Source organism: Polypterus senegalus, chromosome 6 (genome assembly GCF_016835505.1).
Source record: "Polypterus senegalus isolate Bchr_013 chromosome 6, ASM1683550v1, whole genome shotgun sequence".
Lineage (NCBI taxonomy): Eukaryota > Metazoa > Chordata > Cladistia > Polypteriformes > Polypteridae > Polypterus > Polypterus senegalus.
Window position 1 is genome coordinate 129318069 of NC_053159.1, and position 240932 is coordinate 129559000.

At 39.0% G+C, this 240932-nt stretch overlaps 4 protein-coding genes across 7 annotated transcripts; 2 read left to right on the top strand and 2 right to left on the bottom strand.

Moving 5' to 3' along the window:
• Positions 1-17192: 17192 nt before the first annotated feature.
• blmh (bleomycin hydrolase) lies at positions 17193-70370 on the top strand. The gene is made up of 12 exons (XM_039757173.1): positions 17193-17356; positions 22972-23169; positions 25456-25565; positions 52163-52304; positions 53306-53394; positions 61415-61507; positions 63424-63579; positions 63797-63955; positions 67339-67406; positions 67580-67697; positions 68287-68356; positions 69913-70370. The coding sequence occupies exons 1-12, from the start codon at positions 17344-17346 to the stop codon at positions 70059-70061; spliced, it is 1365 nt and encodes a 454-aa protein (XP_039613107.1). The 5' UTR covers positions 17193-17343; the 3' UTR covers positions 70062-70370.
• Positions 70371-89838: 19468 nt separating this feature from the next.
• Positions 89839-146702, top strand: slc6a4a (solute carrier family 6 member 4a). 3 transcript variants are annotated; one of them, XM_039757172.1, is made up of 15 exons: positions 90159-90433; positions 92311-92439; positions 102799-103230; positions 111490-111624; positions 112098-112320; positions 118384-118522; positions 118741-118875; positions 119871-119974; positions 120253-120380; positions 123660-123772; positions 123879-124010; positions 134068-134167; positions 134482-134582; positions 136381-136548; positions 143580-146702. In XM_039757172.1, exons 3-15 carry the CDS (start codon positions 102855-102857, stop codon positions 143655-143657), a joined length of 1932 nt encoding a protein of 643 aa, XP_039613106.1. In that variant the 5' UTR covers positions 90159-90433; positions 92311-92439; positions 102799-102854; the 3' UTR covers positions 143658-146702. The 3 variants fall into 3 exon arrangements, with proteins under 3 accessions (XP_039613104.1, XP_039613106.1, XP_039613105.1); XM_039757170.1 differs by lacking the exons at positions 90159-90433; positions 92311-92439 and adding an exon at positions 89839-89967; XM_039757171.1 differs by lacking the exon at positions 92311-92439 and having other exon boundaries at positions 90160-90433.
• Positions 146703-148527: 1825 nt separating this feature from the next.
• On the bottom strand, positions 148528-180519 carry nsrp1 (nuclear speckle splicing regulatory protein 1). Of its 2 annotated transcripts, XM_039757175.1 has the most exons (8): positions 180372-180519; positions 172415-172502; positions 170820-170862; positions 154346-154402; positions 153726-153854; positions 153269-153476; positions 151203-151305; positions 148528-150338 (listed from the first exon to the last, which is right to left on the bottom strand). In XM_039757175.1, exons 2-8 carry the CDS (start codon positions 172429-172431, stop codon positions 149357-149359), a joined length of 1539 nt encoding a protein of 512 aa, XP_039613109.1. In that variant the 5' UTR covers positions 172432-172502; positions 180372-180519; the 3' UTR covers positions 148528-149356. The 2 variants fall into 2 exon arrangements, with proteins under 2 accessions (XP_039613109.1, XP_039613108.1); XM_039757174.1 differs by lacking the exon at positions 170820-170862.
• Positions 180520-194614: 14095 nt separating this feature from the next.
• On the bottom strand, positions 194615-236529 carry LOC120531607 (EF-hand calcium-binding domain-containing protein 5-like). Its single transcript, XM_039757176.1, has 21 exons — positions 236500-236529; positions 235750-236027; positions 235127-235411; positions 232784-232940; positions 225784-225847; positions 225475-225548; positions 224086-224241; positions 221543-221642; positions 213584-213898; positions 212267-212478; positions 209476-209632; positions 209110-209387; positions 208385-208533; positions 207440-207668; positions 206232-206384; positions 205524-205630; positions 202674-202927; positions 202031-202260; positions 201113-201209; positions 198989-199187; positions 194615-194883 (listed from the first exon to the last, which is right to left on the bottom strand). Exons 1-20 carry the CDS (start codon positions 236500-236502, stop codon positions 199009-199011), a joined length of 3477 nt encoding a protein of 1158 aa, XP_039613110.1. The 5' UTR covers positions 236503-236529; the 3' UTR covers positions 194615-194883; positions 198989-199008.
• Positions 236530-240932: the final 4403 nt, after the last annotated feature.

Genomic DNA, 240932 nt, shown 5'->3' on the forward strand with positions numbered 1-240932 from the left:
TATAAATTAATCTGAAAACTATTGGTTATTTCAGTTAGGTAAACAAGTATAACAAAACCACCTAAACATCCATTGTAATGTTTTCACACATTTTGAATACAAAATACACTGCTAGCATTAACTTGATGTGAGAAAAGGAGAACACACGAGGTGGCACATTGTAGATGGAGCTAACTGCGGATAGTAATGTAAGAAAATGCAATAATAAACAGTGGATTTTCTTTGTGAACATGAAAGGACCAATGCAACATGGTTTTTGGCCATGAATGAGGTGACTTTTAGAAAAAAAATATATGATTTGAGTACAGCTACATAGAAATGCTTGCACGTGTACTGAATCATATACACACACTCCCATGTACTGACTCACACACACGGTTTTATGGCAGATGCTTACAAAAGCAAAGAAAGCCAACTGTTTATTCTTGCATTTGTATATATTGTCAGATATGCTGTTTGTGTGCTTTACAATATTTTCGCACATCTTGGAATACAAAGTAGATAGCCAGCCTCAATTTGATTTGTACTTTACTCCGTAAGCACAGTATGTTTCACCCAAGATATGCCAACTCATGTGTTTTCCTTTCCCCACATCAAACTGGTGTTGGATGAGTATTTGTTTACTCATAGCTTTGCTGCTCTCTTGGCACACTTTGAAGTCGACTGCGTACTTTGTGTTCCAAGTTATGTGAAAACATAACATGCAAGGTGGTACTTTGTGGACTGTTTATTTAACAGCTTTTTGCACTTCAGCCAGACAGGTTTTCATTCTAAAACAGTATTTTCTAAATTTATTTTCTGTTTTGATTTGTTTAATTCCAATTTTCATACCTGTTCAAACATAATAAAAATACATCTTGTTTGATATCGTGTTTAAAAAAAAAAAGACTCCAGCAATCATTTTGATATAATTCATGTCATTTTTGACATTCTTAGATTTTTAGTTCTATACCATGATATATAATGCTACGGTCCAAAATTCTGTAAATATCATGATATACAATTTTGCTTATATTGCCCTCCACTACATGGTGGTATATTATACAGTATAGTGGTCCTACCCTACATCTCCATTACAGTGGTAAGGACTCCATTTCCTAGTATACAGCATGTATTGCCAAGAGAGCATTTGAATCTATAATACACTCACACTTCTCTCAAAATACAATAAGTGAAGTCAAGTCAAGTTGGGGAGAATGCACTGGTACAGTGCGTTGCTGCACCCACTACACAACGAAACAACTCAGGATCCCAGCTGGCAACCCCCAGGCAGACCAGTCCCACCTTCTGGAAATGACTCTCTATCTGCCGCAACCAAGTGTTACGTGAGTGACCTCTTGGCCTGGTCCAGACACTCGGGTCCCCAACATTGAGGATCTTACAAGCCGGATCACACTCGGGGAAACGCACTACACAATACAGGTAATGTGCCTCATTTGGGACTCCATGAGCAGCCGCTCATTCGACACAAAGTCAAACCAACGGTAACCAAGGATTTTCTGGAGAGAAACAGTACCAAAGGAGTCCAGTCTTTGTCTCAGGTCACTGGATAGCGTCCATGTCTCGCAACCATATAGCAAGACAGGAAGCACCAGGACTCTAAAGACTTGGACCTTCCTCCTTTTGCATAGATATCGGGAGTGCCACACACCCCTTTCCAGCAACCTCATGACCCCCCATGCTCTCCCAATCCGACTACTGACGTTCTAGGAAGTGTCAACAGAGACATGAATGTCATTGCCAAGGTAAGTAAACCTCTTGATACGGTTGGCACTCTCTCCGCAAACAGACACACTGCTGATGGCTCTGCCCAACAGGTCATTAAATGCCTGGATCTTGGTTTTTATCCAGGACACTTGCAAGCCCAGACACTCAGACTCCTCACTCAGTCTCTCGAGCACCCTGATCAGAGCCTCCATGGGCTTTGTGAAGATCACAGCATCGTCAGCAAAGTCAAGATCCGTGAATCTTTCTTTACCAACAGATGCCCCACAGCTGCTGGACCCCACGACCTTGAACAGAGTAGGAGCAAGAACACACCCCTGACGAACCCCAGATTCAACTGGGAAAAACACAGAGCTTCTGCTTCCACTCTGCACAGCACTCACAGTACCCGTATACAGGCCGGCCATGATGTCCAGCAACCTCGAGGGGATCCTGCGAACCCTCAGGATGTCCCACAGGGCAGCTCAATCAACTGAGTCGAACTCTTTATGAAAATCGACAAAGGCTGCAAAGAAACTCTGCCAATATTCGCGTTTGCACTCCATGAGAACCCTCAGTGCCAGGATGCGTTTGATGGTAGACTTCTTGGGTGTAAAACCAGACTGTTCTTGTCGCTGGTAAGTAAGCAAGTGATCACGGATCCTATTGAGGATGACCCAAGCAAGGACCTTACTTAGCACCGAGAGCAGCGTTATCCCCCTATGGTTACAATATGGTTATGGTCCCCCTAAAGTTACAAAAGCAGTAGGGGACTGGGCTGTCCAGTGAATGGCACCTGAGCAGGCTATGACAGTGTAACCAAATGTAATAGCATTGAGTTATCAAGATGTCAGCTAACGAAAATACTGTAAGTGTAACAGAGTCTGTTTCAGCCTATGTTTGACTCTGGCATTGCGAGTAAATGAGAAGTATACATAACCTCACGCTATAAGGAGCCACACTGACTTTTGAAGCCTACACTTGTATAAGAGTGGAGTGCTCAACAGCAGCAGACTGCTCACCTTCACTCATAAGATGTCAGGTAGACAGAAGCCCAGCCACACGCATCACTGGTGCATTTTGACAGTCCCAGCATGCCCACAGATGGTCTTTCTGCTTCCCTCATCTAAAACTTCTCAAAACTGTTAATCCACCAAATGCAGAGGCCATCTGGGTAGCTTGATGGCACTGTGGATTTAATAAGGCTCCAGCCTACTACATCAGCAACACAGTGGCAAGGATTCTGTGTTCTAATCTCTCAAAGTGTACACTTCTCACCTTAGCAGCTCCTAAACTGGGAATTTATATAAAAATGCAGTACCCTTTTGGAAGCTATACATTTCTGTCTCTGTCCTGCATTGATGAAATGGTGTACTTGCAGATGCTGGAAGTTCCAAAGAAGTTTCTTTTACCTGTTGCGTGGCCATGGCTTGGACGCGATGCTGCTTCGTAGCCATTTGCAGTGCAGATTAACTTCTAAGCGTATGACCATTACAAAGAATAGAGAACAAATAAGAGACTGGCACTTGCTTCCGGCGCTGCCTGCTGAAACATGCTAAGCAAACAGGCATGAGTTGTCACATGTGCCACACCTTTCTTAGGTTGCTGTGAACTTTAGAAGCAGTCTCTCAGGCAAACGTCAGACCTGTAAACAGTCTCTCCTCTAAATAAAGTTCTAAGCTGGCCGAGGCTGATGTGAATGGGTGGCATCTGAGTGCACTCTGAATTGTGCAGGGGATACGGCACTGTTGATAACAGAGCAAGGTGTTATAATTGTGAAAGGTTTTGTAATAATACATATGACACTAATCTAGTTTTCTAAATGACATAATATGGACATCTTTGGGTTGTTGGAAGAAAAGCAGGGTATCTGAAGGAAAACTTACACAGACACAGGGAACAAAGGCAGCAGTACTAACCATGATAAAACCAGCTACTATAAAACTATACTCTGCCTAATATCAAATTCACATTAAGTCTCTAGATTTTACAAGCATTTAGTATCCTAACTTCACAGGTAGAGTTAAACAGTTCCTCTCCTAACCAAGCTATGCATTGGTGTGACGGAAACTTGATAACATAAGGCAAGGGGTGAGTTACAGACAAAGAAAAGAAAGATGATTGTGACTCTGACCTAGTGTCCTGAGGAAATCCCTTAAAAACCACTAGAAGCAAAAGTCTCAGTATTCAGACGATAAACCAGGAAAACCTGTAACAAATCTAACAATGCTGATTTAATGTAACATGCTTTATTTTGTCCTGTCAGCCTTGCTTTTGTGTTTAGACGTAAGCAGTTATCATATTTCTAATCCTTGTTTATTAGTAAAATCTATTGTTATGTTAGTTAAAAAGAATCTACTTCACAACAGACAAACTCACAATACCTATTGGAAGACCAAAATTAGAAATAAGATAACTGTTATATCTAAACATACAACCTAGACAAAAACACATAATTAACACCAAAACAACTAATGGACATGTTCTGTTTCTCAGGCAGACCTGTATGTTTGTTAGTGTTGGAGATAATGAGTCACTATGTGGAGTACTGAGGAGTGACGGGCATTGTAAGCATGAGTAATTTGTATTTGTGGATGTGATCCTATGTGGAATACCACAGAGCGACTGGCAGTTAGACATCATTTGTATGTAACTGTGCGATTAGGATCTGTGTGTGTGTGTGTGTGTGTGTGTGTGAGCAGACCAGCCTGGTAATAAATGTAGTAAATCTCGCCAATCACTCAATAATACAGTATCCATTTATTTTTTTATTATGTTTTGTTTCATAACAATCTAAATAAAAGAAACAGCCATGTGCAGTAATACTTTTCTTAGTTTTTGACTCTTTACTAACTGGCCAGTATTTTAAGAATTCCAGCATTGACAATGTAATTGCTATAACTCAGGTTTAAGTCAGATCTCACTTGTTTTGTGAACTGAACCCATTGCTTAAGGTGGGCATTCCAGTGAAAGACTTTGCTATATGATGAAATGTGTGTTCTTATTTGAATCTGAACCATTTATTTCCTACTGTATTTAACACAAGTTAGGTCCACTAGGAGGAGCTTCCTCTGCACATACGATAAGCAGTTGTATGTCATTTGGAAAATATCTTTAAATTTTGAACAGATCTGCCAAGGTATATTTTAACAACAAGCAGCAGATTAATATACACTGTTTGTTATGTCACAATATTTTTTATATGATTGACTGCCCCCCAGCATTTTGACTAAACTATCCCTGAATTTACTGGTGTGAGTGTCAGTGGTTCTGCACTGTTTATCAGAAGGGAGGAGTGGAAAGAATGGGATGTGCTGGATGTTATCTGAGACCCTTAACAATCCTGTTTGCCTTTCTAATATTGCCATGTTTGGAGCAGAAGATGGCTTTGTGCCAGTAACATTGTGTGCTGCCTTTACAAAACCTATGCCAAATTGCCATGTATTTCTCTTCTGCTTTAATTCCTGTTTGGTTGGATCAGAACACGTAAAGGAATACAGGACATATTTTACAAATGCAGTGTCCGCAAGGCCTGCAGCATTGTGCAGGACCCACACCCCTCACATGGACTTTTCACACTTCTGCCAGAGAAGGTATTGCAGCATCAAAGCCAAATCTGCCAGGCTGCAGGAGAGTTTTTACCCCCAAGCTGTTAGACTCCTTAACACCAGGCTGCCCTCTGGGACCTTCCACACAGCCTCAACCACCTTTAAAAACAGAACTTTTATACATGAAAACCACTGTCCTGCAAAGATGAGTGTGCATGCAGAAAATAACTAAAAATCTCATACTGACCTTTAAGTATTTTGACACTCTTAATATCCTTCTGCTGTTAAACATTCTGACCTGTTATTGTTTACATACGTCTTAAACAACTATTATCATACACTAATTGCTATATTATCTATATCTATTATTTATTATTTATATTACATATCTTACACATCAATATCACTGCTATTTCTTTGTCCTATCTTTGCACAATGTCTTGTATGTGTTTTAATTAATTTTTAAATTTTAATTCCATTTTTAAATTTATTATTATTTGCACATCATGTTGTTACACTGTGGACCCTGAGCTTCGCAATTTCATCTATCTGTATACTTCTATATGATTGAGATGACAATAAAGTTCACTTTGACTTTGACGAGTTGAGGATTATCATGGTTTTCTAGGGTTTCTACCCCTTACTGTTTTCAGTTTTTTTTTGCCTTGATAAATTATATTCTTATTTTTAATAGTGTACCTGTAATCCTTTTATTTATTACCTTCTTGTATTGCATGATTATGATTTATTAATTATTCTATTTCTTGTTCATCATTTTGTACAATTCTTTTAACTAGTTTTGCTACCCCCTGTACATCAATTTAAGGATCTACAGGCTACCGGCTTCATGCTGGGACACTGAGTTAGTTCTCTTTCTTGTTGGCTCCATTTTTCTTACTTCACTAAAATTAGCATTTGTTTTTTTCCTCATTACAGTATTTTCTATCTTGGCCCTTTTATTTAAACTTAGCCTCTCTCTCCATATTGTATTTTTGGTATTTTGGCTTTTTTACAGTACATCCGAGTCACATGAACAAGGGGAATGACATGCTTCCGGGGGTGAAGAAAAGGACTTTTTTATCTGACCCGGAAGTGATAGGAGATCACATGGACGGGGGATTGGAACACTTCCGGGTCAGGGAATATAAAAGGATTATGGGAGCTCCCAGACGGCGAGCTGAGTTGGGAGGCAGGGTGGCTAAGCGTCTGGGAGATTGGAGGATGTTTATTGGTTTGATTTATATGAGAATTGTGGAGAGGAGCGTGCTTTGTGCACTTTATTATTATAATAAATCTTATTGTTGGACTTTTTATCTGGTGTCTGACGTGGTGTCTGAGGGTTCATGGTTACAAGAAAGCCCTAATCTGTCACAACAAGTATACAGATAGATGAAATTGCAAATCTCAGGGTCCACTGAGTAACAACATGACGTGCAAATAATAACTTAAAAATAGAATTAAAATTTAAATTTAAATACAAACAAGACATAGTGCAAAGACAAGACAAAGAAGTAGCAGCAATATTGACGTGTAGTTAGCAATATGAACATTGATGCAATGTATGGTATTTGCAATCCAGATACATAAATATAGTCAATAGATATGGATATGTAATATAATACATAATAGATATAGATAATACAGAAATTATCAGTGTATGATAATAGTTGTTTAAGACATGTGTAAACAATGAAAGGTCAGAATGTTTCACAGCAGAAGGATATCAAGAGTGTCCAAATACTTAAAGGTCAGTATGAGATTTTTAGTTTGTTTCTACATGCCCACTCGTCTCGGCTACCAACGAGAGGAACGTCTGTACTTCCTCAATAGACCACGAAACAGCCATTTTTGGTTAAAACAAAATGGTGCGTCTGAACCTTCGCTGGCTGTGCTAAAAATCTAGTGGGTCTATTGTGTCTCGTGTCGCAAGTTCAGTGACGCAGTAATGACGATTTTCTCCAGCCAATCAGTGACCAGCAGAGTTTACACGTCACGTTTTTGGTAACGGTTCGGCGCGCTTGGAACCTCGGCTGAGGTGGTACTAAAAAAAGGACCAGGTACTGTTCCCAGTGGAAAACCCCCCAAAAGTGAGCTGAACTGAACCGTGTCGTGCCGTACTATGCAGTGGAAAAGCGCCAAAAGAGTCTGATAGCTTCGGGGTAAAAACTCTCCTGCAGCCTAGCAGATTTGGCTTTGATGCTGCAGTATCTTCTCTTGGATGGCAGAAGTGTGAAAAGTCCATGTGAGGGGTGTAAGGGGTCCTGCACAATGCTTGAGGTCTTGCGGACACTGCATTTGTAAAATATGTCCTGTAGTGAAGGGAGAGGCACCCCAATAATGTTCTCTGCTGTCTTCACTATCCTTTGCAGGCGCTTACGGTCGGATATGTTGCAGTTGCCATACCAGACAGTGATGCAGCTGGTCAGGACACTCTCAATTGTGCCTCTATAGAACATGGCGAGGATGGAAAGGGGAAGACTTGCTCGCTTCAGCTGCCTCAGGAAGTGTAGTCTCTGCTGGGCTTTCTTGATTAGTGATGGGGTGTTATGTGTCCACGTAAGTTCCTCAGTTATGTGCACACCGAGGAACTTGGTACTCCTAACAGTCTCCACATCTAAACCGTTGATGCTGAGTGGAATGTGGGCAGAATGTGATTTTCTGAAGTCCACGATTATCTCTTTTGTCTTGTCAACATTGAGAGATAGATTGTTGTCTTTATACCATGCAGACATCCGCTTTCACTTTGGTTTCCTCTTCATCTTTGAAATGGTACATTTCATTTCAGTGATAAGTTGTTCTCAAATTAATTTTGGATAAATAAGGGAGGACTGGGGATGTGATGTCAGGCTGTGCCAGGTATAGGCTGAAGAAAAAACTTAATTCAGCCCAGAAACTCCACAAATACTGTAACCTGAGGGCTTTTGCTCATTCTAACTAAAAAAAGGAATTACAGGAGAGGTAGGGGTGCCTTCTTTATTCTTTAAGCTTTGCAGTGGCATTGTAAGCTCAGCGGGAAAAAAAAAAAAAAAAAAAGTTTTTATGTAATGTAGTTCCACTCAATTATCATGGCATTGGAGAATGGTGATGTGTTGGCATGTTGATTTGCACATGCAGGTAAGAATTTCGCTGGACTTTAGACATGTGACAATAATTACACTATATAATGCTATAGGATAATAGAGATTTTACAGTATGCTAAATACGACTTGTAATATTTCATTTGTGTATTTTATTTCAATCTATTTTTATTTTGGAAGTATTTAGATAAGGACTCTTAAGTTGTGCGCTCAGAGCTTATATGAGAAATGTTATGTAACTGAAAGAGCCGACAGGTACAAATAATCTCATCACATCATTAATATTCATGAGGTATTTCCCCAAGACTGTCAGAATTTAGAAGTACACAATTCTGGGATGCATGGAAAGCAGACAGAGATAGGAATTCTGGGAAAAAAAGTATAAATGATTAAAGAGTGTCATTGTTTATTAAAACATATATATTTAAGCTTAGGTAAACTGCCGAGTAGGTGTATGCTTGTACGAATATGAAAATGGAGGCTTTGGAGTTTAAGATGAACATTTTTCATGTTTTTTCTAGGGTATTCTGAAGTGTAGCCCTTTCAGGGGAAACAATCTGAAGATGGATTGACATGTAATTGAATGCTGGCAGGGATGTCTTGTGAGTGGATTGGCTTCTAGCCCATGGTAAGGTAGCTAACCTCAGCCAGTGTTGAGATGTTCTTGCTTTGTATTTGAGCTTATCTGTGCTGAGTGAATGTTGAATAGATACATTTTGTAGGAGATTTGTATGAATCAAGGCTTACCGTTTAGGCATTTCCAGTATTAACTTGTCCACCAATATAAAAATAACCTATGAGGTTAAAGTGCCTTTCCTAGACACTTTTACACCACAAAACATCCAATTTAATGCATACTGTTCAATCAACCAATACAGGTTACTACCTATCACCAGGTCTAAATACAACTGAAAAACAAATAGAGAGGAAATATAAAATAATAATTAATAAATCTGTTATTGTGCAGCTTCTGTCTTTGTTCTGTCAGAACCAAAAACATACTTTCCAGAATCCTTACCACCACATGTTTGTTCTGCTTCTAAAAGTGTTTTTATATCTGTGGTTTCCCCAAAAATCTTGTTGATTTGGACAGATGAGAACATGACAATCACACTCGGGTGTGGACCAAAACAACTGGACCAGTACCCTTTGAAAAGGGTGGTCTCGGTGTGGTACCAAGCATACCCTGGAGTAGACCACATTAGGTAGATAGATAGATAGATAGATAGATACTTTATTAATCCCAAGGTATGAATGTGAAACGACACAAGTCTGATCTAATTACATGAAATTCTGAGTGTTATGGGGGAAATTGTGTGTGCTGTGATAGTCAAGCTAAGCATCTACTATCGGACATCATAAGGGAATCTCATTCACAGCATAATGAATTGAGGATCAACATGGAGCATTAAAAACAATAAAAAGGTACAAATAAACCTGCACATAGATACAGCTGTGACACAAAGTGCATAAAATAATAGAATTACCAGGCACTCAGTGCAAGCCTAACACCTGATCAGGTACCCGATACATGCCTCTTACGCACATAAGATCATTCAGGGGTTGAAAAAGAAAAAAAAAAGTGTAAATTCACTGTGTCATTGGATTGATTAAAAAAACATACACAACTGGCAGAACAAACAGTAGTTCCCTGTGAGACCGACAATCAAACCCCCCCCTAATCGTACACCACAAAAATGATGACCATAAGTGGGGCGTCACCTTAATGTAATAACTTTTCGAGCACAATGTGGATATAGAAGCACACTAACTTTATTATAACTATTTTAATTATAAAAAATGCAGCAGTGAACACACACAAATGTTGTCGATCTTGACGATATTTTTTCTCAGGAAGAAAATGTGTCTGCCCAATGTGTCCACGACTTGTTACTACTTCTGTTTTGTCTGAACTTTTGCAGTGTGAAACTCAACCATACTAACTGGAAACTGTAATGAATCATCCTCTTACTCAGAACAAAGAAACAATGAGTGTAAAAATGCCTTAAGATTCAATTTGCTTAATTTTCATAAGGGTCCACCCTGGCTTTTTGGCTCCTTGGGTCTGGTTCAAACAGGCCTTTGGGGATTCCATATATTAGACTGGAACATCTATATAATTTCAATGTCAATTTATTTATATAGCACATTTAAAACAACATAGGAATGCTGTGGTCAAAGTGCTTTACAATAAAAGAAGAAAAAAAACATACAATTAACATCCATCCATCCATTATCCAACCTGCTACATCCTAAACTACAGGGTCATGGGGGTCTGCTGGAGCCAATCTCAGCCAACACAGGGTGCAAGGCAGGAAATAAACCCCAGGCAGGGTGCCAGCCCACCGCAGGGCACGTACACACACACTAGGGACAATTTTAGAATTGCCAGTGCACCTAACCTGCATGTCTTTGGACTGTGGGAGGAAACCGGAGTACCCAGAGGAAACCCACGCAGACACGGGGAGAACATGCAAACTCCACGCAGGGTGGACCCATTAAGCAAACCCGGGTCTCCTAACTGCGAGGCAGCAGCGCTACCCACTGCGCCATCGTGCCATATAATTAACATAAATAGAAATAAAATAGAACATAAATAAAATACTGTAAATAATAAATAGAATTAAGATTACATAATCACAATGAGGAAACCATCCGTATTACTGAAGGTCACGGAAAGCAAGTGAATAGAAATGAGTCTTTAATCTTGTTTTGAACAGTTCAATTGTAGATGACTCCTTTATGTAATTGGGTAAAGAGTTCCACAGGCAACGAGCAGCAGCTGCAAAAGCCCTGTCCTCCATAGTTTTACACTTGGTACGAGGGGCAACAAGAGTCAAATGACCAGAAGATTTAAGCACTCTAGATAGCTGGTGTAAAGCACACAATTCAGATAAATAGACAGGAGCAAGCCCATGTAAAGATTTAAAAACTAGCAATAAGATTTTAAAATCAATTCGTAAACACACAGGCAGCCAAGCAGTTAATATTGGACAAACAGAATCAGACTTTCTTGCCCCAGCCAGAAAGCAAGCGGCAGCATTCTGGACCAACTGTAACCTGCATATCAGGGATTTGCTAATCCCAGAATACAGTGAGTTGCAGTAATCAAGGTAAGAAAAGATACAAGCATGAGTAGCTTTCTCAAGATCCCTAGAAGATAAAAAAGGCTAGATCTTACCTAAAAGACGAAGCTGGATAAAGCAACTCTTAACTACAGAATTAATCTGTTTCTCAAAAGAGAGGTTGCTGTCAAAAATAACACCAAGATTGCGGACTTGAGGTTTGCAAAAGACAGAGAAAGAGCCGAGAAGTCCAAGACCAATTTGGGCTTTAGCTGATGGACCCACTATAAGCGCCTCCGTTTTTTTTTATTCAGATCAAGAAAATTATTAGCCATCCAGGATCTTAGTTCATAAAGACAGTTGTGCAGTTGATGCATTGCAGAGTTGCAGATGGGAATATAAACCTATGTATCATCAGCACAGCAGTGAAAAAAATGTTAAATTTCCTAAAAATAGCTCCAATAGGGTGAAGGTATATAGTGAATAAAATAGGACCCAAAATGGATCCCTGAGGAACACCACATTTAAGAGGAGCAGTACACGAAAAAAAGGAATTTAAAGTCACAGAAAAGTGTCTACCATTTAGATAGGACCTGAACCAGTTAAGAGCAACCCCTTTAAGCCCAACAAGATGTTCAAGCCGCAACAGCAATATCTCATGGTCAATAGTGTCAAAGGCAGCAGACTGGTTAAGGAGGACAAGGACTGCAGCGCCACCTGAGTCTGTAATAATAAAGATGTCACTTTCGGGAGGGCCGTCTCAACACCATGATAACACCTAAAGCCAGATTGGTAGATCTCAAATAAATTATTGGAGTTAAGGTGGTCAACCAATTGATTATAAATAATTTTTTTCTAATATTTTAGCCAGCAATAGCAATTGGGAAGTCGTGCACAAATTGGCTAAAACTCCAGGATCTAATTCTGCTTTTTTTTTTACACACAGCAGCATGTTTAAAAAATGAGGGCACAAAACCCTCACTAATAGAACCACTGATAATGGCTAGTTAAGGTAGACCCAAAACATCAAAGGCTTCCACTAAGAGGCATGGTGGTATAAATACCAACAGGACTGAGAGTAGGTTTAAGGGTGTCAATGGTACTTTTTAACTGAGACAAAATCAAAAGATTCCAAGACAATGCCATAATTAACAGTGGGAAGTTCATAGCCAATGGGCGGCACGGTGGCGCAGTGGTAGCGATGCTGCCTCGAAGTTAGAAGACCTGTGTTCGCTTCCCGTGTCCTCCCTGCGTGGAGTTTGCATGTTCTCTGCGTGTTGTCTGCGTGGGTTTCCTCCGGGCGCTCTGGCTTCCTCCCACAGTCCAAAGACATGCAGGTTAGGTGGACTGGCGATTCTAAATTGGCCCTAGTGTGTGCTTGGTGTGTGGGGTGTGTTTGTGTGTCTCCTGTAGTGGGTTGGCACCCTGCCCAGGATCCAGCAGACCCCACATGACCCTGTGTTCAGATTCAGCGGGTTGGAAAATGGATGGATGGCAGTTCATAGCCAGTTGGAACAGTACCACAGTGGATTGTATCAATTACATATAATATATATATATCTATACTAATAAAAGGCAAAGCCCTCACTCACTCACTCACTCACTCACTGACTCATCACTAATTCTCCAACTTCCCGTGTAGGTAGAAGGCTGAAATTTGGCAGGCTCATTCCTTACACCTTACTTACAAAAGTTGGGCAGGTTTCATTTCGAAATTCTACGCCTAATGGTCATAACTGGAAGGTATTTTTCTCCATTAACTGTAATGGAGTTGAGCTGGAATGACTGGGGGGCGGAGTTTCGTGTGACATCATCACGCCTCCCACGTAATCACGTGAACTGATTGTCAACGCAGTGCGTAGAAAACCAGGAAGACCTCCAAAAAGCGCTTAAGAAAACATGCATTATATAATTGAGAAGGCAGCGAAAAACAATAAGAAGCGAGCGAGTGACATATACTACCATATTCATGACTGCTGCTACCTCGGAAAGAAAGCAAGGTGTAAATCTAAACTTTAAATTAAGTTCATAGACAGGCTACCGCTGGCGTTTCACATGCTCACAGGTAATGCGGGATACAAATTTAATGAGAGGGCGGGATATAAGCGAGAGTTTTGATCACTTTGTAACTAAGTTAAAATTGTAGGTGAAGGGGTGTGCTTATGCAAATTCCGAGAGACTGTGTTTGTGGGGATTGACGGATAAGGCGGGTGGGGGAGTCACGTCATCATATCCCCTCCCATTTACCTCATTTCGCTCTGAGCTGAGCTCCACCGCCGTCTTCCGAAGCAACTTTGTCACACTGCCACCAAATACTCCCAGAAAAATCCACAAGTTAATACACACTGAATCCTCCAGGCACTACTTACAAAAGGTTACATTGACAATCGTGTTACGTTATTTTTAAAATCTTTCCTTTTCTTAGCACAAGCACAGCTGAGAAGCTTCGATGCATGTGCTCCATAACGCGTTAAAAAATAATGCATTTAATCACACTTTGCATTACAAGCAAAGGGAGCTTTTGTCAATGCATGATTTCCTGGTACACGATTACATTGATCAGCGCATCCCGATTCATTTTACCCTCGCACCACCTTAGTTTGAGAAGAAGTATGAAAAATATGAGGTTAACACAGAAAAACAGATCACCAATTCAAGCTTTATGAATAATCGATTCGCCATCAATAATTGTTTTGGTAAAGCCATCCTCCTTCCATTTTATAATTTTTCCGCCATTAGCCATGATTAAATGAACGGTAAATAAAGTAAGAGCAAAGCGAGGGTGACTTATTTAGGCAGGCATATATATGACAGCAACACTCATGACAATGTCAATCATGTTACGTTATTATTAAAATGTTTCCTTTTCTTTTTCATTACTTCTTTAACACACTACTTCTCGCTGCGGGCGGGTATTTTGCTATATATATAATATATGAATGACCTCCAAAGAGCGCTGAGACTTTTGATATCATGAACGTGTCTGCAAAAACTGTAGTCTGCTGCCCTGCAAAAGTCGAGCAGCCAGCGCACGCATAGCTGTGCCGGCCTTTGAGACGCTGACTGCGCTTCTGCCTTAAGTCAAAGTGAGCACTTTTAATTTTTTTCATCCTCCCCCTGCGCTATAGCCCAGACAAGTGCAAACACGGGACCCCTTTTCTACACCGCGGCAAACTAATATTAAGGCGATTCACACTTTCTTTTGCACGTTTACGATTATGAGGTTGTCAGCTCGGATTATGAAGACACGCATACGAGTGGAGGACTGACAGTGCCATCACAGCCGATTAATGGCAGGGACGTCTCACCAGTCTACACAAGACCCACCGCAAGACTGTCCCCAAAAGGCGATCATAACGTCAGCGAACACATCTCTCTATACTATATAAAAGAAAAAGGCAACTTTCCTTTCTTTACACCTTTTTTCCTTTTATCCCAAACCAAAGCCTTTCTCTCTTAACACTGCAGAAGACACAAAACTAATTTTCTTTAAATGCCGGTAAGGCACATTACCAGAGGCACAAATTTGAACGTTCACATAGAAAATGTAATTTCTATACCACAGCCGTCGTGTAGCGCCTTTCAAAAGGGATCTACTACCGAGAGATGATCCATATACATTTTAGCTGCTGTTAGTTACTTACCTGTTGTGTTACACAGTCTTTAAAATGTAGTTTACCCGAAATCACTCCAGTAGTGCTCAATGTACCTGTACTTCTTAAAACGTTAATGTTTTACTGTTTAATAACTTATAGACTATATTTTATTATTTTTCCCTTGCACTCAGTGACCAAAGCTATACACACACATATAGACACATACAAACATACACACAAGTATATGTATGTGTATATATATGTATGTATGTGTATATATATATATATACACATACAAACACATACCCCATCTACATTATATATATATATATATATATATATATATATATATATATATATATATATATATATATATATATATATACACACATACACACACACACACATACATACATACACATATATAATTTGTGTGTGTGTATGTATGTGTGTGTATATATGATGTAGATAGGTATGTATATATATAAGTGTATATGTAGATATGTATATAGATATGAAGATATGTATGTGTATATATATGTATATATATATGTATGTGTGTGTGTGTGTGTGTGTGTGTGTGTGTGTGTGACAGCAGCAATCCAAGCTGTGAGAAAACGGTAAAAAGGAGGCGTGTCAGACGTCGTGGTACATTTTCTGATGCAGCTAGATGAAAAAAACTTTGTGACGCTGCCGCCAAATACACAAAACAATTACTTTGACAATCATGTTACGTTATTTTCAAAATGTTTCCTTTTCTTTCTCTTTCCTTCTTTAACACACTACTTCTCGCTGCCAATATATATTATATATATATATATATATATATATATATATATATATATATATATATATATATATATATATATATATAGATAGATAGATAGATAGATAGATAGATAGATAGATAGATAGATAGATAGATAGATAGATAGATAGATATGAGAACAACACTCATATCAATGACAAAACAATTACATTAACAATCATGTTACGTTATTTTTAAAATTTTTCCTTTTCTTTTTCGTACCTTCTTTAACACACTACTTCTCCGCTGCGAAGCGCGGGTATTCTGCTAGTATATAATAAAACACTAATGTGTGTGTGCAGTCCCTACGAGCAATCTGAATGGTCAGTTTGGTGTTAGTCTGATTTGCAGTGGTTGTTCAGCCAAACACAATCGAGATAGGATGCACAGGGCAAGGGAGGTTGAAACACATGAGGATTCCAAGTAAAGGAAGAGGAGGAGGTTAGGAGCACGCACTGATACAGGAGTAAGAGAAATGTTGAGAGTCACCTTCAAATATGATATTTACAAGAATACAAATGATATTTTCACAGCTGATAATGGATGCCTGGTGGAAGTTAAAAAGAAGAAAGGCACCTTATAATGATGGAGTCCTTGAAGCAGGGACACAATCGAGAGAGAAAGTGCCAGATGATAAAGGTACAGACACATGAGTACACCAAAAAAAGGAGTTGGGGAAATATTGAGAGTCACCTTTAAAAAAAATGGTAATTGTTCTCAAGAAAACAAATGATATTTTCACAGCTGGCAATGGCAGCCTTTCAATTACTGGTGGTGGTCGAAAAGTGGACAGGAGGTGTGCTAGGCACCTTATAAAGTTGTCGTTTTTGAAGCAGGCATTATGGGACATAATCGAGAGAGAAATCGCAGGATAAGACGTTGAGACTCACATATACCAAAGAAAAGGCGTAGGAAAAACGCTGACACTACACATAAGGCAAGAGATACCAATACGTTTAAATATATTCTACTTACCTGTCAGGTAACGGTGGTGGTTAAATATATTTCGAGCTAAGACAATAATTTCTTTTACGTCTTTCTACAAAAAAATTACATATTAGAGGAATAAATTATCATATTGACCCAAACGTTACATAGGCGGCAATTAAACACTAACGCAAAAAACAGTTAAATAAACGAAAAATATGAGAAGTACAGCTTATAATAACTAAGTCATCAAATTTCATAGAGATGCATTGTAAGATCATGTTTAAGATATATGAACAGGTTTGAGCAGTTAAATCGATTTTTCCAGTCGTTCCGTCCAACTTCACACACAGGCAGCTAAAAGTGAAGTAACAGGTGACCTGAAACTAAACTTTTGTCGTTAATCAAAAAAACAACAAGTACCGCCTCCTCTTCTTTTTTTAACTTCCTGTTTCCGGGTGTAAGAACGAACCGGCACAGGTGGGAGGCGCTCCGTTACTCACTCTCGCAGACAAAACCCCGCGGCCGGCACAGCTAAAGAGTTAAGCAGGCTACCGGCAGAGCGACGCATCCTTTAAGCTAGAAGTGGATTTCTTCAAGAAGACGCCTGCGCGAACCATGGCGGACTGTGGTGAGAGCGATGCAGTGGGGCTCCCGAATAAAGCGTCAGGCTGGGGGGAGGGTGTCGTGGCACATTCGCTTGCAGTAGGCAAGGACCACATGACAAAGTGAGCAGATTTAACTGAAAACGACAGCGACAGAAGGCCGTGCACCCGCCGAAAGACAGGCAGTAGATGGCCGTCTTCTCCGGAACGGGTGCCGTGCTTGTCTTATGTATTCTGGACTGCCAGCACACATCCGGGCTTTGGTTTATGCGCACAATTTTGCCATGAAAGGCAGATAGAACGTCTTAAAAGGCATGTATTAATTTGTGCAACTAAACTTAATCAGCGAGTCGAAAAAGAAATAGGCAGCTGCTTTGATTGTAAAGTAGACGACTTTTCTTCGACACAGTGCGTGTGCACCAGTTTCATTTACTGGTACATTCACATCCAGAGCACAGTACGAACCCCGATATTTAACAAACACGCTTAAATGGTAAAATACGTTCAGCCACATCTGTTTCCCCTGTCTGGGACAAAGGCTGTTTTAAATATTTCCAAGTAAGGTTTGAACGGCCAATCGCGAGTACATTCGTCAAGTTCACTAGCAAAATTGGCACACTCCACATGCACAACACGGAATAAATTGCGATATTGGCATTTCATCGGATTAAGACACATTATACGCACATGTTTGGCACACGAGACAGTCCTGTGATTTACCTAATGCGGACACACTTGTTAATTTCGTTGGCAAACCTGCCACCCTCCAGGATGCTGAAGTAAGCTACTTATTTGCGTAGTATAGCGGTAACTATGGGAACGGGTGATGTTTTAGAACGCACACGTTGTTGTTTTGTCATTAAACCGGTTCTGCAAGTTAAAAGGGAGACAGGGAGACCTTCCACAGTTCCAGTGTTTGTACCCTAACCTAATTTACTGCACATCTTTCGACTGACGATTGCTTTATCAAGTCCCTTTGAGTGTCCAGGCTTTCCTGGCTTTCCACTGTATGTAGGGTTTTCTTTTATTTTAGGAGACCCTAATTATGTAGATAAAAACAATAACCTTAGTTTGGCTAAATGCTTGCCTGATTATCAGTATATGAAATGATTGTTTTTTTGTGCAAGAGAAGAAATCAAAGCCACCTGCTTGACACCATGTTGGATGTTTTTGCACTGACTATTTTGACATTAGTATTGTCATTTTTGACAGAGAGATGCTAAACTAATCCTCATTAGTTGAAGGGCAGGAACTATAGATATTAGGACAGACTGCTCAAGAGCTGACATCTCAGTATGTTCCAGTAAACTTTACCTATTCCCCTACTTATATGTGTGCTCTTCAGCCTGTTGTCTCTAAACAGTCGAGTTTCTGTAAATAATTAAATAGAAGAACCCTTTGTGAACATTTAATGTTTAAAATCAATTTAAAAGCATTATGCTTAAGAATATTAATTGTTCAAAACCGTTTTTTAAAAGTCAATAGTGATGTGATTACAGGTTGACATTGAAACAGTAGTTAATTTTCATCCAGTACATTAGCATCCATTTCTACACGTTTTCTCACTGTAATATAGGTCCTCAATAAACAGTCTTTTTAATGAGTTGTGTAAAATGTTCTGTAACCTTAAACCAACACTGCATCTATATTTCTGCTCTTTTATTACTCTGACATTTGTATTCATCAAAGAAGTGCTATTGTGGACTTTGCAGTGTAATATTGCACCTTCCACTGCTGTCCTTGGTTGTAACCACTATATTGTAACATAAACTGTAATTAGCTTTTAGCATTGAAAGCACACTGTTGCTTCCAAGTCAGCAATCACCCAGAATGTTTAAACAATACGGTAAACTTTATGTGAAAATTCTTCCATATCCACTTAGCAAATCTCCCTTTCTTAGAACATGTTCGGACTTTGAAGTAAAGCTATGGGTCATCTTGCAGATAAAGATTAAATAGATAAGCCCACCATACTATTATTTTTTTAATGGCCAATTGTTTATATTAGTTACATGTAATCAGTCACATAAGATCAGAATTAGTTCAGAACAGATACTTATGTTTTACAGCATTTGCCAGGAAAGAACCATTGACAGCTGAAGTAAATTATCAAGCGGTGTAGTAAAGAGTAGTACTGTAGGGATCTTCAAAAAATCAACTTGATGTTTGGTTAGAAAGTCACAATTGTACTAAAGTTGTGTGTTGTGTATGAATTATTGGTGTGCTTGTTGGTCATGTAGCATATCTGGCATCCGTGTGTTAATGTCATGTTCCTAAATAGGGATCCTCCGATAAGGATTTTTAAGGCCGATACCGATAACCAATTTCATGTTACTTGATAATCCGATTCCAATTTTTTTTCCCCTTTTATCCCTGTAAAAAACTTTTTGCACTAAGCCTCTGCATAAACAGATGGCTTATGTCCTATATTAAAGTGTATTTTTATAATTAGACTATTGACCAGGTGTTAACAGTTCATTTTCTATGAACAAAATAGATAGATAGATAGATAGATACTTTATTAATCCCAAGGGGAAATTCACAGTCTGTAGGCTTATTGCTCTGTGACCATAAAAATACTAATAAAGAAAATTTCCTTAAAATGCATAATATGTAAGAAAAAAAAAATAGTTTTCCATAATATGGCATAAAAGAAAATAAAATGTCTCATAATTCAAATCTGTCATTTTTTCTGTAATGTACCTATAAACAAAGCTTATTAAAAAAAGTAGTTTTCTCTAACAACAAAAAGTGTGTGTGTGTGTATAATAAATATATACTGTACAGTGCTATGCAAAAGTTTGGGCACCCTTGTATAAAATGTCTGTTACTGTGAATAGTCAAGTGAGCAGAAGATGAAGTTAAAGATGACACATTTCTTTAATATTTTAAGCAGTGCTTCTCAATTATTTTCTGTCATGCCCCCCCTAGGAAGAAGAAAACATCTCGCGCCCCCTGCACGACTATAAATGGTATCATTTGTCTATAAAATTGTTATAAGTACACCTCTGCATAACACTGTATCCTTATTAACGTATAAGAGAATCAAAAAAGAAAGAAATATGGACCAATTTACAACAAAGAATAGCTTTATTAAATGTAACAGAAAAGATTTAAAGTGCATTCTAAATTCAAAAAATTTAAAAGAAAAATAAAAAAGCATGTTCCCCGAGGTCAAACACGGGGGGCGCGCCCCACTATTTGAGAAGCACTGAATTTAAGCAAGATTACATTTTATTTCTGTCATCCACAGTACAAAATACCTAAAAAAATGTTTGCTGCAGGTCAACTACCACTATACCTCATGTAAAGGAGCCCACATAAATTACCGTAAAGCCCAGAAAAGCAGGGGTTGAAAAGATCGTTTTTTGTGATGGCCAGTTTCACCGATCACCAATACAGTCTTTTAGTGAAAATTGGCCGATTTAGATTATACAATTATTGCTAGAACTACCAGCCAATAGAAGAAAATGTGCCCCAAAATCAGGTCTAAATGGATATGAGTTTTGCCGTGATCATTTCATTTTATTTTGAAAAACTATGGTTAATTGTAACTTACAGGGGAAACTACAGGACGATTTCTTGGTTGTCACTGAATTACATAAATGTACCATTCTGAAACAACTAAATCTTTATTAAATCAGAATAACCTGTTACTCCTCAAACACTTTATCTAAAAGTAAATGAAAGTTGACTGCTGTTTTATGGACTAGCATGTGAGGGGTAATTTTAGAATAATCATGGCTATATCTTATTTTAAGCAGTTTAGCCTGGCTTGAAGCAGAGGTAGATATCAGCCTTGGCCGTATCTCAACAAAAGCATTTACTGTAGGTGCTACAATAAATCCATGGAAAATCCTCAAAAAACTCTTAAGCAGCATACATTATCCATATGATTCAACTCATGAAAGAGTCAGAGAATGTGTCCCTTCTTATGATACAAGAACAACATTCCTAAGGAAATCGTTCACATTTTTGATACAGTTTGGCTTTAAATTCACAACAGATGGTAACCTGAGGCAAAATATTACACCAAGTTGTTTGTTTATATGCTAAAGAGTACAAATGAAATTTTCCTGTGGATCTAAAATGATACACATTTCACAATAGGAGGGAATTAGTCTTGTTTTGATCAGTTCACCTGCCACTTTTATATAAAAAAATAATAATAATAATAATAAATGTTATTGTAATGAGGCTAAAATCTAAATTTTCAGAGTCCAATGATACGCATATTTCAGGCAACCCCCAAACATGATCTGACCATGTCCAGTATGACACCTGTGTATGTTTGGGTGTCTCTCTCATTGCCTTTCATAACTCAAATGGTGTTGTTACAAGAGTCCGTTTTTTGAATTTGCACAAAATTAGTTCCCTGGAACTTCTGATTTACTCAATATGATATTTCTTTTTCACTGGAAGTCACCCTGAAAGCTTCCTTTTACCAGGAAATGTATTACAGAAAATTTCCAGAAAAATGAAATAAAAAAATAAAAATGATTAGAAATTGATCTGGAATCAACTCTGGACCTTCCACCTGCGTACTAGTCAATGAAATAATGAGGGATCAGCTCACACCTGGCTCTGGAACAGCTTGTAAGTCAACTGTCCAAATACGTTTGAGCTCCTGGAAATGGGGGGGCCCATGTATAAAAATGTACATCATTCCTAAATGGCTTATATGATATTTTTGTTAAACCCTTTGAATGAATGTAATTTATTTCTTCATTACATATCAATTGTGGTGCCACACTGAGCCAAAATTATGAAAATCTTATTGTCCAAATACTTATGGACCTAAATGTATAACTAATTACATTATTAGGTAATTTGAATCCATATTATTAATTAATGAAAAAATAAGATTAGAAAAACAGATATCCTGTCAATTAGAATATAAAAAAGAATTAAAAATTCAATAGCAATCTGGGCACTGAGCAAGTTGGATAACCGCACCTTGATGGCTATATTGATATAGGAAAGCCATTTAAAAAGAGATGTTCAAAATTAATCAAACTCAAATTATGCAAAGAATTCAGCAGTACAGTTTATTTGCTTTAGTTGTTTCATTTTGTGTAGCTAGATCATTCAGGGGAACTACAAGAATCCAACCAAGAGGCAACATTGGCTTAACAGAGTGTTTCCCCTCATTGTAAAGTCAGATAAAATATTGCCTTGGTCTTTTGTATTTGTGTGGATACAGACACTTTCATGGCTTCTTTCTTCTATGAGAGCCACATATTGTTGTCTGAACAAAAACTAGCTTGGGACGGTAAAGCCCAACATGATGAAAAGAGCTGTTGATGGTCATGTCAAATGTTTGGGTAATGATGATAAACTGATGATGACTTTATTTATGATAAAGTGGTGGAATTAAGAGGCACTGCCCTTTGTTTTTTAATATAATGAACTACATCTCCTTTCATTTTGATCTTTTATTTTCTGCTTTCATTAATCATCATGTATGATGAAGTATTCCTTCGATTTCAATAATACTGCTTTAAATTTTTGTAGGTTTTATGAAAAACTCTTTCATAAAATTCTTTCAGCTTCTAACATGCAATGTACAGATCACAGAAGTAATGAAGTAAATTTATATATGTTGAAATAAAGAAGTGAGTATTTTGTTTTTCGGTTCTAGGTGTGAGTCTCGAGAAAATCTCCTCTTTCTCCAAGAATCTGAAATCTGAACAAAGCTACATACTGGCACAGAATGTTTCCACATGCAGTGATCCATTGGAAGTTTGTCTGCACAGAAAGACAGTGCAGGACACTAATCATGTTTTTCAGCATGTCATTCCTGCAGAGGGTAAACCTGTGACCAACCAGAAGAATTCAGGTATTGAAACCACCTCACAATGGGGTCAATCTTGTGAACTGAAATGATGCATTATTCATCTTTGTTAAACTAGTTTTCATTTCTTCCAAGGTTCATTTGAATTTTAGGTGCAATTTTTCCCCTTTGCCTATTAAATAAAAAATAGTTTCAGTATAAGATAGTGCCTTAACATCTGATATTTTTGTTTAGATGTTTTTGTTGCGTGTTTTTGAGCCTATTTGGCAATTTCAGTTAAAATTCTAATGCAAATATCTGCCAACATCATACAGTACTGCTTGGGGAGAATAGTGATGATGAATAGTGAATATGAAGGAAATGTCCTTCAGGGAAAAAGACTTAGTAATGGACTAAAACATCATGCAAAATGTGTACACATTCTACATTACCCCTTTAACTTTCTCCTGTAACCCAGCGGTAATGAGCTTTAGTATTTAGTATAACCAGTTAAACCATTATCATCCTTTTACCCTTTTCTTTTGAATGCCAAATGCTAAGACCTTCTGCCTAGCGAGGTCGTCTATTTATTTGAAGAGATGACTTACTAAAGAATGTAGATGCAATACCGGGTAGACTTTTAAAGTGCAATAAAAACTTTTAATGTATTTTTTTAAAATGTACCATATAATTACAGTCAAACCATTAAAATATATTGTGTAAAGTCCCTTTACCTCAGTGTTGTGGGAAGAGTCCACCTTGCCCTGATAAGAGAGACCTATGAAATGTGTTAGGAGTCTGTCATAGTGCAGTCCATGCATAGGAAAGTCTCTTCTCATTGTCTACTTAATTGTACTAGAGAGATGTATGGTAATAACATGTGGTGGTTGTCAGGTGAACTGCAAAGATTGGTTGATTTCTGTTTACAGAAGCCAAATTATACCAGATGAATGTGGTCACTAACCAACGGCAAAGGGTGTGTTTTGAGGTGCACTGTCTGTTGGATAGTCAGTAATTGGAAATACTACTCACTCAATTATTTTTTCATCACTGTGCTTAATAACCTTTAAAGTGTTTTTCCAGTAAATGGAACTGCTCAATATTTATTCCACCATGTGGCAATCTGTTAAACCCCTTTATGTTTAGGTAGTGAGATGAAAGGTAGTACTTTTATGTGGCACCTGATAGTCTAATTTTCTGTTAAATACTATCTTGTGACAGTTGTTTGCAGTAGTGTGTGTGTGTAATATTTGTTTTAGCACATTGTATTTTTTTTTATTAGTTTAAAAAAAAACAGATTGTGTTCAGTTTGAGCTGTCTTTTGAACTTTACCATCAGTAAGAATATTTTTCACTTGCTCTTAATGACTTATTGGTTGCTTTTCCAGATCCTTAGGCACTGTACCAATGGTAGACTGTGTTATTTGAATACTTACATTTACAAAATAAGAATAAATGGCAATAAAAAATAGAGAAATTTCATTTTGGATCAATCTATGAGTAAAAGACAGAGAGAGGTAGACAGCGAGATAGAGAAAACTACTTTAACCTATTAAAATAACATGATTTTGATCGTTTTTATAGTTGACAAAAGTTGTTTGACATATATTTTATATGTGACCAATACCTAACATATTTTAGTATAAAAGCTAAACTTAATTCAAAAATGGATAACAGAAAGAATATTGATAATAAGCGAGGTTGTATTTGTAGGTGATTAGGTTTTTTTTAATTATTTAAAAAACGTCATTACAAAGGGCACTGTTTGGAATCTTTAGTTTAATGCAGCCATTTGTCTCAGTTCAACACTGTACATCTCCATGGAAGAATGCAAACTAATTCATGATCCTGATATTCTTCATAAAAATTGTAGAAAATTAAAAATCAGTGATGGCGCAATCATTTTAAAGTCCACTTCAGCTAAATGTGAATTTCTGCAAGAGGGTTGAATTGGTTCTTCTCCAAAGCTGCATTACTCAGTGAACTCTTGCAAGAAAAGTACAGATTTATTAAATCCTATATACTGGTCTAATAATATCCAAGAGGAAAATCAAATACTCTTTCAACATCACAGAATATAAAGTACACATAGGCAATTTACAGAAGGTAAAACAAAAAGATCCCATTTAAATGAATTAATGGAGAAAACCAGTATATAAAAGCCAAGTACAGTTGTGCTCAACTACAAATATTGGAATCTTTAGCTCAATTAAAATACTAGGCCCTATGCACTATATATTGCATGTTTCTTTTCCTGCCGTGTTGTTTGCCTGGACACTTTAACTCTGCGCTATATACTAATAGTTTATTTCTGTAGGCCTATTACTGTTTAATCCTTTCTTATTGTTTTCAGGAAGGTGCTGGATATTCTCTTGTCTGAACGTGATGCGACTTCCATTTATGAAAAAATTCAATATAGAAGAATTTGAATTCAGCCAGTCCTATCTGTTCTTTTGGGATAAGGTGAGTAAGGCTTAAATGGCACATGCTTCTCAGGCAGCTATGTATATTCATCATTTAATGCTAATTACAGTGTATTGAGCAATACCAATTTGTTTACAAGAAATTGTAAACCATTACTCCCAGTTCAGCTTCTGTAATTGTCATTGGATCTCATCTTTGGAACTGTTAATTTGCTGTAATTTTCTTGCCCAGAAACACAGGTACGTTGCTTGTTCTGACCCATTTACCCAGTTAAGGATCATTGGGAGCTAACTCAGTTCCATTTGGTACAAAGTGAGAGTCAACAGCTTCCCATTAAACCTGATTTATTGTCATTACTACTTGTATATTTGACTGACATTTTTTATCCACAGTGACTTTTGGTGAGGCTACACTAACAAATAACAAATGTTTACAGATACTTCAGTAACTGGAAGATTCAGGAACTGAAACAGCAAACTTTTAGTGTCTAGCATGTCAGCCACTGCACTGTACTCCCTTCCCTTTATACAGAACACCTTCCTGTTTTCGTCATTAATGCATTTATTCCCCATTTTTTTTCTTTTTCCTATGTGTTTCACCATTTAGGTTAAATAGATCTCTCACATATTAATTTAAGTAAAGGCTTGGCTGATTTTATATTATATTAATAATATAGATATATATATATATATATAGATATACAGTAGATTATATAGATAGATAGATAGGGCGGTCCTGATCTAATTATGCAATTTTTATTACGCTATAACTTATTAACTTTATTACATAGAAAAATCATCTGTAAAATCCCGGACCATCGAGAAGTATGCAAACTGATGACATGAAAAATCATCTTCGCGCCAAACTGCAATTGTCCCATGTAAATCAAAGTCATCCAGACAATCTGGATCTGCATAATTATATGTGTGTGTATGTATTGTGATAAGACGCTATATAGCGCCTGACCCGACACAGATTGGACACGGGAGGCACTTGTAAAAGACAAAGAATTTGTCTTCCCCATACTCCCCAGCCACAACACAGTCCCAAACACCAGTACAGCACAAGCACTCTTCTCTTCCCTGGCACCACCACTCCTCCCTTGCAACCTTGTCCTCCTCCACCCAACTCTGGCCGATGAGTGGTGGTTGCTGACTCCCTTTTATAGGTCACCTGGAAGTGCTCCAGGTGTTTGATCACCAAGATCCGGCGGCACTTCCTGGTGTGATGAATCTGTTGCCCACACGGGCTCAGGAGTCCCAAACACAGCATCCCCTGGCGGTATCTGCAGGACCCAACAGGGCTGCCCCCAACTCCAATTCCCAGGGAGCCCTGTGGGAAACCGAGGCACTACACCAGCCCAGGGGGAGGTATTGCACTGTCCAGGGCCGCTCCCCTTGAATACAGTGTGCAGGGGTGTGATGGCAGTCACCTGTCACTATATATATATATATATATATATATATATATATATATATATATATATATATATATATATAACTGCCCAAAAAAATTAAAGGAACACTTTGAAAACACATCAGATCTCAATGGGAAAAAGAAATCCTCCTGGATATCTGATACCTCCTGGATATCTGATATAGACTGGGTAATGTGTTAGGAACGAAAGGATGCCACATCGTTTGATGGAAATGAAAATGATCAACCTACAGAGCCCTGAATTCAAAGACGCCCCAAAAATCAGAGTGAAAAAATGATGTCGCAGGCTAGTCCATTTTGCCAAAATTTAATTGCAGCAACTCAAAATTGTACACAGCACTTTGTATGGCCCCTGTGTTCTTGTATACATGCCTGACAACATCGGTGCATGCTTCTAATGAGATGACAGATGGTGTTGTGGGGGATCTCCTCCCAGATCTGGACCAGGGCATCACTGAGCTCCTGGACAGTCTGAGGTGCAACCTGGTGGCATTGGATGGACCAAAACATAATGTCCCAGAGGTGTTCTATTGGATTTAGGTCAGGAAAGTGTGGTGGCCAGTCAATGGTATCAATTCCTTCATCCTCCAGGAAGTGCCTGCATACTCTCACCACATGAGGCCAGGAATTGTCGTGCACCAGGAGCCACTGTACCAGCATAGGGTCTGACAATGGGTCCAAGGATTTCATCCTGATACCTAATGGCAGCCAAGGTGCCTTTGTCAAGCCTGTATTGGTCTGTGTGACCCTCCATGGATATGCCTCCCCAGACAATCATTAACCCACCACCAAACTGCTCATGCTGAATGATGTTACAGGCAGCATAATGTTCTCCATGACTTCTCCAGACCCTTTCACTTCTGTCACGTTGTGACGATGTGGGTTCTGGCTCCACACTCCCATCTGATTTTTGGAAGCACTTGAACTCAACACCGTCAATAACGTAACCGAGTGAGCTAGTCAGTGAAGGCAATAAACATCTAAGCAAGGGGATGGTTGAAAGTGCAACAGTGCTTTTATTTAAAACTGTCCATCAAAACCTGCTCTCATCTGTAAAAAGCACAGGGCACCAGTGGTGCATCTGACAATTCTGGTATTCTATGGCGAATGCCAATCGAGCTGCATGCTGCTGGGCAGTGAGCTCAGGGCCCATTAGAGGACATGGGGCCCTTGGGTCACCCTCATGAAGTCTTTCTGGTTGTTTGGTCAGAGACATTCACACCAGTGGCCTGTTGGAGGTCATTTTGTAGGGCTCTGGCAGTGCTCATCCTGTTCCTCCTTGCCCAAAGGAGCAGATACTGGTCCTGCTGATGGGTTATGGACCTTCTATGGCCCCCTCCAGCTCTCCTAGAGTAATTGCTTGTCTCCTAGAATCTCCTCCATGCCCTTGAGACTGTGCAGGGAGACACAACAAACCTTCTGGCAATGACACGTATTGATGTGCCATCCTGGAGAAGTTGGACTACCTGTGCAACCTCTGTAGGGTCCAGGTATCGCCTCATGCTACCAGTAGTGACACTGACTGTAGCCAAATGCAAAACTAGTGAAGAAACAGTCAGAAAAGATGAGGAGGGAAAAATGTCAGTGGCCTCCACCTGTTAAACCATTCCTGTTTTGGGGGTCATCTCATTGTTGCCCCTCTAGTGCATCTGTTGTTAATTTCATTAACACCACAGCAGCTGTAACTGATTAATAACCCCCTCTGCTACTTATCTGACCAGATTAATATCCCATAAGTTTCATTGAGTTTATGCTATACTCTTGATTAAAAAGTGTTCCTTTAATTCTTTTGAGCAGTATATGTGTGTGTGTGTGTGTATATATATAATATATATATATATATATATAATATACACACATACACTAATAAAAGGCAAAGCCCTCACTCACTCATCACTAATTCTCCAACTTCCCGTGTGGGTGGAAGGCTGAAATTTGGCAGGCTCATTCTTTACAGCTCACTTACAAAAGTTGGGCAGGTTTCATTTCGAAATTCTACACGTAACAGTCATAACTGGAACCTACTTTCGTATACTGTATACGGCCATAGCAGGCAGCTCGGTCGCCGTGTGAGGTGGTTGCGTCTTGCATCATCACGCCTCCCACGTAATTAGGTGCCTGCCCATATAAGGCCATTCTTCGCTGCGGTGTGTCCATTCCTTTCCTTGCTTCGCCAAGGAAGCAGCCTTTTTACGGCTTCTACACTGTTTTATAAACGAACGACATATAACGAAGTCCTTTTTCCTTGCTTCGCCAAGGAACCAGCCTTTTTATTTAATCCACAGGTTCTCCGCTGTTTTATTGTTCATTTATTATGATTGTTACTGTTATTGTGTAGGTTTTATTTAATCCACAGGTTCTCTGCTGTTTTATTGTTGATTTTAAGCTTAGTTTATTATTCAGGTACCCATTTCCTTTATTTAATCCGCGGCTTTTCTGCTGTTGTTTTCTTCGTTTATTACGATTATAGTTATTTGATTCCCTTTCTTTGCCTGACTACCTGCCCATATAAGGCGCTCCGCAGTTTTTTTTGTGAAGCAGCCTTTACACAGCTTCTCCTTGCTTCGCAGTACTCTACTGTTTTATTGTTCGTTTATTACGATTGTTATAGTTATTGTGTAGCTATTTTAGACTTAGTTTACTGTTAAGATACCCATTTCCTTTATTTAATCCGCGGGCTCTCCGCTATTTTTTTGTTCCTTTATTACGATTAGAGTTATTTATTCATTCCCTTCTTTGGCTGACTGCCTGCCCATATAAGGCGCTCCGCTGTTTTTTTGTGAGGCAGCCTTTTCACAGCCTCTCCGCTGTTTTATTCTCCTTGCTTCGCGGTTCTCTACTGTTTTATTGTTCATTTATTACAATTCTGATAGTTATTGTGTAGCTATTTTTGACTTAGTTTACTGTTCAGGTACCCATTTTCTTTATTTAATCCGCGGGTTCTCCACTATTTTTTTGTTCCTTTATTACGATTAGAGTTATTTATTGATTCCCTTCTTTGGCTGACTGCCTGCCCATATAAGGCACTCCACTGTTTTTTTGTGAAGCAGCCTTTACACAGCTTCTCCGCTGTTTTATAAACAAAACGCCATATAAGGCCGTCGTTTTTCATTGCTTCCCCAAGTAAGCACCTTTTTTATTTAATCCACGGGTTCTCCTCTGTTTTACTGTTCGTTTATTACGATTGTTATAGTTATTGTGTATTTTATACTTTGTTTACTGATCAAGTACCCATTCCCTTTATTCTTCCAATTGTACCCCTATTAACATGTCTATCTAGGTGATCACCATCAATCAAAGAACTATCACTTACAGAGTGGTGTCCATGCCCGGAGATGGCGCCTGCCTTTTCCATTCTCTGTGTTACTTATTGCACGGACATATCAGGCTCACTTTTGATATCCGCAGGGACATTGTGTCTTATGTATTAAATGACTGGGACAGGTTCAAAGTGTGGACTGATGATGGTACAGGAGATAATTATAGTACACAGGAGCATTATAAGACTGAAATGCTTAAGCCCTTCACCTATGGTTCTGCATGTGAGTTGATGGCTGCCGCTGAATTGTTTGGTTGTCAAGTGTACCGAAATGGCCAAATATTTTACACCTTTGGAGAACCGTCAATGCCTCTTAAATATCTTAGATTCACAGGTGACAATTTGAGTACTGGACACTTTGCTGTTTATGAATATTTCAACTCTCAAAAGCTGGGTGCGAAGTTATTGATGAAGCCAGTTGTATGCTTACATCGATTGACACATACCGAATGTCAGTTCAACTCAAATCCAGCTGATTATGATAGCAGCAATCCAAGCTGTGAGAACACAGTAAAAAGGAGGCGTATCAGACGTTGTGGTAGATTTTCTGATGCAGCTAGACGGAATCAACTTCGTAAAGCAAAACATACATTATGAGTCTGACAAAACGGTACATATTGGATCCATGGATGTTCACTGTGACTATTGTCAAGCTCAGAAGTGGAAATGCGAGTCTCCTGGTTTATGCTGTAAAGGTGGTAAAGTCTCTCTCACTCCTTTATGTACAGTAAGCTTCCTGACCTTCTTCAGGGCCTGTTAAATTTTATGCCTTCATTTAAAGTTCAGGGACAAGTGTATCACTTGATTGGCAGTCTTTTACCTATGCCAAGTGAGGAACACAAATTTTTGCAAATTTATTTCGTTGGGGACGATAAAAAAGGAAGCACAAATCCGCTGTGCTAATTTTTCTGGACTTAACATGCACCTGGTCAAGAAATTAAAACAAATGCTCCATGACTGTAACACTTACATCCAGGACATCCACTCCACAATAGACAGTATTTTAGATGATGAGAAAGACTTCAAAGTTGTCATTCACGCAGACAAAAAACCATTACATGCACACAAAGGCAGATTTAATAAACCCACAGTTCATCAGGTTGGTGTTGTCATCGTTGGGCAAACGTTCAACAATAGAGATATTGTCTTGAAAACCAGAGACAAACTGCAGCGCATTAAGGAAACCCACAGATCTTTTGATGCACTTCAATATCCTCTCATGTTCTGCTATGGTGAAGATGGCTATTATATGTCTATACCTCAAGTTCATGCTGCCAGTAAGTTACCTATGAACAAAACCGTCTCTGCAGCAAACTTCTATTCATACCGGCTTATGATCAGACAACATCATAATAATAATATCCTTTTCTTCCGAATTTTATTAAATCAGTTTTTAGTTGATATGTATGCAAAAATTGAATCCGAAAGACTAAATTATATCAGACTAAATCAAAAAAAAACTACGTGCTGAAAATTACGTTCACTTAAAAGATGCTATTGACAAAAACGACACTGATTTAACAGAACTTGGTCAAGCTGTGATATTACCATCTTCCTTCACTGGAGGACCTCGCTATATGCACGAATGTACACAAGACGCAATGACATATGTACGTCATTATGGCCGCCCTGACTTATTCATCACATTTACTTGCAATCCTAAATGGCCTGACATCACTGAAATTCTTCTTCCACGTCAAAAACCTCACGATCGCCACGACCTTATCAGTCGTGTATTTCATCTCAAGATTCACAAAATGATAGACTTGCTCACTAAGAGTAACATTTTCGGCTGTACAAATTGCTACTTGTACACCATAGAGTGGCAAAAGCGAGGTATTCCCCATGCACACATTCTATTGTGGCTAAAGGATAGGATTAAACCAGCTCTCATCGATCAACTCATCCGTGCGAAATTCCTGATCCACAGACTGACCCTGCCCTACACAAAATAGTAAAATCCAACATGATTCACAGCCCATGTGGACCTCATAAGATCAACTCACCCTGCACGATCAACAGAATATGCACTAAGAAGTACCCGCGTCCGTTCATCTCAGAAACTCAGACCGGAGAAGATGGTCCACCTGCTGATGAAAGTCATACAATTAACATCAAAGGAGTAGATATCGACAACAGATGGGTGGTCCCTAATAGTCCTGTGCTATCCCGCTTCTTCAATGCTCACATCAATGTCGAATTTTGCAATTCAGTAAAATCGATCAAATACATCTGCAAGTATGTTAACAAGGGAAGTGACCAGGCAGTATTTACAATACAAAATCAAAATGACGAGTATCTCGATCTGAAGCTGGTCGTTACATTAGTAGCTCTGAAGCAGCCTGGAGCATTTTCTGTTTTCCCATTCACGAAAGTTTCCCTCCGGTCGTTCATCTTGCTGTGCATCTTGAAAACGGTCAAAGAATTTATTTCACAGAAGGCAATGTTGCCGATAAGTACACAATCCACCACAAACAACCCTTTTAGCGTTCTTTGACCTTTGCAAACACGATGATTTTGCTAAACAACTTCATTATAATGAAATTCCATCATATTATGTGTGGGCAAACAACATGTTTCGTCGAAGGAAACAGGGCAACCCTGTACCAGGATATTCGGGAGTAAAAAAGGATAATGTACTGGGACGGGTCTACACTGTACACCCGAATAACTCTGAATGCTACCATCTTCGACTTCTGCTCAACAAAATCACAGGTCCCACATCTTTCAAATCTCTCAGAACAGTTGATGGTGTCCTACATCCAACCTATAAGTCAGCCTGCAGGGCACTCGGTTTATTACATGACAATATCAACTGGGACGTGACTCTACAGGAAGCTGCTCTTTCTCGCTCACCTCAAATGATCCGTGAACCGTTTGCTGTCATGTTGGTGTTCTGCCAAATGGAAAACCCCTTAAACCTATGGGAAAAACATAAAGACAGCATAGCAGAAGATGTTAGGAGACAGACTGAAAGAGATCATATACGAACAGAAGTCCACCAGTTGTTAAATTTGATCTATAACAAGTGTCTACACTTGCTTGAAAATTTTGTGATTGCTATTGGAGGTCAATCTCTTCATCATTACGGTTTGCCTTCACTTTTAACAGAACTGGCAAAACTTACATCAAATCCCGAGTACTTGAAAGAGACATCTTACAACACCTCGCAATTGGCCAATATAGTCACAAATAACGAGCGGTTGCTAAATAGTGACCAAAAGTCAGTTTATGAGCAAATCATGAGCAGCGTTGCGTCAGCCACTGGCACGGTGTTTTTCCTTGATGCTCCAGGAGGAACTGGTAAGACATTCCTAATAAACCTTCTTGCAAAAATCCGAGCAAAACGTAACATTGCCATAGCTGTGGCTTCTTCTGGCATTGCTGCAACTCTTCTAGAGGGTGGCAGAACTGCTCATTCAGCTTTCAAGCTGCCTCTGAACCTCAACCATACTGAATCCCCCATGTGTAACATATCAAAGCAGAGCAACATGGCTGAAGTGCTGCGACATTGTCAGCTTATTGTCTGGGATGAATGCACTATGGCACACAGAGCAGGTATTGAGGCTTTAGACAGGACCCTCCAAGACATCGAAACACCAACAAACTTATGGGAGGCTTGACAGTGTTGGTGGCTGGAGACTTCTGCCAAACCCTACCAGTCATGCCCAGAGGAACACGCGCTGATGAAGTTAAAGCATCTGTAAAATCTTCATACCTCTGGCCACAAATCAATGTTGTTACTTTAAAAATAAACATGAGAGTTCATTTGAAAGGCGACAAAAAAGCCGAGGAGTTCTCTGCTCTTCTGATGAGTATAGGTGATGGCACCTTCATACAAGAAAATCGTAAAATAAATATTCCTACAAATCTCTGTCTCATCGTGAATACCTTACAAAGCCTTCTTCAAAATGTTTACCCTGATCTACGAAATCTCCACCAAAATGACATCTCATGGTTAAGAGAGAGAGCTATCCTGACACCAAAAAATGACATGACTACGACTATAAACCACATTTTACTTCAAGAACTACCTTCACAAACAAAAACCTATTAGTCTGTTGATTCAGTTGTAGAAGTAGAAGACGCAGTTCATTATCCGGTAGAGTTTCTCAACACTCTAAATCCTCCAGGCACTCCTGAGCATAATCTCATTTTGAAGGTTGGGGCACCAATAATGTTACTGGAAACTTACAGCCACCAAAACTTTGTAACGGCACAGACTTCAGGTTGTCTACAAAACAACCTGAAGCAACTATTTTTACTGGCAGTGCCTCAGGTGACACAGTTTTTATTCCTCGCATCCCCGTTATACCATCTAATCTCCCATTTCAATTCAAACGTATTCCATTTCCAGTAAGGCTCTGCTTCGCAATGACAATAAGTCTCAGGGACAAACACTACAAAAGGTTGGCATTGATTTGAGGCAGGATTGCTTTTCACATGGGCAACTGTATGTTGCATGCTCAAGAGTAAGCTCAGCACAGCTTGGTCATATTACAACCGGAGGGCGAAATGACAACGTGGTATACAGAGATCCTTAACAAATAATTTTTTATATTTTTTCCCTCACTTTAAAAATGTTTACTTTTTTCTTAATAAAAATATTCAGGCAGTATTTCGCCGCTGCGAAGCGCGGGTATTTTGCTAGTATACTAATAAAAGGCAAATCCCTGACTGACTGACTGACTGACTGACTCACTCACTCACTCACTCACTCACTCACTGACTCGTTCATCACTAATTCTCTAACTTCCCGCATAGGTAAAAGGCTGAAATTTGGCAGGCTCATTCCTTACAGCTTACTTACAAAATTCTACACGTAACGGTCATAACTGGAACCTACTTATGTACATATATACCGGCCATAGCCACAGCTCGGTCGCTGTGTGAGGCGGAGTTATGTCCCTCATCGTCACGCCCCCCACGTAATTCAATGCCTGCCCATATAACGCCGTCTGTCACTGGCAATCCAATAGAAACACTCTACCGCTAAATATTCACAGGTGAAGGGCCGTGCTTATGCAGACGAAGATGAAAAGGTCAGGGTGGTGTTTGGCACAAACTCAGCGAAACTGAGAGAGAAACTTTTAAGTGCCGGGTTTTAGCGAACATTAAAAATAAAGCCGTGAACATCGCACGACATAGCACAAGCACAGCCGAGAACCTTCGATGCATGTACACCGAACGGCTCACGTGAAATGACTGTGAACGCGAGTACGCAGACAAAAAGCAACAGCTCCAAAGAGCGCTGAACAAAAACCACATTACACAATTGAGAAGGCCACAAAATATGAAGTGAGTGACGCATACAAGCATATTCATAAGTGCAGCTATTGCGAAAACAAAGCACACGGTGGAAAAAGTCAATGTCCAGCTAAAGGAAGACAGTGTAAAAAAAACCCGTGCATGCAGTGTGTCACGTCTCAGATAAAGAGGAAGACGAGCTGTTTATTGATGCAGTAAGAAAGGAATCGATGAATGAAACTTGTTATCTTTACAACAATTGACAAACACGGAATGTAATGAACACAACACATCCTCCAAATACGAACCTGATTGAAAGAAATAATGATAATCAAATCCTTGATGACAGCAACACTCATAACAGTCACAAAACAATAACTTTGACAATCATGTTACATTATTTTTAAAATGTTCCCTCTTTTTCATAACTTCTTTAACACACTAATTCTCTGCTGCGAAGCGCGGTTATTTTGAAATAGATATATATATCTATATAAATCTCTCTCTCTCTCTCTATCTCCCGATCTACATACTCTCAAATAAATGAACACCTCTAGCACGGACGTCCGAGGTTCGACTCCCGAGAGGGGGTGCAGTGAGTGTGTACGGCTGATGAGCCCAGAATTGGGGCGAAACACGTGTCGCGTACTCTGCATTATTTGACAGTATAACTATTTCAAAATATATATACATATATACATTGTGAAGCCTGGCCCCGGCACAGACAGACGGACAACATTGTTTCACCCAACACACGTTTATTATTTACAGAAATGGCTCACGTGCACCCCCAGTGCCTTCTTGCACCGAATTCCCCAAAGTCCAGGCCCACAGTCTCTTGTGCCTTCCTGGCCGCCTCCAGTCCTTCCTTTTGCTCAGTCCACTTCCACCCGACTTCCACCAATGACTGGAGGGAGGCGGCCCCTTAAATAATGCCCCGGATGAGCCCCAGGTGCTTCCGCCATCCTTGCCACGCCCCAGCGTGGCGGAAGTGTCGGCTGCCTTCCTGGCAGCTCTCCGGGCGCCACACAATGTCTTCCCCCCGGCACTTCCTGGTGTGGCGGAAGTGTCGGGTTCCGGGATAATCAGGCACCGGGGCGCCGCTGGCGGTGGCCACGGGTCCCTACAGGGCTGGGCTTCAAAGCCCTGTACCTGAGGCCCCGTGCCTAACCAGGACGGACGCCCCCTCGCGGTCTGGAGGAGGCACTCGCCCTCCTCCGGTCCTCAAAGCGTCCGGCGGGCTCCTGCCCGACCGGCAACCGCCGCGGGATAAACCGGCATCGGGCGCCGCCTGGCGGTGACCACGGGCCCTACAGGGAAGGGCTTCCATGCCCTCAACCCGTGGCCCCAACAGAACCAGGACGGGCGCCCCTCGCGGTCTGGAGGAGGCACAAGCCCTCCTCCGTCCTCCTGGCGTCCCGGCGGGGCCACAGTGCCCCACCGCTAGCGAGGACCGCGTGGGTCGAGCGGCACAACCCGAAGGGCAGCACGTCCCCAGCGAGGGTCCTACTATGTCCCCAGGGTCCAACACGGCACCCTGGGACATCTGTCTTCGCACCCTCGCCGGGCGCAAACGTCCCCCTGTGGTCTGCGTCGCTCTCGCCCCCGCTGTTCCCCCCAGCGGGGTCACTGTACGCCTCCCGGCGTGGAGCACTCCGCGGGCGCCCCGTTCCAGGCGGGCAGGTCCCGTCGGCGTCGGCCTCAGCGCTCGTCGGGCTTGGGCCTGTAAAATAAAGGAAAAGAGGGCCAGAAGCACAGCCAGGACACTCATCCCGGCGCCCGTCGGTCTCCGTATCGACCGTGCTCCTGCCCCCCTCCGACAGCCCCCAACTTGCCTGCTGAAGTCCTCCGCCGCAGGTTCCATGCCCGTCCTCTCGTCGGCCTCGGCACCGCTCTCGCAGGCAGCTCGCCCGTCCGCCCAGGGGATCTCCTCTGCCTGCACAGAGGGCGGCCCTTCTCGGGCAGCGCACTCCAGCGCGCGTCCTCTCCTATCGGAGGAACCGGCATTCACCCGCCGGTTCCTCCTTCTTTCTTGGAGCGCTGGCGGTCTGGGTCTGAGCACAGCGCTCAAATCCAGCCCGTCTGCGTCCAGGCAGAGCGACAGGAGACAGCTGCAGGCTTGGGCGCAGGCGCTAGGACCCAGGGCACTCAGCAGCCCGATCCTACCAGCCCCTGCATATTCCGAGCTCCTCGCCTCGCTAGCTGTCTGCACCGGCGTCTGCTGTCGGAGGTTGCTTACTTGGAGCTGATCGTCCGTGCGGTCACAGCCATGTTACGGCAAACCTCCCGCTTGCTCTACGGGGCGGCAACACTCACCACTCCCGCCGTGTTCTGCCTGCCTCCGGTTCCAGCGCCGCGCGATCCTCCGTCTCACTCGGTGTCTTTCTCGCGACCGCCATCTCCATCAGCTGCTCACACTGGCGGCGAGAACACGTAGCAGCTCCTCTAAGGGCGGCTTGGCGGGCGAAGGGACTCCTCCGGCCTTACGCCGAGCAGCTGGTGGAGAGAGAGAGACAGGCGTCGGTGAGCTTACCTGTCCATCAGCTCCACGCGACGCCTGCCTGCTCTGGGCCACTCCCTCTGGCCCAATGGGTCTCGGTTTGGCCGCGAGACTGGCATTCCTTAGGCCGCCTCTATCCAATCATCGGCGCACGCCAAGACACACCGGCCAATCCGTGCCTGTCAGCGGCGGGACCACCGCCGCTGGCCATCTTGTCTCCCCTGCGCTGGAGTGCGAGGCGTGCCTCCTCACAGCGTTGTAGCTGCAGTGATTCCTCGAGCCGCATGCGGCTCCGGTTCCGCAGCCTCCTTTGCTGCCTCCGTAGCCGCACTGCCGACAGCCCGTGGCCAGCGCTCCTGCCACAGGCAGCGGATCCGGTCTGTCCCTCCCTGCGGAAAACAAGGTATGACCGACCCCGAAGGGCCGATTACTGCAGGGCAGGGTACTCACCTCCTGGATCCCGTCGTGCGAGGCCCCACCTGGTGTGGCCTTTGCGTCATACGCCGGCCTGGCTGTCCGTGTCGACAGCGCGACTTTGAGCCGCTGCGCTCCAGCGAGGCCCGCTCCTCCTCCGCACCCGGGGATGGCCTCTTCTCATTCGGCGGTTTCGGGGTAAACGCTCAGCGGGCCGTGCCGCAGGCGCTCCCGCGGCCAGTGTGTGGGTCGCTGCTGCGCGGGCGTTCACAAAATATTTATTGTTATGGGGCCCCCGTCTTGCACCAGGCGGATGGCCCCGTTGGGCGCCATTGTGAAGCCTGGCCCCGGCACAGACAGACGGACAACATTGTTTCACCCAACACACGTTTATTATTTACAGAAATGGCTCACGTGCACCCCAGTGCCTTCTTGCACCGAATTCCCCAAAGTCCAGGCCCACAGTCTCTTGTGCCTTCCTGGCAGCCTCCAGTCCTTCCTTTGCTCAGTCCACTTCCACCCGACTTCCACCAATGACTGGAGGGCTGGCCCATAAATAATGCCCGGATGAGCCCCAGGTGCTTCCGCCATCCTTGGCCACGCCCCAGCGTGGCGGAAGTGTCGGCTGCCTTCCTGGCAGCTCTCTGGGCGCCACACAATGTCTTCCCCCCGGCACTTCCTGGTGTGGCGGAAGTGTGAGTTCAGGGATAATCAGGCACGGGCGCCGCCTGGCGGTGGCCGCGGGTCCCTACAGGGGCTGGGCTTCAAAGCCCTGTACCTGAGGCCCCGTGCCTAACCAGGACGGGCGCCCCCTCGCGGTCTGGAGGAGGCACTACGCCCTCCTCCGGTCCTCCAAGGCGTCCGGCGGGCTCCTGCCCGACCCGGCAACGCCACGGGATAAACCGGCATCGGGCGCCGCCTGGCGGTGACCCGCAGCCCTACAGGGAAGGCTTCCATGCCCTCAACCCGTGGCCCCAACAGAACCAGGGCGGGCCCCCTCGCGGTCTGGAGGAGGCACAAGCCCTCCTCCCGTCCTCCTGAAGCGTCCGGCAGGGCTCCAGCCCGGCCGGGGCCTAACATACATACATATATATACACACACACACACATATATATATACATATATACATATACATATATATACACACACACACACACACACACATTATTTATATATATATATATATATATATATATATAGTAAAACACGTAACAGGAGACAGCACAAAGTTTTGGGGTTAAGCCAGCCCGTATATTGTACAGAAATAATAACTCTTGCCTCGTTATACAGTTCAAAAATAAACATTCATAGCGCGAAGCATGGCGTCGCGTGACCATTTTATTGGGGAGGAGCGGAAGTGGAGGAATGCTGGGACGGACCGTGAGGGTGGCTGGGAAGGGTGGCGTCGGGGCAAGATGGCGGAGGAAGGGCGGAAGTGCCGCACTGCGGTCAAAACCCGGCTATGAGGGAGGGAGGTCTTTTTTCCTATGAGGAAGCAGAGAGAAAGTTAGTACCCCACCATTCCCTGCCGGCGAACACATTCCCAGGTGCGGTCGAATCAGTCCGCGGTCTCCTACTCGCTGGCGTGCGTGACACGATCCCCCCCTTAGCCCAAGACCGTCAGGTCGAGGCGGACCTAACCGAGAGGTCGTGAATACGAGAGGGCATCGGCATTGGCCTGAAGGGTGCCCCGGCGATAAGCGACAGTGAACTTATATTGTTGCAAGTCCAGAAACCACCTGGTGACCCAGCGGTTCGTCTCTTTATGTAGGGACATCCACTGAAGTGCAGCATGATCGGTCACCAGAGCGAACTCGCGGCCCAACAGGCAGTAGCGGAGATGGGTCACCGCCCACTTAATGGCCAAGGCCTCCCTCTCCACTGCAGCGTGCCGAGTCTCGCGGTCCATCAGTTTCCGCTTAAGTACATCACGGGGTGCTCGACACCGTCGACGCTTTGGCTTAACACGGCGCCCAGGCCTGTATCCGAAGCGTCGGTCTGGAGAATAAGCGGGGCCCAAAATCGGGCGACCGTAATACAGGTGCCGGCGTCAGGGCCTTCTTTAGGTCAAAGAATGCTCGTTCCGCCTTGTCGGTCCACACCACATATAGGGGAGCGCCCTTTTTGTCAGATTAGTCAAGGGTGCTGCCCTCTCGGAGAAGCGGGGAACAAACCGGCGGTAGTACCCCGCTAGCCCCAGAAAGCCTGCACCTGCCTCTTGGTACTCGGGCGGGGCCATTCTAGGATGTCTTTAACTTTTGAGCACTGCGGTCGCACCTGTCCCCGTCCTACTAGGTAGCCTAAATACTTGGCCTCCTTTAAGCCAAAATAACACTTCCGGGGGTTGTACGGGAGGCGGCTTTAGCTAGTGTTGGAGGACCGCTGCGACCTGCAGTAGATGCTCCTCCCAGGTGCGGAATAGATGACCACGTCATCCAGGTAGGCGGCACTATAGGACTGGTGGGGCTTTAGCACTCTGTCTACCAGGCGCTGGAAAGTCGCTGGGGCCCGTGCAGCCCAAATGGGAGAACCTTGTACTGCCAGTGCCCGCTAGGGGTGCTAAAGGCTGTTTTCTCTTTGGCGGATGCCGTTAAGGGAATTTGCCAATACCCTTTTGTCATATCAAGAGTAGTCAAGTAGCGTGCCGTACCCAGGCGCTCAAGGAGGTCGTCAATACGGGGCATCGGGTAGGCATCGAACTTGGAGACCTGGTTCAGGCGCGGAAGTCGTTACAGAACCTCCAGGAGCCGTCCGGCTTGGAGGCGAGGGCGATAGGGCTGGACCAGGGACTATGGCTTTCTTCAATTATGTCCATGTCCAACATTCGTTGTACCTCCAGTTCCACCTCTGCGCGTTTTGCCTCCGGGAGTCTATAGGGCCTCTCCCGGATGATCACCCCGGGGTCCGTGACGATGTCATGGGCAATCAGCGAGGTCCGGCCGGGTGACTCGCTCACCACTTCGGGAATGGCACGGAGGGTTTGAATCAGTTCCTGCCGCTGCCTGGGGTTTAGCTCTTAGCCCGAGGTTAAGAGAGGTTGTGCTCGTGAAAGGGAGAGTGACCTATGGGAGGCAGGAAGCTCCTCCCGGTCTTTCCAAGGTTTTAACAAATTAATGTGATAGATCCTCTCGCTCGATTCGGCGATTGGGTTGTTTTACCAAATAGTCGGCGAGCCCTTTCTTTCCTTAACCTCGTAAGGCCCTTGCCAGTGGCGAGCAACTTGGAGTGGGAGGTGGGAGCGAGCACCATAACTTCGGTCCCAGGGCGAACTCCCTGAGGACGGAGTTGCGGTTGTAGCACCGGCCTGCGCTGCCTGCGCGCAGTCACGTGTTCCTTTAGAAGGGGTCCGATTTTGAGTGAGTCGATGCGCGCGTTGCGCTCACGTCTCTAATATGTTGGAGGAGGGAAGGGCCTCAGCCTCCCAGCCCTCTTTTAGTATGTCGAGAATTCCTCGGGGTTGTCAGCCCATACAATAATTCAAAGGGGGAGAAGCCCGTAGAGGCCTGAGGTACCTCCCGGTAAGCAAAAAGCACAAGTGGGAGGAGTTGATCCCAGTTCCTACCGTCCGCGCTGACTGCCTTGCGGAGCATCTGCTTAAGCGTCTGGTTAAATCGCTCGACCAGCCCGTCAGTCTGCGGGTGATAGACAGACGCTTTCAGGTGCTTTATTTTCAGTAATTTGGCTACTTCCCTGAGCGTATCCGAGTAAAGGCGTACCCTGGTCGTGAGGACTTCTTTGGGAATACCGACCCTGGAAAATAAGTTAACCAACTCCGTGCGATGCTCTTAGTATTAGCGGGCGCAGGGGAACCGCCTCTGGGTACCGAGTGGCATAATCCACCATGACAAGTATGTATTTATAGCCACGGGATGAGGGCTCCAGGGGCCCCACTAGGTCGACCCTATTCTTTCAAAAGGAACATCAATCAGGGGTATGGGAACTAAAGGAGCACGGTCCCTCCTAGGAATCTGGTGTATCTGACACTCCGGACAGGACTGGCAGAAACGCCGGACCTCCTCATTAATTCCCGGCCAATAAAAGCGGAGCTTGATTCTCTCCAGCGTTTTTTCGGCCCCGAGGTGGGCGCCGAGGAGGTGAGCGTGTGCTAACTCGCATACCTCCCGCCGGAAGATGCGTGGGATTAGCAGCAGCTTCGCACCTCGCCCCATGGGTTGCCACCGGTACAACAGATCGTTTTCAAGGACGAAAAAGGGCTCCCGTGGCGTGGTACCGTCGGCTAATGAGCTATTCAGCAAAACGACAGCATTCCGGGCAAAGCGCGGGAGTCATCGTTCCACTGTTCTCTCTTAAATGAGGCTGGCGTGGACGGTATTGGTGGTCCAGGCTGCGAGAGGGTCTTGTGACCTGGCCCCGGAAGAGTCCCTTGGCTAGTCCCTTCCCGGGCGGAGTCCTCGGGTCTGAGCCCTTAGCGGCGGAACGTCCCCGAAGCACCAGCGCCACTAGGGCCTGCCCTTATACGGCGTGGAGACCCGGGAGGGTTGCCTGCCCCTCCATCACTAGATCCAACAAGGCCCGGGGCAGTGGGGTCTTACCGCTCATTCTTTTTGACCAGTCTTGTCCCAAAATTACTGGATAGGGGGGGTTGGGTAGCACAGCGACCGTCATTTGGGTTATTTCCCCCTTCCAGGTAACATAGCATTGCGCGAACGATCTGACCTGGTCCCCCATGTACACAAGTGACTGATAAATGTTCTTTCCGCCATTGTCGCGGTAAGACCAAACGGCGAGCTACAATGGTAATGTTGCTGCCGGAATCAAACAAAGCCACCACTGAGTGCCCATTTAACAACACTACCCCGTGTTGAAGTCGCCAAGGGATGCGGCGGGGTACAGTACCTCCAGGGATGTCCAGGTGCAATCCATGGGCTCCGCCGTGGTGTTGAATGGACAGGTTGGTAGCAAGTGGCCGGTCTCGCCACACTTGTAACAGCGGGGGGCGGTTTTCTCTGGGTCTCGGCGCTTCCGCAGCGTCGAGAGGGCTCGGGGTGGGCCGCCCTACTCTGTCGGTTCCCACGAGCGGATCCTCCCGGCCCCCCAGCTCGGAGGACCGCGAGCTGTCGCTCCAGAACGTCTAAGAGGCCCGGCATGTCCTTGTAAGCGTGCGCCCGGACCTGCTGGGCAAGGGCGCTGGGCATTGCGTTAACCAGGCCTTCACAGGCCACCTGCTCAACGACTCTCCGAGCCTGGGGTCCCTCTGGCGTAGCCAGCGCCCATTTTGCCCCAGAACTTCGAGCGCCTGGGCGTGCAGGCTTTTCAGGGTCAAATGCCCAGTTTCGCCACTCTGATGCCTGCTGGCCCGGCGTGATGCCGTAGCGCGCCAGGATCTCAGACTTCAGGCGGTCATAGCTCGCGGCCTCTTCCTCGGGGAGGTCATAGTAGGCCCGCTGCGCGGGTCCCTTCAGAAATGGCGCCAGTATGGACGCCCACTCGGACCGCTGCCACTCGTTCCGGGTGGCCGTCCGTTCAAACACGCCCAAATAAGCCTCGACGTCGTCGGCGTCGGTCAGTGGCACCAACGGCGGGCGTCAGTTTAGTTGGGTCTGGCGGGCTCTCTGGGCCTCTACTAACCTGGCCTTGGTAGCCTCCAGCTCCCTGGTGGTTGCGGCTGCGCTTGCTGCAGGGCATGGAGCTGGGCATTCATACCCTGCAGCACGGTGTTGAGGTCCTGTCCCTCTGTCATTCTTGGGGATCCTAGATCCTGCCGACTACGCCACTGTAAAACACGTAACAGGAGACAGCACAAAGTTTTGGGGTTCGCCAGCCCCGTATATTGTACAGAAATAATAACTCTTGCCTCGTTATACAGTTCAAAAATAAACATTTTATTGGGGAGGAGCCGGAAGTGGAGGAATGCTGGGACGGACCGTGAGGGTGGCTGGGAAGGGTGACGTCAGGGCAAGATGGCGGAGGAAGGGCGGAAGTGCCGCACTCGCGGTCTCACAGGGCCATGTAGGTTTGGATTTTTTTTTCTCCCTAAATAATAAAAACCATCATTTAAAAACTGCATTTTGTGTTTACTTGTGTTATATTTGACTAATGGTTAAATGTGTTTGATGATCAGAAACATTTTGTGTGACAAACATGCAAAAGAATAAGAAATCAGGAAGGGGGCAAATAGTTTTTCACACCACTGTACATATATACATACATACATATACATATACATATATATATATACATATACATATATATATATATATATATATATATATATATATATATATATATATATATATATATATGTATATATATGTATATGTATATATATGTATATATATGTGTATATATATATGTATATGTATATATGTATATGTATATATATGTATGTATATATGTATATATATGTATGTATGTGTGTATATACAGTATATATACACATATACAGTGGGTATGGAAAGTATTCAGACCCCCTTCAATTTTTCACTCTTTGTTATATTGCAGCCATTTGCTAAAATCATTTAAATACATTTTTTTCCTCATTAATGTACACACAGCACCCCATATTGACAGAGAAAAAAAAAGAATTTTTGAAATTGTTGCAGATTTATTAGAAAAGAAAAACTGAAATATCACATGGTCCTAAGTATTCAGACCCTTTGCTCAGTATTTAGTAGAAGCACCCTTTTGAGCTAATACAGCCATGAGTCTTCTTGGGAAAGATGCAACAAGTTTTTCACACCTGGATTTGGGGATCCTCTGCCATTCCTCCTTGCAGATCCTCTCCAGTTCTGTCAGGTTGGATGGTAAACGTTGGTGGACAGCCATTTTTAGGTCTCTCCAGAGATGCTCAATTGGGTTTAAGTCAGGGCTCTGGCTGGGCCATTCAAGAACAGTCACAGAGTTGTTGTGAAGCCACTCCTTTGTTATTTTAGCTGTGTGCTTAGGGTCATTGTCTTGTTGGAAGGTAAACCTTCGGCCCAGTCTGAGGTCCTTAGCACTCTGGAGAAGGTTTTTGTCCAGGATATCCCAGTACTTGGCCGCATTCATCTTTCTCTTGATTGCAACCAGTCGTCCTGTCCCTGCAGCTGAAAAACACCCCCACAGCATGATGCTACCACCGCCATGCTTCACTGTGGGGACTGTATTGGACAAGTGATGAGCAGTGCCTGGTTGTCTCCACACATACCACTTAGAATTAATGCCAAAAAGTTCTATCTTGGTCTCATCAGACCAGAGAATCTTATTTCTCACCATCTCAGAGTCCTTCAGGTGTCTTTTAGCAAACTCCATGCGGGCTGTCATGTGTCTTGCACTGAGGAGAGGCTTCCGACAGGCCACTCTGCCATAAAGCCCTGACTGGTGGAGGGCTGCAGTGATGGTTGACTTTCTACAACTTTCTCCCATCTCCTGACTGCATCTCTGGAGCTCAGCCAAAGTGATCTTTGGGTTCTTCTTTACCTCTCTCACCAAGGCTCTTCTCCCCCAGTAGCTCAGCTTGGCCGGACGGCCAGCTCTAGGAATGGTTCTGGTCGTCCCAAACGTCTTCCATTTAAGGATTATGGAGGCCACTGTGCTCTTGGGATCCTTAAGTTCAGCAGAAATTTTTTTTGTAACCTTGGCCAGATCTGTGCCTTGCCACAATTCTGTCTCCGAGCTCTTCAGGCAGTTCCTTTGACCTCATGATTCTCATTTGCTCTGACATGCATTGTGAGCTGTAAGGTCTTATATAGACAGGTGTGTGGCTTTCCTAATCAAGTCCAATCAGTATAATCAAACACAGCTGGACTCAAATAAAGGTGATCTCAAGGATGATCAGAAGAAATGGAAAGCACCTGAGTTAAATATATGAGTGTCACAGCAAAGGGTCTGAATACTTAGGACCATGTAATATTTCAGTTTTTCTTTTTTAATAAATCTGCAACAATTTCAAGAATTGTTTTTTTTTGTCTGTCAATATGGGGTGCTGTGTGTACATTAATGAGGAAAAAAATTAATGATTTTAGCAAATGGCTGCAATATAACTAAGAGTGAAAAATTGAAGGGGGTCTGAATACTTTCCGTACCCAGTGTGTGTGTGTGTGTGTGTTTGATATATATACATACATACATACATATACACACACACACACACACACACACACACACACATATATATCAGCGCTTACTGATTCATTTTACCCTCGCACCCCCTGTGACTGACGAGGCAGATTTTCGCACCCCCTTCGTTTGAGAAGTATGAAAAAATATGAGGTTAACACAGAAAAACAGATAACCAATTGAAGCTTTATAAATAATGGATACTTTATTCGCCATCAATAATTGTTTTGGTAAAGCCATACTCGGTATGATCCTCCTTCCATTTTCTGATTTTTTCGTTACTAGCCATGATTAAATGAACGGTAAAAAAGTAAGAGCGAAGCGACGGTGACTTATTGAGACAGGCAGGCGACAGCACAATAGCATGCAGGCTTGATGTGGTGTGCGTCAAGTCGATCTAAAATGCGCGATCAGATAAAAAAAAAATATATCTTTTCAAGTTCTATTTGGATATAAGTAGGTTCTATTTAGTCGACAGAAATATCTTTGGTAGGAATGTAAGTTGAATTTAGTCTTTCAATTTCTATGGTGAAGAAAAATTTATCCAATGATGACTAAATTTAACTTGCATTCCTACCAAAGATATTTCTGTCAACTAAATAGAAATTACTTATATTTAAAATTTAAATGGAACTTCAACAGATACGATAGTTCATAATACCCATGCAGCACTAAGTACACGTAAGAGCGGAAGTCATCCGTTTTAACAAGCAGCATATTGCACTGATACGAAATAACCTGCCCATTTAATTATTTAGGAATGGATAGATAAATTAAGATTTTGTACAAATAATGTTTTTCATTTTTCTTCCTCGATGGATTCTGGCACCCCAAGCAACAGTTGCTCGCACCCCAAAGGGTATATATAATATCTCTCTCTATATATATATATAATATATATATATATATATATATATATATATATTACATCAACAAGATCTGCGCATGGAACAATACAAAAGACTATCAGACGCACTGCAAGCAAAGGCTGAAAATAACAACGTACGTGTAGGCAAAATGATCATATTACCATCCAGATTTCCAGGAAGTCCAAGATACATGGCAAAACTATTGTTGTACGTGGCTTTTTCTAGAGTTAGATCTCTCGACTCATTATCTGTTGTCAAAACACCTATTCACAACTGCGTCTTTCAAGAAGTTTTTCTTCTTGATTTCTGAATTCATTTCTCACTGTTTTCTGTTCCTAATCTTACACACATATTATATAAATATATATATATATATATATATATATATATAAATATATATATATATATATATATATATATATATATATATATATATATATATATATATATATATATATATATATATATATATATATATATATATATATATATATATATATATATAAATATATATATATATATATATATAAATATATATATATATATATATATATATATATATATATATATATATATATATAAATATATATATATATATATATATATATATATATATATATATATATATATATATATATATATACTGCTCAAAGGAATTAAAGGAACACTTTTTAATCAGAGTATAGCATAAAGTCAGTGAAACTTATGGGATATTAAATCTGGTCAGTTAAGTAGCAGAGGGGGTTGTTAATCAGTTTCAGCTGCTGTGGTGTTAATGAAATTAACAACAGATGCACTAGAGGGGCAACAATAAGATGACCCCCAAAACAGGAATGCTTTAACAGGTGGAGGCCACTGACATTTTTCCCTCCTCATCTTTTCTGACTGTTTCTTCACTAGTTTTGCATTAGGCTACAGTCAGTGTCACTACTGGTAGCATGAGGTGATACCTGGACCCTACAGAGTTTGCACAGGTAGTCCAACTTCTCCAGGAAGGCACATCAATATGTGTCATTGCCAGAAGGTTTGCTGTGTCTCCCTGCACAGTCTCAAGGGCATGGAGGAGATTCTAGGAGACAAGCAGTTACTCTAGGAGAGCTGGAGAGGGCCATAGAAGGTCCATAACCCATCAGCAGGACCAGTATCTGCTCCTTTGGGCAAGGAGGAACAGGATGAGCACTGCCAGAGCCCTACAAAATGACCTCCAGCAGGCCACTGGTGTGAATGTCTCTGACCAAACAACCAGAAAGACTTCATGAGGGTGACCCAAGGGCCCCATGTCCTATAATGGGCCCTGAGCTCACTGCCCAGCAGCATGCAGCTCGATTGGCATTCGCCATAAAATACCAGAATTGGCAGATGCACCACTGGTGCCCTGTGCTTTTTACAGATGAGAGCAGGTTCACCCTGAGCACGTGACAGAAGTGAAAGGGTCTGGAGAAGCCATGGAGAACATTATGCTGCCTGTAACATCATTCAGCATGAACAGTTTGGTGGTGGGTTAATGATTGTCTGGGGAGGCATATCCATGGAGGGTCACACAGACCGCTACAGGCTTGACAAAGGCACCTTGGCTGCCATTAGGTATCAGGATGAAATCCTTGGACCCATTGTCAGACCCTATGCTGGTACAGTGGCTCCTGGTGCACGACAATTCCTGGCCTCATGTGGTGAGAGTATGCAGGCAGTTCCTTGAGGATGAAGGAATTGATACCATTGACTGGCCACCACACTTTCCTGACCTAAATCCAATAGAACACCTCTGGGACATTATGTTTTGGTCCATCCAATGCCACCAGGTTGCACCTCAGACTGTCCAGGAGCTCAGTGATGCCCTGGTCCAGATCTGGGAGGAGATCCCCCACAACACCATCTGTCATCTCATTAGAAGCATACACCGATGTTGTCAGGCATGTATACAAGAACACAGGGGCCATACAAAGTGCTGCATAAATTTTGAGTTGCTGCAATTAAATTTTGGCAAAATGGACTAGCCTGCCACATCATTTTTTCACTCTGATTTTTGGGGCGTCTTTGAATTCAGGGCTCTATAGGTTGATCATTTTCATTTCCATCAAACGATGTGGCATCCTTTCGCTCCTAACACATTACCCAGTCTATATCAGTATAGATATCCAGGAGGATTTCTTTTCCCATTGAGATCTGATGTGTTTTCAAAGTGTTCCTTTAATTTTTTTGATCAGTTTATATAATAATGTGTATATATATATATATATATATATATATATATACACACACACACACACATATATACACACAGTTGTGCTTGAAAGTCTGTGAACTCTTTAGAATTTTCTATATTTCTGCATAAATACGACCTAAAACATCATCATATTTTCACTCAAGTCCTAAAAGTAGATAAACAGAAACCAGTTAAACAAATGAGACAAAAATATTATACTTGGTCATTTATTTATTAAGGAAAATGTTTACATATTACATATACATATTTGTGAATAGCAAAAGTATGTGAACCTTTGCTTTCAGTATCTGGTGTGACCCCCCTTTGTAGCAATAACTGCAACTAAATGTTTCCGGTAACTTTTGATCATTCTTGCACAACGGCTTGGAGGAATTTTAGCCCATTCCTCTGTACAGAACAGCTTCAACTCTGGGATGTTGGTGGGTTTCCTCACATTAACTGCTCGCTGAAGGTCCTTCCACAACATTTCAATTGGATTAAGGTCAGGACTTAGACTTGTCCGTTTCAAAACATTAACTTTATTCTTCTTTAACCATTCTTTGGTAGAACGACTTGTGTGCTTAGGGTCGTTATTTTGCTGCATGACCCACCTTCTCTTGAGATTCAGTTCATGGACAGATGCCCTGACATTTTCCTTTAGAATTCTCTGATATAATTCAGAATTCATTGTTCCATCAATGAAGGCAAGCCATCCTGGCCCAGATGCAGCAAAACAGGCCCAAACCATGATACTACCACCACCACCACCACGCTTCACAGATTGGATGAGGTTCTTATGCTGGAATGCAGGGTTTTCCTTTCTCCAAACATTTAAACCAGAAAGTACTATTTTGGTCTCATCCATCCACAAAACATTCTTCCAATAGCCTTCTGGTTTGTCCACATGATCTTTAGCAAACTGCAGATGAGCAACGATTTTTTTTTTTTCTTGGAGAGCAGTGGCTTTCTCCTTGCAACCCTGTCATGCACACCATTGTTATTCAGTGCTCTCCTGATGGTGGACTCATGAACATGAACATTAGCCAATGTGAGAGAGGCCTTCAGTTGCTTAGAAATTACCATGGGGTCCTTTGTGACCTTGCCGACTATTCTACGCCTTGCTCTTGGAGTGATCTTTGTTGGTCGACCACTCCTGAGGAGGGTAACAATGGTCTTGAATTTCCTTCATTTGTGCACAATCTGTCTGACTGTGAATTGGTGGAGTCCAAACTCTTTAGAGATGGTTTTGTAACCTTTTCCAGCCTGATGAGCATCAACAACTCTTTTTCTGAGGTCCTCAGATATCTCCTTTGTTCGTGCCATGGATACACTTCCACAAACGTGTTGTGAAGAGTAGACTTTGATAGATCCCTGTTCTTTAAATAACACAGGGTGCCCACTCTCACCTGATTGTCATCCCATTGATTGAAAACACCCGACTCTAATTTCACCTTCAAACTAACTGCTAATTCTAGAGGTTCATATACTTTTGCCACTCACAAAATGTGTCATATTGGATAATTTTCCTCAATAAATAAATGACCAAGTAGAATATTTTTGTCTCATTTGTTTCTTCATTCATCTATTAAACATTGTCTAAATTCTGCATTACCTCTTCATTTCAGAAGTAGAAATGTTATACCTTTGTTTTTATCACATTTCTGCTGCATTAGTTTTAGTCATCTCCCTTTATGTAGCATTTTGAGTTGCTACCGTTTCAGCCTAAACAGTGCCCATTACCACTTAGCCTACTCTGGCTTTGTGTCTTAATTAAAGGTTTCTTCAAAGTGACTCTCAAAGCTGATGACTACAAAATACCTGATATTGCTACCTACTGTGTTTATGACTGGACTTTTACAGGATTATTTTGTGATACTGGACTTATTGCTGACTCCCAGCATCCCACAGTATTAGTACTGCTGAATGTTCATTTACATTTTTTTTTTTTAATTTTCTCTATCCATATGTTTAATTCTTTAAATCAAATCTTTATACTTTAAATTGCTTATGTTGACTCTTTTGTATGGTGTATGCAACCTTATTGTGTATAGTTTCTTGTATGTATTCTGTTTGATGCCAGAACGTTTGCATGCTGATTCCAAACTCTTGGCATTTCACAGTGGTTTTATCTAAAATTTAAATGAACCAATGTATTTAGTGGCTGCTTTTATTCATTAACTTATTTTAATGTGTTCCATTTCTAAAGCATGTGCAGATAGTGTTACTGTTAGAGAATTTACATAAAGACTGATTTTTGCCGGAGATTAACAGTTGTTTATCCCTGCCAGTTTCATTAATACATTAATAGTAGAGCTTCATCTCTCCAAGTTGTTGTATTAGTACTTCTTCATGGGTGAAAAAATCAGTATTTTTTTTTTCTTCCACAATTCAACAATTCATGTTCTGAATGCCCCAGGATAGCTGCATGCTGTGTTTGATATTAATTTTTTCTGTTCGAATATGTTGCCATGACGTCCTAGATTGAAAATTTTATTATGCAGTAATGATTAACTTAATCTGTTTATAGATTATGGTGCCTATTGTGTCCGTTACCATTAAATACAAACACTGCTTGTGCTTATTTTTAGATAGAACGCTTCTATTTTTTTCTACATGTATTTGTGGAAACAGCCCAGCGTGAAGAACCAGTAGATGGACGCTTGGTTCAGTTCTTGCTCTCTAACCCAACCAATGACGGAGGTCAGTGGGACATGCTGACTAATCTCATTGGTAAGGCTCAAATTTATTTGTTCCTCAATTACATATAAAATGTAAAAGCAATTTGCTGAATTATTGGTTTTAATTGGTGGTACAGTTCAAATACCTAATATTGCCTTGGCTAAATAAAAGTAGTACAAATTGGTTTACTGATGTGTTAAACGGAGTTATAAGCAGTATGCTTAATCAAGTTATGTAACTAAATGTCAAAACAGATGCTATTAAAAAAACAGTAGTCAGTCTTAGTGTATGCAACATATTCCTTTTAATTTTAATGTGTTTTATTTCCTATTTTTTCATGTCTCTGACATCAAATTGTGTGTTTTAATTTGATGACCATTGAAAGCCCATATCAAAAGTTAGGCTATAGCTTGTTTTATGGTAGTAACCATCTCGTAGTCCACAGATTTATAGTACACTATGTGAAGATGGCATTATGTGTAGCCTGTAATTACTTCAAAACGCAAGGGCTCCTCTTTCATTTTCATTGTGACAAGTTATCGTCTTTTTTCCTCTGTGCTATATATTTTCCAGCTTACAATACTATATGCCAGAGTACTTGTAAAGTACTTATGAGACTCTAATGACTGCTATATTTGTTTAAATAAAAACTACTTTACATTGAAAGGTTTTGATATTGTCTTTGTTTTTTTGCTCTTCAAAGCACTGGCTTTTAAATTTCTGGCAAGTTTAATGTAACATCAGATACAGTGGATTAATTTTTGTGTCAAAGCTTAAAACACATTACAAGAGAATGTGGTCTGTGGATAACTTGAGGCAACTTGTTTCATATTCTAAATTTTAAAACAAAGTATGTTCTAGGTACTTTTTTCCTTTATCACATTTGCATTTTAACATAATTGCAAGTGTTATTTAGACAATACAGTAACCTACATCACAAAAAGCAGAGATATCAAACATCAATAGCCTGCAGTTTGAACCTTCTGTTTTACACTGATGTTCTACAACTATGGCATTCAGACTGATTTTATCTTTTTTGTATAATTTTGTAGAAAAATATGGTGTGATGCCAAAAAAGTGCTTCCCAGAATCTCACAGCTCTGAGGCATCCAGGCGAATGAATGAAATCCTAAACCATAAGGTAAGGTTTTATTTTGCAGGACATGGCCTTAGGAGATGGCTCTGAAAAGCATGGCTAAATGTCAAAAGAATATGTGTTGAGACATCTCATTTAAACAAAATGCTCATCAAAAAAATTGTTAAAATGGTAATGTTAATAATTGACATTCACATTTCATTACAATATATACATTGTTATTCAGATCAAACAAATAGAGATTTAATATGTAATAATTATTTTAAAAAAAGTAAATGTCCAAAAGATTAGCAGTGGCTTAGCATGTTTTATTAGTTGTTGACAGCACTGATTAATGCCTTTTAGGATTTTAAAAAGACATTGTCTTGAATTCAGTAATGTAAGGACCTCATGCTGGTAGTGCAATTTAAGTCAACCACAATATATTTTGCATTTAGTAGTAATATCTTATTAAGAATATATAATTATCTCCATATTTATATTTCAATAGGGGCTAAACATGACAGAATCTTTCAAAGATAGGGTTATATCTAGATACACATTCTTTTTGACTCAGACTTTCCAAAATGTATGTGCAATGGATAATTTTGGGTTAATCAAGACCATGTTTTACACATGATAAAATTTTATTTTATCTATAAAAGACTCTTAATTTATCTAAAAGCAGATTGTAAAGTCCATTTTCCCCACACTGTCCTGGGATATAATAGGGATGTATTCTTTAGATGAAAATATAAGCATTGGAAAGTGAAAGTAATGGCATAATTGCAGAAAACTTTCGGCAATGTTAACAAATGTCTGTCATAGACTGGCAGTATTTGCACTGTAGTGTTAAAACTCAAATCTCAAATTGAAGCTCTAATTCAAACATTTTTTGTTTAAAAATAAATAATAATGCACAAAAAACAGTCACTGTCTAAATACATGTTTGCAGTGTTTGCCAACTTTGGTGTGTAGCTTTCTGAAGATCACAAATGGCAGCATCATAGGACATTTTTTCCTGTATAAGCAGAAATATTTAGCTGCCAGGTATTACAAAGATTAGTTAAAAAATCCTAGCCTGAATTGTTTTTCTTCTTTTCTATTCTGTACATCATAAATCCTTATCTTGAGTTACATTTTCATTACAGTTGTTCGATAGTAGCACCATCATGATACAGGAAACGTTTTGAATCTCAATACCCCATAGTAGAAGTGTTGCTTCTCTGGAGAGATGTCAGTTGAGGTGGTTTGGACATGTTGTTAGGAAATTGTGCCTATATATATATATATATATATATATATATATATATATATATATATAAATAAATAAACTGCTCAAAAAAATTAAAGGAACACTTTGAAAACACATCAGATCTCAATGGGGAAAAAGAAATCCTCCTGGATATCTATACTGATATAGACTGGGTAATGTGTTAGGAACGAAAGGATGCCACATCGTTTGATGTAAATGAAGATGATCAACCTATAGAACCCTGAATTCAAAGACGCCCCAAAAATCAGAGTGAAAAAATTATGTGGCAGGCTAGTCCATTTTGCCAAAATTTAATTGCAGCAACTCAAAATTGTATGCAGCACTTTGTATGGCCCCTGTGTTCTTGTATACATGCCTGACAACATCGGTGCATGCTTCTAATGAGATGACAGATGGTGTTGTGGGGATCTCCTCCCAGATCTGGACCAGGGCATCACTGAGCTCCTGGACAGTCTGAGGTGCAACCTGGTGGCATTGGATGGACCAAAACATAATGTCCCAGAGGTGTTCTATTGGATTTAGGTCAGGAAAGTGTGGTGGCCAGTCAATGGTATCAATTCCTTCATCCTCCAGGAACTGCCTGCATACTCTCACCACATTAGGCCAGGAATTGTCGTGCACCAGGAGCCACTGTACCAGCATAGGGTCTGACAATGGGTCCAAGGATTTCATCCTGATACCTAATGGCAGCCAAGGTGCCTTTGTCAAGCCTGTATTGGTCTGTGTGACCCTCCATGGATATGCCTCCCCAGAAAATCATTAACCCACCACCAAACTGCTCATGCTGAATGATGTTACAGGCAGCATAATGTTCTCCATGGCTTCTCCAGACCCTTTCACTTCTGTCACGTGCTCAGGGTGAACCTGCTCTCATCTGTAAAAAGCACAGGGCACCAGTGGTGCATCTGTCAATTCTGGTATTCTATGGCGAATGCCAATCGAGCTGCATGCTGCTAGGCAGTGAGCTCAGGGCCCATTAGAGGACATGGGGCCCTTGGGTCACCCTCATGAAGTCTTTCTGGTTGTTTGGTCAGAGACATTCACACCAGTGGCCTGCTGGAGGTCATTTTGTAGGGCTCTGGCAGTGCTCATCCTGTTCCTCCTGGCCCAAAGGAGCAGATACTGGTCCTGCTGATGGGTTATGGACCTTCTATGGCCCTCTCCAGCTCTCCTAGAGTAACTGCTTGTCTCCTAGAATCTCCTCCATGCCCTTGAGGCTGTGCAGGAGACACAGCAAACCTTCTGGCAATGACACGTATTGATGTGCCATCCTGGAGAAGTTGGACTACCTGTGCAACCTCTGTAGGTTCCAGGTATCGCCTCATGCTACCAGTAGTGACACTGACTGTAGCCAAATGCAAAACTAGTGAAGAAACAGTCAGAAAAGATGAGGAGGGAAAAATGTCAGTGGCCTCCACCTGTTAAACCATTCCTGTTTTGGGGGTCATCTCATTGTTGCCCCTCTAGTGCATCTGTTGTTAATTTCATTAACACCACAGCAGCTGAAACTGATTAACAACCCCCTCTGCTACTTAACTGACCAGATTAATATCCCATAGGTTTCATTGACTTTATGCTCCGATTAAAAAGTGTTCCTTTAATTCTTTTGAGCAGTATATATATATATATATATATATATATATATATATATGAACACACACATCCACAAGTGATATAATTAGTAACTTCTGATTCTCAGGCTGGACATGGTCAGTTTTCAAGGTCTTCAGCATTTCTGTGTGGGGTTTTTTTTTTGCTTCCTCTAGTTTCATTCCTTGTTATAGTGACATACCCACTAGGATATCTGGTAGCACAGTACAGACCCACTGTAAAGCACACCTTCTTTATGCCAGTTGTCATGGCTAGCTACTGCTTCTGTTTGTGATTTAAAAAAAAAAAAAAAAAGTGTCACTGCCAGAATGTAGGAAATTTTATGCAACATTAAGGTCATGTGCTCTTAGGTGGACCCTACTGTACTGTATCATATAAAATAAGTATAATAATGTATATTTTTATTATTATATACTAATTACCTGTGTGTGTGTGTGTGTGTGTGTGATAATTATGTGATTTTTACACACATTTGGACTTAAACATTCTTTACTAATATTTTTCCATTGTAAATTGTACAGGTTTTAAGAAACATTTTTTAAGACTATATAGTGGGTATTTGTATTTATAGTACTGATAATAAAAGAAGATTGTAAAATGTACAGACTGTTTAGCTCCTTGCTTTCATAGTGACAATATTTTATTTTAATAACATATGTTACATTACTAGTAATTCTGTAAATCATTTTATAACACTGGTAAAACATATTTATCTTTTTTCAGTGATACACATTTTCTGTTCCAATATGTCTACTTCCCAAATGTCTATATATTTACAAGATGATTGTAACACTTCTTAAGTTCTTAAGAACTCTCATACTGTTAGGAGTAATTGACAGTTTATATTAGTACAGTGTACATTATGGAACTGCTATACATACATGGTTAAGAGCTGATATTAATTGGGCAAAATATAGCAAGAGTCACAGACCCTTATTCTATACTAATTTGATAACAGCCTGCTCATAGATGGCCTGAAGATACAATTATTTTCCATATGGTTAATTATGGGCAATAAATGGATAAAACCTACCTCTAATTAGGATATTTTGCCCAAGTCCAAAAACCCTTACCTTCCAAAGGAAATGTATTCTCTGCTGGACCCTACAGCAAATACTTTTCAGTGTGAATATTCTATCTTAATTGGCAGTCAATGTGTACACCCAGGTCCTTATAAGGTATAATCAGAATACTGTGTTTATCATTTAGCACTATAGGGAAATAGTCAGTCAGTCAGGCAGGCAGGCAGTCATTGTCCATTCATTATCCAATCCGCTATATCCTAACTACAGGGTCACAGGGGGTCTGCTGGAGTCAATCCCAGCCAACACAGGGTGCAAGGCAGGAACAAACCCTGGGCAGGGTGCCAGCCCACCACAGGGCGCGCACGCACACATACCCACACACCAAGCACACCCTAGGGACAATTTAGGATCGCCAATACACCTAACCTGCCTGTCTTTGGACTTTGGGAGGAAACCGGAGCACCCGGAGGAAACCCATGCAGACACGGGGAGAACATGCAAACTCCTAGGGAAATAGTGTTTCCAATAAATTATGATCAAATATTTCCTGTATTTTTTCAATATTAAGAATAGATGATACCTATCTCATCATTATACAAGTGCATCTATTTTTTATTTATATTTAGACGTGTCTATTCAGCAAACAAAGAATAGCAGTATCATTAAAAGACAATCATATATTTGTCTTTGTTATTATGACTATGTTCATTTGTGTGTAACAAGGAGACTACTGGTAAATTCATACATCCCCGTGGGGCTTCAGTGCTAATTTATATAAAACTTGCATACATACTTTTTTTAATAATTTCCAACTTGCTACATATGCTTTGTTAGCAAAGTATAATACCGGTTGATAATTAAATGGTTGATACCCATATTTTATTAGTTGATAAACTAGACGTTAAGGATTTAAAGTATTAAATGTGAATACAACGAAAATAAGGTGTGCATAGGATTTAGGGTTTTCTAGGTACTTGGTTTTAACAAGTGAAATATTTGGTAGCATTCCCTGTATATCACATCTGCTTGTAAGCATGTGGAAATAGATCTGAGTATTAACTTCCTTTGTGAAACAAAGAGCTAATAAGTCTTTTTGGAAAAAAAAAAATAATAATAATAATAATTAATGATAGTGCAACTATTCTAAAATCCTTTATATTCCCTTGGGTAGGGCTTTTTGGGAACATGGACAATTATATCTTTCCCACAAGGAAGGAACACTGTGGCAATCCATAGACATCTGGAAATCTGAACACCATGCAGGAGTCCTTTGTACAGTTTTAAATACTCTTCCTGATATGTCAGCTGGGCAGGTGATTTCTTTATGTGATTTGTTAAAGCAGCCTTGTTAACATCGCAAGGGACAATCTGTAGTCTTACTCCAATACACGTCAACCGTAGGGGATGGCATACTAAAAGCTTCAGTAAAAAAAAATCACTCAGATTGGTAGCAAAAAAACATCAGTTGAGACCAGAGATAATGACATTAATGGACATTTCAGTGTGGCCCAAAGGTTTCTAGAGTCTACTGATGCATAATACTGCTACACATGTCTGTGTGTTGTGTTTTGGCCTCTCTTAACCTTTGTCCTAGCTGTTGTTGCACTGATTTAAATTCTAATGTGTCATTTTTCCTAAACCTTGAGAGGATCCCGCAAAGTCTCTGGATGTCCCCACAGGGCAGCTCGATCGACTGAGTCGAACACTTTATGAAAATCGACAAAGGCTGCAAAGAAACTCTGCCAATATTTGCATTTGTGCTCCATGAGAACCCTCAGTGCCACCAGACTGCTCTGGTCGCTGTTAGGAGAGCAAGTGATCACAGATCCTATTGAAGACAACCCTAGCAAGGACCTTACCCAACACCGAGAGCAGTGTTATCCCCCTGCAGTTGCCACAATCCAGGTGATCACCCTGCAATTTCCCAATAGGGATGACAAGTTCTGTATTCTAGTCAGTTGGGATGACGCCAGTCTCCCACATGGAAACAAAGATTGCTTACAATGCCAGGAGGACAGCCTTACCACCAGCCTGGAGAAGTTCACCCCGGATACCACAGAACCCTGTGCAATCTCAGCGAGACTAGGTGGTTCACAGCTAACTGGAGGATCAGCCTCCAAGAACCATGTACCCAGAGATATCCAATGTCCTTGCTGGAGGATCAGCTTTAAATACTGGTACTGTGAGTGTCGTGCAGAGTGGAGGCAGAAGCTCTGCATTTTTCCCCAGCTGATTCTGGGGTTTGTCAGGGGTGTGTGCTTGCTCCTACTCTGTTTAATGCTTGAATGGACTGGGTGTTGGACAAGGTTGTGGGTTTCATACGCTGTGGGTTTCATACGCTGTGGTGCATCTGTTGAAGAAAGATTTACTGATCTTGACTTTACCAACGATGCTGTGACCTTCATGGAGTAAATGAAGGTTCTGAACGGGACTCTCGAGAGACTCTGTCTATTCAGAGAATGGTTGGTACTGCTGGTTTGACTTTGTGTCAAATGAGCAGTTCTTCACATAGTCCTGAATGAGACACATTACCTGCATTGTGAGGGAGCGTCAGTTATGGCACTATGGCCATGTGGCTGATTCCCCGAGGGTGATCTGGTTCGCAGGATCCTCATTGTTGAGGACCCAAGTGGCTGGACCAAGCCAAGGGGACGCCCACGTAACACCTGGCTGTGGCTGATAGAGGGTCATTTCTGTAGGGTGGGACCACGGGTTGCCAACCAGGATCCCGAGCTGTTCTGTCATGTGGCGGGTGCAGCAACACGCTGTACCAGTGCATGCTCCCCAACCTGGCCCGACCTGATTTTTCTTAAAACCCAGTCTCTCTCACAGTTTGTACAATTCTTCACTTCCTCCGTTATGTAAAAATTTGTTCTTCAGATATATGCTGTAATGTGTTCTTGGAACATCTACACAAAAATGATATGTATAGTTTCAGTGGCAGTGTCCATAATGTGACACAAGGACTGAGTTCAAGCGATAATAGGTATAGGTATCTTTAACATTGCCATAGCATTTATCTTGTAACTTACTGTTCCTTTTCCTGCTTTTTGAGATACTGATAAAAACTGGGTAGAGTCTTCTGAACCTTACAGAGATTACAATTTTCCATTAAAAGACAGAGGTATTCATGTTCAGGGTTTAGAGAAATTAATAGCAATGGAATAGATGCATTAGCTGGATTGCCTTTATTAAGCACCTAAATAAAGCAGAGTAGATTTTTTCCGTATTCCCTGGATAGGTAATTTTGCCTCAAAATATCCTGCAACAATATAATGTCAGGTGTACAAATTGTCTCTCTCAAACTATCTGTTGTGCACCACATCAGCGTGATGTAAATACAGAGGCTCTGCCTCCCTCCCAACTCAAGTGCACAGTTCTCTTGGGATATTCCATTGAGAAGCCCTGTAGGTCATCCTTGAATTCAAGAATATCGGGGCAAAGCCATGTCTCTCTAAAGACCATAAGACAAGACTCGCATAGTTCAAAGCAATCTCTGGGATAAATTGCTCATCAATTAATATTGCTCCTCAGAAAACATGCATTGCAATGAAATACTGAGGGTAGCAGTGGTTTATCACCCTGTGGTTACAGACACCTCACTAGTTTCCTGTTTGGCATTGATGCTTTCCCAATGCCCACATACTCTTCAGAAAAATGTAAATGATTGAATGATCAAAATTTAGCACGGGAATTTAATGAGAAACTCCTGGCCATATGCGACTGTTTTTATATGTAAATGATGTGTGTCTCAATTTGCAACTGAAGATGGTTTACGATTCTACAAACTCGATATGAAAACATTTTATTGTTTTATATACAAGCACTTTAATTGTTTCAAGATCATACTTATTGTAAGATGCCAGACGTAGCATTTTTACAAGTGCCAACAACTTTTTACCAAGCTTTTGCTGGACATTTTATAGTGTAGCTGGCCTTTACATTTCTTGACAAAATAAATGAGTTAAAATAAATAGTGCCAATACTCTGGAGTAAGTAATATCCAGTTTTGAGAGCATTTCTATCCTCCATCAACCTGAGATTCAGAAATAATTATAAAATGCCCCTTTTAATATTTTAAGAGTCATCAGTCAAGTTCTCTCTCCTTTATGTTCAAGTTTTATTTTGTTTAATCATACATGTGCAACTTTCTAAGCATAAGTATAATTTACAGATGAGAGAATATTGTCTACGATTGAGGAACATGGTAACCAGCCAAGCATTCAAAACTGAAATTTCAGATGCCATTGATGGCATGATGGAGGAGGTAAGACTATTTTTTTTCCTATCTGTTGTTAGTAAAACCTCCTTTATATAACTGTTCTGAGAAAATGATGTTCTTCAATACTTCTGTGTTAAACAGCTATTCAGAAGAATTCTAATAGAATGTTTATTTTTGTGATCCATCTGTTGGTTTTGTGTCATTTTGTTAATCATTATTGACCTTAACCAGAATAGAGGGATTAATCCCTGTTCCGCATTAGGATCAAGACAATCAATTAGACTCTTGAAGCATTAGCAACTTGTTCTATTATCATTCAAATCAAGCTATTCCAAAGATCGGAGTTTGCAAGTAGTTGATTATTTCTCTAGTTAAGACAGTTTAGAAGTGCAAAACAGTACAGTGCTTAAATTTAAATCGCAAAAAATGCAGAGCTTGCTTTTAAAATGTAAATGCTCATTATAATGTCAAATGGGTTTTTTGCTAATTAATTATTTCAATGCATCAATGCAGTATGTCTGTACACCATTATCTTGATCTTGTTTATCCCAGTTCTTGGATTGTTTGAAAATATTGCGTTTTCCTCCTTTTAACCACTTGATGGCGACAGCAGCCTTTCAAAAGTTACATTTTACCTCAGTCATCAGATGTTTTGGTGCAGTGTTTGGGTCTTTAAATTTTGCAAGTTATGTAAATCAGTGTTTCCGTTTATGCTGATCCGAGTACTGTACAGAATGGTTTCTGATTTACATGTATTTTTTAACAATGGAGATTTTACTTATTTGTTCTTAAGCATTTATCACAGTTAAATGTACATTACTAATTTTAGGTTTGTATAAACAATAAAAAAGTAGACATATAAGAGAAGAAACCTGTAAGCAATGCTATCATTGACGTATATATGGTTGGGTGTGTTGCATTTACTTGTACAAGTTATTGTTGTTTTACTTTGTGGTAGGGGAATTTAAGGACTTAAGTTACCCATGTAGCAATATCTAGTCCAGATGCTCTTCTGTTCTGTCAGAGGGTAGACATGTAATTATTGGCACTTTTTTGACGTCATTAGAGCAATAATTCATTCTTCTTCTCTTTGAACTAGCAGATTCCCAACTGTTTGCTTTAAAAAGGAATTTCACTCTTTTTTGAAAGGTGGAAAAGAAACTACAAGGTGTCTCTTTAGTGTGCTTTCATGACTTTCTTTTTTTTTAATATTTATAAATGTGTCTTAGAGGCAGCTGGGCAAAATTTACACAGAGCCATGGGAGAGCGCTATATGAAAACAAACAAAATAGGCCCAAAAACAGGTCCAAAGATAGAATGAGGAATGGAAAACTTAATAGGCTACTTGCTGTATGTTTATGTGTGTTTAAGAAGGCAGGGCTTTGCTTTGATAGGGATGAAGGAGAGGAAGGAAGGAAATTCCTTAGATTTCTGTATCAGTTTTGGAAACTCTGTCACTGAGAAATATTTGGACTCCATCTGATTAAACAACCAGAAAAGAGCTGCCTTTGGGCCACCAATAAATTATGCCAGCATTGAAAGTCGTCCTTATCCTCACTGATAGTATCTTTCCATATACCACAGGAAAGGTCAAATTATATTGTTCAGTGTTTCCTGCAGAGTGCAGTTGAAATGAAGATTCAAACAGCTAGGGGTAGTTCAGACACCTCTGTATATTTTTCATATAGAAGTAAGATGTAATATAAACAGTTTAGTAAATACCAAATAGTGCATAAATATATACAGGGTAACTACAAAATATTATTATAAAATGGTATACATTTTTAATGTACTGCAGGTGTTTTATTTTTAGTTGTTTATAAAATTGTGCAGCATTATGCAAAAGGTTACAGTATATTTTTTAGTATTACACAGTGTCCTGAATTGTTTCCCTTGGAGGCATACATGTAAGCATGATCAAAAAAGAGCTTTGTATGAAATTCTTCATTTTCCACTTTTAGGTTTATCGAGTGGTGAGTATTTGCCTTGGTAGCCCTCCTGAATCATTTACTTGGGAATACCGGGACAAGGAGAAAAACTTCCATAGGATTGGACCACTAACGCCCCTGGAGTTCTATAGAGAACATGTTAAGCCGCTATACAATGTTGAAGACAAGGTGAGATTCCTACACAGCTGCAGTAAAGTACCATCTGTCTTTCTGATCGCATATATTTATTTTATAGCCCATTTGTTGAAAGCCAGACAAAACATAAACAGCTCTTTAGACTGGGATGTTGTCTATTGAACTACTAGAAGGGAGATGACAAGCATGTCTCAGGCTAAAGCTTTTCATGTGTCTGATTTCTGATTGTAGCCATTGTGTTTCTTGGTAGATCTGTTTGGTAAATGATCCTCGACCACAGAACCCCTATGGAAAGCTGTATTGTGTGGAGTACTTGGGAAACATGGTTGGTGGGCGGAAGACTCTTTACAACAATCAGCCCATTGAGAAGCTCAAGAAAGTGGCAGCTGATTCCATCAAAGAGGGCGAGGTAAACCAACCTAGAGAGAAATGCTGCCCGACCTGCATCTGCTTTGGAGGAACAAGTTGCAGAGCTATTCATTCAGCCATCCACCTGAGAGTCAAAGGTGATATGGCAGATCAAATTGTGGTGGTTCAGTTATCAAGTTAGAGAGGATCCGATTTGAGTATCACACATTGACTCTTTGTGTCGATTAAAGGAACAGTATTTTTTTTTTTTTATTTCTGGTAACTGTTCTCTTATTTCAGATAGTATATTCATGATGGGCTGTGTGGTTATGTAGCAAACAACAAATAATGAATTTGTTTTTTTAAACAGAATAGAGCGGACTTGAGTTGGCAAAGTATTAGTAGGAGTCCTATTACTATTCAGAATTTGAAAGTACAGTGGTACCTTGAGATACATGTTTAATTAATTCCGTGACTGAGCTCGTAAGTCAAAATGCTCGCGTCTCAAATCAATTTTCCCCCTTGAAATGAATTGAAATGAGATTAGTTCGTGCCAGCACAAAAAAAAAAAAAAAAAAATTTTTGGTAAATGCTTTCAACATAAGAAAAATGTATTTACAGTGAACAAATATTGTATACAAACAAAATAAAACCTAATACATAAAAGAGAATCTAAAGAAATAAAAAGATGTTGGCGGAGCTGATTAGCATATTGCATTGATTTTTTTCTTTCATTTCATCCATCCATTCTGTTCCGGTTATCCGAGATCGGGTCACGGGGGCAGCAGCTTGAGCAGAGATGCCCAGACTTCCCTCTCCCTGGCCACTTCTATTTCCCCCGGGGGAATTCCAGGGCGATCCAATGCCAGCCGAGAGACATAGTTTCTCCAGCGTGTCCTGGGTCTTCTCCGGGGCCTCCTCCCCGGTTAGACGTGCCCGGAACACCTCACCAGGGAGGCATCCTGATCAGATCCCCGAGCCACCTCATCTGACTCCTCTTGACGCGGAGGAGCAGTGGCTCTACTCTGAGCTCCTCCCAGATGACCGAGCTTCTTACCCTATCTTTAAGGGAAAGCCCAAACACCCTGCAGAGGAAACTCATTTCAGCCTCTTGTATTCACAATTTCATTCTTTCGGTCACTACCCATAGTTCATGACCATAGGTGAGGGTAGGAACGTAGATTGACCGGTAAATTGAAAGCTTTGCCTTTCAGCTCAGCTCCTTTTTCACCACGACAGACCGATGCAGAGCCCGCATCACTGCGAATGCCACACTTCACTTTTGCTTAACTTAATTTTCTTCTTCACTAGTTTTTTTCTTTTTTGCCGCACTTTCGTCACTTTCATTCGCAGGGCGTTTCAATAGAAACCTGTCCAAGGAGCTTTGTTTCTTCCTCTCCTTTAGAATGTTTCTGAAATGAGATAGGCAAGTGTTATTAAATAGCTCCACTGCGCATCCAGTTGCAACTTTTTCAGGGTGTTTCTTTTCAATAAAGTCTGAAACTTTTTCCCACATTGCCAACACTTCCTTTATCTCACTTGAAAAGATAACCTCCTCCGCCTCTGGCTTCTCTGCAATACCAATCTCCTGCAGAACCTCCGTATGTTGCTGTGTCTATGGTTCTGTCAACTCCTCCATCGTCAGTTCCTCGAAATGTGCAGCGACAAGCTCTTTGATGGCTAGTATTTCAAATTTTGGCTCGGAACTCAAAGCAAAAAATTGACATAGTAACGGCTCGCATCTCAAAAAACTTGTATGTTGGGGTACTCATATTTCAAGGTACCACTGTAGTACATACTACTTGAATATGTACATCTATCATAGTATATAGTGACCTGTTTCTACTTGTGCAGGCTGCTTATTGCAGGGTCTGCACATCTCAGAAAAACTAAGGTAATATTCATGTAAACAGGACTGCCTTTCTTTAGTGTGCATAACTGATAATAGGAAAACATGAGCCTGTTTGGATTGAAGATACAACTGCACATCCATCAAATAATAGTGTGCTCTTTACACAAAATATTCACCTTAATTAGCTTTAAAATTACATTCATCCAATATGTTTTTAATCCATTTACAGTGAAAATGTTATAAAAGCACTGTAAGTAAATAATTTGCTGTTCAGCTTTTCACTGCCCTGCTGTCACATTTTTATTGAAGTTACTTGTTTTAAAAAGCTACTTGCATTAAAATAAAGCTGTAGGCAGAAAAGTGGATTATCAAGTGCTGCATTCTAAGTATACTTAAAGGAATACCCACCCAAAAATATATATATATTTTAAATGTGTTAATTGCCCTATGTAGTTCATAGTGGTGGCTAAGAAAAATGTTTAAATGTCACGTTTTTGTTGAGAAAAGACATATCAAAAGATTCAAATTGAACAGGACCCATTGATGACCAACTCAGGACAATGTGAAAAATGTTAATAGAAAATAAAAAATAAGTCTCAAATATGTTGTGTTGCATAATCCACGTCTGTTATCTGTTCATAGTCTCAAAATGCTTGAATTTTGCACATTCTGAGAATACAAACCGATATGTTGGTTATGCAACACACGTTATGTGAGATTTCCCCCCATGGGTGTTTTTCACATCATTTGCTGTTGTCCAGAGTTGCTTACCATTGAATTCTGTTCAATTCAAATCTTTGTCTTTTCTCCACGAAAACATGACATAAAAAATGTTTTTCTGCCACCACTACAAACGGTAATGGATAAATAACATTCTCAAAAATGGCTCTGAGGCTAAGGATCTGTGCTGGTATCCAGAAGGTTGCCGTTTCGAATCCGTCTCTGCCAAAAGAGATCCTACTCTGCTAGGCCCTTGCGCAAGACCCTTAACCTGTAATTTCTCCAGGGGCACTGTACAATGGCTGACCCTGCGCTCTGACCTCAAGGTGTATGCGAAAACTAACATTATTCCTAATAAAAGAAGCTGTATAAGGCGAAATAAAGAACAAAAAAAATTAGCTTATTTACCAGTTACCTCATTCCTAATCTTGATATTGTAATCTCCATCCTGTTCCCAACAATGGTAAATAAATAAGTCCTTATCTGTAGGTGAAGAATATTACAGGATTATAAATTAAGATGCTGAAGACAGATTCCCTATACAAGATGTTGGCAAGAAAGTTGGAGCCAACAGTTTTGTGCTTAATGTCCAAACAGCAGGAAATAAATACGGGCATGGAGTCCACTGCTTGATTTCCAGTAACACTGCTTCCCTCGTACTGGTGTATTGCCATTACAATGGTTGAATATTACTCAGTTCTTTGCACTCAATTGTGTGTGTTTTGTGTTTTTGTTTTTTTTTTTTTTGAGATTGGCATTTGTTCATTAAATCGAGCTTTACAAAAATTCTATAAAAGAGTAGAACTGTTCGGAGCTTCTCTGATCCTGTTGTTAATTTTGTGTAATTTGTATGTTGGATTTCCCCCTTATAGGCGGTATGGTTTGGCTGCGATGTCGGAAAACACTTCCATGGAAAACTGGGCATTAACGACATGAATGTGTGAGTAGGTCTGCAAAAGCCAAAACCCGGTTTTATCCAGCGGATTGTGTTCCTGAAAGATTATTTGCAGTAAAATTTTGTATATAGTTTGGTGTACTTCTTTTACATGTTATTTTTTTATATACATCATGAACTTTAAGGATTTATATTAAGTGGATATTAATTTCTTGTAGATTTAATCATGAGCTAGTATTTGGAATCTCGGTGAAGATTATGTCCAAGTCAGAGAGGCTAATATTTGGGGACTCCTTGATGACACATGCCATGGTCCTAACTGCAGTTACTGACAAGGTAACCACTTTTTGCTTATTTAAATGCCAGTTGGGTGGCCTTTTGATAAAACTTTAGTCCTCAACATGTACTTTTAAAAGAAAAAAGACAAAGAATCCTTATCACTAATTATCAGGCATATACCAAAGTGCAGTACGGAACCATTTCTACAAATATTTATTTTACTTTGATTGTGACGGAACAACACAACAGTGTAGCTCTGCCCCAACCCTCAACTGGGTTTAAGAAATTTTATGTTTTGACAGGTGAAAATTTTTTTTTTCCTGTTATGATATAAAACATTATTGTGATGGGTTTCCTTTCTTTAACAGTCCAGATATTTTGATACTGTGTTTGTTTCAGTTGGGAAATCAATTATTTATAGCCAAGTAAATCTAGCATATCTAGTCATTTAAACAGAATATTTTTGTTTGGTATTGTGCAGAGTAAATTACCAACATATGTACAACTAATGTATGTAAAGTTGCATGCTTTATATTTTAGATTTACAGAAGCCTTTTGGCATAGTGATTTGTAGGCATCAGATATTGCCAGTATAGTCAGGAAAGCCAACAGATAACTAATAATACTGTGTGGTTTTATTTTTCAGGAGAATAAAGAAGATGCTTATGAGAAATGGAGAGTTGAAAATTCTTGGGGAGATGATCGAGGAAACAAAGGTGAGATCAAAAACAATCTGCCTTCGCTTCTTGAACATATACATTACTGAGCAGCTTCCTTGGTACACATTCATCTTATTACCCGCTTTTGAATGAATGGCTAAAAGCTGGAAGCTATTCATTTGTAATGGAGAAACTGCAAGATCTTTGCTTGTATAAAGGCGTACTTTGTTTTGCATAAGATGAAACTGTTGCTATAAAGTTACTTTGTTCCTTCATATGCTATAAGCCTGAAAATACTTCCGCAAATTTCAGCTAAAAATTTAAAAAAAAGAAATTGTAGCCAAGCTAAAATGCCAGCCATGCCGTTAGTTCGTAAAATAAGATTTTAGCATGCCCGTACACCTTTTTCAATAGGGCAAGCTTTCAACCTAACGTCATGTGGACAACAGTGCTTTTTTGTTATATCCTAGTAACTTTTTATAAATTTTTTTTTTTTTACTTGTTATGACCCAAGAAAATACTGCTTCTGTTTATGTATCTGATGCAGGATGTCATTTTGCTTTTCCATGAGCTATGTTCAGATGATTAATTTATTTAGTCAGTGTGACTCAAGGACACCTAGGGTTCTGGTGCCTTAAATTTTATTTGAAATGGGAGGTTTGTTTATGGTTTAATGCCTTTGAGACCAACATGTGGCTTACTTTTGTCATTTTTAGCATGTCCTCTTTTCGGTTTCCCAATTCTTTTTTCCTACTCTCTCCAGAGCGATCATGAATCGGTGAAATTAATTCCTTTCCTAGTCACATGCTTGCTGTAGTGTGGGCTGCTGAAACGAGATCAAGGAAAGATGTTTATTGAGACTCCAGTACTGAAACATTCTTTCACAGATTAGACGCCCAGTCACAAATTGTGTTTAACCCCAACTGTGCATACTGAGCCTGTTATTTCTAATATAAACCACCAGGTGTTCAAATTAGCTTTGTCTGCCACTTTTAATCCTGACTTAATATTTAAGTGTTCGCTATTATGAAAGACAGCGTTACAGTAGAATGTTTCCTTCAGAGAATTTCTATTTTATGTTTCTCATAGTAGTGGTGTTTAATAATATCAAGCAAGTAGAAACCTCAAGGTATATAAATAAGATGCTAAGGAATGAGTTATCAGTTTTTGTTTTGTCTTTTTCACAGCAATGCTTTTTTCAAAAAGTGATTACTGGTGATTCTAAACAGGATTTACCTGAAAGTGTTATTGTTGAGACAAACTGATTCTGCATCAGCTCTGAATAGGCTTTTTGAGATCCATTTTTAATCTGAATAAAATGAGGCTATTCCAGAGACATGTTATTTTTGTGCAAAGAGGACGCCACCGAAGTTGTAAACAAAGTAAAGGAAATATGTTTGCTGCTACATGGAGCAGACATAACTGCATTTGTGGACATTAAATGGTTTCTGCATTTAAGTATCTCTGATGTGGTAATCAATATAGTAAAGGAAAGTACTAACCTTAGCTCCACTTTTTTAAAATCGGGGTATTCTTTTTCTTGGTAACCTCGCTATACTCTTTCCTTCCATCTGAAAATCCTTATTTAAGAAATTTTCTTTTTCTTTCTACAGGGTACTTGATAATGACTGATGACTGGTTCTCAGAGTATGTGTACGAGGTGGTTGTGGACAAGAAGTTTGTCTCTGCTGAGGTGCTGGAAGTGATGAAGCAAGAGCCAGTGATGCTTCCAGCCTGGGATCCAATGGGAGCATTAGCATGAACCTTTGTAGGAATTTTTATTCACCTATAGACTTTTAAATAAAAAAGGCTGTCCCAGCCTAATAAATTTTAATAAAAAAAGTTATGCTCTTATTAATTTTCCTGTAAGACTGAAAAGCAAATAGGAAGCAAGTCTTCATTTTTAACATGGATGTGGAAAAGGTGAGGCACCAAGTAACAAGGTTAAAGGATTTTGAATTTGTGGGAATTGTTCGATCTACTATTAGTTTACATTCAGGCTGTGTTGGAGAGAGAAAAAAAAACAAACAAACATCTGGCTACTTAAAATGTGCAGCCATCACTGATATTGGGAATCATGAAAATCTATTTTTTTACAATTCATTCGCCAATTAAAAAAACAAAATAACGTTCAGCTTCTTCACATTATTATAGCATAGCTGAAAGTTATTAACATATCTAAAATATCTGCTTGTTTTTGCTAAGGGAAATATTTTAAAAATGGACTCTGCCCCCCACGTCACTGCTCCTAATCACCTTTTGCTTAAAGATTTGAAAGTATTCGGTTTCATTCCCAAGAGTTTTGATGTAGACTACTAGTTGCTCTCTTAACATTTTTAGCAAGTGTATGTCTTTGTAATCAGTCAATCAACATTTATTTATATAGCACATTTTCATACAAGAAAATGTAGCTCAAAGTGCTTTACAAAATGAATAGAAAAATAGAAGACACAATAAAAAATAAACATAAGTCAACATTAATTAACATAGAATAAGTAAGGTCCGATGGCCAGGGTGGACAGAAAAAACAAACAAAAAAAAAAACTCCAAAGCTGGAGAAAAAAATAAAATCTGTAGGGGTTCCAGACCAAGAGACCGCCCAGTCCCCTCTGGGCAATCTACCTAACATAAATCAAACAGTCCTCTTTGTATTTAGGGTTTTCATGGAAGGACCCGATGATGATGGTCACGTAAGTCCAATATGAAGATGACACCTGCACGCAGTAGTCCCAAATTGGTTTTACAAGTGCATTATACAGCTTCAGCATGGCCTCCCCTGCTTTGTAGCGTACCCACCATGACCTATAGTTTGGGTTTATTTTAGCCTTTGTGATGGCTTCGATATGCAGACACTAGGGCTCCCTACAGCCGTGCTGATAAAAAAGACGCAGCGGATGAGACAGCCATCATATCTACAGGACAAACCACGAAGAGCTGGCGCTCAGTCCCACAAGCATCAGCTTGCTAGAGCTAAATGTGATTGTTCATGTGCAATTAATAAGGGTGTAGTCTACGTGTCCTAAAACATACCGTGTTTGTTTCAGCAATCAAATTTATATAAACGCGTGTGTATTACAGAATATACATGCTAGAATAATGGCGAAGATCGGAACTGTAGGGGAGTGGAGTTCCGGCTACTTTTGTGTCATTAATATTAGAATGTGTATTGTGTTGTCGCGACGTGGCCTGTGAGAAAACGGGTGAGACTCTGGTTGATGGGCGGAGTCACACGCTCTGACGGAATTTAAAAGGAGGTGCAACAAACAACGCGGCTGGCAGGTCAAACCGAGCAAATGAAAGACCGTAGAAGCTTGCGAGGACAGCGAAAAGCGGCGTGTCCCAAGGCTAACAGCAGGAGTTCACCGGACCGGAGTCCTGACAATAAACGTTCCTTTCAATGACCAGGGATATGTGTGTGTGTCCGTCCTTCTTTCGCCGTACCTCGGGTTATTACATTATACTTTGCATGCTGAATAATGCGATGGCGCAACAATAACAATGTTTTCTCTTGTCAAAACTTAAAACTATCGATTTTTGAAGGGGTCGGCAAAAACTCGTGCGGTTATCGCACTATCAACACGCTTCCTACCGAATGCTCATGCATGCATTTCACAAACGTTAAATGAGTGAGCAAGTAAAAATAATTAAGAGATGCAAAGAAAAATAAAAATACTACAAACAACAAGTTGTGATGGTATATTTGCAGATACTGTACGTTACACAGTCTGGTAAAGAAAAGAAGGTAGGCCAGGATTAACCATTAAGCCAAATGCGTGCACGTTTAGGACGCCACTGAGTTTTTTACAAAGGTTGCAGAAAACTTTAAACATAAGTAAAGTCCATTTGGGCCATGTTTATATGTTCAAAGGTAGAATGCAATGGAATGAAAGATATTTTGTTTTGTACAAAAAGTTGTTTTTCTTTACCAGAATATTTTTTAATGTTCAAAAACATTGATTTCTGTAAAAGGTTTATTTATAAATTGTAAAAGTATGCTCTCGAGATCACCTAATTTCAGCAATGTGACAAGTCTGAATGACGGCTTTCTGTAGTTGGCTGGATTTTACGGCTTGTCCCAAGAACCTCCGAGACAGTATTCAGGCAATGGAGACACCTTCTTTGCTCTGACTTTTTCACAAAGATGTTTTGAAAGGCAATATTAAATTCTCATTAGGCTTGCTTACTTGTTTGTGATGTTGCTTTGTAGTTTTTACTATTTAAATACTTTTTTTTTTTATTGTCAACCTTGTTTAATTTGTTTACTGTAAAGTCTATACACTACATCCTTTCCAAGATTTTGTGGATTAAAAGACATGCAGTTATGTTCATTTCTTGTTCAGTCCTTCTAATTTTATTATTTTCTAGAATATACAAATTTTGAAAGTTTTTCAGTTGATTAAAATACTCCTTATAAAAAGAAACCTGACAGCCGAACTACCAACTATTACCCCATGAAATTAAGGCAACAGAAGCACCTAAACTGGATTCAGTCTGAATAGTTTGTGCAATTAGCATATACTGTGATAAAGACACATTATCATAACCACAATGACTTTTAAGTTTTGGCCATACGATCCACCCCTACTTGCAGCTACTGGTATTTTCACTGCCAGGTTTGTAGATAAAGATGTAAGATAAATGCAAATTGCAGACAGTTGCCATGTCCTTGTCAGTATTTTCCCCTATTTTCTCTTAGTTCAGTATTACCGAGTAAAATATTTGGGATGATTTGTTCTTTTAGCAATGCTTTTCCTAGCTGAATTTTGTTTTTCTTGTTGCAATAACAGTTGTTTTCATTGCTTTAAGAGATTTGTGGTTTAGTTGTTTTTTGCAAAACTGTTAGATTTTTTTCTCATCTTTACTCATTCCCTGTCACCCTCCACTACATGCAGTATGCTTTATGGTTTATATTTTGTCCACATTAACTAAATTTAAAGGATAAATTCAGTAGTTTTCAAGTCGATGTCAATGCTTCCCAATCATGGTATATAGCAATTTTCCACATTAAATTTGGTTCTAAAGTGAAGCATATTTTAGACTTTTTAAAAAATAACTATCATGTTCTTGCTTTTTATAAAAAAGTAGCTAAATTGGGGGCAATGTGAAATAAGCGTTAAACCTTAAATGTGTCCATTTTTTGTAGCCAGAAATTGAGTATTGAATATCATCTTGAGATTTCTTGCATATTACAAAACAGCCATTGTGTTTTAAGACAGGAAAAAATAAGCAAAAAAATAAACATTTTTGTGGGATTGTCATTTTAAAAGGAGACTAGCTTTGTGCTTAACTTTGCTGCTCGTCTTCTTTTGCAGCAACTTTTCCAGGCCTGGAGGTGGATTCACCATGGAAATTCAATGCCAAACACTACTGTTGAAATTGAAAGTGAACTGCTTTCTCTGTTCTGTAGAAGTCTACACAAAATAACTGAAAGTCACACTTACCTCAACTTGCGGTCTTTCACTATACAGAAGCTTATTTTGCAAAGATGTTGCCGGCTGCTGCCCAGTATCAACATGCATACATATATTTGAGTGATCTCTTTAGAGAAATGTTGAGCAGATGCAATCAGATGACTAGAACTAAATGGACTTTATAGATATACTTTTGGTTTTAAATCAGATTGACATTTAGCATTGGCAGAGTGGTAGCAAAGACCAATCATTCCTGCTTCAGAGTGTCCACCATTAATCTGTATATGCATAGCCTAACAGTGAGTTTACACACTCAAAAAACATTATCTTCAGTTCCTTTATTCCCATATCTGCAGCAAAAAGTGGCTCACCGTGCTATAAAAAAAATAAATAATTGGTTTGTGGCACTCATTATGGATGGGCTCTCACACATACTTTTCCTTTTTTTTTTGCCCTGTAAAATGCAACCCAAGTGAAAATCTAATGTGCAAAGTACAACTAAACTCTCACTGCCAACACTGCCATCTTGGGCTGGAGGCCATGAAAAGGAACAAGGTAGAATGTTAACAAGTGAAGAATATGTGCCATTTAGGAAAAATTAATCATACGATTTGAGCATGCATCTGCCTGCTGTTACTAGCCATGGCAGAACAGAACTGCTGAAGAAACTGAACTGCAGAAACAAAAGATAATAAGCAGAATATACCTGGATGAATGGGAAAAGAGGAAGTCGTAACTCTATCCATGATGCCGCTTTGAGCAGATAAGCGAGTAAGCAACATATCCTTACCTGAAGAAAACAGTACCAAGAATCTGTTATAAAATGTATTCTTTCCAGTTTACTTTTGTTGTCACAAGGAAGCCTCACAAATTTGGAAGGCATGTTTTCTTAACTTGAAACCTTTGCTACTTCAAAGTGGACATATTTGGAATGTTTGAAGGCTTTTATTAAACACCTAGTACCGATTAGTTCATTTTCTTTTTTTAAAACATGCTTCACTTGAAAATGTAATTTCATGTAGCAAAGTAATATATACTTTGACTGTGAAGGAATAACTTCAACTTGAAAAATATCAAACTTATCCTTTAAACATTTTTCCCAGTAAATTTCTTTAAGGCTTTGCCTCATCCACTGCAGTTGATGTGACTATCTTGGCAGCATTTGAACACTGGCTGGGTGACAGCTGCTGTGCAGTGTTAGCCAACCAAATGGACTCGATAGGGTGAATGGTCTCCTGTTATTTGCAAAAAATGTCATGTATTCTTATCATGAACTGCGTTAGTCTACCCCAGACGAATCTGTAGGTTGTGCCGATTTTCCACCATTACCACACATATTTACTTTTCTTCACTTCTGCAGCAATTCACTACTCTAAAATGATCAATGTGTACAAACACTAAGCTTAACTGAGGTGGGTGTTGTTTCCTGCAAACTGTTACGGTTGGCTCGTTTTCCTTACAATTAGGAAGGCGATGGTAAAAAAAAAAAAAAGATGGAAAAATATTTTTATAGGATAGATAAACAAATGAGGAGACGACAATGAAATATAGCAACATTCTATAGACGTGCTCAATTTTTTTTCTTCTCTCTCCGATATTACTTTCCAAATTCCTTCCCCGATTTGTTCTGACAATATAAAATCCAAAAAGTGCAATGCCAGGAAAGTGATCTTCTAATTTGGGAGTATATTGATCAGGTCACGGCGGAATTGTGCAACCCTTAAATAACAGGCCTTGCTAGTTTTAAAATGCATTCTCCATCGCTTTTCATTCAGCGATCCACACTGTTTATCACAACTCCAGGGTACTCCGCTCTACAGAGCAGTGCTTGGTCACACTGCTGCCTGTTCACTGCTTATAATGCTAGAATTTATAGCCTCGTAAATTAAGCTGTCTTGAAACATCCCATTTAGTCCACGATCGCAGAAGGCAAGTCCTTACAAGCCAGAGTACTGGATGGATGGTTTTGAACTAAGGTCCTAAATCTATATATAGCTCAGATAGTTATGAAATAAAGTCCTCTGCTATCAATCACATGAATGCTTAGAGAGCGCACAGTTCTTTTAAACATGGGGCAGTAAAAAACTGAATAAATAAGACGTGTGTGCTAGTAACGATTTGGTATCCACATATTTGTTTTGCTTTTCTGCTGTGGTGCCAGTAGGACGGGCAGAATTTAACAAAAGTTGTGCCCCACTTACAAAGGACAAATGGTTTTAAGCGCTGGGTAAGAGAAGGGAAGATGAGATGAATTTCTAACATTTTCACTGTGAGCACAGTCATCACGATTTCTGGTTGATTAAAATAAATCTTCATCAAGATGAGACGTTTGTTTTCGTTTGGACACCACTGCTGACCATTGTCTCTTAACATCAGGCAAGTTTATTTACACATTTCTTAAAAAATAGAATAGGCTATTGCATTTTTTTTAAAGGATCTTTTATATTAATTTTAATTTTAGTAAAATTGTCACTTGCATGTCTTACCTACAGGCAACATGTCACCATTGTGTAGTGCCATGATAATGTATTAAAATACACAACTTTATTTTATGTAATAGAAAACAAATCAGTTTACCTGATGTATTCCTATTTAAATATAGATCAGATATACACATGAAAAGTATGAAAAGTGGGTACACATTATTTGTTATATTTTTACTATTCAACAGTACGTTTTGCCGACGTGCTTATGTTTAAGAAGGATGTTGCAGTTTCAGTAGTATACAGTATATATTCTAATTTGCTATAGTACCTTAATCTGTCACACAACATGTCTTTTGCTAAACATGTTAACTCTGTTTTGTAATATTAAATTATTATTAGCTACAAGCTAACGTTCAGTGCTTAAATCTCAGTGCAGGAGCATAATCTCATTGAAATAAACACAACAGAACAGCAGTCCGCAATTCCAACAATGTCACTCATGCCACACTCACTCAAAGACATCATACTCGACTTGTCCAGTGTAAGGGCTTTATTACTTGTACTAATGAAATGCACTGCATTTTCCCCATTTCAACAGATGGTGTGTACAACCATTCTGCGCTCGTTTTGCTACATTAGTGAGGGCAGTTCAACAGATCATTTAATGAACTCAAATGAGATAAATCCCTCCATCATTAATTTTTATTTCATATATTTTTCTATGTAAATGTTCCTTAATTAAATTAAACCAAATTAATTAAATCTAATGTTTGTGGTGTTCCATTTGTTGGAATGAAAAATTCAATGCATGTTATTATTCCGTCCATCCATCCATCCATCATCCAACCTGCTATATCCTAACTACAGGGTCATGGGGGTCTGCTGGAGCCAATCCCAGCCAACACAGGGTGCAAGGCAGGAAACAAACCCCAGGCAGGGCGCCAGCCCACTGCAGGGGGCACACACACACGCACTAGGGACAATTTAGGAGTTATTATTCCATTCATTACAAAATATATAGATACAGCAAGAAGTCCACAAAGGGAGAAAACGAATCATGTATCTTAAAATAATCTTTTATACCTACCAGGTATCCTACAAGAACCAAAGGGAATATATAGCAAATGAGGAAATGTGGGTGGGGAGGTGCATTAGTAAGGTGGGGTTTAGAGGGTGTTAATCATAAAGTCTGTTATTACTTGGATATTCTTCTTTGTAAGCCTGCAGATGCTAGGTTCATGTCCAAGTTTCTGTTAATGGCCTATTCATTTGATAGCCACGATTCTGCCAGCTCTCTAGCACTCTTAGTATTTGCTGTGAGTCTGTCTTACTTGCACCGTGTCCCAGTTAAACATGTGTCTGGTTGAACTGGTATGTGGGTCTCGTATTCTTTGACTTCAGACCGTATTGCAATGTTCTTGTATACTTTGCGAGTGCTTTAGACGTACACAGCTGGGCACCCACTATATGCTGGGCCACCTTAACATATGTGCACAATGGGCACTAGCCGGCGGAGCACTGGGGTCCACAATGTTTCTGATGCCTAGGTATGTTTCTATTTAGCTATCAAAACAGGGGCCCCAGCACACTACTTTACCCGGGATCCTATGATGCTGTTAAATCAGCCCTAACTGCACAGTATACTGTATACTGCATTTCGTGTTTATGCTATAGATTTCTTGCTTTTGCTTTCCTCATTTGTTATATATTGTCTTTGATTCCTGTAGGTCTAATCATTTTCCTCTGATGACACCTGGTAGGTGTGGAAAGGTCAGGAATAAAAAATTATTTTAAGATACACTATTCCTTTTCTCCCTTTGTGGACGTCTTGCTATAAATATGTAAACCATACCACACACCTTTGCTTATATAGTTTAAGCATCATGTAATGGTAGTCACTCCCTCTTCTGGAGTTTCCACCTTGTCCTATGAGGGTCTCTCTCTTTGTACATCAGTCTTCCTCCCACATGGCAGGCTCGTTTAACCCCATAAGAGGTAGTGAGGATGTGCCCAGAATTGGTTCCTGCTCTGTGCCTGATGATGCCAGCGTAGGCTCCAGCTTCTCGACCATAAAAATCAAATTAAGCAAATAAAAAAAAAAACTGAATGGAGTGATGAATTTCCCTGTGTGATATTAGTATAGACAGATCTGTCTCACCAGTTTTTATAGGTTTAGACATGAGCCCAGATATACTGCATCTGTGAAATTGTAATTTTATTTTGCATCTTCACTGTTAATGGCGCTTTCCTATAGCCCCCACTCCAACTAGTCCTTAAAAGTTGTTCATTTATTGAAATAAAGCAGGAAAATATTATGTGTGGGAGTGAGAATATATGAAGAAATTTAAGAAACAGTAACCCTGAAGATAACTGCCTTACTCTCCCTCACAAGTGCTTTCCTCATTCACACAACACTGTAAGTCCATTAATTGCCTCCACTTATGACGAATACCCACTTTTTGCACATTTTGAACTGCAGACTTAGGCATTTGATGTATCCCTAGACAGTACGACCTTGAGAATAGGAGTAGCTTTGCAAGGACCTCTTACTGAGTTATTAGTGTTCTTGCTAGTGAGGGTCCTTTCAATCTTCTGTTCCTTGTCCCAAAACATTTAAGAAACAAAGTCCTGGCAGCAATAACTGCTTTGTGAAAGTGACGTTGCCAAAACTTGCCATAAGATTGTTAAGGGGGAAGAAATGGTTTCCATTAGGCAAGTAGTTTCTATTCCATAAAATATTTTACGATTTTTATATATACTGCATGTGCCTAATTGACATCTTAAATGTGTGCATGTTTCTTTTGTGTCTCCAGATAGCACAGACATGTAAAGTATTTATAGCAATTAGACTCTAAAGCTGTTGCTTGTAAGTGTCTTGTCTTTGCACAATGTCTTGTCTTGTTTGAGGTAACAGCATGCCAACAAATGTGTACTTAACATATACAATTAGATCCAAAAGTATTTGGACAAGGATACATTTTTCATAATTTTGGCTCGGTGTGCCACCATAATGGATTTGAAATGATCAAATAGCATTAATTCTAGGGGTTTAACAGAAATATCTTTAGAAAAGATAGCCATTTTTATACATGGTCTCCACATTTTCAGGGGCTCAAACGTATCTAGACAATTGACTGACAAGTTGTTCCAAAGCCAGGTGTGAGCAGATCCCTCATTATTTCATTGACTATTAAGCAGGTAGAACGTCTGGAGTTGATTCCAAATGTGGAATTTGTGTTTGGAAGCTGTCACTGTCAACTCTCAATATGAGGTCCAAAGAGCAGCCCGTGCAAGTAAAAATAGTCAATCATTAGGCAGAGAAAACAAAACAAACCCTTTAGGGAGAGAACAGAAACACCAGGGGCCTCATGTATAAACAGTGCGTACGCACAGAAGATATGTATATGTATTGCATAAGAACATTTCCACGTTCAAATCACGATGTATAAAACCTAAACTTGGTGTAAAGCCACGGACATTTCCATGGTACCTCATACCCTGTCGTACGCAAGTTCTCCACTCGGTTTTGCAGACTGGCGGCACCCAGTGTCAAAGCAGTGCTACTGTTCCTGTGTGGTTATCCTTTCTTTTCCTGACGCGGCTTTATAAATACACTGAAATTAATTGCATATTGTTTATTAGTGTAATACATCTGATTGTAAATTACCTGTAACAATATAATGGTTCAGGGAATAGCCATAGTATTCCAAATACCATAACTGCTTTAGCGTTGTTACTCTCACTGCACCTTCTTCTTTCAGCTGCTCCTGTTAGGAGTTGCCACAGCGGATCATCTTTTTCCATATTACTCTCACTGCATCACTCGTAGTATTTATATCACTGCATCCGAGTGGGGAATCACAGCAGCAGCTGACCGGAAAGAGAATTATCGGTATACAGCATCAAGCACACACTGGCTCAGCCACGGCAAAACGTTTCAAAGACTTTCCTGTACGGACCTCGCGGTTCAAAAACAGTTTCATCCCAAGAACTATAAACACACTCAATCAATTGCTCCTTCCAGGACTGGTTTGTACTTACAAGTATAATTACCTCACTGTAAACTTGCACTACATTTATAATATTGCACAACCTGTGCCACTTTATAAAGCGCGTATTTACATATGATGACGATATTTTTATGATGAAATGCAGCAAAATATGTTGATTATATTATACAGATAAAACTAACTTTGTTTAAATAATCTGTATTGTTAATAATTAAACATGTGAGGACACGGTGCCGCAGCACTAGCAAGTTCACGTATTGTTCCTGCCTCACACTGTGTATTTACTTAGGCTGGCGTGACACTGGAAGGATAGACGGATTGAATAATTAAACACGTACTATGAACATATTTCAATGTTCCTTAAAAGTTTTGAAGAATCGTCGTTGTAATCTTACAGATGGCTTAACGTCTATTACAGAGCTGATTGTGTGGCAATTGGGTATTTGGGGAAAGAAAAGTAAGGACAGGAATTGGAGGTTAGTACGTTTGAAAGAGACAGGACAGCTACAATAAATTATTTCATCAAAGGTCTCGCGTGGTGCAGCAGCATCTTGTGTAAGACATGAACAATCACTGCGCCATTGTGTTCCCATGTTTAATAACATGCTTTCATTCCAATCATCATTAAATGATATCATGTATACATCTCAGTATTTCAATTATTCAGAGAGCTGTAATATTACGAATGTAATGGATTCTGTGTCCCATCGGAGAAAGAGAAAGAACAGAAACACGTAGTGATTCACACACATAGAGCACATAGAAGATCAAATACAAAACAAAGCATTTAACGTGCTACTTTAGTTACGATGGGATTTAAGAAACTAGTAAATTAAATGATTTTAAGATGAAGTTTATGATGTTCTACTTTAATGACAAAATAAACTACGTGATTAAAGTGGAAATTTTGAGATTAAAGTTGATATTTCATGCTTTTTTCCCCCCACTGTGTGCCTATTTTTTTTTTTGTCTGTACCCTAATAAACTTTCATATGACACTCAGACGTTGGGCTACAACTCGCCTTTTCACGGCGACTTTGATATGTGACTTCTTTTTTATTTCGGGCACTGTGCGACTTTGTGAACTTGAGCTTTCGAGTTTCTCCGACACGCTATGTCACTCGATCAACTTCCTTTTGTTGATTAATGATAAATCACTGTTAAAAATCAACAAATAGTATGTTTTTCCTTTGCCTCCACTTGGTATTCGCTGAAACTCTTACATTTTCCCCCGTGCTTTTCCTATTGTCTTTTCACAGAATGCTGAGCTTAAGGGCTATTTATATTGATTTGCATATTCAAAGAGGCTTAAATCTGGGAGGAATTGGGGTGGGACAGCAGGCGCGTGCACGTGCGTTACTTTTCACGCTGACCGGGATTTATGTAGTGGAAGAATGTGGAAGTTGGAGTACGCACAGATTCCTGCATCTGGATTTTTCTGTGCATTAGCACATTTCGGCTTTTGTGCTTACGTCATGTTATAGTGCGAATTCTACACATGGCGTTATGCATGAGGCCCAGGAGTGGTCAAATTAATCATTTGGTACATTCTTAAAGAGAAAGAACACACTGCTGAGCTCCGCAACTTCAGAAGGCCTGGACAACCATGCAAGACAACTGTGCTTGATTATCACTGAATTCTTTCACTGATGAAGAAAAATCAATTCACGACATTTAGCCAAACCAAGAACACTCTCTGGGAGGTGGGGCCGTCATTGCCAAAGTCTACAATCAAGAGAAGACTTCATGAAAGTAAAGACAAAGGGTTTACCACAAAGTGCAAACCACTGGTAATCCTCAAGCATAGGAAGGACAGATTAGACTTTGACAGAAAATATTTTTTATAAAACTATTTACTATATTTTATTGTATAAAACTACAATTTTCTTTGGACAAATGAAATTAAGATCAGTATGTACCAGAATGATGGATAGAGAAGTACATTATATGGTGAAGATAGGGAACGGTTCATGATATGTAGCCGACCTCAACCCAACTAGACATGCATTTCACTTGGTATAGACATAACTGATTGCAGAATATCCAATAAACAAGCAGCAACTGAGGAGAGCTGCAGTAAAGACCTGGAAAGTATCAATAGGGTGGAAATCCAGCACTTGGAGATGGCCATGGGTTCCAGATTTCACACGGTTATGGACTGCAAAGAACTTTCAACCAAGTATTTAAAATGATCATTATATTTATGATTATGTTAGTTTGTCCAAATACTTTTGAGCTCCTGAAGGTGTGTGGGTTACCATGTATAAAAATGGCTGTCTTTTCTAAATGACTCATACAATGTTTTTGTTAAATGACTTAAATTAAAGGTGCGAGCAAACACTTCAATCGCATCTTGATTGCCTCATTTCAAATCTGTCGTGGTGGCCCACAGAGCCAAAATTATGAAAACTGTATCACTGTCCAAGTACTTATGGACCTAACTGCAGCCAGTGCATTGCTCTTTTCATCTATTACAGTGAAAATGGAGAACAGTGAAGAAATTATAATTAGGGGATATTTTCATCCAGATAGAACTTGTACGCCTGTCATAAAATTAAGAATGGGGATTTAACTGATTTGAAAGTTATTGCATTTTACATTTTTAGTTACTTTATCAAACAGTTTTCACATTTTTGTTTATTAAATATTTTTGTAGCAATAAGTCATTCACACCCTATATGCACTTACATGAATTTGTATACTATATTAAACAGCAATTTAAAATATCATTCAGTTAAAAACATAGCCACAATAATTTTGTTGAGGTGGCTGAAGAACTTCCACACATGGCAGAGTCTAATTCAAGTAATGTAAAAATGGCACAGATTTATGTGTTGCTAGTTGTGAAGGATATGTGACTAACTGTTATTCAAATTTCTTAAGCATGGCATTTTTACAAGCAGCACAAAACAGAGTGTTAAAATCTCCAGTAAAGTCACAAGGTAAAACTTCCAGCTGTTTCAGACCATGATGGAGAGCAGGTCTGAAGCAGAGCTTTACTAATAGATTCCAGTGTTAAACAAATATTTAAATATTATTTAATGTAAGGGAGCTCAAAAAAAAAAAAAAAACAAACCCCAATAACCACCCCAGCATGTTTTTAGTTTAGTAAATACAATCCCCTGTTTCTCAACAGTAGTAACAATAACCACACCACTCAATTATCCACTAAATCCCAGTACTTTAACAATAAAGTAAAATTACCAAAAGAAAAAAAACTATAAATGCAAAACGACTAATCATACCAAAATATCACAATCAATATTATTCCACAAAATAGAAAAGCAGCTGCACCTAAGTTCTCTGTATAGCTATTAATATTAGTGAATACCCAATAATTAAAAATTCAAATAACCATGAACTTGGAACTAAACTGACATATTGCACAATGGGAACACCAAAAGTGACATTATCTTAAAGATTTTAATTTCAGTCTCAATATAAACCCTAAACATAACTCAGTCTTTATCCTACGTCCTATCGTTAAGCAACTCCTTCAGCACGGCACAAGCTGCAGTTCTTCTTCATCCTTGCTATTTGCGCCACAATCAGCCTTTGTTCACCACAGCACAGTCCTTATTGCAAGCCACCCAACTCAGATCTTCGGTGCACATATCAACTGTAGCTCTTTTTATAAACACATTCCATGTTTATGGTACTACTAGAACCTGACCTTTCCCATGTAATTAATGAAATCAGACAACTTTGAGGTAAAGGTTGATAACGTCTGTTCTTTACAATAATAGCGTTCATAAAATGCAGTCGTGAGCTTGTTTTTTAGTGTAATGTAAATATTGAGCACATATTTGCTCACTTTAATCTTACAGAGAGACTAACAATTATTTTCCTCTTCCATTCATTTTAAGAGACTTTTTTTTTTTTTTTTTTTAACACATTTAACTTAAATCAAGCAGCAGTAGACATGAGCCATTGTATGAGCAGGTTGCATGCGCGCATCCACCAGGGTTTTGATTAATTTGAATTGGTGATATGAGCAGCTGCCAGACTAGTAAAACAAGAAAATATACAAAGCTAGCCAAAGCCCCGTAACATACGGCGGTGTAAGAATAGGAACGGAAAACAGTGAGAAAGGAATTCAGAAATCAAGAAGAAATAAATACTTCTTGAAAGACACAGGTGTGAATAGGTGTTTTGGTAGTGACGACAGATAATGAGTCGAAAGAAGAACTAACCCTAGAAAAAACCACGTACAACTGGCCGTGGCTGAAGACTGGTTGTTAGAATTATTGTGAAGAGTAAACAGCATGTGGGATATCAGATCTGTGCTCTGGTCTTCGGGTATCCAACAGTGTATGTAGAATTTCCAGCTAAGCAGGATTACATGTGAAAGTGATAAATAAATGAGGCTGTCCGAATTTACGTACTATGGCCATGGCATCCTTATAGTTTTGTTGCATGTATCTTGGACTTCCTGGAATTGTGGACGGTAATATGATCATTTTTCCTACATGTACGTTATTTTCATCCTTTGCTTGCAAGTGTCTGCAAGTCCTTTATATTGTTCCACGTGCAAATCTTGTTGATCTAATCTGAGATAGTTACGACGCGCGCCCTCTATTTTAAAATAAGCATCTACGACGTACTGTTGGAATAGTTCGCCGCTGGAGTGCAAAATACTAAATGCATTCCTCATTGGATAATCTGTATGTGTAAAATTGGCATTGAGTAAGCCTTCTTCGCTTGGTGGTTCTTTTATCGGGAACATGTTGTAAATCTTTGTGCCAGCCAATGTCTCCGTAAAGGAGTAAAAGTGGGTAAACCATAGGATTGCAATTCATATTGAGGGTGGAAATCTGTTTACTGGAGTTGCCTATGGGACAGATGCAAATGTCCCTTTCAGCAGGCGGTTCGCCATCTTCTCCGACGAAAATCGCTGCAACATTGGTGTGACATGTCGGGGCATTGTATCATCATAAATCCTGCCTAGGGTTTTCCTCAAAAAGCATTCGTACAGCTGCTGTTGGAAAGGACTGAACGATTGCATGCATGTGTTTGTATGATTTAGCGAAGGGTTTGATGGTTCTGAGCATGGAATCTAGCCGGAGAAGTAAATTTTCGCTGCATGTAAAGTTTGCTTTATTTTTTAAGCGTACTGCAAATGCTTGGCAAGAAATGCTGTGTCGGCGGGACCAGTTTTGAGGGTGGACGCGGGAGGAGAGTTAAAGTTGGCGGGCAGGGCTCTGTCGAGCGTATCCCATGGTCTTTGAGTTGGCGGGCGTGGCTCTGTCTTGCTTGCGCTCACTGTCGTGCGTGCCCTTAGTGAATTATATATCTATATAAATCACTAAGGGCACGCAAGACACTGAGCGCAAGCAAGACACTGAGAGCACGCAAGACAGAGCCCCGCCCGCCAACTCTAAGACCATGGGATATGCACGCATTTAGTGTATAAATGGATATAAATAATTGCATGTAAATGATTCTCTAAAATCTGTTGCATGTAAACGATACTGTTTAAAACGTTATTGTTTTTTCATCAGAAAACCCAGTTTTTCCACGTCTACCTGTATTAGTTTAAATGGCACTTTTACCACTCACAATAGGGCAGATGCACTGACTTATCGTGTCGACTGGGCAACACAGTGAATGCGGCGTCTATCTATATATGTTCATGTTCTCTGTAGCCTGCTACAGGAAGGTACTCTCTCGACCATTGCCATTGGTTTCGCTCCTTGCTATTTTCGTTATACTGCGACGGTGGTTTCCTAAGCCTTTGTTATACTGAATTCCTTTCTCACCATTTTCCGTTCCTATTCTTACACCGCCGTATGGTATGGCGGGCTTCGGCTAGTATAGATATACAAGTTGAAGTAACCACTTTCTATGCAAATTGAAAACTAATACATACGTGAAGCTTCACAGAATGTTCTTCCGTTTTAAGATCGGTGTTCAAATTCGGCAATACTTTCCAATGTGAGATTTTGAAATTTTAAAACTTTGTAAAGCACACTCTATTCCAGATCTCTCAATAAAGACTGAGCTATACTGACAAACATTGTCAAGGAATAAGTATAGTATATTTCAACACAATTGGTCCACTGGTTAGAGGGGTTGTTTCATGTGGACAGACAGATATTGCAATCGCAGTAATGGATTTTTTCCATTATATTTGAATCCACCTAAAAATAAAGAAAGAATTTACCAATACAATAAAATGTTGCTAGCTTTAAGTTTTGAGCTGCTGCTTTTGAAAAGCTTGCGAGTTTTCCCCTTCAAAGCAAGAAATGTCCAAATTAAGATATGGCCAGCATAACTGCAGCCAGCAGCAGTGAATATTGACATATGGACTGGTGCCGCTTTTAGACTTGTTGAGAGATTGCACATAATGTGATGCTATAAAGTACAGGATTCAGTTTGTTTTTTTACATGGTTTTGTATTTTCTCTCCATTTTTGTATTTGGATTTTCATTATATGCTTTGTTTTACCACATTCGCCTCATTTGAATGTATTATTTCTATTTAAAAAAAAATAATGTTGAAAAATGGGAAAATTACCACTTTTTCCTCACACTTTTGTTGCCATGATTTTGTCCAAGGTGCATTAGATGTGCCACTGAGATAATATTTTATTGCTATATAGGTGTTGCCTTGAACTGGATAAGCTGGTCACAGGATGGATGGATGGATGGATGAGGGGGACTTGTTCACTTATCCACTTTATGCTTCTTTTTCATCTTACTGGATGACAACATATTTCAAAACATAACTGGAAGGCGAGATTAGCTTCTCTTTAAAATATTCCATCCATTTTTTCATCTTGGATTTCTACTACAGGTTTATGGAAAGCTGGAAACTAGTATAATGTTTTGTGGAAAATAAACAGTGTGAATAAATTGATTTCTTTATTAAACTGGACAAAGAATATAAAATTTACAAAGCATTCGTTGCTTAAACTATTATGGTATGCTGTGTAAATAGTTCAATGATCCATGACAAGTCTCAGAAAATCAGTTCTAATCGCAATAATGGAATCTGGGAAGCCTTTTGAGGATCTCAGGGGACACTTTTAGCTTCCAGGTCAAAGAATAAGGAACAATAAGAGTTACCAGGTGTAGAATCCAGAGAAAAGTACATCTAAAAAACAGCTTGCCACTCTCATTCACTAGAAAATTACACCAATAACTCCTCTGGGCAGCGTGGAATCTCGTTTAATCAGTGAAAATGGTTTTGTTTAAAGAGATAATAATGAAACCTAACAGCAAAATGTCCCTGGAGTGTGTCGGCCTCTCTGAGAGGACCAGTCTTGTATAAATATTTGAGACAAAAGGGGATAAGTGGGAGAAAGGCTGGGCAGTTGAGGATTAAACGGGGGCTCACTCATTCCAAAAAGACATCACCAAGTAGAAAGAGTGATCGCCATTTAATCTTGGGATCTGACATCTGCTGGAAAAACATCTGTGGACCAGTGATGGAATGGGGGACGCCTGGTTTTATTAAAACCACGAAAAAAACAAAACACCAAGGTGACGGAAGGTTTTTCAACATGATAAAAAACATGTGTGGTGTGTGCACGCCTTGCTCTGGCTCTTGTCCCATTTCATGAAGGACTGCTTTTAGGTTTGGCCGCTGGGAGCTAGTCAAGTTCAAATTTTTGATTAATCTAGAGTTTTTTTTTTTGTAATGAGAATAGAAAAATGTCAATTGCATCAATATTTTCATTTCATAAAGCAAATATTTTCCTTTTTTTTCTACCATTCAGTACGGTTTTCAGTCAGATCTTTTCCTTTAGAAAGAGAGTCCTGCAAAGCAGTGAAAGGCATTAAGATGTAACACTGGGTCACTGCCTAAAACAAATCCCTGAAAATAGGATTAGAAAAACCAACCACAGCAGAAATCAGAAGGACTCTTTAACCTAAATGGCAAGAAAGAATATAAGCATTTTTTTGGATATGGCATTTGGATCATTCTAGCATGAGGTCGTAAAGGGGGAGAATAGCATTCGGCTTTGTCCTGCCTATTAGTGGAAAAATACTTGTGTGGACCAACATGTCACAATGGTATAGAAAGTTATATATTTAAGGCTAATTCTAAATTCCCTTGCTGAGAACCTAAGACAAGCAATTAGGCTACAAACATTCCAAATATAACCAAAAAAATGTTTTGGACAAAGAAACTGGCTTTACTGCAGCTCTCTATGGACTCGGCTGTGTAACTGTAGCCCACACAGGTAGAGCTGCAAGAGACTACACAGTGACTGCTAACTTCATTAAATTTCTACTCCATGTAATTCCAGGATTTTATTCTATAATATGCTTATGCCATTCATCCTTGATTACCAATGCCTTGACATTTTTTTTTATTTTTATAACAATTCCACTACTTGCTAATGGCCATGGCAGGGTCATAAGCATCTGTGACGTTTACCCGGGTTCACCAATGTGCACGTTTTCCCAATTTGCCTTAATGTGGTTTCCCAGCTATTTTTCTTTCCACTTACACCTCATGCAGCCCTAGGAAAAGTGTGAACAAGTGTGACATTTAATGAAGTCCAAGGCTGTCAAGATAGGTTCCATTCCACCCTGGACCCTATATTGGGTTAAGATAATAAGGAAAATGAATAAATGATGAATGTAAATTGATTTAGCGTAGTCAGTGTGCTTTCATGTCTTTTATAAAGATGATTCCTATTTGTACATTAAGTTGGCAGGATATCCTCAGACTCCAGGTGACACAAGAATGGAGAAGGAAGGTTCAGGGGACAAATGGTGCAAAACGCTAGTGGAGTTACATCTACTTTAACCTCCACCAAATAACAGTGCCAACTCTCCTCACTGGTTATAAAGCAACCAACTACTGCATAATAATTTGAGGTTCCTTGTTGTTCTTTTGTCAAGATTAACACTTAGCCAGAATTGCTTATTTTGTTAACTTCCACAATATAATTCCATAATTACCCTTTTGTGGTGACTGTCTCCCCCTGAAAAGTCTCTGAATAACGACTAACAGCCTTGCCCCTTGACCACTTGAGAGCTCTCAAAATGGTTAAGCAAGAATTGCAAAATGTTTTGGGAGGCCAAAAAAAAAAAAAAACATGTTACAATGGGGGCTGGGAGTGTTTGCAATTGGGAGGACGGCTGATTTGACAATCAGTGATCAGGGAGATCAAATTGCAATGAGGAATAGTCAAAAGAGGGCTGGACGTGTATCTGTCCATAACTGAGTAACTGACCCCAACTTATTATTTGTTTAATATAGTTTTCTGTCAGTCAAATATAGATCCCTTTATCTAATGTAGTGCCCTTTTCTCAGTATATTGGGGTACCTTTACCTTTCTAATATAATGTACTCTCTATCTGCCCTGTCATCTATCCAACTGTGAGGCCCAAACTATACTAACATGAAGACTTAACTGAAGAATCAGGGTGTGCCAGAATTCAGCCCATGCGGTTCACTGCCTACCGCCATCCATTCATTTTTCGTGTGCCTTTTTCCATAGGCAGAGTTGTGTGCGCAAAGCCGTCCATTATTATTTGGGAACAACTGAAATATACAGTATGCAGGCTGGGCAGTAACAACCGTCACCTTCCTCCTAGTTGACCCTCGTCCCTAAGCCTCTTCAGATTTCTCCCCTTGGTGACTCACTGGGCTGGTCCAGGCCACTCGGCGGCCTAATCCCTCCTAAATGAAAGCAGATAAGTGGTGCTGAAGTCCTTCCAGTTGCAGCATAAGATGCGCTCCGACCAACTTGGTACTCATTTTCTGCTCACTACCGATACCAGGAGTCTTTCGCAATCTCACCTGCCAGCAAAAAAATTGAGATACATCTGAAAACTGCACGGAAAGAACCAGGAGACAGATGAGTATGAAAATATTTATTTAACTAGAGTATCCCTTCACCTCGACCGCCTGTCTTGTTTAACTCTTTGGCATCGTTCACCTTGTCATCGTCGTAACATGCGGTTAAGTGGCATTGGGTGTACCGCGAAAAGAAGCTTTCTCCTTTCTTTCACAAGTGCAGCAGAACCTGACTGTATCTGAGACAGAGGGACGGACGTTTTCAAATATTGCCAAAGGAAAAAAACGGCATAAACCCAAGGTTTCAGTGTGACGTTGCGCAGAGTTTGTGGATGTGCCTGGTAGTGGATTATCTGAAATCAGCCCATGTGAGGGGGGCGGGCGGGCACTTTGAGGTAACGTACTAAAACTCATCCAGAGTTTGAGCAGGAACACTCGGCAAGGCAGCGAGCACAGAGCACGGAACTCCGGGGGTCGGCGACTGGGCTGTAGCTGAGCCTCCCCAAAGCAAGCAACCCAAAAAAAGAAGAGGTAAGTACGCACACTTGTGGCCGCTTATTTTAAAAGCCCATGGGGATGAATGATGTGTGACAGAGCTGTGCGAATGTGGCTTTTATTATAAATCAGTAATTAAAAATCATAAATGCACGATTTTCAAGACGAGTGACAAAATACGCATCCATAGTCACGCAGAACACACTTTTTTCTTTTTATTCACGGTTTTCAGTTTGTTTTTGTTTTTTGTTTTTTTAACTATAATTCGAAACTGGTTTTGCTTTAAATGTTTATATTATTTATCGGCGATCAAAAGAAAACTGCCGGCGAGGAGTTAAGTAGCTACGTTTGTAAATCACCTTGACTTCTTGGTTAGGATTTTACATTTTTCAAAGGCATGGGATTAAATATATTCCCTACTGCTGAAACATTTTCTTAATTTTTAAGTACTTTATAAAAATATTGCTCAATCTTGATTTCCAGTTAAACGGGTTAACTTGAGGCATTATTAATATTCAATTTTTTCTTTCCTTAAAAGAAAGCTTCACAATTTCTAATAACTACGCTTTAAATTAATTAATTAATTAATGAGCAAATTAATTAAAAGCAAATTCAGGAAGGTTAATTCAACAATCCCTTCAAAAAAATATGTAAAACTTGTTCCGGGACGTGGAATAATGGGTAATACGTAAAAAGAATTTTTCAGTATAAGTTTATGAAACAGAGCGAGTATAAAAGGATACACGGACTTAAGGGATTGCAAGAGTGTTAAAATCGTTGCATGCGAAGAAATGTCAGTTAAAATTTTACGAAAAATGTCACATGGTCAGGATTTAAAATTACATTTAATGTTTACTGTATAAAGAGAATAGATTTGAATTTTAGAAATACTTTATGAATGTTTTTACATATTTTGATTACTGATTTGAGCTAAAGGTTTCAGCAATTTCAATTATTTCTATTTATTACATGTTAACAAGAATAAAAAAAAGTTATTTTTTGAAAATGTACATTTGTTTTAAATGCGTTTTCATCTTAAAAAGAGTATTATCGTCGTTGTTCGATAATGGGTGCGAATGCCTCCTCTGTCCAGGTCTATTTGGAGGTTCCAAGTTCTCCACACTGGCGATAACTGGTCGTTAAATTGATGGATTGCTACTCGTGTTCCTTCTCACACTCCAGAGACACTCGAGGTAGTTTAAACGGCAGTTCCGAACTGGGCTACGGCTCCCCGGATCCTAAATTGGATTACGAGGGTTTGGGAAATGGGTGGATGGGGGATTAATTTACATCAATTCGAAATCCTTAAAGAGACGCAACCCCGTGGCGTAATAAGGCTTGCGTAAAACAGATAACAGGAGTGCAGAAAAGTAAAAATCGAATATTTATTCCTAACTGATGATTCCGAACGTTCATTTGAAGCAAGGCGAAATTAAAAGTCTGACCTTGAGGGGCAAACGGAACGTTCTGTGGGGATTGATTTTAAATTGCTGACTACCGTCTGCTTTTCTGGATGCAGGAGGTCAGCCGCCCTGTGGCTCACACTTAATCTCTAGATTAGTAGCCCAGACTCCTTTCTTGTGCAAATCCATGTTGACCCACTACTTGCATTCGTATTATTATATGGCGCCTTTCATAACCCTATTACTCTTCGCTAGTCGCATGCATGGGTGACAGTATTTAGCACCCCGAGACTACACTTTCGTCTCTATGTCCTATGCATGACATTACGGGACCCATTGGTCTTGTCCAAAGAGTCTCGAATGTCGCCCTCACTCCTGCGCAGCTGGATCAAGCACTATGTAGTGGTAATCCTATGGGGCTGATGATTTCGCTGTAATTGGTCTAATTTGTTGCTTTCTGCAAGAATGCTCTAATTTGTCTTAAATGATTTTCACATGTTTGGCTTGCAGTGGTCGTTGGTGAGGCGGCGCCGTGAGCTCGGCGGTCGGACTTGTGCCAGCCACCTGCTCTCTGAGGAGCGCTTTGAACCTGAGGCAGTTGAAGCAAGACATTTCGTGCAGCTTATGCAGTGATCGGAGGTACAGCTAACACCCGGGGGGGGGGCTAGACCTGCCAAATTGCGACGACTCCGTCCATTACCTAAACCTTTGACCTCACTCGGGTTAGACAGAAGACGGAGAAATTGAGGATCGATTCGGCAATCTGACTAATGATATCCTGTTTAAATCACTGGGTCACAGTCCCAACCTGTCACCCTATGTACAAACCCACTTAATCCAACAGGACGCAGTCTTGGAGCTTAACCTGGAAGCATCAGATGCAGCCATCTACCAAGGAAACTGTGAACTGTTTAGAATGATTAAACACTAAATAGGGGTTTGTTTGAATATTTTTGCAAAAAAATACCAAATGTAAATCTGCATTATTTTTTCTTTTTAAATTTGAAACATCTCTCCAGGCCTAGTGGATAAGGCACTGGACACTAATTACAAAAGAAACTCCTGTTATTTGTAAGTCACCTTGGTTCAAATTGCATTCTTTAGAAAATAACAGACAAGTGTTTTTTCACCAAGGTGTGACTCTTCTGATGAATTCCCTGAAAAAGGCAAACATCTTTTTTCCCCAATTTACCCATTATTCTGTTTTGCTTGGTTTATGACTCTTTCGAGTCCCAATCCTAATTTTGAATGCATTTAGCCATCCATCCAACTATTTTTAACCTCAGCGCAGTTCAGGGTAAAGTCAATTTATATTGATTTTGTTTTCATACAGCACTCCTGGGTACAAAGCCGCTCCCGTTTTGTTAAAATACAAAATAAATTAAATGAAACTGAAAAATCAGTAGTAGATTATGCAGTAGGAAATGCCATTGATGGGGTAACATCATAGGGAATTTAAAATCACTCCAGCATAATAATAATGTGAAGGGAAAATAAACTTTTGGGGCCTTTTGCAATGGCCCAGCATCCCTACCTCCCCAATATTCACTAAAAACCATCCCAATTCAGCAGCGGTAGTGCTCAGTAGGAGAACGCAAAACTTGATGCAAACTCAAGTTAGGACGCAGTTGCTGCCCAAGGATTTATTAGCAAAACAGAATTTTGCAGCCTAATATGATTTATGAATGCACAGATCCATAGTGACTCACCTCCCCATGCTGCTCTGCCCACTATTCATACGTGGTCCTACTTGTTGACTCAATAGTCCCGATGGGTAAATTCTGGGTAGCACCACAGCTGAGGAAGCAGTTAGGCAACATAAAATAATGTCAAACCCAATTCTGGAATAAATCCAGCTCTATTGCAGCAGGATTGGACACAATGTAGGAGGCAGTCCTGGATGGTCCACTCACACATCCAAACAAAGTCAATCCCAGATTATCAAATTGGAGATGTGGGAGGAAAGCAACAGACAGTAAAAAGCTGCCTCATAGCATCCAGGGTTTGAATTGTTCACCAACACTAAACGCTGCCCACAATATAAATAGTGTCTTTCCTTATCAATAGCTAGATGCCGAGGTATTTTAGGCTGCGAAGGTATTGCTTTTTTATTTTACTGTCTCACTTGGTAAGATCTAGGACCCTGGGATTACTCACAGTAGGGACAAGTGTACAGAGAGGGCAGTGAGGATCATACTATATAATGTGATACCCTCCTAACTACAGTAGAAGTCAAAATACCCACTTGCTCAGCTGAAAGACAAAAATTCCCTTTAACTCAAATAGATGAGCTGCTGCTCCCGAATAGGAGGATCCAAGTTCATAGCCATCCTCTGCAGAGTTGAAACTGAGCAGGTTAAGACAAGGGGATTGATGTCTCGCATTTTTGTGTTTGACCCAGAAGCACAATAATCTTATATCCTTTGAGGCCAGATGATCCAGTAGGTCAAGGAATTGAAAGCATTTCCCTGGTTTAAAACCATACTCCAGTGTATTAAATTCTGTCACCTAGGTGACTCTCAGAGGATCGAATCATGGCCCTACTAAGCTTGGTAATTTGTGTTCAGGTTAAATCCCAGCTCAGCACTCCTTGTTGAGACAACCCAGTTATTAAAGCAGTTTAAAACCAGGTGGATTCCATTTTATACCTCTATGCGCTGTAGAGATCAGTCCCCTAATTATTATATAAAACTTTGTGCGTGAAGATTTTCAGAGACCGTCCCAATTCACACCCTTGCACACTGCAGGTACCGGTGAGTAAAGAGTTATAAATCCAGAGTTGCCTAAAATACATTTTTTTTTCCAAATCCCCTGCACATTCCTGAACTAATACATTTTACTGTCTTGTGTCCCTCCAGAGTAGTCCAAGATCCAGTCTGCTTACCTCCTTATATTTCCTCTTCTAATGCCAGTTTTCCATCAGAACCTGGTGAAAAGATAAACCTAGTCGAACGTTTTACTTCCACAGCCTTTTTTCCAGAGTATCCCTTGAACCGCCCATGAAATACGGGAGTTGGCTCAGATCCTGTCCTTTATGAGCCAACCTAGCAATGTCTTCAGTGAATCCATGGTGACGTAGTGGTCACTGACTGGTTTGGCATGGACCATTAGACCCAAGGTGGGGACTGTACTCGAAGCACTAGTTTTGTTTTGGATTACAGACAAAGTTTAGTCTGGCCTCATGACCATATTCAGTGTGACTAGGAAAGTTCAGACAAGTGATGCAACTTGGTGATCTTAAAATGTTTGAGACAATTTTAATAGAAATGAATAAAACAAGAACTGAGGAGGTGACTTTTAGACACTGGTAATGTTTAGAGAGGACCTTATTTTACAAGCGAGAGATTAGCTATAAATCAAAACTATGCCCATAATTCAAGCCATTTTACATTTTTGGGCAAAACAAGCAGATTCTAGGGGAGTAAAACACTGGTTAATACAGACGATGGCTTCTTTCATTCAGAGCCAGGCACAGAGACCAACAGGCAATTAAACTGGGTTTAAACTAGTTTGACCTTATCCATTAAAATGTACACAGGCACTGATCAACCCATTTTAATGCCACAAGCATTATGTTACAGTGAGAAGTTAGTTAAATTTCTTTATGGCAATGTTTCCAAAGCCCATCTATCTACCGCACCATTAGTAGGAAACCAGATTGTCACAAAACGTTTCAGGAGATTCAAAGCCTAATAGATTAGAATTGGACTTTTAGTTTATTTAAAAGTGGTAAGACAGTCAGAGGGCAACAAGTCCACTTACCTTTCTGGTTTTCACACTGATTAATTCATTCTATTAGCAGTTTACTTGCTCTTTTCATGTTCCTGTGGGTCTCTCCTAGGTGTATGACACCCACATAAATTCCAAAGACTTTCGGTTGATCAGCAACACTAAAAATTGTCCCATTCTGTGCAAGTGCATGCATACTGGACAAAGTTGTTATAGTGACTCAAAGAAAGTAATACTTTACAAAGTACTAATTACTTTTCTCCAATTGTAAGAGGAATACTTACTCAATTACTAGGGAAAAAATGGTATCACTAATTACTTTATTTTTACATTACTCTCCAAACCCAGGCACAAAAAAATACAGCAAATGGAAAATACAAGAGTAACAAGCCAGCTGTCATTTCCACATTTTAAAAAAAGATATAGCCAATACCACTGAATACAATTGTGCAGATAAACAACAAATTGACTCACATTAGAACTGAGCCATTTTAAATATATGGTAGTTGGAAGCCTTTTGTTCACAAAAAGTAAACTTAATTAAAACTAAAAGGTCTAAATTATCATGAAATGTCCTAATTTGGAATGATAGTGAGAAATGTAATGATTTACTTTGAGGAAAGATGCATATAATAGGCCTAAACAAGATTAGTTGCATCATATATTTGACATATTAAAATGTGTGCTTTCATTTCAAAAATTTACGGTCTTTCGGGTCTGGTGAAACAAAAAGGAAGTACCCAAAAAGCTCTTCAGCTTGCATAACTAGATATCAAGAGGAGTCCAACTCATAAAAATTTAAGTGATTTCAAAGTATTCATAAGTAATTGTTATGGACACACAACAGACTTAACCACTCGAGCACGTAAAGGTGGAGTCGGTAAACGGTAAAATGAATACCTTTGAAGCGGCCAAAAGAGAAGAGCACTTGTTGTTCGGGTGCTCCCAGCTACCTGCAGCGTTTATTGTATAGCATAATCAACACGCCCGTAGCTCTCAGCCCTCTTTCCTTGATGTTCTTTACACTATCGCAAAATGAATCATTTACATTTTGTAATTAACAATTTTATATTTACTGACAATAGAGATAAAGACACGGTTACCTTAGCCGTACACGGACTTCTCAGTTTTTGCGGGAATGTTAAAGAGATGTGACGAAATAATCGAAATGCATGTCGGGATACACTGCTATATGACGCAGACAGTTTCCATTTGATTGGATATCGAATCCTTGCCGAGCTCGGAAAAACGGACTTTGTTTTGAGTATTGATCGAAATTGTACATTACGAGGAGCAAAACATATTAACGCAGCTAATATATGTTTAATTATACACCCACCCCACTGTTCACTTCTCCACTGCTTTCTTAAGATAGAATTTAATTCTCTCCGTAAAATATAGTCTTTCAAGTCGCTGTAAAAATAAAAATGCTAAATTTTAAAGCTTATTTTTATTTTTTAATAAAGACAAAGTCGACCTCAATACAATGCCAAAGTAAGTGAACTATCATGTAATGTGGTAAAATAATACTGATCAGTCTTTACTTCTAGACACTTGGGTGAATTACAATTTTGTTTTTATCTGGGATTTATTTGATATTGATGGAAGCATTTTAGGTTACCCCAAATTTATTTAAAAATATGGCTTCTCTGTGTCTTATCCTGAATTTATTTTAGTTTTGAATGCTATTCCTGTGAACTTGTATTGCCTTCTTGATCTATTTATTGGTATTCTAAAAATTTAACAATACATTTATTAGGATTCATATTCCTTACTTAAAACAGATTATTACAAGAGCGTTTAATTTATGGGGGACGGTTATTAAAGATAAAATGAATTGACAGAAAGCATGGTTAATTGCTTAGGAATATTTTCTTTTACAAAAGGTTTATGAATAATTGTGAATAAACTCTGCATAAAATGTACCCAGTTAATGCCCTTATAAGTAAAATGTTTCCAGATGTTGATATTAATTGTACATGTTGTAATTCACAACCAGAAGAAATTCAATATCTTTTCTTGATTGTCCTTTCTCTAGAAACCTATGGGAAGAAATATCTGCCTGGGTGGCACAAAAAAGTTTTTTTTTCTCATATTAAATAATATGATTTCTTTTATGAGAGCAGATCTCTTAATTATATTAATTTCTGGTCTTTTTTTATATTATTTGGAAAATATGCATAAATGTAAATCAATCAGTGATAGTCCCTTATTTCAGCTCTTCCTTACTGTTTTATGTAAAGTCTCCTCAACAAATTACAAACCATAAAGCTTTGAAGTTGGTCAAAGCCTTCCAGTCTATTGCCTAATGATTTCTATCCTTCTGAGACTATTATTGTTTGGTTGTTTTCTTTCTTACTTTTACCCTACTATTTTGAATGTATTATTTGTATGTTATTTATAAACATATGTTGCATATTACTGTATGTAAACTTTATTGTTGAAATAAAATCTCAGAAAAGATCAGGCATTTTCATAAAGGTGAACGTACACTACTCCCCCTGAGCAAACCAGTTGGGAGACACAGAAGGTGTAGCCACACTCACCTCCACCAACATTACATGAAATTGAATGCCCGCAAATCAAGACAAATATATATTATTTAAAAGAAAATGTGTAGCGAAATTCTAGTTAAGTACGTAACTTTAATGTGATTACAAGACTTTAAACCTTAACCTGATTATATTACGCTCATACTTTGTTAGGTTACAATAATGTGTTCCTTTATTTCGCGTTACCCAGACTCTCACCATGGACTGCCTTTCTCATGCAGGGCTTGATCTTTAACTTATGTCTCTTCTGGGTCAACAAAACTCTCTTACATTTCATTAGGAGCCTGAGGTCAAGGCTCATTCAACTGAATGAACTTGCCAAACCAAACAGAACCACTCTTACATGAGTAAGCATTACAAAGTAAAGATGCTAACCTCTTTTAATCATTTATTTGCCCCCAGAGCTGCCTGTTACAGAATATAATGTATGCTTATTATGTACACCAGCGTTTCTCAACCTTTAAGTATTTGCGACCCAAGTTTTCATAATAGTTTTAATCGTGCCCCCCCTAACATTTTTTTGAAATGTAGATGTATATTTTATTATACCTACTTAATTTTTATTGACATTTATCTAACTCTATATTTATTGTTCTTGTATCAGAATGTAGTTTAAGTTAATTTGCTTTGGTTTCAACAGATGTTTTTTTCATATTTTTGATTCTTGTTTTCTTTTTTTCACATCTTTGCGCCCCCCTTTTTGTTACTTCCGCCCCACAGGTTGAGAACCACTGATGTACACAAATGAACATAAGGTAAAATGAACAACTTTGAGCACATTGTGTCTAATGAAGTAACCAAGCTGCATAGACAAACTGGTAAAGGGTGGCTTAATGTCTCTCTCCTTGTCGACATTTACAGATCAAGGTGTGTTTATAGTTCATTAATATTTAAAAAACAATTATGCATCTCAAAAACTACTCGTGCAAACATTTTGCAAATTATAGGCCTAGTTCCATGAGTAAATAGAGCAGACTGTAAAACTTGTGGTTAAATTAAAAAATTCTACAGCATTTACCATTGGACATGTTGTGTCTTTGCACAGATTCAGATGGCACGCAGATTAACAACAGGTGTCGTCTTCCTTTATTCAATAACATGAACGATAATTGTATTTCCACAAAAAACAGAAAAAAAGAACCACCTGCTAATTGAAAGACTGCTGCTTCCTGGCTGTCGGTCTAGTTCCTTCTCAGTATCACTCTTTTCTGATCTGATGCAATCTTCCGCAATTTCCCCTTTAATATCCTGACTTTGACCTTTTGACGCTTACAAAAAAAACTTCACTTAAACTGAACTTTCTTTATATTGTTATACAAACAAATATGTAAAAGAGTCATTTCTATAATCATTATATTTAACATAACCCAAAAATATTTCAATGATTATAGTTCTTTGTTTTTCCTATACATGTCAGGACATAATTCAGACTGTGTCTGAAGAATATGGGGATAAGTACAGCACCAAAAAAACAGGCTTGGTACCTGTAACTAGGCAAATATGATGTTTGAAGAAGATATGTCAATTTACACAGACGTTATCATTGTACAAATGCTTTGGTATGCAGGGCGGATATCTTCGAAACCAATTGTTTTAAAATGTTGTATCTTTGCTGATCTCAAAAGTAAAATTTGTGCTTGGTTTATTGGCAAATCTAAATTCAGTCCTGGGGCAAACTGGGGAAGAGGTTCATACCCAGCCAGGAGGCCGTAATGGATAGAGTACAAAAATAGAGGCGTAACCTGGCCAGGATGGTCCTTAGTTTCTGATCCTGTTGGAATACCCAGATAATCGATGGTTCAGGGACAAATTGGTATTTTGAACAGTTTGTTCAAAGGTGCTGTGAAGAACAGACCTCCCTATTTCAGGGAGCTTCTGTATGACCCAGAATGCCATGACACTGGAAGTGCTCCCCGGTCTGATATAAAAAGAGGTGTCTCACCTCATACAGGGAGACAAGTGGAAGTTGACGACAGTCACAGTGGAGACAAAAAGAGACAAGGAGGTGCTTTATTGGATAGTGGTATGTTGCTGGACTGATTTGTTATTCTAATATGGTAATGTTACCCAGTAAATACCAGCTTCATTTTATCTTGAACTGGTGTGTGACTGAGTTGTGTTTAGTGTTTGGGCTTTGGGCACCCCCAAATGGGCACAATGGGCAATGCCTTATGCCTCATGCTACCATGATAGACTCCCTTACCCTAAACTGGTTTAAGTAGGTTTGAGAATTTTACATTTTATGTTTTAACCAAAGTGTCTTACAAGTCTTAAGAACTTAACCTTTTCCACCATTTTCATAACTTCATCAGGGTTACCCTATGGGTCAAGGTGTGGATTACAGTGGAAGCCTTGTTCTTAATTTTCCAGTTACTTAGCCACATTGACTTGGCAAAAAGGTGCCTCACTGAGAAGGGATTCTGGCCAAAATGGCACAGGACAGTGGATGACTTAACCCACCAAGGCCCAAAATGAGAGCAAATGAAATCCATCCAGCCTGGCAATGAGAGAGGTGTTGGGAATATCAGGGACAAGCCCGTTTTGTATGTGCCCTCTATGCCACCCCCTAAATACATGCAGACACCTGAAAATTCTACGGAAGAGTAGTCAACAGGGATGCTGGAACATCCAGGACCATCAATGGTCACTTCATAGCTGTTTGTAGTTGATGGTATACCTTGCCCTCTCAAAGTATGCCATCCAAAGGACTGGCTTTTCCCAGATGACATTGAGGTGAAGCAGCCCAAAATGTGTTACAGGCATGTGAACGTAGCATTAATGAGGGGGGCACAGGCAATAGTTTATAGGTGAAGATGGGCAATTTAAGTGCTTTTTTTCCCCCAAACTACACTTTCTACACAGTCAAGATATAAAAAAGGATAAGAAACAAATCTTCACCTACTGTACATGAAGGTACAAGTGCTCCATTGACCTGCATCTGTTTTTGCATTGGCTCTTGTATTCATTCATGTGACTTTTCTCACTCAACTACGTTTTTCTATCCACACCCTACATTTCAACATTGTTTGTTAAATGGAGGCTCTGAATTGGCCCAATAAGAACAAGTGATTGTGTCTGGCAATGGAGTGGCATCCCATCCAGAACTGGTAACTGCCTTGACCTAATCGCAGGCATCTGTTTCCTGTAATTTTATAAGAATGTTCAGAAAATGGATAGATATATGGACTGTGTAAATGAATCAATCATTTAGGCCAGGGGTGTTAAATTCAGATCCCGGAGAGCCAAAGTGGCTGCACATATTCATTCCTGACACATTTTTAATTAGTAAACCATTATCTCTGCTTAATGAACAGGCTTATTTTTTGCCGTAATTTTAAGTGACTTCTTTTTAAGATCATGGGTTAGGTGTGTGCAGGTCATTAAGTGACAATGTGGGTGGATCTACTTTGAAATATTATGGACTTGGAGTTATCCTGTATAGAATAGAATATGTTTATTTTAGAACAAAATGCACATCCAGACACACACACAAACACACACACAGTGAGGTCAGTCTCAGGTGAGATTTGCATGTGGCTTTGTACTGCCTTCACATTTATAGCCTCATCCCTTGATAAATAGGTCTGGGGAGACAATGGTTCATCTTGGAACCCACTTGCGCCCAAACACAAACCCATATCTATCTCATTTGTTTTGGTATTTGTTTTGTTCAGTCCAGAGTCTCAGAAGGCCAGAGCCTATAACGGTAGCATCATGTACAAGATAGAAACCAAGCCTAGACTGAGTGCAGGATATCAGTGGACACACTCATAAACAATATACCAATTTAGTTTTCAATCAGTCTTTAGGTTATACAGCACACCGCACTACTACAAGGTACTGTACAAAATAAAAAAGAATATCACCTAATCCAAAGAGAAAATAAATGAACAAAAGATACTAAGGCGCTAGAGATAGGCCACCAATGGCTTTAAACAAATGAAATTAAAAATGCAATAAGCAGAGTTTGGTAATATGGAACTATATTGAAATATTGCATATGAAAGAGTGGAACTGCTGTTCTTGATCAGCTGAGACCCACAGGACACTTTAGTACAGTCCACTCACCTCACTGTATGTCTGTGGAGTGAGAAGGAGAAACCTAAATGTCTGAGCTCACAGGGAGGATTCTTCGAACTGAGACCCCAGTGTTGCAAGGTGCCACAACTACATGATTTGCCACACTTGTTTTGGTGCAAATTGACACCCTTGCACAAGTATACATTTTTCATCTGTAGAAATTTTCCTCCTATTATAAACTATAAACTACTTTGCCCTCCTCAGTCATTAATACCACCATGATCAGCTATTTCCCTACTACCCAGCTATGACAGATTAGTGGAGTCCAGTCATTGCAGAAGACCTGTCCAACAGTAAACATTTCGAACAGGTCGCATTAGACTTAAGCTGCATGTCTATGGGGGGTGGGATTAAAACATAGAGAGAAGGTGCAAACTTCACCCATGGATGCTGATCACAACACCAGTTTCCTGGAGCTCTGCAGCAACAGTGCTAACTGCTGCACCACCATGCTGTCCCTAATGTATTACTAAAAGTCAAAAATCACACAGCTCTATTATGCTGCTCTTTGCCATTAATTTTCTGTTTTTCAACCTTCCAAATCTTTTCATCTTGTAAACCTATCAAAACCCAGTTTACTAAATGATGATAGACAGCTGATATATTCAATTTTTGTCTTTTTTTTTTTTTTTAACAGGAGATGGGTGCCAAAATGTCAAATTTACCATCTGTGTCACAACCTTAGCCATCAAGATGGAGGCAGAGCACCCGGAGACGACCGAAAGCTGCCCTCTAACCTGCACCCCTGATACTCAACTGCCACGAATCAATGGACTGCTAATTCAGGGAAGCAATGGCAGCCAAACTGGGCTGGACAAGGAGATTGGGAGAGCCAAAGGCAGTGATACAGCTGGACAAGTGTCCAATGGCTACCCTTCGGCTCCACAGACTCCAGCAGAGGGCACAACCACAGCCTGTCCACGAACCTTAGTAGTTCATCAGTTGACCCCCAGCATCCACAGGGAGACCTGGAGCAAGAAAATGGATTTTCTTCTATCTGTGATTGGCTATGCTGTGGATCTTGGCAATGTGTGGCGCTTTCCCTATATATGTTACCAGAATGGAGGAGGTAAGTTGGTTCAAAGAGTCTTACAAAGTGCATTTTGTTATTTTGCTATACAACCAAGTGAGGAGAGGTGTTTTTTTGTTTTTTTTTCTGCAATATTCATGATTTACTATGAGTGACTTATCTTCCACCCCAGCCCTTCAAATGAGCAGAATAGTCTAGACAAGATGCAGCCAGGTTGATGGTTTTCCCCATGAACTAAAATGGAGGTTCACAGCCCACTGTTCTGTCACACTACAAAAGGTGCTGCTTCAAGGTTCCGGTCAACCAGTTATGTAATCTTTGGCAAGGCTGGCCAGGCTCTAGACTGCAGATTCTCTCATTATCACTAGGTGACAGGTGTATTGGGGAGACATTTCCCATCTGGCATGGGTACAACCAGCCAACAACATCTGCTCATGTACAAGCTGACAGGCTACTTGAGGAAGTTTCACTATGGGCTATTCAGATGTCCCTGAATGACCAACCTGACCACCCCTTTTGAGCTCTAACATCACATTACAACAAGCAAGACGAGAACAGGCCATTCAGCCGAACAAAGCTTTCCAGTCCTATTCATCCTTTTCCTTTCTCCTGTAGTGAGGATGACTGAACCTGTTAGAGGTGAACCAGGCCAGAAAAACACCTGCTATTGTTCACCTGTAACTCACGTGTGAGGAGAAGTTTGGGTTGTTTGAGCAAAGTTTAGTGAAAGATTTGTCCTTCCTTGTTTCCATGGAAGTAGATGTTGGCCGAAGTGTTTGAGACAGAGGTGTCTGAAAGGGGAACAACTGAGAGGTGGTCATATTCCCATAAAGGGTGTAACCGGTGAACATTTCTACCCCTCTTTCTGTCTGTAGTTGGTTTGACTTTTCACCTCTGCAACTAATAGACATTTCCATTATGATTCTGTCTTTAATGATGATGATTAATCTGCCTGTTGTATACCTGTTAGGTTCATCCAGTTTTCTCCAGAATTAAACTGACTGATCTGCTTGTGGAGTAGCTCTCATTCTGAGGCATAATATGGAAATATTTCTGCCTATTATTGAGCTGACTCAACTACCTCAACTGTAACTGTGAGGAGTTTCTGCTCCTATTATATTCTATATCTGGGAGGCGTTCACTCTATGAATTGTCTCATCTACTTGTCGCATAATTGGGAGGCACTTCTTATTTTTGTCTGTAAGAGAGCTGACTGGTCTGCCTGACATGTAATTAGGAAATACATCTGTCATATTTCAGTATATAGTGGTTGAGGCTGGTCACATTTAGGTGTAACTGAAAGACATTTCCGAGTTTTTATTCTATCTATATACAAGACTGAGTTGTCTAACATAATTGTGTAGCACGTCTTATTTTACTGAGTAATGGACTGACTGGTCTGTTTTGCATAATACAGGGAGGTTTCTATCATACATCTGTCTCTAGTGCTACTGGCAGGACTAGCTGAAATATAACTGGGAAGAGTCTCCTATTTCTATATTTAACAGGCCTCACTATTTTCCATGTGGTGGTAATGAGAGTCAGTACTTCTAATAGATGATACAAGGTTACTGTTCCACTGAAATGCCCTGTGCGTGGGGCTGCTTTTTGTCTATGCCGCTACTTTATGGATTTACTGAGGTGTATATTGGAGGTGTCATCTACTGTATCTTCCGGGTGAAAGTTTCACTCTTATTTCAAAGTGTAATGTCGCTGACTGGTCGGCCTGAGGAGTAATCAGGTGACGGTTCTATTCAATTTCTGCCCAAAGCTCTAGTGATTGAACTAACTTTGTTGTAACTGGGAGGCACTTCTGTTTCTTTCTCAGAGGAGATTAATCTACCAATAGATAGAGTGGGTTTAGATGGTAGGGATAATGTTTCATTAATATGATGGAATTCCTTGAGAAAGCAACAAAAGCATACAATAAGAGAGATGCATACAATATTACTTACCTTGATTTTCAGAAGGCTTTGGATAAGATACCACATGAGAGGTGTCTAGATCTGGGTCTGGAGGTATCCCAGGTTATATATCTCTCTTTCCTGGGCTATGGGTGAGATATATGGAGGCAATGGTGACCTTAGAGCCATTAAGGATCTCCATGCAGTCCCAGATTGCTGGTCCTAGCACCTGGAGTTGAGATTTTAAGAGGTTTAGTTTACCTGCTGTAGGCCAATGCCCCACAGGCCTGTATTGAAAATCGCTAACCCTGCTTAACCCTTAAATGAAACCCCTAAGTTGATACTCTCCTTCCACCTAAACCTCTGAGACCAGAAAAATATACATCAGTTAATATTAAAAGAGATTATCTCATTTATTAAAGTACAAAGATAAAGGATTAAATGTAAATTCTATCTAATATAATACTTTAACCTTTTGCCTGATTTAACCATTAGCTTCTGTAATAGAGTTATCAGTAATAAAAGAAAAAATCTATTCTTACAAAAGATCAGCAGCAATGATAAAGATTCAGACCTTCCTCTCTATCTTCAAGTTGTCTGTATCTCACAGGGTTTCATTTATTTAGAAATTTTATGCAAAAATGGGTACTTTTAGAAATAACAACTTTTTAATTGACTTTTGCCCTACCCAGAAATGTCCCTTCTTAGAAGATATAATACTTCTTTTGAAATCAAGTTTCCTTTTATGTTGAATAATTCCTAGCACATATGATTTAAACTACACATTTTTTGCATAAGTAACCTTTCCTTATTTCTAATTCTGTCTTTATGTGCATTTGTCATACGCTTCATATTTACTATTATCTAAAATCATTGCTATGATTAAATAATCAGCTAATCATTGTAAAGTATAATACTTAAGAAAAAAAAACAAGTCTAAGAGGTTCAGTTTTTCATAGAGCACTTAAAAGAGGAAGTGTTTTTGTGGTTTTAACTGATATCTTTATCTTTATGTTCGGCACATGGCTCAATTTTCAGGTCTTTTTGCCTTTCATGCATTCTTATGCAAATCTCAATTTTTTGAAATCTGAGATCCTCCAGTCCATTTCTGACCCAATTTGGTTGTTGTGCCAGGTTTTCAGTGGTGGGCTAGGGTGGTCTGTTTCCTCAACACAGGTTAGTATTCAAACTAAAAGAAGTGGGAATTCAAGGCACTGTGTGTAGGGGGGCACACAGTTGGCTTAAATGCTACAGACAAAGGGTTATGGCAAATTAAACCTTTTCACAATTAGGTGATGTAATTCAGGGATTAGTGCTGGGGCTGCTGCACTTTTTAGTATACAAAAGTACATAAACAATATGGATTAAGAACATTAACAACAAGTTGGACACATTTGCAGATGATACTAAACTAGGTGAAAGGGCAAATAGTGCAGAATCCACAAAATCATTACAGAGGGACATGGAAAGAATTATGACTTGGACAGATTTGTGTCAGGTGAAATTTAATGTAAGTGAATGTAAGGAATTACACATTGGAAGTAAAAATGTTGGATTTGAATACACAATGGAAGTCTGAAACTTGAAAGTACACCTCATGAGATGGAACTAGGAGTCCTAGTAGTGTTGTCATAGCTCCATTAAGACAGTGTACAGAAGTGATGAAGAAGGCTAACAGGATATTAAGTTAGGTTACATATCACGATGTGTGGAGTACAAGACAAGGGAGGTTATTCTTATATTGTAAAACACACTAGTGAGGCCTCATCTGGAGTACTGGGTACAGTTTTGGTCTCCATATTAAAATAGGTGTAAAATTGGTAGAGAAAGTCCAGAGAAATGTGACTAGACTGATCACAGGACTGAGAGGTATGAGCTATGAAGAGAAACTGTAAGAGTTAACTAAACATTCTAAGAGTGACAAGACTGAATTGTTTAAAATTATGAAGTGCAGTGGATCTGAGTTGTTACTATAAAGTAAATTCTTCAACAAAACCACAGAAACACAGTTGGAAAATTGTTTAAGGGGAAATTTTGCTAAAATGTTAGAAAGTTCGTCTTCACACAAATAGTCATTGACACAAAAAATAATTTACTAATCTTGACTCAACATTATTCTTAAGAATGTAGGCGAAGCTAGGGCAAGGCTCACAGCTTAACACAGTTTTGAAACCACAATCCTAAAGTCATTGTGGATGTCTGCTTTCACTTTTTTCTCTTTTTTTAGCCCTTTATAATGTAATGCACACACAGCTTGGGTAATCATCTGTATTATCGTGGTATTTCCCTCCACTTGCCCTTTTACCTGTTTCCTCAAGGGTAAGGGTTCTCGTCAAGTTCGTTATCGGGTTGGTCTACTGTTGCACTTTAAGATGAACACACACACACATAGATAAACACACATACAGACCCTAACCACAACAGTGCTCCATGAATGACACACACACGCTGATTAACCCTTAGCACTTTAAACCACACAAGTGCTATAGGAATAACAGCCTGTCATTCAGCACTTCAAGAGACTTACTTATTTTCGGCACGAACAACAATACGATGTTTTAGTGATATCTCAGACCTAAATATTACTTTTGGTCTACAAGAATACATTTAAACATACAAAGACTCCGCACTCTTGACTATAGGCCATTCATCAGCCAAGAATACCTTCTTTCTCATATTTGTTCCTTCTGTTGAGTATAGCGCTCTTCACTCTCAGCCATATAAACCTCGCAGCACAGAAATAATGGCAAAAATCCGGCTGTCACCAGGTGCTCAAAGAAATCTAACTTATTACTTCAATCACTCTAGACATTAAGACAAAGCATTGAAAGTTAAAAGCAGCATGGTATTTATTACAAGAATAATAATACCACAAGAACAAAGAATACTAGAAAATAGGTAGTGATAGGAAAGTCTGAATATATATAGTCTTTAGAAAAAGCTTACGAAAAAGTTACAGATGACAAGGATGAATGTCCCAGGGAGGCGTTTTGATTTAGCAATCGATGTTCATGATGCCTTTCTGACGACCAGGGCCGTCTTCGTCCGTTCCTCTTCTTCTTTCTTCTTCTCCCTTTGCTTCTCTTTCTTCTCCCTTTGCTTCTCTCTTCTTCTTTCCAAACCAAGGCATATTTATTATGAAATGTCAAGCCTTGGTTTCACAACACATGCACCTGATTGGCTGGCTGTCAAAATGATTGATGAATTAATTCATTGTCCGTTTTCCCACACAACAAAACCTTTGATGTACTTTGAGGCATCAGTAGTTCTTCCTGTCCTAGGCCATAAAGCAAATTGTTGTTCCAGATGTCCATCCATCAATAGCCTGAGGTTTCACCTCAGCATCCTTTCCCGGGCTATAAAACCAAATTAGCACGAAGCTATGAACAAGTGTTATAAAAGTAAAGTGTAAGGGAAGAAAAACTGCTTTAATTTGTTAATTTCATCTGTTGTCTTGTCTTGAACAAAATATAATGGAAACCAAAATGTACAGATTTTATACACCATAACATCATCTAACTACAAAAAGGATACCTTTTAATTTTATTTTGCAATGCAAGAATCTCTCATATAATTTTTTTAAACACTTTTTCAATAAAATAAACTTTGAGAGCTTGAACCTTCCCAAGAGAATCAGAAACAAATAAAGAAAGAGATCAGAGTCCATTGCTGGGCAGTGTCACACGCTACAAGAGGCAAAGTAGGAAAACAGCATGAAGCTGGCCTCTGGGGTGGAAATCCTTAAAAAACATGCATAAAGAATGAAAATCCCCCAGGCAGGAAAGTAGCCAGGGTCCTAGGGTAGTGTAGCTGCCCACTATTTCAATGTGCTACACTGTGATAAGTCTCATCGACTGATCTGCTACACCTCACCAACCTATTTAGGACAGGGTAAAGTCTGAAATGAGAGTCAAAACTATAATTGTATTTCATTCCAAGCTCTCCCCAACCCTTACCAAAATCCACTTACATTATTATCAGCAAAGAATGCAATAAAAGAAACTCTACTCTGCTGTTGTGAAACATGTAAAATAAAATTATGTCAACACCCTCTCACCCAGTTTTCGACACCCGCCCCCCCCAAGTCTCAATTTCAAATTTAAAACATTTCTTCACTTTTATCACATTACACATTCTTTAGTCCATAAATATAAACTACAGATTAACACAGACAAAACATAGAGTCCCGTTTTAAAATAACTGTAGCAAAAAATGGAATGTGATATGAGCCCACAAAGCATTTAAAAAGAAATGAACTCCGACAAATACAGTAGAGCCTTATGAAGCTCACCATGTTAATGTCAGGAGTGCCCATTCACCAGCCGTTCATTTTTTTCCCTGATCTTCTCTTGAGCTGCTCCAGTACTCTGCCAGGCTTGGTGTTCAAGGTGACCACCTCTCCCAATAACTGACCTCCAAGTTGGTGATTTCAGTTGGTTTTAATTTTCCATTCAATACCACAGCTGCCTTTGTCCTCTAATACTGATGTGTTCCAAAGGTTATGTTTTGGACTTTTAGTTTTTTTTTTTTTGTATCGCTTTTCAAAAGCCTTCTAGTGGCACCAAAACATACATCCATAATAACATGCAATACTCAACTAAAACACTCTCACCAAAGGACCATCAAGAGACATCAACCCTCTTACCTTGAAGTTTACAGGTACCAAATGCTCCATCAGAATGGTGAAATAGACATAGCAGCACAGGTAAACAGAAAAGAAAAAGTGAACCTGCTGTTTGTTGGTGCCACAACTCTAATAATAATTGACAACTGTAATAAAAGCAAAATCCCATGGTGACAAGCTACAGCTCTAACAATAATCAATTTTTAATAATGACAATACCTGCTCACAGTAATGTTGATGATGGAATGAACCATGCCTATAGTGAGTTAGGTACATTTGCAGGGGTACACACTACCTCAGAGCAGGTGCTACTTGATTTCTAAAACTTTTTGGTGGCAATATTTTACTCTTACAGTCTAAATATTTACACTGGTGTGAAAGGACTGATTTTGTATTCAACATAAAGGTCTTTTTTATCATCACTTGTATTATTATTATTATTATTAATTACATTTGTATAGCACTTTTCTCACTACTTGAAGTACCTTACACCGACAGACAGGAATCACTTCAACCACCACCAATGTGTAGCATCCTCGTGGCTAATGCAGCAGCAGCCATTATTGCACCAGTGTGCTCACCTCACATTAGCTTTAGGTGGTAAAGGAGTGAGAGAGACAACTAGACACAGGGAATGATTAGGGGGCCAGAATGGACAAGGCTGTGAAGGGCAATTTATCCAGGACATTGGAATAAAGTCTGCTCTTTTCATAAGATACCCAGGGATCTTTAATGACCACAGGCAGTCAGGATCTTGGTTTAAAAATTCATCCAAAGGACAGCCCCATATTTACAGTGCAGTGCCTCCAGCACTGCATAGGGACATTGTGATCCATACGCAGACCAGAAGGTAATCTTCCCTGGCTGATCTCACCAACACCTCTTCCGGCAGCAACCAAAGCTTTTCCTAGATGGTCTCCCATCCACCTACAGGCCAGGCCCAAACATGCTTATGTTCTGGTGGATGACCTGTTCTGAAGTGCGTGTTGTATGGTTGCTGCCATGTACAGTGTACAGTGAAATTCTTACTTGTATATTACATACACAAGAATCACAGAAGATGTGGCACTTAATTTGCTCAGTTGACTACACATATGACAGTTGAGCGACCTTATTACATACAGGTAGAAACTTAAATCAAAAAATGCAGGTCTTAATAGTTCTATAGCATGATCCACCTCATCATTATCTGTAATCAAGCCTATAATGGTAGAATGTCCGTAAACCTCATGATTGTACTGGAGATATATCTGGCCATATGGTCATGGGTGAATAGGGAGTACAGCAGACGGCTTAGTACACTACCCTGGGGGGTACCAGTATTCAGGATCAGCATGGAGATGGTATGTCTGCCAGTGCATATGTACTGGAGTCTGCCAGTTGGATAGTCCAAGATCCAGTTGCACAGAGGCACTGAAACCCAGGACAAAGAGCTTGGTGAACAATTAGGAGGGTATTACACGGGGGAGTGGGTATGTAAGATCCTTAAAAACTGAAATGAGGAAATAGACAGGTTTGAGAACAGGACCCAGTCGAACCCAGAAGGGCTGAACACTGTCATTGGCAATTAGCCACCTTCTTAATACTTGCAGCCCTTGCATCAGGCGTCAAACTTGGGGAAAGTATTTAACTTGTACCTGAAAAGATTTAATTTCCAGCATCAGATTAAAACAAAAAGTTGACTGGTTATATGGTGACTTGGTATGGCTATTGTAGTTCCATCTTTTTTTATGCTGTATGAACCTGTGTCTGGCATGTTCTTCCTTGCAGGCGCCTTTCTGCTGCCCTACACATTGATGGCACTCTTTGGTGGAGTCCCCTTGTTCTATATGGAGCTTGCTTTGGGCCAGTACCATCGCAGTGGCTGCATCTCCATCTGGAAGAACATCTGCCCTATATTTAAAGGTAGGCTGTTATGATCAGTCCATCAGTTCCCAATGATGTCCATTGTTGGATTCACACTTTGCTCATTCATTATGTTTTTTTTCTGCGGTGGGCTGGTGCCCTGCCTGGGGTTTGTTTCCTGCCTTGCGCCCTGTGTTGGCTGGGATTGGCTCCAGCAGACCCCCGTGACCCTGTAGTTAGGATATGGTGGGTTGGATAATGGATGTATTATGTTGTTTTAAAATTAATTAAATGTAAAACTTTATAAAGATCAAAAGCAGAAAAGGGTACTGTTTTGAGAAATACAAGGGGGCAGTAATGTAGTAGCTACTTCAAACTGGTTTATTATTTTGCTTGCATTACAAAGCACTCAGCATGAAAGGTGCTACATAAAATAAAGATTAATTGGACTAGTAGGTGTTGTTTATATTTCTTGCTGTACTTTGGATGCCCCCTTGGAGGCTACTCTCATCTTCAGCATTTCTCTTTACTAGGAATCGGCTTTGCCATCTGCATCATTGCCCTCTACGTTGCCTTCTACTACAACACCATCATGGCGTGGGCTCTTTACTACTTCTTGTCGTCCTTTAGCTCCCAGCTGCCATGGGTCAGTTGCAGCAACCCATGGAACACACTCAACTGCACCAACTACTTCTTGAGCCCAGGCAACATGAACTGGACGAATCACTCTACATCCCCTGCCGAGGAGTTCTATACGTAAGTGCACGTAAGTGCTGCCTGCACTGGGTTACCCTGGCGTTCAAAGGGACACTTGCATTCATGAGGCACAAGGAAGAAGGCAGAGTCCTCACAGTGTGTTAGAGGAAGCTATAATGACTGCCCTGCTTGTCAACCAGAAGCTAAGAGTTACTGTGTCACTGGTGTTGAGAAAAAGCAGACCAATGTGTGCCCCAGTGGCACAACTTGAGTTGTGGTGGAGAGTCATTTATTGTTTATTTGTTCATTTACATGTGTAGTGATTTGTTATATATCAATCTTTACATTTGTTCTTCCAGGTACCACAATGGTTAGCACTGATTCCTCACATTTTGCAGGCCTTAGGGTAGATTAACCATCAGGCAGGGATGCAACACAGAACTCTGAGCCCTATACATAGGCAGTCTCTGTGGGCCTCTTCCTCTCGAAAACAAACTTCATTCCAGGCTTCAAGGACTTTCCTCTCCCAGCAGACCGTGGGTAATCATTACCTGTTCTCCCCCCACTATGACGCCCATGCACAAGGTCACACTCTGTATGGAGTTTGCATGCTCTCTTTATTTTCACATAGTTGTTCCCTTCCATATGTCACAACAGAAGCTAGCTGGTGTTTTTGTTCTGGTATTGATGTACAGGTGTGCTCTTTTATAGACTAACTTTCCATTCCACAGTCCAAAGACGTGGTTAACCTTAAATGGCAATACATAACGAAGACCATGTGCATCAATGTGTCCCATGATAGGTTAGTATCTTTTTCAGGGCTGTTTCCTGCCTTGTGCTGAAATCTAACAGGATAGGCCATAATGGATTGGTGCATGCAGGAACTAGATGGGCACATGGATGTTACCATGCTATTTATTTATTTAAAAGAAAAGCTTTCTACTTGTACACTCACTGGGCAAATTATCAGGAACATTATACTAATACTGGGTGGACTTCCTTTTGCTTTCAAATCAGTCTTAATTCTTTGTGGCATGGATTCCACAAGATACTGGAAACATTCCTTTGAGATTTAGTAATTGCATCACACAATTTCTTGAGATTTGTCAGCTGCACATTCATTCTGCAACAATCTTGTTCTGCCACACCCAGAAGATGTTCTCATGGTTTCAGAGCTGGTGACTTAGAAGGCTACTGAAGGACACTAAACTCATTCTCAAGTTCATGAAGCCAGTTTGAGATGACTTTTCTTTGTGACATGCTGCATTATCGTGCTGGAAGTTTGCCAGGAGGAGAGGGGTAAATTATGGCCATGAAAGGAAGGACATGGTCAGCAACAATACTCAAATAGTCATTAACACTCAAGAAATGATTTATTGGTATTAACGGATCCAAAATGTGCCAAGAAAACATTCCCCATACCATTACTACCACCAGCCAAAACTGAGATTTATCAGACCAGGCTACATTTTTGCAGTCTTCATTTGTCCAGTTTTGTTGAGCCTGTGCCCACTGTAGCCTCAGCTTTATGTTCTTGGATTACACCAGTGGAACCCAACATGACTTTTTGCTGTTGTAGCCCTTTCGTTTTAAAGTTTGACGTGTTATACATTCTGAGATGATTTTCTGCTCACCACAGTTGTACACAGCAGTTATCTGAGATACTGTAGCCTTTCTGTCAGTTTGAACCAGGCTGACCATTCTTCTCAGACCACTCTCACCAACAAGATGTTTCTGTCCCCCAAACCGCCGCTCACTGGATGTTTTTTGTCTTTTGTACAATTCTGGATAAGCCCTAGAGACTGCTGTATGTGAAAATCCTGGGAGATGAGCAATTACAGAAATACTTAAACCAGCCCATTTGGCAATAACAATCAAAATCACTAAGATCACATTTTTGCTCCATTCTGGTTTAAATGTGAACATAACTGAAGCTCCTGACCTGTATCTGACGGATTTTATGCACTGCGCTGCTGCCACATGTTAGGCTGATTAAATAATTGCATAGATAAACAGGTGTTCATAGTAATTTGGAACAAATCATTAGGAACACCTGTAATGTGTACAAAAATCAAATCATATCCTTTATTATACTAGGGGGCTGCCCCTGTTCACTTCGCTCGCCCACCCCCGGGTTTGGTTTACCGGATATACAATTTAAAGAGATTATGTTCATGGGAATTGTTACATATGCATTATTTTCACTTTTACTTTTAAACTTTTGTAAAAACAATACTTGTCCTTTATTTCCGGCCCTGGGAATGGTTAAATCTCTTTCTCGCAGGACGTATAACGCTGCTCGCAATCGGATCATCTGCTGGCAAGCTGCATGTTTTGCTTGTCGCTTGTTGTTGTTTTAAGAGCTGGGAGCACATGAAGCGTGTCTGCCAAAAGCATTCCAACATTAGATGTCCATGAACTTGTTTTAATGTTGTCGCACTGCTTATCTCGCATGACGTTAAAGTGTCTCTCGCGGGACGTCAGATTGTCTTCTGAGAAGATCACGTCTCGTCTCCCTAGTCTCCCTCCCAAGATTTTTTCTATAATAGAGAGACAATGCTGGCACACATAACTGTATCACATACAGACACTGTGGTTTATTGATAGACATACACTTAAATTGTATGATTTTTTTTTCCTAAATGGTGCCTGCTTTTTCATTCTGTATTGTTACTTTACATAGCCTGTCAAGCAAAGTTTCTCTCAAGTGGCAGTGCAGTGTGTCTTGGTGAAGGGTGCAAATAAGAGTCTCATTGCATTTAGTACACATGCCAATAAATCAGACCTGAACTGATTACAGTTCACAACATTTTTTATAAAAGCCTTAGATATAAGAACCAAGGCCACCTGCATGTCAACACTAAGTTCACAGTGCCAATCAACACACAGCATTATGCACTTTTGACATGTCATGTACATGCACAATAAAAAAAATATTGAGAAAACGAAAAAAGGCAGATTATGTGATAAAGCCAAACCACTATGAAACAGACTGAAGTGCCACAAAACAATTATTGAATTTTATAGCATGCTGGGGCGGTATGGGATGCAGCAGCATACTCCCTGTATGGAGTTTGCATGTTCTCCTGGTGTCTGCGTGTGTCCATATATATATATATATATATATATATATATATATATATATATATATATATATATATATATATATACTAGGAGACTTCGCCCTTTGGCCTGCATTTCACGTCTCTGGCGCTCCTGCATGTGGATTTCACTTTCACCAAACAACAAATCTTTTAATTCTCGCGAACACGCCTCTTCATTGGAAAGAAACACTACTTTTCCCTGATGGCAACATGAATTAGACGATCTACAGGTCTCCAAATTAAAGTTTAAGTTTGTGCTAATGCGATCTTTACTATCATTTTCTTGAGACTTTCAAATTGTATTACTTTCATTATCTCTAACCTGCTCTGCATGTGTATTGCGCCAATGTTTTTGAATTCTTTACGACGTTCTACTTTGTCATCTACTCTTTGTCATTTATTTCCGACCCCGGGCGTGGTTAAATCTCTTGGCACAAAGTCTCGTCTCACGGGACGTGAAAGTATCTCTCTGAAAAAGTCACGTCTCGTCCCGGGTTTTGGTTTAAATATTTATTTTGTGTGGGAAGTTGAACATGACAAATATACTGTAGAACATTATACAACTGTATTTCAAAAAAATAAAATAGGTACAGTATATATAATAAACTAAATTCTTAATCCTGACCAGTTAAAAGTTTCAAGTGTTATAGGAGAGCACAGACAAAATTCACAACTAAATTCTTTGGTCAGTTCTAAATAAATAAAATAGGTAATACAAAATGAAAAGTCTCATTTCTGACCAGTAAAAAGCTTTCAGTAGAGCACACTAAATTTATAAAATCCAATGTCTATATGTCAGTCCACATTCATAAGAGAACTATTTAACGTAGTCAGTCTACCTCTCGTGACATGTTGGAGCGTACCTTGCCTCCACTTAGCTAGCAATACCTGTTTATTCAACAGACATTCTCATCTACAGATTGTTGAGGAGTAACTTTTGACATTTTTGAGAGAGACATCAGAGCTATGTGTGTTTTAGAGGGTGGCTGCTGATTGCCAGAGATATCGTGGCCATGTGCTTTTCTCCCCATGCGGGAGACCTCTCAGAGCTGAACACGATCAGATACAGTGGAGTGTACCTACCTTCCACTGGGCCAGAATTACATTTTTTTTGTAAAACTGATTTTTAAAGTTTGTCCTGCTTCACTACTACATGGGCGGAGCCGCATGGTACAGATGGTATAATATAAAGTGACATACAGTATATTCATGACCACACTGGGTCTTAGATCATTTCTATTTAAAAAATCGCCATGGCCTCACTCTCAAATTGGCAAAAGTTACTTCTACTTTCCCTTAGTCTCTCTTTCACTACCACATTAAATATGGATATTGCTGCTGCAACTGGATGCCTGATCTTCAGTTGTTTTGTTGCAATTCTAAAGGAGCCGTTGAGAGCCATACTCAAACAATACAATCTATGCCAAAACAGCTTGATAACTGGGAATATGCCTGACACATGTTGTTCCAATGGGTGCCTTTCAGTCCAAAAAAAACAAAAACACTACTCATTTATACTTTAACTTCCTAGAATAAGGTCATGAGATGGTCATAGCATTGTTACCCAGAAACTCTTTAATACACAGTCTTTCTGTTTTATCAGAGGCCAGTAGACGTTTTGGGTTTGGAGGAGTGGGTTGCAAGGCAGAGATGTTTCTTAGGGTTCCAACACTTGAGTTGTTTAGCCAGTGGGAATCTGAGAAGGCCCATGGCATGAGAGATGCCGAGAACATTCCCACCAGTTGGAGTGTGAACGGGGATGTCTGTACCAAACAGTTGGTGGCTGAACAACAAGTGAGAGGAAGATGTCTGCTCCCTTTGGTGTGCATGTATCCAACTGCAAGTCTCTGTACCAGATTTATAGGGAGGTAGAAGACTTGCCTCACACTGTACACCTATTAATTCAACAGATGTTTACGGCTATATCTTCCAGACAGAAGGCTATATATTTTTAGATCCCTGAGCTCTGTAGCAGCGAGTGCGTGGGTGCAGTTGGAGGACTCTCCTAGCAACACAACCAAATAGAAATCAGAAGTGCAGGCTGACAGAGCCTTGGACTGGCGTGCAAATGCTAAACAGAAATCAAGTGTAAAGACAGGGCAGCAAATCGAGGAAATCACAGCTGCTATAGAAAGGGTAACAAAGAGATTGGTGCAACACCCCACTGAAATATAGCACTTGTCCTAGGCGGCCCTTCATCCTTACAGCTATATGTTATAATTAGTTATCAAAATGACTATGGAAAAGATCTTAAATATATTACACTAATGTACTGGTGTGGTGGTGTTGCGGTTAATGGAAAATCTCTATAGACATGGTGTACAATAACCTGTTTTAAGATTTATTTTTTTAAATGTCTGCCATAGTGTGCAAATATGCAATCAGTTATTTGCTAACTTCTCAGTTAGTTCTTCACCTCAGAGTGTCACCACATAGTAGGGTACTTTGTCAACCAACTGAACGAGTATGTTCTGTATATAGGGAGATGAAGCAGCTGCATGTGTGTGCAGCTCTGAATCTTTCAAATGGCCTAGAGTATTTAAGAATAAAAAAAAATGACAATGACACCATTAAATGAAAATGATGGGGAAAAAGTACTGGATGGAGTAAACAGGGTTGAAGTAAAGCTTAATTCAATTATGGGGAACCCAGGGTGTTTGACTGAATGGTACCTAAGCCTATCCTAGCAGCTTAGGGCACAAATAAAGAACCATCTCTAGATGGAGTACAGACTCAAATACACACCTACATTCACATAAACCAGGCCAGTTTAGAGTCTCCCACAAACTCAGGAAAAACATACAAGCTACATATAGGCAGTGACAAAGTGGGTATTTGAGCCTATCCTCCATCAGCTGTGAGTCAACAGTACAAACCACTGTGCCACAGTACCACCAAATTAGTCAAATGAGGACAAAAGGGATAACCTGAACACAGCAGAGGGAGCCAAAGAGATAAAGCAAAGCTCCCCACCCGTTTCTCTCCTTCTGATCTTCTCTTCCTCTTCTCTTGGTGGCAGGAGACATGTGCTGCAGGTGCATCGTTCACAAGGACTTCACGACCTGGGAGCTGTCAGTTGGCAGTTGGCTCTGTGTCTGCTTTTCATCTTCACAATTGTCTATTTCAGCATCTGGAAAGGCGTCAAGACCTCAGGCAAGGTGCGTTGAGTCAGTGCTTAATAACATAAACGCCTGTGTCCGTTCATTTAAAAATTATGTTTTTCTATTGTTGTTTCCATTTCTGCTTTACTTACCACTCAAGTGGCTAAAAAGCTAGCAAAATCTTTTGAATGCCACTTTAAAGTGAAAAATCTGTGCAAGCATCTGAGTAATCTTTGTTCACACCCCCAGCTTTCTGTGTCCTTTTTTTTCTTTAGGTAGTCTGGGTCACAGCTACCTTTCCATATGTGGTGTTGTTTGTGCTGCTTGTTCGAGGAGCAACCCTTAAAGGCGCCTGGAGAGGAGTGGTCTTCTACCTGAAACCTGACTGGAGCCGGCTGATGGACACTACAGTAAGGAGGAAATTTGCAGATTACTGATGCCAGTGCAATGAGACAGTCAGGATGGTGCAAAAACTGTGGCATTTAAAGCAAAGAGATCTATCTGATAGTCGAGGGAAAGGCTTGCATAAAAGCTCCTAGCAGTTATAAAGTAACACATGATGAAGAAACCAAAAAGACTTCAAGGCATCTCTGCCTTGAGCTTGACTGCAACTTCCTAAAACCAATCAGTCAATTTTTCTTCCCCCATGGTCCGCCAAAATGTGTTGGCTAGCAAGGGCTACACAGAGGCCCCTACTCTTATAAATGCACTACTTTAATGGCTCTCTTCACTGCCTATTAGTATTGTGACATGTACAGAGTATAATGCAGTTCTAACTTGCATGTCCAAATGACATCCAACATACATGCTGCCACTTTCTGGTGCCATGATAATTATAGGGATAGTCCTGTAACTCCCATCAGTGACTTTGCTGCCACATTATTTGTTCAAGACATCAGACTACTGGGTGATTGAAATCTCAGGGAGGAATATCTCTATCTCAGTTTCTTACAATGCAACATCAAGAGGCTTCTTGATCTCAATAGTATTTGGTTATGGCCTCTGCATTAAAAGGGGTTTACTCATTTTTTTATTGCACATAGCACCTTTCAGAGTTTGCACTATCACAAGTCACTGCTGAACATGTGATTCAAAATATAAATCAACATGAACTCAATGGACACAGAAGTCAGTTAGCAGTAACAGTTAAAAACAGATGAAGTCTGCTGCTGCTCTATTATATTTTAGGACCAGATATGTGACTAGTGTGGAAGTGACCAATGGGTATGTACATAATCCTGTATCTATAACCCAGACATGCCTTAATGATGGGCACACATCCACTCTGATTTCTGCTTTTTCCCTATTAATGCCATCCTGTTCTGGTGAGGTATCACTTTCTTTGCACACTGGTAACAGTGTCTTATATAAACTGGCTGCTTCTTTTATTTTCCCTTTTTGTTAGGTGTGGATTGACGCTGCGGCCCAGATCTTTTTCTCCCTCGGGCCAGGGTTCGGTGTCCTACTAGCCTTTGCCAGCTACAATCCTTTCCACAATAACTGCTACAAGTGAGTGCTCAGCCAATATGGAGGGAAGATTCAAGCAGCTAAGAGGTGCAGAAAGCAGTGTAAGGTGTCTGGACATGTGTTGGGAAGTGTGCCTGCAACAAGTTGCAATTTCGTTCTGATATTTCACATTCTGGAACAAAAACTCCGGCAGTGAACAGCAAGGCTTACAAGCCCCACAGCTTTGTTCTCAATCTTGGTGTCCAAAGTACCAAAGTATTTCTCTGATTGTTGTTGCTCTGCATCTGGAAGTTTTAACAGCCTTCTTGTCTGGTTTGTAGGGATGCCCTGGTGACCAGCTCGGTTAACTGCCTGACCAGCTTCATGTCTGGTTTTGTCATCTTCACTGTGCTTGGATATATGGCAGAAATGAGGCAGCGTGAGGTGGCTGATGTGGCCAAAGACACAGGTAAAATAGATACCAAAGGTTTTGGGGGCTGAACACGTTCTGCAGATGTCAACAGATTAGTTGGGGTATGTTTGTTCTCAGGGCTGTATAGACTTCTCTACATTATTGCAGACATCCTTTAAAATTATGGAATTACTTTCATAACCTGAATGGCCACATAACCTAACCTAATCCTTTAAGTCGTGAAGGCACTGAGAGTCTTCCCCTAGTTTATGTTAATGAGAAAACACACAAACAATAATTACTTATATAATGATAAACAGGGGCTGTTGATCATGCTTCTACCTCACAGTTCTGAGGATCAGGGTCGTCATGGAATTTCTCAGGGTTTCAAATACAACACATGTTTTAGGTTAAATGATGGCATTCAGTCACCCCAGAAAGTGAGTGATCCTGGGCTGTCACTATTTCTATTTCCTTTATTTATTTTTTGAAAACTATATGGGTATTTATATTTCTGGTTGTTCTGAACTGTATTCTGCTTAAAATATTCAATTTTGAGTAGTACTTAATTATAACAAATAACATTGAGATCAGGACGTTTTTGAGAATGCTTGGGAACATTTATCAAATACATTACATTTTGGGTGATATTACAGTGAAATCTGCAGCAGTGTCAATGCTGATGCAGCTACATCTTGGTCCATGTGTTAATGGATCTACTTTTAAAATGGTTAACTTAGAAGGGGACATAATGCAGGGCAGGGCTGGGTTAGGCAAAGAGGGGTCACAACTCAGCTCATGAACACATGAGGAGGAAAAGGTGTTGGTTGAGGTGAGTTATTGGCATGCATGCATTTTCAAACCATTCATGATATGCTTTATCTACTCTGTAATCGGCAGATAAGCCCAAAGGTCATGGTTATGTTGACCATGGAGTTACGATTAAACACTTTCTAAAAGTACAACATACTTTCATAAGATTTCCAGGTTTCTGATTAAAGAGGGGTATTCAGGGAAATGGCTAGTGGTGATGGACACTGCTTAGTAGTCAGCTCTGTCTGCACGTCTTATTTGCCACTTTTGTTGTTGAATACCATTAAAACACTCTAGACGAGAACAGGCCATTCAGCCCAACAAAGCTCGCCAGTCCTATCCACTTATTTCCTCCAAGAAAACATCAAGTCGAGTTTTGAAAGTCCCTAACGTCTTACTGTCTACCACACTACTTGGTAGCTTATTCCAAGTGTCTATCGTTCTTTGTGTAAAGAAAAACTTCCTAATGTTTGTGCAAAATTTACCCTTAACAAGTTTCCAACTGTGTCCCCGTGTTCTTGATGAACTCATTTTAAAATACAAGTCTCGATCGACTGTACTAATTCCCTTCATAATTTTAAACACTTCAATCATGTCACCTCTTAATCTTCTTTTGTTTAAACTGTAAAGGCTCAGCTCTTTTAATCTTTCCTCATAATTCAACCCCTGTAGTCCTGGAATCAGCCTAGTCGCTCTGCTCTGGACCTTTTCTAGCGCTGCTATGTCCTTTTTGTAGCCTGGAGACCAAAACTGCACACAGTACTCAAGATGAGGCCTCGCCAGTGCATTATAAAGATTGAGCAGAACCTCCTTGGACTTGTACTCCTCACATCAGGGTGCTATATAACCTAACATTCTGTTAGCCTTCTTAATGTCTTCTGAACACTGTCTTGAAGTCAATAGCGTAGAGTCCACTATGACTCCTAAATCTTTCTCATAAGGTGTACTCTCGATTTTCCGACTGCCCATTGTGTATTCAAACCTAATATTTTTACTTCCTATGTGTGATACTTTACATTTACTGACATTAAATTTCATCTGCCACAAATCTGCCCAAGCCTGTATGCTATCCAAGTCCTTCTGTAATGATATAATGGATTACAAATTATATGCTAATCCACCTATCTTGGTATCATCTGCAAACTTAACCAGCTTGTTACTTATATTCCTATCTAAATCATTTATATATATTAAAAATAGCAGCGGCCCTAGCTCTGACCCCTGTGGAGCACCACTCTTAACATCGGCCAGTTCTGATGAGGTTCCTCGCACCATCACCCTCTGCTTCCTGTGTCTGAGCCAATTCTGTACCCATCTAAAAACATCACCCTGAACTCTCACTTCTTTTAACTTGATGCCCAACCTCTCATGTGGCACCTTATCAAATGCTTTCTGAAAGTCCAGATAAATAATATCATAAGCTCCACTTTGATTGTATCCTTTTGTTGCCTCCTCATAGAATTCCAGCATGTTAGTAAAACACGACCTCCCTCTTCTGAACCCATGCTGACTGTTCAGAATAACTCCTGTCCTTACCAGGTGTTGCTCAATCTTATCCTTAATAATTCCTTTCATTAATTTTCTTGTGATGCATGTTAAGCTTACTGCTTGGATCTGCCCTGTCACCCTTTTTATATAATGAGATGATATTTGCCATTTTCCAGTCCTTCGGAATCTCTTCAGTGTGCAGTGACTTCCTAAAAATATGTGTCAAGGGTTTATATTTGTACTCACTAGCCTCCTTAAGAACACAAGGATAAATATTATCTGTTCCTGGTGATTTGTTTGATTTCATCTTATTTAATCTGAGCAGCACTTCTCCCTCTACAATTTCCAAATCCCTCAGTACCTCCTTAGTAGTCGCGTTTACCTCTGGGAGGTTGTCCACTTGCTCACTTGTAAACACCTCAGAAAAATGTAAGTTTAGAGTTATTGTACATTAAGGCTTGGTGCACACACAGTAAAATGGTAACTTAGGTAGGGTCAGTGAGGTAGTTGAAGGGGTAATAACCCATTACATTCAAACAAATCCATCCCCTAACAAGAACTAGCAACTTCCAGCCAAGGGATGCCTCTGTCTCTTCTGAAACTTGGGAAACTTCAAGGAAGGCTGCTGTTCCCAAAGAATATCAAAGCAGTGGTAACTCTGCTCTCTTTGCTTGCCCTGTACCTCATTCTCTGGGGGTCCCTGAGACTCTTGAGTATGTTGAGGTACTGACCAGTGACATCGCTAGCTTTAGCACTTATTGGGGGTGGTTTTTCTATCCTCTGATAATGCTATTAGTCCAATATGTAGTCTAAGACTGGTTTCCCCATGAAGTTTTCACACATTCAAAGTCGTCCTGGGGGGGTATCCATGGAGTTTTTAAACAGTCATCCATACATATCAGAACACAGAATGGGAGGAAGAAGGGCTTCAGATTAAAGGGCTAAAGGCCTGAAAGCACCTACAATGATGCCACTGGTACTGAAATAGATATTTACCCATTACATAATTTTTTTAGACATGTCTGTAATTCACAGGACCCAGTTTACTCTTCATCACCTATGCAGAAGTCATCGCCAATATGCCTGCCTCCACATTTTTTGCGATCATCTTCTTCCTCATGATAATCACGCTGGGACTTGACAGCACGGTAAGTCTCTTTTTACTTTTCCTTTCAAATTTGCCTGCCCAGTGGCTATCGGCTAGTGCAGTGTTTCAGTGGTGTAATGCCATAATAATGTTGTACTCGTGCTTAGTTTGCAGGGTTGGAAGGTGTCATAACAGCAGTACTGGATGAGTTTCCGGACATCTTAGGCAAGCGCAGGGAATGGTTTGTCCTGGGCCTTATCACAGTGTGCTTTCTGGGAGCCCTCAGCACACTTACTTATGTGAGTATCTTGGTTAAGAGACAATTGCTGTTCCCAGGGAAAGCCCAATGTAGGCTCCTCCAGTTAGCTTTACATCTTAAAAAAAAATTAAGCTCTTATCATATCATAAGGGATGCCATCCCCGATTGCTTTATTGTGACCTGACAGTATGACCATTTTTAAACCTTCTTAAACTGATATTGTACCAGGTGGCACTTCACATATTTTTTAACTCCTAGCCAGTGTTCATATAATGTGCACATAGCAGTGTGTTCTTGCGCCCCAAAGTGTTGCATGCATGCAGCTTCTCTCCCTCCTGTTGGTTTTCATCTTAGCTGCCTGTTCTAATCCAAAAGAGCCTGTACATGAACAAAAGTTTTCATCATTTCTAAAAAAAATGTTACCCACCAGCACTCAGCTGAATGCTCTGTTCCTTGGATCAAATTTCACTAAACTGATCAACTCAAGGACTTTTAAGTAGGACTGAACTGGCGAGGCCTGTTTTAGGGAGTACATTCTTTTCATTTTAAATACGTTTCTGGTCTGTGCATCAAATTGTGCCCCTCCATTCTGTGGTTAAATATTTTTGTCTGCCTCGGAACAAATCTAACCCACTGCCTTTGTCCCAGTCATGCCAATGCAGGGTCTAAAGAGGGATTACACAGCAAGACAATAATTAAAAAAAGAAGTAAAGTTGTATACTATTGCAGGCAAAAAATGAAAAAAAAAAAACTTGAAATGGTCTTTTTATTTTGACATTCTGCCTCTCTTTGACAAAATGGGTACCAGCATCTCATCTTTATATGCACAGCAAATACCTTTTTGTTTTTCATCTCTACCTAGGCATTTATTCTCATACCTTATATTTTATATACTGTAGATAAGTATACACTTTTTTGACCCAAGGTGAAATTGTTGCAGCAATACAGTATCCTCATTAGAGAGCACTCCAAGCATGCATGTAGAAAATGCGGTCTAAGAGTCACATGGTAGCAGGTTAAAATCTCACTGCAGCTTCCTGTGTGATCCCGAGTGAGTTGATTAACTTTCCTCTTCTGAAATACTAGGTTTGAAGTTGTGTTGTCATGTGATATGTAAATGAGTAAATGTAAAAACCCATCAATCCATTAGACGCAGTTTCCTTTTTAGTGTCATGGAGGATCAGAAGACATAGTCCTGCACATATCTATGCTCACTCATCCTGTGTCAGTTTAGAATCTCCAAATAACCTAATTTTCATGATTTTACGGTTTGGTTTGGGTAGAAAACAGAGTAGGTCAAGAATCTGAATGCAATGATTGGGGGTTCTAACCAAGGTCCATGAGGCTGTTCCAGCAACCCCAACTATGAAGAATATTCTATTTTTTTTACTTAGCACTCTGATTATCTCAATGTGCTTCACAGATCATCACATATAGAATTCTTAATTAAAGCAGACAGGAAGTTAACTAGAGAGTTGTTATATTGCACTTGCTAAACACCACTGTTTTAGTGACAAAAGAGAACGTTTGGAGAAGTACAAACCTTGGGGTGCCCATTGTCCAGCAGGATCCAACTCTTCTCTTCGAATTCGAACAACATTTAGATGAGCTTTGGCAGGGAAAGTGACAGATCAAGCCAAATTCTGGGATCAGACGAGTAATAATGCCTCATTTCGCTAGCAAGAAGAGCACATCTGGCCAAGGACCTAAAAAGAAGCTGGGCAAAATGAAAAGAGAAAGCCAGTAGAAGAGATAACTATAACTACAGTGCCTATAACAAGTATTCACATTTTATTAATATGCAACATTAAATCAGATAGATAGATAGATAGATACAGTTGTGCTTGAACATTTGTGAACCCTTTAGAATCTATATATATAATTCACTAAGGCAAGAAAACCATGGAAAGCACGCCGGAAGGGGCGTGGATTCACTGAGCCGCCGACAAGTAAGACACCTATGGCGCACACAGTAAGAAGCCACGCCCACCAACTCCTGGCACCTCCGAGCCACGTTGACTGTTCTTAGAGGCATGTTTCTCACAGAGGTGAATCGCAATATGCAGCGTGTAAAACGGTTTGCGAGGGGTATCCCATGGGATCCTTAAAACAATCCTTTACAACTGACGTTAAAACACAATGAAGTAAGCAGTCTTTAAAAACCGAGTTTTCGGTTACGACACACGACCGCGTGCACCATAGCAAACTGTTTTACACGCTACATACAGCAATTCACATCCATGACAAACATGCGTCTTCTTAGATGCTCCTGCAGGAACACGGAAAGTCTACGTGAGTCACAGGTGCATCTGGACTGTGCAAAGATGACAACGACTCAAGTGACGAGTTGGAGGTGGGCACGTGAGTGATGGTGGTCCGCCAGTTTTCAGTCACGGACGATTGTGCGTTGGTTCGTTCCGTGCATTGTTACAATGTTGCTTTTCTTGCTAATTTATTACATTACCGATTTTTCAAATGTTAATTTTCTCCCTGTGCTTAAAAATCATTAAAAAACTGGCCTGATTATGTGGCGTATGGTACGCCGTGGGTTGGCTAGTTTTCTATATTTCTGCATAAATATGACCTAAAACATCATCAGATTTTCACTCAAGTCCTAAAAGTAGATAAAGAGAAACCAGTTAAACAAATGTGACAATAATATTATACTTGGTCGTTTATTTATTGAGGAAAATGATCATATATTACATATTTGTGAGTGGCAAAAGTATGTGAACCTCTAGGATTAGCAGTGAGTTTAAAGGTGAAATTCGAGTCAGGTGTTTTCAATCAATGGGATGACAATCAGGTGTGATTGGGCACCCTGTGTTATTTAAGGAACAGGGATCTATCAAAGTCTGCTCTTCACAACACGTTTGTGGAAGTGTATCATGGCACGAACAAAGGAGATTTCTGAGGACCTCAGAAAAAGAGTTGTTGATGCTCATCAGCCTGGAAAAGGTTACAAAACCATCTCTAAAGAGTTTGGACTCCACCAATCCACAGTCAGAAAGATTGTGCACAAACAGAGGAAATTCAAGACCATTGTTACCCTCCCCAGGAGTGCTCGACCAACAAAGATCACTCCAAGAGCAAGGCGTGTAATAGTCGGCGAGGTCACAAAGAACCCCAGGGTAATTTCTAAGCAACTGAAGGCCTCTCTCACATTGGCTAATGTTCATGTTCATGAGTCCACCATCAGGAGAACACTGAACAACAATGGTGTGCATGGCAGGATTGCAAGGAGAAAGCCACTGCTCTCCAAAAACACATTGCTGCTTGTCTGCAGTTTGCTACAGATCATGTGGACAAACCAGAAGGCTATTGGAAGAATGTTTTGCAGATGGATGAGACCAAAATAGAACGTTTTGGTTTAAATGAAAAACGTTATGTTTGGAGAAAGGAAAGCACTGCATTCCAGCATAAGAACCTTATCCCATCTGTGAAACATGGTGGTGGTAGTATCATGGTTTGGGCCTGTTTTGCTGCATCTGGGCCAGGACGGCTTGCCTTCATTGATGGAACAATGAATTCTGAATTATATCAGAGAATTCTAAAGGAAAATGTCAGGACATCTGTCCATGAACTGAATCTCAAGGGAAGGTGGGTCATGCAGCAAGAAATGACCCTAAGCACACAAGTCGTTCTACCAAAGAATGGTTAAAGAAGAATAAAGTTAATGTTTTGGAATGGCCAAGTCAAAGTCCTGACCTTAATCCAATCGAAATGTTGTGGAAGGACCTGAAGCGAGCAGTTAATGTGAGGAAACCCACCAACATCCCAGAGTTGAAGCTGTTCTGTACGGAGGAATGGGCTAAAATTCCTCCAAGCCGGTGTGCAGGAATGATCAAAAGTTACCGGAAACATTTAGTTGTAGTGATTGCTGCAAAGGGGGGTCACACCAGATACTGAAAGCAAAGGTTCACATACTTTTGCCACTCACAAATATGTAATATTCGATCATTTTTCTTAATAAATAAATGACCAAGTATAATATTTTTGTCTCATTTATTTAACTGGTTTCTCTTTATCTACTTTTAGGAATTGAGTGAAAATCTGATGATGTTTTAGGTCATATTTATGGAGAAATATAGAAAATTCTAAAGGGTTCACAAACTTTAAGTACCACTATAGATAGATACTTTATTAATCCCAAGGGGAAATTCACATCAATCATAGTGGGTTTGTCTTTTTTGACAATGATTAACAGAAAAATATTTTAATGTCAGAGTGAACATAGATCTCTGCAATGTGGTCTAAATTAATTACAAATATAAAGCAAAAAATAATTGAATGTGTAGGTATTCACTCCCTTCAAGTCATATACCACTGGCATGGCAGGTATTCTGTTATCTTTGCACATCTGGACCTTGCCATTTTTACCAATATCTCATCTCTTTATGCACTGCAAATAACATTATATTTAATATAAGTTTATATAAGTTTATTTTATCATTAGATTATTGTGGGCTCATATTTGACAGTTATATATTTTTAAGTTTTATTTACGGTATGTTTTTATTGTTTAATTATGATTTGAATACATTGTACATAAAACGTGTTTAGTATAAAATAGTATTGCATCTCTGTGTTGCACCTCTGCTGTGCTCCAAGCAAATAGCTTACAAAATAAAAACAGGAATATCTCTATACGATTATAGTTCATTGACTTTTATGCAACTTTCACTCTGCCTACCCCACTTCCTCAGACTGATTTAATAAGTAAATGCTTTAGGGCCAGGAAAAGTACCTGGATGTCCAATTATATGTATGCCTTCTATAATATTTTTATCAGTGAGCATTCCAAGTACACAAGCAGAACATGTGTTCTAGCAGCCAAGCCCTGTTCTTCTTTCCTGAACTGCTCAGGCTCCATTATATGCCCAGGGATGGGATTGTGAGTGATCAGTCTTTATCAAGTCCAGCCACAAATTCTCAGTTGGACTGAGATCTGGACTGACTCGGCCACTCCAGCAAATTAACACTGTGTAGCTTTGGATTTATGTCCGGAGTCGTCGTTTTTGCTAGAAAACAACTCTTCTCTCAAGGTGCAGGTTTCTTGCAGAATGGACCAGATTTTTCTCAAGGAGTTCCCTGTATTTTGCTGCTTTCATTTTCCCCTCTCATGCCATCCAGGACGTGCTGCTGAAAAGCACCCCCACAGCATAATGCTATAACTACCATGTGTCACGGTGGGTATTGGGTTTTTGATAATGTGCAGTGCACAGCAGTTAGTCTGATGGACTAAAAGCTCAATTTTGTTCTCATCAGACGAGAGACTGCAAATTGTAGCCGAGATGTCATCTGCATTTTCCTTTTCTTTTCTTTTTTTTTTTTTTTTAACAGTAGTTTTCTCGTTCCCACGCTACCATAAGGCTATGACTGGTGAAGCTCCTGGCCAACAGCTGTTGTATGCACAGTCTTTCTAATCACACCTTCTGTAGCTTGTCACTCCATTACAGTTCTCATAGGTCTCCTGATGGCCTTCCTCACTAGTCCTGTACGATAATTCAGTTTTTGTGGACAGCCTACTCTTTCTAGATTTACAGTTGTGCCCTACTCTTTCCATTTCTTAATGATTAAAGGATATTCAGTGACTTGGATGTTTACTTGTCTCCATCCCATGACTTGTACTTTCCAATCATTTTTCACGGAGTTGCTTGGACTGTTCTTTTGTTCTCATTGTGTAGGTCAGACCACCATGCTAATTCGCCACAAGCTGGACCTTCCAGTTAAGGGGCATTTAGACTACACTAAATAGATATCCCAGACAGATAATCTCCATTGAACTAATTCTGTGACATCTAAAACTAGTTGGCTGCACCAGTGATGATTTAGGTGTGTCATATTCAAGGCAGTGAATATTTATGCAATTATTTATTCAATTATTTTGGGTTTTATATTTGTAATTAATTTAGACACTTTGCATCTAATGACCCAATCATTCGATACTTGGACAATGTCATACTAAAATCTATAACTGGCCATCCATAGTTATCACAAGAAAGTGGATAAATATTACTGAGGTGGACTCAGTTGAGAGTGATATCCACCAAATATCATCGGCTCTGCCCACTTTATTTCAGCATTAGTAAATGGAAGAATTCTCCACCAGAAAAAGGAAAAGTGAGAAAGCACTGAAATGGATGGTAATTGTTGGCTTGTGTACAGTGGAAGTGAGGTTTAATGTGGATTTTAGAAAGAGTACAGTTTTATCGTTAAGAGTATTGTGTGCTCATAGTTGACTGCTATCATATTTTTTTAAGTTGTATTTATTGTATGTTTCTATTGTTAATTATGATTTGAGTATTAATTGTGCATAAAAATGTTTTTGTATAAAATTAGTATTGCATCTCTGTGTCCACATCTGCTGCAATCCAGCCAATTAATTTACAAATATAAACAAAAAAACCTCTAAACAATTATAGTTTGTAGACTTTTTACTTTTGCCTACTCCACTTCCTGACACTGATGTAATAAGTAAATGCTTTAGGGCCCGAAAAAGTACCTGGATATCCAATTATACTGTACGTATTCAAGCAAATTCTTCTAATTGTTCTATATGTGCAGTAAGCTGATACTTATACTAGTATAACACAATACGCTTTATTTTTGTACAGTGCTCTTCACTGAGTGCACAAGTGTAGTTATGCTTTGAAAAAATAGCTTCTTTGGTATCCTTATTTCTAACATGAGTGGCAGATGAAATTTAATGTAAGTTAATGTAAAATATTACATGTAGGAAGTAAAAATGTGAGGTTTGAATACACAATGGGAGGACTGAAACTTTAAAGTACACCTTATGAGAAGGATTTCAGCGTTCAACTGCAGATAGTGTTCAAAGCCATTAAGAAGATAAACAGAATGTCATGTTATCTAGCGCCCTGATGTGAGGAGTACAAGTCCAAGGAGGCTCTGCTCAAGGTTTATAATGCACTGGTGAGGCCTCATCTTGAGTACTGTGTGAAGTTTTGGTCTCCAGGTTACAAAAAGGACATAGCAGCACTAGAAAAGGTCCAGAGAAGAGCAACTAGGCTGATTCCAGGGCTACAGGGGTTGAATTATGAGGAAAGATTAAAAGAGCTGAGCCTATACAGTTTAAGCAAAAGAAGATTAAGAGGTGACATGATTGAAGAGTTTAAAATTATGAAGGGAATTAGTACAGTGGATTGAGACTGTTATTTTAAAATGAGCTCATTAGGAACACGGGGACACAGTTGGAAACTTAAGGTTAAATTTCACACAAACATTAGGAAGTTTTTCTTCATTCAGAGAACCATAGACACTAGGAATAAGTAACCAAGTAGTGTGGTAGACAGTAAGACTTCAGGTACATTTAAAACTTAATTTTTTTTATAAAAATTAGGTGAATAGAACTGGCAAGAATTGTTGAGATGAATGGCCTGTTCTAAATTGTTCAGATGGGTCTGTGCTGCACTCGAGTACTTCTGCTATGATAATTAATAACAAGAAACACTTTCCAGCATCTCTGAAATTCTTATGAATAACAAAAACAATTAACTGTAGCCCTCCATTACAGGGGTAGTTTAGGTTGAGTTACAGTTTTCTTTCAGCACAGCAACAACACTGTTATCTTGTACACTTTTGTCCCAAACACATACAGCATAAACAGTACTCTCCATTGTGCTCCTGCCATTCTCCTTATTTGTCACCCTTGGACTCCTCGAGAGGGCTCGACAAACCTCATGCCATGCCAATAATACACAAGGCTTATTAGATTCCTGTCAGCATGTCTTTAATTGTTCATCACTTGCCGCTCTACGTGGGGATCTCGCTTCAGGCAGGCACGTTGTCTGCCAGCCGTCCTTGCTATAATGCCATAGAATCTGCAAGCGTGAATCTCTTGTTATTGTACTGAATGACACGACAGGTGTGGAGGACAGCACCTTGCAGTTTACACGCACTTGTCAATTCCACAATTAGCTGAACCCAGCTCTCCATTCAGCCAACCTGAAGAGCTTATTACAGGTAGAATACAGACTGAAGAGGCATACAGAAACAAAAGCAGCTCCACAGCAATCCACCGTGTAGGGCAAGATGAAAACATTTTTGGACTTGAGGTCAGCCTGAGAGCATTTATTTAACAGATCAGTGTACTTAATTAATTTGTGCCAAAGTGATTAGTGACACTTAAATCTAGAAAGTGGCAGAGGGGGGATAAAGTGGCATAAAGTTTAAAAGCAATGAGAAGGAGGAGAACTGAAGATGTTTCTAGGTTCATTTTGATTTAGTGTTAAGCTTTAGTGTGCTTTAAAAGTAGCATTGCTTAATTAGCTGACAATTAGTGTTTTTTTTTTTGATCTTACTAGGGGGCTTCACTCACCAACCCCCCGGCCTGCGCTACACGCCAGCCACTTCACATCTCTGCCGCTCATGTATATGGATTTCACTGTCACCAAACAAATCTTTTAATTCTTGCGGATACGCGTCTTCATTGGGAAGAAACACTACTTCTCCCTGATGGCAACACGAATTAGCTGATCTACAAGTTTCCAACTTAAAGTTTAAATCCGAACAATATATTTGATCTTTTTTCGCTATTCCGTTATTTCACCGAGTAATAATTTCCATTTATTTATGCTAATGCGATCTTTACTATAATTTTTTTGAGACTTTCAAATTTTAGTACTTTTATCATCTGTAACCTGCTGTGCACGTGTATCACTCAAATGTTTTTGAATTCTTTACGACATTCTACTTTGTCATCTTCTCTTTGTCTTTTTTTTTCCAGCCCTGGGTGTGGTCAAATCTCTTGGCACAAAGTCTTGTCTTGTGGGACTTACAAGTTATCTCTCTGAAAAAGTCGCATCTCGTCCCAGGATTTTTTTTATATAATAGAGAGATTTTTTTCATGCTAAAATTGGCAAGGTGTTGAAAGTTTTCTTCTTGTAGGCAGACCCATGCGGAGTATCCTTAACCACCATACACTGCTAGCAGTCTTCCCTAATTTCTGCTCTTCTACACTCTTACATCATAGACTTGTACTGTCAAGAGGAATATCTCGACTCTTCTGAATGTGGGTTCATGTGGCAGATGGAGAGTATGCTATGCAAAAGCACCTGTATATTTTATAAGCTACAATTCGTTTTAGCTCCAATTTGTGCTGGCTTATGGAGGGAGAATTCATCCATCCATCCATTATCCAACCCACTATTTCCTAACTACAGGGTCACAGGGGTCTGCTGGAGCCAATCCCAGCCAACACAGGGCGCAAGGCAGGAAACAAACCCCAGGCAGGGCGCCAGCCCACCACAGGGCACACACACACACACACACTAGGGACAATTTAGGATTGCCAATCCACCTTATCTGCATGTCTTTGGACTATGGGAGGAAACCGGAGCACCCAGAAGAAACCCACGCAGACACGGGGAGAACCACGACACGGGAAGCGAACCTGGGTCTCCTAACTGCGAGGTAGCTGCGCTACCTACTGCGCCACCGTGCTGCCCAGGGAGAATTCAACCCTCTGTAATTTGTCCCAATATTTCTATTGTACCTTTCACAGAGCACATCATCAAAAGTTGCTTTATATAATTCAAACCAACAAGGCAACAATGCCATGCAAAACATTGCAATTCATGCTAAAAAGCACAAGAACAAAATAGTAAGAAGAGCCAACACATAATTTTAACTGAAAGTACATCACGCAGTTCATTAATAGCAAAATGGAGTCAGCACCAGCATCATAGTTGCAAAAATGTCTATGAGGTAAGAGTGATGTAAAATTAAACAGAAGGAATGTGAAATTTTAATATTGACATTGACACCACCTTATACATAGACAGCTTTAATATATCTAACCTGGATCACACAGCTCCTCTCATTTCATTGGAAAATCTTTGATTGTATCCTCACACTCAGTTGTAAGAAAGAGTTCCTGAGCAGGTGTCTGTTAGGCACAAACCTGGACAAGCTCCGAATCTGAGATGCTCAGTTAACATATATACGAGTACTGTATATACTGCATTAAGAAAATCTAGCCTCCAGATGCTACAAGACAGCACTCGGATGGGTTGGAGTTTCCCTACCTTGACAGCAGGAATTTTTAAACTGATGCTCTTTCTTCTGACCCCCAGGGAGGTGCTTATGTGGTCAAACTTTTTGAAGAATATGCCACAGGTGCAGCTGTCATCACTGTTGTCTTCCTTGAAGTCATCGCTGTTTCTTGGTTTTATGGTAAGACCTACAGTTCATATTTTACACCATCTAAAACTGTCAATAAATACAAAGGACAAGCTCAATAGTTTTCTTATGACCTTAGTACTGCCTCGTTGTTTTAATGTGTCATGCTAGTTAGTTTGCCTGCTTTTAGAGGTTTGAGGGAGGTCCTTCTGAAATTTTCTCTCCCTTCCTGTAAGGTCTCTGATAATTCAGATGAGGCTGGCCTACTGGGAGTGCCTGAGTTCTATGGAAATATGAGAGACGGGGCTAATAAGAAACACACTGTAATTGTGAAATCTTTACTTTTTTTTTTTTTTTTTTGTCTGTAGGGATGCCTCGCTTTTGCCGAGACGTTGAAGCAATGCTGGGCTTCAGCCCTGGCTGGTATTGGAAGATCTGTTGGGTAGCAATCAGTCCTATCTTTCTGTTGGTAAGAACGTGTATGTGTATAGCTCAGAATATTTAGTATTCTAAGGAATCTTGTGAATTTAAATGTCCTATAGGTCAGTGTACTAGCCAAGAAAAGGGTGGGCCTCTTGTTATTTTATAATCCTTGCCATCATAGTAGTTTGCACATTAAGTACATTTTTACTTTGTTATTATTGTTAGATACACATAAGTACCCCTTGCTAGTACCAGATTGGACCCCCTTTTGCCTTTAGATCTACCAGGATTCTTTGTGGCATAGTTTCAGCAAGGTGCTGGAATTCCTCAAGGATTTTGATCCAGTTACTGCAGATTTGTTAGCTGCACATCCATGATGCAAATCTCCCGTTCCACCATATCCCAAAGGTGCTTTATTAGATTGAGATCTGATGACCGAGGAGGCCATTTCAGTACAGTGAACTCATTGTCATGTTTAAGAAACCAGTTTGAAATTATTTGGACTTTGTGACATGGCGCGTTATCCTGCTGGATGTACCCATCTAAGATGGGCACACTGCTGTCTTAAGGGAATTATTAGTTTTGACCAGCAGGGTATTTTTTCAATGTCCAAAAGGCTGATTTCCAATTGTGCAGGTAAAGCACTCTGAATTAAATAGCAGCACATTGCCTTTAGTCATCTATCAGTTTTAGAGGAATAACTAAAATACCTCTGATATAACTTTGCTTCCTACAGAGTTGTTTTTCATATTCCAGTTGTTAGCAGCCATCAATGGTTTGATAAATTACCTGGCATCGGAAATGCTTGCCTGACCACCCAGTAAAGTACTGTTTATATGGAATTATGAACACTAAATGATCTGCATCTTATTATTATCATTGAATGTATGTTTTTTTTGAGGGTGGCGATGTTATTATTTGTTATAATACTTCTGTTTATCTTGAGCTTCTGTAAAATCTTAATTTTATCTATCTTAGAAAAAAGAACCTTTAATGTTGCACAATTGTATTAAGCCACTAAAGTATTACAGCACATGACAGAGAAGTGCTAAGTAAGGTAGCGTGTTACATAAATACTTGTGTACTATGCATGTAGAGCCTTATGTAAAGCTTTCTAAAGAAAAGAAAATACGAAGCCTTATTATAACATTGAAGCCATTTCCATTTCAGCAACATATAGGGGCTGTGATGCTCTGTAATGTGAGGATGTGTGACATATTATTCTCTCTCGTTCCTCTTGGATGCCATCACTCTGCCTTTCTTCTAATTTACCATCTTTCAGTGAAATACATAACATTTTAACTGCCTGTCCAGTTTGGAGGTGGGTGCGTATGAATTTTAAGACTATCCTTAGATTCATCAAGCTTTCATTGGCAGTACCAGCCAGCAAAGTGTATCAGATTCCTTCTTTTAAGTTTTAAATCCAGGGGTAAACTCTGTATTCTTAAAATTTCTGTAGTATCTCTTCACAATTTTGGTGGAGTCAGTTTTACTGTGCCTAGTTTTTTTTCAGTAATCAATTGATGTAGATATTTATTATAAGCTGGAGCACATGCAAAAAAAACACACAGGCCGTGGCTGAGAACCCCTGCTTTAAAGTGCTATTTATTTATTTTTTTTTATTATTATTATTATTATTAGGTAATACGACATGGGGAAATATTTTACAAAACCAAAATAAATGGAGGGAAGTACAGCTAACGTGACCATAAAACACACACACACCACGGGAAGAAACAACTGTGTGACTACAAAAACCAGAATCATCAGAAGACACTAAAAGGCCATTTCTTAACACTAAATTCCTTGTCTCTCTCTTTCTCTCTCTTTCTCTTGGGGTGCAGTTCATTATTGTCAGTTTTGTGATCTATCCTCCAAATGTCAAGCTGTTTGATTATGACTACCCTCCTTGGACCACAGTACTCGGCTACTGTATTGGAGTTTCTTCATTCATCTGTGTACCTGCATATATGCTGTATATCATTGCTGTTACGCCGGGCACATTAAAACAGGTAGGTGCTGTCAGTTTTGCACATTATAATATTTCACCACACACTGTGTTATCACAGAAATACTTGAAACTAAAAAATGGAGTTTGGTTCAAAACCAGTAAGTAACAAACATTCTGGGTACCTCTCCAGTAGTCTTATTTTAGTTTGTTTGGGAAGAAAGTATCCAACATAAACATTTCCTTTTTAAGAATATTTTATCTTAAATATACAGTATTTATTAAATATACTTAGCACAGTCACCATATCTGTTAAAAATGATCAATTTGAGGGTTTTTACTGAGACACACCTTCAGACTTTAACAGAAAAAAAAAATCCTTGTGATATAATTCACATTATGTCACAGGGAGTTGACACTTAATGTTTCAGTTCATTCTTGTATGTCACTTTATAAAGGAAAAAATAAAATAAAAAATGCTGAGGTGTATCTATTAATCCCCACATAATTTATACATTTCTAGCATTTTCTATTATAGCAGTGCACTTGGGAGGTAAACATCCTTTTGTTATACAGTGGTCTCACCTTAGCCAAATAATCTCCTTTGTTATACAGTGGTCCCACCTTAGCCACGTGCTGACCATTCTTTGCCAATAGTTAGCTATTGTTTAGAAGTTTTTTGTTCCCCTTTCACACACATCTAATACAGTTCTGCAGTCTGCATACATTCTGTGGTTATTAATCTCTCTATTATATAAAAAAAAATTCTGAGACCAGACTTTTTTTCAAGTCCCGCAAGATGAGACGTTGGCCATGAGATTTTTTTCAAGTCACGCCCTCCTCTCAACCATATTCAACTAATCACATGGCCCTCTCACCTCTCATTCGTATGAATGCCTTTGACAGACACAGTTCCTGCTCTCTCAGTTCTTATAAATTTTAACATTTTCCTCACTTTTAGTTCCCAATTAAAGAAGACGTATTATGTCCCAATCTTATTGAATTTCATCATGAAGGGTTATCAGCAGAAGAAATGAGTACACGGGCAACCCTAGCAGAGGGAAACGATGAAGTCAAATGAATTTACACCCAAATTGTTGATAGGTTACACAGCAAATTGGTTAAATGCGTATCGATAGACAATGCTGAAACAGTTGGTGGTGATCATGTGGAAAATCCAAACATCAACTTACAATATCCCGAAGACTATCTACATCCGTTAACACCATCTAGTCTTTCACCACACTAATTAATGTAGAAAGAAGTACATATCCAAGAAAGGTAATGTAGTACATCTTCCGCAGATAACATTAGACAACAAAGGAGATCTTGATATGCCATTTGTATTAAAACATTAACAGTTTCCTGTTTAAAATAGCTTTTGATACAAAGACAATTAACAAATGTCAGAGCCAAACATTGGAAAAAGTTGTTTTATTTATTAGAGAGAAAGAAACAAAATTCAATCAAGGGCAGTTATACATTGCATTGTCACAATGAAAGTCCAAACACAGAATCAAAATTCAATGCAATATTGATGAAAATTTAATTAAAAAATGTTTTTACTGAAGTATAACAGAAAAAGTGTAAGTTTAAAAAGTATTTGCATGTTAATTTCAAAGCCAAACAGAACGTAATCATATTACGCAATGAATAACTCTAACACAATATGAAACATAATTTACTTTCAAATTATTACATTTTACTATTTTTTAATATGGTTAACTACTTGCACTAATGTAAAATAGTTCTATCTTGCATATGTAACAATTCCCATGAAAAAAACAATCTGCTTAAATTGTATATCCGCATCCCCTGAGCGGTAGAACCGCAAATAGCCTAGTGTGTAGCGCTACGATGAAGTTTATAAATCTCTTCCACCTGTCCTATCATGATTATATAATAGCAGCTCAGCAGCCTGGTCTCAAGTTATATGCCTATACTGTATGTCTGAGGTGGGTTACCACCAAGTTCAAATTGTAAAGTTTACACTTAAAATGTATGAAGTGCAGGGGGTGTACAATCCTTAGTTTTAGTCTCACTATCTGTGTGAAGTACCGTTAGCCACCATTAAAATCCATTTTCTTGTGTATATATAGTGGCACGCAAACGTTTGGGTAAAAAAATGTTGTTATTGTGAACAGCTAAGCAAGAAAAAGATGACATGATTTCCAAATGGCATAAATGTAAAGATAACACATTTCTTTAATATTTTAAGCAAGATTACATTTTTATTTCCATCATTTAGTTTCAGAATAGCAAAAAAGGAAAAGGGCCTGAAGCAAATGTTTGGGCACCCGACATGGTCAATACTTAGTAACACCCCCTTCAGCAAGTATCACAGCTCGTAAACCTTCTTGTAGCCTTTCAGTGCGTATTTTTGCCCACTTGTCCTTGCAAAACGCTTCTAGTTTGGCGAGATTCTTGGACCATAAAGCATGCAGTGCTCTTTTGTGATCTATCCACAGATTGTTGATGATGATTAGATCAAAGAACTGTGAGGTCCATGCCAAAACCTTCAGCTTATGCCTCTTGAGAGGTAGTTCATTGTGGATTTTAGGGTGTGCTATGGATCATTATCTTGTTGTAGGACCCCATCCACTTTTTATCTTCAGCTTTTTTTTTTACAGTAGTGTGATGTTTGCTTGTATAGAATTTAATCCATTCTTCCCTTTACCAGTGAAATGTTCCCTGTGCCACTGGCTATAACACACACCCAAAGCATGATTGATTCACCCCCATGTTTAATAGTTGTAGAGGTGGAATTTTGCATCCTTTTTTCTCCATACATACCTTTTGACATTGTGGCCAAAAGGCTCTATTTTGACTTCATCAGTCTACGGGAAAATTACCAAAATGCATCTGGCTTGTTTAGATGTCCATTTGTAAACCTCTGATGCTGAATGTTGTGGCTAGGAGGCAAGAAAGGTGCTTTTCTGTGGATTCCTCCAAGAATGTCATATTTGTGTAGGTATCAGTGCACAACCAGTCTGCTAAATCTTCCTGAAGGAAGTTTGCAGTCAAACAAGGGTTTTGATTTTCATTTCTAACAATCCCACAAACAGTTCTCTTAGAATATTTTCATGGTCTTCCAAACCTCAGCTTGACTTCCACCATTCCTGTTAACTGCCATTTCTTAATTTCATTATGACCCGAGGAAGCGGCTACCTGCAAATGCTTTGCAGGCATCTATTTATTTTTTAGAGGGCTAGGCAGCTTCTTAGAGGAGCCCCAGGTTGGGATGAGGTTTGAAGAGTCCAGAGTATTTATACAGCTTTGAAATGTGCATCATCTGACCTTTCCTAGCCCTAATGAGCTAATTAAGGTCCGAGACCTTGGTGAGTTATCAGAGACCTCATATCTCTTGGGGGTGCTCAAACATTTGCATGGTGCTCCCTTCCTTTTTTCACTGTATAATTGTACAAAACAAAAAATAACACACTACTCTTGTTTAAAATGCTGTAAAGGATATTTCATCTTTACCGTTACACCTTTTGACGATATGTTCATCTTCTACACACTTAACAATTCACAAGAACAGGCACTTTCAATCTTTACTGCAACTTTTACCCTCACCAAAATAAGGTGTTAGGCAGAGAGTGTGATACAGTATCCATCCAAAACTTTAGCATAACTTTTATATAGATGGAAACCCAAGTTGTACAACTCGACGATGTATGAATATTTCTGGCTGGCTGACCAACTACAAGACTCCCTAGACATTTATTATAGAGCGATTATTGTAATTTTTACAGAGTACAGTAAAACTCTTACTTGCCTGTGCTAATGAACATCTAACACGTCGCTGCTCTCCACTGCCAGCTTCTAAACTTCTGTTAATCCTTACTGCAAAATCTCAGAAAACTATTTTTAATTCTACAAATAAAGCTATGTTTGGATTACCTGCAGGACAACTGAAACTTGGAAAAGCAGTTTAAAAATAAAAAAAGGACATTGAAGCGGTGGGAAAAAAAGGCAAATCAGTATTTCAGTGCCATTACTTTTCCCCGTTTTAGTAATTTTTTTTTTTTTCTCCTCTCTACGGGCTACATCTGTTGTAATATTCCACTTCTGATCCATGAATGTCTACCCGTATGAGAGGCTTGCATGACTTTAATAAATCTTATTCAAACAAAGAATGGAGGTAACACTGCTTACCTTTCCCTCATTCACGGAAGCTATCAATAGGATAGCTCTATTTACTGAGAACCAAAGTTAACTAAAATAATATTAGTTTCCCAATAGAGAAAAAAAAAAAGTATACATAATATTTACATAGAGTACACAATCTGTTATGCCCACACTTTCTTCTATTTTTGGAGATAATAAACACTAAAGCTTGTTAATCAAATTTAAACCAACTATTTCATTTACACGAGGATAGCAAGCAAAGGTAATCATTCTCTACTTTGTAAAACTTGGCCAATGGTGACAGGCATCAGAACGGTTACTGAGGTGACATAAAATCAACATGGGTGACATGTTGAGCGGGTTTTACTCTTACTTGTTGGAAGCGTCTGGGAAAAGGAGTTGTTCATACATCTGGACCAGTGACAGGAGGCTGAGCATAGTTTGGTAAGCACTCATCATGTCTCACCTGTCTTACAAAATTTTATTTATTGTATAGTGTTTTTTCTACACTATGGGTAAACCGTTTAAAACTGCTAGTAAAACTTTGACGTGGTTTTAAGGAGCTGCTCTGTCATGGTCTTGCATTCTATCCTAGGATTCTTGCAACTTTGCATTGGATAACATTCTTCTGATTGGACAGCTTTTGCCCTTAGTTAACATTACAAAGACAACAGCTTCATCTCTCTCTGTCTCTACTCTACTTTATTTTTAGTCTCGTATTGCCTTCCAAAATCAGTCCTGCTGCTCTTCCTAAGGTGGTTGCTTTTCACTACCAAACAATTTATTGAACAAAGCCTTTAACCAGGCTTTTATTTCAACTAAACACAACCTTATGAAACAACTTTATATAATGGTATGATAACAGGAAAACACTAATGAGGGTAGAAGAAAGAACAGTGAATGTTGACCTGTTGCTCAATAGTAATAACGAAGATTATGCCAAATAATTCATAAACAAGTTGGGATAAATTAACAAAAACAATTAAATGGGTTCAAAACTCCATAAAAATTAATGGTGCATTCACCAAGTAAGACAATACGTGATAAGGATGATTCAATCCGGAGATAGTGACTTGACAACGAAAATAACATTTGTTAAAGCAGTGGCCTTTCCAATAGCAAAATCTAGCTAAGCAAACTGAGACATGAAGACAGCAGAGTAAAAAAAACAACACTTCTGTTTTTAGAGGAATTACCTGTAAATCAAGATGTGCATTACAGGCCTAAAGGTCAGTTCTGGATCAAGCCTGACCTTATACTTTAGTAACATTTTCCTTTCATGCATTGAGAAAAGATGGTTCCTTCCAGAAGGCTCCAATGTTTGGGGGGTGAAATGTAACTGAAGTATGAAAAGAAACGCAGACAAGAAGGTATACATATGCCACCACTGAGAATGCCGATATGTTACTCTAGCTTTCGAATGACACTACCATTAGCTTAAGAAGCTGCTTTTGATTTAGCTAGAATAGACTACATTGACATGCTAATCCAATACAACAGTTTCCCTTTAAAAGAGTACCAGGTGCGACACTACTTAAAACATCCTCTCACTAATAATTTAAAAGATGATTACTGTATAGGTTTTTTTTTTCCCCTGAGAAAAACACTTGTTTATAAACATACATTCTAGCTCCTCTTGCAATTCATGTGTTATATACTACCCACAGTAACAGTAATTAAATTAAGCAGGATTTTCTGGCAAACTGATTTCACTTACCTTAGATTGATTTGTTGGGTATGTGTCCTGTAATGTAGTATAATGCAGTGATGGTTCCTGCTTTAGGTCCAATTTTGCTTGGCTAGAGTTCGACAAACCAGTCTCCCCTCATTCCATCCAGCCCACCAACCCTTCTAGTGCAAGTTCTGGACTGTAATAAGCAGGTGTGGAAATCAGATTAATGAATAGGTCAAATAAAGGGGTTAATTCATTATCAGTTTTAAAACTACACTCATTTTTACACTAAACTGTAGATGGGCGACAAGTTCTGCAAAGCAGCTAAAAAGAAATGGATGATAGTAGCTTCAATAAATCCCTAATTTGAAGTGAAAAAGTTTAGGTTAGAACATTAAACTATTCCAAGGAACTGGCTGACAACTTGCATCACTGCCTAGATTTGCTGAATGGGCAGCAAGCCCAGCTTTGATCTCTTCTGGCCAAATGTGTGACAAGCATTTTCAAAAAAATGATGTTTGCCTTCTTAACCACACTAAAGATAAGCATATTTGTTCTTATTTGATTAAACTGGGTGCAAAGGTCCTAGACAATTAATATATACACATTCATAAATTGTGAACCAGAATGTACTCAACCACTTGATTGATGTCTGTTCCGAAGTAAGAAAAATAGCAAAAAAAGCTGATTCTGTATTCTAAAAGAATAAAAACACAGGCCTACATGGGGCATCAGTCAGATATCTAACTGTAAATTATTACTTGGAACTTAGGATGGCCTGTGAAAGACGGCACTGATTTCACTGAAGGGAATGAAAGGGTGGGCTGCAATGACAACCACTGAAACTGAGCGATGGGCTTTGAATAAAATAAGAAGAAGCTGCTTTCAAAAGGGCACAAGTAAAATCACAAAGGCCACAGGAGTGCTGGTATCTTGGGTAAAAGGGTTAATGAACTTAGATTTGTTCTTAGGAGGACTCCACTTAGCTACCCGACCAGTTACAAGAAGAGTACAACATGGGCTTGAACAACCTATGCACATCTGTTACCCAGAAGAAGTCAAGGTTACATCTGAAAGGCTTGCAGAATTTAGAGATTGAATTAAATATCCAGTGTAAACAGCTGTATATATACATGGTGCAAAGCTGACTGACAGATTAAAACAGGCTACAGGTGGTGTTAGATGCAGTACTTTTCCCTTAAATGAAGTGAGGCAGACTCGGCTCAAGAACCGTGAGCTGCCATCTTTAAGTTGCTTTCAATCACCCCTGAAAGATTTTCTTCTATCCACAGCGTCTACTAAAGAGCATAACTCCACAGCCTGGAGCCCAGGCCCAACACTGTGACATCATCATCACCAATGCAGTGTAAAGTGGGAGCCACGATGTGCATAAACACATGATTACATTTACAGCACAGCCAAAGAGGGTCAAACTCGAGGCAAAACCAAACCCAGCACTACGAGTACATGCTGGACTGCGACCTTCACTTGGAACCTTGCCGCTGCTCCTGCCATCAGATGGGGAAAAGGGACAGGGAGGAGCAGAGGACAGCAGCAGAACAGGCTCACTTTACTTTTTGTTTTTGAGCCCATGAGTATTTCTGGACAATGGGCAGTTTACTTTGCCACCTGGCATGCAAGTTGTTTGGGTATTTTCTCTCATCAAATCCACGTAGTACAGAATGCTTATCTGTAGGTATGTGTTTAAAAAATATAATGAAATGTGAGCACTGCTTTATCTATTTAAGTATTTCCAAACAGCAACATTAGTGATGTGTTTTACATAGCTACAGTATATAACATGCACTTGTTGTCAGAATGAATGACTATAGCCTGAACAGGAAAGTAATTATGATTTTTATAAGTATATATCCAACACATTTTAAACAAATTAATGCTCAGCTAAACAAATGTGTCCAAATTTGTCTCCTTCAGATCTTGTGCACTGTACTTGAGACAATACCCGATCCAGAAAAGAGTAAGCATGGCATTTTATGAAATGTTTTTTTTGTTTTTGTTTCTGCCTGTAATTTACATTGGAAAATGAGTACATATATGCAGGCCTCATGTACATGTGTTTGTATTTGCCACACACATATGTCCTCTCTTTATGTGGTCAACCAAAGAAATGTTGGTCTCCACGTTGGAAGATGACAAATTTACTTCCCTCGACTGTCACGTTTATTACCAATAAACCATTCAGTTATTTCTGATATAGGATTCAGAGTTTAACTTAGAGTAAAGTAATAGTATTATTTAAATTTCAGTCCACCTTTAGGTAAATGAACCACATTTTACAGTTCCTACTGCAAGCAAACATGTCGATTGCTAAATCCCTCTAAACAGCCGAATGTTTATTGTGTAGTATATCTTGATATGCACAAGCCACCATTTTGGATACTGCTAAAACTAAAAGCAGTTCTGCATTAGGTTACTGTGTTCTGGTCAACAAATTTAGCAAATCACTCGCCTTGCTGCATGAATTTATGTTGGAACCATTGCTCTCTCCCTTCAACCCTCAAATGCATATGTTACTAGTGTATCAAAACATACAAGTATATATTATGTTAGGAACAGTAATGCCCACGGAGGGCTAGTATTGCACAGAAGTAGCTGCTTGATGCTCTTTACCTGTACAATTCCTATCACGGCTATTTTTTAAAGCTGCCACTTTTGATATGTCTGGTGCCAGCAATGAGGCCCTCACTTTGATATACCGTTATCAAAGTAAAATTATTCTTCCTGGAATGTATTACTATTTACACTGAGGATGTACTTGCCCTTCATATCAGGAGTACTTTCGTCTGTGCAGACATAAAGTGAGTATTACTGAATAATGGTATTAAGTGAAAAATATGATGCTGAAGGATAAGCAGACTTTGACAATCTTTTCATCTTGCATCCCCTCACACAGAGGTGTGATCAAAATTTATTTTCAGTACAACCACTTGTGCATCTAGTAAACAGTAACGAGACAAACTTAACTCAATCTGTGTGTTTCCCTTTTTATGTGCCTTATGTAAGCTTTTCAATGACATGATCTCTCACTGTCTAAAAGACTCAAGAAACCTTCAATTCCTTTATCTGCCAAGGCCAACCTGTTCACCCTACTTTATCACCTATTAAAAGGTCGACAAAACATCAGGATAGTGTTCCCTTGGGTTTATTTAATTCAATGAAGACCTGCTGCTCCAGGTCTTTTCATTTAAATCTAAATTCATATCTAGCCACAAACCATCCTTGGTCCACAAAAAGCTACATTTACTGCTGGTGCTGAAATCAGAGATTTACTAAGTGTTACTTTACCTTGGTAAGACCTTGAATGATATGCAATTTATTTAAATCAAATGTTTTTAAACAATTACATAAAATCTGTCTTCTTTTTACAAGGTGGGAGACAACCACAGAACGTTCAACAGAAACAGCTAATGTCTTCTACTTCCCAGCTTTCTGCACTAAATAACATTTTATTCTTGCCCATTGTGGAGGGGTAGAAAACAACCAAATGTGCGTTAATGCACATACACAAAGGCTTTGTCTGGTTCAGGTAGATGCAATCTGTAAATATAAACCCACTGCTGGCTGAGAGATGAGTTTAGCTTAAAACAAATTAAATCAACACACTTGCAGAACCAATATATAAAATAACATTTTACCTGTTCACTGTACATTAAAAGGTCTAACCTTTAATGCTGTTTACCAGATGTAAAAATATGCATTACAGGAAAAAAATCTAAGATGGTAACTGTTCTCATTTTATGGCAACAAAGTGCTTCTACAATTATTAATTTAATATTAAGAAATGCAAAGCAAGGAGAAGTCTATTAAGGATCTCATGACATAATGCAGTGGTGTTAATATTAATAAAATCCATTCCAAAAACAAAAATACAAAGAAACCCACAACCTCTTCAAAAGCTATAAAGTCCACTATCTAATATGTTATTGTTCTGACAAATAACAGCAATAAGATCACAGACAACAGATGTATAGAATTCCTGTGCATTAGTGACTGAGCAAACCGATGTCAGCAATGTGTTATTAAAGTGCTTTCTAAAGGTATGAAAACAAAGAACATAACTAAGTGTTGAATGTGTGAATCTGCATATACATATATACATATGTGTGTGGGTGTGTGTGGTAATGTACTGTATGTAAATGATGCTGTTACAGCAAAGAATGAGTTCTAGTATCCCAAGGGAAAATGGCAGTCTTAAAATATGTGTACAGTATGAGGACCATGTGTTTCTTCTTTATATACGAGTCTGTTATGCATAAAGACCTGTCTGTATTTATCAACAAGTTCTCATTTGTTATCAGTGATGTGTGAAAATGTTCAAAGCATCTGTCCTAGTCTTTTGTGAAAATTTCAATTGTATCTCATTATCCAAACAAATAAAAATGATCTATGTTGAAGGAAGCAGAATCATTTTTGTCTAAACTGCTACAGAAACAATGGAAGACAGCAATTACTCTGAATTTGAATATAACCCAGTGTACAACTAGTCATGTAATTTTAATATGAAACAGAATAAAATATAGCTGTTTCAAATTAGCATTACAGAACTGAACAAGGGTCAAACGCCTTTTTAATTAAAACTTAATTTTGCAAAAAATCAATTGCTAACAACAGATTTTGACTACAGTGTGCCTAGCTGACTATAGGTCTCAAAGTCTTGACGTGAATCCACAATAATATCAAATTTTCCTTCTGTCATCTTAGCTAATTGACCAGATCTGATTATTTTACTAGAGTGACAAAGTAATCAGTGCTGCTGTTCTGTAGCTCAGCTCATGAAGACTGGGTTCAGATCTTGTACTGGTCATGGTCTGTGTGGAGTTTACAAATTCTCCTCACCAATTTTTCTCTGGGTGCTCCAGTTTTCATAAGCTTTTCAAACACGTTGAGACTGGTGACTAGAAATTGGCCCAGTATGTATGCATGACTGGACGCACTCTGATGGACTGACACCTTGTTTACAGTTGGTACAGCCTTGTGACCAGTTCTTCTGCTATATGCTCCTGCTCCTCATGACCCAGATATGAAATAAATGGTTTCCGAAAATGATGGATGAATACTAATTATTTATACAGACGTGCAATACAACTAAACAGAAAAGGTATAATATTTGATCTGCAAGGTGTGGTTGACCACGGGATCAGAGCTTGGAAGCTCATCCCTGTTGGGGCCCGTGGCCTCCGCCAGGGGGCAGCCGGACGTTTATGGAACCCTGGATAGCAGCACTTCCACCACAATTGGAAGTGCTGCCGGAAGGAATTCCAGGGACAATCGGAGTGCTTCCAGGTGCTCATGCAGCACTTCCACCACACCAGGAAGTGCTGCCAGAAGATCGTCACAGAGCACCTGGAGCCCATCCAGGTTGTTATAAAAGAGGCCGCCTCCCTCCAGTAGACGAGCCGGAGTTGGGAGGAAGAAGACGAGTAAAGGCAGCAGAAGTACGGAGAGACTAAAAGAAAGAAGGGACTGAGTTGGCTGATTAGGGCATTGTGAGGTGAAAGCATAAAAAACATGTGTGCTTTGGACATTTGGTGTTGTGTCTGCTGAGTACGGGGGGTTGGCTTACCACAAAGGGTACAGTTTTTCGGCTTCATAAATCACAAAGGTTTAGTGATTTCATTCAGCCTTTAGACTAAACGTTATAAATGCATCTAATTGTTTGATTACATTTGATTTGTTCTATTTCTCTCTTCTTAGTCTCACCAACAGAATTACACATTTATAACAAGACACATTTTTGGCATGTGAGGTTGCAAGAAAACGCTTGCATATCTACAAGTTCATTTCTAAAGTGATGACTGGAATACATCACAGGAAACCATTCCATGTTAAATGTATATTTTCTATCCAATTCCACCATTTCCCTTAATTTAACTGTCCCTATTAGCCCCTTGACGTCTGCTAGAGCATCTATGCCAGGGCACTGTATTATTTTACAGTTTATGACTCAAACTTGTCCAATTTAGACCATCATTTTTGGCTATATATATTTTGCACATGCTATTGTCCATCCATTCACCCATTTTGTGTACTTAATTAGTCCAAAAAAGGGATTAGAGACCCACTATTTCTCAGTAGCATCACATACAAGGCAAGAATCAATCCTGAGCAGGACACCAGTCCACTGAAGAACATACTTCGAGTGCAGAATTAGAGAAAGGGATCAACTTGGCACGTATATTTTTCGGAAGTACCCTGAGAAATTCCACACCAACCATAAGATGAAAGTAAAAAAAACTCCATCTTTATTACTGTCAAATTAATGATCAAAATCATGTATGTATGTATGCATTTGTAGCTGAATAGTCTGTTCATAAGGTAACTAAAGGCTTATAATCAATAACCAGCTCCAATACAATTCAATTTTAGAAGTCACCACATTAGTGATTAAGAAACCCAACCATTCAAGATATACAGTGTTGCATTACAGGCTAAGCACTATATTATGCAGCACTTTAAAAAAAACACAGAAGGTTGTCTACCAAATACTCAAACTCATATAATCAATCTACATATACAATAATATATCCTGTGTAATAGTCCAAAATGTTGTTTATTTAAAAAGTTACCATATATAGTTGCAACTACCTCCGTACAAAAATCGATGACAATTTCTTGCATTGCACCTGTCATGACTAAAGTAAAAAACTACCTGTCAAATAAGATGTACTATAGGTGTGGTGTTTGGGACCTGTAGAGTTTGGCCATTTCCATTTACAGAGGCATTTACAGCATACTTTCAAACCTTAGCTTCAGAAACCCCAATCATGTTTTCTTTATCCTGTTTCTTCAAAAAATGTGGTACACAGTGAGAATAATCAAGAAAAATGAACTTGTCAAACAAAAATTGAAAAAAAATCTTCAAATGAACACAGGCAGTCAGTGATTTCAGGCAGTTACTTATGAATGTGCCAATTGTTAGAATTCAAAATATTTGACACAGTCTATTAGAAAATAAAACAGAAGAGTAGTCTTTCATCTCCCCAAAGGTAACTTTCAACTTTAATGAATGCAAATCTTTACCAAGCTATTTACTAAGCAATTATTGCGATTAATCGTCCTCTTTTTCAATGTATGCTTTGGTTGATGACCGTGCCATTTGTCTTGCCAGGTAGCGCTCCCGAGCTGACAAAACAGATTCTTCATTACAACGTTTTGCAAATTTGCTGAAACTTGATTCACCTTCACTTCTGTCCTCCGTAGCTGCAAGTGAAGATGTAGTTTGAGGCTCTTTAGCAACATGTTCATTTTCAGTTATTGCAGCTGCTCCTTCTTTTACCACAAGTCTATCACCCTTATCTTGATCTTCCTTATCACCCTTGTACTTCTTGTTTTTGTGGTCATCTTGGTCTTTCTGCTCTATGCTCTCCTTCTGTTTTTGGTTTTCACTATAACTTGCCTTCCTTTGCTTCCCTCTGTCAAAGTCTCTTTCCTCTCTTTCCTTTCTTTTGTCTGAATTTGGAGATCGGTTTTCCCGTTGACTGTCTAAATCTCTGGAACTTCTTGGTATTTCTTTATCTTTTGATCTCTCTGAATCCCTGAAGATTTTTGAGGTATCTTCTCTCAATTTTTCAGTAGATCTAAACTCTTTTCCTCCATCACTTTCCTTCAACCTTTCTGAATCTTTGTAGTCTCTTTCCCTTCTTCTGTCCAAGTCTCTGAAACCTTTCATTTTGTCCCTCTCCTCACATCTATCTAAACGTCTGGCTTCCTTCTCAGTCTTCCTCTCTATGTCCCTGTAATCTCTTTCTTTATCTTTGTGATGCTTTTTCTCTCTATGTCTATGTCTTTCTTTGGTTTTGTGTCTTTCATTCTTTTTATCTGGCTCACTTTCAGAAGACACGGATCTCTGTCTGTAATGTCGTGCAGAATTGCTTCGTTCTGTTTTGCTGACTGAAGAACTCTTGAATTTTGTGCTCAATCCTTCTTCTTCATCACTGTCAATTTCAAAGTCACTGTCTCTGTCTTGATTGTCATGATGTGGAGATTTGCTGCACTCTTCCTTAATTAACTCTTCTCTACTTTGGTGATCCCTATTAGTGCAGAGACAAAATAGAATTATTATACTGACTGCAAACAATCCATCAGAATATATCCCAGGAGATCCACAAATATGAGCATGATATTATGTTTAGTAGTCTTCCAAAAAAATGTGTTAGGTTCAAAAATGAAGAGAATGACAGAGAACATCTATAACAATAGAAACAGAAGTTATGCAATGATGAATATAATAAAAATATAACATACTAGATGTCCCCTCCATGGCTCCGCCCGCATAGTAGTGAAACAGGACAAACTTTAAAAATCAATAAACAAAGAGGTATCGCTAGGTAAGTGAAGGCAAGGTGTGCTCCAAAACGTGGCCAGAGGTAGACCAGTTCAAGCAGAGGCTGGCGAGAGAGTGAGTGAGTGAGTGAGGAGACGTCATGCTTCCCCATCCCCTCGGCCCACAGCCTCTCTCTCGGATTAGTGCAAATAAATCGTTCCTGCAAGCGAACTATGATACTTAGTGTGATGACAGAAGTCGCAAAAAATCAACCAGAATATTCAAGCAAATTATAGAAAAAACCCAATCTAAAGCTGTTAAGTAGTTTTCTTGTGAAAAGTGCAGAGACATATATTCAGACAGACACTGGATTTTAAATTCTCTCTCTCTATTTTATATATATATATATATATATATATATATATATATATATATATATATATATATATATATATAAAAATAAGAATAATAAGCTGGACTGTAAAACACTAGATAATACATAAAATCCCCCCTTGTCAAATCACTCTTCAGATGCCTGTATTTTAGTAATTTAGTAAATTATTATGACTCTACAGGAGATATTGGTCACTGGGAAATTATTATTTTTAAATGTTTAATCCATCATACCTACCTCTTTAGACTCCTGTCTGGGAGATCCTCTTCACCCACAGTCTGATTCAGTAAATGTCTATAGAATCCGCTAAGATCCTTCTGTTTTTTAACATCAAGGGCCGCTATAAGAGATGACAGAGCAACAGTCAGGAAAATGAAACACAATTTAATTTTACACCACAAAATATAAAAGAGTCAGCACAATGGAAAACAATCAAATTATAATCAGGATATTGTGTGCGCATAAACTATGCAATTCAAACTGCCGTAGAGAACTACTGTTGCAGTCAATCCAAAGAACTAAAGGAGTAAAGGTAAATGTGCAATGAATAAAAGAGCTGCATTAACCATTACAATGAAAATATTTTTACACATGAAATTACTAAAAATCTAGTAAATTGCAAATTTACAAAACATACTGTAAATAATTAATTTTACAATATGAATTATTGATTAAAATGATAATATGATAAAGAAAGAAAGAAAGACTTTTTAACATCACAGCATCTCTATATAGTTATACAACTTTATTCTTACTCTTCTGATCTAACAGGTAAGGTGCATACAGCTCTACAGAAATCTCAATACAACAGTTTGGTAAAATATCTATAAAGAAACCACAACTATGAACCACTAACAACAAACATAAAAATTAATATTGTTAATTGTTGTTGTTAATTGTTGTTGTTAATTTCAGGAATATGATCATTGCAATTGAATACAACATTTGCTCCTCTAACAAGATACACAACCTAGAATTGCAGCAATGGTCAAGCAGATAATGCAGCCTCCACAGGCAAATCTGACTGGGCTTGTTAAAATAAAACCCTTGACTTAAAAATGAAGCAGATCATTAGGCCTCTCTTATATAAGGTATTAAAAAATCTCAAAATCCCACCAAAGTAAAATGAACTGCATTTACTTTTAAAGGCAATGACACAAGTAGAAGTTGACAGTTGTAACTTATTCAAAGATTTATTTATATTCCAACAAAATATTAATTTACAATTTTATTCCGTCCTTCTGGAGAAGACAAGGTATAATTCCTTCTTTAAAATCTAATGATTTCAAAGCTCTTAAAAATGTTCCATTTATAAAAGTGACTCGTCAATAAAAGTTATCAAGAGCTCAGATTTTCCTAATTTTATAAAGACAGTGAGCTGTGAATGCAACTAAGAATTTGCAAGAACAGAGTGAAGGCTTTATTTAGCCTCTCCATATGAATTTCACTTCTCTGTGCTCATCCTGTAAATTAAACATTTAAAATAAAATTTTGCAAACTTTATCACATTCCAAGTAAAGGACTCAGAAATGCTCCATTCATTACTTAAAGTCCCTCATATTTCCACATACATGTTTAAGCCTGTCTACTAATGGACTTTTGAAATGAACAGTAAGGTGATGGTGAAACAGAGGACAAGGAGGGGAGCACGTCTGAAAGCAAGCATCACTATTTCACTTTGACACATCTCTCCTTTCATCAAACACTTATGCTTTATGTTTTGTATACCCTGCCATGTGCTTGTTGTATGAGAGCTCATCACCTGTATGCTAGATATTTCTGCAGTGACTGAATCTTGACAGTGCAGATGACATATTTACATGAACTGAACTATGTAGAGATTTGTACAGCAAAATCTATTAATACAGAGATACCCGTGAAAAAACAACATGAAGCTTTGAAGGCATATACTGCAAACAATACAAAACCAGGAATGATAACTTTGAATTTGGGCATGACACCTGAATTAACTGCATAATTTCAAGGCCAAAGATTCAATGATTATGACAGAGTTATGTTATCTGTCCCTTCTGGGTGCCTCTATAATAAAACAAGTTACAAAGAATGATTATTGGGTGTACTTTTGCTCAGTTTTTTTTATATTTTCCTAGTATTCCTGTAAGGTCCCTCTGCTAATCCAACGACATGCAGAATTGGGTCTCCAAATGTCCCAGACATTGAATGGTGTCCTAATACTGCAGGAGTTACTGTGCTTACTTACAAATCTATTCAGCATATATGGTATCAGAAAATGGACAAATGGATGGAAGGTCATAATCACATGCAAGTTCCAACTATCTCACCCTCCATTGCTGCCTCTCTTCTCTCATTCTCTTCTTCCATCTGCCTCTCCAGTAGCTTCTGTCGATATGCAGAGGTAACAAAGGCATCCTTGTCTTTGAACTGTTCTCCCTCAGCCTCACGTTCCTTCTGGATCTTTTTTTCCTTTACACGTTCCTGCTCCTTTTTCCTTTTCTCCACTGCTTGCAGCAAACTTGAAATATATTTTGGCTATTAATAAAGAAAGAAAAAAAGAAAATGTTGAATAATAGTGAGGCAGAAAAGAATAATTTGCTTACTAATAGAAACACATTAGGTTTACGGAGAGTATTTAATTTAATTAGTTGATTTCAACTATTCTAAAGACCAAAGTAAGGTAATACCAGAGGTGTCCAGTAACTCATTTCCAAGATGGAAGTTTTTCTTGCTGGTATTTCTAACAACAAGAACAGACCAAGGTATCCACTCTCAAATATGTACCTTCTTGTCTGCCCCGGAGAGGACTTTTGCTGCACATTCTTCCTTGTTTTTCTGCATTTCATCATAGATGCTGTCATATTCATAAACGCTTGCATCTTGTTCCAGAGCTCTCTGCATCTCTAGACGAGTCTACAAAATGTACACAACTTGAATTTGTCACTTTGAATTTCCCAGATGACCTAACAATGATTACCATGAATCCCTTGGTGGCAAGCCGTATACTCAGGTGAATTTTGCTGTGATATTACTGAAATGTTAGGGACACTCATTAATAAAGAAACATTTTTAAAGCATTTTACTGCATAACACAAGCAGTGCTTCTTCAACTACTTAAAAGTAAAACAGCCTTTAATGTTCACCATTTCCTTTTCAGAATCTTGATTGTTTAACACAGAAATGCATATTCTAAAAGGCACACTATGTATAAGCCAAACAGTTGTAACACTGAAGCTGAAATGACTGAAAATATCTGTTCCAGGAACAAATAACTTAACCACCAGGTAAATAAGAGTAAACTATTCCAAAAGATAATGCCCTGAAGAAAATCACTAATATGATAGCTATATGAAACCAATGTAGTAAATTAACACAATGACAGCAAATATGGTACAGTTTTATACCTGCTTCATCATTTTCTTCTTAGCTGCTTCCTTCTGCAGTGCCTCACCAACGGATGTCTTTGAAAAATAAACAAACAGATAAACTAAATCAGCAATGCAATTTGCATAATAACCTCTCAATTTTTCCACAATAGGATTATTCTTATATTTTGGAAAACAACCCTTTCATTAATAAAAAAAGAAAGGTAGTGCATTTTTTCAGAAAAATAACATACAAACAAACCACAACTCAACATCTACAAACTAAACCCACCCTAGACCTCATTTGTGACTTGATATCATGTTCATTAAAAACTCAAACAAGTGGGAAAAATAAGACTCATCCTTAGTATAGTCCTACTTTTCACATTGAATGAATATGACTTTACGACAGAAATGCAGACACAACTCATTTTATAACTGTAGAAACTGAGTCATCACTCAGTCTAGTCCAACCCGCTATATCCTAACAGGGTCACAGGGGTCTGGTGGAGCCAATCCCAGCCAGCACAGGGCGCAAGGCAGGAATAAACCCCGGGCAGGGCGCAAGCCCACAGCAGGGTACACACATACACACACCAAGCACACACTAGGGACAATTTAGGATTGCCAATGCACCTAACCTGCATGTCTTTGGACTGTGGAAGGAAACCGGAGCACCCGGAGAAAACCCACGCAAACACTAGGAGAACATGCAAACTCCACGCAGAGAGGACCCAGGAAGTGAACCCAGGTCTACTTACTGCGCTACCACTGTGCCACCGTGCTGCCCGTAGAAACTGAGTGATAGACATAATTCTTCTTGTGTACAAACTCTCAAAACATGCTCAAAGACAGGAAGTTTATCCACGGTTCATGGACAGGACACAATGTGCATTATTCTGTTTAAATCTGACTTTAAATTTGAGTATTGCCTGGAGTCTCTTTACCAATATCTTGACATATTATATTCCTTGGTGTACCCATATAAGACTAAGTGAAATACAAACTTTGTTCTCTCCTTCTGGAAATTATAGGGCTGAAACAAGTACTGAATATTGTGCATAATAAAAATTTGTCAAAAAATATTTTTGTTGCCAATTTTTTAATTTCGATAACTTATTCCAAATCAGCCAGCCACGCTAATATATTGTTTTAAGAATAGAAAGCATTGAAGAATATACCAAAAGCTCAAATTTTAAAAAGAAACAAACAAAGTGAGAACATTTTCTTAATACAACACATAAAACTACAAGATGCAAAGCATGCAAGGCACATTTAACAATTTGAAGCAAAAAAATATGTATGCTTGTACAAACCGGATTCCAAAAAAGTTGGGACACTATACAAATCGTGAATAAAAACTGAATGCAATAATGTGGAGGTGCCAACTTCTAATATTTTATTCAGAATAGAACATAAATCACGGAACAAAAGTTTAAACTGAGAAAATGTATCATTTTAAGGGAAAAATATGTTGATTCAGAATTTCATGGTGTCAACAAATCCCAAAAAAGTTGTGACAAGGCCATTTTCACCACTGTGTGGCATCTCCCCTTCTTCTTACAACACTCAACAGACGTCTGGGGACCAAGGAGACCAGTTTCTCAAGTTTAGAAATAGGAATGCTCTCCCATTCTTGTCTAATACAGGCCTCTAACTGTTCAATCGTCTTGGGCCTTCTTTGTCGCACCTTCCTCTTTATGATGCCAAATGTTCTCTATAGGTGAAACATCTGGACTGCAGACTGGCCATTTCAGTACCCGGATCCTTCTCCTACGCAGCCATGATGTTGTGATTGATGCAGAATGTGGTCTGGCATTATCTTGTTGAAAAATGCAGGGTCTTCCCTGAAAGAGATGACATCTGGATGGGAGCATATGTTGTTCTAGAACCTGAATATATTTTTCTGCATTGATGGTGCCTTTCCAGACATGCAAGCTGCCCATGCCACACGCACTCATGCAACCCCATACCATCAGAGATGCAGGCTTCTGAACTGAGCGCTGATAACAACTTGGGTTGTCCTTGTCCTCTTTGGTCCGGATGACATGGCGTCCCAGATTTCCAAAAGAACTTTGAATGTGACTCGCCTGACCACAGAACAGTCTTCCATTTTGCCACACTCCATTTTAAATGATCCCTGGCCCAGTGACAACGCCTGAGCTTGTGGATCTTGCTTAGAAATGGCTTCTTCTTTGCACTGTAGAGTTTCAGCTGGCAACGGCGGATGGCACGTGGATTGTGTTCACTGACAATGGTTTCTGGAAGTATTCCTGAGCCCATTCTGTGATTTCCTTTACAGTAGCATTCCTGTTTGTGGTGCAGTGTCGTTTAAGGGCCCGGAGATCACGGGCATCCAGTATGGTTTTACGGCCTTGACCCTTACGCACAGAGATTGTTCCAGATTCTCTGAATCTTCGGATGATGTTATGCACAGTTGATGATGATAGATGCAAAGTCTTTGCAATTTTTCGCTGGGTAACACCTTTCTGATATTGCTCCACTATCTTTCTGCGCAACATTGTGGGAATTAGTGATCCTCTACCCATCTTGGCTTCTGAGAGACACTGCCACTCTGAGAAGCTCTTTTTATACCCAATCATGTTGCCAATTGACCTAATTAGTGTTTATTGGTCTTCCAGCTCTTCGTTATGCTCAAATTTACTTTTTCCAGCCTCTTATTGCTACTTGTCCCAACTTTTTTGGGATTTGTTGACACCGTGAAATTTTGAATCAACATATTTTTCCTTTAAAATGATACATTTACTCGGATTAAACGTTTGATCTGTCATCTACGTTCTATTACAAATAAAATATTGACATTTGCCATCTCCACATTATTGCATTCAGTTTTTATTCACAATTTGTTTAGTGTCCCAACTTTTTTGGAATCCGGTTTGCATGATCAAAACACCTTTCCATTTGTCTTTCAGATTGGAAGTCGAATGTATGAAAAAGTGGAGAAATGTGAGGGACAAATATGTTTCTTCTCCTATCGAAGAAAATGTATAGCAAGAGAAGTAGTGATAAAAGAGGGCAAAATTAATTTTCTGCATTTTAATGGATTATTCACTTTTCTTGCATGCTACAAACACCACCAACTAGTGTTCAGACATGTGTCTGTGGAGATGCGCAAAACAGAAATATAAACTGCTTTCAATGGTGTAGCCTATGGCACAGCCTCTGTATGTAGCATTGGCTCAGGCTTGACACAGAAGTATAAAATTAGCCTTAATTGTTTTTAAACACGCACACAGAGTTAACTCAGTTACCAGTTACACTGAATGTATGGGTTTGGGATTCAGAAGGGAACCCAAATACTCAGAAAAACTATAAAGATGAAATGAGAAAATACAAAATTCATAAAGATTGCCCCTAGGTTGGGGTTTGAACAAAGGACTTTGTATATTTAAAGAAAACTGAGATAACCATTGTGCCACTTATAAAATAATGGAAAATAATGTGTTTAGATAAAGGGTAGTTAAAACTAAATTTTGGTAGTTTCAGAAAAAATGAATGCCATCAATGCACATACAGATGTGCACATCTTCAATATAAATTACAAGAATAGAGATATCACTACAATACTAGCATTATAAATTCATATGTGCAATTTTAGGAATCTTTGCAACAATTATTCTTCCTTTAAGATCACATTCATATTGATGAATAGATCAAAATCAATGAAAGAGACTATATGCATCAGTTATAGTTACAGTAAATATGGGCACATGATCACTTTGTAAATGACAAATAAATACACTATATAATATTATAATCATCGTCTTCTTCTTTTGGCTGCTCCGCTAGGGGTTGCAACAGCGGATCATCTTCCACATATTGATTTGACAAAATTTTACACCAGATGCCCTTCCTGACGTAACCCTCCCCATTTATCCGGGATATATTACCTAAATTTATTATAACCAGCTTCAATCAGATAAGCACTGTGACACTTCACACTTTTAATTTTTATATGTACAGTATTATTAGTACTGAGAGACAAACTGTAGATAATGTTCAGTTTGAGCTTAAGTAGTGTATTAAATGCAGCTGACTACTTTAATATCTATAGAAAGCAACAGACTAAGCAGACTGTGTTACACAACAGGAAATTTAATTTTGCATGGTTAGCTGACAATAGTGAGTGTATTAATGGAAATTCATTGAAGACCTGAACAGCAACAAGTACTGATATCAACTAAAGATGTGTGCTTTGCCCTTGTGGAACCTATAGGTCCAAGAAAAGATTTTTCTTAAAGAGAGAAAGGCAGCTGCTTCACCTGCAGTACTATTTGTTCAAGGTATCAAAAAGTTGAAAGAAAAAAAGAAACACAATCCTAGTTCAAACACCTTGTATGTTTTATAGGCTGACAATTTCCTGCAGTGCCTGGAAACCTGATTGATGGGCACTTCCTGTTCTGTTATGTGTGTGTCGGCCTTTATCATCACAATCTATATTAAATGTTGCTCGACTCTGCCGAGTCTCAGTACCGTGTCAGTTTGCTTTCATGCAACTTTTCATTGTATCCTTCATCTCTGCCTGGTATTGAAGCGCTGGGAAAGGTAGGGAGGGGGTGGGGTATAATAGGTCAACATAATTGTAATCCTAGCATCTGTTGTCTTGTTTTATGCTCTTTTTTTAATGCAGACTCATTCCAGTATCTATACAATTACAAGACCAGCAAATAAACAAAATAACAAATCTTTATAGATTTTAAGAAAATATTCTGTATTCACTTCCAGCTTTAATCTGAAAAAGAACTTTGAAAATAAAGTATTAAGTGATGGTTACAGCAAAATGGACAGGCAGACACAAAAAGGTATTCAGTTGAATAGCCTAAACAGACATTTGCATTTACAAAGTACTTTTAGAGGAGGACTTTTCATTACCATGTACCTATCTATCTTTCTTCTTGAGGATTTAAAAAAAAACAAAAAAACAGTTTCTTTTTTTAGGTTTGCAGACATTCACTTAGGATTCTCCTGTTAAAAACACACTTTAAAGCCAGGAGCACAAACTAACAAATATTAACAGATCCGTGGCAAAAGTACTAATTTTTCACAACTAGGAGATATGCAAGGTTGGATGTTGAAGAAAGATGGAGAGTTAGACAGCTACTTTTCCCTTTATCTAAGCATGCTTCCCCAAACAAATTTTGCTTACTAATAAATTCCTCTCAATGAGTCTGCAATATGAACTCCACAGTATAAAATGCTAAAGACCGTTTTCTCAAAAATGTACTACGTTTACATTTTATCTCACAAGTACTGCAAAGTGAAGAGAATCAACTGAGCTGAAGGATCTTCACTAGGAACTAACTGATTACAAATAAGATACGATTCCTTTATCGTCATTGCATAACACATTCAATGAGATTCCGGTACACTATCTGAAACAATGCTCGAAATTATACTTTTAAAAAAACCACACATCTAATATTCTCACATAGATAGCTCATACATTACACAATTGTCAGCATATGCAAAAAAACATTTTTTCTAAAGATATTCCACAAGTTAAGAAAAATTAGATAGACAGACAGACAGACAGACAGACATTTCACAATTATTTCTGTGAGGTGTGCAATTTCATTACAGAAATTAGTGTAGTAATCACTTTGGGGTAGAAGCTGTTCTTCAGTCTTATGCTCTGCGCTCTGATTGCACTATATCTCTTCCCTGAGGGGAAAGGTTCAGTTCAGCCTTTTTGTCAGCTGCCGAGCTGTTGCTGGACCACACTAGTATCCCACGAGTCAAGACACTCTCAGTGGAACAAAGACAGAAAGACACCAGAAGCTTTTGTGACACAAGTGGCTGTTGTGCTTTTTCAACCATGTAGGTACCCAAGAACCTAAAACTAGAGACTGTGTCCACTCTGTCACTGTTTATATACAGCGGCCGTTTGTCATCTTGCTTTTTTCAGAAATCAATGATCATTTTTTTTTTGTATGTTAAGTATCAAGTTATTCTCTATGCACCAGTCTGTCAGTCTACGTACCTTCCTCCCTGTAGGCAAACCTGTCTCCATCAGTGACCAGCCCCACTATTGTTGTATTTTTTGCAAATTTAATAATGGCATTTGTGTGGCAGGCTGGTATGCAGTAATATGTATGGCGAGAGTAAAGGAAAGGGCTAAACACACAGCCTTGTGGTGCCCTGTGCTGAGTGACAAAGTGGAGGAGCAGTGGAGGCCCACTCTGACTGACTGTGGCCAGTTTAAGAAGTCATCTTAGACATATTGAAAAACAGTCTGTTGGGTATGGTGGTATTAAAATCAGAAGTGCAATCCCCAAACAGCAGCCTTGCATATGTATGTTTCTAGCTCTTCCAGGTAGAGCAGTACTGTACAGTGTGGAGGACAGCGGAAATGGTGTAATCTACTGACCTACTGGATCTATATACGTATTGGTGAGGGTCTATTGTGGTTGGGAAAGCAGTCTTGATATACTTCAGGACCACTCCTCCCAGACATTTCATGATTACTGGGGTTAGTGCTACTGGCCTGTAACCATTAAGGCAGGTTATGGCAGTCTGCCTTATTACTAGTACTGGGGTGGATGTCTTCAAGCAGGTAGGGACAGTGTATTGTACAGAGATCGATCAAAGATATTTGTAAAAACCTCCGCTAACTCCACACCACAGTTTTGGAGAACCTGACCTGGGACACCATCTGGGTCAGCTGCCTTTCTGTACATTGATATTCTGGAATGTGCGTATAACAGCAGCAGACTGTACAGAAAGCACCCGACTGTTGGTATCTGGAGCTGGAATGGTGATTTGTGACAGTTCCTGGTCTCACCTCCCATGACATCCAAAGAAGTGGTTAAGCTGCTCTGCCAGTGAGTACTGGTAGCTGGGTTGGTATTATTGTTTTGTTTATGGGTGTGATGTATACCTTGCCATTCATGGCAGAGGTCGGACTTGTCCATACAATGCTCAATTTTCTGCTTTTAGGCTGGCTTGGCATCTCTAATGCCCCTCTTCAGCTCCAACCTGGCAACACTGTACTGCCATTTATCACCAGAGTTGAAGGCCTTATTGCGAGTCTTTAGCAAGAGTTGTACATCTCTTGCCATCCATAGCGTACTGTTGGAGAAAACACGACATTGTCTATGCAGCTTTTTATATAAAACAGTACAAAAGAGTTGTATATATCAATACTGTCATCTTCAAATACAGTCCAGTCTGCTACTAATGCAGTCCTAGAGCTGCTCAAAAGTACCCTTTGGCCACTCCTGTATGTTTCTTATAGATGGTTTGACTGTGTTGATATGAGGTCTGCATACTAGAGCTAAAACAGAGAGATGTGGTCAGTCTGGCCCACATGTGGGAGAGGTAATGCTTTAAACACATGCTCAAGGTTACTGTACACATGGTCAAGTGTGTTTTTCTCCACAAGACAATCCTTTTGCATAGTGATTCTTCCATGAAGCTCAGATAAGGTGACTTTACTTAGCTAAAGGCATCCAATATGTGTAACCAGGTATTTGAATAGAAAACTACTGTAACTTCTTTCATTAACTGAAATAATTTCAGATGAAGAATGTTAAGAGGCCTATGAGATGGGAGCAGCTATGCTGAAAACCTATTCGTGTTTAAGCTTTGCTAAAAAATATGGATACACAATGGAAAAACTTTGTGTTTTTCTTGAACAAATATTTTTCTTTTTTTTTAATAGATAAGATATCCTTCGGAAACTACTAATGATTCCTTAAACATGCTGCACAAATTTTGATAACCACTACAATTAAGACAATGTCAATTGGTCATTCCTAATCTCATGGCAGCACAAGAAAAAGACCCCTCACACAGACAGGAAGACCACTTTAAAGATGTTTTACTATAGGATATACTGAACATACAATATGACCTAAATTGAACACAACCTCTTTACAGTCTAGTCTCTTTTTGACCCATCCTGAGCCAAGGGCTAAAGAGAACTATTCTACATAAAAAGGGTGTTTCTTTTTGGGTTTCCCCAAGTCTCTTATCTGACTGTACTGTATTTATTGCAAGAATCTTGGCAGAGTAAACCTATAAAAATGTTATGTTGTAAAACAAGCTCCATTTTTCATTCAACTAAAATAAAACCTTCCTGTTTTGTATGGACAAAGATAAGAGTTCAGATTGCATTGTAAAAGTCTGTTAGAAGGACACAGTGTGAAAAGGCTGCTGACATAGGTTATGATCACTTAATGTTTCCCACGAGGTTAATTTCAAGCTAAGCAATCAGAATTAACATTAGGATATTTTGTACTTGCAGTATTGACTCACAAGTGGGTTTGCAATCACGATCCTAGAACAACATTCAACTTTCAAAATTCTGTCCTCGTTGCTTTCAGATCTACTCTTGATACTAGCAAAGGCAGGCAGGAAATGAATCCCCTTTCCAAGTGCACGGTACTTATCTGAAGAATGTGTTCTTAGGCATCACAGAACTAATGAAGTAATTTTGTACAGCTAGCAGCAATCTTATCTGTCTGCTCAATCAGCTAGCTTGGGAATATTACTTAAAGTTTCAAAGAAAACACATCTCTGATCTTTTTCATTAAAACCTTCGCATATAGACAAACAGAGAACACTCAGATGATCTTGTGTCATGGCGCACAGCAGGAGGAGATACCGTGTAAAACAAGCCAGTTAGTCAGAAGTATCCATTTGAAACAGCCTGCCAAATTCCTTTTGATTCATTGCATGATCCTCAACTAAGATATATCACCTCCTTATGCATTATGCTTAGTAAGAAACTGTTTTGGCTAGTGTGTACATATTTTAAATCCTAGAAGAATACATTTCAAGGGTTGATTGCCTAGGTTTACCTAAAATTGATCAATCCTCTTCTTTTTGCTTAAGTTTATTATAAAAAATGGTCTGTGAACTCTTTGAGGGAAAGAGATGTAAAAATATATATTTATCTCAAAATTCTGCTTAAGGTTTTCATTAATCTATGTAAGAAAGGTCAGAGCAGACTATACTTTCTGAGAAGGTTGGCATCCTTTAACATCTGCAGTAAGATGCTGCAGATGTTCTACCAGACGGTTGTGGCGAGTGCCCTCTTCTACGCGGTGGTGTGCTGGGGTGGCAGCATAAAGATGAAAGATGCCTCACGCCTGGACAAACTTGTTAAGAAGGCAGGCTGTATTGTCGGATTAAAGTTGGACAGTTTAACATCTGTGGCAGAGCGACGGGCATTAAGCAAACTCCTGTCAATCATGAATAATCCACTGCATCCACTGAACAGTGTCATCTCCAGAAAGAGGAGCAGCTTCAGCGACAGATTTTTGTCACCGTCCTGCTCCACTGACAGACTGAAGAGATCGTTCCTCCCCCACACTATGCGACTCTTCAATTCCACCCGGGGGAGTAAATGCGAACATTAATTTTATTTTAATTTTTTTTCATTTTTATTACTATTTAATTTAATATTGTTTCTTTGTATCAGTATACTGCTGCTGGATTATGTGAATTTCCCCTTGGGATTAATAAAGTATCTATCTATCTATCTAATTAATTTAAACCACTTCTAAATTGCATATACTATAGCTTAGTCACAAGCCAGGTAAAATGAATAGCTTCTATGCCTAAAATTTTAGGATAATCAGCAAAAATTAAAAGATGTTTTCCATGAGGTACAATGATAATCAACTGAAACACTGACCTCAAGCAAAAAAAGTCTGGAAAGATAGCACGACTTACTAAAAAATATGCTATGCATAGAAGTGGCTCCCAAGAGACATCCTCTAGGGCAATAGGACAATAAATCTAAGAGTGTCCATTTAATGTCTTAAATTTATATCGGACAGAAATTACATCTAAAGGCATATATACTTTTATTTATTTTTGATAGAAATGTATACAGTACATAAGAAAAAAGCAAGACTGCCTTGTTCTTTAACATATACATGTTTTCATTTGCTGTTGGGATAGACTTGGCCTCTTGCAATCTTGAACTGGATTAAATTTATGTCAGAATGTTAACAAGAAGTTATTGTACACTTATCAGAAAAATCACCTATCCATTATCTTAATTATTTTTTTTCATTACAGTGCCTTGTGAGGTGTGAGATTATCTCTAGAGCACGGGAAGTAAAGCAGGAATCAACTTTAAACTGTCTACTGCAGTATATATTAAACTGGCATGTTCATATTTGAAATGTAGAAGGAAAACGGAGTATCCAAAGAAAACCCTCCAAACATATCAAGATGTGCAAAGTTTCAACATAACAATTACTGGAGAAAACAGATTTAGAAAAAATATTTGTTAAAAGTCTGCAGTGTTTATGCTAACCTACTACAAACCGGATTCCAAAAAAGTTGGGACACTATACAAATCGTGTATAAAAACTGAATGCAATGATGTGGAGGTGCCAACTTCTAATATTTTATTCAGAATAGAACATAAATCACGGAACAAAAGTTTAAACTGAGAAAATGTATCATTTTAAGGGAAAAATATGTTGATTCAGAATTTCATGGTGTCAACAAATCCCAAAAAAGTTGGGACAAGGCCATTTTCACCACTGTGTGGCATCTCCCCTTCTTCTTACAACACTCAACAGACGTCTGGGGACCAAGGAGACCAGTTTCTCAAGTTTAGAAATAGGAATGCTCTCCCATTCTTGTCTAATACAGGCCTCTAACTGTTCAATCGTCTTGGGCCTTCTTTGTCGCACCTTCCTCTTTATGATGCGCCAAATGTTCTCTATAGGTGAAAGATCTGGACTGCAGACTGGCCATTTCAGTACCCGGATCCTTCTCCTACGCAGCCATGATGTTGTGATTGATGCAGAATGTGGTCTGGCATTATCTTGTTGAAAAATGCAGGGTCTTCCCTAAAAGAGATGACGTCTGGATGGGAGCATATGTTGTTCTAGAACCTGAATATATTTTTCTGCATTGATGGTGCCTTTCCAGACATGCAAGCTGCCCATGCCACACGCACTCATGCAACCCCATACCATCAGAGATGCAGGCTTCTGAACTGAGCGTTGATAACAACTTGGGTTGTCCTTGTCCTCTTTGGTCCGGATGACATGGCGCCCCAGATTTCCAAAAGAACTTCAAATCGTGACTCGCCTGACCACAGAACAGTCTTCCATTTTGCCACACTCCATTTTAAATGATCCCTGGCCCAGTGACAACGCCTGAGCTTGTGGATCTTGCTTAGAAATGGCTTCTTCTTTGCACTGTAGAGTTTCAGCTGGCAACAGCGGATGGCACGGTGGATTGTGTTCACTGACAATGGTTTCTGGAAGTATTTCTGAGCCCATTCTGTGATTTCCTTTACAGTAGCATTCCTGTTTGTGGTGCAGTGTCGTTTAATGGCCCGGAGATCACGGGCATCCAGTATGGTTTTACGGCCTTGACCCTTACGCACAGAGATTGTTCCAGATTCTCTGAATCTTCGGATGATGTTATGCACAGTTGATGATGATAGATGCAAAGTCTTTGCAATTTTTCGCTGGGTAACACCTTTCTGATATTGCTCCACTATCTTTCTGTGCAACATTGTGGGAATTGGTGATCCTCTACCCATCTTGGCTTCTGAGAGACACTGCCACTCTGAGAAGCTCTTTTTATACCCAATCATGTTGCCAATTGACCTAATTAGTGTGTTTATTGGTCTTCCAGCTCTTCGTTATGCTCAAATTTACTTTTTCCAGCCTCTTATTGCTACTTGTACCAACTATTTGGACGTGAAATTTTGAATCAACATATTTTTCCTTTAAAATGATACATTTACTCGGATTAAACGTTTGATCTGTCATCTACGTTCTATTACAAATAAAATATTGACATTTGCCATCTCCACATCATTGCATTCAGTTTTATTCACAATTTGTTTAGTGTCCCAACTTTTTTGGAATCCGGTTTGTACTTATTGGTAATAAAATAGGTTGGTAATGCCAAACCATTCAGTTCTTAAATAAAGTAAAAAAATTAAGTTTGTGAATGTTCAAGACTCCTGCTAAATGACTAGGGCTGTGTATTGGCAAGAATTTTGCGATACGATACGTATCATAACACTGGGGTTATGATTCAATATATTGCGATATGTTGCAATACTGTAAGCAAGGCGATATATTAATTTTTTTTAAATCTAATTTTAGGAAAACTCTCATAGTATGAAGAACACACCACTATATGCACAAAATCTGAGTCAAAAAAAAAAGTTTACTTTTTTATGTAATGAGAACAGTGGGATCGGTAACTGCACTTATCACAGTCCCTATGACTTCAGGCATCATAGCAATACCTTTTGTGCATACTAAGGAAAGGAATTAACATGTTCCTATATCACTAAAAAAATCACTGTACTTTTTGATCCTGCTTTAAAGGTTCACAGTATGTCACACTATGTATCAAGTACTTTATAAGAAAATGCATAACATCATAGCACTGCAATCTGAACAAAGTAATTAACATTTGTTTACAGTATATCAGTAAAAAATAAAAGTCCTTGCAGGATTCTTTAGGTAAACAAATTGAGAAAATTAAAAAAAAAAAAAAAAATCAAACAGTGTCACATATAAATTCAGACAATATACAGTGATCCCCTGCTGTATCGCAGTTCAGCTATCGCGCCCCCACTATATCGCAGATTTTTCTGTGGAACATATCTAATTTTCTATCGCAGAAATCTGTGGTTTTATAGTGATCATTTTAATGGGTTTTTGACAACTTTTTACATTGAAATTATCATTTTTCTATGCTAAACTATTAATAACACAAATGTATTACTGTAATTATAACATACTAGGGGCTCTGCCCCCTTCTCGCTTCGCTCGCCCACCCCCGGGTTTGGTTTACTGGATATACAATTTAAAGAGATTGTTATTTTCATGGGAATTGTTACATATGCATTATTTTCACTTTTACTTTAAACCTTTTGTAAAAACAATACTTGTCTTTTATTTCCGGCCCCAGGCGTGGTTAAATCTTTCTTGCAGGATGTATCACTCAGCTCGTGTTGTGAAGTGGTCAGCTGAACACACGCCAAGGAGATGCCGTCGGATTATCTGCTGCTGCTGGCGAGCTGCGTGTTCTTTTTGTCGTGCTGCACGTCACTCATTTAAAAGGCTGTACATCCTTTTGCCACTTCGTGTCTCTGCCGCTCGCGTTGTGAAGAGGGGGCTGAACGCACGCTAAGGAGTTGCAGTCGGATCATCTGCTGGCAAGCTGTGTTTTCTGCTTGTCGCGCTTTGCGTCAGTCATTTCAAAGCTTGTACAAATCATTAAATATACATACATTGTACACTACAGTAGACAAAGAGTTTCATGTTACAGTACCCAGATAATTTCTTACAAGGCCCATTATTGCTGAAAGAGGAGACTCAACCAATCACAGAGGGATTTTCATTCTCTTGGGCTCCGATTGGCTACTGCTAACATGGTGTAATCTCGCAAGAACAACGACAGTGGATCTCCAATCTCAGTTCTCTGCGTATTGCGTACCTTGCTTGTGGTCCGATTGTTGTGAGCAAATGTTTTGTGAACTTTTCGTTTTGTTTTAAGTCCTACGATGGCTCCTAAGCGTCCTTCCATATCGTGGATTTTCACCTATCGCTGATGGGTCTGGAACGTAACTTCGGCAATAGGCGGGGGGCTCACCTGTACATATTAAATTCTGCTTTAAAGGTTCACATTCTATTGTGTGTAGGCCATTTTTTAATTTTTCAATCTCAAGTGGTTAATAAAAGAAAATGGATTGTCCCTGTAACATCCAACATCATAACAGTATATTTCCCGAAATCTTAAAAAAGTGCTACATCAAGTGTGCTCTCAGATTCGTGGTGTTCCCCGAATATTTGATTTTGGCATGGCTCACAATTTGCAGACGACATGGCTCTTGTCAATCTCCTTAGTGCCTTCTTTATTGTGAAAGCCAAAATGAGCCCACACTTCCACTCTTTACGCCGCAGGAGCTGGTCTAACTCCTCTATATTCAGCCATCAGTTGTCATGTTACTAGTCAGCTTGTTTTGTCACTGTACGATCCATGTTGTCTGCCAGATCCACTCGCCCAAGTATTGAAAGCCTACATACGTCAACCCTTATGCTAAATCCTGTCTCAATTTATGTTGTTACGTTAGCTGCTATCTTGCGATCAGGGATTTAAACGCAAAATGAAATGTGTGCCTTAAATCTTTGAATTTAAACTAGTAATTAAAAAAGAATTAAGAAAAAGAATGTCATCCTCTAGAAAAGTGGATGCCTTAAGTATACAGGTGTGGGTTAAATATTTTAAAAACAAACAATCTGTTGAAGAGTAAGATGGCCTGAGTAAAAAAATGAGTAAGAGTAGATTTTAGTGGAGGTTACCTTCTAGGAAACCTACAGTTTCCAAACAATAAGGTTTATTAAAGTTTATGTTCCGCAACAATATAGGACTGTTTCTTTTTCCTCTTCATCTTTCCCACTTCTATATGGGGTCGATGAGCTTGATTAACCTTCTCCAAACAGCTCAGTCCTGTTCCTCCTCACCAGTCAGACCCTTTCTTCAGATCTTCTTTTACTTCATCCATCCACCTCCACTTTGGCCTCCCTCACTTTCTCTTCTGCTGTACTTCCATTCCCCTCACTCTTTTGCCCACATATTCATGGTCTCTCATCATTGCATATTCATACCACTTCAACTTACTTCCATGTACTTTCTTAGATATCGCTCTCATTTCTTATTGAGTCCTATTCTGTAACTCCACACATCTATTTAAACAATCTCATTTATACCACATCTAACTTCTTATCTTGTGCTCCCTTTACTGCTCGTGTCTATACATCATTGCTGGTCTTACCACAGTCTTAAAAACCTTACTATTAACCTTCACCCTAATTATTTGACTACACAATACTCCTGATACCTTCTTTAAGTTGTTCCATCCACACTGCACTATGGGTTATCTCTGCATCTAGTTTTCCATCTCGGGCTACCACTGATTCTAGATATTTACATGTATCCACTCTTTTCAATAGCTTTCCCTGCAGGCTAACCTCCGAATTCTGATCATCATTAAACCTTGTATATTCTGTCTTCTTATTTATCTTCAACCCTCTATATGCCAAAGCCCTTCTGCATTCTTCCAACTTTCTCTCCACTTTCTTTTTTCTGTTGCTATACAACACATTGCGTATGTAAAAAAGACAAGTGTTGAACTCTTTAGTAAAAGTGCACAGGAATGCATATGGAGAAAATGAAACACTATATGCTAGCACCAAAACATCATACCACCACCTGTGATGAAAAAAGTATCATGATGTGGGGCTGCTTTGGTGTCTAGGCCTGGATGTAAAGCACTTTGAGCTACATTGTTTGCATGAAAATGTGCTATATAAATAAATGTTGTTGTTGTTGATGACTTGCAGTCTAAAAATTGTTTTAGGAACTCTGTCAAATATTTAAAGTTGGGTTAAGAAAGATGACAATGACCCCTGAGGCAGGAGTACATCGATGAAAAGAGTGGTTTAACTATAGGACAATGTATATGCTATTATTTTAATCCAGTTACTAGCATTATAACATAGAGAAGACCACATTTGATGAATTATTATGCAGGAATCCAGCAATTTTACAACTGTCTATAAGTAAAAAAAAACAAACAAAAAAAAACAACAACAAAACAATGGAGTCATTTGAATGAAAACTGAAGCAACTGTAATTCTTCATGTTATATACACAATATAGGGAACAGTTAGCTCAGAACATATATGCATTTTATAGCGTTCTAGTTTGTTGGCAAATGAAACAATTGTTAAGATTAAACTCGTTCACATATTTATACACACATACAGCAAACATTAATTTCCATCCCATTTATTTTTTTCTATAGTGTCCAGTACTGCAGTTTTCATTAGAAAACATTGCCCTCTGCTGGGCATGTCTGTTTTTGTAGGCTGTTAATTCCCTTTTTACCCAAGTAAAAACTATTTTTGTCATTTAAACAGCTATATTAAAAGTACTACATTTATTACTTGCTTATTTGTTTTAATAATGAACAACACCATCTGACAAAATGTATAGATCCTAAAGTCAAAAATCATTCAGTTCATCTTTTCACTGAACAAACGTAACTGAATTTTAAGATCACAGTAAACAGAAGCATACCTTTACAACACTGTATGCAAAGCAAGAAAAATTAATGAAAGGAGCATTGATGCATTGCCAGACACATTTAAGTACTCTCATGTCAGGCTAATTTAGAGATTGCTAATTAACCTGACACATCTCAGCAATCTTTAATTCTAATTAAAAGATCAGTTTAGTATTTTTCAAATAAAAGTTATTACTTCATACTCATGGTATAAATTAGTTTACCACAATAAATTGCTTTCTGAACTAAAGCATTATTATATATAACTTTGATCACAATCTGATAATTGAGTGGTTACCTATCAATAACGTGTGTGGTTGGTCGGCCAGCTGGCAGACATCCGCTGTGTCCTTTCAGTTACGAGAAAGATAGAAATTTTGGAGGTACCAAGAGGTCAACATGACAAAGAAAAGAATTACTCACCCACTGAATCCAGTTCTGGGCAGAGGATGGGCCAAGCCCCAACCTGGCAATATAGGGTACAAGGTAGAAACCAGCCAAGGAAATAGCATCAGTCCATTGCAGGACCCACTCACACATACACATGCACTCACAGTGGTCCAATTTCGAATCCCAGTCAACCAAACCTGCCCATTTTTTAAGATATAAGAGAAATCAGAATAAAACCCTATGCTAAAACACAGAGAAGAGATGTAACTCTGCACAGTGAAAGAGCAAAGGTATTTTAACTCAGAACACTAACCACCATGTTGCTCCTCAATCATAAGCGACTGCCATAAATGTAAAATCTTTTACTGACAAGAAAGTATAAAAAAAAAAGAGGATATAACCAATAGTAATGAACATTAATTCAGCAGTTAAACAAGTAATGTGTGCAACTTGCATTAGCACTGTATATCAAACAAATGAACCAGCATGTTGAGAACTTTAGTTCATAAAAGAGAATTCTAAATTAAAAAAGTAAATTCTAATAGGAAAGTCCCCAGTCAACACACAACAGATCACTTTGTTCTGTCTTCCTTAAACTACAATTAAACTCTTTCCATTAAATTTGATATCTTAGTAAGTAGTAATCCTTTTAGTTAGCCAATAAAAGGTGTCATTTTGCTTGGCTTTTCTCTACATTCATAATGGCTAACATGGTACAGCACCCTAGTACTACATCTTAGTAAGCAAAGTCAACCTCAATACAGCTTCAAAATATGAAGTATTATGCAATGTTGTAAATTAAATAGCACACATCTCTATTTACAGATCAGGCACTGTGATGATATTCAATGTACTCTATGCCTATGTTAAAATAGTTTGCATTTGCAAAAAAAAAAAAAAAATCAGACAGAGGACTGCAGATTGGGCACTAGCTACCACCCCCACGAATGTTAAAAGAGGTGAAAAGTCTATCCATTGAAGACACTGACAAAATATACTTATTATTTGTTTTAGAAATGTGTAATGCAGGCAATTTTAGTTAAGTCTGTAAATGTGATGTTATTAGAAGGATTTAAAATTGTAAAGCATTACACTACAGTACTTTGTTATTGGAAAATATACTTGGATTACAGTAACATTTTACTTAGTACCTCATTAACCCCAACTCTGATTAGACAACAATTAAATTAGATCAAAATTCAACATGTCACAGTGGACCGTGTTTGTGATACACTTTACACTCATATACAGTATATAGTATGCTTATTAAGGTATTCATTTGATGTTAGTATCACTTCTTTTAAACTTTTCTATTACAATCTTTATGAAATACTTTGATTTGTATCTTTTAGCAACATCACCTAAAATAAGAAATGCAAGCAGCCCACATGACAATGAAAAACATATTCCAGCTAAACAAAAAAATGTTGGACTGAAAATTAGGTACATAAAAAAAGAAATCTATAAAAATAGAGGAGCCTTGTTTATTATTCTTGTATTTCAATTCCTACATTAGCATGCTTTATCCAGGTGCTGACTATATAAGCTATGTGTACTGCATTAGAGCACCAAATGCCACAAGTTACTAACGTTGCAAGCCATTCATTTAAGTAAAGCGCAATGCTCACCTCCTCATCAGAGTCATCCCCAAATACAGATGGTCGTTGTAGAGCTGCTGGCTTTGACTGGGTCTTCTTGGGCAAGATCAGCCCATACCTGCACATGAAAAAGGATCAGATGCAGGTCACACTTATGTGAATTTAAAAAAAAGACCTATTTCTGTTGTATGTATATGAAGATCCAGTTCCTTACATAAATGATAAAAATCTCAATTTAAAAACCGTACTACACATGCAGATTATAAAAAGACTGGGGTCTAGGATTGGTGGAAAATCCATGAAAAAAATACATGCCAGTGCCTGTTAATTATTTATATTAATTGTAAGGAATGCAGGTTAAAATTTCTGTCCTGCAATGAGCAGTGTCATTTTGTCACTGCTTTTCTTTTATTTCCCATTACTAACATTTCTTTTAAATGCTTCATTGGTACTAGGGAGAACGTTTTCATTGAAATGTGCGTTTTTTCAAATTAATCCAATTCATGGTCCTGGGGAGCAAGAACATATCCCACCAGCTTCCCAGGTATGAACCAACCCTGGACAGAACATACAACAGAAAAATGTAAATACTGTACAAATGAACATACAGTATATACAAAAGCTCATAAACCTTTTAATGAATAAACTGCAATACATCCAATGTAGGATATGCACAGAGCCACATGTTTCTTAAAATTACTAATCAGTCTTTAAACCTTGCAATGATATATTTTACAGATTCTCTCTTATGAAACTACTTTAACTTCTGCAGATTTTTGACAGTATTTCTTCATGTCTTACCATAACATTTGTTAAGAGCCGAGGGACTTTGTCTCTACTGTTCTAAAACATTAAATTTCCTGTTTCTTAATAAATTCTCTGGTATGAACGTTAAATATTATGATTATCCTGGAAGCTTAAATTTGGGAACAGCTTGAACTCACAGACTGAGGACCTGATATGCTCCATTTGAATATTTTAGTATGACTCAAATTAAAAGTTCCTTCAATTTGGTAAATTGTTCTTATCCATGGATTGAAGATGATCTTCCGGCACAGATAGATACATACATCCATCAACAGTTTTCACAGTGGGAATAAGGTTTGTTTTTTTTAGAAAGTGACATTTTCTGTTGCAGTTTAAAAGAGCAAATGACATTTATCTATCAAAAAACAACCTTCAAAACTCAAGATTGTCATTTGTAAACTAAGTATGAGTAGTACTACTGTTATTTTGTGAACAAAGATTTTCTCTTAGCCAGCATTCTTTGAATGATATTCAGCTTGTGCAATACAACATAAGTATAAACACTGACAATATTTCCTACAAAGAGGTCCTATAATTCTGGCTGTATGTAATAATTTTCAAGGACATGCATATTTAGATTGAGTTACTGTGATTTTACATTTTCTGATTTTGTAGAGAATTTTCTCTTGCGGGAAACTGATGAAATGCAAAATATTTGGTATAATTCTATAACCATCTGCAGACTGATGTTTCACTTTATTTACATATTATCTCTTCAAATGTATGAAAGATCAATTTTTACAGTAAACACTGTCACATGTGCCTGCATCAGGACCACCCAGGAGGCTCAGGTAAACCAATCAATACCACTCCAAAGCAAGAGAAGGTGCTATCGCTAACCATATCTTTAAATTTCTTCTGCAGCTCAGACAAGGAAGACTTTGCCTAGCCCCATCCGTACTCAGAACTATTTATCCAGACAACGTACGAGAAAGGCCATCACTCTTGGACCTGCTACTATTCGAGACAGTGCTCTTGATAACTTTTTTTTTTTTACCGCTGATGAGTATATTGCCACAGTTTTCTTATGCTTATTAATTTGTTATGGAATCAAATCAGCTATCTGGCTGATACATCAAACACTTGCACCCTTATCCCAAAATACTTTGACAACATGTAACAATAAGAGTTACAAAAGGAGTTTTTCAACTTTAAGTAAAATAAAATATCAAAGATAGTTAAATTAATTTTACTATGGTAACTGCTTTGTAAATAATATTTCAAATTGATAAATATATTAAATAATGATTACTTAAATTAATGTATGCAAGAGCCAGAAAATGCTTTCCTAATGGTAAGCAAACGTCAAAAATATTTTGTACCTTCTTGAAACTGCTATTATATTATAAATGCATCATTAAAACTGAATATGATGATGTGGCATGGTGTTTATGGAGTGAGTTCATTATTATGGCTATAATTCTACTTTGAAATGAGACACCTTCTGTCTCATTTCTGCTTATCTGTGTAGTTTTACATTGCACTCCAATTATCCCTTAGTGATCAAAGGCAAAGTTAGACATATTCTTGAAATGTGCTTTTTAGTAAAAAAAAAAAAAAAAATTGCTTTTATATTTGTGAAACAGTTAAAAAAAATAAGTTTAGTATTTATAAGCTGAAGTTATTTCTTCACAAGCATGGCACATATGGTATTAGTTTGTCGCTTGACATTACTTTCAAAAATGAAGCACGCATGAGGTTTGGTAAGTTTAGTTCAAATATTTTACCATATTATACCATGATAGGCCAGAGTGGTCTTTCCTGCCTCACACTGCAGGATTCTACAGGTACATGTTCTCATTGGCATTACAGTCAGTGAATTTACTCAATCAAAAAACATTGTGCTCAGTTCTTTTATTATGGTATTCTTAGCAACAGCAAATCATCATGCATTAAAAAATCAATAATTGCTTTGTGGAGCTTAAATCTGTAAAATAACATGTGTTTGGGGTGTTTGGCATTCGGTTGTCACAACTCCATCCACAACTATAGCTGCAAGAACAACCATATCCCTACCTCGAGAAAATAAAACTATTAGTCTATGATAAAATAAATTATTCCTAGCTTCCCTTCATTATCACATGGATGCTTCATAAACGTGGAAGGCACGTTTTGTTATATCAAAACCTTTGCCACTTCAAGTTTTAAGGCTCCTTCTTTCACCTTTGGACGAGGGTATCCTACAGCCCAATTTTAAACAGTACAAACATAGCAGCTATTTTTAAAATTTACAAAAAAAATGCTTCACTTTAGAACACAATTTCAAATTAATATATACCATGATTGTAAAAAATAACTGACTTGAAAAATACCAAACTTATCCATTAATCACAGAGTCTATCGTTTGCTAATTGGGTAGGATACTCATAACTGGCCAGTTAATTAAAAGTAATTGATAAGTGTAATGGATGTAAATTTCAGTTATAATAAAAAAAATAAATAGCTGAGTATGACTCAATGATAAGTTTTAAACCTGAAGCCTTCAATAATGGTTTAGCAAAAAAAAAAAAAAAATCGGTATGAAATGGTCCAAACAGCACTTCCATGTACATTACACTTCATTGATACCAAAGGCACTCACTCAAAGGAAGATTTTACAACACAATACATTTGATTGCACTAGATGAACAGATTGCTACAAGGGTAGCTTAATGCTTCTGTCCACATTGGCCCTTACAGATCTACAGTAGGTGTGTGTGTATGTTTCTTCATTTCTTTCACTTTATCACCCAGCATGTGTTCTAGCTGTCAGCTATCTTCACTTATAAATTTCTTTAAGTGTATATTTGCACGTGCCTCCAAGTTTACATTTCATATAGTTGAACGTCTAATTCTTACCCATCTTAAGTCTGTTATTGCCCCTTATCTTGACCCGCTTCAGTTTGCATATAAGCCAAACATATCTGTGGACAACATCATAAACATGGGCCTACACTCTGTGCTAGATCACCTGAACTGTAAAGGAACTTATGCCAGAATACTGTTTGTAGACTTTAGTTCAGCATTTAACACCTCAGCCCACAAAGCTGTTGTTAATTATATGTCTTCGTACTGAACTGAAATCTTTCATATGTAAATGGATTACGTTTTCTGACAAACGGGAAACAATATGTTAAAATGAGACTCGTCAGACTCTCTCTATATCAGCACAGCTGGCCCTTAAGGTTGTGTATTTTCTCCCCTGCTGTTTTCCCTGAATGCCAATGACTGTAAGAAAAATCATTAACTTCACAGATGACATCACCATTATTGGACAAATTACTAATGAAATTGAAGAGCATACCCACCAATCTGCCACAACATTAAAACAACCTGCTTAATATTTTGTAAGTCCCCCTTATGTCACCAAAACAGCTCTCACTTCTCCAAGCATGGACTCCACAGACCTCTGAAGGTGTCCTTTCATGTCTGCCACCAATACGTTAGAAGTAGATAGTTTAAGTTTTGTAAGTTGCAAGGTAGGGCTTGTTTTTCCAGCTCATACCAAAGATGCTCAATCGGATTGAGATCTAGAGAATTTGGAGGCCAAGTCAACACCATGAAGTCTTTTTCATAGTCCTTAAACCATTCCTGAAAAATTTTCGCAGTGTGGCAGGACGCATTATCCTCCCACCATCAGGAAACTCCTTTGCCATGACAGGATGTAAGTGGTCTCCAACAATCTTTGGATAGGTGATACATGTTAAAGTAATATCCACATTAATGGCAGGTTTCCCAGGGCATCACACGGTTTACAACGGCTTGCCTTCTTTCCATAGTGCATTCTGCTGCCATTTATTCCCCAGGTAAACAATGCATATGCACCTGGTTATCCATATGATCTCACATGATTCATCAGACCAGGCCACTTTTTTCCACTACTCCATGGTTCAGTTCTGATGCTCACATGGCCACTGTAGGCATTTTAAGTGCCAGATTAGGGTCAGCACAATCAATCTGACCAATGCAGCTATGTAGCAAGCTACCATGTACTGTGTGCTCTGACACCTTTCTCTCATGGCCAGAACTAGTTTTTTAGGCATTTTTGCTACAGTAACTCTTTGAGTGGGATCAGACCAGACAAGCTAGTCTTCACTCCGCATGCCCATCAATGAGTCTCGGTCACCCCTGACCCTGTTGCCGGTTCACTTGTTGTCCTTCCTTGGACCACTTTTGGTAGGTTCTAACCACTACATACCAGGAACACCTGACAAGACTGCTGTTTTGTAGATGCTCTGATCTAGTAATCTTCACAATTTAGCCCTTGTTAAAATCACTCAGATCCTTAGTCTTGCATTTTTTTCCTGCTTCCATCACACCACTTTCAAGAACTAACTGTTCACATACTGAATAATATAACCCAACCATTGACATGTGCCATTGTAACGAGATCTTTCTTTGGCCTTCCTCTTTTCCGGCAACACCATATTTAACATTCTTTTCCCAATATACCCAGCATCTCTCCTCTGCACATGTCCAAACCAACGCAATCTCACCTCTCTGACTTTGACTCCCAACCATCTAACCAGAGCTGACCCTCTAATGTGCTCATTTCTAATCCTGTCCATCCTCATCCCACCCAATGCAAATCTTAACATCTTTAATGCTGCTATCTCCAGCTCGGTCTCCTGTGTTTTGGTCAGTTCTACCATCTCCAACCTATATAACATAGCTGGCCTCACTATTGTCTTGCAGACCTTCCCTTTCACTCCTGCTGGTATCTGTCTGTCACAAATTACTGATGACACTCTTCTCCACCCAGTCCACCATCCCTGCACTCTCTGTTTCACCTCTCATCCACAATCCCCTTAACTCTGCACTGTTGTTCCCAAGTATTTAAACTACTCCACTTTTGCCAATTCTACTCCTTACATCCTCACCATTCCTTTGACCTCCCTGCTCATTTACACACATGTATTCTGTCTTGTTAATACTGACCTTCATCCCTCTCCTCTCTAGAGCATATCTCTACCTCTCCAGGATCTCCTCAACCTGCTCCCTACTCTCGCCACAGATCACAATGTCATTTCCGGCGCAAACATCATAGTCCACGGGGACTCCTGCCTTATCTATATGTCAACCTGTCAATTGCCAGAATGTAAATACTTCTCAGTCCATCTCATGACAATTGTACAAAGCCATACTGAGCACACTCTCCATTGTTGTCCGGTTTTGGTCAGCAATGGTCCACTCCAAAAATAAATGACAGGGTGTTGTGAAGTCTGCTAAGAAAATAATTAGCTGCGCTCTTCCATTTATGCATCTAGTGACATAAATCAAGTCAAAAGTATCACTGCCAACTCATCACTTGTTCCAAAAATTCCCATATGGTAAACACTTTAGGTCAATTAAAACTAACAGACTACTAAACAGTTTATTTCTTATAGACCAGCAATTTAGTCTGTCTTCTATATGCCTTGTTTCATAGACAGTATGAAGGTGTGAGTGTGTGTACATGTCCATTATACTTCCACAATTATGCAACTGTTTATAATGTATAATGTTTAAATGCAGCCCCAACGCTAAATTCCTACAAAATAAAGTACCGGTGAAAAAAGTGTTTCCAATGTAAATTAAATTATGTACTGTATTTCAAAAAGTACTCAAACAAAAATACTGCAAACCAATAGACCGGTCTGCACACTTACATGCAGCACACTGCAATAACTCGGGTTATATTAAACAATTCCTATGGTATTATTCCTTAGACACAGGTCGAACTGTTTTTAAGTGTTGCGGATTAAAAACCAATCGGACTGGAGCCCGTAACAAGGCCAACAGGAGGCCAGTTATTTGGGTACTCGTGTGTTATAACCCCGCCACTTAACCCAGACAGCGCTCATGGAGAACTACGGCGATGACCCTTTCGATGTTAAACTTAACGATATTAGAAACTTCGCAACAGAAGTAATTCTTCAAAAGTAATTAAAAATCAAATTTTACAGATTTTGTTTTGACTTTGTAAATAATTTAATGTAAACAAAGATGAAGTTTTTATCTTGCCTGTGACGGTGGTATAACACAGGAGTACCGTTATTTGAAAAAGACAGGTCGTTTTTATGGGAAATTATCGTCTCGGAGTTTACAGCGAATATAGCTTGTTCTAAAATGCTCTGTCTTTACTATTGGGTGTTACCATCCAACAAACGCACACGTTTCCAGTGAAAATTGTAATTGTAAGAAAATGCAAAATTTCGCATTTTCGAGGGGTTTTGAAAATTGTAGAATCTGAACTTAAATCGACAGTGATTTTTTTTTCTTATCGCCAAACTTCCATTTACATTGAAGTAACATGGGTTTGTATATTTCATTGCGTATTAACAGTGTCTAGTGTCATATATTTGGGCATCTGGGTGTATTATGTACAAAATGAAATGTCTGATCAAATGACAGAAAAATACGAATTGAGTTTCTTCGTTTCACATCAAAGGAGATTTTTAATGGTCACTTTTTAATCCTACAATTATGGTTTAGTAAAACGCTCCCAGTATTTGAATCTGTGATATCGCTGTGTACGTATACGTATTCATTTATACAGTACACAGCCGATTACGATCTGCCGCAGTTACTTAAAGGCGGGTTTCAATATTTGTGCGCAGATCCCTGCACGAACCGGTATGCAACAGGAAAAAAATCCAAATAGATTATATCTTCTAAAATATAATGCACGTACGTACAGGTGTATTATACGCTGCATGTGTCAAATAATCTTGTAACGGTTATTTACAATCAGCTTCACTTTAAAATGTCAGTGACAACAGCCAGAACAACTTGCTCCACTGACACATTTTATTCTAAACTAATCGCACAGAGACAATACTCTAAAGGAAAGTGTTGACAGGACACAAGAACATCGTCGGGCTCACTTTGCACAACGCAAATATTGTAAAGAACATTATAATTGAAGCATGCTGGCCACGGGATGCTGGGGCTCAGTTACAATATACCGTTACTGGCTCATAAAAATATGGTAAAGTATTTACAGGTTAATTAATTTTTAGTTAACGTGATCTCAATGTGCATTCTTCGGCCAAAGAAAAATATTTTTATTTTTTTTGCACTGGCTTGGCACACTTTTCAAAGGACATATAGGTGAAAGAATTGAACACAATTTAAAATGTAAACAGAAACTCTCCGATATAACGCAGTTCTTACTGGGTGAGATGATTGTTAAAATCATTCCCTTCCCCTTAATACTCACTGCTTACTGGACGCCGCCATATTTCATCCTCCACTGCCGAAAGCTGACGTCGTATTTACTGCTGCACTTTCACTACAAGTAAAATAAATGACAAAAACGCATTTTTCAGTTTAGTAAAGACAGATTTTATAAGACAAAACAGAAAATATTTCAGTGTTAAACTACTATCGAGTTTATTCGTATATAGAAAGTGCCGAGTTCAATGTAAATCAATTAGTTTCCGTGGTTACCAGCAAGCGCTATTGGTTAAAGGGCGGAAATTCAGGGACGAGGAATTGAGATATGGGCGGATCGAATAAGATTGACAGGTTCATCTTTTGTGACGTTTAGAGCAAAATGACGTGTTCTCGGTGTCCCTTCTGATTTGTCTTGGGCGAACTAAGGTGTGATTGTCAAGGATCTCGTGTTCGACTTGGCGCTTTGGCCACTATTTATCATTTGATTTAACGAGTGCTCAGTGCAAAATGCCTCTCTGTCAGTCAGTAAACATGCAGGAGTAGCCTTCAGACTGAAGTTACCTCATGCACAACGCTGTCATGAAGACTTCTCTCTGAGGTTGCAGGTAGCTCATCAAGAAAGAAAAAACTTGTATTCAACCGTTTAAAATTAAACCACATAGTCCAGTATGACGAATGCATAAAAGCTAAGTAACCAGCGCATCACTTTTTCCACATTTTGTTATGTTACAGCCTTATTCCAAAATGGATTAAATTAATTTTTTTTCCTCAGAATTCTACACCCAACATCCCATAATGACAATGTGAAAAAAAGTTTACTTGAGATTTTTGCAAATTTATTAAAAATAAAAAAATTGAGAAAGCACATGTACATAAGTATTCACAGCCTTTGCCATGAAGCTCAAAATTGAGCTCAGGTGCATCCTGTTTCCCCTGATCATCCTTGAGATGTTTCTGCAGCTTAATTGGAGTCCACCTGTGGTAAATTCAGTTGATTGGACATGATTTGGAAAGTCACACACCTGTCTATATAAGGTCCCACAGTTGACAGTTCATGTCAGAGCACAAACCAAGCATGAAGTCAAAGGAATGGTCTGTAGACCTCCGAGACAGGATTGTCTCGAGGCACAAATCTGGGGAAGGTTACAGAAAAATTTCTGCTGCTTTGAAGGTCCCAATGAGCACAGTGGCCTCCATCATCCGTAAGTGGAAGAAGTTCAAAACCACCAGGACTCTTCCTAGAGCTGGCCGGCCATCTAAACTGAGCGATTGGGTGAGAAGGGCCTTAGTCAGGGAGGTGACCAAAAACCCGATGGTCACTCTTTCAGAGGTCCCCTGTGGAGAGAGGAGAACCTTCCAGAAGGACAACCATCTCTGCAGCAATCCACCAATCAGGCCTGTATGGTAGAGTGGCCAGACGGAAGCCACTCCTTAGTAAAAGGCACATGGCAGCCCGCCTGGAATTTGCCAAAAGGCACCTGAAGGACTCTCGGACCATGAGAAACAAAATTCTCTGGTCTGATGAGAGAAAGATTGAACTCTTTGGTGTGAATGGCAGGCGTCACGTTTGGAGGAAACCAGGCACCGCTCATCACCAGGCCAATACCATCCCTACAGTGAAGTATGGTGGTGGCAGCCAGGAACTGGGAGACTAGTCAGGATAAAGGGAAAGATGACTGCAGCAATGTACAGAGACATCCTGGATGAAAACCTGCTCCAAAGCACTCTTGACCTCAGACTGGGGCAACGGTTCATCTTTCAACAAGACAATGACCCTAAGCACACAGCCAAGATATCAAAGGAGTGGCTTCAGGACAACTCTGTGAATGTCCTTGAGTGGCCCAACCAGAGCCCAGACTTGAATCCGTTTGAACATCTCTGGAGAGATCTTAAAATGGCTGTGCACTGATGCTTCCCATCCAACCTGATGGAGCTTGAGAGGTGCTGCAAAGAGGAATGGGCAAAACTGGCCAATGATAGGTGTGCCAAGCTTGTGGCATCATATTCAAAAAGACTTGAGGCTGTAATTGCTGCCAAAGGTGCATCAACAAAGTATTGTGCAAAGGCTGTGAATACTTATGTACATGTGATTTCTCAGTTTTTTTATTTTTAATAAATCTGCAAAAACCTCAAGTAAACTTTTTTCATGTTGTCATTATGGGGTGTTGTGTGTAGAATTCTGAGGGAAAAAATGAATTTAATCCATTTTGGAATAAGGCTGTAACATAACAAAATGTGGAAAAAGTGATGCGCTGTGAATACTTTTCGGATCCACTGTACAAGTACCCACAGGTTACTGAAAGCAAAATGGGATTAACAGTAGTCATCATGTTTTACTTATCAAAAGGCAAGACTCCAATTAAAACTACACAACGAAGAATTTAAAAAATGATCAACACTCAGGGGAAGAGAAGTCGTCTTCTCCTGCAATTATTCTTCCAAGGTTGCGTTGCCTTTACTGTATTCCAAATGTCAGACAAAATTAAAGACGTAGCACTTGATTTGGGGTTGAGCAGATCTTTAGAAACAAGCCTGATAATAGTGGTTCATTATATTTATTAAGAATATACACTGAAAAACAGATACTTGAGATTCTTCTTTAAATGAGTGCTCCATTCGTTAAAATACCTTTTCTCAGGAACGGGTACCCAACTGCTCAAGGACCAAGTCTGGTAGCAGTATGTGACAATGTCTTACTATCTAAATACTACTTGAGCTTGCTACTGTATATTTTCATATTGTTACATATTTTACAGAACTCTCAGGTTGTGTGTACATTAACGTCTGAATCATATATTTGTGTCATTTAAGATTTTAGTATCTGCTTTGATTTTGCATACACATACAGTACAACATTTATTTAATACAACTGAACATCATTTTAAAATTTCAATCATGTTTAACTTTTTCCCACATTTTATATTTTTGAAAGGTGAGTGGTAATGATGGCTGTTTTTTAGAAGTGACATTTTTTCTGAAAAAAGGAGGAATATGTTTGTCTTACATTTAAATATAATTCTTTAAATATTTGTATATCAGTAATTTACTGTATGAAAAATTGACAAATTTTATGTGTGCTGCATTTGTATTTTTTAAAAATAAAAAGGAAACATTATTAAAAATTATATATTTTTTCAACTAATCCAGTGTTTAACAATATCAGATTAACAATTTAAATGGTTTCCTGGAAAGATGATGTTCCACTGAACTGAGTGTACACAAAATACAGTATATACAGTTGGCAAGAAAAACTGCATATTTAATTGTCCTGATAACTGAAATTAATAACTGTATTTATATCAAAGACAATAATTGTCAATTGTTAATTTTGTCATAATTGTGCACCCCTACTTCATAGTGTTTATGTCATGATATCTAATGCTTGCAAGTTGCTAGCGTTCAACAACAAATAAAACAATTTTTAGATGCATTCGGATATAATACACTAAGCACGTATTGTGGTAGCCATGTCAGTCTGTCTGTCCATGGGCCAATTTTGTTGGCAAATTTGTGAACTTATCTCTTAAAACAGAAAAACATTCTGTACTACTTCAGCTATGAATTAGTTTACTGTTTTAATCTTACCTTGAAAATGTGGTCACTTTGTGCTTTACTATCAGAGTGCCGTAAGTGCCTGATATCCATAATGGTCACTTGCTGTAATAAAGTTTGCCTTTTACTTCTGTTATTCTGTGACATTTATCATAACTGAATAGCTTTGCAAGTCCCATTTCATGAAAATTACAATGACCAAACAACCTCAAGCAATAAAAGGATTAATTAAAAAGGTTTTTAACCCTGGTGTTACAGTGCCATATCTCTATCAGTAAAGTATTCCAGATTTTTGGTGCATAACAACAAAAGGCTGCCTCACCACTTCTGTTATGCTTAGCTCTTGGACTAATAAGCAGACCACTATTAGAAGATCTAAAGTAATGACTTGGAATGTAGGGGGATGGGCACTCCAAAATAAAAGTAAAATTATTTAGGACTTTATATACCATTAGTAATATTTTAAAGTCAATTCTAAAAACGTGTTACCAATGTAATATCACTAAAACTGGTGAGATGTGCTCCGATTTTCTTTCTGTGGTTAAGATTCTTGCTCCTGCATTCTGAACTAACTACAAACCGATCAATGTCTTTCTTAGGTAATCCAGTTTTGAGTGCACAGCAGTAATCTAGTTGATTAAAAACAAAAGCATGAGTTATTTTTTGGTATCTTGCAATTGTTTATGAGGTCTAAATTTTGCAATGTTTCTTGGATGGAAAAATGCAGTCCCAGTAATCTGGTTAATACTGTATGTGATTTAAAGTTTAGGTCACAGTCCATGATTACACCTAAATTCTTTACTTTCTCCTTGACTTTTAGTGTTAAGGGGTCAAGTTTGTTTCTAATACTCTCATTATTTCCATTTTTCCTAACAACTATGATTTCACATTTTTTCTATAGCTAGGGTCATCCTCAGTAGGATCTGTGATCACTTGCTTACATACCAGTGACCGGAACAGTCTGGTTTAATGCCTAAGAAGTCTACCATCGATAGCATCCAGGCACTGAGGGTTCTCATGGAGCCTTTGTCGATTTTCATGAAGTGTTCGACTCAGTTGGTTGAGCTGCCCTGTGGGACATCCTGAGACTTTGTGGGATCCGCCTAAAATTACTGAATATCAAGGCCGGCCTTTTCACTAGTACTGTGAGTGCTGTGTAGAGTGGCGGTAGACTGTGTTCTTGCTCCTACCCTATTCAGTGCTTGCATGGACTGGGTGTTGAGCAAGGTCGTGGGGTCCAGTGGCTGTGGGACATCTGTTGGTGAAGAAAGATTCACTGATCCTGACTTTGCCAAAGATTCTGTGATCTTTGAGAAGTCAATGGAGGCTGTGATCGAGGCTTTCTAGAGAGACTGAGTAAAGAGTCTGAGTGTCTGGGCTTGCAAGTGTCCTGAATAAAAACCAAGATCCAGGCCTTTAATGACCTCTTGGGCAAAACCATCAGCAGTGTGTCTGTCTGTGGAGAGAGTGTCGACTTTGTCGAGAGGTTTACTTACCTTGGCAGCAACATTCATGTCTCTGGAGACTCTTCCTATGAAGTCAGCAGACAGATTGGGAGAGCATGCAGGGATCATGAGGTCACTGGAAACGGGTGTGTGACGCTTTCAATATCTTTGCAAGAGGATGAAGGCCCAAGTCTTTAGAGTCCTGATGCTTCCTGTTTTGCATTATAGTTGCAAGAAATGGACGCTATCCAGTGACCTTAGATGAAGACTGGACTCCTTTGGTACTGTACTTCAGAGAATCCTTGGTTACCACTGGTATGACTTTGTGTCGAATGAGAGGTTGGTCATGGAGTCCTGAATGAGGCACATTACCTGCATTGTGAGGAAGCATCAGTTACAGCACTATGGCCATATGGCACAATTCCCCAAAGGTAATCTGGCTCACATGATCCTTATTGCTGAGGACATGAGTGGATGGACCAGGCTAAGGGGATGTCCACATAACACCTGGCTGTGGCAGATAGATGGTCATTTCCAGGTGGGTGGGACTAGACCGCTTGTCTACCTGGGGCATTGCCAGGATCCTGAGCTGTTTCATTGTGTGGTGGGTACGGCAACACACTGTACCAATGCATGCTCTTAAACCTGACCTAATATAAGATTTCAAATTTTTTCTTTAGCTAGAAAAAATTACTACACATCCATTCAGAGATGCAAGTAAGACATTATAGACCATTGAGCCCAGAGTGTTAGGGTTAACAGGTGATATAGATAAGTAAAGCTGCGTATCATTCACATAGCTGTGGTAGTTCACCTTGTGTTTCAATGTAATCTGGCCTAATGTGAGCATTTAGATTGAGAATAGCAGTGGGCCCAGAAGAGATCTTTGTGTTACGCTGTATTCAATATAATGGATTTCTGAACAAGAATCAACTACTGTCCACACTAAACAACAGATCATTTTAAACTTTAAACAGTGTAGTTTCTTTACTATGATTTGTTCTAAAATCTGATTGAAACTAATTATGAATAGACTGTTTATTTAAACAGTTGTTAAATTGGTGAAAAACTAATTAAAAATGTGAACTTGTGGCATGTACAGTATGTCAGACATTTACTGTCGGACAGATCCTCAAAAGAGTACACTATATCATAAATAAAAGTAGTAGGTGATGCCCAGCACCCAAATCAGTGCACAAAGCTATAAAATGTGGACATGAAACAAATTTTTGAACTTTTGTGATTAATTAATTCTTGTGGTTTTGTCAGCATTTGTTGTGTTCAAGAAGAAACTGAGACTGTTAATTCCTCAAACTTATTGAAGTTACATATTCATCCAGTGTCTCAAAGAGGTTTTGTTCTTGGGGCAGACTGAAAAAATCCATAAAATACTTACACCTAGCAAATAAAGTCAAAGTATTTAGCTAAATGTCTTTAATTTGTAAAATGACAGTGTAAGCCATGTGCCTGTTCTCAGTGTCAAGTTTATAAGTAATCTTTGCCTTCATGTTAAATGACCTTTCTGATATTCTTTAGAAAACAGTTTCAAAATTTTCTGTGTCATTGTCAATCGACACTTCTCCAGACCCAACTCTCTCTATGTCCACACCACCCCGACAAATCAAAGTTTCTCTAACATCCTGTGCCTCTTCACATTATTCATTTATTCTCTATTCAGTTAACAGCTTTACTCAAGGTGAGTTACACAAATCAGACTATAGTTCAGTTATTGGACATGTTTTTAAATCAGAGCTCAAAAAATCAAGTAGCTTGCTCATGGTAACATAGTGAGTTGAAGACAGAAACTGCAAAAACACACTTGTCATGTTAAAGGTGGGTGCCTTAGCCTTATTATATATTAACCTGTTATTATATATTTTGCTGACTCCTTTGTCCTAGTTGACTTACAAAAATCAGTATACAATGCAATTGTTTGCATACATTTTTTTTACAATTGCATTCAATGCAGATTAAGAAATTTACCAAGGGTCATCAGTGAGTAGGAAATGTGAATTGAACCAGCAGGCTCTGAGTTTGAAGTGACTACATTCAAATCCTTTTGGGTACATTAAAGCTCTAAATAACATAGTGTCACACAGGTGCAGCTGAGAGTCATCTTTCAGATTCATCCCAGGTACAGTATGTCATACAACTGCAGCAGAGAGTGGTGCTGCCACTAACTGTGTCATCTTAATTTGCCTCAACAGTACTGAGAGACCACCCAATGAGGGCAACTGACTCCACTCCTTCTAGCTTCCAGACCATAAAATCCCAGCCATCCAGAAATAGGCATCACTTGTTGACACGAGAGCTGGAGAGATGGTATTCCTTCAAGTAGTAATAAGAAGCCATGATAGGTAGCACTTTTCTGTTAAGGATACCAGAGGGTGACATTTCTTTCTGTAATCATGCCATCAAGCAGAGTTTTCTGATTTTTGAAGTAAACAGGGACAGCTGGGTTGGCTTTCCAACATTTATGATGGTCTTCATCCCATTATTACCTAGTACAACCACAGTGGTAATTTGTACTAATTTGTAGTTTCTCTTGTAATTTTAAATTGGTGAGCCCTGATTTGAAATTTTTGTTGGTTTTCCAACTAGTGTTAAATGGTCAGAAAATACAAATTCAGGCATTCAGAAAATGGTTGAGCATTGTCACTGTCATTGTATGTAGATCCAAGTTTTGCATGCTCCTCAATATGCTGAAGGCTCTTATTACATAAGACTTGTAAGTGTTATTTTCCTCTCATTTTCTTTTAATAACTTTGAAAGTTTATTTGACCTAGAGGTAACAATAATTTAACAATCAGGTTAGCAGTCTACTTGTTACTGTATATTGTTACTTATTAATATATTGCTTTGGTTTTCTTGCTTAGTATAAAAAGAAGTACTTGAGCTGAAGGAGTCATTCACACATGTGTTTCTTCCTTGTGTTCTTTGAGGGTTTGAATTATTAACATTTTTGAAGTCTATATTTTTCAGCCAACAAATGCTCCCTAAATATAGGTTCTTTTGCAGTGCAGCTTTATGCTAGCTCAAAAACATGCAAACATCTCAAAGCAGGCAATTAAGGACAAAATACTTGAAAATTAGAGAAAAATAGTAGTTCACTTGGCTTTTAATTTTGGTTTAACCTGGAAAAAACAGCTGTGAAGTCAGCATATTAACATCATCCAACATGGCACAACAGGATCAATGCAAGTTTGTTCTGTGAGGCTTGGGTTTTGTTTCTTCAGTTGAGTCCAGCTGGCTTGGCTTGGTCCTGAGAAAAGGTTCAAAGCATGAATGGTGCAGTGACTTCCAGAAAGATAGATTTAGGAGGTTGTAGCAAATAGCAGCAGGACCTGACAGCTGGTCCCTTTCAATCATCTCAATCATCTTATTTAAATGTTATTTAAAAAAATTGTCTAATATATTACATAGTTGCATCTTCATCAAACTTCTTCTTTCTATAACTTGATTGACATTCTGCCAAATTCAGATTTTGAATCTACATTTTTTTTCCCAGTGGAATCTCTGAAGTAAGAACCCACTGTCCTGGGTAATACAGAAGAGTGGTAAGTACAGAACCACTTGACTTAGAGAATTTTTACCTTTCAAGAATAAGTTTTCATGCCCAATTGATCATTATGTTGGCAATGGTATTCATTTTGTGAAAAGACAGTAAAAGTTTGAAAAGCAGCAAAACGTTTGTTATTTGAGATGAAGCCACTCCAGCTTTCAGAATTTAAATTTTAATGCTTCTGTTGGCCCAGTTCCCTAGGTTAAGAGTGGAGAGTTCTATTGTGGTGTTTCTTTCCATAAGGACCATTTTAATAATCTACATTTATAATAATAATAAAAATATTAATACATTTTATTTATATAGTGCCTTTCCCATGCTCAAACAGCATCATAATTTAGGAGAATATAGGAGAAAGTTGAAAAGATTAAATATACAACGTTGGATACAAAATAATATCAGCATAAAACGCTAAATGAAGGTAATACATCAAACACAAAACTTTGAACTTGAATAATAGGCAAAAATAAAACTTAATAAAATACAAAAATACAGACACTACAAGAAAACACAAAATACTGTAATTTGTGATACAAATGCAAATCATCTTTAGCAATGGGACTGAGAGGTAAATTGAAAGGGTAAGGATGTCAGAGTAAGTAAAATGCCTTCCAGAACAAATTAACTTCAAGTTGTTTTTTAAAAGAATGAATTGAGTCAGTTGATCTAATTAATTTATACACAAAATGTCTTTATTATGCAAAATAATAAAATAAGAACTTAAGATAGATGGCTGGGGAACTTGCCTGGTCGGGACGCCCTTTTGAGGAGAGGACTTGGGGAGTGAATCTCTCCCGGGACACGAGAGGGCAGCCCTCCTGGTTTACATCGGGGGAGCCTGGACAGTTCTGGAGTTGTGGTGGAAGTGCTGCTGGAACTTGATCGAGGAACACCCGGAGCACTTCCAGGCGCGGTATAAAAGAGGCCGCCTCACTCCACTCGGGGAGCTGGAATCGGGCGGAAGAGGATGGAGCTAGTGAGAGATGAGTGGAGGCAGCAGAAGAAAAGGACAAGAAAAAGAGATAAGGACGGAGCATTTGTGGGGTTTGTGCACTGTGTACATTGTGGTGGTGCAAAACCTTAATAAATGTGTGTGTTTTAGGTCATTCTGCATCCATGCCTGTCTGCACCCGGGCTAAAGTTCACAAACTGAACTAGAAATAAATACACATAAATTGCACATGCAATTAAAAAGAAACAGAATCTTTGTAATTGTGTGTTATATAGACTACACAGTAAAAATAATTAAGATTGACAATAAAAAATAAATATTCAAAAAACTATCCTTACCAGTTCCATTGGTTCCACTTTGAACAAAAAAGCAGACCTAATTTGACCTTAATATTGTCTTTTCAAACATTATTATAAACATGAAGAAAAATTATTTAAAGACAAAGCAAAGAAAATCCTCTTTCTACAGAAACTGATGTTGGTGGACAATTTAAAATAAAAATGTAATGAAGAATCATCATTACTTGTATGAAATAAAACTCATTCTATTGTTTCTTATCTTGAAGATATACCGCATTTCAACATACATGAATAAAAAGATGTAAGAATAACACTTATTGTTGCCTACTTATAACTCTATACCTAAAGTTTTCTCCTATGTGTTTAAAGTACCTTTGGTGCCCTAAGTGTGTGCTTGTTTTCCTTAATGGTTAAGCCAGGATTATCTTACTGTTATTATCATCAGTGTTTAAAAGTGGAAAAAATAATTGATAATGCTCTGTTTTATCAGCTTCTTCAATGATGGAAGGAGTGGGGGAATAAAAATCCAAAGACATGATCAAAACTAAAAATAATTTTGGAAGGCAGTGGTGAGTTGAGTTGGATTGGAATGGGGGTCGTGTGTTGTTAGAAGTGCCAGTACACTTACACTTACTGCTGGTGCTGTTAAGGCAAAAATGGAAAATTGGAGTATGCCAGCCCACTTCAGGCACCGATTATCATAGATTTTGGCAGTCACCTACAAGCAGCATGTATATATTAAAGCACATCACAAATGTATTTTCTCTTGGCAGCTCTTTGTCCTGGCAACATCTAAATAATCAACATTCATTTGTAGTACTTTGTTTTCCTAATTTGTTGTATCTCTGCGTTATGTTTAGCTGTTCAGTCATTTAATGTTTATAAAATACATACCTGAGCATTCCAGTTCCACTATCCACAATTATTATTATAGCATGCATTTTCTGCAATACTTCTTCTTCTTTCGGCTGCTCCTGTTAGGGGTCACCACAGCGGATCATCTTCTTCCATATCTTTCTGTCCTCTGCATCTTGTTCTGTTACATCCATCACCTGCATGTCCTCTCTCACCATATCCATAAACCTTCTCTTAGGCCTTCCTCTTTTTCTCTTCCCTGGCAGCCCCATCCTTAGCATCCTTCTCCCAATATACTCAGCATCTCTCCTTTGCACATGTCCAAACCAACGCAATCTTGCCTCTCTGACTTTGTATCCCAACCATCCAACTTGAGCTGACAGTCTAATGTACTCATTTCTAATCCTATCCATCCTTGTTACACCCAATGCATATCTTAGCAACTTTAACTCTGCTACCTCCAGCTCTGTCTCCTGGTTTCTGGTCAGTGCCACCGTCTCCAGCCCATATAACATAACTTGTCTCACTACCATCCTGTAGACCTTCCCTTTCACTCTTGCTGATACCCGTCTGTCACAGATCACTCCTGACACTCGTCTCCACCCATTCCACCCTGCCTGCACTCTCTTTATAATCTCTCTTCCACAATTCCCATTACTCTGTACTGTTGATCTCAAGTATTTAAACTCATCCACCTTCACCAACTCTACTCCCTGCATCCTCACCATTCCACTGACCTCCCTCTCATTTACACACATGTATTATGTCTTGTTCCTACTGACCTTCATTCCTCTCCTCTCTAGAGCATATCTCCACCTCTCCAGGGACTCCTCAACCTGCTCCCTACTATCACTACAGATCACAATCTCATCAGCAAACATCATAGTCCACGGGGACTCCTGTCTAATCTCGTCTGTCAACCTGTCCATCACCATTACAAATAAGAAAGGGCTCAGAGCCGATCCCTGATGTAATGCCACCTCCACCTTGAATGCATTCGTCAGTCCTACTGCAGACCTCACCACAGTCACACTTCGTACATATCCTATACAACTTTTGCATACTTCTCTGCCACTCCCGACTTCCTCATACAAAACCACAACTCCTCTCGAGGCACCCTGTGCAATACACATGTATTTATTTGGTATTTCTATGAATTCAATAAACACACAATCAGTTTTAGGACATGTAGGCCATAATGCTACTTAATTTTATGTGAACATTTAAATGTATCTATAGTACGTTGAAGCCTGTGTGGACTGAGCAGATACCTTTATCCTAACCAGCACTTTATTGCTTTTGTTATGTTAATGTAAAACAGCCTTGGCTTCTGCTTCTGCCTTCTTTTTCCATCTCCCCATTTGTACCTGCATATACCATGCTGTGTCAGAAGGTAACAGAATTTCCACTCCCCACAATGTGTGTCTCTTTTGCAACAAGTACCAAAGGCAGCTTCCTGGTGTGCTATACAGTGTTAAAAATGCTAAATGACTATTTTTACCTGTCAACAAATTTCTAATGGTGTTTCATTTCTGCTGCTGTGCCATGCACAAACTAATTTCATGTGCCATTTTGAGTTTAAGGTGGAGTTTTTTATGTTTGCTTATTTTTAATTATTTTACCTGCCATTTTGGTAAGGTGTAAGATCACATTTAATTTTGGCCACCACCTTTGTTGTGTATTGATCGTCCATTTTTTGGTCATGTGATCCTGATCTTGTTGTGAGAGCATCACTGCCTGCATTTATAAAGATAGCAGCATAGCCTCTGTTTATCCTAATTTTATATTTTCAAAAGAAATATTTGCTGAATGTGTGCAGGTTTTCTTTGTTTAGGGTTTTATCCTTTGTTATTTTAGTTACTGAATTCTGCTCTGATTTTTGACATTGATTCCATCTTTGCACCAAGAAACTACTGTGGTGGACGGCTGTGACCCTTCCCTGGCTGGGACGCCTAGATACTAGAAAGACCAGGGAATAGAATAATAATCTTCCCTAGATCAAACCAGATTGCAGAGGTGCCTTGGATTTCCACAAAGACTAATGGTTTGTTGGAGTTTTGTACATCCCTGTTGGGTTCCATAGGAGTAGTCAGGGGCTTCTGCAGGTGCTGCAGGGCCCTCCTCACCCGGAAGTACTTCCAGACCATGCTAACAGGCTACTGGAAGTACTCCCATTAGCAGTATAAAAGACACCTGCTGCCTTCATTCAGGGAGCCTGAGTCAGCAGGAAGAGGACGAAAGAGGAGTGGAGGTGGAAATAAAGAAGACTGAGAGAGAAGAGACAAAGTGTTGTGTGCTGTTTTATAGACTGTATTGGTGATTTAGACTGTACTGTGCAAGTGGGAAATGAAAGGGAAGCGTTTTCCCACATCTAAATAAATAGGTATTGTGCTGGACTTGTGTCTGGTATCTGTTGTATTGGGTATCTGGGGAGCTGGTGTGCCCCCTGGTGGTCACACTAGTTAGTTTGCTATTTTTTTTCACTTTTACTGGTTTTGACTCTCCTTGACTTTGAGCTTGTTCCTGCTTCCGTATAGTTCTTTTAATCTCCTCCTGGTCGCATTATTCATAATTATCTTGGCACAGACTGTCTATTCCTAACAGCTAACATTTGAATGTGTTATTAACAATGTGTAAATGCAGGTCAGGTTTAGCTGGGGAAGGATCAGAGGCATGCAAATGCATGAGAAACAAACATAGAATCAGGCCCTGGGTTATTGATAACATAATATTCAGCATGATTTCAGCATTAACACATCTGTCATGACCATTGGGATTTTTCCATATAACTCCTCATAGACCACTTTAATTAAACTGAAAATGTTGTCAGAAATTTAGGGATCTTACAAAAGGGGAGGCACATTGGGTTTTAACCTGAGCCTCACATAACGTAGTAAACACGTGGCATCATAGCAACTAGACATATAAAACAGTGGCACCCTTAAAAACCAGACTCACAAAATGACAGCATGCACACAAATACTTCAAAAGAGGGTACCCATTAAAAAATAATCTTGCAAAATGATGCAAATTATAACATCACTGTCATGTTAACGACTAAAAATAATTAGACAAAAATAGAGCATTTTTGTGCAGTCCTGAAGTATCAGTCTTTATGTACATGGACAAATAAGAATGTGTCTGTCTTATCCCTCCCAAACTCCAATATACACAAATTTGTTCACTAAAATGCACAACGCATTACTCATCTAAAATTGCTTATTCAAGCTCAGGATGACGGAGTGCCAGAACGTGTCCTGCCAGAACTAATCACAAGGTAGGGAGCAGGCCTGAACAGGGAACCAGCTCATTGCTGGTTTATTTGGAATCACCAAGTAACCTAATCTGTACATCTTTGAGGATGTTAGAGGAAAATCTATGCAGTCATTTGGAGGACATGCACAGACAGGTGGACAACACAGACAACATCTGAGAATTGGATTTGAACCCAGGATACAAAATATCCGAGGCAGCAATGTTTTGCACTGCACCACCATGCCATCCTCAACCATAAGACGTCTGGCTAAAATTCTTTATGTATCTGTATAAAATGAAGGCACATGTCGTATTAATAACAGGAAAAGAGATGAAGTCAAAGAGTCACAATGTTAATATTCAGTTTTTATTGAAAAAATGCAATAGTGTATTAAAAAAGATACAATCTATTGGAGAAAATATAGCAAAGACACAAGCCTTTCTTTCCTTTGTCAACGCACGGCCAATCTCCAGTGTGTTTCCTTAGGAGTGGTCTGTCTGAAGGGGCTTTATCATTCTCCTGCTAGTTCTCGATCCCTTATCTCTTGCCAGGTCACTGCAGGGCATGTGCTTATTGTACTCTTAGATCTTCATTTGCCATATGCTGACTGGTATGTGCACAAATACACTGCTCTCTGAATTGAGAATCAAAGGTGGAAAAAGAGAGTTAGTTTGATTCATATTTTTTATCAAAGTTTTCCACGCTTTTGACCGTTGTGTTTTATTGTCCTTCAGCTTTTGCATGTTTTACTATAGGGTTGATCTTGCCACCCTACAGTGTTATCTCTCTGGAAACCAAACCTGGCACAAATTCATAACCTGTACCATTTTAATATTCTATAATAGTGCCTACGTGGCAGTGCAGGTTTTCCTCTCCTCTCCTGTGAAACTACTCTAACCCAGCCCTTCAGTTGGGTTACTGCAGTTCTATATTCTGAGATTTCTTCCCCTATTGTTAACATAATGAAATAAGCTTAAGATGTTACCCTGATCTGGATAAAATATAATTGTCTTGACAACACTGTTATCCTTACAGATATTGAATGATCTTCAAATTTCTATTGTGTATTTATGAAGTTGTTAAAGTAAATGTCCCAGGCTACTTGTTATCTTGGCCTGGTCTGTCAGATATCATTGGCCTCTAGCCTTCCTGGTACTACAAACCCTTGTTAGATTTGCATGATTTATTTATTTTTTGTTAGGATTGTTGGCTGTTACTTTGTTAAATTTTCTGCATGGTTCTGTTTATAAGGACTTCCATGTTAAAATGTCAGATTACACATGAAGTCCTTTGCCTTTTGTTTCTGCTATACCGGTATTATTTTTTTTAACAGATTCTTCTTTATCTACTGTACTGGTGTTGATTCTGCTTTACTGTTTATCAATTAATGGCTATTCAGTTCAGTTCATTTATTTAATTTGTCTTGCCCTTTATAGATTTGTTTCAGTGTTTGATTTAGGGCTGTCAAACAATTACAATTTTTAAATTGTAATTGATTAATCTCAGTTAATTACATATTTAACCAAGGTAATTCAGCAGTCTCCAGAAGTCCCTTGTGAATGCGACTACTGTAGAACTTCTTAGCTGGTCAGACTACAAAAACTTCTGCCTTTCATATTAAAATCTTGATATATGACTAAATTGCTCCATGTTAAAGCAATATGTAAGAATTGTTAGAAATTATTGAATGACATCTCTCAGCCTTGTATCTTCAAGTATTATTAAAAGTCTGCATTTTGATGTTATCTATTTTGTAATATGTAGCAGCAGCTAATGCCTTATGCTTTGTTTCAGTCATGGAATTGTATTTTCATTAATTGTGGCTGCCAAATTGTAGAATTTTTAACAGTGGAAATATGCATCAGTGGTATGCCTAATCGATTTGCCTTCACTACGTTTTAACAATTTTGTCCATTGAACCATCTGTAAGAGTTTAAAATCAAAAGCAGCCATTATAAAATTAATTTTTCTCAGCCATCTTTAGTGGAATAACTTAGATCAAGGATTCACAAACATTAAGTTAAGGCCCCCAAAATGTTATACCACCTGGTCATAGGCCCCACTAATATTAAACCAATGCAGAGCATAATCTTGGATCTCAGTTACTGCTAACAGCAGTCACACTTCAGGATTTTGTATAAAAGTAAACCTATTAATCAAAGCAAATGTTTAAGCATAGCAGACTGCTGACACATATGTGACACAATGCCATGTGATATCTGTTGGTCAGGTGTTTTCAGCACTCTTTCTTGGTTTATCACCTCCCAGAATTGACATATTTTAAAATACAGCACCACCATTTTTTCAGTCTTAAACTGTTAGGTGGTATTCAAGGAAACAAACAAAAACTTTTATTAGGCACAACCAAAAGTGGCGATATCTTAACGCCTACCCCGTCCCAAATGTTGTATTTAAGGATTTTAACAAGTGATTGCAGCAGTTTTTGTGTGGTTGTGTTAGGTTTTTGAGTTTTTCTTACATACATTGAATATTTTTTCAATTATTTTTAATGCAAGAACACTAGTATGTTTTGACAAAGAGTAAATATTAGAAAGACTACAATTTCAATTACAGTTACATATGAATCCAGATCAAAAGAAACAGAAAACATATTACACAAGTTACATATGACTTCAGGTAAAAAAGTGGAAAACAACTCAAAGTGATTTGTCAATGCTGAACGTCTTTGTTTTACAGGGTCACTATTTGCAATGCCAGGTTCCAGTTTTGATAAACTTTAAGCACACTGTTGCTTTTAAGTTCAAACTATTTCTGTATTTTTTTAAAGGAAGAATGAAGGTTATCAGACATTGAAAGTTCAGTCTGATTCAATAGATTAATTAATATTAATATAACTAAAATGCAATGTTAGAAATGTTTGTAATTTATAAAATGTGTCTTTGTTCCTTATTGTATATTCTTCTGTCTTAGTCTGCCAGTTTCTAAAATTTTTCTGAACATGATGGTACAAAAAACAAGTCCACCACAACTGAATATCTTGTAGCATTGGGGGACCAGACATGAAGGAGAAAAGCAGACATGCTGTGCTGACTTCTCATGTGGGTGGAGAAGGTGAGAAAGATAGCACTCACCTGAGACCCTCTCTTTCACAGGAAGTCGTTGGTCTTGGTGTGTAGTTTCTGAGCAGCCTCCATCCTAGCATGGATGTGCTCAATGAAGTGTGGCGCAAGAGGGAGCTATTCCCACAGAGACAATGTGAGCATTGGAAGACCTCAGTTTGATGGGGGTTAATGAACTTGGAGATGGAGAATGGTGGTGGGAGAGACAGGAGTGGAATGTCGCAGCAGAAGCACCGTGAAACTGAGCAATGTAGCTGAAGTTCAGCTGAGTGTGGAATTTGTTTGCTACTGGATTGTCTATTTAAGGCAATCAATGTTGTGCTCCTCAGAGCTTCCTTTGTTTCAGAGCATTTTTGCTAAATAAACCTTTTTATTTAAAAAGATTCTTTGTTGGTTGGCAGATCCTTCCTCTTGTGAGACTATATGTTATAATTTTTTGGACATTTAATGAAGTTCTATTGGCCAGTTTCCCATTCTGAAGGGCTCCTTAGGAGGTTTCATTGGGATTTCATTAAGTCACATGTGCAAACTGCAATATAGAAAAATAATGCATTATATCTTTGATATATCTGTGAAGATTCTCAGCCATCCAGGTGAAATTATCTGGTTGAGTCATGGCAACTGGACTTTGTTCTTCTTAGGTACTGTAGATACGTATCACTGCTCATCCAAGCAGCTTCTTCAGTCTGAGAAATGTTGTTAAAGACCACAAATTTATCCTCCAGGTTAGTTTCAGGGGCTGTTAAAAGGTGTGACTGTTACATCTACCCACACCTTCCCCTTCCTTTGTTTTACTCAACAAGCCTATTCAGGGCAAGTGTTAAGTGAAACTAACCTGGAGGATAAATTTGTGGTCTTTAACAACATTCCTCAGACTGAAGAAGCTGCTTGGACCTAACAAGAATGAAGTCCAGTTGCCGTGACTCAACTACCAGATATACCTTTTATATTAATTTCATGCGTTAACACTTTAACTTTGACAGATCTAGTTTGATTGTTCCCCTTTGATTTCTGATATTATTGAATGATCAAGCATTTTACTTTGTCGTCTTGTTGAATTGAATTATATTCAGATGTGCTTTCTAAAGTGTCCTCTGGTTATTGCTTTTTGTAAATTGTACAAAACATCAAAAAACATGTCTTGTAGCATTATCTCACCAGCGTCAGACCATGCCAGAACTTCATACATTCCTAAGGGCTAATACTTTCGGTGTCTTACAGCATTACCTCCATGATGTTTGACTGTGTAAAATTTCAATACACTGTACACTTTCCAACATTGTGCTGCTGTCAGATTTCTGTGTTCCCATAGCATTCTTATTTAGAGTTTGATCCAGATTGTTCTTAATGTATATTCCAAATTCAAATCTATCTCACTGTTAATCTCACCCAAGAATACAAAGATGTGAATGTGCAGACTGGTAAAGTCAAAGTCAAAAAGAGGTAAAGCAAATGTAATGTAATCCGGCTCTGAGCTCACAATCCTGTTACGATACCACCTTGTAGGTTGATTCTGCCAGACATCATCCAGACTTGTAACATCTTTGACTCAGAGTTAGCTGTGGTATCATTTTCTGAATGCTAGATTATTTTCTACTTAAGGAACTCTTTTTTTCTAATTTCTAAATGTACTGTGACAGAAGCAGCAAGGTTGTGTACCTGAATACAGAGCATTCCCATCATGGAGCCTCATTTTTCCTGGATGTCTCGTTTACAGGGATGTCTTTACAGAGGGTGTCCCCTTTGCCTTGATTTACCCTTCCAGTTTGTTCCAACAGAGCAAAACAGACAGACACCCAGTTGTAAAGGTACTCTGCAGGGACTGAGCCATGTTTCCACACATCTCCACGAGGAATACCTGCCAAGAATCCAGAATAGCTCATTAAGGATCCTCAAAGAATACAATTTAGCAAAGTCTAAATTACTAGAAAACAGAAGTCTGAGCAAGTTTTAAGGAAGAAAATACAACAGTATGCTCAGTAATATTTGGGATTTTAGTTACCATATATTGTTATATCTTTATTTCCTTTCTTAGAATTGTGTTCTTTTGTGCTTATGACAGTGAAAAAAATGATAAATAAAATATGTTTTCCTTGATGCGTAATATTGAGCTTTACATGCTGTATATCATTCTAAAGTCCTGATCTAAATTTTTCATTTTTGAATGGCTGGTATTTTTAATAATTAATTATCATTTGGATATATTTATTTATCAGATCTTTTTCCCAAAGTGACAAAAAAATGGTCCAGAGATGGTAAAAGACAGAGAGAAATGATTTGTAATGGACTAGTAGATGGGAGTAGTGGATAAGTTGGTCAAAATTAAAAGAATGGCTCAGAAAAACAGGGAAGATAAAAAATGTAAATTAGAAATGTCACCCAAAAATTAAAAGCAAAATCAATGTGCAGAAGCACTTTTTGTTCTGAAAATTCTTAAAAAAAAAAAAACTGTTTATAAAATATAGAGAATAGAGAATCCAGAATCTTGAGTGCGAAGTGGAGCGAATTTCTGCTTCAAATATATTCTGAGTCATGACACATATTTCCTAGGTTTGTGTTGCTAATTAGATCATGGTTGTCAGGAATAAGCAATTACCCCAAAAATATTGGTGATTGCAGTAAAACAACATGTCAATCCAAAAGAACAGTAGATCATAGAATTAATTTGAAACCACTAACTTAACACCAATTTAGTATCACAATGTTAATAAAACTAATGTTCCAAAAGAAAACAATCATTTTGAGTGTAATAAATGAAGTAACTTCTACAGCGTCACATGGTGACTCAGCAGATATAACTGCACCTTGTTTACTGCTCAGTGCTTTATCTACTTGATCTCACTACCTGCAGATAACAGCCAAACATTGTAATGATTACAAGAAAGAACAAGTAACTGACAACTGAAAATAAATGGATCAAAATATGATATATGCAGCTGAATAAGTTTACTGAAAACACTAATTGGAATTTAGTGGCCAGTAGCAAGCTTAGTCCAAAGGAGTTAGTTTTCATTCTAGTCCCAAAGGTGTGGAGTGTTTGAGCAGCTGTAAGCATTGTGGAGAGGTTATTCTGTCATTGTAGTGGGAAGATGGAGCAAGCTACTTTGCAACCTTTCATCAATGGCACTTTCAGACAGCTTGAAAAAGCAGACTGTAGGGTGCAAGTATTCATTTATAAATTTATAATGAGCTGATTCCTCTGGCAGCTAAACAGGGCAGTACGAGGACAATGCAGCAAGCAATCTTTATTCTGTTTAGTGCCATTAGCAATATACATCACCATAGCTAGCAGCAATAAGTAGTCAGGAATAGGAGGTAAGTGACAACATAGCTTGTTAAAAAATTAGAATGCTGTAGGCATGCTGAACGGGGATATTCTGGATGCGTTAGAGAAGTCTGATGGTACAGTTCTCTGTCTAGCTTGACTGCAATAGTCAAGTGTCAACATGGCCACTTCTTGGACCAGGAGCAGGTCTTATTCACACAAAGAGGGACGGATCATCTTGATATCGTAGAGGAGAAATCTTGAAGATAAGAGTTCCCTTGTATACAGAATTAATATTTTTGGTAAATGAGTGGTTCTTGTTGAGGGTGATAACAAGTTTCAATTAAAAGATTAGTATGAGTATCAGTATCGCGTCACTGTTGCAAGTACCTACATTTTCTTTTCATTCCACCCAGAGTCAATATTAAAAAAATGTTGAGGGACAAGATATAAATTAGATTTATATTTTCAGCATTAGTATGCCCTTTCATTAGAAGTTGTTAGGGTAATCTCCTCACCTGATATGCACTGCTGAAGTTTTTCAAAGTCCACTTTCACTGATTTGGCTGTTGGGTCAAATAGTGCAACTTTTCGAATAAGATCACTGTTCACCTTCTGTGGGAAAATGGTAGTAGAACGTGTGTGAGTGACATAAAAAAAGGGAGGATATAGAGAAAAAGACATAAAATGAGTGAAGGAGTGAGAAATGGGACGTTAATATCATTGAGTTTATATAAAAGTATCTGTTTGCTTTTGTAATTAAGTCTTTTCTTAATTTTAAATCACTCTTTTGTTAACATTTGAATGCTTTAATGGTTTCCTATATAAAATAAAATGTGTGGTATCCTTTGGTTTTACCATTTATCAGATATTCGTTTTATGTATACCTTAGAAATATCATCGGGGTTCAAGAGCCAATGGAGAAATATGATTAAATATGATTATACTGTACAACGATAAAATTCAATGATCCCAATAATATCACATTTGTCCACAAATTTGGTAAGTCAGAAAAGGAAAGACATTTTGAAACCTCTATCTTATTTGGCCCAGAATATATTACAAAAAGAAATCTGAAATAGGCACGTATCTTCTCTCCACCTGGAATAAAAGTAATAATGTTGCATTCATCTCATAATGTATTATGACCCAGGGGTCGTGCAGAGTTGAATTGGAAAGGCTGACATGGACTGATATCATTGGAACTATCCAGAATGACAAAATGCAGGTTCTTCCTAAATTTCTGCTTTTGCCTGCAATAATACACTTTCATTTTAAATGTATACTTCATTAATTGGGTGGGATACATTTGAAAGAAAGTCATTTTCTTAGAATACTGAAGTATCTTTCTTTTTTTCTTTCTTTCTTTCTGCCAGGGTTTAACCAGGAGGTGCTTTATGGATGAACACTGAGGTGTAGGATGGAGGCCAACTTACTAGTCGGCACTGGTTCCAGCTGTCAGTCTCCTTTGTCTCCACCCACTGTGGATGAAGCATGATAAGCACAGCTCGTACAATTTGGAGTACAGTGTTGGGTGGCTCCTTATAACTCTTGAGCTCTGCAAAGGAACGTTGGTCTAGATGGCGCATGCAGCTCCGCAGATCTTGAAGCATGAAACGAAGGAAGAGCAGCCCCACACGCTTTTCCCCACCTGCTCCCTCGGCCTCTGTGAAGAGGGGCAAAAAGATCATTTAAAACAGTAGAGAAACAAGCAAAAGCTAGTTTACAATAGTCTTTACTGCCCTGTGCACTGATTGGGTTGTAAGTTTGAATAGTAGTCTCCACTGAGGCAGTGGTATAGATATTTTTTCTGTTGGTGTGAGTGATAATAATCTTCCAATACACTGTCTCTGATGATGAGTCCTATCTCAGGATTGGAGTTTCAAGATAGTCATTGTTTTACTAGTCCTGCTCTGCCCCTATTTTTAGATGCTTACAGAAATGATAGGTGGCACTTTAGCTAAACACTTAGCTATGCCACTGCATGGAGCAGGCCTTCAGCATACTTCCTTAGCTGTACACTTTAAATGGGTATTTGACATAATGCAACTTCCACAAAACAAATAAATAAGGCCTCACCCAGCAACCAGGTTTGACGTGCCATGCCAGAGCTTTCTCTCAACAGCTGAGAGCAGGCCATCTGAGTCACACGAACCATCTCTTGAAGATCTTTCCGCTCGTGAGGCTGCATTGCCCCTTCATGACTGAACACTATATCCATTACACCCAGGGCATGTCCATCAATATCACGCATGGGCACTGCAACGTGCCACTCCCCATATGCCATGCAACTAAGTGTCTCTGAGCTGTCGCAACATTTGAAGAGATAGTCTCTAGAAATTAAAAAGATTGAATTTATCACTGCTGTCTCTTGTACCTGTAAGGGAAAGTACTTGTTTAATTCATTTTCATTCCACTTGTCCTTGTCAGAACATTACAAAAATACTACTTAAGAATGTATATTAGGTAATAAGAAACTTCAGCTCCTTTTTGAATTTGAGCTGTTGCCCAGTATCTTCAGTTTTATTGATCTTATTTTTGATTGTCTACTTCCTGGTTAATAACCCCCTTCAATATCCCTACTATTAATGTTGTGCTTCACTCTTTTGTTAAGTCTTCTTTTCCTGGTTCAAAGTACTAGTATTTGTCACTTTTGGTGAGCATTTCCAGTCTGCTCATAAAACACTTGGCCTTAAACTGTACCAGGTGCTTACCAGAGATTACAAAAACTTAATTTGCAGACAACATAACTGAAACCATTATCTTCCCGAACTGGAAATTCTCCAAACCTTGGCTGTACCTTGGTATTCTATCCATGAAAATTGGACAGGGGAGGAGACAGAATGAACCTTTGGCAGAGTCCAATGTCCATACTGAATGTGCAACTTAACTTCAAGAATATGAACACAATTCTCACCCATCAAAACAGGGACAGATGGCATGACGAAGTTGACACTCAGAACCCCATGCCCTTGTAGCACTTTGCAGAAGAAAAAACAGTATACAGTTGTGCTTGAAAGTTTGTGAACTCTTTAGAATTTTCTGTATTTCTGCATAAATATGACCTAAAACATCATTCGATTTTCACTCAAGTCCTAAAAGTAGATAAAGAGAAACCAGTTAAACAAATGAGACAAAAATATTATACTTGGTCATTTATTTATTAAGGAAAATGATCGAAAATTATATATTTGTGAGTGGCAAAAGTATGTGAACCTTTGCTTTCAGTATCTGGTGTGACCCCCCTTTGCAGGAATAACTGCGACCAAACGTTTCCGGTAACCTTTAATCATTCCTGCACACTGGCTTGGAGGAATTTTAGCCCATTCCTCCGTACAGAACAGCTTCAACTCTGGGATGTTGTTGGGTTTCCTCACATTAACTGCTCACTTCAGGTCCGTCCACAACATTTCGATTGGATTAAGGTCAGGACTTTGACTTGGCCATTCCAAAACATTAACTTTATTCTTCTTTAACCATTCTTTGGTAGAACAACTTGTGTGCTTAGGGTCGTTGTCTTGCTACATGATCCACCTTCTCTTGAGATTCAGTTCATGGACAGATGTTCTGACATCTTCCCTTACAATTCTCTGATATAATTCAGAATTCATTGTTCCATCAATGAAGGCAAGCCATCATGGCCCAGATGCAGCAAAACAGGCCCAAACCATGACACTACCACCAGCATGTTTCACAGATGGGATAAGGTTCTTATTCTGGAATGCAGTGTTTTCCTTTCTCCAAACATAACGCTTTTAATTTAAACCAAAAAGTTCTATTTTGGTCTCATCTGTCCACAAAACATTCTTCCAATAGCCTTCTGGTTTGTCCGTGTGATATTTAGCAAACTGCAGAGAAGCAGCAATGTTTTTTTTGGAGAGCAGTGGCTTTCTCCTTGCAACCCTGCCATGCACACCATTGTTGTTCAGTATTCTCCTTATGGTGTACTCATGAACATGAACATTAGCCAATGTGAGAGAGGCCTTCAGTTGCTTAGAAGTTACCTTGGGGTCCTTTGTGACCTCGCCGACTATTACATGCCTTGCTCTTGGAGTGATCTTTGTTGGTCGAGCACTCCTGGGGAGGGTAACAATGGTCTTGAATTTCCTCCATTTGTACACAATCTGTCTGACTGTGGATTGGTGGAGTCCAAACTCTTTAGAGATGGTTTTGTAACCTTTTCCAGCCTGATGAGCATCAAAAACTGTTTTTCTGAGGTCCTCAGAAATCTCCTTTGTTTGCGCCATGATACAGTTCCACAAACGTGTTGTGAAGAGCAGACTTTGATAGATCCCTGTTCTTTGAATAACACAGGATGCCCACACACACCTGATTGTCATCCCATTGATTGAAAACACTGGACTCTAATTTCACCTTCAAACTAACTGCTAATCCTAGAGGTTCACATACTTTTGCCACTCACAAATATGTAATATTTGATCATTTTCCTCAAGAAATAAACGACCAAGTATAATATTTTTGTCTCATTTGTTTAACTGGTTTCTCTTTATCTACTTTTAGGACTTGAGTGAAAATCGAATGGTGTTTTAGGTCATATTTATGCAGAAATATAAAAAATTCTAAAGGGTTCACAAACTTTCAAGCACAACTGTACATCGTTTTAAACTTTACAAAGTCCAAAAAACACACGTAGGTAGCACTAACCACCTGTCTGTCCACAAAAGCAATGTTTTTAAGCCACATTTACTAGTATATTCTAATCATATTAAAATGTTATCATCAGTAGTTTTCCTGAACCTCTTCCCAGTATTGTGTATTGAAACACATTTTAACTTGATTAGTACTACCAGCTATCCCAGCACCTGTAAGCTCCATAGTGTATGATCCAAATATTCTGTTACTGAGAGAAGATGTGGTAGAGGACTGATTGGAAAAACACAGTTGTACTGTTTGTAAACAGGGCTGTACCTGAACAGATGATCTTTTCGACGCAGAGGGGCTGGTCGAGTGAGCAGTCTAGAGTGACCTGTTGTGTTATCTAACACCATCATCTTCTTCAGTAAGTAGCTGGATTCCTGTAGTGAAAGATGCAAGTAGGGGTTGAATGGGTCTGAATAGACTGCTGCTGAATCAGCTTTTACCTTGGACTTTAAAGGATGTACATTTAAACATGGAACTAAGGTTGTCTCTTTTCTGAAAGAAAAGAAGCAGCTGTCAGTGCACATAGCAGATAGAAAGGTCAACATTTTACTAAGATTACTAAGCAAAGCACTACATCTGCAGGTTGATCTTCCTCGGTCATATTAAATAACTGTAGGTAGCAAAGTCCAGGGTATTCTGTTGATCTATAAATGCCAAAATAAAAAAGAGAAAGCATGTAGATGTTCTATGAAAGCAAACATTGGAATATGTCTGTCGTAAATTACACAAAAGCCTACAGTAGAGCATTTGTCTATTTTATTCATATTTACTCCATACTCCACACATTTACACTTGATTAGAAATGATAATTAAATTATCAGTTACATTTTTAAAATATCCTCTCAATAGGTTACACATGTAGCTATAGGTCTGATAAAGTGACATCAGGACTAGTTATTAACAAATTCTATAGTGTTTTAGTGATTTATGAAACACTTGATACCTCAATTGTATCATTTTCAGAAAATTACTTACTATCTGTCCACTGGTTTCCATCAAGTAGGTAGTGAGACTGCGCATGCTTGGAACTCTGCAGTGCAGCCAATAGGAGGCACTGTCCAGAACTCGGAGAATATTCCTTCTAGTGACTATAAACTGGAATGCCGAACTGAAGACTGCACTAACTCCCTGCATGAAAATAAAGTTAGATAGTTATAAAGAAGTAAAGAAGAAAAAAGAAGATACTGCTAAAGCACAGTCATGATTGTGTAGACATTGATTTTTATTAAGTTTTACTTTGTACATTGTCTTACTTTTTTCTTCCCAATAGAGATTTTGTTCAATGAGGTATCTACTTTTATTATAATTTTTTCAGGTTATATACTTTACAATAGTCTTGGGTTGTGGTTATGCCATTTTAGTTAATGTTTGTGAATTATTGCTAACTGTGACATCACAGAAGTCCTCATTGCACACTTCCTGGTCATCCAAGATTCTGTATAACCAGCAAAAAAACTTCATGGTGGTACAGGTGTGCTTTTTTGATTTAGAGTTTAAAAAATGTTCAGTTCCTATGTCAATTACTAGTTTAGGTAACCTGATTTGTGTTATATATAACATGAAGTTATATATTTTAGTCAGTCATTTTCTAACCTGCTTAGTCCTGAACAGGATCACAGGAACCTATCCCAGCTAGCATAGGACACAAGGCAGGAACAAACCTTGGACAGGGCGATCATCCATTGTAGGGCGAACACACACACATAAACACACACAACAGTTCAGCCGCACACTAGGACCAATTTAGTATTGTCAATCTACCTAATCTGTATGTCTTTGGGAGAAAACTAGAGCACACCCATGCAGACACAAGGAGATCATGTAAGCTTTGTTCAGTGAGGACCTGGGACACGAACCTGGTCTTCTTACTATTGTAGACCAGCGTACCAATGCGCCACCATACCTCCCTTATGTGTTTTAATATATTCTCATTTATCATAGTTCTTGAGGGTATCAAATGTTCCATGTTGGTTGGACGTGCAAATAAGAACAAGAAGAATTTCATTCTGCGAAGTACACCTGACAATACTATGACTAGGAATTCCTACTACTGCTACTACTATAGAAATTAGGAAAAGACTTCTAGAGAATGAAAGGATTGAGTAGTATAACAGAAAATGCAGAAGCCAGGAGGTAACCAGCACACTGAATCAAAGTAAGAAAATAATAGATTGAAATCTCACTTGGTAAAATTCAATCTCATGCCTGCAGAAAATATTCCTTTCTTGTGTGTCTCTCAGTGTATCAATGCCTATGACCCCAAATGATCTTCCATGGGCATCTTTAAGTGGCAAAACCAGGAATGAACCTTTCCGCTCCGATTCAGACCTTGACGTGTTCCAGAAGTGAACATTGCCATGCAGGCGTACTCGAGGGATATGCACAGGGTTTCCTTGATCCAATGCAGCAAAGCTACCAAGAAAAGTACAAAAAGAGTAAACGAGAACTTAAAGGGTAAATAAATGTAATAATTCTGCATTTTGTTTCTTGTGCTGAATGTCCCCAAGACTACTTCAACTCAAACAGGGATAAAAATATCTATTTTAATGTTTTCCTTAATTCTCTCTTCTATCCTCCTGCATATCTGCTGTTGCACCCACATAATGAAGTGTTAAGCAGCACTGATTTAGATTGAATTATAATACTACATTTCATGTGTTCCACTTTGAACATTGTTCTTTGTTAATAGTGAGTTTTACACCTTCTGGTTTAATATATAAAGATTAATGTGTGTTTGTGTGCCTGTGTATTTGTCTGGTATGCAAATGCTGTATCTATCTCTGCCAACCTTTGCACATATTCCCTATTTGTACGGGGAAGACCACAGGCTATGTTTCATTTTGAAAATTTTCCTGCTGATAACTTTATTTAATGACTGAACCTGCACTTTATTAGTAAGGGGCTCTCAAGAGTTATTTTTGTGACATGCAAATTTGGGGTTAGCCAATATCATTTTGGTTTGGGGCCAAAAGTTTGGTTTGGAGGTGTTTGGCTTCACTTGCACTTTATTCAACCCTGGGGGACAGTGGGTACCTTTCCTACTTACTCATTTGTTTCATATGCCTTGGATAAAAGCAGGATCTAAGTAATAATAATAATAATAATACTCTCATAATGTTCAGCCACACCTCACTCCTTTATCCTCACGCCTGAGTTCCTTATTCAGTACGTATGGGGCATCCTCTGCTGTGCAGGCCACATAGCGAAGACGATCTGGTCCTTCAAGTAAAGCTAATGAGGCACTAATGTTCTTTCCATTTCCATGAGTCTCTGCATCCTGCCAACCACAAGTCAAAATAAAGAAGTTTTTGCATCAAAACTGAATATCCATCTCTTCTAGAATTCAAAACAAGGGGCTTATTGATCATGTTACTAATGTCTTAAAGGGACTTCACAACAAAAAACTTGCCAGATAGTTTGAAAACTCACCGAATTTCAATGGCATTACTACACATTGTAAAAGGAAGAATACTAAGACTTATAAAACACATTGAAATGATGTTTAGGGAAACTCTTGTTTCAAACAGTCTGTATTGCAATGATGGCAAGAGGTTTACTAGGGCACTGAGTGGGCTGTGAAAGAAAAAAATCAAATGCTACCGGCGATTTGTAGTCTGTTTCACCTTACAAAGTTACAACTCATCAGTTATTCAGTTCAGCTGCACAAATGCAGCAGATAGCAAAACTGGGCAACAGTGATGATCTGACTTGAAATCACATGCTTGCCATTCATCATATTTTACTTAACAAATTATGTTTCACTACCTTTCCCTCTAACTCCTTTTCTTATTTTGCAATGATATTCTTCCCTTTTTTAATATTTTAGAATCCAACTCATTGATAGACAGCTCACTTTGTACAAACACTGGAAAACAGCACGATACACAGGCTCCAGACTTGTACCAACGGCCTGGGCTGCTTTCTGGATCTGCATCAGCCATTTTCTGCGTGTGGACCCTCTGGTCCTCTCTGCCAGAGACCTTTCCACACTTTCAGTCAGGAAACCCAGTAATCCATGAAATCCACTGTCTTTTCCACCCTCAGGGGGTAGTTCTGAAATTACTGCTTGAAGGAGAGAATGAAACTGAGAACGGGACAGGATGGAAGTGTGGCTGGCCAGGCTGTTCCATGCTGCAGAAAAAAAGATTGCACAATCAATGAGTGAGAGCCATGTGATGACTGTCTTTTGTTTTGTCCTCCCATTCTCCCATTTCCGTACCTCTCTTCATGGCTGCTATCTCTGCCCCTTGCTTGTAGTTGTTCAACACTCTCTCTACTTCCTCTTGTTCCAGGAACCCACTGCCCTCATTGTCCCACTTATCAAAGAGCTCATCCACAGCAATTCTCCATTGAGCCAGGACAGCCTCTCTCTGGGCCTATAAACAAACAATGTACAGCTTTATGTTTGTACCTGATTACATTTCTCACTGGAGGTGAGTCACACGGTGCTTTGTATTATTTACTGGAACCATCAGATCTTGTGAATTTCATTATTAGAAATCTACACGGCTGGCTGAAAAGAATATTAAATGTTGATAGGTTGTGATATAAAATACATCTTTGTAGACAAAATAAGCATACTGTAGGCCTAGAAATGGATGTGTTGTAATAAACAGATTGCTAAACATAAAGCATATGAGATGATGGATGATGGTGATGTGTCATGCTAGGTATTGCATAAAGGTCTGTATATTAGAAAAAAAAATTCTACCTCCACATCCTAAAAGAAGTGTATATTTATTTAATGGAAAGATATAAATTGACTTAGTGTTGATGATTGTAGGTGTGTCCAGTGTTGGACTTGCACTCCACCAGGGTTTGCTCCCTGTCTGTCATCCAGCACTGAACTGGATAAGCAGTTTAAAAATGATGGATGGACCAACATTACTTTAGCTAAATGCTGGGAATGCATGTGACATAACAATTTAACAATTGGATATTGATGTTTTACGCTAAACAGATTACTGGAGATCCAAAATGGATGCCATGTTGATTATTTAAGATTTTGTTTCTTTCTACATCAATAAATAGATGTGCAACTGGACAATGAGGTATCAAAATAAGAGCTGTAGGTGCCTTCTTATTGTATATTATTGTGAATGTACTTTATGAGGCATTGTGGTTCAAAACTTCAGGATTATTCATCACTGTGCATCTTCCAATCATTTTGTGAACTTCATTTTCCACTAAAGCCTTGTTAGGGGAGCTCAGCCCCATTGAATGCAAGGCACATTCCCTCTTACTCTTTCCATGTCATCCGCGAGTCACCTGCTAACGAAGTATGGCTTTACTTAGGACTGGAAAGAAAGCCAGGGCAGCCAAAGAAGGCCCACACTGACATTTTGGAGATGCACAAATGCCATACAGAGTCAGACATTTTGGGTATTTTTGCTATCTTGATATGGTACTTTGTGCCACTACTTCACTTCCAAACTGTTCTTCTGCCCATGGAAAAGTCATCTGAGGTACTGGGAGCACTGGAATCATTGGATGGAAAAGTTCTTTCATCAGATTGGACAGCCCACCACAGATTCTGTGGTAGAATGCCCAGTATGGGCTGCTGGCTAGTTGACAGAAGTCACTAGGAATGTGACTGTGTCTGACTTTGCCTTTGATTTGTTCTCTTACAATTGACCTTGAACCCCGCAGTGATTTATTTTCTTCAGGGATGCTGATGACTGGAATTTTTGTTTTCCTTTCATCTGTTATCAACTTGCTATAGTTCAAAAATTAATTAATGGACAGATGCTATTGGTTTCCATTTATATTAATCAGTTTATACTTTGTTTTCTGGGTGTTTTAATAAATCTGTGTGTTTATGTGTATTAATTATGTATTTAGTAATTTGTAAAATCTGTACTTGCATTTTACATGAGACCTTGTCACAGTGCTCTGGGCCTACACTCAGTGAAGAGCCCTATACAAAAATAAAAAAAAGATATCCAGCTCCCAGCAGGTTGTCATTAAGCAATTCAATCATTTGACTAAACCGAAAAGGTAGTGTGAGAGAAGCACTAGGGGGCATGCCAGCCACACAACCCGACACAGACAGACTCAGGAGGCACACTTATAAAAACACAAATATTTTTATTTTCTTTCTTCGCCATTTCCCACAGGCACACACAGTCCCACTAAGCACAACACTGCACAGTACTCTCCTTCTCTATTCATTTTCTTCTTCTCTCTTCCTCGACAAGCTTCGTCTCCCTCCTCCCTACTCTAGCTTACTAAGTAATGTCTGCTGGCCCCTTATATAAGTCACCCGGAAGTGCTCCAGGTGCTCGTTGCCCCACTTCTGCCTGCACTTCTGGGTGTGGCAGAAGAACCACCCACACGGGCTCAGGAACCTTTGGATCCCAACAGGGCTGCATCCAACCTCATCTCCCATGAAGCCCTGCGGTAGTCCAAGGTACCGCTGCAACCCATGGAGGCTCCCATCTAGCATCCCGGGAGAGGTGTGCCCGGGGGTGCCCATGCTTGCTCCCCTGGTCTTCTCAGCAGCAGTCTGTTACAGTAGGTATAGTTGTTAGATTTAAGTAGAGGTCTTTTTTAAGGGCAAATGAAGACATGTAGTCTGAATAAAGCAGGATTTGATTCACAAAAGGTCTATGATATCAGAAACTAAAACAAATGAACTAGATGAGCATCCGGCTAAAGTAGTAGAAAATCCAAAGTCAAAAAACATCCTTGAAAGAATAGTTGTTTCCAGCAAAAATATTTTCTCTTTTGAACAATGATTGAGAAAAGACACAGGCTGCAAACAGATGACTGTAATTATGTCTCATGTATCTGTGGCCACATCCCAAAAGAAGCCAAGACCCTAACATCATGCACCGCCACAGCAAAGGAAAATGTATGATTTCTTTTGTATTCGTGGTTATATTGTTACAGCTGAAATTAATTCCACAGTGCCACCCATTAAATGCTAAATACTATTACATATTAATAAACTCATTTTGTTACCTCCACACATAAGAAGGGTTTTGTTGTGTGAATGTTTATTTACTCACCCGCTCAAGTCTGTCAAGCCTTTCTTGTTCTGTCTCTTTGTAGCCTTCTCTCAAATAACCTGCTAGGCGGTTCATTGTCCCGGTTGTAACAGTGTCTCTCAGGAAAGTGTCCAGAAGCAGAAGGAACTGGGTCTCATTCACAGTACTGTGATTAAAAGCGCTCAGACTTTCTGTTTCTCTCCAGCTCTTTTGGTCCAAAGGAGATAAAAGATCTGTGGAGTGGATACAGTGTATAGGATCATATTTGTTTGCTGCTGCCATTAGGCAGGTGGCGTCTATCTTTCTCTTTCTGTCCAGGTGAGAGGTCAAATTATATTGCATGAAAAAATTGGATGCCTTGCCACCACACTATACGACTTTAACACACTTTTTCTTTATCTGTATACTTGTAGCTGCAAAATAATCAATATAAGAGACAATAAGCAGTGACTGGTATAGGAAACACATGCATTTGTGTGACCCACCATTTTTGATATAGGTAAATATGGAGAGGAAACAATTCATAGTTTCATCTCATCAGTCTATTTCTTTATTAAGGAGAGACAGAGATTAAATGATTCTATATCCAGTTCAGATGTGGGGACCTCTTTTTTATCCTTAAGACTGATATTTCAGTCCATCTGACAAAGATACTCTAAGATATGAGGAGGGACCTAAATATTCCCACAATCAGACAGTAGCACTGGAGTGGGTTGAAGTTATCAGCTATGCCACTAGGTATCACATGCCTAAAGTCTTATCAAACAGTCTGCCAAGTGACATTGTGCCAAGCTAGTTGAGATGCATATTTTTGACATTTATTCTACAATCGCACAGTTGACTTTGACGTTTTATTGAAAAAAGAACATCAGGTCATATCGAACAAGACAATGATGATCGCATTTTTTCAGCATTAACTGACTTGTTAATAAAGAGTTTCAGAGTAAACAAACTATTAATCAGCAACTTTATACTAAACTGCTGTAGCACCTGTGGGAAAGCTTCAGGAAAAAAATGTCTGGAACAGAAGCACACGTGAAACTGCCATGACAGCAAATCTGCACACAACGCATTGTCAGCCGAAGAGGTTTTGACCAAAACAATGCAGTTGTTGCTTTGCACCTTCCAGATTCATTAAATCTCAATCCATATGACTTTTTTGTTCCTGAAATTAAAATTGGGACTGAATGGCAGATGATTTTCTACTATGGAAGAAATCCAGAAAAAAAACTGCAGCAGTCACCAGACACAGTAATAAAAGATAAGTACAGGAAACGGTAACTTTTGGTACTCTAGGTGCCTTTTCAGAGCAGATCACTTATATGTGTGTAGACTCACCTTTGTCCTCAGAGTCAGGCTCAGGACTCGGTGCCCCAACTTCAAAGCTCATGTTTGGAGTGTTGACCATGACCACCAAATTCTTTTCTGTGGACTCTGCCAACTCATTTTTAACCAAATCTACAGTTTCCTTTGGATCAACAGGAGAATCTATTTGTTGTTCTTCTTCTACATTTTTGTTCCTTCTTCCAGCAGATTCACTGTCCCCAGCTTCCATCTCTGTGTCTGAACTGTTGGGGGTTTGTATTTCATCAACCTCATCTTCCGTGTCAGATTCTACAGAAAATTCCACATCCACAGGTTCCCGAACAGGCCCTTAAAGAGTAACACAACCAAGAGTGAGGAGCCTGAATCTACAGTATATATGAAATTCTCATTGCACAAGCTACCCACATTTATAAACAGAAATGTTTGTGTAAAAGATTTGCAAAGGATTCTTGCCTTAGTGATGAATAAAAGCAATGATACAGTATGTTCAAAATCTATAATGCACTAGTGCGATCCTATTTGGTATACTGTGTGCTATGTTGGTTACCACACCACAAAAAGCCATAGCATCAGTCATATATGGATACCTGAACAGGACTATTGGGCCCAAAGTTTATGGTTTCCCTCATGACAAAGAAACCAGCTGAGCCTCAGATGCTGAACCCAAGTATAGTGTGATAAGGGCGTTTGGGCCTTGGAAATGTCTGTTTTTGTACAGTATTGCCATTCCAGGAATCTTTCAGGGCCCTCGTCAACTTTGGGCACCTTGAAGAATACAAAGATAAAGCTGATGGTTATGACATTATTGTTTGTCGCTCCACAGAACTGGTCAGATACACTACACTGCAAACTGCAGTGCTTAATATTTAGAGGGCAACCTATAAGCGTCAGTAAAATTAATTTGTGCAACTTTAGTGAGAATAGTCTAAGTTCGAGCAAACTAGTGACTGATTTTTATGACTGTTTGTGGGGAAGGAAGGCAGCTAAACAGTGATTGCATTACATTTGCATGTTATTACGGAACCTAACTATATGTGTTTTATTACTAAATGCAAAATACTGTACATAGAAGCTTTTGCACTTCTCCCCAAATATGAGTTCTTCATGTAAAGCACGCTAATCCCAGCAGAAAATATTGTTTTATAAATTTCATGTTATGATTATGTAGTATTGGCTATCAACTCAGCAAGTATAATGAAGTTAGTATATCCTGTTAATGCCTTATAAATACAAATAAACATTGGCATTTAGTTAAATACTGCAGTGGGCTGGCGCCCTGCCTGTGGTTAGTTTCCTGCCTTGTGCCCTGTGTTGGTTGGGATTGGCTCCAGCAGACCCCTGTGACCCTGTCGTTAAGATATAGCGGATTGGATAACGGGTGGATGGATAGATTTAGTTAAATAACACAATTTTATTTAACATTGCAAAATTTTTACAAAATGCAGGCTTTCCTTCACAAAAAAAGTGATATGGTAACTAAAAAAAGGTTTAATGTTGTCATTATCTTTATAAAATATTGGCTGCGACCATGTTTATTTTAAAAAGTTGCTTGCATCTGTAAACAATCAGCGGCTACTTTATTAGATATTCTTAGCTAGCACCGGGTCAAGGTACAGTAAGCTTCAACAAAGTGCTAGAAACATTCCTTAGGGATATTCATCCATACTGACTCCACAGCAAATTTTTTCGGCTATAACCTTAACCTACCAACTCATCCCAAAGGAGCTCTATTACCCTGAGATGATGGGACTGTGCAGGCCACTGGGGTAAACTGAAGCCATGTGATGTTTGTGGAACCATCTTGCGATAATATGTGCTTAATGTCACGGCACATTTTCCAATTAGAAGTATTAATTTCAAAAATGGTAGAGGGTGGCCATTAAGGGACGCATAGCTGCAATGCTTAGGTTTTTTGTGTCATTCCAGTGATGCCCAGATAATATTAAAAGTCCTAACACCTGCCAAGAAAACATTTCCCACACCACTTCACCACCACCACCAGCCTGTACCGTTTAAAAAGATAGAATAGACCAATGGATTAATGCTATTCGCACCAAACTGAGATTCCACCATCTGCATGGGTCAGATGAAATTTTTCCAACCATCAATTGTACAATTTTGGTGAACAAATTACCACAGTAATCCATTGTTGCTGTTATTTACTGGCAGAAGTGGAACCTGGCATGGTTTTCTCCTGCTTATCTGCTTCAAAGTCTGACGTTTCTCTTCAGAGATGCCTTTCTACACACCACTTTATTATGGAATTGTTATTTATGCTTTTCTGCCACTTTGACTGAGTCTGGTCATTCTCCTCAGACCTGTGTTAACTAGCAAGTGCATGTACAAAGAGCCACTGAGCGTATGTAGAATTTTTAGTCAATATACTTTTAAGATCTTCCATAATGCAACATTATTCATTTGTATGTTGCAACATTTTATATAGTGCCTAATCAAGACTCATAGCTTACAATGAAAAATTTACAAATAAGGAGCTCCAGTCCTGAAAGGCAACGGTGTCTGCAGGTTTTCATTCTAACCCTTTTCCTAATTAGTGACCAGTTTTTGCTGGTAATTAACTTATTTTGGCTTAATCCTAATTGACTTGCTATTTAAAAGTCATCCTTGTTAATTTTTTCTTTTTTCCTTAAGTAGCCGGCCAACAATAATGACATACGAAATGAGGCAACACATGACAAGCTAACCTGTGTCTGCTATTCACCCTACAATATCTGAAATAAAGAAAGGTGAAGGTCTCAGTAATGTTGATCTGCAAAGGTCCACAAAATGTTATAATACTGTTATTGGCTAACTAAAAAGATTACAATATGCAAGCTTTCGAGGCAACTCAGGCCCCTTCTTCAGGCAAGATGCAGAATACGTCATATGCCTTATTTTCATCCACACTACAGCAGCCTGTGCAGAAAGGCTCTTTGTTTTTTAACAGAATCTTTGCCTCAAAAGCTTGCATATTGTAATCTTTTTAGTTAGCCAATTAAAGGTGTCATTTTGCTTGATTTCTCACTACTTTCATAATGGCTAACATGGTACAACACCCAACTACCTCAGATAATACTGTTAGAAAAAAACATTTTTGGAAATGTCTGCTGAGAGCACAAAAAAGCCATGGAATTAAATAATGAGTTTAATTAGAAAAAAAATGGCTTCTTATTAAGAAATTAGTTGTTGTGAAATTGGTTGGAGTTTGAGTCTCGTTAAGTTAATCATCTGTTTGAAGTCCTTAACCACTAGGCCACAGTGCCTGCCACTAATATTATGCTAAAAAAAAAACTGTATACAGAAAAGCACTTATTTAGTTACTTAGCAATTCTTCTGCACCCGATTAACCCGGCACTATAAATGACGTCCATTGTCTTAACACAAGTTAGTTCCTTTTATAAGCAGAACAAAAAAATATAGACTGCACGTTTTTAAAGAAACTGCATTATATTTAAAATCCACTAGAGGTCAGGCTTAGCTAAATTTGGCTGTTGCTTGTAGAAAGATATAAACGTCTGTTGGTATAGTTCTACTGCTGTGTACAGTGATGTGTACAAAAACAAAGAGATATAAATATTGTAAAATACTTTGAATGATGCTCACATTATTAGGTCTACCTAATACACAACTGTCACAATGACTGCCAGTAAGGGACTCACAGCCTCTTATTTACAGACTTAATAAAGTATCTATCTATCTATCTATCTATCTATCTATCTATCTATCTATCTATCTATCTATCTATCTGTCTATCTATCTATTATATAGTGTCTTTCATTATCTATCTATCTATCTATCTATCTATCTATCTATCTATCTATCTATCAATGCTAAGTAAAGCAGGCAGGCAAGAGTGAACAGCTTGAGCATATGGTGGAGAAGGGCAAAAGGGTTGAATGTGGCATGCAATTGAGTACCACATAAGCCAGCATGATATTATAGTGAACAATACCCCAGCTGAGGTTTTCACACAAAACAGTATCTGTGTTGCTGCCTGGCCATTTCTACATGAGTACTTGTATAAAAAAGTGTCAGATAACAAAGCATTCTCAAAAGCATTTAATCTAATTTGGGTGGAGTGTTAGTGTATCCCAGTAGCACTGAGTGCAAAGCTGAACAATGTGTGAGTCCATAACAGGACCTACGTATACTGGGGCCAATTTGGAATCACTGATTAGGCTAATCTTCACATCTTTGGAAATGTGGGAGGGAAAGTGGAATAACAGGATGAAAAAACCTAATTAGACATGTTAACTACACAGGAACAACAACCGAACACAGGTTTCAAAACTAGGAAGCTAGATCTGTGAGTGAGCAGTACTAACCAGTACATCACCATCCTTCCTTTAATATTAATTTTAACATGTAACATTAACAGTGGTGCAGTGGTACAAATAGCACTGTTGTCTCTCAGTAAGGGTCCAGGTTTCATGTCCCGGGTAGTCCCTGCATGGAGTTTGGATATTCTCCCCGTGTTGGGGTGAGTTTCCTCCAGGTGTTCTGGTTTCCACCCAAATGCCAAAGACATGCAGGTTAGGTGAATTGGCATGGCTAAGATTGGACCTAGTGTGTGTCTGGTGTGTGTGTGTGTGTGTGTGTTCGCTTTCTGGCACCCTGTCCAGGGTTTGTTCCTGACTTGAGCCCTGTGCAAACTGGGATAGGCTCCAGCACTCCCTGTCTGGATTAAGAAGGTTAGAAAATGACATGACATATAATATTAAATATACATGAAATATTCTAATGAAGCCATTGTCTGACACATGACTTCTGATGATATTCTTACATTGATACTTTTTGCATTTGTAATCATTGAATTTTGTAAATTGCACAATTAATTGAATGCTTAATAGGAATAATTTTATTTACTGAATATAGCAAAATTTTCAATTTTGCAGGAAACACCATTATTAGCTTTCATGAGTTTGAAACCAGCTTGGTGGAGAAACACTTAGTGTCACAGTTATATTGTGTATGGTATACCTCCCTCCATAAAATATAATGGCAATGCCAGTTCTGTGGTAATAATAGAGCAGATGAAAGAGTTTGGTATTAGTGACGAGTGACAGATGAGCTTTTGTTATAATCAATATGACCTTTTGTAAAAGAAGAACAAAAACATATTTAATTTTACATTTAAATCTGATTGAGTCAGAAGGTTAATGGAGGTGTACAAGAAAATTGGTCAAGACTAAGCACAGTTAAAACATTAAAGTTGCAAAGACTGACAACTAAAAAATTGAGGAAAACTCAATTATATATTGTAAATTAGTTGTTTATCTTCCTAGAAATTATTATTGCTGTAATATTTATGTTTATTTTTGTTATTGCCTCATAAATTTCAACTGCTATGTCTGATGCCGTCACAGAAGGACAGTCTGAAAATTATTTTTGAAGCATTTGTGGATAAAAATCAAAGAATTTTACTTTATTCATTCAATAGCAAAATACCACGCTTCACGTAGTGAGTTAAATAGGTTATAGAAAAAGAAAAGGAAACATTCTAAAAATAACGTAAAATGATTGTTAATATAATTGTTTTGTCACTGTTATGAGTGTTGCTGTCATCACAGATTTGATTATCATTATTTCTTTTAATCAGGTTCGTATTTGGAGGACGTGTTGTGTTCAAGTTACATTCCGTGTTTGTCAAACGTTGTAAAGATACAACAGGGAGACGTGAGGAAGTAAGGAAACCCAATAATATCAGCCTTGAAGCGGTGGAGTAACCGAAAAGGCAGGAGTCACCAGCAGGAAGATGTGAAGGAAGGCCAACAGTAACAGGCTTGAAGCGGTGGAGTAAAGAAGAAGGGAGCAGTGATCACGATGAAGAGCTGAGGAAAGTAAGGAAGCGAGTGAGGAGGCACATGAGCGCGGGATGTCATTAATTTATATAGGTAGGGAGCCAACCACGTGGTAGGTGCACAGACAGCGGCCGTGCAGAAAAAGGAAGGGGGACCGGGGGTGGTCCTTGTGCATCTCTGTCATGAAATAAATCATCTGTTAACAGAAATAAGGAATGAAACCGCCAAAAGGAGAGGTCAGTTCCGAAGTTTGTTTATGGCATAATGGTGAGAACCGCCGACAGGAAAGCATTATTTTTGGAAGTTCGTTACGGGGCATGGCGCAAAATGAAACATGCTTAACGTTTGTAAGTACAGTGTAAAAGATGAGCATGGGAAATTTGGGCTTCCTACGTATATTGGAAGTCACAGAAAGTGAGGAGGGGATTTCCCAATCTATATATAAACTTTTAGGGGTTATACCCATTTCCCCCACTTGGATGTTGCAATAGGACATGAAACATACCTAACTTTTGTATGTGCACTGCAAGGAATGAGCACGTGAAATTTCAGCTTCCCTCCTATATGGAAAGTGATGATTAGTGAAGAGTTGGAGAGGGCTTTGGCTTTTATATGTATAGATGAGTGATATTTTTCTGAATCCTGCTGCTTACACACGAATTGTACTGAGCCTTTTGGCCAATAATGCCGCCCCAGAAAATGTGCTGCCCGGGGCGGATCGCCCCCTCAGCCCACCCCTAGCTACACCACTGAAAATACCACAACTTTCAATTACTGCGAGATAGCAAGAGGAGCCATTACCAGCAACAAAACTTGGCAAAATTACATCACCCATACAAAAATACAAAGTAAAAAAGAATGAATTAAAAAAAACAGATTAAGAACTCAGAATCAAAATAAAAATAAAAAATGAATGAAAAATTAACACAGCACATAAAAAAAATCATTACCATAACATTATGAATTGAGCAATGATCTGTGGTGCAAACTTAGAATGCCCTTGAATGACTATGGGACCCTGACAGTGGCATCAACTTAATTCAGCAGCAGGCTCCCCATGGGATGGGATGAGATGGAATGAATGATGTTGGTAAAGGTCTTCCAAATGTTAATTTGCACCAACAATGGGGCCCAGTGAACTCAACATGAGTCACCATTCCCATGCTGATCTTTTGACGGTTTTTGATTTCTTGTTGTGTCCACATTCTAACAAATTAAGACTCTTCTGAAGGCAAATGTGGAACCAACATGCCATACACTACATATAATAAAATGCTAATGTGTGTGTGTGTGTGTACGTGTGTGTGTATGTGTGTGTGTGATTCGTTAGATTGTCCTTGGACTGATTGGTCAACTTTTTCAGTCAAACATGATTGAGACAGGAAGTATTCAGCAAGGGAGATTGACTCACACACAATTATACTGAGGAAAGGCGGGGAGGAATGCTGGGAAATATCTGCAAGAATATGACTGATGTTTTCAGAGTGGGTATTGCTGACCTGTTTAACAAGTCAAAAAGTGAACAGAGCGATCAAGGCTTTATTGAAATGTGATCAACAGAGGGAAGCACTGGGCAAGAAAGGATCAGACAACCAAGGATACTGAGGAATGGCATAGGAGGAATGATGAGAGTACATGTAAGGCAAGAAAAATACAATATAAAATATTTTTAATTTTATTCTGTTCCCTATACTTTATGTGTTTATATACTGTATATATAAAACCACTTTGGAATTCAGACTCTGAGGTTGTGGGTTCAAATCCCACCACTAACACTTTGTGACCATGAGCATGTCACTTCACCTGGCTGTGATCCAATCTGGAGAAAAAACAAACAGAAATGTAACCAATTGTATCTTAAATGTTGTAAGATGCCTTGGATAAAGGCACCAGCCAAATGTAATAATAGGAATCTACAGCATGTCTAAATGTAAGGACAAGTTTATATAATTTTCAAAGTAAGAATTACTTTATTATTAATTTATTTTACTTGTGTGGATACAGCAATTCTTATGTAACAGTGTGTGTTAATATCTACAGTAGCTATATGTGCCAGGTTGGCTGCATGAGGGACGAAGCACATAATGTTTATGTGTATGCCAGCCGCCATGTTTGTTCATGACCAAGTAAGCTCTATATTTGCAAGGTTTACACGACAGACTGAACAACTCACAATGTTGAGGGCTGAGCAGGGTATTCCGAATGCTCTCTGTGCTGGTGTTGTAAAACGTCTCCAGGAGGACCAGCACCCTTTGCCTGTCCAGCAATCCTGTCTGTAAAGAATCCAAAGGACAAGTTAATATAGGCTGAACATCTCAAGGTGAAGTCTATGAGGTTGTTATTGTCAGACCCACATGAGCCCAGGGACAGGGTTTCAAGCTATCAGATTGATGGTGTTAAGTATTTTCAAACAGTTGTTACAAAATACAGCCTTGTAAAAACGAACAATTTTTTAATGAGAACAACTTGGTGTTCTTTGTTTTATTGGGTGTATAAATGAATTGTTTCTAATATGTATGGTTTTTGTAACATTCATTTGAAATTTCTGTTTTAATAATGAACTATGTACAGCACCTTACAAAAGTATTCAGACTTCCAAACAGTTGTGTAATTTTACTGAATAACAAAGGGATTAGTAGAGTTTATCTAATCTAGTTTAATCTAATCTACTCTAATCTAATCTAATCTAATCTAAATCCTAACATGAAATTTTGTTTTTATTTTTAATTTTATTTCAAGCCACTGAAACACAAAATGACTTTGTTAATCAGACATTGTTATACATTAAAAAAAACAGGAGAATAAAATAAAATATGTGTAGTACAGTATTCAGTCCCTGTGTTGAATAGCCTACGAGTTTATATGATTAGTATAAACCCTTCATCACTGGTCTTCACAATTGACTCATTACGTAATGGCCAGATTTTCTCTATAAAAACTCCACAGTTAAGGGGTCATTGGTATTAAATTTGAAATAGAGGTTAAAGAGTATTCTAAATAAATCACAAATGTATTAAAATGACAAATGCATTAATTAGGAAAATGTTACAAAACAACACGAAAACTGAGCACTGCTGGTTCAGTTATGAAGAAGTGGAAACTATGTCAAACCACTCAGACGCTGCATGTAGAAGGTCGTCTCTCAAAAACTCAAACAAAGAAGGAACTTTTGAGGGAAACCACAATAAGTCAAAAATTTAAAGGAGCTGTAGAATCAGTAGGTAAAACTGGAGAAAAAGTGAACCAATCAACGGTATCCAGAACTCTGCATTACATTGGTCTGTATGGAAGGGAGTTAAAAAGGCAGCTATTACCACACAATGACCCACATAGAATCACATCTGGAGTTCGCTTAAAAAAACATATAATATTGACCCAGTTGCAATGTGGGAAAATGTTTTGTTGTCAGATGAGAGGAAGATAGTGCTTTTTGGGCAAAGTTCAAAGAAGATGTGTGATGCAAATGTAACATTCCGCAACTCAAAAAAAAAAAAGAAAACACTATATGAACTATGATGGTGGTAACATTTTGCTGTGGGTTGCTTTTCTTCAGCAGGGACTAGATATTTGGTTAAAACAGAAAGAAGAACAGAGTAGTGAAAAATGCAAGCAAACACTGCAAGAGAACCTGTTTCGGTCTGCTAAAGAATTGAAGCTTGGGTAAAAGTTCATTTTTTAGACAGACAAAAATCCCAAACACAAGGCCAGTGTAACCTTGCATTATTTCAAAGACAAATAGCTGGATGGTATACAAAGACTACTTCAAACTCTAATCCCAATCCAATTGGGAATCTATGCAACTATGTACAGTTTCAGTGTTTTGAAATGCAATTATCACGGAGAAAAAAAAAAGTCAGAGTAGAATTGTAGGATATGTTATTCAGTAAAATTAGAGAATTGGTAAAGGGTCTAAGCACTTTTGCAATGTTCTTTTCATATTGTATTAATAGGGTGCCAATAAGATAAGATGGTGACAGGGAGACAGGAAAGAGTCAAGATTGAGGATGGATCTGACTAAAACTGTCAAGGACATTAACCCAAGCTTGTAGCAAAGAAGTTGCTTAAACTGCCAGTCGAGGAAAAAATAGATGGCAGGGTACTGTTCACACTACAGGTTTGGTAAGAAGGTGCACATTAATGGTCAGCAGTCAATCAAGGACCATTTACCTTCAGAAAACGCTGTGTGGTTAGACAGCTGTTACAGAGCTGTGTGCCCAGAAAGTGTTTGCACGCCATGGAAGGACTCTGTGTCACTAGATTAGGCGCAAGGTCAGGTTAGGTTGACTGACTTCTCCCATGTTGATGGCTATCATCAGTGAATTGCTGCGTAACTGAAGGGGGATCCTACAGTTGGTTTGGGCATTAAGTGTGGCCGGGTTCAAAAATGTAGAGAGATCTGGACAACCAGTGGGTGCTCATGGGGATTGGGGTCACAGGAATTTCTCAGGGCATTACTGACCCTGGAGGTGGCTCCGGAGATTGTTGTCTAATATAAAGCCATCCCTTTGGAGATGGTATGTGAGGCAAAGACTAAAAAGCAATGTAAGCATAATGATAATGCTTATCTTGACATCATTGGATGTGATGCATGAACCAGCCTAGAGTGAAACAACTAGTACTTATTGGCATTCTGAATTGGTGTCCCTTTTGGGCTCTTGTCTGGCTCATTGCATATGTTTTGGGATTCCTAATGGTCACCAACCCAGTAAGCTGTACCTTTCCACAGTCACAGTCATGGAACACTTGTGAGAATGTGGCCTTCCATCCCTTCCGACTATGTGCATGCCGGTAATCTTGCGCACACAGGGACAGATGATGAAGAAATCTCTCAAAAATATCCGTTGGGAAGCTGCTGATGAAGCTGAGCACGTACTGAAGGAGAAAATGGAAGAGATTTTAGATACAGTAGCAAGTCAGACATAATGGTGAATGAAACTGATGCGTAAATAACATTACAGTCTGTCCTAAACATATTTAATACTGGCCACTGACTTGTTGAGGGCTCAAAGATCTAATAGGTTCACATGCTAACCCTACATGCCTGAAGTTAAAGCAAGTTCATATCTGAATTGTTTTAAACAAGAAGTGGATTAAGTGTTGTTCTCTGTAATTTGACAGAATCAGATATCATTAAAACAAAAATGTAGTCATCTAAGATGATCCAAGATCAATTCAAAACTGGTAAATTATCCATTCTACCTTCCATATAAAAATGTGTTTTTTTTGGGTTGCTGCTGTAGCTATCTTGCCTTTGACTGGGTAAGACATCAAAATGGTGCACTGCAATATGGTTGACAGTTATGATGTAACTTAATCGTATAACAGGATCAGACACCAAGGTACCATCAGTGAGCTCTCATGATTTTTTCAATAAAACCAATATAACTCCAGTTCTTTCAAATATAGTGTTACAATTTCACTATACTGTAATTAACAATCAAACTCTAAACTCTATGGTCCTGCTGACCTGAACCATTTAAGGGGAGGTAAAAAAGGCAGGAACCCTGGGCTCAACACTTTGTGCAGGCAAAACACCACATAATCTCCTCTCCAAATTGCTAACCACTGATACAGTGGTCTATAATGCTATTTTACACATTAAGAAATCTACTCTTTGCTGCCATACCCCCAAACTTTAGGCCACCTAGTGATTCACCTTAAGATGGCCCTGCTGCTTACCATTCAGATACAGCATAATTAGAATTCGTAAAGGTTTAGTTCTCTCAATAATAATAAGATCACTGCAAAACCCTCATAACTGATGCAGCATTCTCTGGTGTCACAATATAGTTGGCCTACCAGATCTAATATCAGAATTTGAGGTTGTAAAGATGCAGACCTTTCGATCTTACAGAATTCTGGAAACCTTTCAGACTTGACATAATCAAACTTTGAGGGGACAAAGAAACAATCATCTTGAATCTGAAAGGATCAGTTTATTCAGTGTTAATACAATCACATCTTCTGACACCTTAAACAATTAGAATTCCAGGTCACAAAACAGTACTCCTGTAAGATCTGATAGTTCTACAGTCTAATCTATAGTTCTCTCAGGACTTAATAGGATGAGACTCATTGTGGTAACACTAGTAGTGGACATCATACCTCCACAAATTGCTCTTGTTGCAGTACTTGTAATGTTTGGTCTTCATCACTTAGTTCTTGATCAAACTTTAAACCTGTAGGGATGAAGAAATGCAGATTAGGTGGGGCAGACTCACACATTGTGGGCCTATGTGGAAGTACCAATATTAAGAGGTCTGTCAGTTATGTGAACAGAGACAATAGCAGTGTGTGATTCAGTCAAAAAATGTTGGGGCAATAGAGTAAGAGTAATACATTTTTATGGCTCCAGTGCTTTGCTTTCATCTTTTCAAACAGACATTTCATGTCTGGTTCAGTTTAAGACCTTACCTTGAGTACTTAGGAATGAGTCAGTTTCTAGGATCTCCAGGAAAGCTGCCAAAGTATTCTGAACCTGAAGAGATAAAAAGAAATAAAATGAATAGAGAAGGGCTCAAAGGACAGCCTCATAGCCAGCAAGGCAAATCTCTCCTTGTCAGGCCACTTGTGGGTGCTCACTAGGTTGTGTGGGTAGTGTTTAAATGATCTGATGGCAGTGAGTTATCAGTATGGTGGTCTGGCTTGATATGACTGCAACTCCGATGGCAATGAAGCTGATACATTAACTTGGCCATTAACTTGTAAAAGAAATGGAAATTGCCAGACATGAATGATTGAGCCAAAATAATTCTGCACTGGAAGCTAACCAGGGTGGCAAGTTATTTCAACACAGTAGCTTGGTCCCTTAAAACAACTAAAGAGTGATTAGTTTAATGTAATAAATGTTATCTTTTAACAAAAGTAGGCCCACTCCAGAGGTCAAGTCACACATTGTCAATCTTTTACTTCATTCTCTTTCTTCCACTTGCTTTTAACTGTGAATAATGTAAAATTAAATCTCTGCAATACCATGTCTATTTTCCAACCTTTCTTATCTTGGTAATTGCTTAGTGTTCAGTCTCCCAAAACCAGAATAACTAAGTGTGTGAATCTATCATGTCTGGCTTTGATGCCACTGTATCTCCTAAAACGCTCTCACTTGTATTACCAGTGGCCTTCACCTAACTTGAAATATTACATCAAATTATGTGCTTAACATCCTACAGCTATAATTTTATTAGTGTTGAAAGTTTTTGCAAGCAGATGATTATTTAGGGCTGACCAGCAGAAGAATGCCACTGTGGACAGCACTGTTGCCTCACAGTCCCAAGGACCTGGGTTTATATACCTGCTTGGAGTTCTCAAATGTTCCCTCATGTCCATGTTTTTTAATCTTCAGTTTTCTCTGGCTTTCTTCTCACATCCTAAACACATACAAGTTAATTGCCACCTATCTAAATTATCCTCCTATTATTGAGAGGCATATGTGAATTTACCATCTATCATTTGATGGACTGTAGTCCCACAGTCAGTTCTGGCCTTTCCCACACTAGTGCTGAAGTAGCCTCTGGTTCCCTGTAACTGCAATGTACTATGTAGTTTTAGAAAATGGATGGAGCATAATAGTTGTGTTTTTTCCTCCACCTTTACGGCCAAATGTATTCCTTTTTGCTCTGAAGGCAAAAACAAGTTTTTTAAATCTTTGAGCGCCTCAACCCTGGGCCAAGATTTCTACCTAACATTCACACTTACAAACATTACCTGACACCAGATTTTTCTTGTTGGCTGTAATTCTTAAAATCACCTTGCACTGATGCAATGCTCTATTATTGAATTACACCTTTGTTTAGCCTTTTGTGTGGTTGGATCTTGTATCTTAGTTCCTTATTTTGAGCCTTCTGTGTTTGCCTATGTTGTGTTTTAGATCTTTTAGCAGATTTTTGTTTTTGACAGTGTGTTTGCATGCTCCCAGATTTCTATTCTAGTTACAGTCTTCTTACTGACCCCTCTGCAATTTTACCACTGCCTTGTGCTACGGGGATAACTCCAAGCATTTTGACCCTGAGCTTAAGTAAGAGAAGTTAATAACAGATGAACTAACATATCATATCCTTGTTACTCTGTCTGACTCACATTTTCTAAGTGTCCCTTTAGTAACACACTTATTTGTTCTCTTCTGACCACTTTAGGACAATGTCCACCAAATTGTAATCTTTCACTCAGTCTGAGATTGGTCATACAAGAAAAAGGTGAAAGTCAAATTGATGTTGTGAAAATAAAGTGTCTTGACCAAAGTGTTCTTTTGTAGTGTTACTAATCCTCTGTAGTTCCCTCTCTCCTTGTCAGAATCTGAGTCAGCTTGATTCACCATTGTGAGTCACTGTTCCAGGCTTATTCTGATGATATCCAGTCCTGCTGCATGTCTATGGATGCCAGTGTTTGAGAATCTGCAAATATTCTACAACTATTAACAATAAAACAGAAGTTGTTCTTGATGGAATGTCAGGGACAAGTTAAAACTAATCTCCAACCTCAAACAACTGCAATGCTTTAACATGCCTTCATCGAGTCTCCGCCGGATTACTGCAATCCTCCACTCTTTTGTCTGCCACTGCCACACTGTACTTATCAGATTCTACCTTACTGTGTACTTACTGTTTGCTATACAAGGCTGAGAGATCATGAAGCTGGTAATAAAACCATGTTATAAACTTCATTGCTCTTCTTAAGCTTGTTCTTTGGATTCTGCTGGTTATAGGCACTGCTTGTGTTTAGTTCTTTTTGTAACATCAGGAGGGTTTATGCAGAGGAGATATTGAATGTAACTTTTCATTTTTCCCTTGTTGAATGTATAAAATGAGCAAATGCAAACATGTTTTCTATGATATGGTCATATTCTTGTTGTTCACTTCAGACCTCCAAATTTAGCTCCCTTCTTGAATTTTTTTTTGACCGATCCATCAATAATTTCAATTTCAATTTCAGTTTCAATTCTTTATTGCCATGTGTACAAGTACCATGTACAACAAAATGTTTGCTTGTATGTGCCCCTGCAGACAGTGAACACAGACAAAAAAAAACCTCACACAATAAATAAATGAATATAAATAAGTAAATAAATAAAACCAGAATCCTAGGAATAAGAAGAGCCATTAGCAGAAGTATATGTTCAGGTAGCAGTGGAGGTGACACAAGGTTACTGATTGTTCATGAGTCTGATTGCAGTTGGGTAGAAACCGTTCCTGAACCTGGAGGTGCGCATCCGAATGAACTTTAGTGGTTTCCCAGATGGGAGGAGGGTGAAAAGTGACAGTGCAGGGTGGCTGGGGTCCCGCCTGATACGGTTCACTTTCCTGAGACAGTGTGTAGTGTGGATGTCATCGATCGCAGGGAGCTGTGAGCCCGTGATCTGCTGTACTGTGTTCACCACACGCTGCAGAGCTCCACAGTCCTGAACTCAGCAGTTGCTGTACCAGGATGTCATGCCTTCTGTCAGGATGGATTCCACAGTACCCTATAGAATCTGCACAGGGTTGTGGGGGACGTCCGGGCTTTACTCAGTCTCCTGAGGAAGTAGAGGCGTTATTGGGCTTTCTTGACTACTGCCGCAGTGTGACTTGACCATTTAAGGTCATTAATGAGGGTGACTCCGAGGAACCTAAAGATGCTGACCTGCTCCACAGCCTCACCTCTGATGTTGGTGGGGCTGTGCTCTGTTGCTTGTTTGCAGAAATCCACAATCATCTACTTAATTTTCCTAATTTTGAAGGTGAGTTTGTTGTCCTGACACCATTCTGACAGGAGTCTGACCTCCTCTATGTAGGCCTTCTCATCATACTCGCTGATCAGACCTATTGCAGTGGTTTTGTCAGAAAACTTGAGGATGGTGTTAGAGCTGTACTTAGCTACGCAGTCATGGGTGTAGCAAAAGTAAAGCAGGGGGCTCAGCATGCTGCCCTGCGGGGTGCCAGTGTTGATGGTGATGATGGAGGAGGTTTTTCCACCAATACGCACTTGCTGAGCTCTGCCGGTGAGGAAGTCCAGTACCCAGTTGCACAGTGAAGAGCTAAGCCCCAGATCTAAGTGCTTAGCGATGAGCTGGGATGGAATGATGGTGTTAAATGCAGAACTGTAGTCCACAAACAGCAGCCTGGCATAACAGTTCTTGTTCTCCAGATGAGACAGGGTAGTGTGTATATCAATTAATAAGTAATCTACCCATTTCCCATACTCACATAATACAGTTCAAAATCACAAGAAGGTGTAGTCTATCATGGTAGCATCAGATGCAAGACAGAAACCCAACCTAGACTACATGAAGTCCATCTAGGACACCATTACACACACTGGACTTCTTTTGAGTTAGAAATGATCTTAAGTTAAATTTGGCATGTGGAAGTACCAGAACACCTGGAAAAAAATCACACAGATACAAACAGAGCATCTAAATTCCACTCTGATGGTGGCCAAACTACAATTGAACCCAACCTACTGGAGCTGTGACAAAGCAGTGCTAACCACTGCATCATCATTTCATCCAGCAAGCAATGCATTTAACAGCAGTTCTCATAATACCCACAATCACATATATAATGTGACAGATGGCTGGGGCCCTTTTCCAGCTAGGACGCCGATATACTGGAAGGACAGGGGGAGATGTGCGCTAGATGGCAGCCCACCAGGATTGCAGCAACACCTCAGATTCCCGCAGGGCTCTATGGGAGTTGCAATTTGGTACAGCCCTGTTGTGTTCTCCGCCAGGGGGAGCTACAGAGCCCTAGTTTGAGTTCCCACCACACCTCAGAGTACTTGAAGATAATGCTGATGAGCCACCTGAAGTGCTCCCAGGTGCAGCATAAAAGGAGCCACCTCACTGTACTTGAGGAACCAGAGTCAGAATGTGGAGGACGAAGCTTGCCAGGAGGAGTATGCATTATATTATAGTATAGGTTATACATACTAAGGGGCTTTGCCCCCTGCTCGCTTTGCTCATCATGGCCTGCACTACGCGCCAGCCTCTTCGCGTCTCTGCCACTCGTGTATGTAGATTTCACTTTCACCAAAACAACAAATCTTTTAATTCCTGCAGATACGCTACTTTATTGGGAAGAAAAACTACTTTTCCATGATGGCAACATAAATTAGACAATCTACAAGTCTCCGTCTTAAAGTTTAATTCTGAACAATATATTCAATCTCTTTTCGCTGTTCCGTTGTTTCACCGAGTAATAATTTCCATTTGTTTGTGCTAATGCAATCTTTACTATCACTTGTTTGAGATTTCGAATTTTAGTACTTTCATTATCTCTAACCTGCTCTGCATGTGTATCGCACCTATGTTTTTGAATTCTTTACGACATTCTACCTTGTCATCTACTCTTTGTCTTTTATTTCCAGCCCCAGGCGGGTTTAAATCTCTTGGCACAAAATCTCATCTCGTGGGACATGAAAACATCTCTCTGAAAAAGTCACATCTCGTCCCAGGCTAAAAAGTTTCATCTCGTCCCAGGATTTTTTTTATTATAATAGAGAGATATTATAGTAATATAGTAAATAGTATATTTTATATACTGTGACAACCAGGGGGCATAGCAGCACCCCAAATCCCCAGACACAACTACACAAAACAGTCCTTGGTTCCATTACAAGGTGTTCATTCAACACAATACCTTCACAGGACTCTTATTCAGGCTGCACAACAAAGTAAGTTTTCCTTCTCTTTCCACACTCCCACATAAGCTCATTCTCCTCTCCTGGACTTTGACTACTCATGCAGAATAAATGGCTTCTTTGAAAACAGACCCAGGAGTACTTTCAGTGGCACACCATTTCACATTGGAAGCATTTATGATTCAGATGAAAGCCCTACAAAGAAGGTAAAATGGTCCCCTGCAGCTCCCCTTGGCGGCACACAGGAACCCTGGCAGGGTTGACCCATGGGCCTGCAATTCCCAGCCTGCCCTGTGGGTATCCCTATGGGAGTTCCATTAGTTGGATGCTGCCACTATGTATACGAGAGAGCACATAACCCCCATCAATAGACACCTTCTGCCTGTCTGACCAGACTTCCCCACCTCCAGTTCATCACTGGCCTTCTATCACAGGACCTCCCCTTTCGGCCTCTCTTCCTGGCAGGGAACCAACCTCCATCCGAGTCAGGTTGCCAGTCCATCCCATGTGGCACTCACAATATGTATATAGACCTAATAATCTGTCTAAATGATCAATTTCTAGTAAGCAAGCAGAACCAGTATAAACTATTAAGCAACTTCTGGGGACTATATAACAACTAATGCTGTAATACAATAGGAACTGGTATGGGGGTGGCATGAAACAGCTTTATCTTCAACAACATGTAACCCCCAATTTTAAAGTCAAAGTATATCAGTCAGTTAATGACCTATATGACCTGTAAAATTCATCAGGTAATCTTCCACAGTGTCCTTTGGTGGCTCCTGCTTCTGCAACAAATCTGATTCTTGGATCATAGGTCAGGCTGATGGAACCCATCACCACCCTTTGGGGATCCATCTTGTTAGAAATAGGCAGAGTCGCAGGACTTCCTGCCTAGTGTCTCATGTGTTTGCACTCCTGCATCTCAGGCCTAGGAATCGGGATATAGGTTCATTAAAATTAGCAGCTGAGATTAAAAAAGTCATAATTCTATTTCTCATTGCTTCTCTTGATGTAGTGCCTTAGAGAATTTCTTCCATAGATCATTGGCACACCCACATAGCCTGTTGTCCTGTAGCAGCAAGTTTTTACCACGCTGGCTTTTGTAGGGACTATTTTTTCAATGGTGCAAGTTTTCTTCTCATGTCATGTTTGTCTTTCATTTTATTGTATTCTGCCAGTGTGATTGTTACTTGGTATGAGATATGCAGGTACTCAGCAGGAGTGCCACCTGAGGGGATGAAGCCAAACCACAAAACTGGATTTTCAGGCTAAAGGAGAGTTTGTTTGACTCAATAAGATGATCATTTTCTTCTGATTGACCTACTGGATGGTCGGAGAAGTGACAAGGTCACAGGTGTGGAATAAAAACATATATCCTTTGGCTGATAACAGGGGCAAACAGGGACCCATGACCTCTGCGCCTCTTTTGGTGACTCCTAACACCATATTTTGCTGAACTACACTATTCTTATTTCCATGAACCCAATCCATTCAAAAACAAAGGGAAAACATCCCCCACTGCAATCCACATCCAGACATCTGGTGATTTCTGCCTGCTTTGTCAGGCTGAAAGACTCATTCCTTATTCTGCTGTGACCCATTGACAGCATTAATTCTTTCTTATTAACCCCCGTCTATCCCATCAACTTGCGCCACCCCCGTCTGGCAATCTGGTTACCTCTGTCCTCTCTAAGGCTTCTTAATCTAATTAGTAGTCCATCACAGCACTCTTACTAACAGTGGTTTGAGCTCTGAAGCCCAAACAGAATCAGGCAGGGCTGTCACTGGAGATTACCAGTTTGAGCTGCAGGCCTTCACCAGGTTCCAGAAGCCATTCAGAGAACTGAGCACGCAAGGCATTTCTCCTCCATTCTCCTACTTGTGCTTGTAACCACTCTGCCCGGTTCTGTTGTTCTCTCTTCTCTCGAATCTGCTGCTTCAGGAAGGCCAACCTGGCAAAGGATTTTTTGAGTAAAAAGGATCAGTTACTAAAGGCATAACACAACATTTTGAGACATGCTTAATCCAGTTCAGGATCACATGGGGTTCAAGCATAAGGTGCAAGGCAAGACCCAGTTGTGGATGCAGTGACAATCCTACAGGACACCTACAGGGCCAATTAAAAATTGTCATCTAAACCATTAAGCACATATTTGGAATTATGCAAACTCAACAGTTAATTAGTGGGAATTTCATTCTTACCCAGGATGCTGTTTGAGGATCAATCAACTTATTTCTTTATATATATAGCAGGATGTATACACCAGTCCTTGTGTTTTGCAAAGATAAATCCTTTATATAATATTGAAACAGTAACACCTCATACTACATTCCAAATGAACTGTTATAGTCTGGACTCAGAAAATCCAACAGTCTAAGATAAACTCTAGTAGACAATGCTTAGATTTGAGCAACCATCTTTAGTTCAGCATGCAGCATGAAAGTAGCTCATGTGATGATCTCCCTAGTAACCCAGACATCAGAGTCAGACTGCATCACTTTCTTGTCTGCTCTTGTCAAATTGCTTACTAGTCAAACTGTATCAAGTTCAACAACAGCATTAACAGGAGTCGATTTATGAAAGATGCCCCAGGATCATTATTGAAAGAGCAGAGAAGCATGTCAGAATTCAAAGGAGACTGACCTTTCCTTACTCTGAGTCAATGGGAGGCAAGCAACTGTGGGTTCAAGAGGAACACCCTTGGAAAATCTTACATTCACAAAGTAACAATTGCATATTTCACTGCATCTGCCCAAAGTATGTAATTAGAACTTCAACTCAAGCAGTGATTTTTTAAGAAATGCTGGGGGACAAGTTCTACTCCATCCCCCAGCCATGTTGCCTGGTGCCATTGGTAAACACAAAGACAGTTTGGCCCTAAGGGTGGCCTAGATCATCAAGCAAGGCTTCCATATCTAGTATTACGGCTCTTAAAGTTGTTTGCAGCCTGTAATGCTGAGACACTATAACTGACATTTAGAGAAAGGAGCCTTTTTATATCCTTGAAGCACGCAAAAGAAATGGGTCCCATGAGGCTTCAACAGATCTTCTCCTGCTATTAATCAGGCAACCTGGCATCGATTAAAGGGTTCATCAAAGGGTTTATGAGGTGTGAATAAGAAGAAACCAACATTACACTCATCCGAAGCAAAGGCTCTGATGTTAAATGAGCGGCACTAATATGAAATGATGAAGACAGTTCATGCCAGCAAGAAACAAAAAATGCAGCTGAATGCAAAACAGTGACTTTACAGTCTTTAAAAGCAAAAACAGTCCTTTCCCAAATCATATCAGTCTCAGGACATATAAACATATGAAATGTTTTGATAAGAACATTCACCCTAATATACTGTAGCTTGTCAAGTAGAAACAATATCAGCAGTTTAGTCCATTACATTAAATATTGATTATACACCTCTATGCTGTTCCACATAAATATACTACCCATCTATCCCTAAACCTGATGACAATCCCAAGCCATCTTAGCCCATATACTTCAGGCCCAAGCCAGGTTAAATAATAATAATAATACCCTCTTTACACCATTAAGGACTGACATATGAGTGTTTTGGGTTAGAGTGCAAGACAACTTTTTGGGTCTCCCAACATCTGGCACCACCATATGCATTATTATAGTATGTTTCATGGGAATGGCTTCCTTTTTGATAGCTATCAGAAAAGTGGCTATGACTTTGTGTGGCTATAGTTGCATTTTAGACTGCGGGGCATGGAAGTTCCTTTCTTTGTGAATGTGTCAAGATGCAATTTTCCTTCTAACACCCTATTAATGCCAGCCATGATTCCAGGTCATAAACAATGCACTCTAAAATTCAGCCCATACACTGCACCTATCCATCCATGTCTATTCCAGGCTATGTGTTCATGCTAAGCAAACAAGTCTAATATTTAACTCACTGTAGTCCTGAACAATTTAATTAACGTTCATGCCAAACTTGTCTGGTTCAATACTCAGATACATATCCTAGTTTTTTTTTTACAAGACTGTATGCACATTCTGAAAGCTCTACCAATCTAACCTCTGCCACATTTCAAATACTCTTTCCATTGATCCTATATCAGTTGCCTAAGATAGCCTGGCCTGGCAATGAAGTCTCATATTCATCCAAAATCTCTTACCTGTTGTTTTCTTCATCAACAACACCTTGCTTGAGTTCTTGCACAACCTGTTTCAGTCCTTGAGCATAAGGCCCTCCTGGGTTGAGGAAACAGTGTCGTGGGTTGTTCCTCATCAGATACTGAGCAAGGTAGTTCAAGGGGTCAAAGGTCTGTCTAGGTTCTTTTCTTCCTGCCACTTCTGTGTCCACACTACCCATTTCCAGAAGTTTCCTTTTCTCTGCTTCAGTCAGAAGACTGTCCACACCAGGCATGAGAGTTGGTAGTAGCTTCTCAAGGAGGTACATTCTAAGGATTGGGGTGAGGGAACTTCCATTAAACCAGCATTGTTTTAAGCCAGTCACTCAGCTTTCTGCTGAATACACATTTGTGAGATTTAAGGGTGAAGGGAGCAGATGCATTGCACTGCTCCTAAAATTTGATTTGCATACAGTTTCAGTAAGCACAGTTTAGGCATAAACTCAACCACAAATTTCAACCCTGCAGGATTTAATATTGCAGGACAAGTGACAAACTAAACAAAGAAAATATATAAATATGAATCCCACATTTTTTGGATAATATTCCCTGATTATAATGTGGAGAAACTGCAAAAAAAAGTTCTGTAAAAACATCTGTAGACCTACCTGGACTCAAAGTTGGTCATGTCTGAGCTGAACCAATCATCATTCAAAAGTTCCATTGTGGGAAGCATACCCGAGTGTTTCTCATTTTCTTGCCTTTGGTGCAACTCTGCATTTCTCTGAAGTTGCAGATTCTGTGCTTTTCGTCTCACCCTGGCCTCCAGTATGGCATCCCAATGATGTGTGGGTGAGGTGACTCCTTTTTCTTGACCTGTCTCTTCTGTGGAAGCAGCTAAATGAGCCTTATGTTTTGAGGCTGTGGCCATGTTGATAATAATTCTCTCAAAAAACAAGAAAAATATATAATCAATAGAAATAGTGTTATGTGCTTTGTGGCAGTGAGATAAGGATTACATTCTGTAGCTCATCCCCCTTGCAGCCAATAAAGCCACACAAAGTCAGGTCTTGAAGGTCAGAAGTGAGTCAGTTTCAGATCCTCAGAATGCTCTGTTTGCAGAAAGAACAGGTACATTTTTAACCAACAGTTTCTAGTATTAGTGATAGCTGGACTGTTTGAAGGCTCTATAAATACTGACCAATGATAACAATGTACCTAAATGCTTAATGCAAGGAATGTTTTTTTGTCTGTAGTTGCCCATTCATTCCTCGGACAGATCCCCACTCCCATCTTACTACTTTTCTTTAAACTAGTCACTTCTTGACCAAACCCAACTACCTTTGGCTTACTGTTTAACCTCTCCAGGTACCAGTGTTCCATTTTTCTTACAAAGTTTATGCTCCCCATGTACTCACCATATATTGTCCGTTTCTGTGAACAGCTGAACTCACTGCAGCCTCTGTGTTGTCTGTGTTGTCATGCACTGCTGGTGACCAGACCCGCCCCCTCTTTCTCACTCTCTCTATTTCTCTCCCTCTACATACTTTCCTTATCTTCTTTGTCTACCTCATTCTTTCACAATATCAAATTTATACAATTCAAAAACTCTATCAAATAACTTAATATAGCATGCTATTAATACTGTAGGTAAAGGAATAAGCAATATGTACTGATGAGTAAATATAGGCAAAAAATCAGAGACAATCAATTTATCAATTATCTAATGAAAGTTTTAATTCTGTCAACATGATGTGAATTTCTTGGGGATTGCAAGGAAAGAAAACTGTTTTATCTTATCTGGCTTTGAATTTTGTGAACTGAAATTTGCTCTTCCTTTTCTGTTTGGAACAGACTAACAGGAAGTGCTTCTCTGTCTATACATCTCCTGTCTCAGAGTCTCTGTTCTCTTGTTTTTGCAGGCTGATCTCAATGTTCTTCCTGTGGCCTCAGACTCTGTCCCTGGCAGGGAAAAACCACTCTTCATGCGCCTTTGTTCGGTTTAAGACCTTATATCATCAGGGTCTTGTTCTAAGTGGTGGGTTTCTTCTTTTTACAAAATGATTTGCATTAAGTGGTAGCTGAAGCTCTTCGTGGCTAATACTGGGCTTCAATCTGAGTATAAAGCTTTTGGGGTTTGTCATCACATACTGCAGAGAAGCATAACAAATGAAAGTGTCAGTAAACCAAGCAGTCAATCAATCTTTATTTTATTGCATCATTACAGGGTGCTATATAGAGTAAAGATAATTATAGTGCTATCAAATCTGCAAACTAATTAGCAAAATAAAATGAAGATAGTAGTACATGCTAGTAGAAGCTTGCAAAAAACTGACATAACAAAGTAGAAATTGCTGAACTGTATAAATATAACTCATTTTAAACAGCAAAGCAGAGCACAGCTGAGTCTGTTACATCAGGATATCACAAAATGATATCTTCCAGCACAAACAAAGATAAAGGTGATAAGTTGTTGACTTAATTTAAATGTAAGTGGTAATGTTCCATCCAGTGCAGATAGAACAGGGTCTAACTCCCTGTAAAATTGTAGTGGGGGAGTGTGACTTCATGGAATGGCTCTGTAAGTCAGAATAAATGGATCCTCACAAATGGGGATTATTACATAGCAGCTAATCTCAACCCCTTATCCTATACTGGATGTTTTCCATTACTCCCATTATCTATACTGTAATTTGTTCATTGAACAGACCCCACTGCATGATCCTAAGTCCCATCCTGATTTGTAAAAACCCATTAGGCTCCAGGCAGAGGGTGTGTGTGGCCTAGTAATGAGGGGGCTGACCCTGAGACCATACAGTTGACACTTCAATTCTCTTTCTGCCACACTGTTGTGTCTATTATTACTGTTTTCTTGCTTCCACTTTAATGATTGTTGAGAGATATTCTATGCAGGAACTCACTTAGGGATCCAGGAATCTAGTTTTGATTTCCCATCTTGGCATTATCTGAGTGGACTTTATAAACCCCCACCCCATCTGTGCAGGTTTTCTAGGAATACTTGGATTTTTTCAAAACACTGGCTAAAAAGTTAGCTGGCAACTCTAAACTGGTACATTAGTAGGAGAAGAACTATAGAATTAGAATTAGAATTAGAACAATCTAGACGAGAACAGGCCATTCAGCCCAACAAAGCTCGCCAGTCCTATCCACTTGCTTCCTCCAAGAAAACATCAAGTCGAGTTTTGAAAGTCCCTAACGTCTTACTGTCTACCACACTACTTGGTAGCTTATTCCAAGTGTCTATCGTTCTTTGTGTAAAGAAAAACTTCCTAATGTTTGTGCGAAAGAGAGAGATAGAGATGTGAATGAAAGGTTCTGCAACAGAATTGCATTCCATTCATTGATGACTCCTTTCTTCTGATCAATGCTTCCTGGATAAGTACCATAATGGAAAAAAACAGATTCTGAAAATGGATGTATTATTATAATGGTATTATTCCTTTGTAAATATAAACTATTTTAGGATGGCACTAATTGTAGAAAATCCCTTTAATAACTAATGATGATTTGTTAGCATGGTTTATTTTTTTAAGTTTCTTTTAATGGTACAGATGAGTTGCTTATTTTATTATTGGCAATTATTTATCTCAATTATTCATTTTTTTCAAACTCAGTTACATGTATTCCAATTTACATGGAAAACTGAACATTAGAACAATCTAGACGAGAACAGGCCATTCAGCCCAACAAAGCTCGCCAGTCCTATCCACTTGTTTCCTCCAAGAAAACATCAAGTCAAGTTTTGAAAGTCCCTAACGTCTTACTGTCTACCACACTACTTGGTAGCTTGAAGCCTATGGCAGCATTGAAACTAAAGCTGAAACCAGCCCTGGATGGGGCTCCAGTCCACCGCAGGGCACAATTACTTGTACATGGCAAAATAAAATAAGCAATTAGTTTAATGTACAAACCCTTGGAAAGTGTGAAGAAAGTGAAGTACAAGGAAATGACCTTTGAAATATCCCAGTAGACTTCCAAAGGTCATCAGCACTGACCTTTTCACTTTCCATGTCAGTCCATGATGATCAAATGTCTTAAATAAAATTCAGGATAAGAAACAGGATTTTAATTATGTGACACTTTAGTGAGCATGGTTACCTCACAGCTGCAGAGTCATAGGCTGGAATTCCTTGCCACTGTTGCTGTGTGGATCTTGCATGTTCTCCCCAGGTCATTCTGGATTTTTCACCTACATCCTAAAGTCACATTTGCCACTCTAATTCGGTCCACTGTGATTAAGTATGGGTGTGCTAATGCGTTCAGCTACAGAAATAAATGCTTTCCTATTGCCTTGTGTCTGACATTTCCGAGGTATGCTGTGACTCTTCATGACACTTAAATAGGATTAACCGGCTTTTGTTAAAGGAGGTAGATGCTTAGATGGAAGACTGGCATGCAGAAGCAGTTATACTATACTTTGTCACCTTTTGCAGCTCTGGATTTTTATTCGCCTCTTTGCAACCCTTCCACCCCATTTTTTTTATTTCCTCTGCTGCCCTCTTCCCTCTGTAGTACTTTACATGTTTTCTGTTTTTTCTCATTCCTTCTCTTTCCTTTTCCTTTGATCTCAGTTTTTCGCCTCGCTTATTCACTTTTCCTTTCTGCCTCTCTCCTTTTCTTCTTCTCTACATGTTTCTCGTCCCCTCTGTCCCCAGCCCCCTATACCTTCTTCTGTTTCACCCCTCCTAGGGAGTGTTACAGCTCTACAGGTTGCTAAGCAATCAAATGGAAGGCTTCTGCTTGTTCTACTGTGGAGGTAATGCGTAGCTCAGAGACTGTTTTGTAAACACATTGACTCAGGAGGGTTTCAGCTCTTAGGCGAAATGCCACTCTAGTGGAGACCAGCAAGATGATGATTCTCATTTCCTTTTTCTAAGTTTGTAAATGGACATATTAATAACTTTAGTTTTTCAGTGTTTTATATTAGACTCGTTCCTTACAGTGGCATCCTGGAAGCAGAGAGAACAAGCTACAGGTTCCCAACCATAGTTCTGTAGGTTATGTAAATGTTACAATGTGATCAACAGGAAATTTTTAGTTGCAGCATGGGCTAACCTCATGCATCTGAAGAATCCTAATGTATAAGGCCAAACTGAGCTACCTGTAGGGCATCCTCTTCTATGCTTTTTGAAAAAAAATCTTCTGGTGTGTCAATAAAAAGAAACATCATTATCCCTCCAAACCTGCCTTAACCAATTAACCCAGGAAACAGTTCAGGCTTATACAAGGAATAACAAGTGCCAGTCAGGAATCATTTATAAATGGGTTGTCAGTATAGTGCAGGGCCCAAACTCACTTGTCCATCCAGGTATCATTTAATTTATTTAATCATGTCCATGGCCATGTGAACAGATTCCTATTCCACAAGTATCATGTATAAGGCTGGAATCAACCCTAGGCACAACCACTCTTCATCCTGGGTACAGTCAAGTATTAATAAAGTATTGTCCATTAATGTAATACACAAATGTTTGAAATATGGGAGGGCTACCTGAGTGCAACAATGAAGTACCATGTTCAAACTCTGAGAAAAAGCAAACTCAACAAAAATGTTGCTTGGGCTGCACCAATCCAACACCCTCTACCCAATGATTTAAGACATGTGCTGCATGTAGGCCCTCCAACCTGCAGGGAAAAACCTCCCACTGTTCCATTTTTTCCGAACTAGTGTGGTACTCAGGTGTCACCTGTTGCATGGCTGCACTCGGGCCCTAATCTGGGTTGATTTGTCATATGGTGGGTGCGGCAATGCGCTGTATCAGCGCCTGCTCCTAACCTCCTCCTCTACTAGATTGTCTGCTACATATCTCCATGTTATCACCAGTTAGGT

Coding starts and splice junctions, on each gene's coding strand:
- blmh (XM_039757173.1), top strand. Junction 23,170..25,455: donor GACCAACCAGAAGAATTCAG/GTATTGAAACCA, acceptor TATTGTTTTCAG/GAAGGTGCTGGATATTCTCT. Junction 53,395..61,414: donor ATGAAATCCTAAACCATAAG/GTAAGGTTTTAT, acceptor TATAATTTACAG/ATGAGAGAATATTGTCTACG.
- slc6a4a (XM_039757170.1), top strand. Junction 119,975..120,252: donor TTCCACAATAACTGCTACAA/GTGAGTGCTCAG, acceptor TCTGGTTTGTAG/GGATGCCCTGGTGACCAGCT. Junction 136,549..143,579: donor CGCCGGGCACATTAAAACAG/GTAGGTGCTGTC, acceptor TTCTATCCACAG/CGTCTACTAAAGAGCATAAC.
- nsrp1 (XM_039757174.1), bottom strand. CDS start 180,391: ATGGCGGCGTCCAGTAAGCA. Junction 172,503..180,371: donor ATGGCGGCGTCCAGTAAGCA/GTGAGTATTAAG, acceptor TTTCATGTGCAG/GTATGGGCTGATCTTGCCCA. Junction 150,339..151,202: donor CCAGACAGGAGTCTAAAGAG/GTAGGTATGATG, acceptor CTGCACTAATAG/GGATCACCAAAGTAGAGAAG.
- LOC120531607 (XM_039757176.1), bottom strand. Junction 225,549..225,783: donor CTCATTCCTAAGTACTCAAG/GTAAGGTCTTAA, acceptor TCATCCCTACAG/GTTTAAAGTTTGATCAAGAA. Junction 205,631..206,231: donor TGGAAACCAGTGGACAGATA/GTAAGTAATTTT, acceptor CTTTCACTACAG/GAATCCAGCTACTTACTGAA.